The 288,358-nt window shown below is 45.5% G+C and overlaps 2 protein-coding genes across 9 annotated transcripts; both read right to left on the bottom strand.

Annotated features, from left to right (window-relative positions):
• Positions 1 to 61,496: 61,496 nt before the first annotated feature.
• slain1a (SLAIN family member 1a) lies at positions 61,497 to 173,644 on the bottom strand. Of its 2 annotated transcripts, XM_085998534.1 has the most exons (8): positions 172,899 to 173,644; positions 147,005 to 147,144; positions 102,901 to 103,050; positions 97,373 to 97,522; positions 93,384 to 93,716; positions 87,348 to 87,479; positions 68,611 to 68,893; positions 61,497 to 63,107 (listed from the first exon to the last, which is right to left on the bottom strand). In XM_085998534.1, exons 1-8 carry the CDS (start codon positions 173,306 to 173,308, stop codon positions 63,032 to 63,034), a joined length of 1,674 nt encoding a protein of 557 aa, XP_085854660.1. In that variant the 5' UTR covers positions 173,309 to 173,644; the 3' UTR covers positions 61,497 to 63,031. The 2 variants fall into 2 exon arrangements, with proteins under 2 accessions (XP_085854660.1, XP_085854661.1); XM_085998535.1 differs by lacking the exon at positions 102,901 to 103,050 and having other exon boundaries at positions 172,899 to 173,643.
• Positions 173,645 to 179,088: 5,444 nt separating this feature from the next.
• scel (sciellin) lies at positions 179,089 to 271,751 on the bottom strand. 7 transcript variants are annotated; one of them, XM_085998526.1, is made up of 28 exons: positions 271,538 to 271,751; positions 248,539 to 248,664; positions 242,676 to 242,775; positions 240,792 to 240,863; positions 237,946 to 238,005; positions 231,005 to 231,079; positions 228,792 to 228,848; positions 227,310 to 227,384; positions 218,846 to 218,911; positions 215,858 to 215,893; positions 213,880 to 213,930; positions 212,375 to 212,410; positions 210,710 to 210,757; positions 210,256 to 210,303; positions 208,148 to 208,237; positions 204,310 to 204,378; positions 201,841 to 201,918; positions 198,042 to 198,125; positions 197,614 to 197,697; positions 196,075 to 196,143; positions 195,087 to 195,158; positions 194,316 to 194,402; positions 193,323 to 193,400; positions 191,304 to 191,390; positions 189,846 to 189,917; positions 187,016 to 187,124; positions 183,505 to 183,607; positions 179,089 to 181,215 (listed from the first exon to the last, which is right to left on the bottom strand). In XM_085998526.1, exons 2-28 carry the CDS (start codon positions 248,606 to 248,608, stop codon positions 181,199 to 181,201), a joined length of 1,893 nt encoding a protein of 630 aa, XP_085854652.1. In that variant the 5' UTR covers positions 248,609 to 248,664; positions 271,538 to 271,751; the 3' UTR covers positions 179,089 to 181,198. The 7 variants fall into 7 exon arrangements, with proteins under 7 accessions (XP_085854652.1, XP_085854654.1, XP_085854653.1 ...); XM_085998528.1 differs by having other exon boundaries at positions 231,005 to 231,076; positions 271,538 to 271,750; XM_085998527.1 differs by having other exon boundaries at positions 227,310 to 227,381; positions 271,538 to 271,731.
• Positions 271,752 to 288,358: the final 16,607 nt, after the last annotated feature.

Below are 288,358 nucleotides of genomic sequence, written 5' to 3'. Positions count from 1 at the left end.
TGAGGGACAAGACTCTGAAATGGGAAAAACTTGAACACGAGCTGCGATCTTCAAAGGAAAAGGGTTCGGAGCTCTCAAAAGTCATTGAGATGGCTGATGTGATGACACAGACTGAAACGACTGCAACAGAGCAGCCATTGGATGCCAAAAGTACGCTGACTCACGTCAATGTAGAACAACAGACCGCTGAAACAGAGGGATTGCATAGTCCGATCAATCAATCTCCAAAGGAAGTTGAAGTATTAAAATCACAAATGAGGTCACTAGTAAACGACTTGCTGAAAGCCCAGAAAAAGCTGGATGCAGAGGTACACATGAAGAAGTCTCTTCAGGAAAGATGTCTGGATTTGGAACAAGAGCTGGCTAACGTCCAGCTGGGTATGGAGGAAATAGACGACCCTCTCACTGGTCTAGCTCAGGACGACACTGAATATTACCATGACCTGGTGGACGACACCGAATATTACGATGTCCTGTCCTGTCCAGCTTGTAACTTCGACTCCCAAAGTGCAGAAATCATGGAGGAGCACCAAAAGTCTACGGAACATCGGGAGAAGCTGGCTCTACGACGGAAACAGGAGGAAGAGAAGGAGGAACTGCGCATGCAGCTGGCAGCTGTGGCAGCTGACAATGGAGCCCAGAGAGTCTCCAAGAAGCAGAAAAGGAAAAGTAAAAACGGAAGATGACCCATCTGAACCATTATCACCTCTACCAGATCACACGTGGTCCCTCCGAACGGAGCCAAATCAGTTCGGAAGTTCAAGCTGTTAAATCCATGAAAGGACTATTGAATGAGTAACGTGAACCGACTACACCACAGAGATTGAATCTGTGAACTGTTTTCCACAGAGACTGAATCTGTGATATGTTACGTTAAACATGAAGTTATATATGTATATATGTTATTACGTTATGTTAAATGGGGGGGGATGACTATAAAGCTAAGAAGGGAGGAGTGTTGTGTATGTAACCTGTTCCACCTTAAGAGAGCTTAAGCCTGTTCCACCTTAAGAGATGTACTACTTTCTCAGGCTGCTGTAGACGTAATACCGGGGGTGAACACACCGGTATATAAGCACTGTGCAGTAATCTTGTATTCAGAATAGTCCCTACCTCCAACCAGTAAAGACCTGTTTGAGTTATACGTTTAAGTCTTTGTGTTAATTGTTCAATACAATACACATACTTAACAGCGACGAGGATAACGAACGGAATCATTTTAGATAGGGAGTTGCCCATGTTTTAGTTAGCTAGGATGGAGAAGACCGGCATTCAAAATTTTGCATGCTTCGCTGAGCCAGCCATGTTGGGTCCAAGATGGACGAGTTGGTTAATGTCTTTTGAGCTTTATGCCGATGGCAAAGGAGTCATTATCAATGATACCTCTACAGGTGCCACAAAGCAGAGGAGAAGAGCTCTACTTCTACACCTAGCAGGACCAGATGTCCAGGATATCTTTTCGACTCTACCGGACACAGGAGAGCCAGCAGACTACATGGCGGTGGTTAGTGCTTTGAATTACTACTTCTTGCCCCAGGTCAACGCAGCATTTGTTAGACAGACTTTTCATAAGTTGTCCCAGAAGACAGGTGAGACTGTGCAGCAATTTGCTACTCGCTTGCGGCAGGCTGCTAAAGACTGTGCTTTTGGGGGAGATGCAGATAATCAAATAAGAGACGCTATCCTGAGTAGGTGCACGTCAGCCTATGTGTGGAGGAAATTGCTAGAGGAAGGGCAAGGTCTAACGCTCGCCCGCACGTTACAATTGGCCTCACAATGTAAAAACGTCAAGGAGCAGATGTCAGCCATGTCATGTACAGAGAAGATGGAGACAGATACTGTTCATCGTGTTACACAGAAAAGAGGGTATTATGCGAAAAGCTCGACAGAGAAACCAAAGGGAAATGGCGATAGGAACGAAAGGAAATGTTACAGATGTGGACACACAGACCACATGGGCAGAGATCGGAAATGCCCAGCACGCGGACAAATGTGTCATAAGTGCAAGGGAAAGGATCATTTCTCCAAAGTATGCCGCACAAAGGGTACAAAGAAACACAGTGTGAACAATGTAGAGGAACAAAATGACTTTGCATTTGCTGTTACTGGAAATAATGTGACAGAGAGACTTACCTTTTGTGTGGGGGGAGTAAACCTGAGAATGTTAATTGATTCGGGTGCAGCTAGTAATGTGATAGATGAGAATACATGGGAAGGATTAAAGTCAGAACACATTAAGTGTCAGTCACATGTCCCTAAGACAGAGAGAAAGTTATTCTCTTATGCTTCTAGCCGACCACTGTCAGTTAAAGGTGCATTCACATGTGGGATTACAATAGGTAAGAGAACTGAGCAGGTGGAGTTCATTGTGGTTAAAGGCCATGGAGAGCCGTTGCTAGGAAGGGAGACAGCCATGAAACTGGGAGTTTTAAAAATAGGCACAGATGTCTCAGCTGTGGTAGATGTAAGATAGCTACTAGAACAACTGTATCCAAAGGTGTTCCAGGGAGTAGGAAGGCTGAACACAAAACAGATCAGTTTGTATATCGACCCACAAGTGAAGCCTGTGGCCCAGCCACTCAGGCATATACCATTCAACTTAAGGGAGGCAGTAGAGGCCAAAATAAAACAATTGAGGGACATGGACATTATCGAACCTGTAACTGGTCCCACCCCATGGGTAAATCCTGTGGTTATTGTACCAAAAGTGGATAAGGATGTAAGGTTATGCCTAGACATGAGACGAGCAAACCAGGCAATAGTGAGGGAACGATATCCAATCCCCACCGTTGATGAGGTACTCCAAGGTATGAATGGCTCGACAGTGTTTAGTAAGCTAGACCTGAAATGGGGTTATCATCAGCTAGAACTGACCCCTGAGTCACGAGAAATCACAACGTTTGCGGTACATAACGGAGTATACAGGTACAAGAGGCTGATATTCGGTGTATCTTCAGCTAGTGAGCAATATCAGCACGAGATAACTAATGCCTTAGCTGGAATAGAGGGTGTTGAAAACATCTCAGACGACATTATCGTGCATGCACATGACCAGGAAACGCACGACAGATGCCTGCACGCTGTCATGACCAGACTAATGGAAAGTGGACTGACACTAAACTCAGAGAAGTGCCGATTCAACATGGACCGATTGATTTTCATGGGAATCCTGTTGTCTGAAAAGGGCATCGGACCACCAGAGAGAGTGCAAGCGGTGGCAGAAGCTCGGGAACCAGAGAATGCTACAGAGGTGAGGAGTTTCTTGGGACTCGTTGGGTACAGTAGCAGATTCATCCCACAGTTTGCAACGCTATCAGAGCCACTGCAACGCCTGATGAGAAAAGACACACCATTTAAATTTGGATCACAACAGAGACAGTCATTCAGTGCACTCAAGGAAGAGTTGGCCAGAGCCGGCACTTTAGCATATTTGGATAAGGACGCACCAACCAAGGTGCTAGCAGATGCCAGTCCTGTAGGTTTAGGCGCAGTGCTAGTTCAGGACCAACAGGGACAAGAGGTGCCAATATGCTATGTAAGTCGTAGTTTAACAGACTGTGAGAGGAAATACTCTCAAACAGAGAGAGAGGCCTTAGCTCTTGTATGGGCTTGTGAGAGGCTGCATCCATATGTGTATGGCCGAAAATTTAACTTGGTAACTGACCATAAGCCATTACAAGTGATATACGGCCCACACTCTAAACCCTGTGCCCGTATAGAGAGATGGGTACTTAGGTTACAGCCGTATGATTTTACGGTGATACACATTCCAGGCAAGCAAAACATTGCAGACCCACTGTCACGATTGCTGGGGGAGACAGCAAAACAGGAGAGACATTCTCATGGCTCAGATGAATACGTGAGATTTGTAGCTGTGAGTGCGACACCAAAAGCACTCACTACTAGAGAGGTGGAGGAAGCCTCTGCTACCGACCCAGAGCTGATTGAGATACGGAAGGCAATCACAAACGGACATTTTGAGAACTGTAAAGCTTATGCAGCATTTGCAAACGAGCTGTGCGTAGTGGGGTACCTCGTTCTTCGGGGAACACGCATCGTGCTACCCACAGTGTTACACGCACGAGCCCTGGTGTTAGCACATGAAGGACACTTGGGAATAGTTGGAACAAAGCAACATCTCAGAACCAAGGTTTGGTGGCCTGGCATGGACAAGGCCGCTGAAAAACACTGTAAAGCGTGCCACGGCTGTCAGATAGTAGCCAGACCTGACCCACCTGAACCGTTGAGACCAACACCATTACCGAAGGACCCCTGGCAGGATGTAGCTATAGACTTACTGGGACCCTTGCCATCCAACCACTCCATTCTTGTGGTAGTTGATTATTATAGTCGCTACTATGAATACGACATCATGACCTCCACAACAACAGAGAAGGTTATTGATAGTTTAGAGTCAATCTTCAGCCATCATGGTTTGCCAATCGCCTGCAAATCTGATAATGGTCCCCAATTCAGATCTGAATTATTCAAAGAATACTGTGAAAACAATGGGATCAAACACCTGAAAACGACAGCAAAATGGGCTCAGGCTAACGGAGAAGTCGAGCGCCAGAATGCATCGCTGATGAAAAGAATCAGAATTGCTCAGTCAGAAGGACTAGATTGGAAACATGAACTTAGAAAATATATGACTGTGTACAGGAGCATTGACCATGCCACAACAGGAAAGAGCCCGGCAGAGCTGCTCTTTAAACGGAAAATGAGAGGAAAGCTGCCAGACATCACAGAGTCGCGCGCAGACATGGAAGTACGTGACCGGGACGCAGAACAAAAAGGCAAGTCCAAACTGTACGCAGATGAACAGCGGAGAACACAATGCTCAGAGGTGGAAGTTGGCGACATGGTGCTGGTACGGCAGGACAAAGTGGATACGTTCACCACTCCTTTTAATGCCACACCCCACAAAGTTTTGAGTAAAACAGGGAGTCAAGTAGTAGTAGAATCTCCAGACGGAGCACGCTACTCGAGAAACACTACGTTTGTGAAGAAATACAGAACCAATGGACCAAAGGAGACACTCCATGAGCAGGAGGAAACACAAGGGACTGAGAACAGTATAGTAGACCCTGACACACATACCACTGTGACACAGGCAATACCCACTGATACCAACATGTTAGACATACCCAATACAGCCAGACCTCAAAGGGTTAAAAGAAAACCCCAAAGTCTGTCTGATTATGTCACAACATAAACTGTGCGAGAACTGCATGGGTGATGTTAAATGTTTAAACCTGGAAATTATTTATTTGTGTGGTAAGACACAAGTTTGTAAAAAGTTTATAAGCCAAATAAGTTATGCAGTGTTATTGTAAGCAACTGTTTGTAAACTGCAAGTTTGTTTCCAAGGAAAAGGGGGATGTCGTGTATTGATTGCGAGTTTGACACCAGTCAATACGGTAATGTAATGTGCATTGCATTATGGGAAGTACCCGGGAAAATGGCAGTCAGCCATTTTATGCAATAAAGTGAACATCGCAGTTATAAGCCTGTCTGCCTGACTCTGATTTAATTTGACGTATCTACATGCTTGATTGAATGTATTAAAGCATAGATACAACAGTGACGAATGCCCTCTTCAGAAGGAAACGTCAGTACATCTCCTTCCCCATGACCCTGGACAAGCAGCAAGAGCGTGCAATGGGATTTGCAAGAATAGCGGGCTTCCCCATGATCCAGGGCGTCATTGACTGCACGCATGTGGCTTTGCGGGCACCTCTAGAGAATGCCGAGGATTACCGCAACCGGAAGGGCTACCATTCGCTCAACGTCCAGTTGGTGTGTGACCACAGGCAGCTCATACAAGCTGTCAATGCCCGCTTTCCAGGCAGCAGCCACAATGCCTACATCCTGCGCCAGACTTCTGTGGCAGACATTTTCAAAGCCCCGGCTCACCCAGGAGGCTGGCTTCTCGGGGACAAGGGCTATCCTTTGTGCACCTGGCTGATGACCACGCTCCGTGCGCCCAGCACCCCTGCTGAAGAATGATACAATGACAGCCATCAAGCTACCAGGAACATCATTGAGCACACAATCGGCGTGCTCAAGCAATGGTTCCGCTGTCTGGACCGTTCCGGAGGAGCACTACAGTACTTGCCTGAGCGAGTCTCCCATTTCATTGTAGTGTGCTGCATGCTGCACAACCTGGCTATCCTCAGGACTCAGCCACTGCCAGCAGACGTTGGAGGACCACCAGAGGAGGAGGAGGAGGAGGAGGAGGAGCACCAAGATGGGAGGGAGGCACAAAGTGCAAGGGCCGTCCGTCGGTGGATTATTGCAACTCGGTTCTAGGCCCCCTCTCAGGGAATGGCTTGTGCCAATAAAAGAACATGAATGGAGCCACTCCGCAAACCCTCAGCCGGTCAAGGCAACAAATAGTTCAAAGTGCAAACATGGACAATCTGAATAAAGAAATTGTTTTATTTTACAAACTCTGTGCCCTTCCCGCATGACAAACAAATTCAGAGAAACCCCCCAAAAAACAGTGAGACACATAACTGGCTCTTGAGAAAATGAAAAAAAGTTAAACAAAAATGACCATGATTCTCGGCCTTCATATAAAAAACAAACACAACATTCTCGGCCTTCATATAAAAAAAAACATTTTGCCACACCTTCTACTTTTTCGCCTGCGAGGGTGCTCCGCCTTGCTTCCGCGATTGGCCCCTTCCCACCCTGCAGCTCCTCCTAAATGGGACCCCAGTGGCTGCAGCAAGGCTGGGGGAAGGCTGCTGAGGGTCAGATGGTGAGACGGCAGATGCCCTTGGGGGACGGCCTGGACCAGCTCTGGGCCTGGAGGGCCCGGCTTCTGACTGCTCCAACTCTGCTTGGGCGGCAGCAGTCTGTCCTACAGGTGGTGGCAGCTGCAGTGGAGGAGTGACAGTGTTGGCTGCAGGAATGCTGCCAACCTGACAGAGCACAGGCACTCCCTGGTCGGCCGAGACACTGGCACTCGCACGGGCCAGCACTGAAGCATGCGCAGCAATCTGCTGAAGCACAGACTGCTGGGCTGCTGTGGCGCGGGGAGGGCCCCGTCGATGCCTGGCCGATCCAGCGAGGGTGGCAGCAGTTAGTGCCCGTGTGGCCCTGGTCTGTGTCTGCATCACACCAGCCAGTGAATGCACGGCACGACTGAGCACTTGGCTGGAAGCCGCCTGTGATGCCGCGATGTCCTGCAGACTCCTGGCCTGTGCTGCCCTGAATTCCTGAACACTCCTTCCCAGTGACTCTATGGAGTCAGGCATCCTTGCCACTGCAGCCATGAGCTCAGTGTGCCTGTGCTCAGCCTGGGCGTCCATTTCACCAAGGAGCCGCACCTCCTCTGCGCTCACCGTAGCAGGACTGGAGGCCGCACTCACCCTCCGGGGAGAAGGCCGCCGAGCTTCCCCACCCCTCCCGCGGTGCTGCAGCCCGCTGGGCCCCGGAGCTTCACCCTCATCAGACCCTTCCCCCCTGCTCCCCTCCAGGGAAGACGTGTCCCCATCATGGCGATGGGCTGCGTCGGCTGAGGGTGGCACTGATGGGCCGGCTTCCTCTTCCTCCTCCTCGGATTCTGAACCAGACACAGTGCCAGCTTGAGGGCCCGCCTCCTCACCTGACGAATCAGCATCTGAAAGCAGGGAGGCACAAGAGTTGCTTTAGAGTGAGGACAGGGCAGCAGCGAGGGAGGCATGAGTGCTGCTATGCACTGCATTGGTTCGATAGTGGCAAAGGATGCTGGTGTGAGGCACAAATGGAAAGAGAGAGGTCAAAAAGGTGATGACCTTACCATTGCTGTCCAGAACGGGGTCGGCATCTCCAGTGGCGACGGGACCAATCAGCCGGCCTCCCATAATCTGCTCCACTCGCTGCTCCAGGTCGCTGAGCTCTTTAAGGTCAGGACGGCCTCCCCCGGTCCGTCGCTGCTGCCTGCGATTGTGGGCCAGCTTGCCCTGCAAGAGAAAGGATGGACTCTAAGTACAGTGTCAAGCCCTGATCTTGCCTGCACTGCCTCCCATGGTGGAATAGCCCTGACAGTGTCAAGCCCTGATCTTGCCTGCACTGCCTCCCATGGTGGAATAGCCCTGACAGTGTCAAGCCCTCATCTTGCCTGCACTGCCTCCCATGGTGGAATAGCCCTGACAGTGTCAAGCCCTCATCTTGCCTGCACTGCCTCCCATGGTGGAATAGCCCTGACAGTGTGTAAAGTGCTGAATGTGCAAGTGATTTTCATGAGAGTGCCATAGCTGTTGGATGAGGGCTGGGCATTGGGGCTTTCAGGTCCCTTTGGCCATAAAGTGAGGTGCACATGCAGGGATGAAGAGGATACTGGAAAGGGTACTCACCCTGACAACCCGAGTGAGGTCGTTGAACTTTTTTCTGCATTGCACAGGAGTCCTGGCAACCATGCTGTTGGAGGTCACCCTGTTTGCCACCTCCCTCCAGGCTTTTCTATACTCGCTGGGCAGCGGCCTCCTGCCACTATCAGGGAAGAGGACAGGTTGCCTGCGCTCCACTGCGCCAACCAGTAGCTTCAGGGCACCCTCGCTGAAGCACTGTGCTCGCTCCCTAGCCTTCTCCATAGTCCTGGGCGTTGAACTGGTGAAGCAGCTATGTTCAGGCATTGATTCAGGGCTGCAGTGTGCAGGGCATCGCAGCAAAACAAATCGACCCTCCCCCTTTAAGAGCTGACCGCCGCCAGCGTGTCTGCCTTCAATCAGCAACTCGCCACACCTGCACTGTGCCCGCCCTCGGTGGTAGCGCCCCGGCTCGCCGGCTTAGCGCCTTATGATAGTCGTGCATCGCCTGCTTTAGCGCAGCAGCAACCTCTTGGGGCGATGCAACTCAATTTCGGCGAAGGTGGCGCTAAGTTGCGCCGGTCGCTAAGTTTAGCGATCGCCTGGCTGCAGCGCCCCAAACGTGGCGATATTGAATTTCTAGGCCCATGAGTTCTGGTAAAAAAAAGTTTTATTCTGCTATTTCAGGGTATTTTTTAGCCAGTATCATGTGTCATCCCACACGTTAATAACTGAGATATTACATGTAAATGATACAGAATGATATCCAAACAGAAGGCGCAACAATTGCAGTTTAAACATTGCATGTTCATGGCACGATAAGCAGCAGTTGATTATCATAAAGGAACAATCATAATTTATAATAAATTTAATTGTCCTTTTCAAAAATCAAATAATAATGTACTATAAATGTTGTGTTAGTGTATGGCGGGGCGGTGTCCTTATTTCAGATTCTGGAGTGGTGGCAAGTATGGAATTCCATTGTCTTTTATGGTGTAATCTCTATACAGTATAGGTCAACTGACTAACTTTGTGTGTGCAGAGGTAAACCATGTAACAAAGTTACAGATCAGCCATGATCTAATTGACTGGTGGAACAGGCTCGAGGGGCTGAATGGCCTCCTCCTGTCCCTATCTGTGCCGCATTTGGTATGTCAGGGCTGAAATTGGTCTTTGGCAGTAACGCAAATTGGGCGATAGCCAATCGGCAGCCAGATTCCCTTTTTCATTGAAATAGGGCAGTTTCTGGCCATTCCTAGTCAATGGGTAGAAAGTTTTATCTGACCTTTAAGTGCCGAAATGTCTGGGGAGACACTGAAAATAATAGGAATTTCAAACAGGTCGTTACAAGTCAGAACGCAACGGGTTAAAATAAAATGGTATTGATGAGCGGGGTTTAGCATGTGCAGGAGCAGTGAAAATGGAAGGGTTTGCTTTTCCCTCTGCTGTTTGCTTTCTCAGGGAACTCAATTTGATGGTCTAAGGCACAAAACCAACAAACAACTTAGCAATTACGGTGTAAAAAGCCTTTGTCTGGAAGCTTTCCCATGCCATGCTGCTTTACTATTTCTAATACCACAGCCTTATCTGAAAGAAGTCGTACTGTGATTAATAATCCAGAGTAATAACCTGTAAAATTATGACCCACTGTTTTTTCTTTCTTGCATGCAGACCACAATTGTTTTTAAGCCTTTCAGATTATGATAACCTTCGGAGTAAAAAAAGTGAACAAATGTCAGCTGAGAGAAAATAGTAAGTATGTAATATTGCTAATGGTTCCAAATGTGCCTTGAAATCTTTTTCACACTTGTGATGCTGCTGAAGGGGTGGGTTTTTAGGCCTCCTGCCTGGGGAAAATGGTCAGTAGTGCCCCAAAAATGTTGAGCCCCGTTGCCACCGTAGTTATTGCCGTGGCAATGTTTCCACGGCAACACCGCTAGGCGGCTGGCTCAAGCTCGAGTCAGGTGGTAGGCCCATTTAAAATGCTAATTGGGGGTCCTCTGGCGTACGTAGGACCCCGATGCCATTTTTGGACAGTGCGCTAGCCTGGCACCCTCCTGCCAGCATGAGCTGGCTATCCGCCCGAAGATTGATCCCGACGGGGAGTTCCTTTTCATTTTTGTGATGCTGGGAGGAGACTCCATGAAGCCATCTAGGGCTGCTGCTGCTCTGCTTACCACCACCACCCCACTGCGCCCACCCCCCCCCCACCACCCCCCAAGAAATTTTACAGAGTTCTGACGAAAGGTAATCGACCTGAAACGTTGCCTCTGTTTCTCTCTCCACAGATGCTGCCTGACCTGCTGAGTATTTCCAGCATTTTCTGTTTTTATTTCAGATTTCCAACATGCACAGTATTTTGCTTTTATACTAGGAAAGTCATGTTGGTTTGCTTGGCAACCTCGCTCAGCCTCTTGTGGGAATCCAAATGTGATTGTGGAATAAGAAAATAAACTGCAAAATAGTTGACGTCAAAAATTATTTATAAGAAAATAATATTGATTCTATCTGGATGCTGCAGTCTGTTCTAAAGCTCTGATTGATTATATTAGCAAGAATGCATACTGTCTATTCAACCCAAGTTTATAGAATATGTGCAGAATCTGGGGACTGTTAGCACCCTCATCCTCTCAGGTGGTGATTAATAGCCATCCACTTCCAGGCTCAAAAACTATCACTTCAAGAACAGAAGAAGCACGGAACAAGACCCCGGTCCAATAGCCTGTACTTTCTGTAGACCACATACCATCGCTCTGTCATGGATTTCATTTTAACCCATTCCATCTGCCGAGGTAAAATTCTACCTTTACCCTCCAAAGATAAATCAAGCAAAACTCCAGAATATCTTACATAGAATTAACAGCACAGAAACAGGCCGTTCAGCCCAACTGGTCTATGCCAGTGTTTGTGCTCCACATGAGCCTCCTGCCACTCTACTTCATCTAACCCTATCAGCATATCTACCTAACCTTACAGCCTACATGATTTATGCTTGACTGGATGTACAAAGGAATGCACACTTATAAAATGTTCAATTTTCTCTTTTCTTAACAGTGTGTGGCCCGAGCTTAACTCCAGGTGGATATACCCTCAGGCCTGAGTTAAAGTTACAGTCGGGTCTCAATGATGTAATCGGGCCACAACACGTATATGTAAAGAAGGACCCCGTTGGCTCCGGGAGTGTGTCCTTGCTGCCTGCTCTGGAGAGCAGGTTAAAATTGCAGATGTTGAGATCATGGCAGCTTTCGGACAGGTAAGAGCCAGGGGTAATTTTAACTGGCCACCCGCCAGGTTTCTGCTGAGCGAGTAGGATTAAAATCGAGCAAAAGAGTATTATTTCTACTCTTGTGAAAAAAGTCAGCAAATATGGATGGTCCCTGAAGCAAATCTGACAAAAGCAATTCACAGCAGATCGGCCAAGAGGAAAGGTGCTGGACTGAAGCCAGAAGAGCATGTTGCTGATGTCATTCTTACATCAAGGATTAATTATCACAGAATCTTGTGGGATTTGAAGTCCATGTAAGGAGAACAACTGCTGTTCTCACTCGCAGTCTAAACTATGAATAAATCCTCACTGCTACAAACAACCCATCTAACATGCAACAAGCCCATCCGCTGTTCTCTGTTCAAGTCTTGACTTTTCAAGCAAACTCCCACAACCTCAGATCAACAGGACAGATTATACCAAATTTAAAAGAGCTGTTCATTCAAGTCATTTACTACGATTTTCACGGCATAAACCAAAAGAAAGTATTCTAAAAAAAAATGCTATTTTCATATTATCACCCATTTAACTTGTAAAAACGGATTCTTCTTCTCAATTGCTTTAGTCTTCATATCTTAGGTCAACAAATTGTTCTTTGTTTTGTCTTACTCACAAAATCATTCATCTTTTCTCAATACTATCTCTGTGGAATATTAATCAAGCTGTCAATAAAATCAAGGTAACAGTCAGTAATGTTATTGGCAGCTGATGTTTTTGGATATATACTTGGGAATTGGATATATACTTGAAAATGAAAAATTTTCAGGGCTATTCTTCTTCTTCTTTTGTATGCTAGTAGCAAAGCAAATCAAATGTCAATATCTAAGTCAGATATCCAGGCCAAAGCTTACTGTGTAACAGTGTGGATATCTTGTAGGCTGCCTGCGAATTTCCTCTGAGCGCTCAATGAAGTGCTCCAGGGTCTGATTAGGAGCTCCACAGTCGCATGATGGGGATGCTTTAATCTTCCATCTATGGAGAAGGTGGCAGCATCAGCCATGACCGGTTCTGAGGTGGTTGATGGTTGTCCACTGTTGGTGAGGAAGGTTTGCTCCTTCAGGTTGTACTGTGGGGTCCTCTATAAGGAATCCATTCCATATGTCACAGTTCTTCCAAGCATTTCACCATCAGCCATCAAGGCCGAGGGAAGATTGCTGAAGGGCTTCGGCGACGGTCCAAAATGGCCTTCTAGATTTGAGACGGATTGGTGGTAGGTTGTTCAAGTCGGCCTGGATCGGCGTGTCTTTGCTGGTGTAGCGGTTGTATTCTCTGGAGACGGCATATTCGCGGCATAGGTGTGGTGGTGTGCTGTTGGCAAGCACAGGCAGCCAAGGCGTTGGTGTCGATAAAAGCGGGGAATGGGCTTTGGGGAAAGAGCGGGCGAGTGGAACTCATTGGATAGCTCTCTCAAAGAGCTGGCACAAGCACGATGGGCTGAATGGCCTCCTTCTGTGCTGTGTGATTCTGTGTATCAGCTGATGCAATAGAGTGTGATGGACTTCACGTAGAGAACTTACCGGCATTATCCACCAGTAGACACTTTACACAGTCGACAAGATCATGAATATAGATGACAAAATAAACCCACTTCTTATTCACTGAAGCAGAAAATTTCCCTAGTAGTTTGATTATAGAGTGCGATGTAATCAGGCTCAATGTATCACATGTAGGAGGGTAGATTAAATGAGCTTACTCAGTGCGGCAACTTCACAATAGTATTCCTTAATTCATGCTGAGTGTTGCGGTACAGCTGCAAAAGGTTTTGTGTTCCTGGCTTAAGCATCAAAGTCTGGCCTAAGCACCAGAAATTGTTTCTGTGCTCTTCCAGCAATTATCTCGTTTGAGAGCTAACAGCTCAAACATTTCTATGAAATGATACAGAAGGAGTAACTCTGGCACAGAATATGACGAACCTCGTCCAGTCCAACGGCGTAATGACTTTACACTGCAGCAAGTGGGATGCAAGACGTGTTGTGTTTGCACTCTGCTGAACCAGGGTCCACTGTTGGCTCGCTTGGTAGAAAACAGATATTGTTGATTGCGATCCACATGCCTGAGCTTTTATGACACTTCCCGCTTTTCCGCCAACATTTCACACAGTCTTTTGCACTGCTTTCCTCAGTGCAGTTTAGTTGTAATGATCTGCTCACTTGGAAAAGAAATCCTAATCCTCCCAACAATTTCACAGTGCGAGAAACCTGCTATAGTGTTGCTGAGGGTAGGGTTGGAGGATATGTTGCTCTATAATAGGGATGCCGTGAATAAAGTTTGATAGGGAAAATGTTACAGGAATTAAGAGTGACTATTTTTTTTAATGTATTCATTAACGGGATGTGGGCATCGCTGTCAAGGCCAGCATTTATTGCCCATCCCTAATTGCCCTCGAGAAGGTGGTGGTGAGCCGCCTTCTTGAACCGCTGCAGTCCATGCGGTGAAGGTACTCCCACAGTGCTGTTAGGGAGGGAGTTCCAGGATTTTGACCCAGCGACGATGAAGGAATGGCCGATATACTTCCAAGTCAGGATGGTGTGTGACTTGGAGGGGAACTTGGAGGTGATGGTGTTCCCATGCGCCTGCTGCCCTTGTCCTTCTAGGTTGTAGAGGTCGCAGGTTTGGGAAGTGCTGTCAAAGAAGCTTTGGCGAGTTGCTGCAGTGCATCTTGTAGATGGTACACACTGAAGCCACGGTACGCCAGTGGTGGAGGGAGTGAATGTCTAATGTGGTGGATGGGGTGGGATTAAGCAGACTGCTTTGTCCTGGATGGTGTCGAGCTTCTTGAGTGTTGTTGAAGCTGCACTCATCCAGGCAAGTAGAGAGTATTCCTTCACACTCCTGACTTGTGCCTTGTAGATGGTGGAAAGGCTCTGGGGAGTCAGGAGGTGAGGCACTCGCCACAGAATACCTAGCCTCTGACCTGCTCTTGTATTTATGTGTCTCGTCCAGTCAAGTTTTCTAGAAGTATATGCTGGGCACAAGACTCTTATTATCAATATAATATTAAAAGCAGTATGTTTGTAGCATCTTCCCCATCATGTACAATTCCTATGGAGTTTTCAATTTTAAGTATGTCCACACCTGTCTGATACATTTATAATTGCCTGTGATGCTTGTAAGTGGCACTGTACTAGGACTTTCCCAGCTTAGTGGAGTAGGGTAATGTTTAGGCTGTCACAAAAGCCTGAGATATTCTGTAGTTGAAGTATTCAAAAAAATGTTGTGGTCTGCATGCAGTTGCAGGCTCTGACCATGGGGTGCTGCTGTGGTGCACTTTTTTAAATTTAGTCAACCTGTGTGGCGGAGCCACCAAAGGACTCAGATCGTTTGTATATAATTCCTTTAACAACATGTTAGCTACAGCCTGAGTCTGTATCTTTATTTATGCTGTTTAACTGTACAGAGCGTGGTTACTTTAACAGTGCGGCTAAAACGTGATGATGTCACGCCGTTCATCACGTGATTGCCCACTGGCGGGAAAACATGATGACATCATGACGTCAGCCACGGGACTGCAGGGGCAGTCCTCGTGCAGCCTCCAAACAGAGCAGACCTACATTCGATGTTATCCTGCAGTTTCTTGTTAAAACCTGTTTGTTTCATTAAAGTTCGTTTTGTTTGATCTCTTGAGTAGAACTCAGGGGGAGAAATTGGGTGAGTAGCGCCACTTGTTAGCGCCTAAAGAGGCAGGCAGTGGCTGTAGCGCCACTGGCTGCGCCTCCTGCGATATTGAGTTGGAGCGATAATGGTGGCGTTAGCCTTTAGCGCTGCGCCGCCACCGATGACGTCATCGGTGTGCGCAGTGCCCCATTCGCGCCCCGTTCACGATATTTGGCTGCGAATGGCGCAGTTGCGCCATTCGCTACCCGCGCCCGGTTCACGGGGCCTTACTGTGCCGGCAGCAGCGCAAGTTAAGGTGGAGGTGCGGGGCGGCTGCCTTTTTCGGCGGCCGCCTGCCAGCACCTCCGTCCCCGGCCTCCTGACCACCCCCCCGCGGCATTGCCGGCTGTTTCCCGAGAGCCCGGCACTTCTCCTCGGTGCCGGGCTCTTTTGCCGGCATTCGCGATCGGGGATCGTGCTGTTGCAGGCCCCTCCCCCTTAACAATGGGAGGAAGGCCTGCAGTACCGCAGCGTGCCGTGCCACAGCGTGTGGCGCTGCGGCACATTGCGCTGCGATATTCAGTTTCAGCGCCCTAAGAGGGACGCGGAGCGCCTCGAGCCTCGCCCCGTCTCCCTCTAGGGGCGCTGAAACTGAATATCGGACGATTGCTGAAGACTCGAACGCTGCGCTAAATCCTGCGCTCAGGCGAACTTGGCGCCAGTTTGGCGCCTCAACCCAATTTCTAGGCCTCAGTCTTTTAGTTAGGAACCCACGTTCCTACATTGGTGACCCCGACTTTCGCGAATGGTTTTCGCAGAAGATCTTCAGCATGGAAACGAACGTTGCGACTCTGAAACTGCCACATTTCTGGGAGCAACAACCAGCCGCGTAGTTTATCCAGGCTGAAGCCCAGTTTGCCATCAGGAACATCATCGCGGATCAGACCCGTTATTACTACGTGGTCTCCGCCCTCGATAGCGCCACTGCCTCGTGGATCGTCAGCCTCCTCGGTAGTCCTCCTACTGACCGCAAGTATGATACGTTAAAGGTATGGTTGCTACAAGTCTTCGGGCTCTCGAAGTCAGAATGCACTCGCCGGCTCCTCGCTATGCTCGGCCTCGGGGATTCCAAACCGTCCGAGCTCATGAGCCAAATGCTCACGCTCTTAGGTGCCGAACTGGAATGCTTCCTCTTCCGGGAGCTATTCCTCTGCCAACTGCCGGAGCAGGTGCAGGCTGCCCTAGCCAGGTCCGAGGTCACAGACTGCGCCGAGCTTGCTGCCGAAGCAGGTAAGATTTTCACAGTAATCCAGCAGTGCTGCGCTGCCACGAGACGCCCATCCCCCACAGACGCGGCTCCAGCTCCTCTTGCAGCGGGCTGGTGCTCCTACCACGCCCATTTTGGCACGAAAGCACGACGCTGCCACTCTCCCTGCAGCTTTTCGCCCCAAAAAAAACAAAGCTCATGCAGCGTTCCTGGCGAAGGAGGACCGGGTCTAACGGGCGCTCTGCAGCTGTAATGGCCATCGGATCTTCGGGGAAACTTCTTTACATCACCGATTCCCTATCGGGTCGACGTTTCCTTTGTGACACCGGGGCGCAGTGTAGCATCCTACCTGCGTCGAATCTCGATATGCAAGCTGGGGACCACAGCTTTTCCCTCGTGGCGGCTAATGGCGCAGCCATTCGAACTTTCTGAAAGCGGCGGGTCCAAGTGTGTTTCAGCGGTCAGCGCTTCCATTGGGAATTCGTCACGGCCACAGTCTCGCAGGCCATCCTAGGAGCGGATTTTCTGTGTGCCAACGGCCTCCTCGTCGATGTCCAGCACCGCCGGTTGATCAATGCGGCCACCTTCCACTCGATTCCATGCCACCACGGTACCGCCGTGTCGCGCTCTATCGCCTGCGCGTTCCCATCTCCGGATGACTTCACTCGGCTCCTCGGAGAGTTCCCGGAGCTGACCAGGCCCACTTTCTCCTCCTCAGCCACGAGGCATGGTGTTGAACATCATATCACCACCACTGGCTCCCCGGTTTATGCATGGGCTAGAAGGCTCGAACCCGGCAAGCTCGCGGCTGCGAAAGCGGAATTTGACACGATGGAGCGGCTGGGGATTATTCGCCGGTCGAATAGTCCCTGGTCTTCGCCGCTCCACATTGTTCTGAAACCGGGCGGCGGCTGGCGGCCATGCGGTGACTACCGACGCCTGAACGACGCCACTACTCCTGATCGGTACCCGATCCCGCATATTCAGGATTTCTCGGCCCATTTGGCGGGAAATTCTATCTTTTCAAAAGTCGACCTCGTCCGGGGGTATCACCCGGTTCCCGTGCACCTGCAAGACATCTCGAAAACCGCAGTCATCACCGCTTTCAGCCTTTTTGAGTTCCTGCAGATGCCGTTTGGCTTGAAGGATGCGGCACAGGCTTTCCAGCGCTTGATGGACTCCGAGACCCGACTATATCTCCCTCTCACTCCAAACCACTATCTTCACCTTCTCGCATCCTGTTCTACTTTCCCCCTCCCCCACCATCCTGTGTATTGTTTTCCTCTGACCTCCATTCTTGTAATCCTGGCTCAGCTATGGCCCTCAGTTCTCTAACCCCACTTGGCTTAAAGGCTGCACTAGTATTGACTGCCTGTGTATAACGCTATTCTGTACATGGTAGAAGTGTATACACCGCCACATATGGGTTATACACCATGATGCAAGTTTTAGATTCTATTTCCTAGCCTGACGCTTATTTACATCAGCCAGATTTGTGGAAGATATAAATGGAGAGAAATTAAATCTTAATATATGCTAATGGAACATATAGCACAATGACATAGTCCATTCATACACCTTCAGAATATGATGTAGCCAAATCGCGCAACTTCAGGAGCAATATCAATAGCAAGACTGCTACAAACATTCAGTAATTGTAGCTGAAGTTTCCAGGAGAAAGGAGCATTATAGAAAAGAGCAATAATAATGCTGTTATCCAGCAGAGCTTCAAAAGTAAGCTCAGCATAGCCAACATGTCCAGTTCACACTTCTAAATGAAGATGAAAACCAATGATACGAGAAAACACTTATATGACTTTTGAGGCAAAGGTTAGTCGATCTACATCAAAACAGATCTGGTAGGACCCAGGGAGGAATCATATGCCCCCATCTGATAAAATAATCAGAGATGCATCAAGCTGTTTATAGCTTTGTGCCAAAATCTGACAGAGTTCCTGGTCATGATACAGGGACAAGCAAGAGCAGGGTCAGCCAGGGGGTAATCAAGATCTGCATATAATAGGGGGACCATATGTCCCTGTTTTCTGGGGACAGTCCCTGGATTAGGTACTGTGTCTCCAGGCAAAAAATGCCCCCGGAATAGTCCCTGGTTCGGGAAACTCATCCCCAAATAAAATGTTCAGAGGTTAAATATAAAATAGTCTCAGGCAATAAACAAGAACTCTGGCCCACAGATTTCGGAAAATAAATGTAAAATTTCACCCCCATTAGTTACATCCCAAAACAGTGCACTATAATTAATTATCGCAGGTGAGGCTGATGTTTCAACAACCTGGGTCGCGACATGATGGTGGCGCTGCCCACCATGTCATCAAACCGGTGTGACTGGTGATTGATGGCAGAACTGACCAATCAAAGCAGGGGGAAATTGAGCTGCATCTACGTTACAAATAAATTTGATGAAGTGCAGGCAGAGGCGGGATTACCCAGTGAAAGATAATCCCGCTAGTGGGTGATGCATTTGTGCAAGAGCAGAGTCATAATGGAGCCAAGACTGCGGCAAATTTAAGAAAGTACGTTTATTTAACCAGTATCTTTAAGTACTTGGATATGTTGTGTACTTACTAATTCAACCCCTAGTTCTAAAGAAATCTGGTCCCAAAAATGTTAACATTTTTCATAGATGTTGATTGAGCTGTTTGTTTTTGTTTCAAATTTCTAGCATATGTAGGTTTTGTTATCTTATCGAATCAATCTTTACCACTCATAGATCCAGCTTTTAGGCCATTTTGTTGTTTGATTTTTAGCTTGTGTGCAATGATACTGAAATAAACACTAGTAGTACATTAGTGGCCAACAGTTTAGTGGGAATGGGGTCAAGCGAGCCAGGAAGTGAGTCTCATTCACATAGAAAGAGCAGGAGGTAAGCGAGAAACTAGAGAAAGACATGGGTTCAGGGTGAGGGCACAGGGGAGCCTTGGGAGAGGTTTGGCTTGGTGGACAAGGTAATTGGGGGGGGGTGGCAGAGGCAGATGAGCAAATGGTCTTAATCTTCATGACAAACAAGTCTGTGAGCTCCTTCTACATGTTTGTTGGAGACAACATTGGAATTTCCATAGTTTGTACACTGGAGAAAATTCTGAAAGCTGTTTCTTTTTAAAACTCAGTTATAGGAGGGAAGCTGGGCTGAAGCTGGAGGAGAGATGGGCAATGTTACGGAGGTGGAAATGGGATGTCTTTGTGATGGAGGGGATTATGGAGTTGGAAGCTCAGTTCAGGGACGCTGCGGTGGCAAACCATCTGGTTCAACCGGAGATAGTGGCCAAGGAACAGAGAAGGAATCGATGGCCAAGGAACAGAGTTTGTGGTGGGGCTGAAAACAATGGCTTAGGTGTTCTCAATGTTTAACTGGAAGAATATTTAGCTCATCCAGATTGGATGTCAGATGAGCAATTTGACAACACAAAGGTAGTGGAAATGTTGAGAGAGACAATGGAGAGGTAGAAATGGGTGTCAATTAGTGTACAGAAAGATTGGAACTAATGGGTGAATGCTATTTGGTTGTACTTTGTAGTCATCAGTATGAAAACTAAAGATAAGAACATGGTTACCCATCAGAGACCCTCACGTGTAATCTTTCATATCCTGGAACTAGTGTGCAGCGGAGCACCTGTTCCACATATTCACATTAACGTTGACTGAGTGATGGTTGATGGAGGTTAATCTCTACGCGTATTCCATTAGCAGAAGCAACAAAGCCGCCACGCCAGTTTTCTTGAAATGCGGAGATAGCACAGCAATCAGTAATAAATCTGTGAAAAATGACTTGGGTAGTGATATAAAGAAAGATTTTCTGTCTCGGCTGTGCAGACAGTGGGTACGAAAAACTGACGTTCACGAGCAGTGTTATTGTATTATTTATAAGCAGTGTCTAAATGTGCTGTAATAGTGTGATGTCACATCCACAGTAATTATATGCACATTTGTTTTGCATTTGTAGTGTATATGTGCAACTGTTAAAATATAGGCTGCTAAAAAATTTTACCTTGCTACACTGTGCAACCTACATTTTCCATCTGGCTACTTTCCTGTGCTCCCACCCTGCATGTCCCCGGATTCGGTTTAGAAAATCTGGTCACCCTAGCATATAACCTCTCTACTAGGAACATAGAAACCATCAGGCCAGGCCACAACAGGCTAATAAGACAGCACAAGTGGGTGCACTAAAAGCAGAAGCATAAAACCCACTTCCAGTTCAAACAAGCCTTCAACTGTTTGTTATCTCATAGTCTTATTTCTGATACGGGGAGGGGGATAATTCCTCTGTTATTAATTGTGGTGAAATCATAAATACGGTTACAATCAAGGTGTTTATGATTTACTGTAAGTATCAAACAGAGGGAATATTTCCCCATAGTCTCTAACACATTGCTCACTCTTCTTTATAACCAATAGGTTTGGAGTGGAGGTAAAGTCTACTGTCTGCCAGAAGCTGTCATTGGCGTTCTGGGAACAAGGAAGGAATACAACCAACTCCTGATTAACTTGTTTATGAAGATTCATAGAAACATAGAAGATAGGAGCAGAAGTAGGCCATTTGGCCCCTCGAGTCCGCTCCGTCATTTAATGATATCATGGCTGATCATCCAAATTCAGCACCCTGTCCCTGCTTTCTCCCCATATCCCTTGATCCCTTTAGCCTCAAGAAATATATCCAACTCCTTCTTGAATATATTTAATGAATTGGCCTCAACTGCCCTGTGTGGCAGAGAATTCCACAGGTTCACCACTCTCTGGGTGAAGAAATTCCTCCTCATCTCAGTCCTAAATGGCTTACCCCTTATGCTTAGAATATGGGTATGGTTGCACACATTGGGGCAGAAATTCAGATCGGGGGCTTGCCGCGCATGCAAGCCCCCGATCTGCACTTACCCGACGCGCCTGCCGTTCACCTCCAGGGACGCCTGGAATTCCTTTCTGAAAGAGAAGAATCCCGGGCAGCGTCTGGCGTCACGCCGCCCAGGAGTGCAGCCAGCGCGAAGCCTGGAGCGCGCTGTGCAACTGAGACACGCCCCTTGAGGTCTCAGTTTAAAAGGACACGCCCCCAATGTTTCTCACAAGCTGCAAAGCATTTTTACATGCAGAGCAGCAGTTTAAATAGGTTTTTGGTATTTTTATGAAGCTTTTGGTAACTTTTATAAACTTTTAAAAACGTTTACATTATTTTGAAGAATCTGAAGTAGTTTTAAACAGAATTAAAGCAATTTAAAGACTTTTAAAAGCCCTGAAAGAATTTTTTTCATTCCATTTATTTATTTAGCAACGTCGTCGTCATACGTGTCTTCACACTGTTCCCTTTGGGGAACTGTATGAAGTGGTGGAAGGATTTATGGCCGTGATTAACGCTCCTTCCGTGACCGTAACCATCTTTGTACCAGCCATTAGGGTGGTTAGTCCTATGGCGGGAGGGTTTTACGGGCTCCCACAACCTATACGTGGAGGGGGGGCCACCCACACACGCAAATATCCCACTGGATGTCAACCCAGAATTTAGAGCCGGAGCTCCGACTCCACTTGCCGGGACTGTCTGGAGCGGGGTTCGAAACCCTACCCAGTCTGGCCCAGCAGCGGGGATCCTACCGCTACGCCAAAGGCCCACTCCGATTAGCAACGTGAAATGGCTGGAATGAGCACAATTCACAGCATTAAAAGAACTCACAGTTGTACTGATGATGACCTCAGCAATCTCCTCAACGAGGTGGAGGCGCAGCGCCTGCTCATCATTGGTAATGAGAAGTCCAAGGCGCCGCAAAAAGGACAGATGATAGCTTGGTCTTTCAAGTGGCAGCATAGGGCGCCAGTCATGGGGAGGGAAAAGGCGCAGGAAACGTATGGGTGTCACCTTTTGCGCGGAGTGGGCCTTTTGCGTAGCGGTAAGCATCCCCGCCGCTGGGCCAGAAGGAGTAGGGTTTCGAACCCCGCTCCAGACAGTCCCGGCAAGTGGAGTCGGAGCTCCAACTATAAATTCTGGGTGGACATCCAGCGGGATACTTGCGTCCGCGGGTGTGGGTGGCCCCCCCCACCTCAGATGGGTTGTGGGAGCCTGTCAAACCCTCACGCCATAGGACTAACCACCCTAATGGCTGGTATGAAGATGGTTATGGTCATGGAAGGAGCGTTAACGTGGCCAGAAATCCTTCCACCACTTCATACAGTTCCCGAAAGGGAACAGTGTGAGGATACGTACGACGGTGACCTCTTGCGCAATGCACCTCCTTGGACCCTCAGTCGCAGATGCGAGGGGGCAAATCGTGCAATTGTTAAATTTTTCATTTTATTGACATGTAAAATGTTGGCCCAGTAATTCCGTTCCAAACGCATGAGTACGGTTGGGGTACTCACGCGTCTGGCCGGAGGAAATGCCGGTTTTCAGCATGCACAGCGCATGTGGGGAAAACCGGCATTTCCTGTCCTCTGAACGAAGGGGTTCAGAGGCAGAACGCGTGCGACTGCACAGGCAGCGCGTGCGCAGTAAAATTCGCCGGTTTCATTCATGCTTTCAGTGAGGTTAAGTCCTTACAACTTACACATGAAAAAAGCATGAGTACAGTTGCTCCAGAGGCTGCGGAGGAAGATATATTTTATCGTGGAGCTTCTGAAAGGCAATATTTTTGTTTGGGAAAGGGAGGAAAGTTATTTTAAGAAATGCTGAGGTAAGTTTTAAAGTTTATTTTTGTTTTTTAAAACGGGTTTTCAGTACTGTAGGTAGAAGGAGCAATTGTGGCTATGTGAATTGAATTTGCTGTGTTTATTAAATGTGAAAATGACTCCAACATTTTTAAGAAAGAAACTTTTCATCAGTAATATATTCTTTTAAGTAATTATGTATGTATGTCTGTATATATTCCTTTGCGTATATGTATGTATATGTTCCTTTACTTATGTGTATGAATGTATGTATTTAATTATGACTTTCAGAGAAAGTAACTTATTGGAAAATCATAATTAAATACATACATTCATACACATAAGTAAAGGAATATATACATACATACATATACGTAAAGGAATATATACGGACATACATACATAATTACTTAAAAGAATATATTACTGATGAAAAGTTTCTTTCTTAAAAATGTTGGAAATGTTACATTATTCATTTTAGAACAGTCATTTTCACATTTAATAAACACAGCAAATTCAATTCACACAGCCACAATTGCTCCTTCTAACTACAGTACTGAAAACCCGTTAAAAAAAAAAAAATTAAACTTTAAAACTTACCTCAGCATTTCTTAAAATAACTTTCCTCCCTTCCCCAAACAAAAATATTGCCTTTCAGAAGCTCCACGATAAAATATATCTTCCTCCGCAGCCTCTGGAGCAACTTTACACATGCTTTTTTCATGTGTAAGTTGTAAGGACTTAACCTCACTGAATCCATGAATGAAATCGACGAAGTTCACTGCGCACGCGCTGCCTGTGCAGTCGCACGCGCTGTGCCTCTGAACCCCTTCGTTCAGAGGACAGGAAATGCCGGTTTTCCCCACATGCGCTGTGCATGCTGAAAACCGGCATTTCCTCCGGCCAGACGCGTGAGTACCCCGACCGTACTCACGCGTTTGGAACAGAATTACTGGGCCATTACCTTGTGGTGATCTTTGAGGGTGAACACCTGGACCAAAAAAGACAAAAACTACTCACTTAATAGTGTGGCTGGACATTTGAGCAATAGGTCATGCCAGAGGTGAGGCAAAATAAGGAAACATTAATGGGATCAGATAGTTAAGGGACAGCTGAGAACTGGGAAACAACACAAGAGAATTTACAAACAGAGGTTAGAAATAGCGCTAAGTAGGCTAGAGAAGATTTAGTTGAGGACATGAGTGAGATAGGATGCAATCTGGTCACCCTAGCATATAACCTCTCCACTAGGTTTTGTCATAAAATTGGCACCCTCTAGGACTTACAACAAAAACATGTTCTTGAATTTGATTTACCAACATAAAAAAGTTTAGCTCTCTTTTATTAGGTCCAACCTGGACCTCGGGCAGAGAGTTGCTCCAATTATCTGCCTCTTTCAATGGTCACGTACTGTTGTTGCATTACTACCGGCAATGACAGGTGAAAGTCCTGCCCTGCCACACTTCCACTCAATGGAATATCAATGCTAAGCTCTCAGAGTACTTTGCTGGCGGAGAACTGGACACCAGTCAAAGAAAGGAGGAATTTGGGGAGACGACCTAAGAGTTAAGTTTTTACAAAACTTTGGAAAATATGGAAGGAAGTAGCGAAGTAAAATGGTTTGGGGAAAGAATTCCAGAAAGGAGCATAGTGAGTGTATGATTGCCTCTGATGGTGGGGTGGAGGGAGTGGGAGACAAAAGAAAACCCAGAGACAGAGGAACAGAGGATGTGGCATAAAGGTTGAAGAAATCAACCGTGCATCAAGAAGCAATAATGATCTTGCAGTTGTTCAGTGAGTTATAACTGAACTTAGGTAATAACTAAAAGATGTGACTAGTGATCTCTTCTTCAGTCAAGATGCCTCCTCTCAATTAGTGTGTGACATAATAAAACTCACTACGCACTTGGTTCGAGTATAAAGCAAGGCTCTAATCAACTTGTTTCAGAACATGGAGATCTAGTTGTACTTCACTAGTTCCTGTCTTACAAAATGTCCCTGGGCAAGCTGGCCCACGCCCGAGTATTTATACTCCTTGGATGGCGCCACCAGCTGGCCGTCCAGTGTTATTTCATGAGTCGTTCTTTACGATGATGAGATTTATAACAGTGTGTGTCTCTGTATGTTTTCTAGTCTTGCTAGAGGTTATTCAGCATTAGAAATCTACAGAGAAATACCCTCACAGACATCAGCGATAAAAAGCAACCTGTGATTCGAAAGCTGTGATTGTTCCATTTGTAAGGAGTCAATGGCCGAGATTTTGCTCACCTCACCAGGTTTGGGGCGGGCAATGTCGGGGGCGGGTCGCGGCCCCGCAGCTGAATCCATCCCGCTCTGGAAAATGAATTTACATTGATTGGGCTTGTTAAGCCCGCCCAGCGCATTTCCCAGTCCAATTAGAGGAAGAGGGTCTGGTGACGTCATTCATGACGTGTCATCAGCCGGTTTCTTTAAAGGGACCATGGCCACATTTCTTTTGACGTTTGTACTGTCAGTGTTCTACAGCATTGAGGTGCTGCAAACACTGACAACGATTGCACAGAGGCAGAGGGCTGCACCCAGGCTCTCCCATGACTCCCTCCATATGCTTATAGAGGGAGTCGGAGCACACAGAGAGGCCCTCTTCCCTTCCGATGGGCGGAAGACACCTCCCCAGGAGAGCAACGCAGCCTGGTTGCACATTACACAGGAGGGCACAAGCAGGGATGTGATCAGGAGGACCTGGATTCAGTGGTGCAAGCATTTCAATGATCTCATTAGATCATGAAACTTTACTGCAAAGCCACACTCGCCTTCATCCTCCTGTGCCTCTTATCACATTCCCCTCACTCTGCCTTCCCTACCCTACCCCTGGACATTTTTACTCACACCAACTTACCTTGCACATCCACCCATCCCTCTCTCTCTATCTACATTATCACATCCCCATCTCACTAGCCACCTCTCACACTCACCCTCATCCTAGTGCAATCATACCAACTAACAACACACAAGGGTAGCCACTTGAGTGTTTTATCCAATGTCCATGTAAAGTTTCTGTTAATGTGCTGTCAAACATTGAAACCTTTATTTTCAACACTTTCCAGTCTTGGATGGATTTGTGTGCACCTTTGGAAGTGGCTTAGTGAGTTGCAGTGAATGGTGAGACATAACGGTACCCCCCGCAATGGTGGTGAGTGTGAAAGGAATGGCTTTGACATTGTAGGGATGCTTTATGGTGTTGGTGTGGGGTGGTGCCAACCTGGCACATCATGTGGCAGCCAGTGGGTACAGCGTCAAGTGAAGTAAATCTGGCCATGGTGAGGCAATCCCTGGCCTCCCGGGCAGCAATGTGTTCAGGTGCCCTCTGTCCTGTGCAGCATCAGGTGATTGCGGAGAAGGTTGGTGTTGTTGTTGGTGCTGCTGGTGTTGGGACTGATCGTGGTTAGATTCTGAGGACCAAGGTGAGACAGTATAAAGGGCACCCATGTTGATGGAATAGATGGCAGGTGAAGTACAGATGATAGAAGCATTCTGTCAATGGTGAGAGTTCTTCCAATGAGGTAAGAGTGGATAGAGAGTGGAAAGGGGAAAGCCTGCAGAATCTGTGCTGGAAATGCAGTGAGGAACAGCTTGTGGCTGAGGAAAGTGATGATCTGCCAGGTGGGAGCTTTTACTGTACATTTGAAGCTGTCAAGTAATCAGCTGATTCAATGGCCATTCAACTCCTGCCTCAGATTCACAGATGTGGTCCCCGAGCTGCGTGGACCCCGTCGGCGAGCAGTTAAAGTTAAAAGGTAAGGTTAAAAGCATTATTAAGGGTCTGTCAACAACCCAATAATTGGTTTAATTGGGTCACCCGCCTCTACTGGTTGGGTCGGATCTAAAATCACACACGCGCCATTGGGAAAGGCGTATGGTGGCGGGTTGATGGTGGGTTCCCGACCCGTTGTCAAAAAAATCAAATTTCCCACCTGACCCACCAGTGATCTCGCCCGCTGACCCCCAGGAAAATTCCCCCCAACGTTGTTCTACTTGATGAGTAACTGAGAAGCTGTTAAAGACTAACAATCGCAGCAATGAAACAAGTGTACAATTGGAATCCACTGATATTTGAACATGCTACCAATTACATCTAGGATGCACTTGTCTGTAAAATGTTACTTAAATGCGATTTTGTTTGTTACTGCAAAGATGAAAGTTGAAAGGATTGTCATTGCAGAGATCGGGGGTAGAATTTAAATTTGCGCAAGTCAGCCGCGTGATCGGTCTGTGTGCGGGTCCGGTGCCATATTCAGCACCTCGACAACACTTAACCGGCAAATGGTGGGCACCTATCAGGCATCCAGAAGACATTCACCGATACCAACTGCAGCGACTTGGGCCAGCTGCGATGCCAGCAGAGGCCCTTGGGTAGGTCCTGAGGAGGGGTGGGATGAAGGGGGCAGAGGGGGAGGTACTCAGGTAAGTCCTGAGGAGGGGGCGGAGGGGGGTGGAGAAGGAAGGCCATTAGGTAGGTCCTGAGAGTGGGGCAGAGAGGGGGAGGCCCTCAGGTATAAGAAAGAAAGAAAGACTTGCATTTATATAGCGCCTTTCATGACCACCGGATGTCTCAAAGTGCTATACAGCCAATGAAGTACTATTTGAAGTGGAGTCACTGTTGTAATGTGGGAAACGCGGCAGCCAATTTGCGCACAGCAAGGTCCCACAAACAGCAATATGATAATGACCAGATAATCTGTTTTTTTTTGGTTATGTTGGTTGAGGGATAATTATTGGCCAGGACACCGGGGGATAACTCCCCTGCTCTTCTTCAAAATAGTGCCATGGGATCTTTTACGTCCACCCGAGAGAGCAGACGGGGCCTCGGTTTAACATCTCATCCGAAAGACGGCACCTCCGACAGGGCAGCACTGTCCTGAGGAGGGGGAGATGAAGGGGGCGGAGATGGGAGGCACTTAGGTAGGTCCTGAGGGGAGGGGGTGATGGTAGCGATCCCAGCCTCTCAGTGGCCCACAGTTGTTTTGTGGAGCCAGGAGTAGCACGCCTGCTCCTTTAGAGTCCACAAAATACAACAATTTACAAAGTGTACGGGCCTTTATTCAGAAGCCATTGGCGGTCATTTTCAGGACCGGTGGATAAGCTGCTCTGGACGCGTAAGAACTAGTCGGAGTTTGTTCCGTCTAGCTGCTGTCCAGTTTCACATCGGGGTCCTACAACCGGTTTGCATACCAAACCAGCTTGCCATCTGTTTCAGGCGGACACCCTGGGCAACTAAAAGTCACCTGATTCAGTTTTGCCTGAGGTGCACGTCCAGTGTCAATTGGGCGGCGAAGGTCACAATCCGATTTTGGATCCCGTTTTGCCTATTTCATGCCCGATAAACAGGCGCACCAATGTCCAATTTCACCCCCATACTCGCTAAACCTTTACGTCTGTAAAAGGCCTTGTTGAAGGCCCTCTCCTCATAATTCTTACAATTGATGTAATCTTTGACCACCGACTTTAATTTAATTTTGGCTGCAGCCCATACACCTAATGCTATTTACTGACTCAGAAAGGTGCAAAGAAATTTGCTTTATCAGCATTATTCATAAAAAAAATGCCAGTGCTTTCTCTTGCCAGCTTTTTAAAAGTACAGAATAGTGACTTATGATATGTTTATAATGGCACTTAGAAGCATTAACCTCGATCTTGAGATTGTCATCTCACCACTATTTCCCACTCAGTTAGTGTTATGCAGTGCTAGCACACAGTGAGCAGCCTTGATGTGGGCAAGTGCCTCCAAGTAATGTTATTAGCTTATAAACCCATTTCCAATTACAGCACCGTGCAACATTTCATTTTTAAGAGCCTGCTATAAACTAATACTTGACGCTTAACAAAGCAATAATGTCCTCACTATTAAAAGTAACAGTTCTTTAATAACGGTGTAATAGCATTGCACTAAATATTTAATGAGTTCAGTACAAAATCTGCATACCACTCTATTAATTAGGTAGATCACTCACCACGGACACAGTAATTCTTGCTCTCTGAATCGAGGTCCTCCCTAATCAAACATGGATTTAGTTTTAAATTCAGCCCTTCAAAGAGACATTGTACACTTCTCCTGTTAAAACTTTAGATTGGAATTCTCTTAGGTGTTTTTGTAATACTTTATGCAATTTCCTTTTACAGTGTAAAACAGCAGTGAAACTATGTTAAATATGGAGCCAGATGGAAAAACGAGTCAAAAATGGCAGTAACAAATATAGACATTTATTAACAATATAGATTGTTCTACACCTGGATACACTTCAGCACACATGATTAACAATGCTACACCAGCAGCCCTAGTCTCGCATTAACCCCACACAGCTATGAACAGAAGTTGATACACGCACAGATGCCCTTACAAGAGCCCTACAATCAGACTTGGGCTTCAGTACCACAGGAAGCCTATGGCCTTTTCCTTTGCCCACTATCAACGGATTGGCAGTAAAATAAGAGCGTTCTTACTTAACCCTTACCTAATCCAGTCATTATTGGGGCGTATTCCTCAGCTGTGGATTGCATCCTTCCCTCATCTATTGGGGACCTCAATTCCCTGAGCAGATTGTTCAGGTTCCATTGGGGCTTCTCTGCCAGTCCATACAGGGTTTAATGACATAGATTGCATAGAATTTTACGGCCCAGAGGCAGGCCATTCAGCCCAGCAGGTGTTTATGCTCCACGGGAGCCTCCTCCCACCATACTTCATCTTGTCCTATCAACATATCCTTCTATTCCTTTCTCCCTCATGTACTTATCTAGCTTCCCCTTAAATGAATCAATGCTAATCGACTCAACCACTTCATGTGGTAGCGAGTTCCACACTCTCACCACTCTGAGTAAAGAAATTTTTCCTGAATTCCTTATTGGATTTATTAGTGACTATCTTATATTTATGGCCCCTAGTTTTATACTCCCTCACAAGTGGAAACATCTTCTCTACATCTACCCTATTGAACCCCTTCATAATTTTAAAGACATCTATCTGGTCACAAGGGTCAGGTTGAATCCATTTTAGGCCCATAAAATGGGAGCAACAATTTTAAATTTAGTCACTGCTGTTGTAAAGAAGCACAATGTAGATTCGTATACAAAGTTTCCAGTCCCAAGAACGTGATCAGCAGGAGGCATCACGTCGAGAGTTGACACGAACCTTCAAGTCAGTCACACTGGGTCATGCTTACATGCGTCCTAGCAGGTGGCTCAAGTAAACTGTCTGCAGAACCCCAGCTGTGACACGGGGCATGGTGCAAGACTAAAAATGTAAATGTTAGAGGAGTTCTCTTCCTGCTGTGAATGCTGTTCAACACATAACAGTGCCTCTGAGGTTGAAAACGTGTCATGCGATTCTCAAGAAGATTCCCCCAACAATGTCATATGAGCCCAAACCACAGAAATACAGGATTAATTGTGTTTTTCCCCATACCTAATAAAAATGTGCATGTTTTAGATTTCACAGCTCAAATGCATTTTGGGTGTGGCCAGAACTTCCCTGCTCTTCTTCGAAATAGTGCCATGGGATCTTTTACGTCCACCTGAGAGAGCAGATGGGACCTCAGTTTAACGTCTCATCCGAAAAACAGCGTGTCTGAGAGTGCAGCCCTCCCTCAGCACTGCACTGGAGCGTCAGCTTAGATTGTGTGCTCAAGTCGCCAAAGTGGGACTTGAACCCACAACCTTCTGACTCAGAGATGAGAGTGCTACCACGAGAGTGTGTGCATGTGTAAGTTTGCTAATTAATAATGGGAGGTCTCAAAGCTGAGCCTGATCCTAACCACACGAGACGTTTGCAGGGATCACAGGCTGCAAGTCAGGTGCAGCTACCCTGCCAGTTTTGGGCTGTGGATGCCAATTGTAGTGCCCTTACTGAGATCAGCTGACTAAATGAGAAGCATCCGGGAAGGCGCCGAACACCTCGAGTCTCTTTGCTGGGAGCAAGCAGAAGCCAAGCGCAGGCAGTGCAAGGAGCGCACGTCAACCCAAACACCCTACCCACCCGCCCCTTCAACCACCATCTGCCCCACCTGTGACAGAGACTGTAGGTCCCGCATTGGACTCATCAGTCACCTGAGAACTCATTTTTAATGTGAAAGCAAGTCATCCTCGGTTCCGAGGGACTGCCTAAGAAGAAGATGAAGAAGAAGAAGAAATTTGAGTGCATGCAAGTTATACTGCCCAACAAAATAATGGGTGCTCTGCCACTTTGCAATGCAGAGTGCAATGGCACCAATACACTGAAAAGAAAACTCCAGCTGCGCGTTAAACATCCGTTTTACTTCAAGAACAGCAAATGGGATGAAGTAATATGATTCTTGTTTTTCTGAATAAAAAAAGGATTTGTAAGAAAGGCACCAAAGCCAGAAAAAACATCTTGCTGGCATCGCCTTTTCTCTTCTTTTTACTGACGGAAGAGGTTTTGATCTTTGTGAAAGTGCACTTAGTATACAGCACAGTTAATCAAAGAAGCTCAGTGTAGTAGAGATGAGTCTATTCTTACAGATACCACATGCTCAGGAGGCCCTGTACTGAAGCCAGCCCTCCGCCCCCGCCCCCCCCCGCAAAGTGACAAATCTGTCTCTGATCCCTGAGCCCCAGGCTTGACATCACGCGTTGGTTTATTTTTGGTTAAATAAAACACACACACAAGACCCTCATCTGATTTTGCCACGCTTTAATGTGGTCTGTGAACTATAATACTGTGAAGCAGTAAAGAATTGATGGCGCTGATCTCCCACGTCATGCACCATTTTGGAAATCATTTCCTGGAGGAACATAAACACCCGTAAAACAAACACAGGCTGCAGGTGCGATATAGTACAATCTACACACTGCTTCTAAAAACAGTTCAGTCTTAACAGAAGGGACCGTCTACAACTTCTGTATTTGTAACAACAGCACAAAGAGCATTCTTTCGCTTGCCTTCCCAGGAGCACATTGTAAAACCAAAAAAATATCACTTATGTATAAGTACATAAAGAGCCCTATACCAGCACTATCCCACTCCTCCCAACTTTGGAAAATATAAGTGGACCCTCGTCGTATTAAAAGAGACATCTTTTATAAGAGTCAGGTGGAATTGTTTCATCCAAATTTTAAAAGGCTGGTAGAATAAGTTACCAGGGGGGAAAAATTGGGTGAGTAGCGCCACCTGTTAACGCCTAAAGAGGCAGTCAGTGGCTGTAGCGCCACTGGCTGCGCATCCCGCGATATTCAGCAGGGGCGCTAATGGTGGCATTGGCCATTTGCGCTGCGCCGCCGCCGATGACGTCATCGGTGAGCGCAGCACCCCATTCGCGCCCCGAACGCGATATTTGGTAGCGAACGCTGCTGTAGCGCCGTTCGCTACCCGCGCCCAGTTCACGGGGCCTTACTGTGCCGGCAGAGGCGCAAGTTAAGGTGGAGGTGCGGGGCGGCCGCTTTTTCGGCGGCCGTCTGCCAGCACCTCCGTCCCCGGCCTCCTGGTCGCCGCCCCCCCCCCGCCCCCGCGGCATTGCTGGCTGTTTCCCGAGAGCCCGGCTCTTCTCCTTGGTGCCGGGCTCTTTTGCCGGCACTCGTGATCGGGGTTCGCGCTGTTGCAGGCCCCTCCCCCTTAACAGTGGGAGGAAGGCCTGCAGTACCGCAGCGTGCGTGTGGCGCTGCGGCACGTTGCGCTGCGATATTCAGTTTCAGCGCCCTAAGAGGGACGCGGAGCGCCTCGAGCCTCGCCCCGTCTCCCTCTAGGGGCACTTCAACTGAATTTCTGACGACCGCTACAGCTTCGAACGCTGCGCAAAAACCAGCGCCCAGGCGAACTTGGCACCAATTTGGCGCCTCAACCCAATTTTGAATGCAGAAGGAATCCGTGGGTTCAAGGGGCAAAGGAGGAGAAATTCGATTGATAGCGCCACCGATTAACGCCTAAAGAGGCCGAGAAGTGGGGCGCTAGCCAATTTCCAGGTGGGCGCAAGGCGCCTAGCGCCTCGCCCCATATTGAGCATGCATTTAGCGCCGGCGCTAAATCTTAGCGCCCGCTCATGGGCGCAGGCTGATTATGACGACATTTGAGTGTGCAACGCCTTTTGGGTGCCCCGGACCGGAAATTCAGTGGCGCCCCCCTCCGTAGCGCCTGGCGCTAATAGTGACAGCTTACCTGGGCCTTACCAAGTCGCTCTCGGGCTGGAGGAGCGTTATTTAAAGGGGACTGGTGTGGTTTAAAAGCGGCAGCCATTTTTGGATCACAAGTTCCTCGAGAGCTACAAAGAGTTGCTGAGCTGCACACTGAGAGCCATTTGACCACTGAGCCAGTGCAGGCAGACGATCTTCAGCCTTCTGACCATCACCTTGCTGTTGGTGAGCCTTGACAACGGGGAACCTTCCTGTGGGCACTTATTATGGGGGCTGCATTGGAGGGGAATGTCCTGCTGCTGAATCATCTGGAAAGGGCACTGAGACGCAGGGAGAGGGGGCGGGCATGGCCAGACGGAGGAGGGTCAACAGACGTCACCACAGCAGACCTTACGCTGGCAGGGTTATCCGACAGCAGTTTTCCTACATGAACATGCCAGAGGAGCAGTGTGTCAGAAGGCTGCGATTTAGAAAGGAGGTGGTGACTGAGCTGTGCCAGCTGCTTCAGCCAGATCTGCAGCCTCAGATAAGGTGCAGGACATCTCTGTCGGCGGCTGAGAAGATGGCTGCTGGCCTGAACTTTTACGCGAGTGGCTCTTCTCAGGCTGCGCGTCAGAGGCTGATCAGAAGTAGCTTCTAGGCCCCTCTCACGGAATGCTTGCTGCCATTCCAAGAACAGGAATGGAACCGGTCTGATACCCCCAAGCCTGTGAAGGGCAAGATGCATGTAAATAGCAGGCATGGCCATTGTAAATGAAGAAAATGTTTCATTACACAAAATGTGGTTCCTTCAAACATGAGAAAGCTATGGCAACAGAAAGCAAAACTAATACACTGACATACATAACTGGCTCTCACACCCGGGAGACTGTCCAAAACATAAATCACATTCCGACCATCTTCCTTGGGCTTGATTCCACTGCGCCAACCAAAGCATCCAATGCCCCATCAGTGAGGCGTTCCGCCCTCTGCCTCACCCTTTCCATGTCTTGCTAGGCTGGTACGCCACAGGTAGGCTCCCACCGCTTTGAAGGCCTACAAGGCAGTGAGTGTGTCTGGTGATGCCAATTGACCAGCCCCTTTAAGAGCTGGCCGGCGCCACTGTGTCTCAGGGAAAGTGATTATTGACAGCACCCTCACTGCGTTCCGCCGCCGCGAAATTGGGTTGCGCCGCCGGGTTAGCGACTTAAGAGTAGCGTGCAGTGCCTGATTTAGCGCCGCAATCACCTTTAGGGGCGCTGCAACCCAATATCGCGCTAGGTGGTGCTAAATTGCACCTGGCTCTAAACTTTGCGCATCACCAGGACTAGCACCCCAAATGTGGCTATACCGAATTTCTAGGCCAAAGAGTTTTATTTTGGAGGGAAAAGGGATCGGTGAGAAGTTAATTGGGAGGGCTTGATCAATTAAAAAAGGTTGGGCTTGTTAACGCTAAAGTATGTTTAAGTTTAGGGAGTTTTGTTTAGCAGGATAACCTGGTGCATCATCGTTGTTAGGTCATCAGAATATAGCTAGAAAATGTCTGAACCTATCCAAACTGCAGCATCTTCCTCCATATCTCTCGCTTTCTCTCTTGTCTGAGCCAACTTACTAATTATGTATCACAGAGTTTTGAAACCCAGTCGCAGATAATAATGGATGCTTATTTCGCCTCAACACATCCATTTTTATTATCTTGAATTGGAATAGAATCGAATCTTGATAGTTTCCATTCATAAAAATCGTCTAGTTTAGGATTAAATCAAGAGATCTTGCGCCATGGTGCAAGCAAATTACTGTGACTGGTTGCCCAGAATATTTGGATCTGGACAGGCATGAGTGCACACAACACTGCAAATTTGTCTTTCTGCTGAGTGGAAGGTTTTGTAGAGGGAGTGGTACATATTATGACCTAGAAATTGGATTAGGCACGAAGATGGGCGGTGTCATGGGCCAGCGCTATTTGCCTGCGCCCGTTCAAAGTGGTGCAGGCAGCATGCAAAATTCGTGCTGCCTGCATCATTATAATGATTGGAGCGCTGATCTCAACGCTAAACGTGCTGCTAATTGGCTTAGCGCTCAATGAGGTGGCCAATATCCAGTGCAGTCTAATGGCCAGTCATGTTTGGCCTAAGCTCTCTGCACTACTTAAAGGGGAGGTGCTTTGTTGCAGAAGCACCTCATTATCATCCTGAATGAAGACATGGCTCAGCAACTAAGGGAGCGAGCTCAAAAGTTTTTGGACGCTGCACTGAATGCCTCGGTCGTGGCTGTGCAATGAAGGCAGGCTGTCCTGTTCCCACAGGGTGGCAGGAGACCAACCGAGGCCACTTACAGAAGGCTCTGGGAGGAGATAGCTGACACTGTCATGGTCACCAGTGTGGTCCCAAGGACCTGGTTCAAGTGCTGAAAAACATTTAATGACCTCACACAGCATGTCAAGGTGAGTGAAGGCTTCAGCAAATGCCATATCCCAACATCTGCACCACAAGCCTCACACACTGCTCAGTGCACCACACACCCATCATTCACCTACCAGCAATCTCTAGCTGGCACCACTCATAGCTCACAATCATGGCTTCACTTCACCCTCACAACCTTACCACTCCTGCAACACTCACACCCACATTTCACACCTTGCACGCGCTGCCAGCTATTCAACTATGGCAGGCACATCACCCAAACACATTGCACTACACTCACTGACACACTTCCCTTTCTCTTCCAGGCAAAGGTGGCACACAACAGGAGGGTGCAGCAGCAGACGGGTGGTGGCCAAACTGCAATACAGAACCTCACGACCTGGAGGAATCCGTCCTTGACATTATTGGAGGGGCAGCGACAGAGTCCGTGGCCACCGGAGAAGTTGAAGCCGTTGCTGATGATGACGGTATGGTCATTCCTAAACCTTCTTCTCGCATCCCTCATCCCACAATCTCTTCTCACTTACAAGCTGCTGATGGTATATGCATGGACATCTTGCATTTCTCTCCCCTCCCCTCACCACAACCCGACTCTTGTGCCTTTCTGCCTTCAGATACCCAAGAACTGCCAGCAGGCCAGCCTGCCCCTGAACTTGTGGAGGAGAGTGATGGAGGAGAAGAAGACGACACATCGGCACTGCATCTGACACTCGCAGACACCAGCTCAGAAAGTGGCACTGCGCGGAATTTAGAGGGTAGTATAGAGGCAGGATCCGCACATGCTGAGGCACCGGGCACAAGTGGGCTGCAGCCAGGCCAGGGGGTAAGGGTAGCTCGGGTGCCAGTTCTCCGGAGGACGAGTTCGCGCACATTTTCTGCTGCACAGGACTCAGATGGGGTGACCTTCAGAAGAAGGGTAATGGGCATGCACGTGGAAATGCTAGGTGCAATGGCAAGCTTGCCAGAGAACGTTTTGTCAGTGTCAAGGAGCATGGAGGAGTTTGGCTCCAACATTGAACAGATCTTTGAACAGAGCTTGGAGCCAATGATTTCCAGGATGGAAATTATGAACTACTCCAGGAGAGACCTTGTGGACCCAGCCATAATGCTGCGTGTGATGGGCGATGTCGCATCACATTCCATTGCAGCACAGGCAGAAGCAACCCAACATCTCACTGCTGCAGTGGAAGCTCAGGCTGCTGCCATTGTCGTCGGGTTTACAAGTCTTGAAAGGGGCTTGCTAGGAGTGCTGAGGCGCCTCTCCGGGGGAGTGGCAGTAGGTCTGTGGAGCAAAAACCTGCTGTCCTCTCTCAGGGTGACAGTATTCCTACTCCCACCACTGCCACTCCGCCATTCCCCTTGCAGCTGCCTGTCAGCCAGCCAGCCCAGACTGCTGCCGCCCATGCCGATGTGGTGCAGTCTACAGACGGGCCTTCTAGATCCACAGATGGTTGAGGTCGTCATGCACGCCAGCTACAGTCTCCCCCACTGAAAGTCAGCAGCCTTCCACCAGCCATGCTGCAGCCACTGGGGGAGCACTGCGTAGGAGCACTAGAGTAGGTAAAGGCACACGAACGACAGGCACTAAGGGAATGCACACGGGTGATTGGTTGATATTGTAATGTTGATTGAATTCGGATAAATTTATGATTTTTGTTTGGAATGCGTGTTTTGATGCGGCTCTCATTTCAGCTTTGTGCCTAGGACACTGTGATGTTCAGTGACAGAGGGAATGATGGGGAAGTGGTGAGCAACGGGGATCTGGGGTTTCATTCATTGGAGTCAGGGGCTGATGAGGTGTTCACGGACAGAACATCTGGAACAGGAATTTGCTACCTGCCTCCTCCCTCCTCTTCCTCTTCCTCCTCGTCCTCATCCTCTTCCTCCTCCACCTGAGGTGGTCCCGCAATCCCTGATGGCAAGGACTGTGCCCTCATGATGGCCAAGTTGTGGAGCATGCAGAAGACCACCACAAAATGGGACACCTGCTCCGGCAAGTACTGGAGGGCTCCTCCCGAGCGGTCAAGGCAGCAGAACCGTTGCTGCAGTAGCCAGCTGGTCCTCTCGATGATGTTCCTGGTGGCAACGTGGCTGTCATTATATGAGTGCTGGGCACGAGTCGTGGGTTTGCAGTGGGGAGTCATCAGCCAGGTGCAGAGCGGATAGCCCTGGTCTCCGATTAGCACCCTCGAGTTTGACGTGGTGGCTGGAAGATTGCTGTTGAGAGCCCTCCTGTCTCTCCTCCTCCTCCCTCTGCGAACATCTTCTCCTCTTCTTCGCTGCCTCCGCTCCCTCTCCCGAAGATGCTCGAGTGAGAGGGGGACTGCAAGTACAGCCCCCTTGACTGTGGGCAAGTGGTGTGAGCAGAAGCCTTTAAATGAGAATGAAGGCGTTCTCCACTTGCACCAACACTCCCTGTGACCTCAGCAACTTTAACCAAATTTAGAAAGCTGCAAGAGTTGCAGAAACTTAGACAGAGCCAGTCAAACTGAGAAACCTTGCCAGCTGCACGTTATTGATGATGATCCCTTTAAATAGCAATGCTGGGGGTTCCTTCCTGTTGCTGAATGCTTGGTCAGCTGGTCATGATTAAGAGAGGGCGGTAAGTAGAGCGGCGAGGTTGAAAATGGCAGATCGTGCGTCAAATGAGCGTTGCACACAGTGACGTCAGGATCCGCCTCATTCCCATTTCTGCAGCGAGCGTTGGCAATGGTAGCGCTGCCGAGCTACCGAAAATGGCGGCCGGCGCGGGACCCACCGGAAGCGGGCGGAATTAAGTCGGCCGCCATTTTTTCTTCAAAACGGGGCTCACCAGCCGGCGCTAAACCCCCGAATTTCTCGGCCTATGTACTCAAATGGTGCTCCATTGACACGGTAAAAGGATCAGAAATTGTTTCTGATGTATATAGAATAAACTCTGCATCCCAACATCATGGGAAACGGCAGATTAAAGAGGTCATCTGGAGGAATCATCAAAAGTATTTTATTATTAAATCGAGAATGCTACACTTGCCAGATTCAAAACTTGGGCAATGCTCAACTCGTTTAAGAAGTTTCTATTTACCCATTAAATGAAGGTTTGAAATGTTAACCAACCATCTCAGTGCAGCAAACTTCAAGACCGAAAGCCTCTGCTGCCCTCCTCTGTATGAAATGGCCACAACAGATACTTGCAGTTTAAAAATGGATTTCTAAGGGCTCAAATTTCCTCATGTTCATATGTTGTTCTTCAGCATCAACAACAGAAAATGTTGGAAACACTCAGCAGGTCAGGCAGCATCGTGGAGAGAGAAACAGAGTTAACATTTCAGGTCTGTGACCCTTCATCAGAACTGTTCTTCAACATGGTGTCACAGCAACTTCCCTCCTTTTCAACTAAGTCAGGTCCCTCTGTGGTGCTGTCGATGGTCCCACTGCCCACCTAAGATATTTAAATGCCCTTGACCGCAAACGGGCCAGTGTCAGAGACACAGGCAGGCGGCAGACAGAAGTCCCATCAGCATTGCAGCGGACAGGAAATTCAGCCCCAAAACCATGTATGCCTCGTTTGTGTTCAGCTTATTTTCCACAAAGTTAAAGTCACTAATCCACAGGTGGGACTTTAAAAGCTGTCCAAATAAAACAGGCTATATTACCGAAAACACCGTCTATTGATATTCGAGGAACTTCGAGCCTTGTCACGTACAGTAGTTAGGGTTCAGTGCTTAGTCAATAATGAAGTGTTGAACTGATCCACTTTGATTAATAAGAAACACATTTCAATGTGTAACATAAAAAGGAAAACTGCAAAGGCTAGAATTTTTTAAGTGATTCCCTTTCATACTTATGGGGTTTCCGTACGTACGGAACTCCCATAAGTATGAATGGGGATTCCCTTCTTTTATTGGTTGGGCTGGCCCACGTGATCCCAGGGGTGCTTGCGAATCGCCTGCACCCTGGGATACATGGGCCTCTGCCTGCGCATACCCAGAGAGGCCCAGGACCGCGAGTCTCCGTATCTCCAGAGCCACCAGGTAAATGCGTAGATATTTTACAGGTCAGAGACCTCCGCCTGCGGGAAGCCTCCGATCGCAGATGTTGGACCCATGCCTTTGTTACCTCTAGACTTGACATTCCAATACACTCTCTTGGCCGGCCTTCCATCTTCCACCCTAAATAAACTTGTGCTCATCCAAAATGTTGTGGTCCGTATCTTAACCCGCACCAAATCCCGTTCATCCATCAGCCCCGTGCTTGCTGACAAGCATTGGCTTCCAGTCCGACAATGCCTCAGTTTTAAAATTCTCGTCCTTGTTTTTGAATCCCTCCACAGCCTCACCCCTCCCTAACTCTGTAACCTCCTCCAGCTCTACAAGCATTCAATATCTCTGCGCGCCTCCAATTCTGGCAAACTGAAATAGGAACAGAAAACGCTGCAAATGTTACCGACTGAAATGTATATTTTGTATACAGACAGTGGCCTAGAAATATGGGAGCAGCCAATATCGGATGCTCAAGGGGCGCAGGTTATTTACCCTGCAGCAGAATGGTGAGGTCCGAGGCGCCCCTGATATTGGGCTTCATTGTCATAGAGTGAGTGTGGTGCTACAGCCCACCGGCAAAGAGTAGAGAGGAGTGCGAAGAAATCGAGCTGCGGCTAGCACCACAGTGGCCCTCAGGCAAGTGGGCCCGGGAGTCCCATCGGGGATGTGGAGGCAAGAGAATGAGAGGCTGCAGGTCGGGCCGAGGGTCAGGGGGCCTGGAGTCATGGGGGGATGGAGATTCGGAGTCACGGGGGCTGGGAGATCGAGGGTCGGGCATCTCGGGGCCGAGTGCGGTGTTTTGGGGGGGGGGGGGTGGAGGTTGGAGGGGGAGAACAGGTGTAGCAGCGATCGGGAGGGTCCTTTTTTGTGGGGTCAGAAGGAGCTTTCCTGCTCTTCCCAGTACCACATTCAGATCATTTATTTACCTTCTTTGTTACAGGTGTCCTGTAGGGCTGGTTTCCCTGAGTGCTGCTCACGATGGCGCAGGTTGCTTCAGGGCAAACCAATGTTGGAGCGGGGTCCTCAAGCAGGTGTTAAGCCCCTTATTTGCATGTGCAAAGGAACTAATGCCTGCTTCAGGCGTGAGTAAAGGATACCCCTTGTTTGTCAATACCCAATATGGCAGGTGGTGCATTTCTGCACGCACTCTTCCTGCCTGCCATTTTGGGGCCTCAGTAGGTCGAGTAACGCCTGAAAAATGGTCAGTATGCAGCCCAATTTCTAGGCCAATAAGTCCAATGAAAAATTATCCTTATTGATACTTATTTATATACACTGCTAATTGAAAATATTTCAGTTTCTGTGAAATTATACAGTTAAATGAAATACAAAACGGACACCAAGTGGGTGGGTTTACTGTGTCGTTCGCTCAGTATGGCCCGCCTCACTGCCCAACAACCTTCCACCTCCCAAGCTGCATCTATTCGGGGAGCACCAGAGTAGGTGGAAGAGCACTTGAGACAGGCACTAGGGAGTTGCGTCAGGTTGATCAGTAGTTCATGGAAGTTGTAAATGTAAATTACATTCTTTTTCTAAATTTTTGTTGTGCAGAGTTTGTTTGGTGAGCTTGTGATGACCACGCAATGTGTTTTGTCTGAAAGCCCCATGCTTGTGTTTGGGTTGAGAGCAGCCCTAAGGATGGTGGAAGGATTGGGACTGATGTTGGGAGGGACTGTTGGTGCAGAGGTATCAAATGTTTCCAGCTGAAATGCTCCTGGATGAGTTGCTGTTGAAGAGCTTGTGCAGCTGACTGGATAAGTGGGCCTTGCTTTTCCTCCTCATCCTCAGTGTCTGCCTGGTGCTCATGGCCCTCCGGCTCCTGTAATGGTTTTTCTCCGTTACTGGTCCCCCGTTACACACACAGTTCTTGGACGTCAGGATTTATAAGAACAAAATACACATGGCACAGGGTTTTGGCTCAACCTTTGATTTGTTTGTTTATTGTTTGTTTATTGAACAAACACACACACAATTACTTCCCCAGTATAAATCTCTACAATATATATCAGGCTAACAACCCCAAAATACAAACCCCTATGCAAGGGTCATTTGCATCGACACAATATGACACAATTAAACCCGTCCGCGATTTGACTGTTACATATAAAGTTACCCAGACTCAATCACAAAACCCTTATTGTGATCTGACTGAAACTTACAAACTTACTCAGGCTCAGTCACAAAAACCCCCTCTATGATTTGACTGAAACATACAATCACCACTCCCGATCGGCTGTCTCCTGGAGTTGATTGTAGGCCCGAATCTTTCTGCTTGCTGTTCTATCGTTGGCTTCCCGCACCACTGCCTTCGAAGTGATCTTTTACTTAAACCAAAAGCAACTTGCAATCTTGAAACACATTTCCTGGCCCCCTCCTGAGCATACGATGGCCATTTCAAAATGTGTGAATTGTCCCTCGTATTGTCCATTGATTAGAGATACCTTTCTGACAATGCAACCTTCCCCAAGTGACTGTAGATGCAAAGTTGTTGGTTTCTGTTAGCATTCGTATTCAAATGGTTCAAGGCCCGACCCATTGTCCTAGGCCTGCACTGATACCATGGTCCAAGGTGAACAATGTATCCCCTTAAGGTACTGTACATGAATATGCGAATGTTCTTGTTCAGATTTTAGGTTGTCTGTGATCCAGTCGTAGTTTCGGCTGCAATGTTTGAATTAACCCTTTATTGCTGAGCCCTTTTTGCGAGCTCTGCAGTTCTGGGTTTTTATATTTCATAGTCCAATTTTTACCGTTGGGAGGGGGAGGAATGGATCCTACACTCCACATCTTCAATTGTTGCGGGCTTGATGGATAGGCCCCTCTGGATGGGAATGTTGTGGAGTGTGCAGTAAACAACAACAGTCCTGGAATCTCTCTGGGGGCTGTACTGGAGGTCACTTCCAGGCCTATCTAGGCAGCAGAAGAATTGCTTCAAGAGGCCTGTGGTCTGCTCTATTAGGGTTGAGGCATGATGCTGGTTGTACCTCATCTCTGCACCAGTACTTGGGTCCCTGAGATGTGTCATTAGCCATGTCTGGAGAGGCTCGCTTTTGACACCAGGCAGCCAGTCTCTGTCCCCATGTTCTGGGTGAAAGAGAGAGGGGATTTGAGGACGGGTGTGAGGTGATGGCATCATGACAGTTACCAGCACACCTGACACAGACCTGTATGATGCACTGCATGTTGTCGCACATCAACTAGATCTTCATTGAGTGGAATCCCTTCCTATTTATGTAGACTTCAAACTCTTGTTGTGGAGAAAGCAAGGTTATGTGTGTGTAATCGAGAATGCCCTACACCTGAGGGAAGCCTGCAATTCTTGCATACAACAGCGCCCTTTCTTCCTGCTTTGTGGCATTCAGTGGAAGGATATGAAATCATTGGCTTTGGCAAAGAGCACATCTATCACCTACCAAATAATGGCCTGCACAGTTGATTGGCTGATGTTGCATATCACCTGCTGCAGCTTGGAATGACCCTGAGGCATAAAAGTTCAGGTCAACTGCAAGGATATCCACTCCATCAACAAGACTGCCTACTTCCACTTTTGTAACATGGCCCGACTCCGCCTCTGCCTCATTTCATTTGCTGCTGAAACCCTCACCCATGGGTCGTATTTTGCGAGCCCTATGGGTGCGTCAGAGGTGCGCACACGCCCGTAGGGGTCGCGCAAGTTCCGGGTTTAGGCATGCGAAGCACATGGGCTAAAACCCGGAACTTGCGATCTGCCAAGAATCTCCTTGACAGATCCTCCGCATCCCCGGGAGATGGGCCTCCGCGGGTGGAGAGTGGCGCTATTTGCCCAACTTCCGCCCGCTGAATTCCCGTGAAATTCTTACGCCTGGTAAAAGCGAGCGTAAGGCCTGCTTTTACCAGCATAAGAGTTTTAATAAATAGAAAAATAAAATTTTAGCACTCATTTATACATTAAAAAACCCTGTCCAATAAGGTAAGTTTATTTTTAGCCCTGTTAAAACATAATGGCCCAGAAATTCGGGTCTCCACGGGTGAGTACGCACGGTGTACTCACCCGTAAGCCCAACGAAAGTGCCGGTTTTGTGCATGCACTGTGCATGCGCAGAAAACCGGCACTTCCGTTTCCCTGAAAGGGGTTCAGAAGTAACGCGTGCGCAGGAGAGGCAGCGCGTGTGCATCGAACTTACGGTTTTTTTGCAGGTTCTCTCGGGGAGGTGAGTCTCCAGAAGTTAGACATGTAAAAAGCAGTCGCAAGGCCTGCTTTTTACAAGGTAAGTGATGAATTAATTAAAATTAAAACATTTTTTCCACAGGTTTATTATTTTTAAATACTTTAAAGAAAGGTAAGTTTATTTTTAGCCCTGTTAGAAAATGTAATAAATTTTTTCAAAAACTTAAATTATTGTTTAAAATAGTTATTTCATGTAATTTATAGTTTATTTTAAAAATGTGATTTTTTTAAATTATTTATTTGAGGTTTTAGTGATGTTTTGGGGCTTATAGTAGCTATAGGTTTGACAGCCCTTCCTGTCAAACTTATGAATGAAGCATTCCCTGCTACCATTGGCTCTCCATGGCCCACGTGACCCCAGGGGACGCATCGAACTAACTGCGCCCCTGGGATATGCAAGCACTGCGCACCGGCAGTTGGAGGAGGCCCTGGATTGCAATTCCACGGGGGCCCACAGCTCAACGGCCGGCATGCAAGGTAAGTGCAGGTTGGAGGGTTGCACCCCCGGGAAGCCCCCAAACCGAATTTCAGGGCCATTAAAAAAAATTCAAAAAATTAAAGTTTTGTTTAAAATATTTAATTAAATGGCATTTTAATTAATTTTAAATATGTAATTTAAAATTTTTTATTTAATGTGTTCGTGTATTTTTTAAGTGATCCACATTCATACATATGGGGATTCCGTACGTACGGAACTCCCATAAGTATGAATGGGGATTCCCTTCCTTTATTGGTTGGGCCGGCCCACATGATCCCAGAGGCGCTTGCGAACCGCCTGCGCCCCAGGGATACATGGGGCTCTGCCCATGCGGGCCCAGAGAGGCCCAGGATCGCAAGCCTCCATATCTCCAGGGCCACCAGGTAAATGCGTAGGTATTTTACAGGTCGGAGACCTCCGCCCGCGGGAAGCCTCCGATCGCAGATGTTGGGCCCATGCCTTTGTTACCTCTAGACTTGATATTCCAATACACTCTTGGCCGGCCCTCCATCTTCCACCCTACATAATCTTGTGCTCATCCAAAATTTTGCAGTCCTTATCTTAACCCGCACCAAGTCCTGTTCATCCATCGGCTCTGTGCTTGCTGACCTGCATTGGCTCCCAGTCCAACAATGCCTCATCCTTGTTTTTGAATCCCTCCACGGCCTCACCCCTCCCTAACTCTGTCATCTCCTCCAACCCTACAAGCACTCAATATCTCTGCACTCCTCCAATTCTGGCATCTTGTGCATTCTCGATTTATCACTCCACCATTGGCAGCTGTGCTTTCAGCTGCCTAGACCCTAAACTCTAGAATTCCCTCCTTAAACCTCTACTTCTCTCGCTTCTTAAAACCTACCTCTTTGACTGATCTTTTAGTTATCTGTCCTGATCACTCCTTTTGTGGCTTGGGGTCAAATTTTGATTGGTAATTGTTAAGTCCGTGAATGATTGAGACACGGACTAGCAGGAGAGAAACAAACAAGTCTTTACTGGTGAAAGGCATAAACGAAACTAACCAACAGAGGCTCTCTAGCGCCTTTTATACAGGGGTGGTCACTGCCGGTATTGCAGTCTGAGACCAGTTATTCTCTTAAAGGTACATACACAACAATTCCTCCCCTTTTAGATAAACAGTACATAACATTCATTTAACACTAATGATAACGAATTACAATCACAATTACTGTTGCTAGATACATTGGTTAAGTTTAAGCAATTATAAGTTCAGTCTTTGAGGAGGCTTCCTGATTCTGTCTGGATAACGCCTCTTTGGAGTATCAGGTTCTTCTGGCAATGTTGAGTCGAAATCAATGTCGTTGTTTGGTTCATCTGCTTCCAATATTACCGGTTCTGCGGTAGCTGCAATTGGAACGTCGATTTCATTACCAGGTGTATCAGATCGTGGTGTGGAGTTCACGTTTTCCAGTGACTCTAGAATCTGGTCAGCATGGTGTCTTACAATGCTCTCCCCAACGTCCACGGTATACATGAGAGGTCCTTGTCGTGTACAAATCGTTCCTGGCTGCCATTTCTCAGTGCGGTAGTCCCGGGCCAAAACTGGTTGACCTATCTTAAAACTCCTGGTCGGCCTTTCATTCATATTCTGAAACTGCCTGTTCTCCACATTTCTTGGGACGTTTGGCTTAACCAAATCCAAGCGGCATCGTAGTCTTCGATTGAAGAACATCATGGCTGGAGATTGGTTGGTAACCGCATGTGTCGCATTCCGGTAGGCAAACAAGAAGTTGTCCACCTTGTGTTGTAGGGGTATATCTTCATTACACATTGCCTTGATAGCCTTCTTGAATGTTTGGACAAACCTCTCGGCCAATCCATTAGTGGCTGGATGATATGGGGCAGATGTGTAATGCTTAACACCATTGTTCTTTAAGTACCTCCGGAACTCTTCAGACACAAACTGTGGTCCATTGTCAGAGCAAATCTGTTCAGGCAGCCCATTCCTGGCGAATATGGTTCGTAAAACTGCGATAGTTTTTTCCGTGGTGGTTGAGGACATTTATATTACCTCTGGCCACTTTGAATGTGCATCCACTGCAATTAAAAACATCGAGTCCATGAAGGGACCAGCAAAATCAATGTGCACCCTTTGCCATGGGGATGAGGGCCACTCCCATGGATGCAGAGGAGCTTGTGGTGGGGCGTTTTGGACCTTCTGGCATCCTGCACAGCTCTTGGTCATCTCTTCGATTTCTCTATCGATTCCCGGCCACCACACAAACGCTCTAGCTAAACTCTTCATTTTTACCCCACCCAGATGACCCTCATGAAGCTCATTGAGCACTCTATCCATCAACTTAGGTGGAATTACTACTCTGGTTCCACACATCAAGGTTCCTCTGCACACTGACAGCTGTTCTCTTCTTGACGAAAATGCTGGCAGCAGTGGTTCGCCATGTGCTGTTGTCGAAGTTTCGACTGTTCAATAAGACTCTGTGAAACAAAGTGATCGTCAAAGGCAGACTTTATTTAACTACTTGCTAGCAAGGGGAGCTTCACGTAGGCAATGGCTATCATGACTTCTCCGAATACATGGACAAAAACACCTCTTTTTATACACAAAGATCAAAACCTTTTATCACATGGTATGGTATTGAGACACAATTAATAACATTAAGAAAGAGATGAGTAAGGAATGTTTAAGGTCAACAAGAAGATGACTAAAGGGTCAGCAGAGCCTCGGTGTCTTAAGATAAGGTTAGTCAATAGATAATCAAAAGTCATGATGCAGGAATACCTTTAGATAAAGTTAATTAATTTTATACAATGGAGACGGTTTGTCTCTCACTTTGGTTCTGGACATTCATACGAATGTTTACAGTACATGTCCTTCGGTTATCATGCTTTTTGTTCTGCTAAGCTTATCTTGTTTATGGAACTGTCTAGCCTGCAAGCTACAAAGGAGTCACATCCTCTTCCTTAAACCGCTTCCTAATATGGTCTTGCTTGTTTCCCTTTATGCTATACTGTGCGAAGTCATTTTGATCTGCTGAAAGTTCCAGACTCCATTTTTATTTAAGAGTGTATGTGTGCTTACTTTATACTAATATGTGTGGATATATATTTCTATGCTGATGCACTTCTACACTGTCCATCCCTTCACCATTAAATCATAGACCCGTGATAGTTTCGGGTCATTCCGTGTTTCCTTTTCTATGTTTGCATTCGTCACAGGGAGACATTCGACTATGGTCGAGTGGAACAACTCCATTGGATCCACTGCAAGGTCTTCTTCTTCCACCGTCGGCAATGGTAGACGTGACATCCATCAGCATTTCCATGCTGTTTAGTTCCTTTGTACTCGATGTCATATTGGTGTGCCCCTAGGAAAAGGGACCATCTCTGCAGCCGTTGTGCTGTCATTATCGGTACGCCCTTCTGAGGGTTGAAAATGGAGACAAGAGGTTGATGATCGGTTAGTAGAGTAAATTTTTGACCGTGCAGATAGTGATTGAACTTCTTCACCCCCCACACTAGGCTGAGCGCCTCTCTGTCAATCTGGGCATAGTTACGCTCGGCAGAAGTTAACGAGTGTGACGCAAAAGCTATCGGCCTCTCCAAACCATTAAGGAATTTATGTGACAGTACCGCCCCAATGCCGTAGGGAGACGCATCACACGCCAGCCTGATTGGCAGTGCTGGGTTGTCGTGAGCCAATACTTCCTTCGAAGTGATTAAGTCCTTACTCTTCTGAAAAGCACGTTTACAATCATCGCTCCATTTCCATGCTACCCCCGTTCGTAGCAGGGCGTTCAGTGGATGCAGAATTGTCGACAAATTCGGCAAAAACTTATGATAGTAATTCACCAACCCGAGGAATGACCTCAGTTGCGACACATTTTCAGGCGCTGGGGCCTTAACAACCGCTTCAATTTTGTCAGGGGACTTATGTAACCCCTCTTCATCAATCACGTGGCCACAATACGATATCTGTTTCTTAAAAAATTCGCACTTGGGGCGGTTGGCTCACAGCCCATGTTCACGTAGTCTAGTGAGCACCTGTTCTAGGTTGTTAAGGTGTTCACTGTCATCTTCACCTGTTACAAGGGTGTTGTCCAAGTAACACTGAGTCCCCGGAATCCCTTGCAGGACTTGTTCCATCGCTCTTTGCCATATCGCCGGAGCCGATGCTACTCCGAATACCGATCGATGATATTGGTAAAGACCTTTGTGAGTGTTTATCGTGAGATACTTCCTAGAGGACTCTTCAACCTCCATCTGCAAATATGCTTGTGCTAGGTCAATTTTTGTAAAACGCTTCCCTCCAGACAGTGAGGCGAAGATGTCTTCTATCCTTGGAAGAGGATATTGTACTGTGTGAAGGACAGGGTTCACCGTCACCTTGAAATCCCCACAGATGCGAATCTTCCTTGGCTCTCCGGACTTATTGCTTAACGTTTTTTTCATGACAGGAACGATGGGTGTCGCCCACTCGCTCCAGTCGACCTTAGACAACACGCCCGCCTTCTCCAGATTCTCCAGCTCTGCCTCGACGGCGGGACGAATTGCATATGGTACCGGTCTCGCTTTGAAAAACTTGGGAACTGCATTCTCTCCTATTTTTAACGAGGCGGTTACGCCTTTAAGCGTGCCCAGTTCTTGTTGAAATACCTCTTTGGCGTTAGCTAAGATTGTTGACAATCGTCCAGGAGTGACGTCTTCATCTTTTTTACCGTCCACCGTCATTGCATGAATGGAATGCCAATCTAAGTTTATCTTCCTGATCCATTCCCGTCCCAATAACGATGGTCCACCATTTGGCAGTATGTAGAGATACAATTTCCGTATTTTCTTGCCATTGTATTCGACAGGCACCCTTATTTTTCCTCTGGGGTATACTTTTTGCCCCGTATACGTCGTCAAGACGATGGATGTCTCTCTCAAGGGTATGTGTGAAAATAGCCGCTCATAGTCTCGTCGATTCATGACGGTTAGCGCTGATCCTGTATCCAATTCCATTTTAACTTGGGACCCTGCTATCGTGAGGGTGACCCAAATGGTTCGGTGATCCTCTTTTGCGATTACATTGTGAAGTTTGAGACAGCTTAATCTCCTGTTCTCGGATTCACTATCGCTCATCTGGTCTTCGGAACTACTGTCTGTCATCTTTTGTACTTTCTTGTACGGTTCCTTAGTAGCCTTTTTGTTGTTGCTGGTCTTCTTCCCAGACCTACAAACTCGTGCAATGTGTCCAATCTTCCCGCATTGTCTGCATATTTTGTCTTTGGACCAGCAGTCCTTCTGGTCATGGTTAGTTCTGCCGCAGCGATAACATTTTGCAAATCCCCGTGTCATTTCGTGGGTGCTGTATTCCTGTGGTTTTTGTTGAATTTCTGCAGCTTCCCTGGCTGCTGCTTCATACGATACTGCCACGCTGAAAGCCTTATCTAGCGTCAGCTCTTTTTCTGCGAGTAACTTCTTCTGTGTTCCTTCACTCAGGAGTCCACAGACAAATTTGTCCTGTAGGGTATCTGCCAGTCCTGCTCCGAACTGGCAGTGCTTTGATAGCTTGCGTAGTTCCGTAAGATACTCAGCATTGCTCTCATCTTTGTGCTGAGTTCTCCTGTGGAATTTAAATCTTTCTGCTATCAACAGCGGTGCAGGGTTTAAGTGCTCCTGTAGAACAGCAACAATTTCGTTAAAACTCTTCGCCTTCGGTTTGGCTGGAGTAATCAGATCCCGCGATAGGCCGTACGTTCTAGTGCCCATTACGTTTAGCAATATTGGTGCCTTTTTCCCCTCCGCTATTTCATTTGCCTCGAAATATACCTTGACTCTTTCCACGTACGTGGTCCAGTCCTCTAATGTATTATCAAAAGCAGTGATACAGCCAGTCTTCGGCATCTTGCAAATCTAAAATGGTGCCTCCCGTCCTTTGCCTTCTTCTCTGATTTAACAAAATGGCGCCTCCCGCGCTTTTCCTTCTTCCCCGCTGTTGTTAGCGCTGCTTTCCACGGTTTCTTGCGCGTATTCTTTTTCTTTTATTATTTTCCCATCGTGGAGCGGACCCTCTGAAACACTTCCCTCCCTCTTCTGAGGTCCGAACGCTGCCCAGCTTCGAAACACCGACCGCGCCCTGTATGCTCCACCCTCTCTCTCTCTCCTTGCTTCCCGACTCGCTGCCCGGCCCCGTTGCAGCCCAGGAAGGATCAGAGCACTACCTGCCACCAGCCCGATTAGCTGGGAAACCACAGACCGAGGAACCCAGCCTGGCTCTGGAAGTCGCTCCTGCAAAGCCTTGAACCCGATGATTGACGGTCGACGCCCGTTCCTCGAGTTTCAATGGACTCTATTTTTTTTTCTTTTCTTCCGACCTTCAACGTCGTCGGAGCTGCTGCTGAGTTGCAGGTAAGTTCTTTCTAACTCGTCGCCAGTGTTAAGTCCGTGAATGATTGAGACACGGACTAGCAGGAGAGAAACAAACAAGTCTTTACTGGTGAAAGGCATAAACGAAACTAACCAACAGAGGCACTCTAGCGCCTTTTATACAAAGGTGGTCACTGCCGGTATTGCAGTCTGAGACCAGTTATTCTCTTAAAGGTACATACACAACAGTAATCACTCCCCTGAAGTGCCTTGGGACCTTTTGCTATGGTAAAGGCGCTATACAAATGCAAATTGTTGTTGTGCTGGGCTGCAGTTGGTGTTGCAGCAAGTGACATATTTCTGTGATGGTGTTCCTGCTAAAGCGGGGCCTTCTCACCATTGTTCCCTCTAATTTTTTGTTTGGTGCACGGTCCCTTTAAATTAGCTGCATGGCTGCGCGTGCGTGGTACCTTTTCCAGCAACAGCAGCTGGTGAGTGGCCTGCGCGGGACCTCCCGATTGGTACGCGGCCATGCGTCCATGCCCCTTAGGGGGAACGTAGCTCCTCACACACTACTGCTTGCTGAGCTTCTGGTATAACAATCCGGGCCTGTACGTTTGTGTGGGGTAAGGCCTCCTGCACGTTTCCCTCCTTCTGCCTCTTCTCCATGCAGCTGCAGCTACTGGACTCTAGCCTGCTCCTTCTCCTCCTCCACATCCACCTTCTATCCAACCACCATGGCATTCCAAGCACCACACCCATTGAAACTAAACAGAAGTTTGCCAGCAGCCCGTGGTCAAAAATCCTCTGCTGACTCAGCAAATGGCTTCCACAAATGATTACCGTCAGTTCCAGGAGCCAAAATTTGCCCAGAAAATCTAAAGCGGTGCACGAGCAATCCAAATAAACCAACCAGTCAGTGGGGATGGTCCCTTTAAATATCGCTGCAAATGGCACCCTCCAGGCTGTTCCCGCCCATGACTTCTGTGACTGATTTAGAATTGTCAAATAGGATGCCGGAGTTGTTGAAAAGGACATTTGGGTCCTTAAACTAGCACAGGACCCTAATTAGCATCATTAAATAGGTGCCCACCAACTTCAGGCAGGCGCTGGATGCCTAAAAAAAAACCCCGATTCAAAATGGTGATGGGCAAATTCTGTGCGCGAAACAGGTGTGCAAGATCGTGACCCAATTTTCAGTACTTGGAGATAAACCGGGTGTTCCGGAGTTGAAAATGTTCCCCACCCACATATTCAGACCAGGAGAGCATAATTGAATGTTTGCGCAGACCAAGACAAACCCAAACTATGAGGTCCAAAATGGTAAAAAATAAATACGTTTTTTCAACATAATGCACCATTTTGCTTTTCGCATTTCACCCAGCCTGAGCAGTGTGGGCCTGCTGGCAGGCTGAGGAGCAAAGCTCTTGTGATGTCATTAGGGTTGCCAACTCTGGCTGGGTATATTCCTGGAGGTTTTGTCACATGATCTCTCACCTCCACCCAGTCAAACAGCATTTTTTTTCCCAGCTCCAATATTTCTATAGCGAACAAATGAAAGGGTTGAAAGAAAATTAAAGAAACGCAGTATTTTTTAAAAATGCCGCAACGACTTTTCTCCCCGGTTGCTTGCAGCAGTGTCCAGGAGATTAATCTTCAGTTCGTCGAGACTCCAGGACAATCCTGTAGGGTTGGCATCCCTCGCTGTCATAGGAATGCTGATTTTATTTTTGAATAGGGGCATGTAGCTGTAGGATGGGATAGTTTCCGCCTTGGGCGCGATGGGCAATCTGGCCGCATAGTGGGTTTGAAATTGTGCTGTTTTTCCGAAGTGAAGTTATGGTTGCATAATCGCACACGTAAAATCTTCCAAGAACCAGCGGTGCTAGTCAGCGTAATAAAACCGAATGGTTTTTTCCTTGCATTAAAAAATGTTCATTGATGTATTTAAGAGTACCTAGTGCAATATTAATACAGTTGAAAATGGGTTGATCACCAAAAATAAGCAATTTTAAAGAGAGTCTAGTCAATCACCTGTGAGTAACCTAATTTTAAATCACTGAATGACTTAAAAAAATTATACAGAACTATTTAAGTTTCATTGGAGTACACTAGCCAGTTTCTTAGTAAATTAAATACTTTTTAATATTTAAAAACTTCTAAAACGTGCCTTTGCACATTAAAAAAAGCTTAGTTTTAAGAGCCTTCTCGAACGGTGGCAATTGGCGGAAACTCGCTATGTTCATCATATTGATCTGGCCAGTTTTGTGGTGGGGCTGGCTTCCAGCACGATGTTTAAACCAGCCATTTCGGCTCGATGGAACTTGCGCTTAAAATCCCTCTAAATTTTACGCTGGTTTGGCCGATTTCAGGCGAATTGCGCTGGTAAAACCAACGCAACCTAATGAAATCTCTAGGTGGATATATTTGGCTCTTTAATAGCTTAGTGGGTATCTGCATCATATGATATGATACTGAGTTATACAGACAAGGGCATCCTTGCTTAAACAATGTAAGCCAGGATGGTAGTGGAGTGCTACAACTGGACTCGGTGCCCCTAAGCTAGTGAAGACAATAAAAATACGAGCCAGCTTCTTGCTTGATTACCAGCCAATGATCCCTGCTTGAAAGTGCAAATATGCGGATGTCAGCTGGGAATAGGATGCCAAAAAATGCTGCACTCACACATTAATAGTATGGGACATTCTGCCTGACAAATCTCTCGGGGTTCTTCGAGAACACAAACCTTGTTGTAGATGTTGCTTATTTAGATTTCAGCATAGCTTTTGTTATGGGCCATTCAGCCCCTGGAGCCTGTTCTGCTATTCAATTAGATCGTCATGGCTGATTCGCAACCTAACTCCATATACAGATCAGTAATGCCACATAGATCAGTCCGCAAGGCTGAAAGTCACAGCATAGGTGGAGTGTTTCTGAAATGGACCGAAAACTGTCCTGCCGCCACAGGCCCATTTTAAGTCGATTAATTTTGGGCCGCTAGTCCTGAGAGGAGGGTGGGTGGGGGCGGAGGGGTCCGATTGGGATACTACAGAGTCGGTGGCAGGGGGAAGCACTTCTTCTCCTGGCTCCACAGGAACGTTTTTTAAAAATTATATATTTTTTAAACTGACCTTTCGGTGGTGGTCACTGCTCAAGCCGCAACTGCTGCTGAGGAATCCCGAGTGGAGCAGGGCTGGTGCCTGCTCTGCTCTGCCCAATTTGGTAGAGAGGCCTCAGAACAGGCTTTAGGCCTCATTTACACGTGGGGCGCTATTCACAGATCAGGAAGGCCATTCAGCACATCTTCGTTCATTCATCCAATGAGATCCAAAACATCATCCCATTGTAGACTCCAATTGTGTCCAAGGTTTTTGCCTCCACTCCTGTATCCAGAAGTTTATTCCACCCTTCGACCACTCTTCATGTGAAGAATTTCCTGAGGTCCTATAGTTTGAACCTGTGTCCCCTTAGTACTGCTCCCACAGTTTAACTTAAAGTAATGTTCCAGGTTGACATTTTCTATGCCATTAAAAATCTTACATACTTCTATAAAAGTTACCTCTCCACTGCTTCCTTTCCAAGTTGAAAAGCTCAGGTCTCTCTTTCTCACAACTCACACCCATGACACCAAGGCCCTGAATTTAACTGCCCCGGAAACAGGGCGGGAGGGGGCAGATAAAACAACAGGTATTAGTTACCCCCACCATCTCACATCCGCCCCGACGTGTCCCCATATTAACCTGCTCTTTTGAGCAGGCGAGCAGGACAAGCCCAGGAAGGGGGTCTTGTTTTAAATATGCAGATCGGGTATGATGATGTCTTTAGGACCCAATATCATTCATAGGCCTGAGCAGGGGCAGCGTTGGCTTCCCAGTCAGGCAAAACCTGCCGGGAGCCGGATCCTGGGCCAGAAGGTGTCCCGCAAGTAAGTTTCAGGTTTTCCTGTGGGCCAGGAGCGCTTACTTGTGCTGCCGGCCGCCGGTCAGGCTGTCAATCAGGTGGGAGACTGCTGCATTTTATTTAAAGGACGCCCTGCCGTTAAGATTGGCAGGACCTCCACGTCCCTGACACACCAGGTTCATCGGGCGATTACGGCCCCCCTGCACCCTCCCCACTTTTAGCGGGGTCTGGGTATCTGTTTAGTGGCTATTTTCTGCACTACCGCCAGTGCTTGAATGTCTCCCTTGTTTCTTGGTGACCATAACTGGAGGCAGTATCCAAGGTGTAAATTGAAACTTTTCATTGAGTCGCTGAATTCTGGTCATTTATGTAAATTAGAAACAGCACTGAATCACACTCAGTACCTATCAATCAGTTTATCATCCATTCCCAGACTTTACTTTGAATCCCCACAGCAGCATGTCATGTGTAACTTTGTCAAAAGCCTTTTGGAAGTCAAGGTACAACACATCATGAAGACTTGCGTTCGCCCTTGCTGCTCTGGTTATGTCATTGAACAGTAAGGCGGAGGTTGGGGATGGCATTAAAAGGGAAATTAAAGAAGCGTGCAATAAGGGCACAGCAGTCATCATGGGTGACTTTAATCTACATATAGATTGGGCCAACCAAATTAGTAACAATACTGTGGAGGAGGAATTCCTGGACTGTTTACGGGATGGTTTCTTGGACCAGAGATCAGGCCATCTTAGACTGGGTATTATGTAACGAGAAAGGATTAATTAGCAATCTTGTTGTACGAGGCCCCTTGGGTCGGAGCGATCATAATATGATCGAATTCTTCATTAAGATGGAGAATGAAGTAGTTGACTCAGAGACTAGGGTCCTCAATTTAAATAAAGGAAACTATGATGGTCTGAGGGGCGAGTTGGGTAGTATTGATTAGGGAATGTCACTCAAAGGGTTGACGGTGGATAGGCAATGGCAAACATTCAAAGGCCGCATGGATGAACTACAGAATTTGTTCATCCCAGTTTGGCATAAAAATAAAACAAAAAAGGTGACTCATCTGTGGCTAACAAGGGAAATTAGGGATAACATAAGATCCAAGGAGAGGACATATAAATTGGCCAGAAAAAGCAATAATCCCGAGGATTGGGAGCAGTTTAGGATTCAACAAAGGAGGACAAAGGGATTAATTAAGGGGAAAATAGAATATGAGAGTAAGCTTTCAAGGAACATAAAAACTGACTGTAAAAGCTTTTATAGATATGTGAAGAGAAAAAGATTGGTGAAGTCAAGTGTAGGACCCTTGCAGTCAGAATCAGGGGAATTTATAATGGGGAACAAAGAAATGGCAGACCAACTAAATACATATTTTGGTTCTGTCTTCACAAAGGAGGACACAACTAACCTCCCAGGGATGCCGGGGAACATAGGGTCTGATGAAAGGGTGGAACTGAAAGAAATCAGTATTTGTAAGGAAATGGTGTTAGAGAAATTGATGGGACTGAAGGCCGATAAATCCCCAGGGCCTGATAATCTGCATCCTAGGGTACTTAAGGAAGTGGCCCTAGAAATAGTAGATGCATTGCTGATCATCTTCCAACATTCGATGGAATCTGGAACGGTACCCATGGATTGGAGGGTAGCTAATATTACCCCACTATTCAAAAAAGGTGGTAGAAAGAAAACGGGGAATTACAGACCGGTAAGCCTGACATCGGTAGTGGGGAAAATGCTAGAGTCCATTATAAAAGATGTAATAGCAGAGCACTTGGAAAGCAGTGACAGGATCGGACAATGTCAACATGGATTCACAAAAGGTAAATCGTGCTTGACTAATCTACTGGAATTTTTTGAGGATGTAACTGGTAAAATAGATAAGGGAGAACCAGTGGATGTGGTGTATCTGGACTTTCAGAAGGCCTTCGATAAGGTCCCGCATAAGAGATTAGCGTGTAAAGTTAAGGCACATGGGATTAGGGGCAAGGTATTGACTTGGATAGAGCACTGGTTGGCAGACAGAAAGCAAAGAGTTGGAATAAATGGGTCCTTTTCCGAGTGGCAGGCAGTGACTAGTGGGGTACCGCAGGGATCGGTCCTTGGACCCCAGCTATTTCACAATATATATAAATGATCTGGACAAGGGAACTAGATGTAATATCTCCAAATTTGCAGACGACACAAAGCTGGGTGGGCGTGTTTGCTGTGAGGAGGATGTCGAAAAACTCCAGGATGATTTGGACATGTTGGGTGATTGGGCAGAAGCATGGCAGATGCAATATAACGTGGATAAATGTGAGGTTATCCACTTTGGTGGCAAAAACAGGAAGGCAGATTATTATTTGAATGGCAATAGATTGGGAGAAGAGGAAGTGCAAAGAGATCTGGGTGTTCTTGTGCACCAGTCGCTGAAGGTAAGCATGCAGGTGCAGCAGGCGGTTAAGAAGGCAAATGGTATGTTGGCCTTCGTAGCGAGAGGGTTTGAGTACAGGAACAAGGATGTCTTGCCTCAGTTGTACAGGGCCTTGGTGAGACCACATCTTGAGTATTGTGTGCAGTTTTTGTCGCCTTATCTGAGGAAGGATGTTCTTGCCATGGAAGGAGTTCAACGAAGATTCACCAGGCTGATACCAGGGATGGCAGGAATGACGTACGAGGAGAGATTGTGTCGATTGGACTTGTACTCGCTGGAGTTTAGAAGAATGAGGGGGGATCTTATTGAAACTTATAAAATTCTGACAGGACTGGACAGACTAGATACAGGAAGGATGTTCCTGATGGTCAGGGAGTCCAGAACCAGGGGACACAGTCTAAGGATCAAGGGTAGGCCATTTAGGACAGAAGTGAGGAGGAATTTCTTCACCCAGAGAGTGGTGAACCTGTGGAACTCTCTACCACAGAAGGCAGTGGAGGCTAGTTCATTAAATATATTCAAGAAGGAGTTGGATATATTTCTTAAGGCTAAAGGGATCAAGGGGTATGGGGAGAAAGCAGGGACCGGGTACTGAACTTGGATGATCAGCCATGATCGCATTGAATGGCGGAGCAGGCTCGAGGGGCCGAATGGCCTACTCCTGCTCCTATCTTCTATGTTTCTATTTCCTGCATTGAATCCAGGTCCTAGGGGTGATGCTCCTAAGCGTCGACTGCCTTTGCAACTTCTCTCCAGGCCCATCTGATGGAAAGAGGGCATCTCTCCGTGCCCTTACCTCTTCAATTGGGACCTCCACCGATGTATCAGAAAACCTGGCGGCTCGTTTCCGAGTCATCTTCCAGATTGGTCTCTGCATTTGCTGGAAATATCTCAATGTGAATCTAACCACCTTAAAGAGGAGCATTTGTGCTGTAAATAGCCCTCTGCAGACCTGGCAGAAGTCCACCTTGCCAGCAATGCCATCAGGCAGTAGCTTGCCAACGCATGTTAATGAGGTCCAGTTGTTAAAATCCACTGGGCCTCTGCTGCCCTGCCCAGAACCCGCTGCCAGTTAAAATTCCCCCTGTTGTGTTCTACATTTCTCTTCAAGGGATGCTCTATTGGAGTGGTCATTCTTATCAAACCAATCCTAAACAAAGCCAATTATGTCACCAGCAGCCTTGCAAACTGCATCATGAAATGTCATCCACTTGTCCTCAGCATCATCTCCACTAGAGGGCAGCTGTGTGATGGTACTGCACTGCATGCATCTGTTTGACAATTGGGTCCTTCAGCTGCTTCATGTCTAAGAACTCCTGACATATGCAGTTCTGGGACAATAAAGATAGAATAGACTCAAGCAGGCACGATTATCAACCGTCTAGAATTTGTAGGCTGTACATACTCAAAGATGTGTCTGCATTACATAGAATTACACAGAATGCACAGCACAGAAAAAGCCCAGAAAAGGGACCGCTCCCTCCGCAACACCCTGGTCCACTCCTCAATCACCACCAACACCTCCACCCCTTCTCACGCAAGCGCAAGAGATGCAACACCTGCCCTTTACCTCCTCCATTTCCACCGTCCAGGGCCCCAAACACTCCTTCCAGGTGAAACAGCGATTTACTTGTATCTTTCAATTAAGTATACTGTATTCTCTGTTCATGATGCTGTCTCCTTTACACTGGAGAAACCAAACGCAGATTGGGTGACCATTTTGCAGAACACCTCCGCTCAGTCCGCATGTGTGACCCCGAGCTTCCGGTCACCTGTCACTTTAAACTCTCCCATTCTGATCTCTCCGTCCCTCGGCGCCTTACACTGTTCCAATGAAGCTCAACATAAGCTCGAGGAACAGCACCTCATCTTTTGATTAGGCACTTTACAGCCTTCTGGACTCAACATTGAGTTCAACAATTTCAGACCATAACCTCGGCCCCCATTTTTTCCAGATGGCAGCTGTTGATGATTCTGCCATTCCCATTTACATCTCTTCTAGACTCATCTTTTTGTTTCTTTACTTGTCCCATTATCATCTCCCTTTGCTTTGTACAATCATACCTTTTGTCATTTAATCTCTCCTGTCTTCCACCCTATCACAGACCTTCTCTTTTGTCCTTTCCTCCCCCCACCCTCCGCCCTTTCCCTGCCCCTGCTTAAAACCCGTTATATCTCTAACTTTTTCCAGTTCTGACAAAGGGTCATCAACCTGAAACGTTAACTCTGTTTCTCTCTCCACAGATGCTGCCTGACCTGCTGAGTATTTCCAACTTGTTCTGTTTTTATTACGGAAAAAGGTCACTTGGTCCAACTAGGCTATGCTGATGTTTCTGCTCTACACATGCCCCTTCCCACCCCTCGTTACCTGACCCCATCAGCAGAACTCTCGGTTCCTTTCTACCTTGTGCATTTATCTAGCTTCCCCTTAAATGCATCGATGCTATTTGCTTCAACTACTCCCTGTGGTAGCAAGTTCCAAATTCTAACCACTCTCTGTGTAAAGAAGTTTCTCCTGAATTCACTATTGGGTTTATTAGTGACTATCTTGTATTGATGGCCCAGAGTTCAGGTCTTCCCTTCAAGTGGAAACAGCTCCTCTCTGCCTGCCTTATCAAACCATCAGGTCACCCCCCTCCCCTCCCACAGCCTTCGCTTTCTGAGAGAAAAGAGCCCCGATAGGTATAACCTCTCAGTTCTGGTATCATCCTTGGAAAAATTTAATGAAAAGGGCAAAGAATGTTAGAAGTGTCCTAGGGGAAAGATCCCTAGAAGTGGAGGATTATGGAAAATTAATCATTGAATGGTGTAAGCAAGTTACATTTGCAACGTGGTAAGTATTTTATTTTCTGTGATTCAGATCCATAAACCCCAATTGTGAAATAATGTTGGTAATAACATTGTTGGTAGTGGCCAAGTTAAGCCATCATTTGAAGTACAGCATAACCCATCCACAGGGGAGGAGAAACAATTTATTGCATAAAATCAATACATTCCTACATCAATTGGCAATAATGTATTATATTTTATAAGCAATATTTAATAAAATGTAAGAGTAATTGACATTTCTGTAATACCTTTATACAGCATTATTACAAGATGAATTTGTGTTTAAGTAATCCTGTAAAACTTTTATAAAATTTAAGTTGTTTAGTTTCCATTAAAAAGTGCACCTTGTTCTCAATACCAATATTAATAAAACTTCAAAATGCTCACATTATTTTTAATAAAAATCAGTTCAAACTGTCGCATACATGGTCATTGCTGGGTTTAAGTGCAATGTGCTTCATCATAACTGATGGGGCGTACACAAATAATTTATGAATAATAAATTAACTTTTATAAAACCAACGAGAGAGTCAGCAATTGTGTGGTATTTTGTGAACTTCCTTACCCCCAAGTGCTTGTGGAACTCCATTAGTGTTAACTTTTACTGGCTCTGTAATGCGAACTATGGCACAAAAAAAGGTTTGTATTTGACTTTCACAGACATGCTGACCATACAGGTACTTGTGAAAAATAGAAATAAATGATTGCTGCAGTGCACAATGCAATTGGCTCGACAACAAATTTTTCTGTCCAGATTTTCCATGAATCAACAGTAACTTCATCTCGAATGACTTTCAGAAACTATACTTGTTTAACAAAATTGTAATATATCAATTATTAAAAGCAAATCAACTTTGATAGTCAATATTCCAATATACTTCTAAATACAATCATGTACCAGTGTTTAAATGGCTGGGAACACTGAAATGTACAGTTTTCACTTGTAACAAATGACTGTTAGGAAATATTTATATAGTGCTACTATTACACCTGGTTGTGCCATTATACCAAAGCAACATTAACTGATGGGGATAACTACAGGGATCTAACGACAGAAAATGTGAGAAATGAAGAACAGTTTGATCAGCATCGGAGAGAGAAGTTTAAGTTAATATTTCACATCTGTTCCTTCAGCACTCATCATGGGGAGAGAAGCAAGACCTCTTCAGGACCAGCATACCTGGAGCAGAAGCTGCAATGAAAACAGAGATGCTGGAAATAGGTTGAGTTACCCTTCTCTCTCAGATGCAGGTCGACTTCCAGGATTTTGCGCCTTTAAATTCAGACTTCAGCACTTTTCTCTTTACCACATTAGAGTCTTCTTAGTAAATACAAAATTACAGAGCTTTAATGAAAGCGATTACTGCGGTCAAACTTAGGTATCAGTTTTTTTTATATAAAAGTACTTAAATGAACGAGACAGTTGAAACAAAGCAAGTTTCCCAGCATTGGATTTAGTCAGTAAATTGCTGAGCTGTACAGACGAAAAGGGTCCTAAATTCAAACCCTGCTTTGTGCAGGGTTTGCTGATCTCAGCTAGGCTGACAGTAGGAATGGTACAATTGACTTAAAAGTCCTTGGGGCTAAGTACGGGAACAGTGAGTGTGTGAGTGTGTGCGAGTGTGCGAGTGTGCGAGAGTGCGAGAGTGCGAGAGTGCGAGAGTGTGTGAGTGTGTGTGAGTGTGTGAGTGTGTGTGAGTGTGAGTGAGTGAGTATGAGTGTGTGAGTGTGTGAGTGAGAGTGTGAGGGGTGTGTAGACTTTGGGTGAGTACATTGGAAAATAAGTGTCTAAATGGGGTAGAGGAGCAGAGGGATCTGGGGGTACAGATAAACAAATCACTAAAAGTAGGTAAATAAGGCCATATAAAGCAAAAAGCACTGGGGTTCATTTCTAGAGGGACAGAACTGAAAAGCAGTGAAGTTATGTTAAACTTATATAGAACCTTAGTTAGACCACACTTGGAGCATTGTGAATGGTTCTGGTCTCCATATTATAAAAAGGATATAGAGGCACTGGAGAAGGTGCAAGAAAGATTTACCAGGATGATGCCAGAACCGAGAGGTTCTACCTATCAGGAAAGATTGAACAGGCTGGGACTCCTTTCCCTAGAAAAGAGAAGACCGAGCGGTGACCTGATCGAGGTCTTCAGGATTATGAAAGGGTTTGATAGGGTAGACGTAGAGAAGATGTTTCCATTTGTGGGGAAGACCAGAACTAGAGGCCATAAATATAAGATAGTCACTAATAAATCAAATAGGGAATTCAGGAGAAACTTCTTTATCCAGAGAGTGGTGAGAATGTGGAACTCGCTACCGCAAATAGTTGGAAGCGAATAGCATTGATGTATTTAAGGGGATGCTAGATAAACACAGGAGGGGGAAAGGAATAGAAGGATCTACTGATTGGGGTTAGGTGAAGAAGGGTGGGAGAAGGCTCGTGTGGAGCATAAACACCAGCATAGACCCATTGGGCTGAATGGCCTGTTTCTGTGCTGTAAATATTTTGTAATACATGGTTGGCTGTAATCTCCCCTGCATTCACATCTCCTGTCAACACTCACAAATGAACAAATACCAGTTTAGGGGCAACACATTAATAAGTGTTTTATGTCTAAAACCAACAGTATCTGCTACTAATTTTTTATCATTTATGAAGTGGTTACAGTTCTTTATTTCCAGTTTATGGAGATTCTACTATTAAATCTCATTTGTAACATTATTGGAGTTTTTAAAACTATTGCTTATAGTTGAGGTATCAGTTTTGTTCAACAAGTGCTAGATTGTAGCACACACTTAAAATGGAGTGCTCCCACCTCAACAGGTTAGCGGTTTTGTTCAAATGCAATTCAATATAGACAAAGTTAATTAAATTTTCTAAAAAAAAAAAAAATCCCTTGTGGCAAAACACTCATTATAATACTGATTGCTGTTTGAAAAATGACTAATGTAAACCAAATATTAAACAAGTTAAATTTGGTCAAGAGGCATTTTGCACTGATAATATTGTATCTGCAAGTTTGAGATTATTACAATGCACAGGGCCAAGCTTTAAAAGCACAATATTACAACAGTTAGTTCACTTAGTATTACATCAGCTTATTAACAAAACTTATGTAATTATGTGCCTTGCCTAGTCTTTAGCATTTTCACCAAAACCAACTGTAGGTACAAACATCTCGTGACATGTCTAAACCCAGCCAGCTGGGCATCATTGTGTAACAGCTCCGGATTCTCTGCCTAAACAGTCTCTGTGGCAGCGAATGTCAGTAACATCCATCCCTCCAGCTTCCATCCTTAAGAGAACTGAGTGCAGTAAGGGGCTTTGGAGGCTGAAGGAAACTGGAAGTAAAATGAAAGACGTAATACATTAAATCACAGACTACAAAGTGTTCATTCCAGTTAAAACCATGCATTATACATCCGTGGTCATTTTTCATTATTACAGATTGCCAGGGAGTTTTGGTTTTGCTGCTCTTGACTTTGCCAACATAGGGTTCCTTTATCCTGCAAGTACATCTCTTTTACAAGAGAGGTATCTTGGCAAGATGATGATGATGATCAGCCTTAAGTTACAAAACAATTTTATAAAACTTTTAAAATGCACTTTGGACCTCAATTAAGTGTTCCAGCAGTAAACTGGAAGCTGGGACTTAGAGGAGTGTCTCCGAATGGCCAAAGACCAAGGAACTCGAGGTTTGAGAGTCACAAACATGGTAGATTCTGTCATCGAAGTGCTGTCCGTAGCTCAAAAACTATGGTTAATATTTGGTTTTATGCATTTTCCTACATTACAACAGTGACTACACTTCAAAAGTACAGGAAACTCTATTATCCGGCACCAACAGGACCGGCGTGGTGCCGGTTTATCAAAAAGTCCGGATTACAGAGAGGTATAGCTAAAAGGTACGAGAGCTCCGTACACAGCAACAAATCCAGGCTTCCCTGTTGCTTAGCAACATGTGCAGGAACTCCAGCCACAGACCAAGCGTCCCTGTTGCTTAGCAACAAGTGCATGAACCCCAGTTACACAGCCACAGATCCAGGAACTACCACTAATATGAAGTAAAACTTACCTGAACCTATGCTTGAATTTTGCCGGTTAACAGAGATTTCCGGTTATTTAGGTGCCGGTTAAAAGAAAGTTTCCTGTACTTACTTGATTGTGAAGCACTTTGGTAATCATCAGGAAAGGTACTATATAAATGCAAGTTCGTTCTTCCTTTCTTTTACAAAAATATTGAATTAAATCGATTTTTTTTTAAATTTTTTAAATGGCAAATATTTGCTCTCATTTTGGTGAACATATTGCCCAGAAATGACTGATATTAGTGGATGAATGGTTAATGGATGACATTACTTTATTTTATTGGAGACTTAACCCATTTAAAATAAATGGATTAACATCTGAATGAAAATTGCAGACAGAAGAATATCATAGAAACAAATTCCATTCATCCGCAAATATTGTGAACGGCCATTTCTAGGATTACATATCGTGTCATGTGACTTAGCAGTATGTCTGCTATTGTCCAATGATGTGACTCACTAAAGGCCTACTGAAGTCAATTTGCTGACAATAATGAAAGTTGTTTTCAAACACGTGACAGCTCTTCGACTAATTGCACTTAAAACTTCAGTCCAATGGTGTAATAATTGGTAAGTAACACAACAACTTTTATTGAAGGCTAGTCGATCTCTTGTGGTGTTGCACGTGGAGAGTCAAGACCAAGTGTAGCCTTCAGGTGAAATGGGGTTACAGGGTGAGAGATAGTTAGATCAGGATGTGCAGCCCCTACTTTAAAGTAATAATTTAGTCCTTATTTTTGTATTTCCATTATAAATTGTTATGACCACATTTATAATGCAAACTGCTTGTGTAAACCTGTTGCACTGTAATTATACCCTCTCATGCACAAGTACCTCTACTGACAAGAGGGTATAATTACATGACAAGTTTGCACAGGTAGTTTCTATTATAATTATATAAGAATTGATGATTAAATGGAAAAAGTTGACAGGAAGTGTGCGCAGTCATTAGATATTTAACATTTGAATCATCAATCTTCGGAAGTTGTAGGTTTTTTAAAATATATATTTTAAAAAATGCACAACTGGGCTAGATTTAGTAAAAAAAAGGGGCATAACATAGAAACATAGAAGATAGGAGCAGGAGTAGGCCATTCGGCCCTTTGAGCCTGCTCCGCCATTCAATGTGATCATGGCTGATCATCCAAATTCAGTACCCTGTCCCTGCCTTCTCCCCATATCCCTTGATCTCTTTAGCCTCAAGAAATATATCCAACTCTTTCTTGAATATATTTAATGAACTGGCCTCCACCGCCCTCTGTGGCAGAGAATTCCACAGGTTCACCACTCTCTGGGTGAAGAAATTCCTCCTCATTTCAGTCCTAAATGGCTTACCCCTTATCCTTAGACTATGACCCCTGGCTCTGGACTCCCCAGCCATCAGAAACATCCTTCCTGCATCTAGTCTGTCCAGGCCTGACAGAATTTTATAGGTTTCGACGAGATCCCCTCTCAAACTTCTAAACTCCAGTGAGTATAAGCCCAATCGACACAATCTCTCCTCATACGTCATTCCTGCCATCCCAGGTATCAGCCTGGTGAATCTTCGCTGCACTCCTTCCATGGCAAGTACATCCTTCCTCAGGTAAGGCGACCAAAACTGCACACAATACTCAAGGTGTGGTCTCACCAAGGCCCTGTACAACTGTAGCAAGACATCCTTGTTCCTGTACTCGAACCCTCTTGCTACGAAGGCAAACATACCATTTGCCTTCTTAACCGCCTGCTGCACCTGCATGCTTACCTTCAGCGACTGGTGCACAAGAACACCCAGGTCTCTTTGCACTTCCCCTTCTCCCAATCTATTGCCATTCAAATAATAATCTGCCTTCCTGTTTTTGCCACCAAAGTAGATAACCTCACATTTATCCACATTACAGTGCATTTGCCATGTTTCTGCCCAATCACCCAACCTGTCCAAATCGTACTGGAGTTTCACGACATCCTCCTCACCGCATACCCTCCCACCCAGCTTTGTGTCGTCTGCAAATTTGGAGATATTACATCCAATTCCCTCGTCCAGATCATTAATATATATAGTGAACAGCTGCGGTCCTAGGACCGATCCTTGCGGTACCCCACTAGTCACTGCCTGCCACTCGGAAAATGACCCGTTTATTCCAACTCTTTGCTTTCTGTCCACCAACCAGTTCTCTATCCAAGTAAATACCTTGCCCCCAATCCCATGTGCCTTAATTTTGCACGCTAATCTCTTATGTGGGACCTTATCGAAAGCCTTCTGAAAGTCCAAATACACCACATCCACTGGTTCTCCCTTATCTATTTTACCAGTTACATCCTCAAAAAATTCCAGTCGATTAGTCAAGCATGATTTACCTTTTGTAAATCCATGTTGACTTTGTCCGATCCCGTCACTGCTTTCCAAGTGCTCTGCTATTACATCTTTTATAATGGACTCTAGCATTTTCCCCACTACCGATGTCAGGCTTACCAGTCTATAATTCCCCGCTTTTTCTCTACCACCTTTTTTGAATAGTGGGGTAACATTAGCTACCCTCCAATCCATGGGTACTGTTCCAGAATCTATCGAGTTCTGGAAGATGACCAGCAATGCATCTACTATTTCTAGGGCCACTTCCTTAAGCACCCTGGGATGTAGATTATCAGGCCCTGGGGATTTATCGGCCTTCAGTCCCATCAATTTTCCTAACACTATTTCCCTACAAATACTGATTTCTTTCAGTTCCACCCTTTCATCAGACCCTATGTTCCCCGGCATCTCTGGAAGGTTATTTGTGTCCTCCTTTGTGAAGACAGAACCAAAATATGTATTTAGTTGGTCTGCCATTTCTTTGTTCCCCATTATAAATTCCCCTGATTCTGACTGCAAGGGACCTACGCTTGACTTCACCAATCTTTTTCTCTTCACATATCTATAAAAGCTTTGAGTCAGTTTTTATGTTCCCTGCAAGCTTACTCTCATTCTATTTTCCCTTTCTTAATTAATCCCTTTGTCCTCCTTTGTTGAATCCTAAACTGCTCCCAATCCTCAGGATTATTGCTTGTTCTGGCCAATTTATATGTCCTCTCCTTGGATCTTATGCTATCCCTAATTTCCCTTGTTAGCCACGGTTGAGTCACCTTTTTTGTTTTATTTTTATGCCAAACTAGGATGAACAAATTCTGTAGCTCATCCATTCGGTCTTTGAATGTTTGCCATTGCTTATCCACCGTCAACCCTTTGAGTGCCATTCCCCAATCAATCCTACCCAACTCGCTCCTCAGACCATCGTAGTTTCCTTTATTTAAATTGAGGACCCTAGTCTCTGAGTCAACTACTTCATTCTCCATCTTAATGAAGAATTCGATCATATTATGATCGCTCTGACCCAAGGGGCCTCGTACAACAAGATTGCTAATTAATCCTTTCTCGTTACATAATACCCAATCTAAGATGGCCTGATCTCTGGTTGGTTCCTCGACATATTGGTCCAGGAAACCATCCCGTAAACACTCCAGGAATTCATCCTCCACAGTATTGTTACTAATTTGGTTGGCCCAATCTATATGTAGATTAAAGTCACCCATGATGACTGCTGTGCCCTTATTGCACGCTTCTTTAATTTCCCTTTTAATGCCATCCACAACCTCCGCCTTACTGTTTGGAGGTCTATATACCACTCCCACTAACGTTTGTTCCCCCCTTAGTATTTCTCAATTCTACCCATACAGATTCCACATCATCAGAGCTAATATCCTTCATTACATAACTGAAGCCATCAAAAATGACAGGCTGCTGGGGCATGGTATTAGAGGACAACTGGGACTGGTGGAACTAGGCTCCATTTTGAGCCACCACCTTCACGTAAGAACATAAAAAATAGGAGTAGACCATTTGGCCCCTCGAGTCTTTTCCGCCATTCAATAAGTTCATGGCTGATCTTCTCCCTCATCTCCACTTTCCTGCACTATCCCCAAATCCCTTGATTCCCTTAATATTCTAAAATCTATCAATCTCGGTCTTGAATATACTCAACGACTGAGCCTCCACAGCCCTCTGGGGTAGAGAATTCCAAAGATTCACCACTTTGAGTGGAGAAATTTCTCCTCATCTCAGTCCTAAATAGCCAACCCCTTATTCTGAGACTGTGACCGCTGGTTCTAGACTCCCCAGCCAGGGGAAACATCCTCCCTGCATCTACCCTGTCAAGCCCTGTAAGAATTTTATATGTTTCAATGAGATCACCTCTCATTCTTCTAAACTCTAGAGAATATAGGCCTAGTCTACTCAATCTGTCCTCATAGGACAATCCCCCGAGAGGACCAAGAAAATTGGAGGGAAATTTTCAAAGAAATAATCATTTAGCAAGACTGGTTAAATGTTTGAGCATTTAAAGCAGAACCATTTAGCCAAACCACTGTTTGTCACTTCAATTTATTCCCCCAAGTTGGGAGATCACAGTTATTTTGCAACTCATGAATAAAGACTCTCATGAATAAATGGGCTCTCCACTGAGCTCTGTAAGGTATAATCTACGAAACACACAGGTGGGAGTGGGATTAAATTTCACCAGTTCCTGAAACACGTTAAATGGAATTGCTTCATGGTGGTGGAGCAGAAGAAAAATAAGCTACACTCGAGTACTTGATCCTCACCTCTCTGAATAATCACAAAACAGCAGTCAGCAAGAGTTAACAGCTGACAATGCCAAGAGTAGAAAATGCATGGGAAAGAATAAAACCAATTATTTCACAGATAAATAGTTCTAATTATTATTATTTTTTTAAAACTCACCTTCGGACTGGTTGCGCTAATTTGCTTCTGGGTATTCCACTAGCTCCAATAGCCGATGTTGGTCTGGGAAGGCCACTCCGACCTGGTATTGCTGTGTTTGCAGGCCTATTCGGTAAAGGGATGCCAGTACTCGAGATGGAATGCAAACTGACAGATGTATGGATCCCATTTGTGTTACTCACGGTTGGACTCACATAGGCCGTTGCTTTAGGTGGTTGCCGGACTGACAATGGAAAATGGCTGACGCTGTTGACTCTCTGTTGAAGTTTATTTAGAGAAGGGCCTACGAAGTGAAGAGAAGATTAGGATTACTTATACAACACATTTGATTCATTTCCCCTCAGTATGAACTTGTGGGAGTTTTAACCTTAAGTTTGGGCATTTTTGAGACTGCTTGTGCATTACACTCAACTGCAGTGATCTTTAAACAGAAAAGTTGACCTTCAAATGAACTTCAGTGCAATGCAGTGATAACCACACAGTGTACACCTCTGCCGCATTTCCTTGGAAACATATACTGCATTGTTTCAAGCTGTAAAGCTTGGTCTGAAATTGCTGTCTTACAGCATTCATTCAGCCACTTTAGTGCTGCAATAGGTCTTAATGTGGCTACAAAGAGGATCAAAGTACGCAAAGCAATACATATGCAGCTCCTCCTGGCAAATCTAAACTGAATGGGAGGTTTTGCAACGAACTAGGCTGTGGGACATGTGCACTGAATATCAGAAAATCATCGGTTTCATTTGTTATTGCTTTAGTCACAATGGAGCATGCTGTATCATATTCAGTCAAACATGACGAGTTTGTTAATTCAACATAGAAACAACAAGCGCCTATGTAGCATCACTTCATGTCGCTCAGTAACTAGGGCCCTACTTTCCGGAACTCCCTCTCTAAGCACCTCAGCCCTCGTCAATTCCTTCCTTCCAAAAGCTTCTTAAGAACCCTTCCCTTCTACTGTTTCCTGCCCTTCCCAAACCGGTTTCGTAGCTCACCGTTGCTCAGTGTCAACTTTTGCGCGCCATCCTGCAAAGCACTCAAACTTTTCCCTGCACATTAGGAATTGCTATAGAAATCTAAATTGCTGTGATATGTCCCCATTGCTACTCAATTCAATTCAAATCGCTTTATTGGCATGATAAGGTACATCTTATGTTGCCAAAGCATCGAAAAACATTTATGGTTGAACACAAACGCAGATCTATTCATACAGTGTATAAACAGATATATCCCTGAGTGTATAAATATACATTTGTATAATTTGTATATACTCTTTTCTTAGGTTTACTGGTTGTCCCTCTGTTTATGGCAAGCTGTAACATAGTGTGCCGCTAAGGTTACACAATTTCTCTCTTCCCCTAGTAGGTATGGGAGTTTTTGGTCGTCATTCAAATTTCTGAATTCAGGGCATATTTTTGTGAATTTTTGGTAGAAATTCTCCCCGATGCCCTGATATTTTCCACAAGCTGTGAGGAAATGCCTCTCTGTCTCCACCACTCCCTGACTGCAGTGAGAGCATATCCTGTCCTCTCTTGGCAGCCGGGTCTGTCTGTGTCTGCCTTTTTCGATGGCCAGGCTATGTTCACTAAGTCTGTACCTTGTCAAGGTTTTTCTCAGTTTGCTATCCTTTACCATGGTCAGGTATTCAGCCATATTGTACTGTCTGTTTAGGGCCAAGTAGCAATTGAGTTTGTTTTGGGTTTTTGTTGTTTCTGCATAATATGACAGGTATTTTTCCTTTTGCTTAGTGACAATTGTGTTGGGTCGAACTCTCTGTGCTACGATGTCACTGTCCTGAGGCTGGTTATTGTTAGTAGTGAATTCACTGAGTCCCAGGACTAGTTGACTGAGGGTATTCTTCTTTATGGTCCTCTCTTGGCATTTCAGGGCTTCGTAATGATAGCCGTGGGGGTTGCTCATTTTTAGGTGTTTCCAAAATTTGGTGGCTCTTTTTTGGATGGTAATTATTAATGGATATTGGCCTAGTTCTGCCCTGCATGCATTGTTTACGGTTTTCCTTTGAGTCCGGAGGATACCTTTACAGAATTCTGCATGTAGGATCTCAATTGGGTGTTTGTCCCATTTTGCAAATTCTTGTTGTGTTAGCGGTCCCCACACCTCACTGCCATAGAGTGCAATTGGTTCAATTACTGATTTAAAAATTTTGAGCCAAATGCTAATTGGGATTTCTATTTGGATTGATTTTTTAAATGGCATAGAAAGCCCTTCTTGCTTTCTCTTTCAGTTCATTCACAGCCAGATGAAAATTTCCCGTAGAGCTGATTTTTAAGCCCAAGTATGTGTAGTTAGTGGTTTGTTCAATTTTAGTCACCTTAAAGTGATAAATACAAATCTTACAACATCTCAGTGGCAAGCTTCAGCTACATCACAGAGAGTGTGATCATGATCACTAGTGTGCATGATTGACCGTCCTGTTGCACACTTGTTCATTGTGCAAACTTGGGAATATTTTAATTTCCATAGTTTCCCTTAAAACATGCTGGCAGCTGATCTACTGGCAAACAATGAAATGTACAAAACAATAAGCAGCCTCTATCAGCAGGTCGCGTACTGTTGACATGTGCCTCGTCCCCTTGTGAAACAATATTAATTGTCTACACTGCTGTTGAGAGCGCGGAGCTTGTTTTGTTTGGCATTGACAGGTCAGCTGATTCTGCCAGCGGAGTTTTTTTTGCAAGTGAACTTTATTTGGATTGGATGGGGTGAGGAGCACTGTTGGACGTGCCCGTCATCCACTTGTGCTACCACAGTGAAAGATAGGGTGAGGACTGTGCTCCAACGAGAACTGACCTAGCTTTAAAATAACATTCCTGCTCTCAATGCAACAAAGAGAAAACGCCAAAATTACAGGTCGTTTTCTCCTACAATGCAAGGTAAACTGCATTCACCAGATCGTCTTCCTTTATTTCCGCCAGCTACAACATCTCCCCCTGCACTCTTCTCTCTGCTTTTTGGATGGACTGTTCCCTCCATGACACCTTATTTCTACCACCCCTTCCTTCAGCTGCCTTTCCCTGGCGCAAGTGCAGAAGATGCAACACCTGTCCACTCCTTCTCCCACAATATTCTCCAGGGCCCCAAACACTCTTTCCATGAGAGACATCAAATTCATGCGTACATTCAGCAATATAGAATATTAGTTTTGTTGCTCATGCTGCAATCTCCTCTACACTGGGGAGACCAAATGCAGGTTAGGCAATTTAAAAACAAATTCTCACGGGATATGGGCGTCGCTGTCAAGATCAGCATTTATTGCCCATCCCTAATTACCCTCGAGAAAGTGGTAGTGAGCCGCCTTCTCGAACCACTGCAGTCCGTGTGGTGAAGGTACTCCCACAGTGCTGTTAGGGAGGGCGTTCTGGATTTTGAACCAGTGGCGACGAAGGAACGGCGATATACTTCCAAGTCAGGATGGTGTGTAACTTGGAAGTGGTGGTGTTCCCATGCGCCTGCTGCCCTTCTCTTTCTAGGTGGTAGAGATTGCGGGTTTGGGAGGTGCTGCCGAAGAAGCCTTGGCGAGTTGCTGCAGTGCATCTTGTAGATGGTACACACTGCAGCCATGGTACACCAGTGGTGGAGGGAGCAAATGTTAAGGTGGTGGATGGGATGCCAATCAAGCAAGCTGTTTTGTCCTGGATGGTGTTGAGCTTCGAGTGTTGTTGGAGCTGCACTCATCCAGGCAAGTGGAGAGTATTCCATCACCCTCCTAACTTGTGCCTTGTTGATGGTGGAAATGCTTTGGGGAGTCAGGAGGTGAGGCACACGCCAAAGAATACCCAGCCTCTGACCTTTTCTGGTCAATTGTGACCCCCCCCCCCAGGATATTGATGGTGGGGGATTCGGCAATGGCATTGCTGTTGAATGTCAAGGGGCGGTGGTTAGACGCTCTCGTTGGAGATGGTCATTGCCTGACACTTGTGGATGTGAATGTTACTTGCCACTTATCAGCCCAAGCATGATGTTGTCCAAGTCTTGCTGCATGCAGGGACAGGCTGCTTCATTATCTGAGGAATTGTGAATGGAACTGAACACTGTGCAGTCATCAACGAACACTACTTCTGACCTGATGATGGAGGGAAGGTCATTAATGAAGCAGATGAAGATGGTTGGGCCTAGCACACTGCTCTGAGGAACTCCTGCAGCGATGTCCTGGGGCTGAGATGATTGGCCTCTAACAACCATCTTCTTTTGTGCTGGGTATGACTCCAGCCAGTGGAGAGTTTCCCCACCCGATTCCCATGGACTTCAATTTTACTAGGGCTCCTTGATGTCACACTCAGTCAAATGCTGCCTTGATGTCGAGGGTAGTCACTCTTACCTCACCTTACCTGGAATTTATGCTCTTTTGCAAATGTTTGGACCAAGGCTGTAATAAGGTCTGGAGTCAAATGGTCCTGACGGAACCCAAACTGAACATCAGTAAGCAGGTTATTGGTGAGTAAGTGCTGCTTGATAGCACTGTCGATGACACCTTCCATCGCCTTGCTGATGATTGAGAGTAGACTGATGGGGCGGTAATTGGCCAGATTGGATTTGTCCTGCTTTTTGTGGGCAGGACATACCTGGGCAGTTTTCTACATTGTCAGGTAGATGCCAGTGTTGTAGCTGTACTGGAACAGCTTGGCTCGAGGCGCGGCTAGTTCTGGAGCACAAGTCTTCAGCACGATAGCCGGGATGTTGTCGGGGCCCATAGCCTTTGCTGTGTCCAGTGATCTCAGCCATTCTTTGATATCACGTGGAGTGAATCGAATTGGCTGAAGACTGGCTTCTGTTATGGTGGGTACCTCAGGAGGAGGCCGAGATGGATCATCCACTCTAATTCTGGTTGAAGGTGGTTGCAAACGTTTCAGCCTCGTCTTTTTCATTCATGTGCTGGGCTCCGTCATCATTAAGGATGGGGAAGTTCATGGACTCTCCTCCTCCAGTTAGTTGTTTAATTGTCCACCACCATTCACGACTAGATGTGGCAGGACTGCAGAGCTTTGATCTGATCTGTTGGTTGTGGGATCACTTAGCGCTGTCTATAGTATGCTACTTCTGCTGTTTAGCGTGCATTCAGTCCTGTGTTGTAGCTTCTCCAGGTAGGCACTGACATGAATCAACTGAGCGGCCTGCGGGTGGCGCTGCCCAGGAAGAGTATAAATGCTCGGGCACAGGCCCAGCTTGCGCAGGACATTCTTAACAGGAACTAGTGAAGGACACAACTAGACCTCCATGTTGTAAAACAGTTGATTAAAGCTTTGTTTAACGCTTAGACCAAGTGCCTAGTAGTTTTCTTACGTCAGGCACCTCATTTTTAGGTATACCTGGTGCTGCTTCTGGCATGCTCTCCTCATTGAACCAGGGTTGGTCCCCTGGCTTGATGGCAATGGTAGAGTGAGGGATATGCCAGACCATGAGGTTACAGGTTGCAGAGGACTACAACTCTGATGCTGCTGCTGATGGCCCACAGCGCCTCATGGATGCCCAGTTTTGAGCTGCTGGATCTGTTATGAATTTATCACATTTAGCACGGTGGTAGTGCCACACAACACGATGGAGGGTGTCCTCAGTGCAAAGACGGGACTTTGCCTCCACAAGGACTGTGCAGTGGTCACTCCTACCAAAAAGGTCATGAACAGCTGCAGCTGTGACAGGTAGATTGGCGAGGACATGGCCAAGTAGGTTTTTCCCTCGTGTTGGTTGTTTTTCCACCTGCCGCAGGCCCAGTCGGGCAGCTATGTCCTTCAGGACTCGGCCAGCTCGGTCTGTAGTAGTACTACTAAGCCACTCTTGGTGATGGACATTGAAGTCCCCCACCCAGAGTACATTCTGTGCCCTTGCTCCCCTCAGTGCTTCTTCCAAGTGACCACTTTGCCAAGTACTTCTTCTGTCTGCAAGTATGGCCCTAAGCTCCCTGGGGCTTGCCACTTCAATCCGTCATCCCATTAGAGTTTTGGCCTCTCCCTCCATGGCCCTCTACACTGTTCCAATGAAGCTCAATGCAAATTCCAGGAACAGCACTGTATCTTGCTCTGCAGCCCTCTGGCATGAACACTGAATTTAGTCACTTCATCCCTTAAGCATAGCTTCTATCTTTCTACAGCAGGATGCGCTGGTGATATGGGATGGGTGTGTTATTTTCCATGGAGTGGGAAGGTGGGTTGATACGAGAGATGGAGAGCCTTGTCAAAACACAGTAATCGAGCGGGGGGAGTCTGTGCCCTTGATGTTTGCCTGTTTTCTTCCCTGCCCCCCACCTTACTTTTCAGGGCTAGCAGCTTATTTTACCAGCTTCTCTCATTTAATCTCAATGGCCGGGAATTTCCTTACCTCAGTGGGTCCGGGGCGGGCGATATCGGTGGCGGGTCGCAGCCCTGCTGCTGGCTCCATCCTGCTGCCTAAAATGAATTTATGTTGTTAGGACTTGTTAAACCCGCGCGTGCTTATGGGGGGGGGGGGGGGGGGGGGGGGGGGAGTCAGAGTACGCAGGGAGGTCCTCTTCCCTGCCGATGGGCAGAAGACACCTCCCCAGGAGAGCAACGCAGCCTGGTTGTACATTGCACAGGAGGACACAAGCAGGGATGTGGTCAGGAGGACCAGGCTGCAGTGGCGCAAACCTTTCAATAATCTCAGTAGATCACGAAACGTTAGTACAAAGCCACACTCAACCTCATCCTGCTGTGTCACTCATCACATCCCCATCACTCGGTCTTCCCTACTCTACTCCTGCATATCCTTACTCACAGCAACTTACCTTGCACCTCCACCCATCTCTCTCTCTCTCTCTCTCTCTACATTATCACTTCCCCATCTCACTAGCCACCCCTCACAATCACCCTCATTCTAGTGCAATCATACCAACTAACAATACACAAGGGTAGCCACTTGGGTGTTTTATCTAATGTTCATGGAAAGTTTCTGTTAATGCGCTGTCAAACATTGAAACCTTTATTTTCAGCACTTTGCATTCTTGGACAGGTTTATGTGCACTTTTGGAAGTGGCTTAGTGAGTTGCAGTGACTGGTGAGACATAACGGTAACCCCCGCAATGGTGATGAGTGTGAAAGCAATGGCTTGGACATTGTAGGGATGCTTTATGGTGTTGGTATGGGGTGGTGCCAACCTGGCACATCATGTGGCAGCCAGGGTATACAGCATAAAGTTAAGCAAATCTGGCCATGAGGAGGCCATCCCTGGCCTCCCGTGCAGCAATGTGCTCGGGTGCTGATGCCCTCTGTCCTGTGCAGCATCAGATGATTGTGGAGAAGATTGGTGTTGTTGTTAGTGCTGCTGCTGGTGTTGGGGCTCATCATGGTCTGATTCTGACAGTATAAACGGCACCCAAGTTGAAGAAATAGATGGCAGGTGAAGTAAAGATGACAGAAGCGATCTGTCAATAGTGAGCGAGGTATTGAAGTGAGATTGGATGGAGACTTATGGAAAGACTTGCAGCATGCTGAATCTTTTGTGGAAATGCAGTGAGGAACAGCTTGTGGCTGAGGAAAGTGATGATCTGTCAGGTGGGAGCTCTTACTGTACATTTGAAGCCGTCAAGGAATCAGCTGGAGCAATGGCCACTGAACTCCCGCCTCAGGTTGACAGACGTGGTCACTGAACAGCGTGGTTCCCGTGGCCATGAAGTTAAAGTTAAAAAGTAAGATAATAAAGCCTGTTAAAGGTCTAGTAGGTACATTATAATTAGTTTAATTGGGTCACCCGCCACTGCCCATCAGGTCTGGTCAGCGCTGACAGATCCGACATTGGGAAAGGCACCTTGCGGCGGGTTCCCAACAGAAACTTTCCCACCCGACCCACCACCGATCCCGCCCGCTGACACCCCAGAAAACTCCAGCTTATGTTTTCCACCATCTCATCTCTGCCTTGGGTTGCTTCCCACTATGTTTGCTATTGTTACTTCAAATTTTTTTATTTTATTTTTTTTTTTATTTTTTATAAATGTGCCTTTCCATTGTCTGGTGTAAAAATCATTTCAGTTGTCTATCTCCTGTTTTTCTTTTAAGCAGTTTGCAGATCATTCCACCAGTACTTCCTTTCTCTTCCCTCCCACTAACCACTGTTCCAACTAGATTAAAAAATTGATAGATGAACAAGCATTTTAAGTTCTGATACAGGACTGAGTGCCTGAAACACTCGCTTATCTGTTTTCTCCATGGATGCTAGCCAAGAAACTATGATTCTAGCATTTTATGTTTCTGTTCGGATTTCCTGTTTTTTTTTGGTGTTTTATATTAAAGTTAAGCCTGCTCTACTCAGTGACCAGCACTTTGTATTAGAATGCAATTCATGCTCAACTGCACGTTACAACCCAAGATTCATTTCAAACGGTCTCCTTTGCAATAAAATACTACAAATTGCTTCTACAATTTAGTTTTAGAGCTCAACATTGCATAAAGAAAAACAACGACTAAATCCACATCCATTCTAGAAAGGTCGCTTGAAATCAAACAGCAAGCTGCTGAAACAAAGGGGAAACTGCAGCTGGCTTTCCGAGCTGTGCTGCACTGTCATTTCATTACCGCTCCTTCCCCAAAATATGATGCGAATTCCTCCACAGCAAAACAAGAACAGGCCTCGCAGCTGAGGGGTGCCGATGCTATACAACCGAGGCAAAAAAGCTGCTTGAATGGCTTTAGCTCCAGGGCCTCGGGAAATTGCTCCACCAAAAATCGAAGTGGGCCCACCCGGCTTTAGAAATTATACCAGTCCACAGCTGAGCAAAAAGAGAGTACAGGAAACTCTTTTTAATCCGGCACCGACAGGACTGGCATGGTGCCGGTTGATTAAAAAGTCCGGATTACAGAGAAGTATACTTACTAAGGTACAAGGGTCCCGTACACGGCCACAGATCCAGGCGTCCCTGTTGCATTGCAACAGGTGCAGGAACCCCGGTTACATGGCCACAGATCTAGGAACCCCAGTTATACGGCCACTAATATAAAGTAAAACTTACCTGAACCTACTCCTGAATTTTGCCGGTTAAGAGGCATTTCCAGTTATTTAGGTGCTGGTAAAAAGAGAGTATCCTGTACTGCGTTTGTCCCTCAGTTCACAACCTTGCATTAGCCATCTTACACAGGATGTACAGCACAGGCCCAACAGGTCCATACTATTATGTCCGTGTATAATGGAGACACGGACTGCAGGAGTTGGTTATAACAGGTCTTTACTGAATGGAGACAACCTGGAACTACTATGCAAATGTTACTACACAGGCTTAAATACAGGGGTGGTCACTACTGGTACTGCAGTATACAGGGGCTGCAGAATATAGTTCCTTCTGCAAAGTACATACACTACAATTCCTCCCCTTTTAGCTAAACAGTACATAACATTCGATTAACAATGAAATAACATATTTACAATTACAGTTGCTAGATACATTAGTTGAAGTTAAGCAATTATAAGTTCAGTCCTTGAGGAGGCTTCCTCATTCTGTCTGGATAACGCCTCTTTGGGGTATCAGGTTCTTCTGGCAAAGTTGAGTCGGGATCAATGTCGTTGTTTGGTTCGTCTGCTTCCAATATCACCGATTCGGAGGTAGATGCAATTGGTACTTCGGTTTCATTGCCAGGTGTATCAGATCGTGGTGTGGAGTTGACATTTCCCAGTGACTCTAGAATCTGATCAGCATGGCATCTTACAATGCTCTCTCCAACGTCCACGGTATACATTAGAGGTCCTTGCCGTGTACAGTCGTTCCTGGCTGCCATTTCTCTGTGCGGTAGTCCCGGGCCAAAACTGGTTGACCTATCTTAAAACTCCTGGTCGGCCTTTCATTCATATTCTGAAACTGCCTGTTCTCCACATCTCTTCTGATGTTTGGCTTAACCAAATCCAAGCGGCATTGTAGTCTTCGATTGAAGAACATCATGGCTGGAGTTTGGTTGGTAACCGCATGTGTCGCATTCCGGTAGGCAAACAAGAAGTTATCCACCCCGTGTTGTAGGGGTATATCTTCATTACACATTGCCTTGATAGCCTTCTTGAATGTTTGAACGAACCTCTCGGCCAATCCATTAGTGGCTGGATGATATGGGGCGGATGCGTAATGCTTAACACCATTGTTCTTTAAGAACCTCCGGAACTCTTCAGACACAAACTGTGGTCCATTGTCGGAGCAAATCTGTTCAGGCAGTCCATTCCTGGCGAATATGGTTCGTAAGACTGTGATAGTTTTTTCTGTGGTGGTTGAGGACATTTTTATTACCTCTGGCCACTTTGAATGTGCATCCACCGCAATTAAAAACATCGAGTCCATAAATGGACCAGCAAAATCAATGTGCACCCTTTGCCATGGAGATGAGGGCCACTCCCATGGATGTAGAGGGGCTTGTGGTGGGCCGTTTTGGACCTTCTGGCATCCTGTACAGCTCTTGGTCATCTCTTCGATTTCTCTATCGATTCCCGGCCACCACACAAACGCTCTGGCTAAGTTCTTCATTTTTACCCCTCCCAGATGACCCTCCTGAAGCTCATTGAGCACTCTATCCTTCAATTTGGGTGGAATTACTACTCTGGATCCACACATCAAGGTCCCTCTGCACACTGACAGCCGTTCTCTTCTCGGCGAGAATGCTGGCAGCAGTGGTTCGCCATGTGCTGGCCATCCCTTCACCGTTAAATCATAGACCCAGGAGAGTGTCGGGTCATTTCGTGTTTCCTTTTCTATGTTTGCATTCGTCACAGGGAGACATTCGACTATGGTCGAGTGGAATATCTCCACTGGATCCACTGCAAGTTCTTCTTCCACCGTCGGCAACAGTAGGTGCGACAATCCATCAGCATTCCCATGCTGTTTAGTTCCTTTGTACTCGATGTCATATTGGTGTGCCCCTAGGAAAAGGGACCACCTCTGTAGCTGTTGTGCTGTCATTATCGGTATGCCCTTCTGAGGGTTGAAAATGGAGACAAGAGGTTGATGATCAGTTAGTAGAGTAAATTTCTGACCGTGCAGGTAGTGATTGAACTTCTTCACCCCCCACACCAGGCTGAGGGCCTCTCTGTCAATCTGGGCGTAGTTACGCTCGGCTGAAGTTAACGAGCGTGACGCAAAAGCTATCGGCCTCTCTGAACCAGCAAGGAATTTGTGTGACAGTACTGCCCCAATGCCGTAGGGAGACGCATCACACGCCAGTCTTATCGGTAGTGATTGGTTGTAGTGAGCCAATACTTCTCTTGAAGTGATTAGGTCCTTACTCTTCTGAAAGGCCCGCTTACATTCATCGCTCCATTTCCATGCTACTCCCGTTTGCAGTAGGGCGTTCAATGGGTGCAGAATTGTGGACAAATTCGGCAAAAACTTATGGTAGCAATTCACCAATCCGAGGAATGACCTCAGTTGCGACACATTTTCAGGCGCTGGAGCCTTAACTACCGCTTCAATTTTGTCAGGGGACTTATGTAACCCCTCTTCATCAATCACATGGCCACAATATGATATCTTGTTTCTTAAAAAACTCGCACTTGGGGCGATTGGCTCTTAGCCCATGTTCACGTAGTCTAGTGAGCACCTGCTCTAGGTTGGCAAGGTGTTCACTGTCATCTTCACCTGTCACTAGGATGTCGTCCAAGTAACATGGAGTCCCCGGAATCCCTTGCAGGACTTGTTCCATCGCTCTTTGCCATATCGCCGGAGCTGATGCTACTCCGAATACCAGTCGATTATACTGGTAAAGACCTTTGTGAGTGTTTATCGTGAGATACTTCCTAGAGGATTCTTCAACCTCCATCTGCAAATATGCTTGTGCTAGGTCAATTTTTGTAAAACGCTTCCCTCCAGATAGTGAGGCGAAGATATCTTCTATCCTCGGAAGAGGATATTGTACAGTGTGAAGGATTGGGTTCACCGTCACCTTGAAGTCCCCACAGATGCGAACCTTCCTTGGCTCCTCAGACTTATTGTTTAATGTTTTCTTCATGACAGGAACGATGGGTGTCGCCCACTCACTCCAGTCTACCTTAGATAACACGCCTGCATTCTCCAGATTCTCCAGCTCTGCCTCGACGGCTGGGCGAATTGCATACGGTACCGGTCTTGCTTTGAAAAACTTGGGAATTGCATTCTCTTCTATTTTTATCGAGGCGGTTATGCCTTTAAGAGTTCCCAGTTCTTGTTGAAATACCTCTTTGGCGTTAGCTAAGATTGTTGACAATCGTCCAGGAGTGACGTCGTCATCCTTTTTACCAGCCACCATCAGTGCCTGAATGGAGTGCCAGTCTAAACTTATCTTTCTGATCCATTCACGTCCCAATAACGGTGGTCCACCATCTTACAGAAATTGTATCTGTACATACTGCATTTCCTTGCCGTTGTATTCGACAGGCACCCTTATTTTTCCTCTGGGGTATACTTTTTGCCCCGTATACGTCTTCAAGACAATGGATGTCTCTTTCAAGGGTATGTGTGAGAATAGCCGCTCGTAGTCTCGTCGATTCATGACGGTTAGAGCTGATCCTGTATCCAATTCCATTTTGACTTGGGACCCTGCTATCGTGAGGGTGACCCAAATGGTTCGGTGATCATCTTTTGCGATTACGTTGTGAAGTTTGAGACAGCTTAGTCTCTTGTTCCCGGATTCACTATCGCTCGTCTGGTCTTCGGAACTATTGTCCGTCATCTTTTGTACTTTCCTGTACGGTTCCTTAGTAGCCTTTTTGTTGTCGTTGGTCTTCTTCCCAGACCTGCAAACTCGTGCAATGTGTCCCATCTTTCCGCATTGCCTGCATATTTTGTCCTTGGACCAGCAGTCCTTCTGGTCATGGGTTGTTCTGCCACAGCGATAACATTTTGCAAATCCCCGTGTCATTTCGTGGGTGCCGTATTCCTGTGGCTTTTGCTGTATTTCCGCAGCTCCCCTTGCTGCTGCTTCGTACGATACTGCCACGCTGAAAGCCTTATCTAGCGTCAGCTCTTTCTCAGAGTAACCTCTTCTGGGTTCCTTCACTCAGGGGTCCACAGACAAATTTGTCCCGTAGGGTATCTGCCAGTCCTGCTCCAAACTGGCAGTGCTTTGATAGCTTGCATAGTTCCGTAAGGTAATCAGCATTGCTCTCATCTTTATGCTGATTTCTCCTGTGGAATTTAAATCTTTCTGCTATCAGCAGCGGTGTAGGATTTAGGTGTTCCTGTAGGATAGCAACAATTTCGTTAAAACTCTTCGCCTTCGGTTTGGCTGGAGTTATCAGGTCCCGCAATAGGCCGTACGTTCTTGCGCCCATTAAGTTTAACAGTACCGATGCCTTTTTCTCATCGGCTACTTCGTTTGCCTCGCAATATACCTCGACTCTTTCCACATACGTGGTCCAGTCTTCTATTGCATTATCGAAGGCAGTGATATAGCCAGTCTTCGGCATCTTGGAAATCTAAGATGGCACCTCCCACGCTTTGCCTTCTTCCCCGATTTAACAAAATGGCACCTCCCGCGCTGTCTTCTCCGCTGTTGCTAGCGCTGTTGCTGGCGTTTTATGCCTTGATGGCGACGCCCTATGGTCTTCGCGCACTTCCCCCCGTGCTGCTGCTAACGCCGCTCTCCGCGGTTCCCGTGGCAAACTGCAGCTCCTCGCGGCTTTCTGCGCGTTTAATTTTTATTATTTCCCCATCGTTGGAACAACCCTGCGGGACACTTGCCTCCCTCTTCTCGGGTCTGTACGCTGCCCAGCTTCGTAGCACCGGCCGCGCCGTGTGTGCTCCACCCTCTCTCCTCTTCCCGACAACGCTGCTCAGCCCCGTTGCAAAGCCACCCGCTCGAGCTCTAGACCGCCGCAGCCCAGGAAGGATCAGTGTACTACCTGCCACCAGCCCGATTAGCTGAAGCACTATCGACAGGATAACCAAGCCCCGCTCTCAACAGCCTCTCCTGCAAATCTTCAACTCCGCTGACTCAGAGGCAGATGCCCACGGTCGACGCCCGTTTCTTCTGTTTCTTTCTTCCTTCTGGCCTCGACCTCTGATAACTTCGCTTCAGGGATGGATCCCCATGAGGTGGTGCAGACTGTAGGTAAGTTCGTATCTGCTCGTTGCCAGTATTATGTCCGTGTATAATGGAGACACGGGCTGCAGGAGTTGGTTATAACAGGTCTTTACTGAATGGAGACAGCCTGGAACTACTATGCAAATGTTACTACACAGGCTTATATACAGGGGTGGTCACTACTGGTACTGCAGTATACAGGGGCTGCAGAATATAGTTCCTTCTGCAAAGTACATACTCTACACATACTAGTGTTTATGCTTCACACAAGCCTCCTCCTCCAACCCCTCTTCATCTCACCCTATCAGAATATCCATTTATTCCTTTCTCCCTCGTGTGTTTATTTAGCTACTCCTTAAATGCATCTATGCTGTTCGTCTCAACCACTCCATGTGGTAGCGAGCAACGTTTCCACTAAGGTGCGCACGTGCAGTCCCGCACAGGCCACCCACTGGCTTTTACACTGTAAATACCGTGCAAGTGCAGAAATTTAAAGGGGCAGCGCATTAAAAGAAACAGGCCCCACAGAACAAACAGGGAACACTGGTCGCGAAAACAATCTTAGCAAATTAAGTTAACAGTGCTCCAGCTACTGTACTAAGCCTCAAAAGCACTGGAGAGGTACCACCAACGCTGCCTCAAGATCCTGCAAATCCATTGGCAGGAGAGGTGCACCAACATCAGTGTTCTTGCTCAGGCCAACATCCCCAGCATCGAAGTATTGACCACGCTCAATCAGCTCCAATGGACGGGCCACATCGTCTGCATGCCCGATACGAGACTCCCAAAATAAACGCTCTACTCGGAGCTCCGGCACGGCAAGAGAGCCCCAGGTGGGCAGAGGAAACGCTTCAAGGACACCCTCAAATCCTCCTTGAAAAAGTGTAACATCCCCACCGACACCTGGGAATCCCTGGCCCAAGACCGCACAAAGTGGAGGAGAAGCATCCAGGAAGGCGCCGAACACCTCGAGTCTCTTCGCCGGGAGCAAGCAGAAGCCAAGCGCAGGCAGCGCAAGGAGCGCACGTCAACCCAAGCACCCCACCCACCCGCCCCTTCAACCACCGTCTGCCCCACCTGTGACAGAGACTGTAGGTCCTGCATGGGGCTCATCAGTCACCTGCGAACTCATTTTTAATGTGGAAGCAAGTCATTCTCGGTTCAGAGGGACTGCCTAAGAAAAGAGACTAAGCTTCTGCTTATTTCAGTGCCAATAGCTAGACAGGGCATCAAAATCATTGACTACAAAGAATCTCCACCATGGTCTGTAAATATCCAGTTTGTCTCGAAGCTGGTAAAATGTAAAGTGGTTTCTCTAAAGGAGGTGCCCAACCTTTTGGAGTTGGGTACATGCATCAAAGCATGTGAGTAGGGCATGTTTGATTACACAGAAAGGAAAGCCCCCATGTGCAAAAATCTGATACCCCCACCTCACAAAAAGAAAACACATTACCCACCCCATCCACTCCACCCCCTCCCCCCACCAAACAAAATGCAAGACATCCAAAAGTGAGGCTCCCTTACATATATTTTTAAAAATCAGACTCCCGCACACAGAAATGTCTCATGTGGAGCATAAACACCGGCAGAGGCCTGTTGGGCCAAATGGCCTGTTCCTGTGCTGTCAATTCGATCTAAATGCATACACCGGAATTCAAAACTTCATGCGCACAAAAATTCCAAAGCGCACATATGCAAATAAATTCAAGCCCTCCATCCTCTGACATGGAGACCAATTATATCAGTCCGACAGCAACCCCAGCTGAGATAGTCGAATTAGCACAGGATCCAACTCCAAACCTTCGAGTCTGTATGGTTCAGGTACTTACTGCTTCTGCCAACTAATCTACTGAGCGCACATTAAATATTTGTGTGAATTATAAAGCATTAGTAAAGTTCATAGAACAAGGTCTTCAGCAGTGGAAGCCAGATGTCCTAATGGGATTTAAGAGCTTTACCTTCTCAGTGATTATTTTGATTTATTTTAATGAAACTTTATTTTTTTAAGATTTTTTTTTATAATTGAACAAATAAAAGTTTTTTTTAATAATGTTAATATTGATGTCAAACACATCAGAGATACCAGCACTGGAACCTGAAAAACAATGGCAGCGGGGAAAAAATCAGTTCTGGAATGGGAGAAGGCAAGATCTTTCAAATGTTGAGGTTCCTTGTACTTGGTGGAAAACAATAAAATGCAGTTGAAAAGTATTGGTCGCTAAGTATAAAAATGATTTTAGTCAGAATAGAGGAATTTAAGAAATTGTGATAAACCCTCAAATAGGGATAATTAGCATCTGCGCAAATTTCCTTTCTAATAGAAACTCTCTCTCCTGGGACTAGTTTTGCTCTTTTCAATATGACTTTAAACTTACTGTTAGCTCAGATTTCACGCTGCTCTCTTCCTATTTTCCAAGACAAAGGCCGGAATTTTGCCGGCGCTCAGAGGGCGGGTTTGGAGGCGGGTCCGCTGTCAAAATAGCAAAGATTGACAGCGGGTAGGAAACCTGCTGTCAACCCGCCTCCACGCGAGTCTCCCAGCTGTCGGGTCTGTCAGCGGAGAACTGACCCAACACCAAGCGGCAGGAGAGGCAACTGAACTCATTAAATGGCTTGTTAAGAGCTAATTTAATGGTTTTTTGAGGCTTCCTTCCAATTTTATGTTCTCCCCCACGGGTTACCTGCTGCTTGGGGAACACGCCAGCTCACCCTGGCGTGATTTGAGTCTGCTCTGATGTTTCCGATAAGCTGACAGCTGCAGAAGTGGTGTCAAGGATGCCATGTTGCAGACGATCAGTTTCAGAGCGCAGAAACTTTTGGTTACTTCTTTTGTAATACATAGAGATATTTCTTTAGCTTGCAAGTGTTTAGAGGCAACTGTATGTCCAGTGCCACCTCATTGGAACAACCTCTCACCATTGACAGATTGCTTGTGTCATCTCACCTGCAGCGGACATCTATTGCAGTAACATTGGTGCCCTTGAAAAAATCTCACCTTGGTCCTCTGAATCCTTCCACGATCAGCCCCAACAGCAACATCACCAACCTTCTCCGCCATCACCTGATGCTGCACAGGACACAGGGCATCAGCCTGACAAAATTGCTACCGGGAGGCCAGCAATGGCATCACCATGGCCAGATTTACTTCACTTGATGCTGTTAACCCTGGCTGCCATATGATGCGCTAGGTTGACACCATCCCACACCAGCACTGTGAAGCATCTCTTTAATGTCCAAGCCATTCTATGTACACTCATCACTATAGCCAGGGGGGGTGGGAAGAGTTATATCTGAACATTCACTGGTACTCAGTAAGACACTTCTCAAGGTGCACTCAAATCTGTCCAATAAGGGGCAGTGTTGGAAAAATAGATTTCACTGTATAACACATTACCAGAAACTTCACATGGACATTGGCTAAACCTCTCAAATGTGTTGTTAGTTGGTATGCTTGCAGTAGGATGAGGGTGAGTGTGAGGGGTGGCTAGTGAGATGGGGGAAGTGATAAAGTAAATAGACAGGTTTGGGTGGAGGTGCAAGGTAAGTTGGTGTGAGTAAGGATGTGCAGGAGAAGGGTAGGGAAGGCAGAGTGATGGGGATGTGGCGAGTGGCACAGCAGGGCGAGTTTGAGTGTGGCTTTGCAGTAATGTTTCGTGAGCCACTGAGATCATTGAAAGGTTGGCACCACTGCAGCCAGGGACCCCTGACGACATCCCTGCTTGTGTCCTCCTGTGCAGCCAGTCTGCGTTGCTGTCCTGGGGGGGTCTCTTCCACCCGTGGAAGGGAAGAGAACCTCCCTGCGTGCTGGGACTCCCTCCATAAGCATATGGAGGGAGTCAACGGAGAGCCTAGGTGCAAGCGTCCACCTTTGTGTAGTGCTCCTCAGTGTTTGCAGCACCTCAATGCTGTCAAACACTGACAGAACAACTGTCAAACTCAATGTGGCCGTGGTCCCTTTAAAGGAAACTGGCTGATGACACGTCATCAAATGACATCATCAGACCAGCTTTCTGTTAATTGGCCGGGAAGCCTGCAGGGCGGGCTTAACAAGGCCAATCAAGGGAAAATCCCTTTGACAGAGCAGCTGCAGCCAGGATCGTGACTGGAACCTGGAAACCAGCTCTCCCGCCACCATCCCGACACCAATGATAAAATCACGGCCAAAGTTTCCTTTGAAAGGTTTTAAGTGCGACATTTGTAAGATCTGGTCACTGTGCCTATGTTTTCTCTATTTAGTGTCGACAATTTCAATACCAGGTGTGGCAACAAATACACAATTTTCCTTAACTGACACTGATGAAATTAGGTTTGTCTCCGGTATAGTAGAAAGGTCAAGACTGCCTAAAAAACTCTCAACTTTGCAGAAACCAGCTATGCAGATTACAATGAGGTCAGAAGATTCTTGCCCACAATTCATCCTATTCCTATTTTTCCCCATGAGCAAGAAAAACTCCTCCCCCAATCTTGCTGGTCCGACGTGCCTCATAGAAGTTATTAGTGAGGCATCTCCGACAGCAGCTCACTTGCTCACCTTTTTAGCCCAAGAATGGTACGTGGCTCAACAAGATGAATATTTAAAAACTAGGGTTGGAAAGAGGAGATTTGAATGAAAAGGAAAGTCCAAATTGTTCAGATCGCAGGACAACGTTGTATATCATGCAATGGAATAAGGAATGTAAATCACCAGAGAACTAAACTAACCTCGCATGATAAAGGTTGCTCACGGGCATAGTTTATACTCACATGCTGGTGACTGGAGTCGTGAAATTCCATTCTGTAGGTTCGAATCAAAACTTCTGCTATTCTTAAATGAGTCCGGCGAACTGGTAGCACTGAATGAACGAGCCAGGTTTGGCATACTGCGTCTGAGTTTTTCTGCAACAGAAAAAAAAAGGTCAATTCAGCTACAAACCGAAAGCTGATGCAACCACTACACTTTCACAACTAGTGCAAATGTATTCAGAGTGCAGCAAAGGGTTAGTGTTACTTGCATTTTAAAAACAGAAATGAAAAAACTGCAAATGTCAGAAATCTATAAAAAAACAAAAGTTGCTTTAAGTATCTGAAAAGGGATAAACAGGTTAGCATTTAAGTAGAGACCCTTTATCAGAACAGTTCGAGCAGAGGGTCTACTGCCCAAGCATGAGCCCATCTTTTCTCATTAGGTGCTGTGGGAACTGCTGTTTATTGCCAGTATTTTCCGTTTTAACTTTTTTTTTTTTAGGTAGAAAGAATAGTTTATATTCACCACAATTTAGAACACTTTTTGAAGTTCCTTCAATATGAAAGGGTTGTCTTATGAAGAAAGGTTGAGCAGGTTGGGCCTATACTCATTGGAGTTTAGAAGAATGAGAGGGGATCTTATTGAAACATAAGATTCTGAGGGGGCTTGACAGGGTAGATACAGAGAGGATGTTTCCCCTCGTGGGGGAATCTAGAACTCGGGGGCATAGTTTCAGAATAAGGGGTCGCCCATTTAAAACTGAAATGAGGAGGAATTTCTTCTCTCAGAGGGTCGTGAATCTTTGGAATTCTCTTCCCCAGAGAGCTGTGGAGGCTGGGTCACTGAATATATTTAAGGTGGAGATAGACAGGTTTTTGAAAGATAAGGGAGTCAAAGGTTATGGGGAGTGGGCAGGGAAGTGAGGTTGAGGCCAAGATCAGATCAGCCATGATCTTATTGAATGGCGGAGCAGGCTCGAGGGGCCAAATGACCAACTCCTACGTCTTATGTCTTATGTTCAATATTCCCTGTCTAAGAAAGAAGCAGGTTTTTCCCCCACCTATTGGCTACCCACATGACTTATCGGAGACTATGGTCATGGTGCATCCTCCATCAGACACAACAACAGACGTGGAGGCGCACCCATGACGCGTCATCAAACCAGTTTCCTTCAATTGGCCGGCAAACGCGCTGGGTGGGGCTTAACAAGCCCAATCAGGGGAAAATCATTTTGGACAGCGGGCTGGAGCTGGCAGCGAGGCCGGGACCAGCCACCGACGTCACCCGCCAAGGACCCGCTGAGGCTGGTAAAATCCAGTCCTTCATCACTGCAATACAAGAGGCTTATGCCAAGGACACTCAGACATAAAAAAAGGTAATTATATTATATTACTTATGAGAAAACCCAGTGTTCATTGGAAGTTACAACGAATTATAAAAGTCTTGTTATGGAATAAAATGGATATTTTATTCTTCTTGGAATGTTCATGTAATCATACAAATATATTCAAGTTATTTTTTAAAAAACTAATACTGCATTAAACCTTTGTACAAAGTACTAATTTTTATAAAGCTTTTAAAATGTTTCCAAACAAGGTCACGCAATGCATCTCTCACCCCTACTCCAAATTTCTGACGACATTTCAAAAAAGTCTTAAAGCCACTTTCATGCTTTGTTTGCTAAAATGTTAGGCTTCCCATTTGTCAAGAGCAGAAAAATAACAGAAAAAGTGAAAGATAAAAAAAAAAGTCATAGCAGCTCTATTTAATTCTAGAATAAGCTAGTATTGTTAAATTAAAAACTGCAACAGTCCTATTTAATTTCCTGTGGGCAGGCCAGGCAGAAAGCAGCTCATCTTACAAAAAAATATCAAATTACAGTTAGTTTTGAAGAGATTCACTTTTTCTGGTGGAAATCGATAATTGGAAACAAGATACACATTTATGGCTCTGATGGCAACTATTTATCAAGTTATTTTTTAATCAGAAAAAAGATCTGAAAATATCAGATTGGCTGTTGAAATGGTTACACTTGTTCTTATGCTCTGATCTTTTTTAATTGTGCTTTTGTGTTAATCTAAGATGAAGCCTGGCAGTAAAGTCAGCTCAACATAACATTGACAATTTAGCACAAAATCTTAAGTTTTCATTTAACCCGGAGAAAAAAAATTGATGTTTACAACTTTTCTTTATTTACTTCGCATTGACATATTAATACACCTCGAGTCAATTTATATTGTTATGATGAATGTAGTTGCAGATAATAACAAAATTATGTAAAATATGACAATGACATTTGATCCATGGCCAATGTGGAATTGCTATTATTGCAATTCTATTGCGACATTCACCCAGGTTACTGAAAGCACGGTTCAGATTTGCGAAGGAGGGCACTATTGAATATAGGTCAAGTTTCAGTTACATAGACATTCGGCAAAATTCAAGGCCAAAGCAACATTTCATGGCCATTTGTTCTTCAGAGACTGGAAAGAATGGCAAGGTGTTTGAGGTACAAAACATGTGGGGCTGGATTTTCATTCAGCAGTCGGGAAGGAGGCGGGACTACAACTTTCGGGTTGTAGTCCCGCCTCCATCGAGATGCGGCCAAGCCACGCGATTTTCACTTGATTGACCTTGTTGAGCCCGCCCAGCGGGCTCAGCAGGCCAATTAAGGGCCACCCGGCAACAGGTGACGTCACAGACTGAAATTTCATCTGTCAAGACGTGTTGACAGATGAAATATCAGTGTTGCACAGCTGTTTGAAGCGGTCAAACACTGACAGTCTTACTTCTAACCTGAGTCCTTCTACGCAGACTCAGTTAGAAATGTCACCGGCACTGAAAGCTGCAGGCTGTCACTTTTGTCAGATCACAGCCGTTCTGCTTTCTGTGCCGGTTGAATGATGGACTCCCGAAGCCTAGAGGAAGGAAGGTTTTAAAGGTAAGTACAGGTAATTTAAACTTCTTTACACACTTTAGACACACCAAACACACTTACCTTTGCACTCATGCACCCATCACTCATCTGAACACTGACATCTCAACCCCTCCAACCCGACTCCTCTAACCTGGCGTGGTTTGGAGCCATCGGGAATCCCACACGACACTCTTCAAAATAGGGATCAGGCTGAAAACTGCCTGTTAACTACCTGTTAACAGGCAGTTAATTGGCACTAATCCCTTCCTGCCTCGGGTCGGCGGGTCCCAGTGCGGGGCGGGTACCCACCTCCTTTGAAACTTACATGGAGGCGGGTTTTGGGCGGGATGGTGTCGGGACCCCCGAATTCGGGATTTTAGCCGCCGCATGACACACTGAAAATCGACCCCGTGGTCTACAAATTTCTGAGCATCGTGGAATCAGAAAAATTAAATGCAGAAAGTATTTTTTAAAGTGTCGTCAATCACTATTTGAGGTAAAAATTTCTCTACAAAAAAACACTTTTTCTCTGTAATTAATACACAAACAGACATTACACATTCCAAATTGGCACATTCCTACAGTTTCATTACCAGGCTATTGATTACACAGAGAACAACTTGCACTCTTCCATTTAGGAGGATTTTCTGGTCCAAATCCTATCAAATGATTCACTTCTTTACCACAAGATGTTCGTTCACTTCTCCCCAGAAAGCTATAGTAAGAAATTAATAATAAAGTTTTCTGCTGCTTGGTATCTTTTAGGCTTTTAACACTGTACAGTTCTGTTGGAAATCACTTCAGGGAATGGGCCTTGGAACACTTCATTATTTGGAGACACTAGAAAGCCATCTGTCCTTTGCAAACACTGACAGTACAGCCGAGTTTCGGATAAAGGAGAATTTCGGATTTCGGAAGGTGGGTCGGCGGGGGTCCGCGCGCACGACTTACGCTGACGCTCAGCGTAAGTCAGTCGGGGTCGGCAGGGGTCGGGGCCGGCGGGGGTCAGGGCTGGCGGGGTCCGCGGGGGGGTCGGCGGTTGTCGGGGCCGGCGGGGTCCGGCGGCTGGCGGGGTCCGCGGGGGGGTCGGCGGTTGTCGGGGTCGTCGGCGGTTGTCGGGGCCGGCGGGGTCCGCGGGGGGGTCGGCGGTTGTCGGGGCCAGCGGGTCCGCGGGGGGGGTCGGCGGTTGTCGGGGTCGGCGGTTGTCGGGGCCGGCGGGTCCGCGGGGGGGTCGGCGGCGTCGGCGGTTGTCGGGGCGGGTCGGCGGGGGGTCGTGCGCACGACTTACCCTTTATCCGAACTTCCGCAACCGGAACCCTCTAAAAACCGAAGGTTTTTTCGTTCACCGTAAGTCGCACGCACGACTTACGCTGAACGAAAAAACCTTCGGTTTTTAGAGGGTTTCGGTTTTCGGAAGTCCGGATAAAGGGTAGTCTACCTGTACAAATTGTGGACAAGATCCTTTCTACACAGGTACACACCAGGGCATGGTTGCACCATCTTCCCAAAGCAGTAAGAATCTTACAACGTTCTCATCTAGGACACGGCAATCAATTTCTAATGAGACAGAAGCAAGGTCATTTCAACACCTATATTCTCTTAAGCCCCTTCTGCCCTCTCGGGTAGATATAAAAAGATCCCACAGCACCAATTTGAAGAAAAGCAGGGGGGTTCTCTCCAGTTTCCTGGCCAATATTTATCCCTCAACCAACATCACCAAAGCAGATAATCTGGTCGTGATCACAGTGCTTTGTTTGTCAGACCATGATGTGTGCAGATTGGCTGCCACGTTTCCTACACTACAGCAGTGACTACACTTCAAAAATACTTCATTGGCTGCAAAGCGCCTTGGGATGTTGTGAGGCCTTGAAAGGTGTTCTATAAATGCAGGTTTTTCTTTCTTTATATCTCTAGTTCCTTAAATCAGAGGAGAAATCAGGCTTCTTTGCAAAGGAACATTTTACAAGAGCGTTTTCTGGCTTCAGTCATCGATTGCTGGCTAACTGCTTCCTAGCTCACAATAGCTAGATCATCCTTCTTTACAAATCCCTCCGTGGCTTAGCCCCACCATACTGTTGCAACATCCTCCAGCCTTACATCCCAGCCTGCACCCTTTGATCCTCCGACTATGGTCTCCTGTACATCTCTACTTGCCTACACTCCATTACCGGTGGAAGGATGTTCAGCAACCTCTGCCTTACTTTCTTGAACTCTTGCTGTAAACTCCACCTTCTTGCAACTCCTCTCCTCGTCTTTAAAGACCTCCTCAAAACCTCCATGTATTCAGTTATCTAGCTCAACTCTGACCTTTTTTGAACACCTTGGGGCATTCAATACATTAAAGATACAATATAAATGCAAGTTGCTGCTGTATACATGGGTGCAATCAATTACTCATCCTGTATATTGGAAGTGCAGTCACTTTCTGAATCCATGTTCCCATGAATCCATGAGGAGCCTTGCGAAGAGCCAATATTGGGATTCTAGACATGTGCAGCCCACAACTTAGAAAACCATGGGTTGCACATGATTGATTTCCCAATATGCGCTCTGAACACAGGCATGATCTGTGCTTGGAGCGTGCAATTGGAAAATGTGTCCTTAGATGGCTACTTAGATAGATTTTGTGAACTTGCGATTCAGTGCATCCACAGAGTTTTCTGGTTAGCTTGGATTCTCAATGTGTACTCTCGGTGCGTGAAGCTTTGTATTGGGAGGGCTAATTGATAAAATCTACTCCAATGTTTATGCCCGAGGTAGTTTCACCTCAACAATGACTCTTAGCACATTTAACATCATAACAATGCTACAATTCACAATTACAAGTAGAATGGAACTGCCTTTTAACTTGCTCTGGTGTTTTTTTTTTCAATTAAACAATAACTGAAAATAAGCATTTATAAGATTGGGTAGTGCAATATGGGTGTTCTCTCATAGTTAAAGATTAAAAGGCATATTGTTCAGGCCATAATAGGCAGGTTTTACTCTGCATCTGACCCATGTTATACCTGATCTGGGGGTGGCTGGATGATGACTCTGAATGACAAAAGTATCCAAAAATCAGACATCTTCACCTTGATTCGGACTAAAAATATAAATTCAATAAGCAGCACTTCAGTGCCAACCTTTAGAAATTTACCTGCACTTGTTCGGTACTGATGTTGATCAGATGTGTGACCCTGTGAGTAATAGGATGGATAACCACTGGAATGCAAGTAGGAAGGAGGGGCAGGGCCTCTTCTGCATTCTCTAATGCTGGCAAAAGTCTGTGAATGTGGCATACTTCGTAATGGTGGCGAGCATCTGGTGAGTCGAGGCTGTGGAGGAAGTTGGTCGAATTCCTCTTCATCTTCCAGACTGCAGCAGTCGTACTCCTGGTCACTGCCTGTCCCTCGCTTTACCGAATATAATGATGCACTAGAGCTGCGTTGAGAGATAGTTGTTGAAGTGGAAGCATAATCTTGTCGTAGACCTAGAGATCAGGAAAGAAATGCAGAGAGAGTTAGGAAGCAGTTTGCTGCAGTGAGGAGACGCTCCCATGTTATGAATTAACATAAAGGTATCCATTTTAAAGACCAAGTCCTGATACACTGCATGCAGTACTAAAAGAGAACCTGCAAAACAGTTCATAAAATGCGAACAAACTGCTCAGTGCATGATCGTAAAAAATGCACTTTATTCAGTAACTAACATAACTCGGGTGTCAGCCATGGCTCAGTTGATGGCACTCTGGGTCAGAAGGTTGTGGGTTCAAATACCATTCCAGAGACTTGTGCACAAGATCTAGGCTGACACTCCCAGTGCAGTCAGAGGTGCCGTCTTTCGGATGAGATGTTAAACCGAGACCCCTGTCTACCCTCTCAGGTGGACGTAAAATATCCCAAGGCACTATTCTGAAGAAGAGTTCGTCCTGGTGTCCTGGCCAATAGTTATCCCTCAACCAACATCAGTAAAAAACAGATTATCTGGTCATTATCACATTACTATTTGTGGTACTTTGCTGTGCGCAAATTGGCTGCCGTGTTTCCTATATTGCAACAGTGACTACACTTCAAAAGTACTTCATGAGGTCATGAAAGGCACTTCTTTACCTCATGTATACCAAACTTTGTGTTATGTATTACTTTAAAAGTGCATAGTTACAAAATAGTAAGATTGAATTTTCTAGCTGATTAAATCAGTGATGAAAATAGTGAAATTATGACTGGGCTTCTTTTAAGAAAGAGAGAATCAGACTGTATTTATGAAACAATTAACTGATACTTGCGGACAGAGAGTGACATGTCAATATACAATATTCTGGTGAACAACCTGGGCAAACACTGGCATCTATCCGACAATGTGGAAAATTGCCCAGGTATGTCCTGTCCACAAAAAGCAGGACAAATCCAACCCGGCCAGTTACCTCCCCATCAGTCTACTCTCAATCATCAGCAAAGTGATGGAAGGGGTCATCGACAGTGCTATCAAGTGGCACTTACTCACCAATAACCTGCTCACTGATGCCCAGTTTGGGTTCCGCCAAGACCACTTGGCTCCCGACCTCATTACAGCCTTAGTCCAAACATGAACAAAGGAGCTGAATTCCAGAGGTGAGGGGAGAGTGACTGCCCTTGATATCAAAGCAGCGTTTGATAAGAGTGTGGCATCAAGGAGCCCTAGCAAAACTGAAGTCAATGGGAATCGGAGGGAAAATGCTCCACAGGCTGGAGTCATACCTAGCACAAAGGAAGATACTTGTGGTGGTTGAAGGTCAATCATCATAGCCCCAGGACATCGCTGCTGGAGTTCCTCAGGGCAGTGTCCTAAGCCCAACCATCTTCAGCTGCTTCATCAATGACCTTCCCTCCAATATAAGGTCAGAAATGGGGATGTTTGCTCAGTGTTCAGTTCCATTCACAACCCCTCAGATAATGAAGCAGTCCATGCCCACATGCAACAAGACCTGGACGACATTCAGGCTTGGGCTGGTAAGTGGCAGGTAACATTCACGCCACAGAAGTGCCAGGCAATGACTATCTCCAACAAGCGAGAGTCCAACCATCGCCCCATGACATTCAACGGCATTACCATCGCCGAATCCCCCACCATCAACATCCTGGGGGGGGGGGGTCACCATTGACCAGAAACTTAACTGGACCAGCCACATAAATACAGTGGCAACAAGAGCAGGTCAGAGGCTAGGTATTCTGCGGCGAGTGTCTCACCTCCCGACTCCCCAAAGCCTTTTCACCATCTGCAAGGCACAAGTAAGGAGTGTGATGGAATACCCTCTACTTGCCTGGATGACTGCAGCTCCAACAACACTCAAGAAGCTCGACACCATCCAGGACAAAGCAGTCCGCTTGATTGGCACCCCATCCACCACCTTAAACATTCACTCCCTCCACCACCGGCGAACCGTGGCTGCAGTGTGTACCATCTACAAGATGCACTGCAGCAACTCGCCAAGGCTTCTCCGGCAGCACCTTCCAAACCCACGACCTCTTCCACCTAGAAGGACAAGGGCAGCAGGCGCATGGGAACACCACCACCTCCAAGTTCCCCTCCAAGTCACACACCATCCTGATTTAGAAGTATATCGCCGATCCTTCATCGTTGCTGGGTCAAAATCCTGGAACTCCCTCCCTAACTGCACTGTGGGAGTACCTTCACCACATGGACCGTAGCGGTTCAAGGCATCGGCTCATCACCACCTTCTCGAGGGCAATTAGGGATGGGCAATAAATGCTGGCCTTGCCAGCAACACCCACATCTCAAACAAATAATTAAAAAATCTAGTTTAAGATCAATTTTCTCTCTAGCCAATAACTGATCTTACAGCGAGAGGTTTATTCTGGCAAAGTCCAGGATTATGAGACAATCCCCACAGGGTTACTTTGAACAGAGATAAGCAGTCGCAGAAGCAGAAATCTGATAGACCCAATACCATGACCTACCAAGCACTTACGGAACATACTGGAGAAAATTACAAATAGCTGTTAGGAGACCTGGGGGGGTGTGGGGGGGGCGGGGGGATGTAATATGAAATGCAGCATTGGTTCTGCAGGCACTCATTTACAGGAATGGTAGCACAGTATGCTTTAATAAGGTCATCTGAAAAAAAAAGCTACCACAGTCTACTCCTTTGAATTCAAAAATCACGTTTTGTGAGATAAAATTGAAATAGCCAGTAATTTGAATTAAGCAATGTAAACACAGCCAAGTGGGAGTTTGGTGCTAAAATAAATTAAATCATCAGATAATTTGAATTGTGACTTTGAATTAAGAGTAGACTGTATATCACAACTGCTTAATTAAAATGAAAATTAACAAACACTATTCTAATTGATTCAGCAGTGTTAGCTTGAGCTGTAATCACCACTACGGAGCAATTGCTTTTTTCAGGTTTCTAGCTAAAAGCAAAAGATTTTTTTAAAGTTTTTTTTTAACGAAGAACCGGATGGAGCACTGCAGGGACTATACTAAGGAATGATCTTTTCGCTCCTAATTTGAATTATGCCTGGAAAAATAAACTAGCAGTCTAAATAATTTGGAGCTTAATCTGGCAGAGTTTAGCCAGAGAAGTTTAAGACCGAGATCTGTGGAGAACATTAGACATTCTCGAGCATGCTCCATGGTGAGCTTTATTGAACGAACAATGCAGGAGAAATCCATTATTGTTGCTCATCCGTGACCCGACCTGTGTAATGGAGTCAAGTTACAACCCAAGAAAATTATTTGGACATTGTACCTGCTAATGTTGCTAACATACAGGAAACTCTTTTTTATCCAGCACCGATGGGACCAGCGTGGTGCCGGTTTATCAAAAAGTCCAGATTACAGAGAGGTATAGTAAAAGGTACGAGAGCCCCATACATGACCACAGATCCAGGCATCCCTGTTGCATAGCAACAGGTGCAGGAGCCCTGGCCACAGATCCAGGCATCCCTGTTGCACAGCAACAGGTGCAGGAACCCCGGTTACACGGCCACAGATCCAGGAACGGCCACTAATATGAAGTAAAACTTACCTGAACCTACTCCTGAATTTTGCTGGTAAATCGAGAGTTTCCTGTGCTTTGGCACAATATTTACTTGCTAATGTGAGCCATGTTTCATTGTATCCTTAGTTAATAAACACACTTACTTTCCTCTTGAAGTCTTGCCATGATCTGGACATCCGTCAAGTCCTGTAGTTTATAACCCATGGAGATGGATTCATCATCCAGCTCAGAAGTGCTTAGTTCACTGTCGACTGATGACTGTGGGCTGAGTGGAAGATTTCTACTTACATAACCTGTAAACACATGTAAACAAAAAACAGGTGTAACTATTTTATGGGTGATTAGACTTAACTAAAAAAACCTCCTAACTATAAGAAGATTTGGTTCTAAACCCCTTTTTAAAACTGATGCAAGAGGAAAAATCTCAATAAAAATGACATGTTCTACCTGCCAGAGAAACGAGGAAATTAGTAATATAAAAGATGAAGCCAGCACTAGGCCCAGAGGCACTGAGAAAAAAGCCTCCATTAATGCACTATGGATTGTGGAAGTTGATTAAAAACACTTCTTGTTTTTCTCCCCCCTCTGGGACAATGAATCTTTCCGAGTCTCTAGACACCACGAAGGGACAGTGGCTTGTTTCAGTTTTCCGGGTCCTTGATTTTGTGTAATTTAATGTATTTTAAAGTCACTGCAGGCCTCATGGTGTGACGTATTAGAGATATACTGTACTCCAAAATAGCAGACATGGGTTATCACAACAATGGAACTACTGATCTCAGCCAGAACAGTGAGCAAAGCTGAACAATAATTTTAAAATGAGCCATTCCACACCTCTCTTGCACATCTCCTAATGGCCACCATGTAAATGCACCAACACAGGCTTGGTCATAGATGATTTGTTTTAGTCAAAAACAATGCGAGATATAATTGGGGGGTGTTGGGGGGCGGGTGCAGAGAAACAAAACTAAAATGTAAATTTAGTTCTGTAGCTGAAATCCTATTCTCAAAATTGCCACTTTGGTGAATGATGTCTCAAGATGCTTCCTTGGCCTTTGTACTGCAACTGCAGTGTTGCTGGGCACTAAATCTTCATCGCCAGGGGTGATCTGCTCCTTAAAGGCAGCCTCACACTGCTTGGGTTTGAAGCCGCAGCGAGCATAACTCCAGTATGCCATCAAAACTAGCTCTGAAAGTGCTTAGTGTGAAAGGAAAGAGATTTTGCACATATATAAAAATGCCAGGGGAGAATTCCCTCCTGGGCAAGAGAATTACAATTGGAAGTAGGCAGTATAAATGAATCAACTATCAGCTTCACACTAGTAGCTGGAATATAAATGCACCCTTAGTCTTTTTATAGGTTAAAAAATGAAACCCAAGTTTTCATGCATGAACAGGCCTCTACATATTCATTAGATACTGGCCCGGAACCTGCGGTCAGCGGCGAAGCTGACCCCATGGTAAGCTTCGCACAAAGATCTCGTGATCTCAGTGTCGAGAATTTCAGGTTTACTGACGCGTAATTGAAATCAACGGAGGTGAATGGGGACTGCCAGCAAATAGCTGCTGTGACGTCAACAAGCTGTTTAAGCAGCCAATCAAAACGCAGCCTGTGGAGGAGCAGCGAATGACTGACCGCAACTTCAGGATTTTCGCGTTAGTCTGCGCTCGTGCTAAATCCTCAAGCTGCGGATGGTTTCAAAGGCGAAAGGACTGCAAATTCTGGGCCATTACCGTAACCGCGATTAACATTTAAGATGTTCATTTGACATTCCTCTGTCCTCTATTTTAAGAGAAAAGCATTTCACATGTAAAATAGATGGGTTATCACTGGCATTAAAATAGCAGACAAAGAAATACCATTCAAGCCTGCTGCATGTTTGTCCATCAATATTGCCAAAAGTAACTTCTAACCTTATTTGTTTGAACAAAAAAAACTATGAAAACCTTTAAGACCTATTAGAAGTCAATGCACAAAGCCAAGCAAAAGTTACACTTCAGTTTGGAATCATATGATGTGTGGGGGGGGGGAAATGTAGATGTGAGTAACAAGGTGAAAGGAAAACCGAAGTAATCATACTGCAAAATTCCACGGGATGAACTTTCAGCTTTGGCAGGGTAGTAAAACTGGCGTTTTGGTTTGGCCGCCCGTTATACGCCCCACCCACTTTTCTTTTCCATTTATTTCAATTTTACCACCCTGCCAAAGTGGAAAGCTTCGTCCCATGTCTGTGTGGAGGTAAAGTAAAGTTATTATTAGCTGTTCTCGACAGAATAGAAGCAGCATGATTAACAGTCGACACTGAAACTTCTGTTTTGCTCGGACCTGTATCAATCAATCATACAGGAGTATCCAGGAGCTCATCTTGATTTTTTTCTGCTTGACGTGTGGTCATCATTGATAAGATTATTACTGGTTGAATCCAGCCCCACTGCACTGAAGTCTGCAGAATGGCTGGCTGCACTGGGTCATCTGGTTCTGCAGATTTATGTATATGCTTTATGAGTTCTGTAGTCACCATCAACAATGCTGCACACTTGTAGATCAGGGGAAAATCTTTAGCCAGTGTTGTGTCTGGTGCACCGCCTTCCCAATGCCTCTTGACACCTCACTGGAGAAGGAAGGTTTATGTACTAACCTACCAAGTTGCCACAAAAGGCCTTTGCTATCTCAACCGTTCTGGATTGGATTAACTCTTCAAGCTGCTGGAGATGTCGAACTCACATAATACATGACTGGTTTATTGAAAAGCCCTTCCTGCTGTTGACAGATTTTGAAGCAGTTTGAAGCAAATTAGCCACAGCATGGAGAAGTATAATGATTAATAGATTTTTGTTGTAGTTTTGAATTTTTGGTGAAGTACAGCGCTCCTTTACTCTCCAACTATTTCTTCTTAATCTTCCTTGCTCATTTTATCAATAATATGATCATTACTCCTTTGAATTTTCCTCTCTTATTCCTCTTAAACTCAAGTACATTCTACATGCTCTTTTCTCCTCCCTGCGCCCACAATGTGTTGAAAGAGAGGTTCATAGAATAGAATCTTACAGCACAGAAGGAGACCATTCAACCCATCGCTCTTTCCCCATAGCCCTGCAATTTTATCCCCTTCAAGTATTTATCCAATTCCCTTTTTGAAAGTTACTATTGAATCTGCTTCCACCGCCCTTTCAGGCAGCACATTCCAGATCATAACTCATTGCGTAAAACAAATTCTCCTCATCTCTATGTCAATTACTGCAAATCTGTTTCCTCTGGTTACTGACCCTTCTACCAGTGGAAACAGTTTCTCCTTATTTACTCTATCAAAACCCTTCGAGATTTTGAACACCTCAAATCAAATCTCCCCTTAACCATCTCTGCTCTAAGGAGAACAATCATTGTACGATCTCCTAAGCGAACGCATTAGGGCTGATCTTCCATTCCAGGCATTGAGTGAAAGCAATGCTGGCGCAGTGTACAAGAAGTGCACTATGCTCACGGAAGATTAGCTGTAGGATTTCCTGCTGGACCTGGTTATCATGGGGCAGATATCGGACACTGCTGGAGATGCTCTATTGGTACTATGACGATCCCCAGATTAAGTCCTGATGCTGCCCGAGCCTTAAAGGCAGCAGCATTATTAAAGGGGCAAGTAAAATAAATGGCCCATGAAAATCTTTTTTTTAATAAAGATAATGCAGCAGTATTTTATAGTACCATATTTTGATGAATTGTGACAAGTTTGTAATTTAATCTGTGTGCACCAGATGCTGTAATTTGCATATTGGTGGTCTTTGTGTATAAGGATTGTGCCCCTGTGAACAAGTGCTGCTGTGCCATGGCTGGGATGGCAGCAGTACTCCAAGCAGGAGTCCACATGCCCCTACAGTCTGTTTTGGTGGGAGATGGTTAAAGGGCAGCACAGCGGTGCCAAGTAGTAGGTGGAGGAGCAGGGAAAGCAAGTGTAGGAATGAAGAATGATGGTGCAGGAATAGGAGGAAGGTGCTGGCTTTATTGGGAGTCTCTATTTATTCTAGGTGGCGCAGAACAGGTGTAAGATCAAGGGGAGCAGGGATTCCTACACTGTGGTAGGAAAAGAATTGTTCGTGATTCAGGAGAGGCATAGGTGAATGACTTCAACAGGTAACAAGGGGACTTGTGGTTGTATCCCCTCGCTTGTCTCTAAATGAGTCACATTGCAACAGGGGAGAGGGTGGCACTATACTGAACATGGCCCTCATCACTAAATCTAAAATATTCTGCAACAAGTACAGAAGCAGCAGAAACATTTTTATTCAAAAAGCCAAAAAGACCTTTTTTTTGACAATACCCTGAAGACAGATGGCACTGAAATGGCAGTTCTAGAAGCAGTCGCAGCAGATTTTCCTGGGGACAGTTTGCTCCTGATCTGCATTCAATGCTATTAGGGTAATCCTGAAGGCAGAGGTCTCTACGTTTCATTCACATGAACACCAAACATCGTCAGGTGCAAACACCAGAAAAGCCAGGTAGGAAATTTGGGTATCGTACAACTCAGGAGTAGAATGGCAGCAAAGGATTAGTGCTCATTTGTTCTCTGCATTGCATCCTTCTTCAGATGATATTTGGGAGGACAGAGAAAAATCAGCCCTATTCTTTCCAAGGACTTCAAACTGTGGAACTCCTTACCTCCGTCAACTCTTATCTTACAATCTATAGGCTTTTTAAACCCAAGTTTAATATCATTTAACCACCGATTCTTATTCATCTTCTTATCCCCTACTCTCTTCAAATTTTTGTGGTGCTGTACAGTATAAGCTTTGGCCCTTTACCAAAGTCTCTCAATAAAAAAAAACTCAAGTCAGCCAGAAAACAAAACACGAGTGTAAAACGACACTGGTGAGAGTCAGCAACATTTTCAATACAAACAGCAAGTATCATCTTCAGTTCAGATAATGGTAATTATTAAATCGGGTGTAAAGTATAGCAAGCTTAGGCCTTGAAATTACTTTGTGGGATAACGGCATACGAGCACTTCAAGGGTTTTTATCTGAACATCTTTCCTCTGCTATTCTAGCCTATTCAACATAAATAAATGGGTTAATGCCTCGCCTAAAATAGTGGACAAAGACATTTCAGATGAATGAGTGAGGGGATTTCAGACAAATGCATTGTGTTAGTATTCCCCAACGTGAATTCATTTAGCTTCAATTTCTCACACTGTGTCCTTGCTGATCAGATACCTGCCCAGAAAATGCTGGAAAAAAATAACAGAAGGAGCTCTTTAAAGTCGCTATTTTAGGGAGTGGGGGAGGAACGTGGCAGTAATTAAATTGGCTGCTATGCCTACAGTAGTAGCAACATCCACAATGGTTATAATCAAAGCCAATTTAACACATTCAAGACCGTGCATATCTGAAGTAGTTTTCCCTCAGGAAAAATCTTAGAAACAAGGACATTAACCTTATCATCACTACCGAATATCTTTCTATGGTGCTTCGTCATCGCGAGTATCTCTAGAGAAGATATTCTTCAAATTTCACTTTTTTGTTACCGAAATCTTAATCCAAACAGACGAGATTTTTCACAGATTACCCAGGTTTTCCTTCATAGAATTATGTTAAGCGGTGCATGCAGGTAGCAGTACATGTGCAATGCTCACATTAATAGCAACAAACATATTCAAGCTGTTCCAGTTTTATACTCTACCTGTTCTTTCAGGGATTAGTAATTGTTTAGTAACAGGTTTGTAGAGGCTTTGAGAACTAAACCCATTGGTATATGGACTATATCTTGCAAACGGGCTACATGGAAGGCCAGAAGTGTATGAACTCGAAAAGAGGCTTTTCCATCGATTGGCTTTTGAGGGAAAGAAGCAAAGACACAGAATTAGATTTGACAAAGCTCTGCTTGAAGCGTTAACTTAAAAAAAACAATAATGTCTATACATTACAGCATGGAGTAGCTTCATGCAGTATTATATTCAATGCCAGCAGCCAACTATAAGCACATGGTTTCCAACTCTAAGATCCAGGGTGACACAATGAAGTTTTATATATTTACCAATAATTTATAAATTCAACAAAACTCAATATTCAAATTTATTCTTGGAAAAGTGACGATGAACACCAGGCTTCCGAATATGCCAGGCTGGAGCTTCCTTCTACATGGAGAGGATGAAATGCTTTTATCACTTACTTTCTCTCAACTACTCCTGAAAGCACTGACTGAGGTGCTTGTCACCATCCAATATCTTGTCCAAATGAGCGTCCACAGGCTATTCAACAGCAAGGGCATCACAGCGGAGCCCGATCCCGTCGTTACCCAATATCAAACCATGCACACTTTGCTGCGAGAGTCACCGGATGCTGATCGGGGAATCAGCACCCAGAACGATTTGTCCTCTCCCTAGGCCAAGGTGAGCGGCAGAGCGGACCATTCGAATTAAGCAACTTTGAATTAGAGAAGTAGGGAGCAAGGGCTGAATTTTCCTCTACAATCCTGCCTGAAATCAGGAGGTGTCCAGGTTCCTGTCCCATTTCCCTCCTGCCCGCCCAGTTGTCAAAAGGTCAAGCAGTGACTTCTCAAATACATCCACTTCAGGCGGGCATACAATGCTATTAGCATATTTTGTTGGGCAATTCTCAGGAAGTCACGGGGAGCAACTAATTAAATTAATGTAAATCATTTTTAAACCCTTAGTGAGGCTTTCACCAGTAGAAGAGCCTCCTATAACATCAACACAGTCCAGCTGGAAAATGCCAGGCTTTGTCTATTCGCAAGTGTAGGCCTAATCTTTCGATGGCCCTCAATGATGTCCTCACTAGTACCGCCAACAAAGCAAATCTATCCTTATATAACCAGGACCACAAATGTGCAAAGATTTCCTCAGTTTTTCTTTTTTAAAACAAAAATTCATTCTCCTGCAAACACCACCCCCCCCAACCAAGATTTTTTTTTTTTTTTTTTAAACTGAGACACTTTAACCCTCGCCCTTCCATCATCCTCAACCCCCTGCGATTTTACCATTTTATTTTTTAAAACAAAGAGAATTCCTAGAAAATGTCCCCAACTCCCAGAAAATTCCCTCAGATTTTCACCCTTTAATAAAAAAAGGAAGATTCTGGGGAGTCGTGTAGAAGTGCATCAGCATAGATATATATATATATCCACACATATATGTGTGTGTAGTGTGAAGGGATTAGCCTGAAGGATAGACACAGAAAGAAAGAAATAAGGGTACCAGAGGGCCTGTGAAGAGACTAGCTCGAAGGATAGGCAGAGAAGTCACGATAGCCCTTGCCTACGTGAAGCTCCCCTTGCTAGCAAGTAATTAAATAAAGTCTGCCTTTGACGATCACTTTGTTTCACAGAGTCTTATTGAACAGTCGAAACTTCGACAGTCCGGGAGGTGAGTCACTCGCCGCAGAATACCCAGCCTCTGACCTGCTCTTGCAGCCACAGTATTTATTGGTTGGTCCAGTTAAGTTTCTGGTCAATGGTGACCCCCCCCGCCCAGGATGTTGGTGGTGGGGGATTCGGCGATGGTAATGCCGGTGAATGTCAAGGGGCGGTGGTTAGGCTCTCTATTGTTGGAGATAATCATTGCCTGGCACTTGTGTGGTGTGAATATTACTTGCCACTTATCAGCCCAAGTCTGAATGTCATCCAGGTCTTGCTGCATGCAACACTCCATTCTAATTACAACAGGAGCTTTGGAACGCAAGCAATGTGTGAGTTAAGACAAGATTCACGTTACAGGGAGTGTGTCATGCATAGCATATAGAGCATTACATCAGGAACCAAGGTGCAGGAGTCACATGACAGAGATACAAGAATCTAATGACGACCAAAGCAGTTTTAAAGGTACATAGGTATAATAACTCACAAAAGCTACTGGTAGATAAGGCAGGTTTGATTGCTGAAAGAATTTAATGTATTTCTGTAGGAAGAGAATTGAACCTTGCCAAATTAAATGATTCTTACATCTGCAGTGTAAGCAGTAACTGTGCAGAACGTAACAAGACAATTACCACATGTATAAATCTCGACTTGAGATTGCAACAAAAATAGATGACCCAGAAATTGCAGCAGTGCTTTCCCCCCAAATCCATTATACCCCAGCACATACACAGAAAGCTGTGTCCTACATTCTGCATTTTTGTAATATCACTATAATAGCTTTGTTTAAAAGTCAGCTGTATTTTACTGCAGTAACCATAGTGACAGCCTCCACAACTGCAATTATTATGCCAAGATTACCACATCACTCTGCAATTGTGTCTGCATCACTAAACTGCAGTCAGCTATCTAATATAAAGACCATGGGTAAATCTTGCTAGTGATGCCCAGCCACGTGCATAAGAATAGTTTAGATGCATTTAAGCGGACGCTAGATAAACAGATGAGAGAAAAGGGAGTAGAGGGTTATGCTGATAGAGTTAGATAAGGAAGGATGGGAGGAGCATAAACACTGGCATGGACTGGTTGGGCCGAATGGCCTGTTTCTGCACTGTATATTCTATGTAATCTATGCAATTAGTCACTGGACAATTTAAAATATAAAATTAAGTCAGAAAAAGACAAGATGTGGCAGTTTTTATTTTTTTTAAACGTAAAAATAGGCACAAAGAAAACTCCCGCCGCAACTGCCCTGCCCCACCTTCCCGCCATTGGTCGCCCGGCACGTCAATCCTCCGGTGCCCCACCCCCACACCAAGTGGAAAGTGAAGAGACTGTTTCCCATTTGGATGATTTACACTGAGTGAGCAAAACTGTGACAGATGGGGTTGAATGTGGGGAAGTGCGAGGTCACCCACTGTGGATCCAAGAAAGGGTAATCAGAGTATTTTCTTAATGGTGAGACACGAGGAGCTGTGTTGGAGCAGCGGGATTTAGGGGTCCAGATCCTGAAACGCGACAGTTGTGCCGAACAAGACTATTCAATTTTCTCTTGTGCTTACTTATACAATACTCCAATTATTATGCTCTAACAAAGCATTAATGGGCCAGAAATTCCAGAACGGGGCTTGCAGCGCGTGCAAGCCCCGTATTTGCACTTACCCCGCGCTCCTGCCGATCAGCTCCAGGGACGCCTGCACTTCCAGAAACTGAAGCAAGAATCCCGGGCAGCGTATGACGTCACGCCGCCCAGGAGCGCAGCCAGCGCGGACCCAGGAGCGTGCAGTGTAAGTGAGACACGCCCCTTGAGGTCTCAGTTTCACTGGACACGCCCCCAATGTTTCTGTCAAGCTGCTTTGCTTTTTTACATGCAAAGCAGCAGTTTAAATAGGTTTTTGGAAGTTTTTTGAAGATTTTGGTAACTTTCATAAACTTTTTAAAATGTTTACATTATTTTGAGTAATCTGAAGTAGTTTTAAAGAGAATTAAAGCAATTTAAAGACTTTTAAAAGCCCTAAAAGAATTTTTTAAATTCCATTTATTTATTTAGCAATGTCGTCGTCATACGTGTCTTCACACTGTTCCCTTTGGGGAACTGTATGAAGTGGTGGAAGGATTTATGGCCGTGATTAACGCTCATTCCGTGACCGTAACCATCTTTGAACCAGCCATTAGGGCGGTTAGTCCTATGGCGGGAGGGTTTTACGGGCTCCCACACGCTATACAAGGAGGGGGGGCCACCCACACCCACGGACGCAAATATCCCACTGGATGTCAACCCAGAATTTAGAGCCGGAGCTCCGACTCCACTTGCCGGGACTGTCTGGAGCGGGGTTCAAAACCCTACCCTGATCTGGCACAGCGGCAGGGATCCTACCGCTATGACAAAGGCCCAATCCGATTAGCAACGTGAAATGGCAGCATAGGGCTCCAGTCACGGGGAGGGAAAAGGCGCAGGAAACGTATGGGTGTCACCTTTTGTGCGGAGTGGGCCTTTTGCGTAGCAGTAAGCATCCCCGCCGCTGGGCCAGAAGGAGTAGGGTTTTGAACCCCACTCCAGACAGTCCCGGCAAGTGGAGTCGGAGCTCCAACTTTAAATTCTGGGTGGACATCCAGCGGGATACTTGCGTCCGTGGGTGTTGGTGGCCGCCCCCCCCCCCCCCTCAGATGGGTTGTGGGAGCCCGTAAAACCCTCCCGCCATCGGACTAACCACCCTAATGGCTGGTTCAAAGATGGTTACGGTCACGGAATGAGCGTTAATCACGGCCATAAATCCTTCCACCACTTCATACAGTTCCCCAAAGGGAACAGTGTGAGGATACGTCCGATGATGACCTCTTGCGCAATGCACCTCCTTGGACCCTCAGTCGCAGGTGCGAGGGGGCAAGTGGTGCAAGTGTTAAATTTTTTATTTTATTGACATGTAAAATGTTGGCCCAATAATTCCCTTCCAAATGCGCTAGTACGGTCGGGGTACTTACGCATCTGGTCGGATGAAATGCCGGTTTTCAGCATGCACAGTGCATGTGGGGAAAACCGGCATTTCCTGTCCTCTGAACGAAGGGGTTCAGAGGCAGAACGCGTGTGACTGCACATGCAGCGCGTGCGCAGTATAATTCGCCGCTTTCATTAATGCTTTCAGTGAGGTCCAGTCATTACAACTTACACATGAAAAAAGCATGGGTACAGTTGCTACAGAGGCTGCGGAGGAAGATATTTCTTATCGTGGAGCTTCTGAAAGTATGTATGTCTGTATATATTCCTTTGCGTGTTATGTATATATTCCTTTACTTATGTGTATGAATGTATTATTTAATTATGACTTTCAGAGAAAGTAACTTATTGGAAAATCATAATTAAAAACATACATTCATAGTAAAGGAATATAAAACATACATACATATACGTAAAGGAATATATGTGGACATACATACATAACTCATTCTCACATTCCATTCACACAGCCACAATTGCTCCTTCTACCTACCGTTCTGAAAACACTTTTCAAAAAAAAAAAAAAAAAATTTTAACTTTAAAACTTACTTAAAATTTCTTAAAATAACTTCCCTCCCTTTCCCAAACAAAAATATTGCATTTCAAAAGCTCCACGATAAAATATATCTTCCTCCGCAGCCAATGAACCACTTTACACTTGCTTTTTTTCAGTGTAAGTTCTGAGGACTTACCCTCACGGATTTCATGAATGAAATCCACGAAGTTCACTGCGCAAGCGCTGCCTGTGCAGTCGCACGCGCTCAAGGTCTGGAAATGCCGGCGTTCCCCGCATGCGCTGTTCCTGCTGAACGCCGGCATTTCCAACGGCCAGAAGCGTGAGTACCCCGAGCGCACTCACGCTTCTGGCCTGGAATTTCTGGCCCAATATTTTTGACGCAAAGTGGCCCCAATGAGAGAGAGACACACACACACACCTTAACACAGTTAATCTATTTCTCCTCATGTCACTAGCATTGAGTCTTGTGCCAAATTTACTCCCAACACTAACACAGATTCAGCACAAAAAACCATCGAATTGAGAAGCCAATTTCTTCTCCAATTCTGCTAAATGTCTCTGCTTAGCCACTGCTTTGACTCCAGTTCAAGAGCCGGAGGCAACATAATTTCCCAAATTCCAATGTATGTCACAGCATTCATTTACATCACCCCATACTGACTGGCTTGTTTGGCCCTTGTACCAATGATAACAGGACTTAAAACATGCACCGCTTTCCTTTACTTGCTGCACGTGTTGGGCGCCTTGATGTTTTTTTTCTCAAAGCTCAGACTCCACTGAAGTTGTGCAGCATGAACATGAAAAAGATGGCATTCAAGTTTGAGCACAGTATGCGTCAGCTGTGGCTCAGTGGGTAGCACACTCGCCTTTGAGTCCGAAGGTTGTGGGTTCAAGTCCCACTCCAGGGACTTGAGCACATAAAACTAGGCTGACACTCCAGTGCAGTGCTGAGGGAGCGCTGCACTGTCGGAGGTGCCGTCTTTTGGATGAGACGTTAAACCGAGGCCCCGTCTGCTCTCTCAGGTGGACGTAAAAGATCCCATTGTTGCGGCTGCCGTGGAACACGAATGGAGGCCGAACCGATCTGAGGAACACATGGCTTTTATTACATTCTCTTGAGAGATGGCTGCCCCAGCTCCTCTCTCTGCTAAACCCGAAAACAGACTGAGGGCGATACCCGCGCTTTTGCGTACACACCGAGGGCGACGCCCGCTCCTTTGTCATGCCTTAAAGGCAGCATGCTTAACGGCAAGGTGCCCGATTTATTGTCCACGGACGGAAAAGTGGATTGCGCCCGTTTAGGTGGCGATCCGCCACACAGCTCCCCCCAGAATCCGCTTAGGAGGTGTGGACGAGACGGTGCGGCGGTCTGATGGGCCGGCCGGAGCGGCTCTTGTAGGACGCCGGTGGACGTGGAACGGCCGGGCGTGGAGCAGCCGGGTGTACTGGCTTGAGGGCAGGTCGGCCGCGTGGCGGAGGACGAGCTACTGGGACCTGCTCACCGGGCTCCGAGTGTGCTGGCTTGAGTCGGTCAACCGACACTTTTTCAGTCCTGTCGCCCACTTGTAGGTCGAAAAATTTGTCCCCAGCCTGTAGCACTTTGTAGGGCCCGTCATACGGGGGTTGAAGGGGTCCGCGGTGGGCATCGTGCCGGACGAAAACAAACCGTGCCTGGTGCAGGCTTAGCGGGACGTGTGAGGTGGATTCGCCGTGCCGGGCAATGGGCACCGGGGCGAACTGTAGCGCCGGTGAGGCGTTGCTGGTCGGCTGACCAGGGTGTCGTGGCGGTGGGCAGGAACTCGCCGGGTACGCGCAGCGGCTGGCCGTACACGAGCTCTGCTGCCGATGCGTGGAGGTCTTCTTTAACCGCGGAGCGCAGGCCGAGGAGGACCCACGGGAGTCGGTCGGTCCAGGCGCCGTCCTGGAGGCTGTCTCGAAGAGATGCCTTCAAGGATCTGTGGAACCGCTCACACAGTCCGTTGGCTTGGGGGTGGTACGCTGTGGTGCGGTGAATGGTCACCCCGAGATTGCGTGCGATGGCGGTCCAGAGTTCAGAGGTAAATTGCGGACCTCTGTCCGACGTCATGTCGGAGGGGACGCCGAACCGTGCGACCCAGGTGCTGACAAAGGCTCTGGCTATGTCGGCGGTGGTGGTAGAGGTCAGTGGAATTGCCTCGGGCCAGCGCGTGGTGCGGTCGACGATCGTCAGCAAGTGCGTGTGGCCTTGCGACGGCGGCAGGGGCCCGACGATGTCCACGTGGATGTAGTCGAATCTACGTGAAGGGACGGTGAACTCCTCGAGGGGTGCTTTCGTGTGTTGCTGCACCTTGGCCCGTTGGCAGGCTAGGCAGGAGTTGGCCCAAGTACGCACATCCTTGCGAAGGCCGCGCCAGACAAAGCGGTTGGCTACCAATTTGATGGATGCGCGGGCGCCGGGAATGGGAGAGGTTGTGGAGAATCTCAAAAACCCGGCGGCGCCAGGACGCTGGGACGAAGGGCCGAGGTTGAGATAGGGATATGTCGCACTTGACCGTGACTGCGGTCGGGCCGCAGGCGACGTCGGCCAGGCGTAGCCCTGGTAGGTTCGGAGAGATCAGGGTCCGTGAGCTGGTCTGCTGCGAGTTGAGCGTAGTCGACTGCCAGGTGTGCGGCGTGGATGGCGGGGCGGGAGAGGCAGTCGGCTACCATGTTGTCTCGGCCAGAGACGTGTTGGATGTCCGTGGTGAACGCTACTCTGGCATTGGGCCGTGGGTGCACGAGCAGGGTGGCGTCGGCGAGCGCGGTCTTGGTGGAGTTGAAGGCGGCTGATACGTCTGCCGTCCACTCGACCGCCATCTTGCCGCTCCTGCCCCGGAGGGCTTCATACAGGGGCCTCATGAGGGACGCCGCTTTGGGGATGAAGCGGTTGTAGAAATTCACCATCCCGAGGAACTCCTGGAGTCCTTTGATGGTGGTGAGGCGGGGAAATTGCTGGACGGCCTGCACCTTGGTGGGCAGGGGAATGGCCCCAGCATGGATGATGTGGTGGCCGAGGAAGTCGATCTTGTCCAGGCCAAACTGGCACTTGGCTGGGCTGAGGATGAGCCCGTGGTCGCTGAGGCGCCCGAACAGGATGCGAAGGTGTTCGAGGTGTTCCTGCTTGGAGGAACTGGCTACCAGGATGTCATCCAGGTAGACGAACAGGAACTTCAGGTCCCGAAGGACCGAGTCCATGAGCCGTTGGAATGCCTGGGTTGCATTTTTGAGGCCGAAGGGCATCCGCAGGAACTCGAAAAGCCTGAAGGGGGTGATTACGGCCGTCTTGGGGACGTCCGCGGGGTGGACGGGGACTTGGTGGTAGCCGCGCACCAGGTCGACTTTGGAAAAGACTGAGCGGCCGGCCAGTCTAGCCGAGAAGTCCTGAATGTGCGGCACGGGGTACCGATCAGGGGTGGTGGCATCGTTGAGGCGGTGGTAATCCCCGCAGGGGCGCCAACCCCCGCCTGGTTTGGGGGCGATGTGGAGTGGGGAGGCCCAGGGACTGTTGGAGCGGCGGATGATGCCGAGCTGTTCCATAGTGGCAAACTCGGTCCGCGCGATCTCCAGTTTGGCCGGGTCCAGCCTGCGGGCGTGGGCGTACACTGGGGGGCCTGTGGTGGGGATGAAGTGTTCCACCCCGTGTTTGGCGACCTCCGCGGAGAAGGTCGGGTTGGTGAGGGCCGGGAATTCGGCCAGGAGTGCAGAGTAGTCATCCGTGGCCCGGGCGTGGCACTGTGACGTCATGTCGGCGGGTTGACGGGGGGGCCATGGCGCCCAGGATGGGGGACATGGTGTTCATGTCCACGAGGCGGTTTCGAGGGATGTCTCACAGTAGGCCGTGGGCGCACAGGAAGTCTACGCCGATGAGAGGGGAGAGTACCTTGGCAGTGATGAACTCCCATCGGTAGCGGCGACCAGCGAGGTCGAGGGTGACTGTGCGGGTGCCGTACGTCCGAGCCGTTAGCGGCAGCCAGCGCCTGTCCTCGTTCGCCCTTTTGGATGTCGAGGGCGGAGGCTGGGATGGTGCTGTGCTGAGCTCCAGTGTCGCAGAGGAACCGGCGGCCGGTTTTGTCATCCGTGACGTACAGCAGGGAGCCCGCGTGGCCCACGGCCATCGCGGGGGCTGGTACGGGGGCGGACTTGAAGGAGCAGGGAGGTGTGCACCGTTGTGCCCTGGCGCCGAACCGTGCGTGGTAGTAACAGTAGCCCGGGTTTGTGGGGCGCGAAGGCCCCGTGGCTGGGCCTTGTGGCCGCGTGGTGGCCGGTGAGGGGCGCGCCCAGGCTGTGGCTGCCAGGTCCGGAGCGACGTCGCAGCTGGAATGAGCGGACAGCAGCTTGTCGGCCTCATCGGCCAGGGCTTCTAGGTCCGTGAGGCTGGACGCCACGATCGCTGGGCGGATGCTGGGAGGTAGCTGGCGGAATGAACAGCGTGCGGAAGAGGGACCCGGGTGGGCTCTCGTCGGTGAGTGAGAGCATGTGGGAGAGGAGGTCTGACGGTGAGGCGTCACCGAGGCCTGGAAGGTCGAGGAGGCGGCAGTTTCGCTGGTATGTCGAGGTCGTAAATTTTTTAAGGAGCACGGCCTTAAGATGTGCATACTTGCCCTCCTCTGGCGAGTTCTGCAGCGCTATCCAGACCTTCGTGACTGTGGAGCTACCGAGTGATGCGACGAGGTAGTCATACTTCGTCCCATCTGTGGTGATGTGTCACAGCCGGAATCGGGACTCAGCTTGGAGGAACCAGGCTTCGGGCTGGTTTTCCCAAAACTCCGGCAGTTTCACGGAAACTGCGTTCGTGTCCGCCATTGCAGTGCTCGGAATACGTTCCGAGCGTCGGGGTCACCAATGTTGCGGCTGCCGCGGAACACGAATGGAGGCCGAACCGATCTGAGGAACACATGGCTTTTATTACATTCTCTTGAGAGATGGCTGCCCCAGCTCCTCTCTCTGCTAAACCCGAAAACAGACTGAGGGCGACACCCGCGCTTTTGAGTACACACTGAGGGCGACGCCCGCTCCTTTGTCATGCCTTAAAGGCAGCATGCTTCTTAACGGCAAGGTGCCCGATTTATTGTCCACGGACGGAAAAGTGGATTGCGCCCGTTTAGGTGGCGATCCGCCACACCATGGCATTATTTCGAAGAAGAGCAGGGGAGTTATTCCCGGTGTCCTGGCCAATATTTATCCCTCAATCAACATAACAAAAACAGATTATCTGGTCATTATCACGTTGCTGTTTGTGGGAGCTTGCTGTGCGCAAATTGGCTGCCGCATTTCCCACATGACTCCAGTTCAAAAGTACTTCATTGGCTGTAAAGTGCTTTGAGACTTCCGGTGGTCGTGAAAGGCGCTATATAAATGCAAGTCTTTCTTTCTTACACTCAAATACCCACGGTAACCATGGCAATGCAATGATGTGATAGTATGTAATGCGCTTCACTCATGCCTGCTACATAAGCAAGCCTCTTGCTGCTGACTTACAATTCTAGTCTGCTACTAGCATCACAGAGTTCTGATGCTTCCTAGGTCCTAAGACAATAGGTTGCAGTTTCTATATATTTGAAATAGAAACATGTTCCAAGTGTCGGCATAATAGTAAACAAGCAGGGCATGCGCAGCAACAAGCCCTCAACCCATATGGAAAATATCCAAAAGTACTGCGGATGCTGGAAATCTGAAAACAAAACCAGAAAATGCTGGAAATACACAGCAGGTCAGGCAGCATCTGTGGAGAGAGGAACAGAGTTAACGGTTCTGGTCGATGACCTTTTGTTAGAAAATATCCACATGCGTAGTTCAGTGTGAGAAATGATACAATTCTTAACCTTTACTAGAAACATCTACATATCTGGTCACAAAAGTCACAACCTTTGGAATATCTTAACATTTACTCAGACAATTGTGTTCTGTGGTGACTAGAATTTACATAATGCCCTGCTGGCTAGAGTTAATGGTAAAGTTAGGCTTTTGTCTCAGCTTCCATTTATAGCAGTTATATTGCAAGTAAAGAAGCACATATGTCTCAAAGCTTTCAACAATGGGACAAATAAAGATGCACGTTAAATCATTCTGTCCCAGGAACTTAAACCTGTAGACGCCTTACGTTCCTCAGATGGCCACAAGAGTGTGATGCACAAAGCCCAGCAATCTTGGAAACTCTTGCCACCCAGGAAAGGTCCTCTGCCCGGTTGGACTGATGCCATTTTTCTTCAGGAAACGTTATGAACAGGTTGCCTCTTTCAAACAGGCTAGTCTCTTACTTGATGCATCTGTGGACAGATGCCTGATTGATTGGGCATACATCACCTGCGGTGGCTAGGAAGAGTCTGGCGGCAGAAAAGCTGAGCGCAATACTGACATTCACTTCTACAGGAAGAGCTATTCCAAAGGGCAGATGTTTCCTGCAGCATGGCCTTGAGAGTATGGTACAACTCAGTGACAATGGAAACAACAAAGACAGTTCCCATCAGAGATGTCCAGGTAGGACTGCCCGGGTCTGTAAATGTGTTAAGAACAGGTACATAAATTAGGAAAGGTTTTACAAATTTGCGCTCACAGCCTGAGGTGTCATGATCTTTTCTTGTCCCCTTATTAATTCCTCTGCCAACTCTTGGAGCACCACTGGAACTCACCAAGAAATGTGCACTCTCAGTGGAAGTGAAATTGCAACTACAAGTGAGATTACTAAAGAAACAGGAGCGGTAAATAAAGTTCTACAGTGCAAAAAAAAAAGGTGCATACAGGAAGTAACGCAATAATGAAAATGCAGGTGAAGCTAGTTATAAAGTGGGGGAAAAGAAACATTCAAAACTTCATTACATCTTTAAAGAAGCAAACTTCTAAAGGCCAAGCCAGACAAACACTCGTACCCATTTTGTGTGTGTCGTGGGGGGCTGCACTGCGGTGGTGGGGGGGGGGGGGGGGGGGGGGGGGGGGGGAGAAATATAGGTTTCTAGATGAGTTATCCAGCATGGCATCCATTTGCAAGCTGTACAACATCCAAAAAAGAGTGAAAATGTTGCTGCCACAACATAGGCACCACGAATCAGGCCCACTTTTCTGACACCAGTGATGCTCTGCGCTGTGGCTGCAGCATTGCAAAATCTATACTATAGTATCTGGCATTTATCAGTTAAAAATGACATATTATAAATAACCCACCCCCCACCAAGCATCAAAGATGACATTGTACAATGTTTCAACAATTAATTGCTGGCCTTACTGGACTGAAAATATCTGAAAATGTAAAGGATAAATTTTTATCTTTAGTCCTCCTAGCAAAATTTGTGAAGGACATGTAGCTGAAACCTGGGGTATGGTGATAATACCAAGCTTCAAAGAGAGGAGACCAGTCAATGCAGCCACTACAGAGGATTCTGCTTACTGAGTTTACCCACGTAAGTATTTACAAACATACTGCAGAGGAGAATGAAAAGATATGTAGAAGTGGCACTGCATGAAGAACAAGCTGGTTTGAGACCAGGACGGACAAAGTAGGATAGAGCAACTGTTTGTGACAAGACAGATGTCAGAGAAATTTATAGAACACAACATCCATTGTTACAACAACTTCATAGATTTTAAGCAGGCCTTTGACAGTGTCTGGCGAGAAGTGATATGGCATGTCTTGAGGATGTATGGTATTTCAGAGAAATGTCAGACTGATAGAAAACATCGGTAACAAATTGCTGAGCACTGTTAGATTAGATAGGAAACTAACAGAATGGTTTAGACCAACAGCTGGGGTGAGACAAGGATGCACACTGTCGCCTGATTTATTTGATCTAGTACTGGAAGCAGTAATGAATCTTGCACTTAAAGATGATATTGGAGGTGTACCCTTACGTGGCAAGATTTTAAACAATCTCAGATCTGCTGATGACACTGACCTTATAGCAACATCTAAAACAGATTTGCAGAGACCAACTGATGAGGTGTACGTGGAGAGTAGACAATTTGGATTTACAGGTTAGCACAAAGACAAGAGTTATGTCATTGTGAAGCATCAGGAAGATGTACACAATACGGTTAGAGGGGAAACAGTTGAATAAGTTTGTGTACCTTGCTGGGTTAGTGTCAGAGAATGGGAGTTGTGAAATAGACATCAAAAGAAGGACTGGACTTGTTTTTGGAAGATTAAGCAGGATAGGGAAGGCTGAAGATATTTTGGTAAAAATAAAAGGTAAACGTTTATGAAGCGACGATTATCCCATATTATTATACGGATCAGCATGCTGGATCATAAGAAAGGTTGACGAGCAAAACATACTAACAGCAGAAGGGAGTTGGTTGAGAGGAGTACTGGGAGTATCCGGGATGCAAAGAATCAAGAATGATACAAGAAGAAAATGGACAAGAAACATAGCTTACACAGAAGATCCAAGAAAGACGACTGTGATGGCTTGGACACGTTTCAAAGAGCTGGGATATCTTTCATGGCCCTGTACACAGAGGTACATGGAACAAGAATGATCAAGGAAGCGCTGGATAGACAGTGTCAAGAGTGACTCGTCACCGAAAGGGATACAGATGGCCGAGGCGGCCTGGCTAGTTCAGAGCCGACAATAGGAGGAGTGAATTTATTCAGCCCCATCGTCGCTGCTGAGCTGATGGACAGGAATTTAGTCACAGTAGTACTGCTCCCAGCATAGAGTTTCAGGTATACAAAAATCAGAAAACAGGGTGGGTGCTACCCACAATTTTATATCCATTCATTTAAATAGATGAAAAATCATGGGCAGCAGATGCCCAATTTTCTGATGTGTACTTCTGGCATGTGACATTCTGTGCTTAGTGTGTTCAGCACAGAGCTTCGCACAGCCAGATTACAGATTGGGAATTCGGGGTTCACGTGTTTGATAGCAGCCTAACGATTGGTCTATCAAAACTAGGTCCCACTGCTCTGCACCAGGAACACTGAATCATAAAATTTACCACATAAATGTTCCAATTTCTTTGAATGCAATAAATAGCAAACATTTTGAGCACAGTAAACAGTATTCATCGCAACTTGCAATGTCTAGTATCTAATGTTCCCCAAATACAAGGCTACAGTCATTAAGCCTTCAACATAACGCAAATTAATTCACAGCTTCCATACTCACCATTTATTACAAACAAATGATTACAGCAGTGGCTACACTAACATGCTATAAAGCATCCATATTCGACTACAGAATGGAATCTTAATTAATGAATTTCTGGACATTAGACAGCAGAAAAACAGGGTAAAACCCAAGGCAATTGTAATAAGAACTGATGTCTCGCACAATTTAAGCCTGGGGACTGTAAACTGTATTGAAATATCAATGGGCACATCACTGATTTCCCATAACTCACTAACCTTGGTTCACTAAGTAATGGTTAATTCTGTATGAGTCTGAATTGCTCATTGCGGAATTCAATTGTTTCTTAAATAATTCCAAGGTGTTTGCCTCTACTGCTTTATCCAAGTGTCCAATCCTTGTATATTCTTAGCCAGTTCAGGTGCTCTAGTTGCATTATGGGGGCATTGCCCAATTTGCTTGTGAATTGGGGTTTTAATGAGCCAGATGCACAACTGCTGCACAGGCTACACGCAGCTTATGCGCTGCCAGGTCAGCTTGTTAGATGCAATGCCTATCACGTGCTCTGTAGGCATCAGCGCCCCATAAGACAGAGAGCTAACAGCCAATGTGCAGCTGTGCTGTTGGTGCCAGAAATCAGATCATCATCTTTATAGAGTGAACCAGGCCTTTTCCTAAAACAGAATTATGCACAATGACAATACAGGGATGAAGAAGAGTGTAGGACGGTATATTTGCAGACTAGGAAGAACAAGAGGGGGAACAAGAGGGGGAGAGAGAGAGAGAGAGAGAGAGAGAGAGAGAGAGAGAGAGAGAGAGAGAGAGAGAGAGAGAACAATGGTTTTGACTGAGGAAATTGGAGGCCAGAGATGAGAAAGGGAATGATCATCAGGCAATCTCCTTTTTAATTAAATCCTGCTCAGTAAAGTAAGAGGTGTCAGAAGCACCCTCAGTCCCAAACCCGACAGCAATACAGGAAACTTTCTGGTATCCGGCACTGACGGGACCGAGCTGGTGCCGTACCATCAAAACTGCCGTAGAAACCAGCGCTAATGTTAAAACATACGGAGCTTTAGAGCTCCATGTGAATCAACAAACCCTGTTGCTTAGCAACAGCTTCAAAACAGTCGGCCGCAGCTTAAAAGCGTCCCTGTAGCTAAGCAACAGCTTCAGCTAGACCTTGCAGAGCCTGACTGGAAAAAAAAAGCAACGAGAAGTAAAAAAACTTATAGGAAACGGCTCCTGAATTTTGCCGGTAGATAGAGCTTTCCGGACATTTAACCTCTGGTTAAACGAAAGTTTCCTGTATTAAAGTCTTAAGATAGACTTGGGCTTCAGAGAAAGTTAATAGTCGCTGAGAGAAAGTAAGTATTTGGCACAAAAGAGGAAACTGAGCTTCGAGGAGGATTCGCAATGGATGGGATGAAGGATTTCCATTTAAGGTCAGCGGAGATGGTTGGCTGAACTTGTCAGAGACATGAAGAAACTCACTCTGACATTATGGTACATTATGGCCCAGAAATTCCAGAACGGGGCTTGCAGCGCGTGCAAGCCCCATATTTACACTTACCCCGCGCTACTGCCGATCAGCTCCAGGGACGCCTGGAATTGGTGTTTCCAGAAGAAGAATCCCGGGCAGCGTATGACGTCACGCCGCCCAGGAGTGCAGCCAGCGCGGACCCAGGAGCGTGCAGTGCAAGTGAGACACGCCCCTTGAGGTCTCCGTTTCACTGGACACGCCCCCAATGTTTCTGTCAAGCTGCTAACCATTTTTACATGCAAAGCAGCAGTTTAAAATAGGTTTTTGGAAGTTTTTTGAAGATTTTGGTAACTTTCATAAACTTTTTTAAATGTTTACATTAAAACTACTTCAGATTACTCAAAATAAAGAGAATTAAAGCAATTTAAAGACTTTTAAAAGCCCTAAAAGAATTTTTTAAATTCCATTTATTTATTTAGCAATGTCGTCGTCATACGTGTCTTCACACTGTTCCCTTTGGGGAACTGTATGAAGTGGTGGAAGGATTTATGGCCATGATTAACGCTCATTCCGTGACCGTAACCATCTTTGAACCAGCCATTAGGGCGGTTAGTCCTATGGCGGGAGGGTTTTACGGGCTCCCACAAGCTATACAAGGAGGGGGGGGCCCACCCACACCCACGGACGCAAATATCCCACTGGATGTCAACCCAGAATTTAGAGCCGGAGCGCCGACTCCACTTGCCGGGACTGTCTGGAGCGGGGTTCGAAACCCTACCCTGATCTGGCCCAGCGGCGGGGATCCTACCGCTATGACAAAGGCCCAATCCAATTAGCAACGTGAAATGGCAGCATAGGGCTCCAGTCACGGGGAGGGAAAAGGCGCAGGAAACGTATGGGTGTCACCTTTTGTGCGGAGTGGGCCTTTTGCGTAGCAGTAAGCATCCCCGCTGCTGGGCCAGAAGGAGTAGGGTTTTGAACCCCACTCCAGACAGTCCCGGCAAGTGGAGTCGGAGCTCCAACTTTAAATTCTGGGTGGACATCCAGCGGGATGCTTGCGTCCGTGGGTGTTGGTGGGCCCCCCCCCCCCCTCAGATGGGTTGTGGGAGCCCGTAAAACCCGCCCGCCATAGGACTAACCACCCTAATGGCTGGTTCAAAGATGGTTACGGTCACGGAATGAGCGTTAATCACGGCCATAAATCCTTCCACCACTTCATACAGTCCCCCAAAGGGAACAGTGTGAGGATACGTACGATGATGACCTCTTGCGCAATGCACCTCCTTGGACCCTCAGTCGCAGATGCGAGGGGGCAAGTTGTGCAATTGTTAAATTTTTTATTTTATTGACATGTAAAATGTTGGCCCAGTAATTCCCTTCCAAATGCGCTAGTACGGTCGGGGTACTTACGCATCTGGCCGGATGAAATGCCGGTTTTCAGCATGCACAGTGCATGTGGGGAAAACCGGCATTTCCTGTCCTCTGAACGAAGGGGTTCAGAGGCAGAACGCGTGCGACTGCACAGGCAGCACGTGCGCAGTATAATTCGCCGCTTTCATTAATGCTTTCAGTGAGGTCCAGTCATTACAACTTACACATGAAAAAAGCATGGGTACAGTTGCTCCAGAGGCTGCAGAGGAAGATATTTCTTATCGTGGAGCTTCTGAAAGTATGTATGTCTGTATATATTCCTTTGCGTGTTATGTATATATTCCTTTACTTATGTGTATGAATGTATTATTTAATTATGACTTTCAGAGAAAGTAACTTATTGGAAAATCATAATTAAAAATATACATTCATACACATTAGTAAAGGAATATAAAACATACATACATATACGTAAAGGAATATATGTGGACATACATACATAACTCATTCTCACATTCCATTCACACAGCCACAATTGCTCCTTCTACCTACCGTTCTGAAAAGCCGTTTAAAAAAAAAAAAATTAAAGTTTAAAACTTAGTTAAAATTTCTTAAAATAACTTCCCTCCCTTTCCCAAACCTAAATATTGCATTTCATAAGCTCCTCCATAAAATATATCTCCTTCCCCAGCCAATGAACAACTTTACACTTGCTTTTTTTAAGTGCAAGTTCTAGGGACTTACCCTCACTGAATCCATCAGTGAAATCTACAAAGTTCACTGCGCAAGCGCTGCCTGTGCAGTCGCACGTGCTGTGAATAGACCTCGGGTCTGGAAATGCCGGCGTTCCCCGCATGCGCTGTTCCTGCTGAACGCCGGCATTTCCAACGGCCAGATGCGTGAGTAACCTGACCGTACTCACGCTTCTGGCCTGGAATTTCTGGCCCAATAATAGCACACGAATGCTTAATTATGTTAGTCTAAAATTTCTCTGATGTTTTAGCAGAGGAATTGACCCATTCATTTTAAATAGGTTAGAGCTTCCACTGGAATAGCAGAGAGAGAGAGAGGAATTTCAGACAAAACTGGTTTTCCGTGCTGGGTCAAGGGCAATGGGACCAAGATGTAGTAAATGAGCCAATGCACTACAACAGGACTGGAGGTTGAATTTTGGAATTAAATTTTGAACTACCATAAAAATTAATGTAGAATACTATAATTTTGCATAATATAATTTTGTTTCATTCGTTCTTCCGTGAAGGCGCTAACTTGTATGGTTGTATGCCAGCCCGCCAGTGCCTTGGCCCAACTAGCCAATCTTCATGTATGAACGTAAATAACTGTCAACAACCTATTCTTCCACTGGGTATAACACACACACACACACACTTTTGTAGGAGTCACCAGATAGTAGTCGAGATTAGGAATCCTTGCTGATTTTGAGATTAGGAATCCTTGCTGATTTTTTGCTTCCCTAGTCCAGGAAAACTGATGCCAATTCCAATGGCATTCATTATATCATGTTATAGACACATTGACGTTCAGCGTGGCTCAAAAACATGGCATAGATGCATTTAAGGGGAAGCTAGATAAGCACGAGGGAGAAAGTAATAGAAGGATAAGCTGATAGGATTAGATGAAGAGGGGTGGGAAGAGGCTCGTGTGGAGCATAAACACCGGCATGGATCAGTTGGGCCGAATGGCCTGTTTCTGTGCCAGACTTTATGTAATTCTATGTAAAACTCTCTCAGCTGGGAGAAGCAACCAGGGAGAGAATGGAGCTTCTGCAGGAAGCAAACGTGCATGACGGTATTAATGAGATCTAATTTGAGCACAGGCTAAATTCAGCTCCTTTTTTTTTTTTTATAAATAGATTTTACAAACTTATAGCTTCCAAGGCAAGAACAATTAATTCCACAACTCCCTTTAATTTCGTGCCCAGTATGTGGTCCAGCATTCCCCAGGCTATTCACAGTAGAAACTTCTCTCGTCAGGTCCTCCCTGCTTACACAGATTTAGAAGAAGCTGGAAAAAAAAACCTCACGAGTGGCAAATAATTCAGCCCTTTCATCGTGGTATGGACCATGGTAGGAGGTCAGTACAGAGAAGGAAAAAAAATAAATACTGGGCAAAGCAATCTCAACCCTTCTTAACCACCTGCTGCACCTGCATGCTTACCTTCAGCGACTGGTGCACAAGGACACCCAGGTCTCATTGCACGTCCCCTTCTCCCAATCTATTGCCATTTAGATAATAATCTGCCTTCCTGTTTTTGCCACCAAAGTGGACAAACTCACATTTATCCATGTTATATTGCATCTGCCATGTTTCTGCCCAATCACCCAACATGTTCAAATCATCCTGGAGTTTCTCGACATCCTCCTCACAGCACACACACCCACCCAGCTTTGTGTCGTCTGCAAATTTGGAGATATTACATCTAGTTCCCTTGTCTAGATCATTAATATATATTGTGAATAGCTGGGGTCCAAGGACCGATCCATGGGTACTGTTCCAGATTCCATCGAATGTTGGAAAATGATCAGCAATGCATCTATTATTTCTAGGGCCACTTCCTTAAGTACCCTAGGACGTAGATTATCAGGCCCTGGGGATTTATCGGCCTTCAATCCCATCAATTTCCCTAACACCATTTCCCTACAAATACTGATTTATTTCAGTTCCTCCCTTTCATCAGACCCTATGTTTCCCGGCATCTCTGGGAGGTTATTTGTGTCCTCCTTTGTGAAGACAGAACCAAAATATGTATTTAGTTGGTCTGCCATTTCTTTGTTACCCATTATAAATTCCCCTGATTCTGACTGCAAGGGACCTACGCTTGACTTCACCAATCTTTTTCTCTTCACATATCTATAAAAGCTTTTACAGTCAGTTATTATGTTCCCTGCAAGCTTACTCTCATTCTATTTTCCCTTCCTTAATTAATCCCTTTGTCCTCCTTTGTTGAATCCTAAATTGCTCCCAATCCTCAGGATTATTGCTTTTTCTGGCCAATTTATATGTCCTCTCCTTGGATCTTATGCTATCCCTAATTTCCCTTGTTAGCCACGGTTGAGTCACCTTTTTTGTTTTATTTTCATGCCAAACTGGGATGAACATTTTCTGTAGTTCATCCATGCGGTCTTTGAATGTTTGCCATTGCCTATCCACCGTCAACCCTTTGAGTGACATTCCCCAATCAATCCTACCCAACTCGCGCCTATTTAAATTTAGGACCCTAGTCTCTGAGTCAACTACTTCATTCTCCATCTTAATGAAGAATTCTATCATATTATGATCGCTCTGACCCAAGGGGCCTCGTACAACAAGATTGCTAATTAATCCTGTCTCATTACATAATACCCAGCCTAGGATGACCTGATCTCTGGTTGGTTCCTCGACATATTGGTCCAGGAAACCATCCCGTAAACACTCCAGGAATTCCTCCTCCACAGTATTGTTACTAATTTGGTTAGCCCAATCTATATGTAGATTAAAGTCACCCATGATGACTGCTGTGCCCTTATTGCACGCTTCTTTAATTTCCCTTTTAATGCCATCCCCAACCTCCGCCTTACTGTTTGGAGGTCTATATACCACTCCCACTAACGTTTTCTGCCCCTTGGTATTTCTCAATTCTACCCATACAGATTCCACATCATCAGAGCCAATATCCTTCCTTACAATTGTGTTAATCCCTTCTTTAACCAGTAATGCTAGCCCACCTCCCTTTCCTTTTTGCCTATCTTTCCTGAATATTGAATACCCCTGGATGTTGAGTTCCCAGCCTTGGCCATCCTTGAGCCACGTTTCCGTAATCCCAACCAAATCATATTTGTTTACCTCTATTTGCGCAGCCAATTCATCCACCTTATTACGAATGCTCCTCGCATTAAGACACAAAGCCTTCAGGCTTATTTTTAACGCTCTTAGACCTATTAGAATTATTATTTACTGTGGCCATGTTTGATTTAAACCATTGATTTCTCTGACTGCCACTTTTGTTTTTCTCCTTTCTTTCTTTTGCTTTTATCCTAGTTTCCCTTTCCTCTGTCCCCCTGCTCAGGTTCCCAACCCCCTGCCATCTTAGTTTAAACCCTCCCCCAGAGCACTAGCAAACACACCCCCTAGGACATCGGTTCCAGCCTGCCCAGGTGCAAACCGTCCGGTTTGAACTGGTCCCACCTCCCCCAGAACCGGTTCCAATGTCCCAGGAACTTGAATCCCTCCTCCTTGCACCATTCCTCTAGCCACGTATTCATCTGAAATATCCTTCTATTTCTACTCTGACTAGCACGTGGCACTGGTAGCAATCCTGAGATTACTACCTTTGAGGTCCTATTTTTTAAATTTACCTCCTCCTTATATTCAGCTTTTAGGACCTCATCCCGGTTTTTACCTATATCGTTGGTACCTATATGCACCACGACAACTGGCTGTTCACCCTCCCCTTCCAAAATGTTCTGCAGCCACTCCGAGATATCCTTGACCCTTGCACCAGGGAGCCAACACACCATCCTGGAGTCTCGTTTGCAGCCGCAGAAACACCTATCTATTCCCCTTACAATAGAATCCCTTATTACTATAGCTCTACCCCTCTTTTTCCTCCCGTCCTGTGCAGCAGAGCCACCCTTGGTGCCAGGAAGTTGGCTACTGCTGCCTTCCTCTGATAAGCCATCCCCAACAGTACTCAAAGTGGTGTATCTGTTTGAGAGGGGGATGTCCACGGGGGACCCCTGCACTAACTGTCTGTGCCTAGTACTCTGCCTGTTGGTCACCCATTCCCTTCTTGCCTGTCCAACCTATACCTGCGGTGTGTCCAACTCGCTAAACGTGCAATTCACGACGTCCTCAGCATCGTGAACGCTCCAGTATGCATCCAATCGCAGCTCCAGCGCCGCAATGTGGTCTGTCGGTAGCTGCAGCTGGATACACTTCCTGCACACGTAGTTGTCAGGGACACCAGAAAAATCCACAACACTCTTGATATGTACTGTATTTTGCATATTGTTAACTGAACGCTCGAGGGCCCCCCTGTTAAGAGCAAGGATCCTGTAGCAATTACACCGCAGAGTTTTCTCTTATGTGGTTTGTTATATCTAGAGAATGAGGGTAATTTGAACTTAACTCCCACAGAATCGGGTGCAATGCCGGTTTTACAACCCGCCCAATAATGCCCTCCATTTACTTCAATGGACAGTAAAATTGGATGGGGTGTAAAACCAGCGTTGTACCCAATCCAGGCAGATTCCCGATGGGTGAATTAGGTTAAACTTACCCCCAATGTTTCAGACAGTCTGGTCATTACATTACAACACCAACTTGAGTGTTTATCAAACACAACAATTAGCAACAATGATAACGAGCAGCACATTCTGAATATTGGACACCTTAGTTAATTAAATAGCAATTAACCTTATCACTGCAATTTTATCATGTCAGCGCTGGTTGGAAAAATCAAAGAGTACCGGCTGGGGTCCAGCTGGAGTGAATATGTTGAAAGACAATTTTTATTTTGTGGCAAATTATATTAGAACAGACACAACAACTGCAACTTTATTTATATAGGCCCGTATTTTCCTGCGTGCGGAGGCCTCCGATCTGGAAAAAATCTACGAACTTACCAGAGGGCTCCCGAGGTGCGTATACTTCCGCTCCTGGGCCCTCTCCGAACTCGAAATGTGCAGGGCCCACGTATCCCAGTTCGCAAGCATCCCTGGGATCACGTGGGCCATGGGGTGCCAATAGGAGAAGGGAATCTCCCTTCATACACTTGACAGATAGACCTATCAAATATATGAATGGAGATCACCCCAAAAACACTAAAACATGAAATAATTTTTTTTTAAACCCATCACATTTTTAAATGAGTTGAAATTACAAAATAAATATTTTAAACAAAAATTTAATTTTTTGAAAAAATAATTAAAGCTTTTTTTACTGGGCTAAAAATAAACTTACCTTTTTTCAAAAGTATTTTAAAATTATAAATATGAGTGAAAATTTTTTTTTTTTTTTTTTACTTTTTTCAAATCTTATCCTGGCAAAAGCAGGCCTTACGCAGGCATTTACCAGGCGTAAGATTTCTAAGTGTTTTCTGCGGTCAGAGGTTCTCCAGAAAGCGGAACTCTCCACCCCAGAGGCCCTTCTCCAGGGCAGGCGTCAAGAGCATTCTTGACAGATCGGCAATACCGGTTTTCTGCGCATGCGCTTCACATGCCTGAAACCAGCATTTCCGATGTCCCTACAGGTGTGTACACAGCTCGTACACACCCGTAGGCATCGGAATATACAGCCCATTCTGTCTTTAATGTAGTAAAACATCCCAAGGTGCTTCACAGGAGCGTTATAAAACAAAATTTGACACTGAGCCACGCAAGATGATTAGGGCAGGTGACCAAAAGCTTTATCAAAGAGACAGGTTTTAAGGAGCGTCTTAAAAGGAGGAAAGAGAGGCAGAGAGGTTTAAGGAGGGAATTCCAGAGTTTAGGGCCTAGGCCACAGAAGGCACGGCCGCCAATGGTAGGGCGATTATAATCAGGGATGCTCAAGAGGCTAGAACCGGAGGAGCGCAGATCTCTCAGGGGGTTGTGGGGCTGGAGGAGATTACAGAGATAGGGAGGGGCAAGGCCATGGAGGGATTTGAAAACAAGGATGAGAATTTTAAAATCGAGGCGTTGCTTAACCAGGAGCCAATGTAGATCAGAGAGCACAGGGAAAGAGAGTAGTTTTGCTTATTATCTGCAGACCTGCAACATATATATTGATTAAAAATCTGAATGCTCCTGCCCAGCCTAAAGATAAAACGTATGAGGAGTTGGTTCTGATCCTGAAGCCACTTGTTGCTGTGGAACAGTTCAAGTTTAACCAGAGAAAGCAAACGAATGATAAAAATGCTTCTCAGTCTGTGGCAGGACTGAAGAAACTGTCTGAAACAGGAGACTTTGGTGAGTTTCTCGACAACGCAATAAGAGACCACTTTGTCTGAGGTTTGAAGGAAATGTCGATACAGAGGAAACTGTCGGTAGAAGACAAGCTCACATCTGATAGAGCTCTTGAAATACCACTTAGGATGGAGACTGCAGCCAGGCATGTTAGCGAGTTACAGGCCAGAGTCTAACAGTTCCAGAGTCACTCAACTATGTTGTAAAAATAATCATCCAGACCGATGCTTTTAAAAAATTAAAAAATAAATGGTCAAATGCTATAAATTCATGGAATCCATCCATTTAGCAAATTGTTGCTGGTAGCTAGAAGCCAGTAGATTGAAATCATATTACAGGAAACTCTTTTTTTATCCGGCACCGACGGGACCGGCGTGGTGCCGGTTTATCAAAAAGTCCGAATTACAGAGAGTTATAGTTAAAAGGTACGAGAGCTCTGTACACAGCAACAAATCCAGGCTTCCCTGTTGCTTAGCAACAGCTGCAGGAACCCCAGCCACAGACCAAGCACCCCTGTTGCTTAGCAACAAGTGCAGGAACCCCCCGATTACACAGCCACAGATCCAGGAACGGCCACTAATATGAAGAAAAACTTAACTGAACCTACTCCTGAATTTTGCCGGTTAACCGAGATTTCCGGTTGTTTGGGTGCCGGTAAATCAAGAGTTTCCTGTAGTGCTGTGAGGAATCAACAGAAGAAAATCCATTACGTCAGTTTTGACAAAGAACCAGAGGATGAAATCGCACCATAAGGTGATACATATGAAGAAGAAATGCATTTTCCTGTATATCCCATAGCAGGAAAGGGGCAATTGGCTTTGTATCATGAAGTTAAAATGGGCCAGTACTAAGAAGATCACTACTCCAAAACCCATGGACATACGTATAGAAAAGTACAAGTCCTTAATCAGCCCGAAACTTGGTCCAGCAAAGCGTATCCAATTAACGTGAAAGAGCAGGCAAAGGCAAAAAAATGTTAAGATCGCAGGGTTATCCTATGCTCCAAAGGAAAGAATATCAGAGGAATTAGATTGCACGGAATGCGAGGGCATAATCAAGAAAACCTGAGCAAAATGGTTCGGAGATTGTTTCTGAGAGTGAATGCACCAAAACAAGCCCTGATGGCAGACTGGTGTGTGGCTTCGATGAAGCAGTAGAAATTTCTAAATCCTGGAGGGAAAGAAGCGAGATGACCAGGGATTTTTCCTTGGCTTCCACTTACCCCCCTGTCAGTATCCAGGAACCAGCTGGCTTGCCAGCAAACAGCGATATTGTTCTTCACAAGATTAACCAAACCAACACTAATAACAAGATATTCAGACCCATCACGAATGCTGTCCAAGGGCCGAGACGTCGCACCGGTCTATGCAGATTTTGGAAGGCAGTCACAAAGTGAATAAGGAGCTCGTTATGGTCCTGAAGTACAAAAATCACAGGAACTAATCCAAAGAGCGAGAAGCATCCTGAGCCAGTTCACACCACAGATGTTTCAACAGTTAATGAAACAGGTTCAGGAGCTGACAACTGATACTAAGCAAGTAACTGTTACAAGTCCTCAGAAAGCTTCAGATATTTTGCCTATTCTTGTGTTACGAACCAATCATCCTCCCAGGACGTGGCTCGTGCTCCTAATTCTGGAGACAAATCTCCAGGACAGTCTCTGAAGAAAGCGGTGAACACAACAATGTTGAAACCAAACCCGAGAAGTTACCATGAGAAAGAAAGACTTGCATTTGTATAGCATCTTTCATGACCTCAAAATGTCCCAAAGCACTTTACAGCCAATGGAGTACTTTTGAAGTGTAGTCACTGTTGTAGTGCAGGTAACACAACAGGCAATTTGCACACAGCAAGGTCCCACAAACAGCAATGAAATAGATGAAAAATCATCTGTTTTGTGTGTTGGTTCAGAGATAAAGGTTGGCCAAAGCACCAGGCGAACTCCCTTGCTCCTCTTAGAATAGTGCCATGGAATCTTTTACATCCACCTGAAAGGGCTCATGTCTCATCTGAAATGCAGCACCTTAGACAGTGAAGCACTTCCTCAGTACTGCACAGAAATATCAACCGAGATTATGTGCTCAAGTCTCTGGAGTGGGGCTTGAATCCACAACCTTCCGATTCAGAGGGGAGAGTGCTACCATTGAGCCAAGGCTGACTCGACTGCTCCGGTTATTAGTCCCAGCTAATGGTTAAACCTACTCCAAGATATCTTCAAAGGTCAAGGAAAGCTCCAAATCGTTTAGACTTCTAGATAGCTTTGCGTGTAGGTTTTCATCACGGTTCTCATGTTAACATAACCCATCTTTCCTGCATATTATGGGATAGAATCATGTAGTGCAGCACAGAAGGAGGCATTTGGCCAATCAAGTCTCTTTCAAAGAGCAATCCTGTTAGTCCCACTCCCTAATAAAAACAGAAAATGCTGGAAATACTCAGCAGGTCAGGCAGCATCTGTGGAGAGAGAATCAGAGTTGACGTTTCAGGTCGATGACCCTTTGACCTGAAACGTTAACTCTGTTTCTCTCTCCACAGATGCTGCCTGACCTGCTGAGTATTTCCAGCATTTTCTGTTTTTATTTCAGATTTCCAGCATCCGCAGTATTTTGCTTTTGTATTGGTCCCACTCCCCGGCTCTTTCCCCATATCCCTCCAATTTTTTCTCCTTCACGTATTTATCCAATTTCCTGTTGAAGGCTACTATTGAATCTGTATCCAACGCCCTATCAGGCAGCGCATTCCAAATCCTAACCACTCGCTGCGTAAAGTTTTTCCTCATGTCGCCTCTGGTTCTTTTACCAATCACCAGAAATCTGTGCCCTCTCGTTATCGACCGTTCAGCCATTGAAAAGTTTATCTTTACTTTATCTAAATCCTTCATGATTTTAAATATCTCTATAAAATCTCCTCTAAGCCTTCTGTGCTCAAGGAAAACAACCCTAGCTTCTCTAGTCTATCCACGTAACTGTAATCCCTCATCTCTGGAACCATTCTAGTAAATCTTTTCTGTACCCTCTCCAAAGCCTTCACATCCTTCCTAAAGTGTGGTGCCCAGAATTGGGCACACTATTCAAGCTGGGGCTGAATTAGTGTTTTATATAGGTTTAGCATAACTACCTGGCTTTTGTGCTCTATTTTTGTATGACATAGTTTCAGAATTTCTTTACTTAATGGCCCAGTAATTCCGGGCCCAACGCGCGAGTACGGACGGGGTATTCACGCGTGGGCCCGATGGAAGTGCCGGATTTCAGCATGCACAGTGCATGCGCGGAAAACCGGCATTTCCTGTCCTCTGAACCAAGGGGTTCAGAGGACGAACACGTGCGCGCAGGAGTCTGCACGTGCGCGCTGAAATTCCTTTTTTTCCCCCCCACAGGTTTGCGCGTGTGTAGGAGACACAAGGACTTCATTCTTTAAGTTAAGTGGTCTATTACTTAAAATTATAACATTTTTTCCACAGCTTTATTGTTTTTAAGGACTTTACAGTAAGGTAAGTGTAGTTTTAGACCCGATTTAAAAAAAAATTATTTTCAAAAATGTGATTAATTGTTTAAAATAGTTTTTTAAAAGTTATTTATAGTTTATTTAATTATTGGGATGTTTTTTTAAATTTTATTTAAAGTTAAACTAGTCTTTTGGGCGCCCGTACTTTTCATGAGTTTGACAGTTCTTACTATCAAACTCATGAATGAAGTTTCCCCTCCCCTGATTGGCTGCACAGTGCTCACCTGATCCCAGCTGGCACATCAAACTAACTACGCCGCTGGATCAGGTAAGCACAGCGCGCCAACATCGGAACTAGGCCAGTGACAGGAATTCCAAGCAGGCCCAGGCTTCAGATGTCGGCGCGCCGGGTGAGTGCACATCGGGGGCTTGCACGCGCGGCAAACACCTGATCCAAATTTCTGGGCCAATGTTATTTAGCTGTTAACCAGGCTTATTCTTGGAGATGGTTATTGTCACTTTGGAATTCGGAGAGGGGAAAAAGTGAAACATATTGTACTTGCATATTGTTAATTGGACACTAGAAGGTCCCCTGATAGGAGCAAGCATCCTGTTGCAATTACAGTACAGGTCTCCTCTGTTTGTTATATCTAGAGAGAATGTTCCAGAGAATCTGAAATAAAAGCAGTTATTACATTACTACATCAACTTGAGTGTTTCAGACATAACAACTCTGGCAACTATTCACGTACTTTTCAAATAGAGGCATGACCATTTTGTTTTTATCATGGCACTCTGTTGACAATATGTTTGCCCTGTGGCCCATGAAATGTGGCAAGCAACAAACGTCAAGCACACCACTAACAGAAGGTGCGTGCATGCTGTATGTTCACAGGCTTGCATAAGGTGTCTGCTAATCTGGGCACTTGGGAAGAGAGGCCACGACTAAATGGCAGCCCCTTCATGAAGCGGAAGTGCTAAAGGCAGATCTACTATGACATGCCCAGATGGTCCTTCCTGTATCTGCTGCCCTTGCTTTATAAGGGGGCTGTCACATAGCCATCTCTTGGAAGCCAACCTGAAGACAACTTGCACCACAGTGATGGCTCTTCCCACAAGTGTGCATAAAACCTTTACGTCACTGGTTCCTTCCAAACTAGCACTGGTAACGAGTGCCACATCAATAAGTCAGCTAGCTGTGTCGAGCAAAAGAGATTTTATCTGCAAGTGTCAAAATCTTCACCACTTTCTCTGTGGAAAGGAGAAATCAGCTCAACAAGACATAGAACATTTCCTGAGTGCTGGGGTTCCCAAGAGTACAACGCATAGTAAATGGTAACGGTGCTACTATACAGACCGCTACGGCTGGCTGACACCTCGTGACAGGCAAGCTGGGGAGGACTGGTGAAGTTCCAAACAAGGTGCCTTTCCTCGCACCCCCCTCATGCAGCAGCAGATTCACTTTGCCAGCCATCAAACAGGGAGTTGGGCAGTGCACCGCTCCATTACTTGCCCACAGATTCGGTCTCGTGCCTTCACATTGGGTTTCCTTTTACTTCGATTCTGCCCGCCACTCCTTCCCCTCCACTCCCCACAAACCTTGGCAGAGGCGGATATTCATTTTTGAAGCTTTCTAAAGGCTGAAGAATATTTGGCCCCATATGCACACCACCCTTAAATCACACACATCCCCTTAAATTTGACCTGCTGGCTAAATTTTGCACATCTCTGTTTAGAATAGCTGCTTTTCAACATTCAGTATTAATCCAAGCTTGCACAGAATGGCAGCAATAAAGCCCACACCATTTCTGCTATGTATGGATGGTTTTCCAGACTTTGATTCACGAACGCCAGGTTGAATTTGGAACTAACCTTCATTTGCTAAAGCAGGGCTGGTGGAACAGGCACAAAAAGTTTGTGGCTTTCCCGTTAGTGCACCCAAGCTTTCAGTTTCCCTTCATTTCAAGAGTAGCATCTATGGGGTCGATATTATCCCCCATCCCCACCCATAATTGGGGGGGGGGGGGGGGGGGTTAAAATTTTAAATCACGAAACACAACCCCAACCCACCGCATACATGCCTGCTGCCATTTTTACAGCAGGGGGATGCGAGCCATGTCCGAGTCCCGCTCTCGAGAGGCGGGTCATTTGATTATAATATTTATTTCAGTCTCCCACCATGCAGTTGGGAGCCTGATTTAAGTTTACCACTGGCCGGCGGGTCAGGTTTCCCGACAGAGATGGGAGCGGCCAGGTCCAGCTTGGCAAATGCATTTACAGCACTGCTCGTGAGCCAGAAGCAGCAGGAGTGCTCCCCCGGCCCCTCAACAAATCTTTTGCCGATCGTGACCTCTCCTCCACCCCGCCCCCCACAACCCCCTTCTGGCCTGTGATCTTTCCCTCCCTCACGATTGCCGAGCTGAACCTCATCCCTTCAACTCACGATCTTTCCCAATTGTCGGGGACTATCTGGCATCAAGTGGTTCAGATGGCTATTAAAGATCCCATGGCACTACCTGTATTTGAAAAGTTTTCCCGGTGCACGGGACCAGATTCCTCCCAACCAATACCACCACAAAACAGATCTCATAACTACTTACGAGGTGTTGTCGCAGAATAGCCATTACATTTTATCTTCATAACACTCAATGCTTGTCAAAAATGAATTGTGTGAACCACTTCTAAACATTTCAATACGAATGGTTTCATACAAACCCAAGTATTATTATAAATGCCCACTCACTCTCACGCTATTGAATGTCACCAAGGTATTACAATATGCTTACACTTATGAGTGCTTAATTTGCTTGCATATTTTGTATCAAACAAATAAATGATTTTTTTGGTTCTTTTAGCGTCAGTATAACTAAGGGTACGAATCATTTATTGCTCACGATTGCAAGCCAGGTGCACAAGCTTCCCCTACCCCTCCACTCCCCAAATCACCTTAGCAACCATCCAACCAATGTTCCTCCCGGTAAGAACAGCACGCTATAGTACGACTAAAAGAACAGACAGGCCAAAAACATGCTGTACATCACAGTGCAGAGGCTTGCCAATCAGTCCATGCAAAAAGGCTAGGAGGAGGGGTGGGTGGGTGGGAGGGACATATTTGGTTGATGAGAATAGAAGGTTTCAAGTTCAGAAATCACTGCCAACATTTCTGCAGGCCTGGCCAGTTTGACCACGCCAGGCGATTTTATCCTCAGTTTTTTTCCCTCAGGTCGGAAGCTCTGGGCACCTCCACACAACTTCTCCGAGTATCTCCATGCACCCAGGAACCATTATGGTCAAATATTTGAGATACCTGCTCTTGTTACAATTTCGACAACTACACCCTACGGTTATTCTACTCAATATACACAAGCAGCAGCTTAGAATGTCACGTGTGCAGTTATTGTGAACGCGGAATGGATGATATCACCAGTGATCAGAAAATATACTTATACCAGTAACTGAACAGAATTCATTTCCAACTGCTGAGTACTTGCTAAAATTGTGCGCTTCAAGTTTCCACATATTACTTCACTCAGGAGAGTTGGTTTTCACCGTGAAGCGGATTTGAAGAAGTCTTATTTTGATTCCAACAATAAAACATTGAATGGTGGACCACCAGAAGGTTGCTAAAAAAAAGTTATTGGAGACTGGTTTCACTTCATATGAAGCGTTTGCAATCTGATGTTAAAACAGTGCATATTAGCCCCACACGATGCTGCCACAGAAACGGTCAACATCTAGACAACCCTGCATTCTATTCGGCTGCTTTTACAATCTTAAGCCGTAAATACACTGTATTCTTTTACAAAATTAAACATCAAACACACTTTTGAAAAATAAAATCATGCTTCTAGACAAAGGTGCGTCTTCCAAAAAGGTTGCATTGTCTATACCAGCCATCCCTTCCCAGAATATATGGCTTCAAAACTAAGGTGTAGCTTTCAGTCAAGGCACTGTCTTAGAGTACTGTTCAGATGAAATGGCTTCAAGTAATGATAAAACATAACCTGTGCACAGTGTCCTATTCCTTCAAGTGATCGCTATCAGTTGCAACCATTACAATAGTATTGAACGTGCCAGTATTGCACATAAAAGGCGCTGCATTCGTAGTGGCGGCTATGTCAAGGATGTAGTGTATTTCCCCCAAGTCCTTTACATGTTACGTATAATGCAGGCATCAAATATAATGGTGCATTATGAAAGTACTTGTAACTTAGGTAAGCCCAGAAAATTTAGAAATATGAAACAAGCAATAAATAATGACATTACACGCTGGGTTAATTTACTATATCATTTCGGAGACAGCTGTAATATGAAAGAGAAATATCTATGTGGACAATCAATGTCTTCCAAAACAATACACGTCTTAGTTAAAGGATTGCGATCCTCAATAGTCTTTCACCATCTGTTCTTTTATTTGCAAATGGGCAAGACCAAGCATCACAGTGATTATCACATCATTGCTCCATGCACTGTACCAAGCTCTGTAATTAAACTGGGTAACATATAGTTGCAGTGAATAATCAGCGAACAAATGAGCACAGATCTTACTGCACATTACTATATATAACCTCCCTATTTACAGATAATGAAAAGCATGCAAACATTATTTCTGAAAGGCTAACAGTTTTTCCACAATAAATGTTCATTTGTAAAATTATTTTGTAGAAATTACTGCAGGAGATATAATTTTAAACATGCTCCTATAAAACTCTTCTCTTAAATTAAGAAGCTAATGCTCATCAGCACCACTGAACAGCTTTCTTCCACTGTCAAAAATTCTGAAGGTTTATGGTTGGCATTCAACAGTAACAAGGCAGCGTGTATGTAATAATCTACACTGCTATGCACTGCAGTGCGCCAGACCATCTGTGCCGAACACCACAATGAAAGTTTGAGAGCACAATTCTGCCCTCCCCCACGCATGCCACTGTATCAACAAAGAAAGCAAAACCCAAGTGCTTACCCTCAACAGAGGGTGAGAGCAATAAAAGTCGGAAGTATTCCCTCAGGTGCCCCGGTGCATCACCAAGAATACATTTCCCCCAAGAATAATAAATTTAACTTGGCTCCTCCTGGCCCCACGAGGCTACCTTGGGCCCCCCCCAGCCTCGCCCCATTGTGGACTTTTCCAATTCCTCTCCCCACCCCCCACTACTGGAAGAGCTTGTCGGGGACCATTGCCATGGGTGCCCAGCGACCGTTTCCGTGGGTCCCCAGCGACAGCCTGACCCCCACAAATTTAGACTTCTGCCCGGCAGCGGTAATGACATCCCTGCCGGCTTCAGGCAGGAGTCAGTATTGCAGCACAGTAATGAGGCCCAGGAGTGAAAGTCTCTCGGGCCTCACCCTCCTTATGGGCAGATCACAGCCTACTTTGCCCCCCCTGCACCCTTGATTTCTGCCTGGAGTTAAAATTGGGGCTTAAATTCATTCCAATTGGAAAACAGGGCAAGTTTGAAAGATGATCAAGGGGAGGAACGGTGGATGCATGGGATAGGAAAACCAAGGCTGCGATTAGTGCAACTCTCTCACAGCTGCCTGATCTGTGCAGACCTACTTCATCAATTTTACCTGATGCCCACGGTTCCCAAACAAAACGGAGTCAACAGTACAAAATTAAGGTCAACCTGAGTAGGCAGTACAAGTTAAGCAGATTTCTGACCAAAACACCCTTATGCACTGTCAAAATATAAGGTGTTAATCCATCGGATTGAGAAATATGGAATTCAGACTTAGTCACCAATGATGGCCTCTGTAAACGTGACCAATGATCTGTTTGCCGCCTCCTGATGTCCACCCTCCATTAACTCAAAACTCTCCAAATCTCCAGTGCTCACATCCTATTCTACAAGCAGCCCTGGTCACTCTTCACCCTCACCAACCACCGTTGGCTCCCTGTCCCCAATGGATTGAAGTTAAAATCCTCACTCTCATCTACAAATCACTCCACCGCCTTGCCTTCTTCAGCTTTACTTCCCCTTCACGTGCTTCGATCCTCTGGCTCTGGCATCCTGTGCATCCCCCACTCCACCTTCAGTCGCAGAACCATTAGCTGGCTCAGCCCCACTTTTCGGAAGTCCCTCCACCTCCCTACTTTCTTCCCCACTTTTAAAACTCTTAAAACAAAAATAGTTCTTCAACCAAGTTTTCGGTCACCGCTTCTACCCTTCCAACAAAGGTTTGGTGCCTTCTCCTTTAATCGCTGTTAAGTGCCTTGGGGTGCGTTTCTATGTTAAATGCAAGTCGATTGACTTGATCAGATGCTGCTTGGCCAATATACCCAATTGTCTGGACAACTTACGAGTGGATGCACTGTTATGTTTCAACTCAAGACATTTTTTTAGCTATTAAGATCAAATTCTTTACCAATGTAGGAAGCGCATTATATAGTGGGAAAAATACAGGCAAAACAGTCAAAAAAAAATCCAACAATTTTGGATTCAGTCAGATGTGACATAAGCAGAAACCCATCACCATGTCTCTAAACCAAGCTACTGAGAAATCCGCACAAGTAGTTTCTGTTTGCCCATTATGGAGTGTCTTTTCTCCCTATATTTGGAGATAAATATATATATAAAATTTTGAGCACAAAAATCTAGGCTGAGGCCCCGTCTGCACTCTCAGGTGGACGCAAGAGATCCCATGGCACTATGTCGAAGAGGAGCAGAGGAGTTATCCCCGGTGTCCTGGTCAAAAAAATTAATCCTCAATCAATACTAAAAAAAATACATTATCTGGTCATTATCTCATTGTTGTTTGTGGGAGCTTGCTGTGCGCAAATTGGCTGCCGCGTTTCCTACATTACAACAGTGACTACACTTCACAAAGTATTTCATTGGCTGTAAAACGCTTTGGGACATCTGGTGGTCGTGAAAGGTGCTATATAAATGCAAGTCTTTCTTTCTAGGGGGACATATTCCACTTATGCTAGTACAAAACATTTAGATGCTGTATTAGCAGGAGCTGAAGCTAAGGGTCCCCCAAGTACAATTCCAACCGCTCATAGCGGGCATGTACATGCAAACACGATTTGCCCGCTATACACGATGGCAGGTGTAACACGCTAGCATTAAAAAAAATAAAATCATTTCAGTTCCAGTCAGTTGGCCTCAAGTGGCTGAATTTGTATTTTACAGTTTTAAAGACTGCCAGAGAGAAGACAGTTAAAATACGCACTGCAGCACGTGCTAAAGAGAGCTGAAACATCAGTAAAAACAAGTGAAATGTAACAAAAATACCCGGCTGTTACCAGAATTCTATATTTACCAGATAGCTTTCCAAGTCTGGGCCATTCATTACAGCCGGTAGCTGTAGGCACAAATTCACTGGAATGGCAAGTCTTTGATCAGTCCTTAATCGGGGATATCACCTACATAGCCAGGCCGGTTTTGAAAGATTCTCATCCAAAAATATAAAATATTAAAATAAAGTCTGCCTCGATAAGGCTCTTTCATTACATTCAGTGCACCTTAATGAGGTGAGTAAGCACAGCGATTTCTGCTCGGAAAAAAAAGCCCGTAAGACACTTTAACCGGCAACTCTAATTGGCCTTATTCCAAATGTATAATGGCTATCGTTTTTTTGGCCAATATAAGCAACTGTCCATTTTAAATGTGGACATTTTAAGTGGTGGGGACCAATGCGCCCTCTTAATTAAAATTTATTTATTTTTAAAGGTGTACGGCCCCTTTAAGGTGCTGCGCGAAACTTTACATTGTAAAAGCCGGTCTCAGGCTGCGCGGGACCGGCCGAGATGTGCGCTGAACATTGGTGAGGACTGTACTGTGATGGTTTGGTAAACTAGAACCAAGCAGTACTGATCCGATCAGTGCTCAACGCAAGTACCAGGAATAGTCTCTTATCTTTTCCTTGGGCTCCCTGCAGCCCTCTGGTTTGAACACTGACTTTAGCAACTTCAGATCTTAGCTGTATTATCCATTCTTTCATACAACAGGGGGCGCTGATGAAGTGGGGTGGGCTAGGGGCAGTGAGTGCTGGAGGGTTTAGATCCTTTGTCAGAAAACAATGTTGGGGGTGGGACTGTACCATTGGTGGCATTTCCTTTGTCTCTTTTGGAGACTGCCCAACCCACTACATTTAGATAGCACTTTTTGTTTTCTTTTCGGATTTGCAGATTTTCTTTTTTCCTTCTGGCATTTTCCTGCCTTTTCATCTGCAGATGCCGCTTCTGTATTATTATTATTACCCTCGCAAATTGTGCATTTATTCTTTTAATGTCTTTTCATTGCTTCAGTGAGACGATCTTGTATATCGCCCAACAGTCTTCGATTAACAGTTTGCAAGTCATTCACCCAATAACTCCCTCTCTGTAATTGGAGCACTTACTTGCCCCACCCTTTTTCTGTCTATCTTTCCAACTTTATTAAAATGCCTGCTTATCTTTTAGTTTTCAGTTCTGACGAAAGGTATAGACCCAAAACATTAAATCTGTCTTTTCACTTTATAAATGCTGACTGACCTGCGGTGTGGTTACAGCATTTTCTATTTTTAAACTCAGATTTCTCTCATCTGCAGTACTTTCCTTTTACTGGCAGACTTCCCGCTGTTTCTCCAGTCAAGACCAATGATAGGTTATTGACTTGCAGGATTCTCTACAGTGGACTGGAAATAATCCCAACTCCCCGCGGGTCCCATTAGTGAACTTGGCTGGCTGGTCAATACGCAACAGTGCTGCTGACCTGCCTGGCTCAAGGATCAGATCGGTGAATCTGACCGTGATGACGACTTTAGGGGACCAGTCCTGGAAAAGAAGAAATGCTTTCTGTTCACTGGCAATTGCTGAGTGCATTAGACTGCCTACCAGGGAGCTACCCCAACATGTCGGAGATGGTGGCGGAGCCTACTAACAGCGTGTGTGGGGTTCTGGCACTTGGCATCATCATTCTGTAGTCAACTATGGAGTGTGTGGTTACCACAATAGATACTGCACTGGGTCCTCCTTGTAGGAATCTGTGGCACCCGATAGTGGCATCTCTCAGGGATGCTCATATTAGGGCCATGGAGGCTGTGGGCTTTATCATCTCCTCAGCCTAGGATGAATGGATAAGAGTTTGTCAGATCGCAGGGGTCCTTACAGTCTGCTCTCCTGCAGAGCGGTGGGAGTGTTGAGCTGTGGCCTGATAGCAGGAGAGGTCATGAAACAGGAGTGGAACATGCTGCCATCTCTCAGGATGACAGCACATCTGCACCCTCGCCAACCACTATATCAACACCCATCCTGGTTCCAGAAAGGCAGCTGGGCAAGGCTGCCTTGGTAGCCGTCAAGTTGCTGCAGTTTGCAGCCGGTCCCTCTTAGCTCCGAACTCTGAGAAGTCACTGACCACAAGTATCTCAAGAGCTCTGGTCTGAGTCACAGCAGAGTTTTACCTCCCATGCTGTAGCCATTTGGGAAGCACTTCATAGAAGCACAAGAGAAGCTAAGACAGCAAGTGATAATCGGTGCCTAGACATTTGTGTAAGTCAGTAAAATTATAAACTTTTTGAAATCTTTGTGAGCAGCATGTTCCTGTAATAGCTGGTGATCCTGAAATGTTCGGTGACGTGAATATCAATGTTGGCCTTTGGGCAGATGCAGTTTATTGAAGGGTGGAAGGACTGGGACTGATGCTGGACGTGACTGTTAATGCAGGGGAGCAGGGATTGATCATCAGAAGCTTTGGCTGCAGTCAGGTGTTGCCGCCCTCCTGCTTCTTCACCATCCTCTAGGTCATCAGTGTCGTCAACTTCATCTTGCTAAAAGGTCCTCATCTAATAGTGGCCCCACGTGTTGTCCCCATTACAGGGCAAAGTTATGCAGCATACATCAAACCATTATCATACGGGACAGTTTTTGAGCTGTATTGTAGGAAGCCACCCAGCCTGTCCAGGCAGTGGAATTCTTGCTCCAGTACTCCAACGGTCTGCTCAAATTGGGCTCCAGTTGACCCATAGATTTCACTGAGCGTGGGCTCCCGAGAGGAGTCATGAGCCAAGTGTGCAAGCAGCCAGCCTCTCACTTGCTGTGCAGGGGCAAAGATGCTGGAGGATTGCCGCAATACAAATGTGTCATGGCATCTGTCAGGAAGGTGGGCACAGACCTGTATGGTGCACTGCTGGTAATCACACAGCAGTTGTACAGTTGTACATTAATGGAGTGGAAGCTCTCATCATTCAGGAAAGTGGCAGGCGCTTCTGAAGGAGCCTGCAAGCTGGTGTGGGTGCAGTTAATGACCCTCTACTTTTGGGGGAGTGGGGGGGGGGGGGGGGTGGCCGGAGCCTGCATTCTGTGCGAACCCCAGAACCCTATACCTGCTGCTTCTGGCTGTCCTTGGGGAAAGGAATGATAGTGTAGTAAACAGTGAGGAGGATAGTAGCAGACTTCAGGAGGACATAGACAGACTGGTGAAATGGGCAGACACGTGGCAGATGCAATTTAATGCAGAGAAGTGTAAAATGATGTATTTTGGAAGGAAGAATGAGGAGAGGCAATATAAACTAACTAGCAAATTTTAAAGGGGGTGCAAGAACAGAGACCCCCCCCCCCCAAGATGTTTAAATGCACAAATCTTTGAAGGTGGCAGGATCAGTTGATAAGGCTGTTAAAAATGCTTGGCTTTATAAATGCAGGCAGAGACTGCAAAAGCAAGGAAATTATGTTGAACCTTTATAATTCACTGGTTCGACCTCAGCTGGAGTATTGTGACCAATTCTGAGCACCGCACTTTAGGAAGGATGTCAAGGCCTTGGAGAGAGTGCAAAACAGATTTACTAGAACAGTACCAAGGATCAGGGACTTCAGTTATGCGGAGAGATTAGAGAAGCTGGGATTGTTCTCCTTAGAGCAGGGAGGTTAAGTGGAAATTCAATAGAGGTGTTCAAAATTTTGAGGGGTTTTATTAGAGTACATAGGGAGAAACGGTTTCCACTGGCAGGAAGGTCGGTAATCAAAGGTCACAGATTTAAGGTAATTGGCAAAAGAACCAGAGTGGTAATGAGGAGAATTTTTTTTATTCATCGAGTTTTGATGATCTGGAATGCGCTGCCTGAAAGGGTGATGGAAGCAGATTCAATAGTAACTTTCAAAAGGGAATTAGATATATACTTGAAAAGGAAAACCTTGCAGGGATATGGGGAAAGAGCAGGGGAGTGGGACTAACAATGGCTCTTTCAAAGAGCTGGCACAGGCACGACGGGCCAAATAGCCTCCTTCTGCGCTGTATCATTTGAAGTTTGCTTTAGCAAATATGGCATCAGTCACCTGCTTAAGGCATAAATAAACTGCAGACTGACTGGTGTTACTGATCTCTCTTGTTGTAGCCTGGAAGGAGCCAGAAGCAAAGAAGTTCAGAGCTATAGTGACCTTGACAGGCAATCCAGTGCCAAAATTGCCAGCGAGTTGTAGGAGGTGACACAAATCTGTGACAGCCTCCCTAGAAAAGCACAGCCTCCTTATACGCTGGTCCTCGGAGAACAGCCCGTATGTTGTCCTGGGCCTAGATACCCTCTTGAGAGGGTAAGGATTCCTCCGAGCTTGCCTCCTTCTATCTGGCCTCGCTCCAGCTGCACTTTATTTGATCCTTCCTCATGTTGTTGCTCCTCTTCCGCTAGCCAGAGTGGAATTGCCGGAACAAACTTTAAAAAATTTTTTTTTATAAATGTGCGTTGACAAAACCTCAAGATTTCAGAAAGGTGTACAACCACTACAAGCACTTGAAAATTGTCTAAGTAGCTAAAAAAAAAGCTATAAACTAATCAGCAAAATGTTTCCCAAGCCTTGACTATTTTAAATGAGCAGCGGAGCCTGCCTATAAATGGCGACTACCCAACCTGTACTGCTCATGGTTTGTGGGCGGGTTGATGAAGTCGCGATGGTAGCGCTGACTGAAACTAAAATGGCGTTGTGGGTCCTGACCAGGTCACGTGACCCCTACTTGCACATATTTATGAGGCCCCCCAACCTGCGTCTGATAGGCGGGCTGGTCGCCTTGATCAACGTCTGCTCAAAAGTTCTGAAGAGGTGGGCCTCCAGGAGTAAGTCGGCCTTTTTCTTCTTTCCCCATTTTTCTGCCCATTATCACCTCAGTTTGCTACAGTAGGGAGACGGAAATTGGCCTCAATGTACATTAAACCAAGATTATTATTCTAGCTTATAGTACATGGGGTTCCAGATAAAACCTTTTTCCTGCTCCATATCTCTTGTGCGATCTCTTTTCTACCGTTTCTCGAACGGACATTTTGAAACATGCAGAGCATTAACTGTTACTGTGAAATAATTATAGTTGCCTAAACTGATGGCAATATCAGCAAGTCATGCTTGTTACCGGTTTCTCTCAGAATAAGTCAACGTTAATTTTAACATCCTCTTCGGTAAAATAGAACTAGTCAATCAATCAAATCTCTGAACTCTACTATATGATGTGCTTCAGGTATTAACTATCTCATTATTTCTCAGTGTTCAGTAATGCAGGGCTGAGCACCTGTAAATATATATCACACATTCAGGCCCGGATGGGGGCGGGATGGCTCTTTGTAGAGTTCAAAATACTCATCAGCCACATCTGCTACCAAATGCTTTTTAATCAATCTTTCCTTATTAGGAGCATTTCTCATCCCAGCATCCCTTGCAATGGAAGAGAGCACAATGACTTTTATGTGCCTTCAAATATAAACGTATCATTAAGATACACAGTAAGAGGCAGAGCAATGTAAAAAAAAAACACAAAAGCTCATTTGATCCACTGAACAGCAGCCTGTAGTTTTAGCCTTTCACAAAGAACTTATTATGATGTGAAACAACAACACTGCTATTCAAAATTAATCAGATACTGTAAACCCTGTTGTGTCATTCTTTGTAAATCGTAATAATATGAATAATTTTGATTCATTCTATTGAGTGTTAATGTTATAGAACTATTCTCAGTAGGTTTAGGTGAACGGTCAATAGTCAAGAGATAATACGCCCAAGTTATATCTGGAATTCCTATCCTATTTAAAATTTAAATTTAATATTTCAGGCAACAAAAGGACCCCATCTACATTACAGATTAGCAGCTCTGGGTTCCTGAAGGCTGAACAGTTCTATTGATTCATTCTGATGAAAGGTCAACAACCAGACACATTGGCTGGAATTTTGCCAGCGCTCAAGGGGCAGGTTTGGAGGCGGGACATCCGGCAAAATCGCAAAGATTGACAGCAGGTCGGAAACCCGGCGTCAACCCACCTCCAATCAATCTTCCCAAGTGCCGGGTCCCCGATTTGCACATGGACCCGACACCTAGCTGCGGGAAGAGGATTACAGCCACTTAACTGTGTGTTAACCGGTTGTTAACAGGCTGTTAAGAGGCTTTTGGCAATTTTGACAGTTCGACTGCAGGCTTCCCGATGTCCGGACACCACGCTAGGCAAGTGTGGTGTGTTGTGGGTCTACTATAATGTTTCTGCATTGATGGCAGCTGCAGAAGTGGTGTGAAGGGTCCAATGGTGCACTGGTGAGTTTCAGAGGTAAGATAATGTTGGGAAAATCATTTTAATGCATTTAGACTTCTCTGTAGGTAACAAGTTGATTTGTATGTGTAGTCCCACCTCATTGGGAGAACCTCTCTCACCAGTGACAGATTGCTTCTGTAACCTCACCTGCAGCTGCCATCTGTTCTAGCCCAAGAGGGAGTCACTGGAGAGCCTGGGTGCAAGGGCTCACCTTTGTACAGTGATCGTCAGTGTTTGCAGCACCTCAATGCTGTCAAACACCAAGAAATCAGCTGTCAAAAAAAAAGTGCATGGCCCCTTTAAGAAAACCGGCAGATGTCGCGTCATCAACTGACATCATCTGACACCAGCTTCCTCTTAATTGGCCGGCAAGCCCGCAGGGCAAGCTTAACAAGGCCAATTGACGCAAAATCACGTTTGTGCATTTGATGTCATTGGGGGTGGGACTGGAACCCGGAAGGCAGCTGTCCCGCACCCAAGCCGCCTCGAACTGAAAAGAAATCGAGCCCGTTAACTCTGTTTCGCTCTCTCTACAGATGCTGCCTGACCTGCTGAGTATTTCAAGCATTTTTTGTTTTTATTATCTATTGATTGATTGTTGGATGCCGTCAGTCACAATGAGTCGCTGCTGGTGCTCAGAATTTTAAACCATCCTGCACGTTAACTAGTTGTAGTCGCTGAACCTTCAAAATGGACACCGACAAATGAGAAAAGGACGCAAGAGACAACAGCTTGGAGCGTCCCTCAGTACAGACCAATGTACTATGAACAGAGGCTAGGTTGGTCTTACCTACAGAAACAACAAGCTGCTTTGAGTGCCATCAGTGCACGTTATGTAATTGCAAGTCCTTCAAAACAAATTCAAGAAGGCAACATTGTTATAGTGAAGATAAGTAACAAATTAGAAGAGATTGTTTGAAAATGAACCCTGACAGAGAGAGATATATATATTATTTAAAATTGTAGGCTAATTGAGAAGTTAGGAGGCACTTACATAAGAAATAGGAGCAGGAGTCGGCCATTCGGCCCCTCGAGCCTGCTCCGCCATTCAATAAGATCATGGCTGATCTGATCTTAGCCTCAACTCCACTTTCCCACCTGCTCCCCATAACCCTCGACTCCCCTGTAGCTCAAAATATCTGTCGATCTCCGCCTTGAATATATTCAATGACCCAGCCTCCACAGCTCTCCGGGGTAGAGAATTCCAAAGATTCACGACCCTCTGAGAGAAGAAATTCCTTCTCATCTCCATTTTAAATGGGCGACCCCTTATTCTGAAACTGTGCCCCCGAGTTCTAGTTTCCCCCACGAGGGGAAACATCCTCCCTGCATCTACCTTGGCAAGCCCCCTCAGCATCTTGTACGTTTCAATAAGATCACCTCTCATTCTTCTAAATTCCAATGAGTGTAGGCCCAACCTTCTCAACCTTTCTTCATAAGACAACCCCTTCATCTCTGGAATTAACCTAGTGAACCTTCTCTGAACTGCCTCCAATGCAAGTATATCCCTCCTTAAAGAAGGAGACCAAAACTGCACAGTACTCCAGATGTGGCCTCACCAGTGCTCTGTACAGTTGTAGCAAGACTTCCCTACTTTTATACTCCATACCCCTTGCAATAAGGGCCAACATTCCATTTGCCTTCCTAATTACTTGCTGTACCTGCATGCTAACTTTTTGTGTTTCATGTACAAGGACACACAGATCCCTCTGTACTGCAGCATTCTGTAGTCTCTCTCCATTTAAATAATAATAATAATTTGCTTTTTTACTCTTCCTACCAAAGTGGATAACCTCACATTTTTCCACATTATACTCCATCTGCCAAATTTTTGCCCACATCCCTTTGCAGACTCCGTGTCCTCCTCACAACTTGCTTTCCCACCTATCTTTCTATCATCAGCAATTTGGCTACAGTACATTTGGTCCCTTCATCCAAGTCATTAATATAGATTGTAAATAATTGAGGCCCCAGCACTAATCCCTGTGGCACCCCACTAGTTACAGTTTGCCAACCTGAAATTGACCCATTTATCCCAACTCTCTGTTTTTTGTTACTTAGCCAAACCTCTATCCATGCCAATATATTACCCCCAACATCATGAGCTCTTATCTTGTGCAGTAACCTTTTATGTGGCACCTTATCAAATGCCTTCTGGAAATCCAAATACATTACATCTACTGGTTCCCCTTTATCCACCCTGCTCGTTACATCCTCAAAGAACTCTAGTAAATTTGTCAAACATAATTTCCCTTTCATAAAACCATGTTGACTCTGCTTGATTGTATTCTGATTTTCTAAGTGTCATGCTACTACTTCCTTAATAATGGATTCAGGCATTTTCCCCAATGACAGATGTTAGACTAACTGGCCTATAGTTTCCTGCTTTCTGTCTCCCTTCTTTCTTGAATAGGGGCTACTTCTTTAGGCCTGCTGATTTATAGGTTAAGCGTTCACAAATTCTGTTTTTAGTTTGATAAAAAGTGATGCTGTATCTTCTTACATATAGTCAATTAGTTATAAATATTAAAAAATGTTTTTCAGACAGTATTTACAGTCTCACTTTCATTTTCAAAGGCAAACATCTTGCTCCAGACTCCTTCAAGGAGCCATAGAGAAATCAGGGTAGCGGACATCATGAATCTCTGGCAATGTGACCCATAGTCAATGAAGAACCATGCTCTTAACAGTACAAAAGCACCAATGGAAGCTTTCCCTTCCTCTTGAAGCAAATATAAAGAGTTCCCATCACAGTCGTGAAAAATAGGCATGATTCAAATCTTGACAAACTCATCAGGAGGTAAAAAACACAACGATTCTATGCCAGCTAACACTTCAGGATTGTTCTTGCCTACATAGCCGACAAGCCCTTTCTACCTTCTTTCGAATGTAATTTTACTTCCTCAAATGACTTGCGATTAAATGAATTTTAATAAAGGATTATTTAGAATAATGGAGGGAATGGTTCCCTCGCGAATGAATACTGAAACAAATGCCGTGCTCACGATAACAAATTGTACAATTATAGGCTTATTTAAAAGATGAGACTGCAGTTAGCAGCATGACTTAGGAAACTTTTGTGCGCATCGTTCTTACCTTGATCAAGTCTAAAGCACAATGATCGTTTTGCTGCTTCAATCTCATGGCCTGGGTGATCAAGCACCTGTCTGCACCACGCTAAAGGACTCAGGGCTTTTTGTTCCACTGTGGGCGGCTTCCTTGGTGAAACATACAACCTATAATGAAAAAACATACCATTTGTAGTCATTTACCACAAAAAATGGATCTTACCACAATTAATTCTCATTTTTACAAACTCATGGGGAGCGTAAAAGTAGTTATTCTTAATGCAGTCGCAGTCCGGGCAAGGAGAAAAAAATTGCGATATCAATGTTAATCAAAGTCAGTTATTATCATCTAGCGATAAACTCAAAACCTTTAGTGATCTTCAGTAGCTTCTGTGCACCAAAAATGAAAAAGCGGGCGACGGAGGGACCAAAATCGGGGCTGCCATTTGCTAAAGATGTTCTGGCTATGACCGGATAGGCAAGAGTGGAGCCAGAGAACGACAGTGCCATGGAGCAGGACAAGGGCGGAAAGGCATTGGAAAAGGATGCTGGGGGCCGCAAAGAGAGTGAGGAGGAATAATGCACCATGGTCACAGTCACGGGGAACGTCATTGGTGACTTTGGTTAAGGGCTCTCGATGCGGAGAGTGGGGTGAAAGCTGGATTGGTGGGAATTAGAGAGAGGGATTCAAACAGGAAACCCAAAGGATACCTACATCCTACCACTCAATAGTGTCAGCATTAAGATGCTACACTACCAGATCATTTTTGCCCTATCTACAGTAAAATTCATAACTAGGAAGTAACTGGGAAGCATTCTCGTACATGTTTTATGACAAACAGCACAAGGTTCATTTAATCAACCAATCACTATGCATAGAGCAAGAAGATATCTAAAGCTGCACAAACGCCTAACTGTGCATATCCAGTTTCAAATTCAGAAGTGTAAAGAATCACATTTCAGGCAAAAATAATCTCTACAAGGAATTAAAACTTCCAAAAAAAAACACAAGTATTCTTATTAACTTCTTATATTATTAGAAAATTCACTTAATAATGGTCAGCCTGACAATAATAATTTAAGCAAAATGTCAACAGGGTTGCTATTCCGAATGCATGCTATAGGCAAGGGACAATGCCTGTTGGCTGCACATTTCAAGAAACCACGGGTGTGCGGTCCACGATTTCCCATCCATTATGCCTGCAATTTTGGATATGCACAGTTGAGTGGCAAAGCGCCACGCCACTAGCTTACATTTGGAGAAAAAAAGCACCAACACACACAAAATGAGTAATCCTGTTTAGTACTCGTGACCTTCTATTATCTAATATTATTGACAGGAATAACCTCACCATCTTAGCAGCTGCCAAGTTCTGTGTCATTTAGCGAAGATGAGCTCATGATAGCACAGCTAAAACATAGTTCATAGGATCTCAAGACCTCAATGTTTATCATAAAAGAATACAATACAGAAACCAATGGTATATGGAGGGGGGAGATTTCCAGGTGGAAATGGGGCAGTAATGTGAACATATTCAATAGTTGCCTTCTAAAGGGAACGGAATAGATGCTTGAAGGAGAAAAAACTGCAGGGATGTGGGGAAAGAGTGGGACTAACTAGACTGTTCTATGAACGAGCCGGCGCAGACTCGATGGGCTGAATGACCTCCTTCTGTGCTGTACTATTCTATGATAATGCCCTGAAAATAGCGGAGGAAAACTTACCACCTCAGCTGGCCAATGCCATCCTGAAGGGGGCACGCCACTGGGCACACAGAGCACCAGCTTCAGGCATTTGGCCCTTCTAATATGCAAATACTATGACATACCTAGGACCACGAGTGCCAATCTGGGAGATGGCTAGGCAGAGCACGTACCACGCACTCTCTGCCCGGTTTTACCTGGCGGTACGGCCAAACAGGTCATCCCTCAGCCTTCTCCTGGATCCACAAGAATAATGTGAACAGCTGGCACCCGATGGTTCCCCCACCCCCCCCACAGGATTTATCTTGTTGCCGGTCAGATTGGCCTCTGGGTTTGTGCCGCCTAATATTGAACTGCAGCAGGGCACCCATTTCCCACCTGGCAGCATGGCAACGAGTGAGGCCTGGCCATCACAATCGACGAGGCCACCCACCAGCACTTTCGATGCGGCTATAGGATTAAAATTGGTTAGCAGTTGGCCGCTTGACAGTTAAAATCCACCCCATGCTCTGTATTGAGCAAGTTAGCAATCTTGTCACGTTAGCTTTTACAGAAATTAAAATCCACCCCATGCTCTCTATTGAGCAATTTAGCAATCTTGTCGCATTAGCTTTTACGGAAATTATACATTATGCAAAAATGCACTACATATCTCAGGTACCAAACAGTGCCATCTTTAACCCAGAAAGTGTGCTTTTCCTTCAAAGACAATGTATTCTGGTCTTCAGCTTCAAACTACCACACAGGCAAAATACAGTGCTCAAAAGGTACTGAATTATTCATGCGTTCACTCTCTAAATTGGCCATTGGAAGAAATAGCATCACTATAAAAAGCAAAGCAAGTACATAAAAAAATCCAAGAACATCCAGATGCATGCACACGCACATACCGCGCCAAAAATGCAACATTTTTTTCTGTGAATATTTGTTGGATCCGCTGTTACTGGTCACAGCGTCCACAGATGCTGCCTGGCATGCCGAGTGTTTCCAGCATTTTCTGTTTTTATTACAGTTTGATAGAACATAGGTCATTTTATAGGCATTAACACGTGTCAGTACGATAAGTGCGAGGTATTAATTACATTTTGGTTAGAAAAATAAGGAGGTCACGTATTACTTAGAAAATAAGAATCTAAATGGGGTAGCAGAGCTAAGGGATCTGGGAGTCAATACACAAACCATTAAAAGTAGTTACAACAGAAAATGCTGGAAACTCAGCAGGCCAGGCAGCATCCGTGGAGAGAGAAAGAGAGTTAACGTTTCAGGTCTGGATGTTGACTCTGTTTCTCTCCACGAATGCTGCCTGGCCTGCCGAGAGTTTCCAGCATTTTCTGTTGTTATTTCAGATTTCCAGCATCCGCAGTATTTTGCTATTAAAAGTAAATACTTTGGTTACTGCTAGTTGTTTCTGCAAGCTGCAGAGAATACACACAACACTTTTCTAGACCCATCTTTTGTTTCTTTACTTGTCCCATTACCATCCCCTTTTGCCTTGCACCATCATCCCCTTTGTCATTTAATTGCTCCTGCCTTCCATCCTATCACAGACCTTCCCTTTTGTTCATTCCTCCGCCCCCCCCCCCACCCTTTCCCTGCCCCTGCACTTGCTTAAAACCTGTTACATCTCTAACTTTTGCCTGTTCTGATGAAAGGGCAACGACCTGGAACATGAGCGCGGTTTCTCTCTCCACAGATGCTGCCTGATTTGCTGAGTGTTTCCAGCATTTTCTGTTTTTATTACAGTTTGATAATAATACCTATAAAATGACCTATGTTCTAACACACATCTGTTAGATAAGTGTGAGCTATTACATTTTGGTAAGAAAAATAAGGAGGAGGTCACACATTACCCCATTTAAATTCTTATTTTCTAATTAGAGGAGCAAAGGGATTTAGGAGTACAAATGCATAAATCACTAAAAGTAGTGACACAGGTTAATAAGGCCATTTAAAAAAAGCAAACCAAACACTAGGATTTATTTCTAGAGGGATAGAATTGAAAAGTTATGCTGAACTTGTATCGAACCTTGGTTAGACCACACTTGGTGTACAGTTCGGGTCGCTATATTTTTAAAAAATAGAGGCGCGGGGGAGGGTGCAAAAAAGATTTACAAGGATGATACTAGAACTGCAAGGTTGTACCTATCAGGAAAGGATGAACCGAGAAGGCTGAGGGGTGACCTAGTAGAGTTCTTTAAAATTATGAAAGGCTTTGATAGCGTAGACACAGAGAGTGTTTCACTTGTGGGGAAGAGCAGAACTAGGGGCCATCAATATAAGATAGTCACCAAGAAATCAAATAGGGAATTCAGAAGAAACTTCTTTACCCTGAGAGTGGTGAGAATGTGGAACTCGTTACCACAGGGAATAGTTGAGGTAAATAGTATATGATGCATTTAAGGGGAGGCTAGATAAGCATATGAGGGAGGAGGGAATAGAAGGTTTTGCTGATAGAGTTAGATGAGGAAGGATGGGAGGAGGCTCGAGTGGAGCATAAATGCCAGCATGGACTGGTTGGGCCGAATGGCTTGTTTCTGTGCTGGATATTCTATGTTCCCGTGAAACAAAAGGTGGGTTAATATGCTAATGTGTGTTAAGTGCAGATCAATATAACTACTACAAAAAGAAAATACTGCAGATGCTGGAAATCTGAAATAAAAACAGAAAATGCTGGAGATACTCAGCGGGTCATTGACTGAAACGTTAACTCTCTCTCTCTCTCTTCACAGATGCTGCCTGACCTGCTGAGTATCTCCAGCATTTTCTGTTTTTATTTCATTATAACTACTATTCTATGCACAAGTGTCCCCAATAGCCGTCTAGATGAGTGTTAATTTTCTGCAGAGATGTTCAAAGGTGTTAAAACAGATCTGCAAATTTCTGAGGAAAAGATCAAGCTACTCAGTTCAAATACCGTGAAAGGTGGATTGCCTAAAAGTAGTTACGAGAAATGCAGTCCATAATTACCTCTATTCTGTGATCTCTTCAAAGAAATTTGGAACCATATATCTTGGCTGTATTGCAACTAGACAGCAGTCAGTTTGAAGCCAGCGCAGATGAGGAGTGGGTCGACAGCTCAGTGACAGCATACACTGTAAAGGAGTTGTGCATCAAGGGCTATTTTTATGTTGAGAGCTCGAGGAGCATCGTTGGTTTTTTGGGGGGATTCTCAGGAGGTTCGGAAAGTTTGTAATTATTGTGTATATAGGGGTAGAGCTTTCGCTTTGGACACAATCGGCAATCTGGCCGTAAAATCTTCCATGAACCAGCGCAATCAGGCAGCGTAATAGAACATCATGCTTTTTTCTTGCATTATTTTTTGATGGAAAAGAGTGCAGTTTTATTAATATAGCCGAAAATGGGTTTGTCGCAAAAAATAAGCATTTTTAATAAGAGAGAGTGTCTAGTCGACCACCTGTGAGTATCCCGATTTTAAATAACTGAAAATGACTTTAAAAAAAAACTATACAGAACCATTTAGTACAGGAAACTTTCTGATATCCGGCACTGACGGGACAGAGCTGGTGCCGTAACATCAAAAGTGCAGGACATACCAGAGTTAATGTTTAAACATACAGAACTGAGAAGCTCCGTGTGAATCAACAAACCCTGTTGCTTAGCAACAGCTTCAAAACAATCGGCTGCAGCTGTAAGCGTCTGTAGCTGAAGCTGTTGCTATAGCTACAGACCTTGCAGTGCTTGACTGGGGGGAAAAAAAAGCAACGAGAACTAAAACAACGGCTCCTGATTTTTGCCGTTAGATCGAGTATTCCGGACATATAACCTCCGGATAAACCAAAGTTTCCTGTAGTTTCATCGGTGTACGCTAGTCAGTTTTAGTAAATTAAATATTTTAACAAAAGCTTTTTAAAAAAAGGTGCCCATTAGGGTCCTTGCGCCCAAAAAGCTTAATTTTAAGAGCCTCCTTGTAAAGCCTCAAACAAGCGCAATTAGCAGAAACTCGCCATGGTGATTAATTCGGTCTGGGGGTGTGGCCAGTTTTGTGGGTAGGGGCTGGCTTCCAGCGCCATGTTTTTCTAAACCAGCACAAAAGATTGCGGAAACTCAATTTGTGCTGGATGTAAGTTGCGCTTGAAATTCCTCGGTCTTTTGTGCAACCTAGTATCTGCGCCGAGTACGGTCATTTGCCCGTTTGATGTTCAGTGTATCTAATGGCTTATATTGAGAGCCACAAACTGGTCGAGCGTATATTCTTCTGCTCAACAAAAATGAGGCAGTCACAGGGCGATATGTGGTATATGCCAGGAAGCCAGAATATAGTGACAAGGGCTCTCCATTTGGAGCCAGAGTCTCACTACATTTGCTTAAATATTGTGCAGGTGAAGGAACATAAGAAATAGGAGCTGGAGTTGGCCATTTGGCCCTTCGAGCCTGCACCGCCATTCAACAAGGGAATGTGATGTCCGCTAGCAGGAGTGGTCAATGTAGCTGAGCCAAAGGAAATAGTTCATATAAAATCTGAAAATACCACAGTATTCACACACGGAACACACGAGAAAATCAAGATGTCACGGTATCATTGACTGAAGTGACACGGCTCTTTAGAACAGTCGGCAGAAAACCTATCCACCTCGTTTACCAAGGTAGCACTGGTTGACTGGACTCAAACCTGTAAGCAATAAAGGTTCCATGACAAAAAAAAATTCATATTTATACCATTCGTTTGAAATACTGTATGTAAAAAAAACATATTTCTACTACCCACTGCAGGTGTCAAAAAGCTAAGTCTTACTGTTTTATTTTGGTGGAGGCTAGCAGAAAACAGTAATTACTTGAAATCCAAGAGGTTTTAATGTGGATAAATGCATGATAATGCACATCAAGACAGAAGCAAACAGAGAATAATAAACATGAAAGGGTCCTATTTTGTAGTAGGCCACTGACTTGCAAGACAGATCTTCAGATATCTCCCCTTACAAAGGAGGGCATCATGAAAAATTCAAGAAGTTGGTCTAACCAAATGGATTTTAGCAAAACAGAAAATATTAGATCATAAAAACAGTAAAATCAGGGGAAATCCAAAGGAAATTTGGGTGAGCCAGTAGAAGCTGCACGTTGGTGCTCAGTCATCGGACATAAACTAAAGCCCCACAACAGTTAAAAGAATCCAGCCCAGCGATCTTACTAATCCTGGACCTGCAGCTGGGAGACTTTACCAGGCCAAGGAGCAGACCCATCAAGCAGTTCACCAGTCAGCTCACCCTGCGTGCCAAGTGAACAAAAATAAACAAGTAGGGTCTGCTGGCTGAGGCTGAAAAGGAAAAGGATCATTGATCATATCCTGAAAGCATCTGGCTAGTGTGAAGCAGTTATTACTAAAGCAAGCCACCTACGGGGCATGTGATTATAGAACTAGTTATACTGGCATTGTACAGGTCAACGGGGAGGCCAATTGGGCAGTGTGGGATCCAATTTTGGTCAACTGATCTTAAAAGTAGTATACATACATCAGTTAAGTATTTAAACAAAAGTGACCAGTGATTTCAGGAATCTTTAGATCAAGTTATGAAGAGAGGCTCAAATGACTAAACTAATTTTCACTGGATAACAGACAGAGGAGAGACATGACACAGGTCTTTAAAATATTGAAAGCTTTGGCATGATAAGTAAGCCATTCAATAAGATTATGGCTGATTGTCAACATCAACTCCGCCTTCCCACCTGATCCCCATATCCCTGGATTCCCTCAGAGTCCAAAAATCTATTGATCTCAGCCTTGAATATACTCAGTTATACTTGGACAATGCCTTTAGGGCTAGAGGATACAAGCAGAACATTCACAAGCTCCGAGCAATGCCCAAAATTACAAAAACACTCCCCCTTCCCGCCCGCCCCGCTGGATAGTGGGCACGTGACAGAGAAGTCTATTGAATCAGCTTTAACTGACACCGTTACAGGGAGATTAAAACAGAAAATACTGCAGAGAGAAATCAAAACAGATGATGGCATTTCAGATGGATGCGCATCCAAAACATCAGAACCTGTCTGTTGTTCATTTAGAGATGCTGTCTGGCCTTTTTATAACCATTTCTGTTTTTATTTTAGAATTCCAGCATAGCAGGAGGAATTTAGTATTCCATAAAGTAGAAGATCGAGACTGGTGGTAATGGTTGGGATGAGGTCCATGTTCGAATATACATACATGAACTCCGGATGGCAAAGAACTGTCAATTGGCATTTTCTCAATCCTGACTTTCTTATATTCAAATAGTACATTTTGTTACAGTTACCCACATTAATTTTAAGTCACTGGAGTACACTTTATAGAGAACAAAAACATCATGGTTTTTGAAAGAATTGATGGTAAAATCTATACTAGACATCAAGAGCTCGAGAATAATATTATACCTATGGGATATCCTGAGGAATTATGCTCACGACTTATGATCAGCACCAAAAATGGCATATAACTCATATCCTCTAACATCTTAATAAGATGTTCGGTAAACAATGAGTTTAATGGTCCAGTTTATTCCTTTGTGATTTGGTTCCATTGCCACTCCAGACAGCACGAGTGCCATTACTGTATGATGTGGGTTTAGAATGATTATGCTTTTGAACATTTTCTTTAAAACAAATCATCAATGGAAGAGCAGTTACATTAATAGAATATAAAAGGAATTTCCCTGAACTATAAAATATACTTATCGGAAACTGTTACAGGTAGGGTTTTTCCTGAAAACATTATATTTGTGTCCACAACAGAAAAGGTAGTTTCCATAAACATGGGCCCGTAATTTCCGATCGGAGGCTTCCTGCGTGCGGATGCCTCCGATCGGAAAAAAAATCTACAAACTTACCCGAGTGCTCCCGAGGTCCGGACACTTCCGCTCCTGGGCCGCTCCAATCTAGAAATGCGCAGGGCCTACGTATCCCAGGGGCGCATGCAGTTCGCAAGCGTCCCTGGGATCAAGTGGGCCATGGGGAGCCAATAGGAAAAGGGAATCTCCCATCATACTTTTGACAGATAGGCTTGTCAAATACATGAATGGAGATCACCCCCAAAACACAGTAAAACATTTTTTAAAAATCACATTTTTTAAATGAGTTAAAATTACAATAAATTAAATTTTAAACAAAAATTAAATTTTTTGAAAAAATTAAAGCGTTTTACGGGGCTAAAAATAAACTTACCTTTTTTTAAAAAAGTATTTTAAAATTATAAATGAGTGAAAACATTTTTTTTTTTTACTTTTTTCAACTCTTACGCTGGTAAAAGCAGGCCTTACGACTGCTTTTACCAGGTGTAAGATTTCTAAGGGTTTTCTGCGGGTGGAGGTTCTCCAGAAAGCGGAACTCTCCCCCTCGCAGAGGCCCTTCTCCAGGGCAGGCGTCCGATCTGTCTAGAGCATTCTTGACAGAATGGAAATGCCGGTTTTCAGCGCATGCGCTTCATATGCCTGAAACCGACATTTACGATGTCCCTATGGATGTGTGCACAGCCCGTAGGCATCGGAAAATATGGGCCAGAGTCTCCTGTGAACCAAAACCTGTGCCCTTGCACATGCAGCAACTGAGATACAGTACATCAAACTAGATCCCCAGAGATGCCCCACAACATTCTCCTGTTCACTCCAAAAGGCAGTAAATATAACACTGTTAGACTATATTCAGGCTAAAAGAAATAGTTCAATTTATTTACAAGAAAGATGTTACAGTACACGGAAACAGGAAAAGCACAAAATACTAACAGCACAATACTAGATTTACAAAATTAGATAATATTACAAATTTACACTCCTGTCGCAGAACTCTGGGAGTACATATTGGGAATTTGGGAAGACACTCCCTAGGATTCTCCATCCATTACAGGTACAACTCCGGTAATCCGGCACCCTCGGGACCAGGCCGGTGCCGGACCACTGAAAATTCCGAACCACTGAAGGTGTCGAAAGTCACCACAAACACTGCCACCACCTGCTCCTCCTCTTCCCGCTGCTGCCCTCCCTGTGCCGCCGCCGACCCCGCCGCCCACGGGCTGCTCGGGCTCAATCGCTCCGCCGAGCCATCGGTGATGCTGCGCGGTCCAGGCGCTGATCCTGACCCGGCGGCGGTCCTGGGACCCGAGCCGGACCCATCCCAGGGAGGGAATGTGACAGCAGGACCTTCCTCGTGCTGGACCACTGAAGGTGCCGGATCACCGGTGCACTACCTGTACTTCAAATAAATAAAAAGCATAGGGGGCAGGGGTCCGAACTTCAAAACTTTTGCAAAGTAGCCCCAATAAAATAAACTGTTTCAAAACAGGAAACAGTTTAAAATGTTACTCAGTAGGTAGTTCTTTTCAGTAGTTCTTCTCTCCGACAGATGTTAAATGGGAGATGACCTTGCATGTTTTGTTTTCTTTTTGGGTTCAATAAAGACTCATTTCTGAAAGAGAATGTTGTTTAATCTAAAGTCTTGTTCAAGACTTTCTACAGCTTTTTACAGAACACACTATGCTGTGATGCATCTGGAATGAAACTGAAAGTAAAACTCCTCTGGACTGCTTGTCTCTCACATGACCTCTGCTGGTCAGGCACAAGTAATCAAAAACACAGACAAATATGCTGTAAGGCATAAGTAATCAAACACAGACAAATATCATCACTATTTGCTGATATCCTTACACTTGCACAGAGCCCATTAAGCACCCTCACGTGATTGAGGCCATGTCAAAGGACTGAAAATTATGGGATCAACTGTAAATTATATTGGTGCCTTTTTTTAATGCAAAGGGCACCGGAAACAGATCTTATAAAGAACTTGCATTTATATAGCGCCTTGCAGGACGTCCCAAGGCATTTTACAGCCAATGCAATACTTTTGAAGTGAAGTCACTGTTGTAACCTAGGAAACATGGCAGCCAATTTGCACACAAAACGGTCACACGAACCGCAATGTAATAATGCCGAGATAATCTGTTTGTTAGTGACGTGGTTAAGGGATAAATATTGACCAGGACACTATAAGAAATAGAAGAAGCAGGAGTAGGCCATTTGGCCCTTCGAGCCTGCTTCACCATTCAATAAGATCATGACTGGGAATTTCTGCTCTTCTCCCTACATTACAACAGTGACTACACTTCAAAAATACTGCATTGGCTGTAAAGTGCTTTGGGACGGCCTGTGGTTGAGACAGGTGCTACATAAATGCACGTCTTTCCTTTCTTCGAATGGGATGGGATGTTTTACGTTCACCCGAGAGGACACCTCATCGGAAAGATGGCATCTCCGACAGTGCGGTGCTCCTTCAGTACTGCACTGGAGTTGGTGGTTTTGGTTAATGTTTTTGAACAATGTACAACTGAAACCCTATTAGAACAAAACCTCCTTGATCATTCAGTCATTTAAGATGCAATGCATTTGTGTATAGGCTTGCATACCTGCCAGCATTTGAAATGGTTGTGTCTGATTGACATAAGCTGGTGTTAAAATATAAAATCGTTGTCCTTCAAAAGGAGCTATTATTTGATTAGTACCTTGAACCTTCTGCATTCTGTCTGATCTACAGATCAAAGGACCCATCTCTTGGAGACAGCTACCCTCTGGTCTTCAGTTTGGTCAAGGAAAGTCAGCTTCTATCCTGGCACAAGTTGGTTCAAAGTCACATAACATAAATTCTTATCTGACAAGATGAAAAATTAGGCAGGCATGCTTCAAAAGAAAATGTTCTGTTACTCAAAAGTGGAAAGGAACAAGTGAAAGCAAGTGAGTGGGGATAAGACAACATTGTACAAACAGAATATCTCAAATAAGATGGAGGAGGAAAAAGCTCAGTAGTTCAGATAGTCACCGTGTGTATTTTGTTTTGAGATTTGAAAACCATTCCCCAACCTCAAAAATCTAAATTTCTACTCAGTGGTGTAGTTCCTTCTGTAACGGTTTCTCTGCTTCTTTCCCAATCAGTACAAAGAAGGTTCACTCGGTTAATCCCGGGGATGAGGGGGTGGTCATATGAGGAGAGGTTGAGTAGATTGGGACTCTACTCATTGGAGTTCAGAAGAATGAGAGGCGATCTTATTGAAACATATAAGATTGTGAAGGGGCTTGATCGGGTGGATGCGGTGAGGATGTTCCCAATGATGGGTGAAACTAGAACTAGGGGGCATAATCTTAAAATAAGGGGCTGCTCATTCAAAACTGAGATGAGGAGAAACTTCTTCACTCAGAGGGTGGTAGGTTTGTGGAATTTGCTGCCCCAGAAAGCTGTGGAAGCTACATCATTAAATAAATTTAAAACAGAAATAGATAGTTTCCTAGAAGTAAAGGGAATAAAGGGTTACGGGGAGCGGGCAGGAAATTGGACATGAGTCTGGGTTCGGAATGGTCATGGCCCTGTGGGTAGTGGAGCGGGCCCAGGGGCCGTGTAGCCTTGTTCTGCTCCTACTGTGTTCTAATTCTGTTAGATTTCAGGAGATGGTTTTATTCCTGTTCCTGGCTGGGGTGGAGATCGCCTTTGCAGAAGGTAAGTACTGTAGAAAATATAGGGACAGAGTGAGCTCCTGGAAGAATTTCGATCGCCTAGATGGGTCGGAGAGGAATTTCCCAGATTTTTTTCTCCCAAATTGGCCATTGGGTCTTTATCTGGTTTTTCGCCTCTCCCGGGAGATCACATGGGTTCGGGTGGATGCAGAGTGATAGAAGATTTGAGGTTAGGATCAGATCAGCCATGATCTTATTGAATGGTGGAGCAGGCTCGAGGGGCCGATTGGCCTACTCCTGCTCCTATTTCTTATGTTCTTATGTTCTTATGTTCTTAATTCTTTCTGTTCATCTTTCTCTGATTGTTTGCTACTCTGCTTCATTCACTCCTTATATGGCTGGCACACACTTTGTTTTTCCATGGGCCCAGAAATTCGGGTCTCCACGGGTGAGTACGCACGGGGTACTCATCCGTAGGCCCAATGGAAGTGCCGGTTTCCTGCATGCACTGCGCATGCGCGGGAAACCGGCACTTCCGGTCCCCTGAAAGCAGGGGTTCAGAGGTCGAATGCGTGCGCAGGAGAGGCTGCGCGTGTGCATCGAACTTGCAGGTTTTTTTTCGGTTTTCCCGGGAGGGCAAGTCTCCAGAAGTTACACATATAAAAAGCAGGTGCAAGGCCTGCTTTTCACAAGGTAAGTGGTGAATTAATTAAAATTAAAACATTTTTTCCACAGGTTTATTATTTTTAAATACTTTAAAGCAAGGTAAGTTTATTTTTAGCCCCGTTAGTAAATAAAATTATTTTTTTCAAAAATTTAAATTGTTTAAAAATAGTTATTTCATGTAATTTATAGTTTATTTAAAAAGTGATTTAAAAAAAAAAAAATTATTTAAAGATTTAGTGATGTTTTGGGGCCCATAGTATTTATAAGCTTTGACAGGTCTTCCTGTCAAACTTATGATTGGGCATTCCCTGCTCCGATTGGCTCCCCATGGCCCACGTTATCCCAGGTGACGCATCGAACTAACTGCGCCCCTGGGATACGCAAGCACTGTGCCTGTGCGCCGGCAGTTGAAGCAGGCCCCGGATCGGAATTCCATGGGGGCCCACAGCACAACGGCCGGCGCGCAAGTTAAGTACAGGTCGGGGGCTTACACCTGCGGGAAGCCCCCGACCGGAATTTCTGGGCCATTTTATCTCCATTTGTATTAGATTTGTTTTCTCTGTCATTCTTTTCTTTCCCTTCGTCCCCTTTATCTTCTGTACGACTCCCAAACTCTGAATGGCTATCAAACATGTTCCTTCACTGATTTACAAAGAAGAGAAATAAAAATTGAGTACAAGTTCACAGCGCACAGCAAGAGGGCAGCTATCACAGACTAGGTCAGAGGTAGATGTGAAGATCAGTCCACACAGAATGCCCATCAGCTACTGCAGTACGTGCAAGTGAGAAGAACAGTTGGGGTTGGAATCAAGTTCAGGAGAGGGACACCTGGACTGCTCTGTCAGCCATGGCTCAGTTGGTAGCACTCTCACCTCTAAGTCAGAAGGTTATGGGTTCAAGCCCCACTCGAGAGACTTGAGCACAAAACCTAGGCTGACACATCAGTACTGCAGTACAGTGCTGAGGGAATGCTACATTGTCGGGGTTTCCATCTTTCGGATGAGATGTTAAACCAAGGTCCCTGTCCGCCCCTTCTTAAAGATCCCATGGCACTATTTGAAGATGACGGGAGAGTTCTCCCCAGTGTCCTGACCAATATTTATCCCTTAACCAACATCACTAAAACTGGTCATTATCACATTGCTGTTTGTGGGAGCTTGCTGTGCGCAAATTGGCTGCTGTGTTTCCTACATTACAACAGCGACTACACTTCATAAAAGTACTTCATTGGCGGTGAAGCATTTTGGGACCTCCTGAGGTTATGAAAGGCACTATGTAAATGGAAGTTCCTTCTTCCTTTCTTGTTGGAGCGATTGAAGGTAGCAGGGGTAATCGGCAGGGGGCCGGGCCAGGTGCTGGGAGGTATTGAGCTCATTTTGGAACTTGGCAGGAGTAGGCAGTCTGCAGGCTGGAAACACGCTTCAAAACAGAGGCCTGGCCGCACTGGGGTAGGTATGCCTGAGCCCTGATGGCACTTGGGAAGGGGTGGAGGCTGGCAGACTCCAGACCCACTCACTGAGGCCAATCAGGGGATGGCACCACTCATAGGAATTCGATGTGTAACAGCGAAGATCCGTTCCCTACCAAAGACATATCTCAAACACCGTTGGCCCGTAATTTGCGGTCAGCGGCGAAGCAAAGGGGTTCGCGCTGGGCCGAAATAAGCATCCCACAAAGATCTCGCGATCTCTGGTGACGAGACATTCGGCTTTTCCGACGTGCAATTGAAATCAGTGCAAGTTAATGGGGAATCCTTAACGCGAGCTGTCTAAGCAGCCAATCACAATGCAGAATTCTCACAGCCCGGGAACCAGGAAGTGAGCAAGCTCCTTTGATTCTAACTTTTTAAAAATGTAACAGAGAGCAAAACAAAGAGAGTGGGGGCTCTCACATGGGGGAAAAGGCAAACCTGAAATAAAGATGATTAAAATTAAACATTTTTAGTTTGTTCATTAAAAATGGATAAATTGGACACTCCACAAAATTTAAATTCGTTTTTCAGGGCCATAACATTTATTTAGCAGTCGATACACTGTTAAAACCAATCCAAAAGGATCTAACTTTTAATGGGGTATTTAACAACGATATTACCGTGGAAAAGCCAAAGTTGTCGGCAGTTTCACCGATTTCCCTGATTACAGGCTTTGGGCGGGGAGCACAGCACAGCCTGTATCGGAGCAGTGAATGACTGACTTCGGGATTCTGAAGTTGCGGTCAGTTTCAAAAGGGGTAATAACAGTGATCACTGTTCGCTCACCGCTATTACCCGCCGCAAATTCAGAGCCATTATGTAAATGGCAACATTTGTGAAACGGTTTGATAAAATTTAAATAGGACAGATTTTAACATGTAAAAAGTCTGCCTGGATTTTCAAAAAAGATTTTAAGATTCTGTAATTGGGTCTTTGTGGAACAGAATAGCTGGATCACTAGAGGAATACTATGAGATTTACACAGGAGAAAGCAGGTATTAGATTTTCACTGCACATTTTTTTTTGGTGTTTATGGCTTTGTCCTTCCAGATATAGGTTGACCCGGGGACAGCACTTTTAGCTTAAAAAAACCCACTCGACTAAAGTATTTATTATTACAGATCTGTCGCTGATGGTGGGAAGTGTTTTAGGCAATGATTTAAGGGTATCACACAAAAAGTATATTGGTTTAAATGTGAATGTTGCTATTGTTCGTTGGTAACAAGAGGTGTCGATTTGGGCTTTTGGGAGCGTGCTGGTCGGCCGTCCATTCTTGCAGCGAAGAGGCCCCCGCGATTTTGAGGCCCCGGCGTCATTTCAATCTGGCAGGCGAGCAATAGGGCGCCAAACAGGCATCCTGGTGCATCTCGCCAGATAGAGGCCTCAAAATTAGGCCAAAGCAGATGCCAGAAAGCTAAGTTGTGGGGGAGGGGGCGGAGGGTGTAGGTTCCAAAGGGCAGCAGCGGCCCGCATTATTTTTGTGGACCCCAGAGGAGCCAGCTCCACCGGCGAATGCAAAAATCATCCAATACTTACCTTTGGCGGGCTTCTTTGGTTCCCGCAGCCGTGGAACTGATCGGAGTGTGCACCGAGGAGGCGCTGACCTAAACTGGCAATCGGGGTCCTACTTAGGAACCCCCAATTTCCATATTTTTAAAAAGGAGCCTATTGCCTGAAACAGGCAAGCCTAAATAAGTGACGACACTGAAGTAAAGTTTCCTCCAATATGCTGCAAGAATATGTTAGGCACAACCTCAGAGGAGTAACACCCCCATTTTGAATTTTTCTATAAATCGCCATACCAACCATCCTCACAACCTGTCTGAATTTAATTGCCAACTTGCAGCATATTGTGAACCTGTGGTCCTGGAAACCTGTCTGAGGTTGCCCACACTGATTTCATGCTGGACCCCAACAACTGGCAGAGAGGGGAAACGGTTATCCATCAGTCTGGCCTGGATTCAATCCAAGATCCAAAACAACAAACTGTACACACACCACGCAGTCCACAAGTGCACTTTTTATTTACAGTAAAATACTTAAAAAGAGCAATTGCGCATTTGTTCAAATTACAATGGTTATTCTTGTGGGAAAGCGGATGATGTTAGATTGGTCAGGTGGGCAGAACAGTGGCAAATGGAATTCAATCCAGAGAAGTGTGAGGTAATGCATTTGGGGAGGGCTAACAAGGAAAGGGAATACACATTAAATGGTAGGACACTGAGTAGTGTAGAGGAACAAAGGGACCTTGGAGTGCATGTCCACAGATCCCTGAAGGTAGCAGGCCAGGTAGATAAGGTGGTTAAGAAGGCATACAGGATGCTTGCCTTTATTAGCCGTGGCATAGAATACAAGAGCAGGGGGATTATGCTTCAACTGTATAAAACACTAGTTAGGCCTCAGCTAGAGTACTGCGAGCAGTTCTGGTCACCACATTACAGGAAAGATGTGATTGCACTAGAGAGGGTACAGAGAAGATTTACAAGGATGTTGCCAGGAGTAGAGAATCTTAGCTATGAGGAAAGACTGGATAGGCTGGGTCTGTTTTCCTTGGAACAGAGGAGGCTGAGGCGCGACCTTATTGAGGTGTATAAAATTATGAGGGGCCTAGATAAAGTGGATAGAAAGGACCTATTTCCCTTAGCAGAGGGGTCAAAAACCAGGGGGCACAGATTTAAACTGGTGGAAGGTTTGGAGGGGATTTGAGAGGAAATTTCTCCACCCAGAGGGTTGTGGGGGTCTGGAACTCACTGCCTGAAAGGGTGGAAGAGGCAGGAACCTTAGCCACATTTAAAAAGTACTTGGATGTGCACTTGGGATTCTCTAACCTGCAGGGCTACGGACCAAAGAGCTGGGAAGCGGGATTAGGCCGGATAGCTCTTTGCTGGCCGGCGCGGACACAATGGGCCGAAATGGCCTCCTTCCGTGCTGTAACTTCCTATGATGGTCATAAATATAGTGCTATAGGTTTCTGCTTTTAAAATATGCAATATGTTTATGCATTCTATTGATAAATATTAAAATTGAACAAAGAGGATTAGGTCGGAATGCATTTCATTCATAACAACCTCAAGCCCCTTTTTATTACATGCTTGAAAAACTGAAAATAACAGTGCCTTTTATTCTGGGACAAAAATACTACTGGTTTTTAAATGGCAGTGTGTTCGCTATGTTTCAATGCTACTTCTGTTCAGTCACTTTTCGTTCATGATTCTAACCCACGCATCTAGAAATGCAATGTACATCAGTACTATACCAAGGGATATTAGAAACACATTAGACCATAAACTCTGCCTCCATTTTTTCAGATGGCAGCTGTTGATGATTCTGCCCTTCCCATTTACACTTCTTCTAGACCCATCTTTTGTTTCTTTACTTACACCATTACCCGCTCCTTTTGCTTTGTACAATCATACCTTTTGTCATTTAATTTCTCCAGCCTTCCACCCCATCACAGACCTTCCCTTTTGTTCTTTCCTCCCCTCCGTACTTGCTTAAAACCTGTTACACCTCTAACTTTTTCCAGTTCTGACGAAGGGTCACCGACCTGAAACTTCAACTCTGTTTCTCTCTCCTGACCTGCTGACTATTTCCAGCATTTTCTATTTTTATTTCAGAATGGATTTTATGATTGATTACACCCGATCAACAGGTGTAAAGTGGGTAAAATGGCATAGACCCATTACACCAGATTTCCATCCATTTAGCACTTTATCCAATTTTCTGATCAGCTTTTGTACCATTTCCAGAAACTCCCACCAGTCTTTGGTTAATGACAGTAAAATGAGGCCCCCAATTGTGTTATTTAGACGTCTACGCAATTTCTCAGTGGTACACATCAGTACAGCAATCAGCCATTGAAGATTTGTAGCACCATTTTGAAGCTATTTCGTGTCAGCTTGGTTCAATGGTAGCACTTCCACCTTCTGACTCGAGCGATTGTGGGCTTAAACCTCAAACCAGCACTTGAATAGATGATGGCCCGTATTTTCCGATCCCTACGGGTGAGTACGCGCAGTGTACACGCCCGTAGGGACATCGGAAATGCCGGTTTCAGGCATGCGAAGCGCGTGCGCTGAAAACCGGTATTTCCGATCTGTCAAGAATCCCCGACAGATCAGACGACTGCCCTGGAGAAGGGCCTCTGCAGAGGGAGAGTTCAGCTTTCTGAAGAACCTCCGCCCGCAGAAAACACTTAAAAATCTTATGCCTGGTAAAAGCAGGCGCAAGGCCTGCTTTTACCAGCATAAGAGTTTAAAAAAACTAAAAAAATAATTTATAATTTAAAAATACTTTCAAAAAAGGTAAGTTTATTTTAGCCCTGTAAAAATCTTCAATTATTTTTTTCAAAAAATTAAATTTGTTTAAAATATTTAATTTAAACTAATTTTAAAAACATGATTTTTAAAAATTTATTTAATGTTTTAGTGTCTTTCTTCAGTGATCCCCATTCATATATTTGACAGGTCTGTCAAAAGTATGAAGGAGGATTCCCTTCTCCCATTGGCTTGCCTGGCCCACGCGATCCCAGGGACGCTTGCAAACCGCCTGTGCCCCTCGGATACGTGGGCCCTGCGCATTTCGTCGTGGAGAGGCCCAGGATCGGAAATGGCCGCACCTTGGGAGCCCTCAGGTAAGGCCGTAGATTTTTTTCCCCCCGATAGGGGGCTTCCTGCGTGCGGATGCCTATCGGAAATTACGGGCCATTCTAACTGACGCGACAGTACTGAGGCAGTGCTGCAATGTCAGACGTGTCGGGCTCAATTTTATCTCCTAGGCAGGAGCACAGGAAAACGTGCAGCTGGCTCATCCAGGAGCGGTAACAGGGCAACTCAGTTCATACTCACGACCGGGACTAAACGGCCAGGAAATCAGCAGGAAGCAGCTGCTCGGCCATTAAAACTGGGGCCAGGGAAGCCCACGGTTTCATTGTGGGACCCAAAGGAGCATGCCAGCTCCTCCTGGCCCACAAGGAAACCTGTAAAATTACATTTAAAACATTTCTTACTGGGTCTCTTCTGCCCCTTGTTCATAAGAATGAATTTTAATCTGAGCAAAGGTTTAGTGTCCTATTAGCAATTTGTTAGCGTTAAAATGTAACCAGCATTTGGATGTCAGTGAGTAGTAAGAGTTCTTCTCCCCTGGTCAGAGAGTGATGTAGAATCAGCAGTATAGCTTGGGTTTGACGGCTCCACATAGTTTAAAGCAGGTGCCAGTACCTATAGTAATAAGAACATAAGAAATGAGCAGGAGTAGGCCATTTGGCCCCTTGAGCCGGCTCCGCCATTTAATGAGATCATAGTATAACTGTGTCCCTAGCCAATTTTTACACAGCATTATTAGGTAGTGTGTATTAGGTCAAGGATCCACTTGACTTTGACAAGTAACATTCTAATGATCAATAAAAATGTTCCGCGACTGATGGGCGCTGCAGGGCTAAGCGTGCATTTTAGATGCCAATAATATCATAACTTAATTGGTGTTCTGTTGCTTTATTAAGCATATTAATTAGACTTTGTTTATTATATTAGTGGTGCCCTAGGGCCCCTGCAACAATGCTTTTATGTTCCTGTTCGGTGACACTGGGGCAACTTAGTGTCACCCCTATTGGTCAATTAAAAAAGGCCTACAACGCAACGGTCAACAAAGCAAAACAGTACAAATGGTTTCCTATAATTCAGTGGTTCTTGTGCAGCATCGGGCAGTTTGAGCGCTGGAATTGGAGTTAATTAAAGGATCCTTGCACTCTCATTTTCTGCTTTTGTTATCACTCCCCGTTCAAGCATGAAGTCAGTCACTATAAGCTTGTAAATCCCAAGGACTGTTGAAATAGTGCTTCAGAATGCGAAGAGCAGCAAACCGCTTCCAACACACAATGGTTTTAAACTGTTTTTTAAATTTTTAATGAGGAGGTTAACCTGGTAGATAAAAATCTGATTTCACTATGGTTATTGACCTCCTTTTCAATCAAAAGGAAGATTACATCAAATGGCATGACCCTAAAGGACCACAAAAATGCACCTTAGCCCTTTCAGTGACCAATCAACCTAGACCCATGACAGGATAGAAAGTGTTGTTTTTTTTTTTAAAAACAGCATCGCATGTCAATTGGCAGATGCTATAAAACATGATCATAACACAGACAAGAAATCTAAAGGATGAAACACAGACTTGTAGAGTGTGGATCAGTGACACAAACATAAAGGGAAACCTTGGACAATACAACATAGCAACATAGAAGATAGGAGCAGGAGTAGGCCATTCGGCCCCTCGAGCCTGCTCCGCCATTTAATGAGATCATGGCTGATCATCCAAATTCAGTACCCTGTCCCTGCTTTCTCCCCATATCCCTTTAGCCTTAAGAAATATATACAACTCCTTCTTGAATATATTTAATGAATTGGCCTCAACTGCCTTGTGTGGTAGAGAATTCCACAGGTTCACCACTCTCAGTCCTAAATGGCTTACCCCTTATCCTTAGACTGTGACCCCTGGTTCTGGACTCCTCGCCATTGGGAACATCTTTCCTGCATCTAGTCTGTCTAGTCCTGTTAGAATTTTATAAGTTTCAATGAGATCCCCTCTCATTCTTCTAAACTCCAGCAAATATAAGCCTAATCGACCCAATCTCTCCTCATAATTCATTCCCGCCATCCCAGGTATCAGTCTGGTGAATCGTCGCTGCACTCCCTCCATGGCAAGAGCATCCTTCCTCAGATAAGGCAACCAAAACTGCACACAATACTCAAGGTGTGGTTTCACCAAGGTCCTGTACAACTGCAGCAAGACATCCTTGCTCCTGTACTCAAATCCTCTCGCTATGAAGGCCAACATACCATTTGCCTTCTTAACCACCTGCATGCTTACCTTCAGTGATTGGTACACAAGGACACTCGGGTCTCATTGCACTTCCCCTTCTCCCAATCTATTGCCGTTCAGATAATAATCTGTCTTCCTGTTTTTGCCACCGAAGTGGATAACCTCGCATTTATGCACATTATACTGCATTTGCCATGCATCTGCCCAATCACCCAACCTGTCCAAATCATACTGGAGTTTCTCTGCATCCTCCTCACAACACACACACCCACCCAGCTTTGCGTCGTCTGCAAACTTGGAGATATTACATCTAGTTCCCTTGTCTAGATCATTTATATATATTGTGAATAGCTGGGGTCCTAGCACCAATCCCTGCAGTACCCCACTAGTCACTGCCTGCCACTCGGAAAAAGACCCGTTTATTCCAACTCTTTGCTTCCTGTCTGCCAACCAGTTCTCTATTCAAGACAGTACCTTACCCCCAATTCCATGTGCTTTAACTATGCATGCTAATCTCTTATCGAAAGCCTTCTGAAATTCCAAATAAAGGTAGAAATGGCATCTTATTGGCAAATGGTGGTGGAAGATGATTAAGTACTGAGTCTGAATGGACAGTGAGGAGGGGATGGATGAGGGGGGGGGGAAACGGAGAGGGGGGGGAACGGAGAGGGGGGGGGAACGGAGAGGGGGGGGAACGGAGAGGGGGGGGGGGAACGGAGAGGGGGGGGGGAACGGAGAGGGGGGGGGAACGGAGAGGGGGGGGGAACGGAGAGGGGGGGGGGAACGGAGAGGGGGGGGGGAACGGAGAGGGGGGGGGGAACGGAGAGGGGGGGGGAACGGAGAGGGGGGGGAACGGAGAGGGGGGGGGAACGGAGAGGGGGGGGGGAACGGAGAGGGGGGGGGGAAACGGAGAGGGGGGGGAACGGAGAGGGGGGGGGAACGGAGAGGGGGGGGGGAACGGAGAGGGGGGGGGGGAACGGAGAGGGGGGGGGGGAACGGAGAGGGGGGGGGGAACGGAGAGGGGGGGGGGGAACGGAGAGGGGGGGGGGGAACGGAGAGGGGGGGGGGAACGGAGAGGGGGGGGGGGAACGGAGAGGGGGGGGGGGGAACGGAGAGGGGGGGGGGAACGGAGAGGGGGGGGGGGAACGGAGAGGGGGGGGGGAACGGAGGGGGGGGGGGAACGGAGGGGGGGGGGGGAACGGAGAGGGGGGGGGACGGAGAGGGGGGGGGAACGGAGAGGGGGGGAACGGAGAGGGGGGGAACGGAGAGGGGGGGGAACGGAGAGGGGGGGGAACGGAGAGGGGGGGGAACGGAGAGGGGGGGAACGGAGAGGGGGGGGAACGGAGAGGGGGGGGAACGGAGAGGGGGGGGGAACGGAGAGGGGGGGGAACGGAGAGGGGGGGGAACGGAGAGGGGGGGGAACGGAGAGGGGGGGGAACGGAGAGGGGGGGGGGGAACGGAGAGGGGGGGGGGGAACGGAGAGGGGGGGGGGAAACGGAGAGGGGGGGGGGCAACGGAGAGGGGGGGCAACGGAGAGGGGGGGGCAACGGAGAGGGGGGGGCAACGGAGAGGGGGGGCAACGGAGAGGGGGGGGGGCAACGGAGAGGGGGGGGGCAACGGAGAGGGGGGGGGGCAACGGAGAGGGGGGGGCAACGGAGAGGGGGGGGCAACGGAGAGGGGGGGGGCAACGGAGAGGGGGGGCAACGGAGAGGGGGGGGGCAACGGAGAGGGGGGGCAACGGAGAGGGGGGGGGCAACGGAGAGGGGGGGGGCAACGGAGAGGGGGGGGGCAACGGAGAGGGGGGGGGCAACGGAGAGGGGGGGGGGCAACGGAGAGGGGGGGGCAACGGAGAGGGGGGGGCAACGGAGAGGGGGGGGGCAACGGAGAGGGGGGGGGCAACGGAGAGGGGGGGGCAACGGAGAGGGGGGGGCAACGGAGAGGGGGGGGCAACGGAGAGGGGGGGGCAACGGAGAGGGGGGGGCAACGGAGAGGGGGGGGCAACGGAGAGGGGGGGGGCAACGGAGAGGGGGGGGGCAACGGAGAGGGGGGGGGCAACGGAGAGGGGGGGGGCAACGGAGAGGGGGGGGGCAACGGAGAGGGGGGGGCAACGGAGAGGGGGGGGGCAACGGAGAGGGGGGGGGCAACGGAGAGGGGGGGGCAACGGAGAGGGGGGGGGCAACGGAGAGGGGGGGGGCAACGGAGAGGGGGGGGGCAACGGAGAGGGGGGGGGCAACGGAGAGGGGGGGGGCAACGGAGAGGGGGGGGCAACGGAGAGGGGGGGGGGCAACGGAGAGGGGGGGGCAACGGAGAGGGGGGGGCAACGGAGAGGGGGGGGCAACGGAGAGGGGGGGCAACGGAGAGGGGGGGGCAACGGAGAGGGGGGGGCAACGGAGAGGGGGGGGCAACGGAGAGGGGGGGGGCAACGGAGAGGGGGGGGGCAACGGAGAGGGGGGGGGCAACGGAGAGGGGGGGGGCAACGGAGAGGGGGGGGGCAACGGAGAGGGGGGGGGCAACGGAGAGGGGGGGGGCAACGGAGAGGGGGGGGGCAACGGAGAGGGGGGGGGGCAACGGAGAGGGGGGGGGCAACGGAGAGGGGGGGGGCAACGGAGAGGGGGGGGGCAACGGAGAGGGGGGGGGCAACGGAGAGGGGGGGGGCAACGGAGAGGGGGGGGGCAACGGAGAGGGGGGGGCAACGGAGAGGGGGGGGCAACGGAGAGGGGGGGGCAACGGAGAGGGGGGGGCAACGGAGAGGGGGGGGCAACGGAGAGGGGGGGGCAACGGAGAGGGGGGGGCAACGGAGAGGGGGGGGCAACGGAGAGGGGGGGAAACGGAGAGGGGGGGGAAACGGAGAGGGGGGGAAACGGAGAGGGGGGGGAAACGGAGAGGGGGGGGAAACGGAGAGGGGGGGAAACGGAGAGGGGGGGAAACGGAGAGGGGGGGAAACGGAGAGGGGGGGAAACGGAGAGGGGGGGAAACGGAGAGGGGGGGAAACGGAGAGGGGGGGAAACGGAGAGGGGGGGAAACGGAGAGGGGGGGAAACGGAGAGGGGGGGAAACGGAGAGGGGGGGAAACGGAGAGGGGGGGAAACGGAGAGGGGGGGGAAACGGAGAGGGGGGGGAAAACGGAGAGGGGGGGGAAACGGAGAGGGGGGGGAAACGGAGAGGGGGGGGGAAACGGAGAGGGGGGGGGAAACGGAGAGGGGGGGGGAAACGGAGAGGGGGGGGGCAACGGAGAGGGGGGGGGCAACGGAGAGGGGGGGGGCAACGGAGAGGGGGGGGGCAACGGAGAGGGGGGGGGGCAACGGAGAGGGGGGGGGCAACGGAGAGGGGGGGGGCAACGGAGAGGGGGGGGGCAACGGAGAGGGGGGGCAACGGAGAGGGGGGGGCGCAACGGAGAGGGGGGGGCGCAACGGAGAGGGGGGGGGGGCAACGGAGAGGGGGGGGGGGGCAACGGAGAGGGGGGGGGGGCAACGGAGAGGGGGGGGGGGCAACGGAGAGGGGGGGGGGGCAACGGAGAGGGGGGGGGGCAACGGAGAGGGGGGGGGGCAACGGAGAGGGGGGGGGGCAACGGAGAGGGGGGGGGGCAACGGAGAGGGGGGGGGGCAACGGAGAGGGGGGGGGCAACGGAGAGGGGGGGGGCAACGGAGAGGGGGGGGGGCAACGGAGAGGGGGGGGGCAACGGAGAGGGGGGGGGCAACGGAGAGGGGGGGGGCAACGGAGAGGGGGGGGGGGCAACGGAGAGGGGGGGGGGGCAACGGAGAGGGGGGGGGGCAACGGAGAGGGGGGGGGCAACGGAGAGGGGGGGGGGCAACGGAGAGGGGGGGGGGCAACGGAGAGGGGGGGGGCAACGGAGAGGGGGGGGGCAACGGAGAGGGGGGGGGCAACGGAGAGGGGGGGGAACGGAGAGGGGGGGGAACGGAGAGGGGGGGAACGGAGGGGGGGGGAACGGAGGGGGGGGGAACGGAGGGGGGGGGAACGGAGGGGGGGGGAACGGAGGGGGGGGGAACGGAGGGGGGGGGAACGGAGGGGGGGGGAACGGAGGGGGGGGGAACGGAGAGAGGGGGGGGAACGGAGAGGGGGGGGAACGGAGAGGGGGGGGAACGGAGAGGGGGGGGATGAGGGGGGAATGGAGAGGGGGGGGAATGGAGAGGGGGGGGGAATGGAGAGGGGGGGGATGAGGGGGGAATGGAGAGGGGGGGGATGAGGGGGGAATGGAGAGGGGGGGGGGATGGAGAGGGGGGGGATGGAGAGGGGGGGGATGGAGAGGGGGGGGGATGGAGAGGGGGGGGGATGGAGAGGGGGGGGATGGAGAGGGGGGGGGATGGAGAGGGGGGGGGATGGAGAGGGGGGGGGATGGAGAGGGGGGGGATGGAGAGGGGGGGGATGGAGAGGGGGGGGATGGAGAGGGGGGGGATGGAGAGGGGGGGGATGGAGAGGGGGGGGATGGAGAGGGGGGGGATGAGGGGGGGGATGAGGGGGGGAATGGAGAGGGGGGGATGAGGGGGGGGAATGGAGAGGGGGGGGGATGAGGGGGGGAATGGAGAGGGGGGGATGAGGGGGGGAATGGAGAGGGGGGGGGATGAGGGGGGGATGGAGAGGGGGGGGGATGAGGGGGGAATGGAGGGGGGGGGATGAGGGGGGAATGGAGAGGGGGAATGGAGAGGGGGATAAGGGGATGAGGGGGGAATGGAGAGGGGGATAAGGGCATGAGGGGGGAATGGAGAGGGGGATAAGGGCATGAGGGGAAGGAGAGAAGACACTGAAGGCGCCGATCAACAACTAATAAAATGGCTATTTGCAAAGAGCTGACAAAGGCAATGAAAAAGGAGCGCACAGTACCAGCAGTCCTGGTCTCCGCTGCAGCGGCCGCTGTCCAGGTCCAGGATGTCGAGCTCCTCCAGCAGCAGCAGCCTGGCCGGGCCGCTGTCCGCCCGGCTGCGCTCCCAGTACTCGGGGCAGTAGGGGCCGGGGCCGGGCGGGAGGTAGGTGTTGTTGGGGTGACAGTAAGCCGAGCCCTGGGGAGGAGGCGGGCAGTACAGAGCCGAAGCCGGCGGCTGGTGCGATGGATTGTAGACCGGGTGAGGGGAGGCGGAGGCGGCGGCGGCGGCGGCAGCGCTCGCCCGGCTCTTCAGCTGCTCGTTCTGCCACTCCAGTTTCCTCACCAATTCCTGCAGCTTCTTCACCTCCAGCTCGGCGCTCACCTTGGAGCTCACGTCCCCCGCCATCATCTTCAGCAGCGGCGCCTCCATGGCTTTCTCCTCCCTGTGCACCTGTGACAAAAGGGCTCCTAATATTGTTCGGAGGTAGGCTTTGTGCCTCGATGGAGATGAGCAGCCGCCTCTCCTGCTGTTGCTGTTTCCTCCCCGCCTCTGCCCTCTTTTTTCCTCACACACAACAAAGAGCTGGCGTACACTGCGACGAACCCTCCTCTACGTTAGATTAATATGTGCCAGCCCCCCCCCTCTCTCTCACTCACTCACTCAAATGGCAGCAGTTACTCTACATAAGTGCGCATGTGTTTTTCCTAATAAAACCATAAGGAGACAGCTTTGTTTTTTTTGCATAATGTGAAACCTTTTATTCAAAGAGGAGGGATTGCGGGGAGGTTGTTACCAAAGCGCCGCCCACATCAAAGGAGTAATGTCGTCTTGCAAGAGCGCTACAACTCACCCGTTTGAATGTTTTTTTTTACATTTTTTAATGTAAATGTCCTGGTTTTATTGCTGCAAACCTGTGTATACTTCAGTGTGTTCAGCACACTTCAGTGTTTGGCACATGTACCTGTGTCTCTATACTTCAGTCTGTTCGCACATGTACCTGTGTCTCTATACTTCAGTCTGTTCGCACATGTACCTGTGTCTCTATACTTCAGTCTGTTAGCACATGTACCTGTGTCTCTATACTTCAGTGTTTGGCACATGTACCTGTGTCTCTATACTTCAGTCTGTTAGCACATGTACCTGTGTGTGTAAAGTTTAGCATGTTTAGCACATGTACCTGTGTACTTAAGTATGGTTCAACATACACACACACGCCTGTGTATGCATACTTCAATGACCAATAATCTGCTGTCAAAATAATGGTGAGGCTAATTGTCCTCTCTGTTATTGTTGCGCAAAATGCTACAACAGGTGCCGACGAGGGCAGATGTGTGGTTAAATGCCACAATCCAAAAGTTGCTGTATGAGATGTGCCGCTCAGCCATTAGCTTCATGAAAACATCATCTCGCTGTCTGCCTCACAACTGAGAAGCATTGAACAGCTGAAGTTGATGTATTTGTGTGGAAGATACGAACTAAACTTGCCACAAAATGTTTAGTCTTATCTATTTCAGACTAAGTACCCTTTTAATGATGTGATGAGTGTTACTGCCAATCAACCTCTCTGGCTCTGAAAATTAACTATTACAAGTGTGGAGCCTCATTCCTTCAGGTTTTAATTGTTGTTGGAGATTTAAAAACAGTAAAATTTTAAATTAAAATCTTTTTTACTTTTCCTTTCTGTTTTTCGTCTTTCTCTCTTAATCCAATTTTTCTTTCCCTCCCTTTATTTCTCTTCCTGTACTTGATGTGACATTGAATTCATCCACTCTAACTTACACTTCCTTCTCTCTCCTTGCGCTGTTAATTTCTCAATCTGATTTGTTAAGGAACTACCCAGTTGCTTGTCCTGTTCACTCAGGTCCCAGAGGGTCGGTTTCCCTCGCTGCGACATTATCAGTTTGCACTTTCAGCAACTTGCCACACACAAATTTTAAAATGTGAACGTGCAAGGACGTCGTTAATGCCCTGCCACAGCAAGTTATGGCACACACACCTGTGTATGTATACTTCAATTTCTACAATGATTCGTCAGATTCTGATGAATTGAGTTCGTCAGTCTCAATCCAGTTCCTAGTGCACTTAGGCCCATGACATGAAACAAACCCCAAGTTAGCAGAGATTGGCAATCTTACTCAAATAGTTCACAGGAGAGTTGGTAGATGAAATAGAAAAATGTAGGAATGCTGTTCTTAGTTGAGTCAAAATCTTGGGGGAAGAAATTCCCCTAGAAGGGGCATTTGGGGCGCTAAGTCAAAAGTGTTTGAAAAGTTAGCATTTGAGAAATTCCTGTTTTTTGCTCCAAGAGGGAAGTGGCGAGCTAAATCAAGCGCTCTATATACCTCTAGGAGTGCAAGAGGCGGGGAATGTCCCGATCTGGGGCGATGTGCTCAGCAGCATCACATGTGGCCAATTAAAGGGAGGGGCTCCCCGCTGCGAGCTCGGCACTTCTTTTGGCATCTGCTGGAGCACCGGGGCTGCGGGAGTGCCACAAGATCAGCCCGGTGCTCAAGCCCGCGTGCGGCAATTTTTTTTTCATGTCGGCCGGCCACCGCGCATTTAAATGACGCCCCAAAAGCGGCCGGTCTCACTGTTCGCGACTCCTGCAGCAGTCGGTAACATTACCTGGCGCTGCTGCGGGGAGCAAGGGGGAATTATTCTCCCTTAGTTTCTTAATGTTGCAGCCCTTGGTGCCTGATATGGAAATTGTTACAGTCTGCAGCACTTACAACTCTCACCCTGATTAGCACAAAACATAAACATGGTCAAATACATGAGATTTTTATTTTTTGTTTATTTAATTGATAATCAAAGATGAAGGATCATGACCAATTATACAGAATACTGCCAAGTCCGAAAAGAGCAAAATAAAAGATGAATAAGTCAGTGAGTATGAATTAGGTAATGCCAATTTTGGACCTTTAAACCATGGAAAATTGTAGAAGGAAAACTGAGAGGCAAGTAGTTCCACAGCTTTGAGCTCTGAGAGAAGAATGAGTTGTAGTAAAAGACTGTATCATAACTCTTCAATTCAACAGTCATGAATGGTGGTGGACCATTAAACAACTAACGGGAGGAGGAGGCTCCATGAACATCCCCATCCTCAATGATGGTGGAGCCCAGCACGTGAGTGCAAAAGACAAGGCTGAAGCGTTTGCAACCATCTTCAGCCAGAAGTGCCGAGTGGATGATCCATATCGGCCTCCTCCTGAGGTCCCCACTATCACAGAAGCCAGTCTTCAGCCAATTCGATTCACTCCACGTGATATCAAGAAACGGCTGAGTGCGCTGGATACAGCAAAGGCAATGGGCCCCCGACAACTTCCCGGCTATCGTGCTGAAGACTTGTGCTCCAGAACTAACCGCGCCATAGCCAAGCTGTTCCAGTACAGCTACAACACTGGCTCTCTCCGACAATGTGGAAAACTGTCCACAAAAAGCAGGACAAATCCAACCCGGCCAATTACCGCCCCATCAGTCTGCTCTCAATCATCAGCAAAGTGATGGAAGGTGTCATCGACAATGCTATCAAGCGGCACTTACTCACCAATAACTTGCTTACTGATGCCTAGTTTGGGTTCCACCAAGACCACTCAGCTCCCAACCTCATTACAGTCAAACATGGACAAAGGAGTTGAATTCCAGAGGTGAGGTGAGAGTGACTGCCCTTGACATAAAGGCAGCATTTGACCGAGTGTGGCATCAAGGAGCCCTAGTAAAACTGAAGTCGATGGGAATCAGGGGGAAAATGCTCCACTGGCTGGAGTCATACCTAGCACAAAGGAAGATGGTTGTGGTGATTGAAGGTCAATCATCACAGCCCCAGGACACCGCTGCAGGAGTTCCTCAGGGCAGTGTCCTAGGCCCAACCATCTTCAGCTGCTTCATCAATGACCTTCCAACATAAGGTCAGAAATGGGAATGTTCGCTGATGACTGCACAGTGTTCAGCGCCATTCACAACTCCTCAGATAATGAAGCAGTCCATGCATGCATGCAACAAGACCTGGACAACGTTCAGGCTTGGGCTGATAAGTGGCAGGTAACATTCGTGCCACAGAAGTGCCAGGCAATGACTATCTCCAACAAGCGAGAGTCTAACCACCTCCCCTTGATATTCAACGACATTACCATCACTGAATCCCCCACCATCAACATCCTGGGGGTCACTATTGACCAGAAACTTAACTGGACTAGCCACATAAATACTGTGGCAACAAGAGCAGGTCAGAGGCTAGGTATTCTGCGGCGAGTGTCTCACCTCCTGACTCCCCAAAGCCTTTCCACCATCTACAAGGCACAAGTAAGGAGTGTGATGGAATACTTTCCACTTGCCTGGATGACTGCAGCTGCAACAACACTCAAGAAGCTCGACACCATCCAGGACAAAGCAGCCTGTTTGATTGGCACCCAGCCACCACCTTAAACATTCACTCCCTCCACCACCGGCATACCGTGACGGCAATGTGTACCATCTACAAGATGCACTGCAGCAACTTGCCAAGGCTTCTTCGGCAGCACCTCCCAAACCCGCGACCTCTTCCACCTAGAAGGACAAGGGCAGCAGGCACATCGGAACACCACCGCCTCCAGGTTCCCCTCCAAGTCACACACCATCCTGATTTACAAGTATATTGCCGATCCTTCATCGTCGCTGGGTCACAATCCTGGAACTCCCTACCTAACAGCACTGTGGGAGTACCATCACCACACGGACTGCAGCGGTTCAAGAAGGCAGCTCACCACCACCTTCTCGAGGGCAATTAGGGATGGGCAATAAATGCTGGCCTTGCCAGCGACGCCCAGATCCCATAAGCAAATAAAAAAAAGTGGGAATGCAGAGTGGAGGAAAAGCATCTGGAGGTATATTTGGAGCTCAAAAGGAACAAGAGAGGAAAGTTCAGATAAACACTGGCTATAGTGGCAGTAATAAAACAGTGAAAGACAAGAAAGGTTGAGGTGGAGGGTTTGGAGGCTAGAGTTGACAGGGATTGCTTATTAAACAGTAAGCCTTTTCTGGCATTCTGTCCAGCAACACAAAAGAGTTGCTAGCAGAACCTCCCTAGATATGGGAGCAATAATAAATTTGTTGATGGGCTTGGACTTAAGAGCTATGTTTTTGAGGCAAAAAAGGTGTTTGGCACAAAAGAAATAACTGCAATTCTTGGAGGCAGCATTCACAATTGAAGAGATGCGAGAGTGCCATTTGAGGTCAGAGTTGATCATTTTACTGGAAAATGTTTGGTAAAATTAAAAGAAGGAATTTCAGTCCCAGTGAGGACAATAATGTCAATTGATGAAGGATGACTGAGGATGGAGCCATCATTGGTAATAGATTTACAAGTGTCATGACGAAAAAGACTTGCATTTCTATAGCACCTTTCATGACCACCGGACGTCTCAAAGCGCTTTACAGCAAATGAAGTACTTTTGAAGTGGAGTCACTGTTGTAATGTGGGAAATGCAGCAACCAATTTGCACACAGCAAGGTCCCACAAACAGCAATGTGATAATGACCAGGTAATCTGTTTTTTTTTGTGATGTTGATTGAGAGATAAATATTGGCCAGGACACCGGGGATAACTCCCCTGCTCTTCTTCGAAATAGTGCCATGGGATTTTTCGCGTCCACCTGAGAGAGCAGACGGGGCCTTGGTTTAACGTCTCATCCAAAAGACGACACCTCCGACAGTGCAGCACTCCCTCAGCACTGCACTGGAGTGTCAGCCTAGCTTTATGACCTTCACAACCTTCTGACTCGGAGGTGAGTGTGCTACCCACTGAGCCACAGCTGACACAAGGAACTGTGTCTTCAGATTCTCAGTACGATTTTCATTGCCCTGATGGAGAATTTTACAAGTAGTCTCATCCACCAGGAGCATATATTGGAAATTTGGGCAAAATTCCATTAAATTAAAACAAATTCTCTTTGGGTTACCGGATAGGCATGAATAGCATGGAAACATTTGCTAAAATGAATAAGTACTAGATGATGAATAGAAGAAAAAGGGGGGAAGAAAAGGAAAGATGTGCAAACCATAACAATGAACACTGATATAATTTTGTGTATGTATCACTGTAAGATATTAGCAAGGATATCAATGTAAAAATAAAACTTAATAGTTTCAATTTTCAAATAAAAAATCAAAAGCAGTGATTTCCAAATAACTAATGGAACACACGCATAATTAAAAACAACAGTGTTTACCAATTTGGTCAGTTCTTTCTTTTTATTAACACAATATTACAGTTTGTTAACACAATACCTCTCTACCAACATATTTTCTTGCTGTATATTCATGCATTAATACATAGCGCATTATTTTACTTAACATGCAAAATATCATTTCATATGGAAGTTCAGGTTGTTGATTGCTTTGGATAAATGATTGTTAGATCCATCAGAGTATTGTTCCTGGTAATGCTCCTATTCTCAGCACAGGCTTATGTTTAAATCTAGATTTACTGTCAATTACTGGAGGTGCTGACAATTGAAGGCGAGTTTGGCTTTCGAAGGTTTTGTCAAAGCTAATGTCCTCAATTTCACTGTATATTTCTTGTGACGCAATTTTGAAACCAGCATTTCAATAAAGTGAAAAATGACAACTGAGCATCACAGGTTAACTCTCCAGTGAATATAAAAAGTTAGCACTCTTATAGATGCTGTAATATATATATGATATTCAAGAATTCTGAGGACACAATTACCATGGACCTATCTGATTCCAATTTCTTTTTAAATCCCAACTAATCGAAACCATGTTTTTGTACATTGAAATCTAAACTATCTTTAAAAAAGTTGAGTGGGGGCTAGATTTTCCTGCCGGCAGCATTCGGATGTGGTGTTACAAGCAGCAGAACTATGATTTTTCTTTATTTTGGTTGTTGCTAACATCAGCAGGGACAAAGATAAACAGAAGCTGATTTTAACTCAAATCACTTTCATGGCTGCTACCCAGCTATTGAGTTGTCGTGGGAAAATGCCTGATTACTCCTCTCTACAAACCGAATGATCTTTATAAATTACACGGTGAAAATGTCACCACAACTTGTAATGCCCACTGGACAAACATTTTCGTGAGCATGTTTGAATGATCTTGGCAGTGTGGTGAGGAGAAAGGTTTTCTGAAATCATAATCAGCTGTAACACTATTACTGCTCACCAATATGAAAATCTGGCCCCTCATTTGTCACATAGATATGCGTAATAATTGAAATAAAATGCTCATGTCATATACAGATTTTCTTTACCATATAGAAACATAAACCTCCCTAAAACTACAATTTAGCAAAGAAATTATTTCCAATGAAATGTGTAAATCTATATATATATGTGTAAATTATAAAAAGAGGTGGCATTAGCTTAGATGTTGCTTTTGAATTTCTGCCCCTTGCTATTAAAGAACTCTGACACTTTTAAAAAAATTACACTTAAGTAGAGTTTCAAAAATCTCCAGTTTTCCTGAAAGCTATAGTTAAAATTCAGAAACGTCATAATATTTAATTCATAACAGTGCCAGCCTCTTAAAGACACAATGTTGTCATAGTAATTAGGACATTGCATGACACAATCATCAATGCACTGATGTTACTGTGTAGCAGATTTTGTCCAGCAATACCATTTTTGTCTCACTTTTTCAAATTAAAACCATATGCATATTGCCAAATTAGCCGTAGTGCCCAACATAGCATTTCTGCAGTAGTTAGAGATGCTGCTTCAAGAGCCTAGCAGGCCTGAACCCTCACTAATACAGAGACACTGTCCCTTTAACGTATTGCATCTGTTTATTTTCCAGTCCTGTAATTCTTTCTTGGAAAACTGAAAATACATGTTTGCATTACAGGTACCACATGGAAGATTTCAGTTCTATTGATACATGTCATTTTACTTAGTCGCCTAACCTGTATATCTTTTATCATTTGGGGAACATATGCTACTCTCTAGGTAAAGGTAGAACACAATGCTTAAAAGAAAACGCACACAATAGTTATCCAGTTGCAATAACATAAGCTGGTGAACATTTTTTTGAGAAATAAGCCACATCAGATTTTATTATGCCTCTTAAAATATACATTGATCGAGTAAAGAAGTTATTTCACGGCAGTTCTTTGAGCAGTGACTTCACTACATTATACAAGGAAACGCTATTCCTCTATTTTAAAATAAAATCCAGAAATTACAATTGGAGAAAGGAATTATAATCTGTATAAGAGATATCTACTAAAATTCAAAAAGCAGTGTAAATATGTCCTCCTATCCCCAAAAATCTCAAACCGTAGAAACATCATTGTTCAGCTGATACTCTTGTCTGAGAATCAATTTAGTACTTCCATTGTGCTGCAAAGTAGAAATGTTCTTCAGATTTAAAAACCATCAAAATATTTCTTTACACATTACTGTAACAATATATATCTATTTTGCAAATGGAACATAAACACATTTCATATTAAGAGATAAACATAATAACCCATACACATTTTATAAGCTGATATAGAGTTTCCGTAAGATAAAATGATCACTGCAAACTGGCCTACATTTCACCCAAGTAGTCAGAATCTTGTTTTTTTCCCCCAGAAATCCATGTGTCGGGCCAAGGTATATAATACAGGAAATGACCACAGTGGAGAAGAGTGGAAGAAGATGGGACAAATCAGTAAGTAATGGTTAATTGGCACCACACTTGGATTTTAAAAACTTGAAGAATGTAAGAGGAAGGAAAGGCAGAGTGGTAAAGTGTCCTGCAATTTTGAGTGCTGGGAAAGATTGGGGTAGATCTTGACTTTGTGTGATAGTGTAAAACGGGTGATAGCAAACAGGCAGCCCGCTTTACATCTCTCCAAATTTTTATTTCCATTGGCTTTAATGGAAATAAAAACCAATGAGTTGGAATAGGAGACTATGAAATGAGTCTTGGCTTTAATAAGATGCACACCTTTTGGTTTAGATCTATTCTGTGAATTTGGTGACCTGTTATTAAATTATGCTGCAAAGGTATCGTAACCCTAACCCTAATAGAAAGCATTTTGTTATGTGCAGCAACTGCAATTTCTGTTTTTCCTGCATGCAGCAGTCAGCAATATCATCACATGGTCAAGAATTCCAGCTTGGCACAGCAGAGAAACGTTGCATGTGGCAATGCAGAATCACTTTTGACCCAAGTCCTGCAGCAAATTGTTAATGTGAGAGCATTTATAATATTTTTACCAAGAGAACGAACACATTTGCTCTGAAATTTGGAATAGGGCAGCCTCAACAGGAGAGCACTGAATTTTCCCCAGCTTTTCCGTTTCAATTTAGGACATTGGCATTCATGCAAATCTAGAACTGGTACTACTGCAAACAATGTTTAACTGTTCCTACGAAAATGATCCAATGGGCTTTTGTATCAGCACAACAGGAGCCCCAAGTAGGATGCTGATTTTAATTTGCTTTTTAAAAAAGATAAGGGATGTTTGGCCGATGCATATTTGGGCTATGTATGTAGCTGGCGTCCGGGGCTGCCAGATGCCTAGTTCTGAACGATACTATCCTGTTTTGTGTGAGCTGTCCAGACATTTCAAACTATGCAAAGTTTGTTTTTAAAAATAAACATGTTTTTTTTCTCTCCCTTGCCTGATTTTTGAAATACAGTGGCATTACTTATTAATGTTAAGGTTTTCAAAGAATTTTCAGCAGCAGCAAAAACAAACAGCAAGGGGCCAATTTTAAGTTCAACAGTGGTGGAGTACAGGCATCTACGGATCGACCGCCCAGTTGAAGACAATGGAAAGGAAAATCAGGCGGGGTGTATAATGGGCGGCCGATCCTCTACCGCCCGGTTTCCGTCTCCAACGGAAGTTAAAATCAGCCCTTAGCGCTCAAGCCAATGTCCCACCTCCTTGTCCCACTCCTGCCCTCATCCACTTCTGGACTTGGGGGGAAAAGGTGACAACCTTACTAACATCTAGGGTTGGCCACTCTAGGTTGGATATGTTTCTGGGCGGTTTCATCACATGACCTCCCGCCTCCTACCACCCCGCTCCCATGCTCCCGCCATTGGTTACCCAACACATCCATCCTCACAGCAATCGGTCAATAATTGCAGCTGCAGTGCTGAGGGAGTGCTGCAATGTTGGAGGTGTCATCTTTCAGATTGGACGTTAAACCGAGGCCCCATCTGACCTTTCAAGTGGACGTAAAAGATCCCATGGCAATATTTTGAAGAAGAGCACGGGAGTCATCCTGGCCAATATTTATCTCTTAACCAACATCACTAAAACAGTTTATCTGGTCATCATCCCATTGCTGTTTGTGGGAACTTGCTGTGTGAAAATTGGTTCTTGCATTCCCTAAATTAGAGTTAATTGGCTGTAAAGTGCTTTTGAACTTCCTTAGGTCATAAAAGGCGTTATATAAATACAAATTTATACAGATCAGCCATGATCTTATTGTCCAGTGGGACAGGCTTGAGGGGCTGAATGGCCTACTCCTGTTCTGATGTAAGTTCGTTCTTTCTTCTTTCTGTGTAATCTTGTGATTTGGGATAGAACCCAGCTTCTGCAATCTGTCCCACAACAATGGGAGTTTTTACTGAAATTTCAACTATTAAAAGTACATGAATTCATATTTTAATTAACCACAACTTACCCTTTACTTTATCATAGCACGGTTCACAGTGCACGGTACGGCGGTGAACCCAGAAGTTGTCTCCAGCATTCAGATTTTCCAGAGATGAGTTGCAAAGCTGACACTGCAGAAAAATAAAATGTGATTATAATTATTCTGTGGGGATCTACTGCGCCACAGTAAACCCTTTACATTCAGCTAAACCCTTCCAACAAAGCCAAATGAAATATGGCCACATTTTTTCTTGTGCAAGGCACAGACGGGAACTATATGATCTCCCACGATGTCACTCACAGGCCGTGGGAGTCTGAGCAATAGTTGTGATATTTAGTTGCAGTGGTGGAATTGTGTTTAAGCTGTTCCTTTAGGGCCACTGCTCAATTACACCCCGGGCATGGGGAGTGGCCTAAATAGGCACAATCTGAGGTCAATTAGTGGCTAATTTTTGGAAGGAGTTTTTCTAGATTGGCAACTGCTTGCAAATCCCCAGTTCATGCTGCTGGGAAGTGACTAGATTATCAAGGTGAGAAAAACTGTCAGGAAATAACTGGCTTTGCTTCTTTTCTTTGGGAGATATTTTTCTAAACCATGATGTCTGAAGTTTAATGTCTGAGGTATGGTGGATGTATGCTTGACTCACGGCTCTTTTATTAAACTGACATAGAGGGGGTAATTTTGACTTTGGGTGGAAGCGTAAAACGGGCAATATCAAATTCAGCAGCTCGTCATACACTTTCAGGCAAAGTCAAAATTACCCAGATTATTCGGGTGTGCACGCGGGCCTGTGACTCCACACATGGCAATTTTCCCATTGGAGGCTGGTTTCGGTTTGGGTGGGTTCCAAACCCGCCTCCACTGTCAGGTGGGAAAAATTAGCGATTTTCCCCTAATTGGCCAGTTAATTTCAGAGGTGTGGGTTCCCCTGGGCCAATTAGTCTTTTGGGACTGAAACTCGCCTCTGCTGACTTCACTTATCCAGTTTCATTTAAGGGCTGCTTGCTGCCTTGGCTCATTCCACTGGTTTTTGGTCGATGCTGCACCACCTCCAAACTTTTATCTCATTGAAGAATGGCCAGCTCCAAGGCAAGGGCCTCCCCGAGGTTCTCGGATGAGGCGCTGGGTATCATGGTTGAGGGGGCGAGAGCTAGCAGGGAGGTGCTCTTCCCCATATCTGGGAGGAAGAGGCATCCCAAAGAAACCAAGGCTGTGTGGTTCTTGCTGGCAAGGGATATAACCTCCAGATCTGTGTGCAGATTGGGTGATTGTTCCTGTTTATTGATGAAATGCCATCCCTGTGTGAATGTATTAAAATGAGGTGATGGTAAACTGTTGGCGTGATGGCATCTGTTATTTCGGCTTAGGCAGCTCCACATTGCAGGCTCTGCGACATTTGCGTGGTCAGGTTGGTGGTCAGAGTGAAAGGAGGCCGGAGAGTCATGTCCATTTTCTATCATGTGTTAAGAAGGAGCCAAGCACATGCGCCACAATGGGCAACCTATGTAAATCTGGCCAGGATTAGTGCATCCCTTACATCACAGCCAGCAATGTGCTCACGTGCTGCCACTGCTGCTGGTGGATGCGCCGCTGCTCGGTCCTCCTCCTCCTCATCTGAGGAGGCTATGTACTGAGCCACTTGATCATCAGGAAGCTGCAAGCCACGACGCTGTGCGATGTTGTGCATTGCACAGCAGACCACGACCATTCTAGAGACCCTGGCTGCTGAGTACTGCAGGGCTCCACCTGATCTGTCAAGGCATCGGAATCGCATCTTCAGCAAGCCAATGGTTTGTTCGATGATGGACCTTGTCGAAATGTGGCTGGCGATGTAGCGCTCCTCAGCCTCATTAGCTGGCCTCCTGATTGGCGTCATTAGCCTCGTTAGCTGGCCTTCTGATTGGCGTCATTAGCCTCGTTAGCTGGCCTCCTGATTGGCGTTATTAGCCTTCTTCAGGGGGTAGCCCTTGTCACCAAGGAGCCATCCGTTAAGTTGGTTTGACAGATTGAAGAGCGGAGGAATACTAGAGTTCCGCAGGATGAATGAGTCATGGCAGCTACCACAGAACTTGGCGCAAACATGCAAAATCTCCTCCTTGTGGTTACACACCAGCTTTACGTTGAGGGAGTGGAAGCCCTTGCGGTTGACAAAGATAGCTGGGTTGTGATGGTGTGCCCTAAGGGCCACATGTGTGCAGTCTATGATGTCCTGAACTATTGGCAAGCCTGCCATATTTGCAAAGCCAACCGAGAACGCGCGGTTACACTTGCTTGATCCCTTGAGAAGTGGATTTAATAGTGCGCCTTTGCGAAAAGGGCATCGGTAACCTGCGTGATGCAACTGTGGGCGGCTGACTGGGAGATGCCACTGATGTCTGCTGATTTTCCCTGGAAGGAGCCTGAGGCAAAAAAGTTGAGTGCGGTGGTGACTTTGACAGCCACTGGTAAGGGGTGTCCATCTCTGGGCTCCAGGTTTGGTTGCAGCAGTGCGCAGATGTCTCCGACAACCTCTCGCGAAACTCTCCGCCTCCTTTGGCACTGCTGCTCAGTCATGTTGAGGTAGCTCATCCTCTGTCTGTAAACTCTGAGAATGGGAGTATCTCCTGCGGCGATGTGCTTCCATGCGCTGGTGCCTTCTGCCCTGTGCAGCATCAGGTGGGTGAGCAGGAGGTTGGGGCTCCTGCTGCTGTTGCTGCTGAGCTGCCTGGTTCTGCTGCCGCCATGGCTGCCCCTCATCCGAATCTGAGGTCCATGATGAAAGGAAATAAATGGTTCCCATGCTGCTGGCAGATACCTCCATTGGAGAAGCGCTCAGTCCAAGCGGGGAGAGGGTTTTCCAAGGAGGTCCCACAGTTGAGAGATAGAAGTTGCAGCACCTCCGAATTCGGTAGGCCTGCTAAAAGTGCTGAAAGACCTGTGCAACAAAAGTTCTGCCACCTGCAACTGATCCCTGTTGAAAGCTCCATTTTAATGGTGGAGCTGCAGCTGTGAGGAGGCCACCCACTTGTCAACCTGCCAGGATTAGCTGGCGTGGTTTCGGAGGGTCGTGCAACGTGCTGAAAATGTGGTAAAATAACAAAGGCTTGGCAAAATAGGATTATCGAGGCCCTTAACCACTATCTAAGGGTCTTAACTACCTCTCCCGGCTGATGGAGGTGGGACCGAATTGCACCCATGAAACCCACCTCCGGCAAAATTGCGCGGAGGCGGGTTCCGAACCCGCTCTCACTTTTTGCGATTTTTCTCAACTGTCCCGCCTCCAAACCCGCCTCCTCGGGGCTGGGAAAATCGGCCCCATGGTGATTTCCTGATGTTGGCCAAGTTGTTGAGGGAGGGATTGGTGCTGAGTAGACATCTCTTGTTTCCCCACAGGGTGATCGGGAAAAGGTAGAAACCATTAGCCATATTGCTGTGCACTGCTCAGCAAATGACCTGAAGGCAGTGTTAAAGTTCAAATGATATTATGTGTTTGTAAGGGTTACCATACCCCAATCTATAATAGGCAGTTTTTTTTTTACTGTACACCGCTATTTTATACCTTAAAGCATGCTGCATGGCAATTAATGTTCAAATCCTCCAGGATCATTTTTGCACCCTTGGTAATGGGCTTGTAGCATTGGCTGCATACATTTTTATCCATGGCTTTCCTGCAAACCAAACACCAGAGCTTACTATGAGGACAATCAAATGCTGATATTACACATTCATTCAAAATTAATGGCAAGGTATTGGAAGATCACCAGTATCCCCTGCCATTGTAATCAACGTGAGCCACCTGCTACAAGACAAGAGAAAAGTGGAGGAGAAAAAAGAACAAAAAAATAATTTTATCTTTTTCTGATCGTGTCTGATGACTTGTGTGGTGTCACATTTAATGGTATAGGGACGAAAAAGGAACAAACTAAAACATCTTTATGTAAAATTTTGTTGAAAATAAAATCCACACAGATGGGCACCGCACATTTTCCATTGCCATGGAAGGGTTTGAATCTTACTTCAAACAGTTCCCTATCTGGGCTGGGAGGAAGTGCCAAGCAGGCACTATGGCATTTGCCAACAAAAGAAAAGGAAAATCATAGGCGGCGGGCAGGGGGGGGGTGGGCGAGGGGCAATCGATCTTGGGCAGTCATGTGCCAACCCTGTCAGTTGAAAGCATCATTTCAGGCAGACAAAGAAAAGAGAATTTTAAAATCCAGACAAAAAGAGACAAATTTACCCACACAATAATAGAGAAAATGCAGAGCGATGCAATGTTACCACTTTTAAGCAACACCAGTAATCATTCAAATTGTTAAACATTAAGCAGAGCTTGCAAATACTTTTTATTCGCTCAATATTTTTTTTAATGAAAAATAATTCCATCTGATTGAAATATCAACAGAAAATGCTGGAAAAACTCAGCAGGCCAGGCAACATTCATGGAGAGAGAAATAGAGTCAACGTTTCGGGTCGAAACCCTTTGTCTTGACGAAGGGTCTTCGACCCGAAACGTTGACTCTATTTCTCTCTCCATGGATGTTGCCTGGCCTGCTGAGTTTTTCCAGCATTTTCTGTTGTTATTTCGGATTTCCAGCATCTGCAGTATTTTGCTACCATTTGATTGAAATTCTTATTCTAGATATTATCTAAATAAGCACAAATAGTATAAAGTTAAGATCCCCTAATATTCCTGGGTCTAGGAGGGGCAGTGCCAGGCTATGTGCTGGGCCAGGGGGCCGTGATTAGAGGGGGCAGTTCCATTCCTTTCTGCCTGCAATCCAAAATGATGACCAATCAGGTGGGAACACCTTGCGCCTGCCCCCTTCTATCGTGACATCATTGAAAGAGGTGGAACCGGTGGGTTGGTGTTCCCTTGCCTGAAATCCCACCATTCCTGCTTTTCCTGGGGCCAATGTGTAATGCGGGCAGCAAGTCATAAGTGAGGCCCACAGTCCTGCTCAATATTCCTGGTCTTGCTGTGGGTTGGATTCACAGGAAACATTGTAAATGGCATGGACGCACATACCCTTAATGTAAGTGACCCCCCCCATCTCAGGGATTTGGGACAGGGTCAATGCTGGGCCGGACCAGCAGCCAGAAGTCCTGCCCTGCTGCACTTCCAGCAGCCGATCAGGTTTGAGGAATTTTGAGCCTAGAATGTTTTCACTGTGGCCTTGCAGATTATCTGCTACCTGAGGGTACTGCTTATTCCGTTTGGAAAGCAGCATTTATGAGTTTCATCCTTGTACGATTAAAGTATATTTCCTCTACTGTTCAGTTATCATTTTGAACCTAGCTGACCCAGCAGATTGGAAAAGACCACTACCTTACTGGTGGAAAAGGGCTGCTCCCTAATTGGTGGATTTGGCCGCATTTGTGGATCGTTTATGTGCTCATGAGGCCAGGGTTGTCAGTACGAGGGAAAAGGTCATTGTTATGATGGCCTTCAGTACTTCGCTTTAGCCACAAAGCGTCAGTATCAAGCAACTCCCAAGTCAAATACAGGGTAAAGTTCCCTCCGCTCGAACCCCACAGTGTGCCCTACCCCTAGCCTCAGACGCGCATTCCCTGCTGCACCAGTGTGAACTTCCTCCCTTCCCGCACTGCCCATTCTTAATGAAATGACCCATTTAGTGCCAAATTAGAGGTGGTTTGACGTTGGGAATTGGATAAAAACTGCACAAAACTCATTTCACTTAGAAAATGAAATCAGTTGCAGATAGAAGATGCTTTTATCCTGTTAAACTGAACTAGATTCAAACCTAAGTCCCCAAGGTGGAAGTGCTTTGTTCTAACTCACTGCAACCTCACGATTGTACCACTATGAAAACAAACTAAACTACTGCTTGCAATTTTCCACTTTGTTTCAAGAATATTCCAAGGACCATCAAAGCAGTTTGATACTAATTGGACTGGAATATAGTACCCCGTGACACTTTGCCTGACAGCTAGTTCTGTCTATGCTCCATGAGCACACACTCAAAGGCTGCTGCTAACCTACTTGTGGTTGCTTCTAATACACTCCAGCGGCCGTTGCCTCTTACCCTTCCCAATGCCAACATCATGGACAGACAAACTCAAAAAAATCATCATTAATTATTGAGATACTCATGATTTTCATGCCTAGGAACTACACAGCATCTTATGACCCGAAGAAAACCTTTAACCTCTGAAGTCCTCCACAAAATATTCACTCCCGTAAATTGAACTCTGGCTAACTTTGCTTTGGTTTACATCAGACGTGACTGTGCTGTGCACTGGACCGTAAATTATATTCTTTCTAACAATGGAGAAGTAGGTCTGCAACATTAAACAAGTACATCAATAAGTCAAGCAAAATTTCTATGGTACAAAACTGAATCATGCAAAAATAAGGATTGTTTTCTTACTGTTCAGCACTGGAGAAGCCTTTAGTTATAGTTATCACTTTAGAAGGACTCTTGCCATCTGAAAGAGATGAGCTGCAGAAACAAACAGTGAATTGCATTGCTTATTTTAAATTTTTGTGATTATCTCTTAAATTCTCTATTTTCTGGGCCTGTTTCTGGGCCTAGATTTGCAGGAAGCACCCACCCCAACCAAGAGACCCGAGGCCAGCCTGAAATTGGGTGTCGGGCTTCGTTAACATTTGAAGCAAAGGCAGCCATGCCTCCACAGGTAGCTCGTACATTTGAGGAGCACGTATGTCGGGCCGCTTGCCTCACCAGCAGCAGCCAGACGGTAAGTCTCAGGAGGCGGGGTGGTTGGAGAGGGTAATGGGTAGGGCAGTTGGCGGCTGCTTAAGAATCCTGGATAAAATGGCCCAACCCAATTTCAGATCAGATGTTTTTCAGGGGTCCTTGGGCCGCAGGGCATTGGCCTGCGAAATTGGGCCTTGTTATACCCATAAAACAGGCACAAGGTCCAATTTCTACCCCTGTGAATCTCCATTCCTCTGATTCTGGCCTCCTGCACGTTCCTCCTTCCCTTCACCTTGCCATTGGTGGCTGTAATACAGCCACCTAGGCCCCATCCTCTGGAATTCTCCCACTTAAAGCCCTCCACCTCCAAGAGAGGTCAGTGTCCTAGAAATTTGGGAGCCTGCACCAGAATGCAGAGGTCCAAGGAGCCCCAGATATTGGGCCTAGGATCTCGTTCCCAATGTTACGGGAGGATCCCTCAGGGAAGACCGAATGAAAATCGGGCCGTTGCTAGCGATGCAGTGGCCTTCAGGTAAGTAAAGGATCATGAACCTTGGGAAGGCGGTGAGATTGCGGGCCTTGGCGGGGGGGATGGGGAAGCGATTGGTGCAATAAAATCTGAGGTGATATGCTCAAAGGGTGGTGAACCTGTGGAATTCTCTACCACAGAAGGCAGTAGAGGCCAATTCATTAAATATATTCAAGAAGGAGTTGGATCTATTTCTTAAGGCTAAAGGGGTCAAGGGATATGGGGAGAAGGCAGGGACAGGGTACTGAATTTGGAGGATCAGCCATGATCGCATTGAATGGCGGAACAGGCTCGAGGGGCCGAATGGCCTACTCCTGCTCCTATCTTCTATGTTTCGCAAAAAAATACAGCCGTGCTAAATTTCATTTTAAAGCACATTTTAGATCAAGGGAAGTATCAATATGGTACTTTTAATTTGAGACAAATTCCTCTGCGTGCCGTCATCAAATTATACTACAAACTCCGACCTGTACAGACAATTCTCCCTTTGTCAAGGTTCCGCTCTGTGGCCTTGCAAACACATTTTAACATGTTTGTTTTTGATCAGACATGAAGGAAAGTCATCCCAGATTCTAACGCAGTTAGATGCTTAAGATGTAGAGACTCCCCAATAAAGTGTTGTAAGAGGCAGACAGTACCTGGAGTTCCTGTTTTTCTGCAGAGAATAACTTGGTGATCGGTAGGCAGAAGGTTCATCACTATCAGAAAGTTGCTCACTCGGAGGGCTGGGATAAAAACACAATTCACAATTTGTTGCATCTCAGTAAAATATGTTCGCTCAGGTCTCCTCTTGCTTTATTCATATTTTTTCTTTGTGCCTTTAAGGTATGCCCTATATAAAGACCAATCTCACTTCCCTAATATTTATCTGCTTATTACTAAGCACCGATAACATAATTTGCAATTTCTTCCAGACAAATCTTCTAACATGGTTATATATATAGAACAGAGTGTATTTAATAATAACCAGTAATAATGATGTAAGTCAGCAACAGTGTGTCACCTTCCATCTCTCTTTCTCTCCACAGAACTGGCTGGATTTTGCCGTGTATATTTAATATCCCCCTCCTCTTACCTGGGTGAGAGAAGTACAACTCCACCTTCTCTCAGCGTAGCCCTACAAGATTGTTACAGTATTAACATTGCATCCTTAGCATCGACCTTTCATCTTTTTGTTTGCTGTTCATCACTCCTATTCATTGCATTTTTTCCACCATTCATTGCTTATCCGTCAATTGTAGTACTGCTTACCCATGTACCTTTACATTAGCAGAACCACACTATAAAGGGCATGCAGGATTTTTATCTACACTAAGAACTGTGGATTGAGCTAGCGTCATTGATTTGCACACCACATGTTCCTTGGTACACATAAGTGTTCTGAACAGCAACGGAAGCAAAATGATAACCAACGTCAAGAAACCTCTGGACCTGAGTTCCTGTTGTGGGCACCCATTTTGTGAAGCACTGCATCAGCAACACTAAATGGTATAATATTTACCTCCTCATAAAGACCAATCTGTTGGCCATTATATTAGCACTGAATAAAGAGTTATGATTACAGTAAGATTAGGAAAGCAAATGGAAGTTAGCCTTTATTACAAAAGGATTGGAATATAAGAATAAAGAAGTCTTACTATAATGATATAGGGCCTTGGTGAGGCCACACCTGGAGTATTGTGTACAGTCTTGGTCTCCTTACCTAAGGAAGGATATACTTGCCATAGAGGGAGTGCAACGAAGGTTCACCATACTAATTCCTGGGATGGGGGGATTGTCCTATGAGGAGAGATTGAGGAGACTAGGCCTATATTCCCTAGAATTTAGAAGAATGAGAGGTGATTTCATTGAAACATATAAGATTCTCACTGGGCTTGACAGGGTAGATGCTGGGAGGATATTTCCCTTGGCTGGGGAGTCTAGAACCAGGGGTCACAGTCTCAGCCATTTAGGACTGAGATGAGGAGAAATTTCTTCACTCAGCGGGTGGTGAATCTTTGGAATTCTCTACCCCAGAGGGCTGTGGATGCTCAGTCATTGAGTATATTTAAGACAGAGATTGATAGATTTTTGGATATTAAGGGTATCAAGGGATATGGGGATAGTGCGATAAAGTGGAGCTGAGGTAGAAGATCTGCCATGATCTTATTGAATGGCGGAGCAGGCTCGGGGGTCCAAATGGCCGACTCCTGCTCCTTTTTCTTATGCTCAACAGAATTTTCAAACATTATGGTTATGAGCTCTAAATTCTATTCATACATTTCACTGGTGATAAAATATTAATTGGATCCCAATGCCTTAGGCAAAAGGCAGTGGGTTGAGCTTGTAAGAAACAAAGCATTTTATGGGTTTTTACTAGCAGTCCAATAGTTATTCTTCATGTGTGAGCCTAGACAGTATTCCACCCTGGAGGAGTACTGTAAATAAGCCTGATCGCGTCTTTACATGAAGCCCGCACAGCAGGGGCCATCTGATACGAGCGAGACTTTTCTCCAGCACAGCGACAGTGCAGTCTTCACCACTCCAGCTACGATATGCTGACTCAGTAGAAACCATTGATCCACCAGAAACCATGGTTTGTATTGGTCATCAGTCTCTAGAATGGAGCAGGCACATAGAGAAAGAAAGAGAAACAGGAGAGGGTCGGATATAAATACCTGTTTTCCTTGTAGGACGATCGAGAATTATACAGATGCTCTTCTGTGACTGGGCTTTTATCATTAAGTGAACCAGAGCTGAAACAGACAAACATCCATGAACATACATTCACGTTAAGCTGCATGTATACGTCTCACTGAACACATCCATCATAAATTGATGAAATTGCACTATGTTAGTGCCCATGTGACTTGTTAACGGATTTACCTAGACACTGAGGGGTAATTTTAGCTGTGGCTGATTGTGTAAAATGGGCGACATTAAATTAGCCGCCTATTATATAACACCCCAGATTTTTCTTTCCATTGAATTCAATATACCGAGGGCATGTAATAGGCGGTTAATTCGATTTTGCCCATTTTACACTAGCGCCAAAAGTTAAAATTCCCCCCCCCCTGTGATTAAGTAGTCTACTACAATTTACAATATACAGTAACTACAGAATTAAGAACTTGTATTTGTCTGATCCCATCCCATCCTCCATATTTTACAAATCACCACAGCTCTAGAGTGCAATTTTAAAAACTTAAAAGACTTAAACTCAACAAGCTAGGAGCCACCTGCAAGGTAGGGTTAGATGAAGTAGGGTGGGAGGAGGCCAGTTGGGCCGAATGGCCTGTTTCTGTGCTGTACACTCGATGTAACTTGATGTAATTGGTCAACCAGAGACCAACTTGTTTCCACGATAACGCGAGAATACTTGAGGAAGAACTCTGAGGCATTTACCTTTGTGTTATATCTGCCAATGTCCAAGCAGTTTTGAGCATGAGAGGAAGTATCGATGGGGGGCTCTCAAAATGAAAGCGCACGGAGCCACATTCTATCATCAAATTAGACTACAACTAACCTCTTTTCTATACAGATTTTATCCATGTCAAGCTTCAGCTTGGTGTCCTTGAAAGCACATGTTAATTGGTTCATTTTGGACCTTAAATTAAGGAATGTTAGATAGAGCTGATCCCCAATGAAATGTTGATAGAGGCACACAGTACCTGGAAGTCCTGCTTGTTTTGGTATAAGAGGTTGGCGATTTGTAGGTTGAAGGTTCATCATTGAGAAGAGCATGTTCACTCGTGGACCTAAGATAAAAACACAGTTCGTCATTTATTTTGTAATTTTGTTTCTGAAATTTATTTGGAATTTCCTGAAAATTTGTGCTGCAACAACATTGTACCACGGCGTAATGCTGATTTTCAGGGAAAAAGTCATTTACGCTATTTTTCCCTCAATCTTTTGCACCAATTCCGTGACATCTCTCCCGAAACCCTCTGCCGCTTATTAACATAACTCCGCCCCCATGCAGAAGGGCAGAGAATGTGAGTTTTCTGCATTTACGCCAGTTATGAACCTAAAATTTTAGTCACTGGCAGGACTGGTGTTTTATGGTGATTTTTAAAGTTTTCTTTTAATTTCTCCTCACTGAGACTGACATTTTCTTTTCTTTATCTTCAAATGCATTTTTATGGCATCAGAATGAGTTACATTAAAAAATGGAAAGCTTCCATGATTGCATTTCCTGAAACATGTGCATGAAAGATGTTTTGACGGCTTCAAACTTTTAATTTTCATACGTAAAAAAGAAAAATGGCATAATCTCCACACTTTCCTCGGGGCTCTGATTGTTTACTGATTTCTGCTCGTTTTATGTTGTTTTCTGTCATAAATATAGCTCTAGCTGGGACTTTTTACGCCGTCAAGTATTGGGCTTCAACCTGCTTGAAACATTTGCTGGAGTAGTGAATTTACTGAAATATAAACAATACCTGGTGCTTTTCAAAACGTTATCAGGGCTTGTCTTTGTGCTTATAGTGGTATTCTCCCACTCTCCACGGTTCCTGTAAAAAAGAGACAAAGTATAAAGTGCATTTCAAACAAATTGTAGCATAAACTAAAGGAATATATATATCAGGCTAGGATGATGGGCTGAACTATTTTCCCTCCTCTTGGGAACATGTTTGCCTGCTATAGTCCTAAAGTAACAGCTGAGGTCAGGAATTCAGGACATTGGTAATCACAGGCACTTTGGCCTGGATTTTGCCAGTCAAGACGAGTTGGGGGCAGGACTGCTGCCTTCCGGGTTCTAGTCCCACCCGTAGCGACGTCTGATGAACGCACGCTATTTTCCCTTGATTGGCCTTGTTAAGCCCGCCCTGCCCTATGGGCTTACCAGCCAATTAAGGGAAAGCCGGTGACAGATGTCGTCAGCGTATGACGCTTCATCTGTCGAACATTTTTTGACAGATGAATTGTCAGCGTTTGACAGCTTTGCGAAACGGTCAAACACTGACAATCTCTGCTCTAAGATGAGCCCTTGCACAGAAGGCTCACCAAAACCTCTCTCCTCAGCAGAAAGCAGATGGCTGCTGAATCTGAGAATGCAGCAGCATTCTGTCAACAGGCAGTTGATTGGCTCTAATCCCCTTCCCACCTCGGGGAGACGGGTCCCTGTGCGACTCGGGGACCCGCCTCCCGGGAAAATGGCACGGAGGCGGGTTGGAGGCGGGGTTGGCACCTGCTCCCAGTTTCTGCCATTTTCCCGGCGGTCCCGCCTCCAAACCCGCTTCCTCAGGGCTGGTAAAATCCAGCCCAATGTCTCGGAGCTTCAAAGTATTGCACCAACTGGTCTATAAAACATTTTTTTTTCTCTAAATATGTTACAATCTTGGCAAGTAAATGCAATTTTGTTACAAACAGCAAATTCACTTAGCAGGAACTGACTGTATTAAAGAACATTGTCATGTATCATGGTACCTTGGGTCAAAGGTTGATTTTGTGGTTGTAGTGGTGTAAGAGGTGGTATTGTCCCAGTCTCCACTGTTCCTAATAAAAAAGAAAGTTTATTAGGATATATTATATAGAAATTATAGATATAATAGAATATAGATATATTTCTTAAGGCTAAAGGGATCAAGGGATGTGGGGAGAAAGCAGGGACGGGGTACTGAGTTTGGATGATCAGCCATGATCTCATTACAGGAAACTCTCTTTTTACCGGCACCTAAATAACCGGAAATCTCTCTTAACCGGCAAAATTCAGGAGTAGGTTCAGGTAAGTTTTACTTCATATTAGTGGCCGTGTAACCGGGGTTCCTGGATCTGTGGCCGTGTAACCGGGGTTCCTGCACCTGTTGCCATGCAACAGGGACGCCTGGATCTGTGGCCGTGTAACTGGGGCTCCTGCACCTGTTGCCATGCAACAGGGACGCCTGGATCTGTGGCCGTGTACGGGGCTCTCGTACCTTAGTAAGTATACCTCTCTGTAATCTGGACTTTTTGATCAACCGGCACCATGCCGGTCCCGTCGGTGCCAGATAAAAAAGAGTTTCCTGTAAATGGCGGAGCAGGCTCGAGGGGCCGAATGGCCTACTCCTGCTCCTATCTTCTATGTTTCGTCTATGTTTCTATGTTTGTTTCAAATACCGCACTGCGAAGTGTAGTCATTTTTTAAAATTAATGTTTACTTTTATTTTCCTCCATCTTTTCCCTCTTTAAAACACCCCTCATCACACACCTTTGTCTGGCCAAAATTACTGACTGGAGACCCATTGCTTAGGAGGACCACAGGAGCGGTCTAGGGTCACAGGGAAGTTATTTTCACATGGGCGGTAATCTGGCAATTGGATCACCAGCCCATTATACAACTCGCCTGATTTTCATTCCATTGATTTCAAAGAATAAAAATCAAGCGGGTTCCATAACAGACAGGTGATCCACTCGCTAGATTACTGCCCATGTGGAGAAGACAAAAAAATTACTCCTGTATATTTGAAGGCTGAAGAAAAAACAAGATCTTCCTTGCCCCACCAACTGTTAAAAATACATTAAAAATCTCAGCTAGGAAAGAAGCTAGGGTTGCTAAAGCTGGCCTCAGAACCTTTGGACAAGAGAGAGGAAAATCAGCCAGGGTTCCTACTTCTAATCACTATTCAATGACCCATGTGAAGACATCAGTGAGAGCCAAATCAGACCCAACTTTGATCATCTCCACAGTTGATTAACCAGTTGACAATCTTGGTCTAAGCTCGCATTTGAAGAATAGGAGAGGTTCAATGTACTGTCAGTGTCCATGGAATCATAACCCAGTAGATTGGTGCCTTCAGCAGGGAGGTAAGAACATTGGAAAAAAAAAATCAAACAAATGTACAGAAAATTGTGAAACAAAGGGATTTTAAAGGTTTTCTCACTATTTCACTGCACTTTTCTGACAAGTAAATGCTATTTTCTTGCAAATGGCTAACTTATTTAGGAAGAATTGATTGTATTAAAGAACACAGTTGTATTATGTGATACCTCGAGCTTCTTGAATTTGGATTATAGGTTGTTTTTGTGCTTGTCGCGGTGGTAGAGCTGGTATTGTCCCACTCATCACTATTCCTGTTAAAAAGATGAAATTAAAGAGTGTTTCAAACACTTCACTGCAAAGTATATTATTTACCGTCAGTACCCTAGTTTGCATATGATAGCGATATGCCTGCTCACAAATAGGCAGACATATTGTAAGTACATAGCCCCTGTCAGCAGGGGATCAGGAGATGTAACAATGAGCAGATACACCGCGATGCACGTTGGGGGCACTGCAATGTATCGACAAAGAGTGGTACAGGGCCACTAATTTGAACATGACTAAAATGCTTTGAATTTGAGGTAATATATAATGCTGCTAACTACCTGATCCTACCCCAAAATGTCAGCTGTAGCAAGGGCACTCTAGAACTTACCTCTTAGGTTTATCTGGAATGGATGGCGACAGATCAACCAGACTTGAAGTTCTAGCCGGGGTAGGTGAAGTGGGTGCCGGAGTTCTTAAACAAGAGGAAAATTGAATAAAGCCACAATTCCAACATTACTGCAACGTTCTACTAATCTTATTCTATATCACAACGGAAAAAGAAAGAACTTGCATTTTGCAGAAATGCCCCAAAATGCTTTCTACATATAAAGTGCAGATCGTAGAATCAGAAAGCACAAAAGGCAGCCACTCGGCCCATCATGCCTGTGCCGGCTCTCTGAAAGAGCTACCAATTAGTCCCACTCCCCTGCTCTTTCCCCATAGCACTGCATATTTCTGTTTGGTTTTAAGTATTTATCCAATTCTCTTTTGAAAGTTACTATTGAATCTGCTTCCACCATCCTCTCAGGCAAGGCATTCCAGATCATAACAAATTGATCAGTAAAAAAAAAATCTCCTGATCTCCCCACTGGCCTTTTTGCCAATTACCTTAAATCTGTGTCCTCTGGTTACCGATCCTCCTGCCAGTTGAAACAGTTTCTCCCCACCTACTCTATCAAAGCCCCTCATAATTTTGAACATCTCCTTTAAATCTCCCCTTAATCTTCTCTACTCTAAAGGAGAACAACCCCAGCTTCTCCAGTCTCTCCAGATAACTGAAACCCCTCATCCCTGGTATCATTCTAGTAAATTTCCTCTGCGCTGTCTCCCAACTCTTGACGTCCTTTCTAAAGTGTGGTGCCCAGAATTGGACACAGTACTCTGGTTGAGGTCTAATTAGTGACTTGTAAAGGTTTACCATAACTTCCCTGCATTTGAAATCTGTGCCTCTACTTATAAAGCCAATTGTTATTGTGTGTATATATACTCCAACCGAACCCCTCGATTAGATCCCAGCCTGTAACTCACTCCTGGGTATCTGTTATTCAAAAATAAACCACCCAAACCTCTCGATTAGCTTCTAGCCTCTAACTCACACCCGGTTATCTGTTATTCCATATCCGAACCCCTCAATTACGTCAAGTTGTTATGTGGATAATGTGGCAGTCATGATCAGTTCATTTGTTTCTGATGGTGTAGGTTGGAAAAGGAATGTTGGCTGGGGAACTAGGAAAATTCCTTTCTCTTCTTTGACATTAAAAATCCCACAACACCATCCAACCACCGAAACACAGGGTCTCTGGCTTAGCATCTCAAGTAGCACTTCTTCAGTACTGCACTGGAGTGCCAGCCTAGATGTTTAATATCTTCAAATTTGAGAATTAGACAGGTAGCAATATGCAATAAAATTCAGCCCCACACCATGCCTCAATCACCATGCACATTTATGCATTGTATCTGGTTGCATTTTTCAGCATAACCCACTGACAGGAACAACATTTGTCACCTTTTCTCACTCTCTGTCAGTAATACTCAAAAATATTTTGATATAAATAACTTTTGTTCCTAATTGAAGCTCAATTGACCAACCACATACCTCAACTGTACCCAATAGAATAAACACATAGCTGTTGTACAGTGCTGATAGATCCCCTGGATTATAAAGAAGGAAGTGACTCCCCTCAACTTTATTTGCCTTCTACTATTAAGGGAGTTCCCCCGATAACTGTTAGAAGGCAAACAGTTCCATTGCCATTCGGTCTATAATTTTGTTAATAAATTTCATTTTATACATTCCAGCATTTTTAATAAGCTGTTTCCAAGTCAAGTCAAAATAATACATCAAAATGAGACTTATAGCATCTGCTGATGGAGAACAGAAGGGATTAGACATGTTATTTTTATTACATCAAAAGATATAAGCCAATATTTCAGCATCACTCATATGGGTCATCACTAACATATATAAATATTTCAGATACTTTTTTCCTTCTTTCAAAATCTACGTAGAGGTATTCGGGGACTAAGCCGCTGTATCGCCACAATATGCCGATATACAACATTTGCAAATTACCCATCCTCTGCCTAAAGGTTACTTGACATGGATGTTTCCATAACATAATTTGGTTATACTTTAATATATAATTTGACACAAGTAATACCAGCACAGATTACTGGGTAAATAGCCTGTAGTCTCAACCAAAGTAATAAGTTATCAGCAATTTCTGACATCAATGCATTTGACCAGTTTGAAATCAACTATCACAAAGTGAATTTGTTAGGCTGAAGCAGCTAGCTTTGATATTGACACCAAGTGCAGAACCATCAAGAACACAGGCTGTGCAATTGTCATGCAGGCGTGCACATTTACAACACCAGCCACGTGGAAAGTGAGCCAATAGTGCTTTGTTATAAATAAACAGTATAATGGAAACAAAGTGTGGCCCTCAGAAATCTGGGAATGTTTGGGTCGAAATCCTGAAAGATTTTGCCTAAAATCTGCAGTAATTTTCAGAATGTTTTTACAGTTACACTCAAGTTTTTGTAGCATCTACAGGACGAGGGCTTAGATGAAGAATAGCACAATTTTTATTCTAGCTTCAAGTAAGATCAACTGCACTTCAGGTATGGGCAGAGTACTGTACTTGCAATGGCTGCGCACAGATTTATGTCTCCAAGACAGCATTGGAAGTATGGTGGCAAGCAGAGTGCTCAACCTGCACCCAGAGTACAGTTGCTTTTATTTGAGACCAAAATAAAATCAGGTTTCCTTCACTAATCAAAGCTCTCACTTGCTAGATGCAGCTACAAACTAAGCTTGGTTGCAAAAAGATTCCTTTACCTGGAAGATTCTCTCATGCAGGAGACAACAACAGATCTGGAGTCAGCCAAGAATGACTCGGATGGGAAGTAAAAGTAGATTCAGCGAAGATCCACCAGGCTGATACCTGGGATGGCAGGAATGACGTACGAGGAGAGATTGGGTCGATTGGGCTTGTACTCGCTGGAGTTTAGAAGAATGAGAGGGGATCTCATTGAAACTTATAAAATTCTGACAGGACTGGACAGACTAGATGCAGGAAGGATGTTCCAGATGGTCGGGGAGTCCAGAACCAGGGCTCACAGTCTAAGGATAAGGGGTAGGCCATTTAGGACAGAAATGAGGAGGAATTTCTTCACCCAGAGAGTGGTGAACCTGTGGAATTCTCTACCACAGAAGGCAGTGGAGGCCAATTCATTAAATATATTCAAGAAGGAGTTGGATATATTTCTTAAGGCTAAAGGGATCAAGGGGTATGGGGAGAAAGCAGGGACCGGGTACTGAACTTGGATGATCAGCCATGATCGCATTGAATGGCGGAGCAGGCTCGAGGGGCCAAATGGCCTACTCCTGCTCCTATCTTCTATGTTTCTATGTTAAGAGATTTACGTCTGATTTACGCATTTTAGTTTAGAGATGCTAGGAGTGATGCATGGACTTTTCAACAAAAATCTTCAGCTGTGGATTTCCGATGACTCCACATACATTCAAGCAACAGAGAGATGTAAATTAAAACTCCAGTGGTGAGTAATCATTCATTAATCAGCTTTTATATTAGATTATGTTGTCCTTTTAGCAGAATGGGGGTGGCCATCGTGGGTATACTTTCAGCCCCAACATTTGATGATTGACCGTAAGCCTGGATCAGGATCATGACAATCAAAATAAAGTAGCATTTTTCTCTTCAGGGAGATAGTTTCATCAAATACTGCAACAACATTTAGAAAGGTAGGTCATATGGGAGATGTCAAAGAATTCAGAAATTTCTCAAGAAAATGTTTCAAAAACCAAGGGAAATGTAAAATTCTGTCAACTGTAATAAGTTCAATGGTGCATCCCAGCCTGTACACCACCGTGATGACCTTACTTTATAGTCAGTTTCTCTGGAGTGATTGATAGATCAATTAGACTTTTGCTTCCAACCTTGGATGTAAAATCTGATGTTCTTTAAACAGAAAAAAAGTTGTGTTACGGCCACATAAAACCAGTACAATATTGTATTTTAAACATTTGATTTTAAACTGTTCCCAGAGACCCCAGTTTGTTTTGCAGACTGATTTAATGGGCAACACTAATTTTGTTCAATTCCATATGAATATAAACATTCTTCTTTCTCCATAGTATTATATTAAATGGCCCAGAAATTCCGGTCGGAGGCTTCCCGCGGACGTAAGCCCCCGACCTGCACAAACGAACCGCGCCGACCGTAATTCTCTGGGCCGGCATAGAATTCCGTTGATGTGCCTCCTCAAACTGCCAGTGTGCAGGGCACAAGTATCCTAGGGGCGCAGCTAGTTCGCAGCGTCCCTGCGATCACGTGAGCCATGGGGAGCCAATCAGAGCAGGGAATCTCCATTCATAGATTTGACAGGAAGACCTGTCAAATCTATGAATAGAGATCAGCTCCAAAACATAAGTAAAACTTCAAATACATTTTTTTTTTAAATCACATTTTTTAAATGACTATAAATTACATAAATTAACTATATTAAACAAAAATTTAGATTTTTGAAAAAAATAATTAAAGTTTTTAATGGGGCTAAAAATAAACTTACCTTTCTTTAAAGTATTTTAAAATGATAAATCTGTGGAAATTTTTTTTACTTTTACTTTCTTCACCTCTTACCTTGTTAAACGCGGGCCTTGCGCCTGCTTTTCCAGGCGCAGCTCTTTCTGACTTACCTGGACTGAAGCACAGCTGAAAAAAACGGAAGTTGCAGCTGTACGCGCTGCCTCTCCGGCGCAGGCGTTTGACCTGGGAAGATCTTTCTCCTTTGAACGGAAGTTTCGGTTTCCAGCGCATGCGCAGTGCATGCGTAAAACCGGCACTTCTGTTGGCCCTACGGATGAGTACACATCGCGTACACACCCGTAGGGAACGGAATTTCAGGACCATTATATTATTTGCCTATTGAAACAGAACTGATGTGTGTCCTAAACAGGGACCCAATGAACTCGGTAAACTAGATGGGTTAATTGGCCTTTTCTATTGCTTATATTTAAATAACATCCCTATGGTGAATTGCCTGCCAACTCATACTGTTTACACATGAATTTAAAAAAAAATTCATTCATGGGATGTGGGCGTCTCTGGCAAGACCAGCATTTATTGCCCTAATTGCCCTCGAGAAGGTGGTGGTGAACCACCTTCTTGAACTGCTGCAGTCCGTGTGGTGAAGGTACACCCACAGTGCTGTTAGGTAGGGAGTTCCAGGATTTTGACCCAGCGATATATTTCCATGTCAGGGCGCTGTGTGACTTGGAGGGGAACTTGGAGGTGGTGGTGTTCCCGTGCGCCTGCTGACACTCAGATGAGATACCAGAGGATGGGCAGTGCCCTTGCAATCATGACATATCTATAGTAAGCACCTTAAGGAGAGGAGAGAAAATTGGAGGGTGGAAGTAATAATATTTTCTACAACAGGACAATAGCTTAATCAAATATTGCAATTGAAATTAAAAGTCAGGTTACAGGGGAGTATGTTCAGAGAGCTACAAAATAAACTTAAGGGTCCTTGTACATGAAACACAAAAAGTTAGCATGCAGGTGCAGTAAGTAATTAGGAAGGCAAATGGAATGTTGGCCTTTATTGCAAGGGGAATGGAGTATGAAAGTAGGCAAGTCTTACTACAACTGTACAGGGCGTTGGTGAGACCACACCTGGAGTACTGTGTGAAGTTTTGGTCTCCTTATTTAAGGAGGGATATACTTGCATTGGAGGCAGTTCAGAGAAGGTTCACGAGGTTAATTCCTGAGATGAAGGGGTTGTCTTATGAAGAAAGGTTGAGCAGGTTGGGCCTATACTCATTGGAGTTTAGAAGAATGAGAGGTGATCTTATTGAAATGTATAAGATTCTGAGGGAGCTTGACTGGGTAGATGCTGAGAGGATGTTTCCCCTCGCGGGGGAATCTAGAACTCGGGGGCACAGTTTCAGAATAAGGGGGCACCTATTTAAAATGGAGATGAGGAGGAAATTCTTCCCTCAGAGGGTTGTGAATCTTTGGAATTCTCTACCCCAGAGAGCTGTGGAGGCTGGGTCATTGAATATATTTAAGGTGGAGATAGACAGATTTTTGAACGATAAGGGAGTCAAAGGTTATGGGGAGCGGGCAGGGAAGTGGAGCTGAGGCCAAGACCAGATCAGCCATGATCTTATCGAATGGCGGAGCAGGATCGAGGGGCCAAATGACCAACTCCTGCTCCTATTTCTTATGTTCTTATGTTCTAAAGCACCAAAATCCTGGCCTGGGCAAACTTGTAATGTTGACGAGTGTAGTCTTGATAATAACCCACCACCAAAATGTTAGCCACAGTAATGGGACTGCAGGCCTTACCCCTTGCTTTTATTTTCAGTAGTAGGTGTCAGGTCAATCAGAGTTTCAGCTTCAGTCTTAGTTGGTGTTCTTTAAACAGGAGAGCAGATTGGGTTATAGTTACAGTTCTAACACTTAATGCAAGTCTATATCAGTCTTACTCTAGCTGGTTCATCAGATGACTCCATGAGTTAATCCAATGAGTAGCTCAGCCCTATAAGAGCATTGGTCAGGATAGTGGTTCTCAGTGAAGAGTGAGGGAAGTCCCTGTTCCTGATCACTATTCGGCAGCCTCTGCTGGAAGTGCATAAGGGTGGATTTTTGCCGAGGACAGGGTTGACCTCAGCTACGGTGCTCTTGGTGGTTTACCACTCACTGTTAAGGCCTGCACACGAATAATGGCCAATCGCCTCCTCTAGAATCATGTCCCAGTAAAGAGTCAATGACATAACAAATGGAGGACAGGGCAGAAAATTGGCAAAAACATTTTAAAAAAATCTACTTGACTGCAGAGCAACTGGAAAAGTGATACTCAACATCTTGAAATCTAAGAAATGGCTGTAGAAATTACCGCCATTATAGATGAAAAATCATTTCCTGTGATTTTTGATATACCAGACAGCAGTCATCTCATTTCTCTTGGTGAGCATAGTTCTGGCAGAATTGTGAGAACAACAAATGGGAAGACTGGCGTTGTTCCTTCTGATCAGTATAGAATCTCGAAGTACATTCTTTTCCCGGCTCATTGCCAGACTGGGACATTTTCAGCTCTGCGTTCTCCATTTCCGTGAAGCGTCTACGGTGATTGGATTGGTTGGATTACAGTACAGAGCTCAAAAAGCCTTGGACTAAAATCCATTCACATGCTTGTCACAATGAACAAAATACTTAGGGATGAAATTCCTTTATCAATAATTTTAGCAAAAAAAAAGTAAAAGCTGGAAATCTCGCTTTATAATTGGGAGAGACTTTTTCACCAAGGTTATTGACAGGAGTAATAACCTCTTTTGTTCTTTCTGACCAAAGCAGCTAGGATACTCTGTGAATCAGAACTTAACTCAACAGGGTAGATTGTATACATTTGTGCTCCTGGCATAGAGCCCCTCCCCCAGAGAGTGCATATCCAGAATCCGGGCACAGGGATCAGTGGTCCCCACGGGATATACCATCTATTATGGGCAAAAAATCCTGAGGGGTCTAAGGACTTCCACACCCAGATTCCCATTTATACGTTCCTGGTGGGCAAAGCTATGCACCAGGAGGTTGAACTTGTAAAATGTACCCTAATAATCTTCTTCTGAAAGCTTGCTCCAAGTGCTAACAAACCACCATGGCAGAAAACTACAATCCATATCTGCAAGGTGATTGAAGCCTTAACCCAAACCTTACACCATTTGGCATCAGCTCCTAACTCAACTCAATATTGAGAGTTGCAGCAATTATTTGTGTGACAGATTCTACCTCTTGCTGATTAGAATTTCATATATTCGATAAACTAAAATGTTAAAATGATACTACCGTGAATAACTGGTGTCTTTTATAGTGGAATGTAATTTGCAATGGTTACCCAGCTCAAAGTATGGGAACAACACATTGCAGCAATAACAAAACCAACAGGATCTTGAACTACGTAGCCAAAACCGTCAGAGGAAGTCATAATCAAACTGCACAGTGCTCTGGTCAGACCACACATTGAGTACTGAACCCAGTATTGGTCAGTGAAGCACAAGGAAGACACTCAAATGCTGGAGGCAGCATAGAAAACAGACACAAAGCTGATCTGAATAATAAGGAAAGACATTGATATGCACTCCCTGGGGGAGGGCTCTACAGGAGCAAACATTTACAAAATCTATCCTATTGAATTAAGTTCTAATTTACAGAGTAGTTTCATCCTGGAAAGAAGCATCTGAGAGGTGATCCTATAGAGAAATCTAAGATAGTAAATGCTATGGAAAAGGTAAATCCGGAATATTATTTTACAACAACAACTTGTATTTATATAGCGCCTTTAACGTAGTAATACATCCCAAGGTGCTTCACAGGAGCGTTATCAAACTAAATTTGACACCGAGCCACATAAGGAGATATCAGGGCAGAAGACCAAAAGCTTGGTCAAAGAGGTAGATTTTAAGGAGCATCTTGAAGGATGAAAGAGAGGTAGCGAGGCGGAGAGGTTTAGGGAGGGAATTCCAGAGCTGAAGGCCTTGGCAGCTGAAGGCACGGCCACCAATGGTGGAGCAATTAAAATCAGGGATGCTCAAGAGGCCAGAATTAGAGGAGCGCAGATACCTCGGGGTGTTGTAGGGCTGGAGGAGATTACAGAGATAGGGAGGGAGAGGCCATGGAGGGATTTGAAAACAATGGTGAGAATTTTAAAATCAAGACGTTGCTTAACCGGGAGCCAATGTAGATCAGTGAGCACAGGGGTGATGGGTGAATGGGACTTGGTGTGAGTTAGGACATGGGCAGCAGAGTTTTGGATGACCTCAAGTTTACGGAGGGTAGAATGTGGGAGGCCAGCCAGGAGTGTGTTGGAATAGTCAAGTCTAGAGATAACAAAGGCATGGATGAGGGTTTCAGCAGCAGATGAGCTGAGGCAAGGGTGGAGACAGGCGATGTTACGGAGGTGGAAATAGGCAGTCTTAGCGATGGAGCGGATATGTGATCGGAAAGTTCATCTTGGGGTCAAATATGACACCAAAGTTGCGAACAGCCTCAGACAGTTGCCAGGGAGAGGGACGGAGTCGATGGCTAGGGAACGGAGTTTGTGGTGGGGACCGAAGAGAACGGCTTCAGTCTTCCCAATATTTAGTTGGGGGGTATTTCTGCTCATCCATTACTGAATGTTGGACAAGCAGTCTGACAATTTAGAGACAGTACGGGGTGAGAGAGGTGGTGGTGAGGTAGAGCTGGGTGTCGTCAGCGTACAGGTAGAAACTGATGCTGTGTTTTCGGATGATGTCGCCGAGGGGCAGCATGTAGATGAGAAATAGGAGGGGGCCAAGGGAAGATCCTTGGGGGACACCAGAGGTAACGATGCGGGAGCGGGAAGAGAAGCTGTTGCAGGTGATTCTCTGGCTACGATTAGATAGATAAGAATGGAACCAGGCGAGTGCAGTCCCACCCAGCTGGGCGACAGTGGCGAGGCGTTGGAGGAGGGTGGAGTGGTCAACCGTGTCAAAGGCTGCAGACAGGTCGAGAAGGATTAAATTGTGAGAGTAGCAAAAGGGGACACAGGTTCAAACCAGTAAAAGGTCCCTCTAGGTCAAGAAGTTTTTCTTATGCAGAGAGAGATCAACACATGGAATGGACTTCCTGGGAGAATGGTGAAGGCAAAACCACTGAATGCATTCAAGGAATGATTGGATAGTGCAATAGGGAGACTGCGGGATGCCTTTCGATGGATGAACTAGGATGCCCGAATGGTCTTCCTCACCCATAATTATCTTGCGACCTTGACCACTAGCTGCACATCTAACCAATCGCAGATCAGGTGGCTCCACATTATCAAATCCATTACAAAGAAGATAACTGTGCCCGAAAGTGCAAGACTTAACTGGGGTAGGAAATATATTTATAAATATATGTATTTTTTTACATAGCCATTGGGGGAATATTTTAAATAAGAAGCACTCCTGTAGACTGTCCTGTTCCTTTAAGTCAGTATGATTTTCCTGTTTTCCTAGCTTGTCCCCCACTGATTGAGCTTGAATAAAGCACCATCTTGTTTTCTGTTATTAAATCATTAGACTCTGTTTCAGTAACCATGGAATTAAAAAAAATACTCTTTAGATTAAGCAGCATAAAACAAACTCTTTCTAAAAGGCAGAATTAAAGTTGCTTCCAGTTTCCTTACTTTGCAGTATATCGCTCCAGTGTTGAAGTCTTTGGCGTATAGCCACTTCCTGAAGTTTCATCTTTCTGGCTACCCCATTTCAGAATCGGCCTGTCAAATGAAAATGTCCTTACGTCACTTTCTTAACGTGATAAACTCAATTCAAAAATACAGATTAAAAATGTCCAAAACTATATAAAGTTTATTTAAAAGTTCAAACACAAATTTGATAATAAACGTGAACTTCCCAATTTACTGTAGTTTTTACAATGGGAGGAAGGAAGAGAGGGTTTAATTATTTTGTGTTTCCTAAGGAGGTATGGGACACTGCCTTGGGTCATTTTCACAAACAGCCCAGTAACAGAGTTATCAGAAGTCCGAGAGCACATCACCTGGCTACTCTGTTTAGCAGAGAAATAATTTGTGACATGGAAAGATCTTAAAGAGACAAGTGGCTATGAAATAATGTGGATTAGGGATGTCCAAACTGTGTCCTGTGGGCAATGTGTGGTGCCCAAGCCCTGGCTATTTAGCCCTCAAAACCCAGGCAACTCAGTTCTATTTGTACTTATAATTTTTACTCGTTGGTTTATCCTGTTTGTGTTTTATGGGCTATGGGGGGAAAAATTTGGTTGATTAGCACCTCCCGTTAACGCCCTAAGAGGGTACTAATGGGGAGCAAAGCAACCAGCACCCGGGCGCGGCGATGTTTGCGCTGCTCGTGAAATTGACCAGACATTTTGCGGCGGCGCTAAACACTACCGCCACGATCTCCTGCGCCTGCAGATCGTGACGTCAGTCGAGCATGCAACGCCCTGGTAGCGCCCTGGATGAGATATTGAGTGGCACCCCCTGCCTTTCCGCCTGCCGCTAGCAACGACAGGTAGAGGGGAATGTTTTGCAGTCAGGAAGGGACTGGGGAGCGCTATTTAAAGGCGGCCGCTTCCTATCTTTTTGTCGGCGACATTTTTGTACCATGCATTCTGAGAGAGAGAGAGAGAGACTTCTGGAGAGATTCAACGCTGTGCGAAGGAGTTTTGGGTACTGAGCAGCACTTTGCAGGTTCATTTTGATTTGCCCTTCCTTGCATCGATTTAGAAGAGACTATGGGGACTGCACTCTAAGCTCTTTCCCTGGGCCTCTCCATTGTTCTTTCCAGCAGAATTGATGTACAGATCTCTCCAGGCCGAGATTCAAGGCTGCAATGAACAGGATGTGGATGGAGAGCAAGATCGACCCTCCCCTTTAAGAACTGGCCGGTGCCAGTGTGTCTGTGTTCCATTGCTAACTGACATCACATGAGCTTCACCAGCGCTCTGAGGTAGCGCCTCGCTCCTCAGCATTAGTGCCTTATGAGAGGTGTGTAGCGCCTGATTTCGTGCTCCAATCACCTCCAAGGGCGATAGAAGCCAAGTTTGCAGTCGGAGGCGATAATTAGCGCCAGGCGCAAAACTTTGCGCCCGGCCAATAATTGCGCCTCAAATGGGGCGATACCGAATTTCTCCCCCTAGAGGTTTGGAAAGGGCTGTTTTTAGCATTCTTGGGGATAAATCCTAAATCAAAACACTGAGATCTGTTAGTATTAGCTCTTTGAGATATGTGAAAACTAGTGGAACATGGATTTATGCTTCTGTGGGTCCCAGGACTTTGTGGTACACACCTATGTGCTTCATGAAGACAAACCGCCTGGACACTTCTGGTCTAGGGAATTAGTAGCTCTGCCCAGAAGCCCAGTAAAAATTCTCGGGCCAGAACTATAAATATTTTGGGAATTTTAAATGTTCCAAGTTGACAAGTCGCTACCTTAGAGCATGTCATGACTTTAGGTAGCGGGGAGATGAGATAGATATGGGCTTGTGTCATTACCCATGTCTTAAGAGGCTAATTACTCTGGGACATTGGAGAAACAGTGCAAGGACACTAAAAATGGCAACTCTCGGGAACAATGACAATGTGTGAATGCGACACTGTAAAGAAAACCCTTTCTGCAGAAACATCTATACAACGTCCTAAGCTTCATCTATAATACTACAAGAAATTCAAGTTCAAAAGTACGATACCAACAAAAATTTGAATATATTTAAAGTTTTGTGAAAAAAGATATAAAATATCCAGAACCTGATACTTACTTTGCCGGTGATTTTTCCTGTGTTGTTACTTGACCATCAGGACTGGGCCTGCTCAGTAGATTAAGAAAGAAGAAAAACAAAGCTATCTTTGAAACAAGGCGTAAAATACGTTCAGGTTCTAGGTAGGCCTTGACTGCCAGGAACCTTCTGAATCCTTGACCACAACAACATTAATTCCACAAGTCATGATGAACCTTAAAACATGTGGAAGATATTTAACAGAGTGCCAGTATTTACTGGTTGAATGAGTTGACAAAACTTGAGGTTTTTTTTTTAAGGTATGCGAGCCAAAAGAAAATGATCACATCCATCTAAACTTATGTCTATAAATAATAGAATTGGGAGCTAGGCTCCATTAACTGTGCCACAATGAATAATTATATAATAGAATTCACGCTATCTGCAACTTCAGCTGAATGAAGGACAGTGTGAAAACTTACAGTCGTGGCCTTACCTCTTATTGGTTGGACTCCCAATTTTTATTTCGGATGTCATTATTGTCCTATAACAAAAATAAAGTAAGAGAAAATGCAATTGCAAAATTGAAAATAATTCAATTTTCAAAATGTGCTTGGCAAAGCTCAAAACGAGCGAATAATGGCTAAGGAAAAGAATAATTAAATAACATTTCTTTATCCAGAAAAAGGGGGCATAATCTTAAAATTAGAGCCAGGCTGTTCAGGTGTGAAATCAGGAAGCACTTCTTCACACAAAGTGTAGTAGAAATCTGGAACTGTCTCCTCCCTGGGATACTTGGGATGGCAGGAATGACGTATGAGGGGAGATTGGGTTGATTGGGCTTGTACTCGTTGGAGTTTAGAAGAATGAGAGGGGATCTCATTGAAACTTATAAAATTCTGACAGGACTGGACAGACTAGATGCTGGAAGGATGTTCCCGATTGTGGGGGAGTCCAGAACCAGGGGTCACAGTCTAAGGATAAGGGGTAAGCCATTTAGGACAGAAATGAGGAGGAATTTCTTCACCCAGAGAGTGGTGAACCTGTGGAATTCTCTCCCACAGAAGGCAGTAGAGGCCAATTCATTAAATATATTCAAGAAGGAGTTGGATATATTTCTTAAGGCTAAAGGGATCAAGGGGTATGGGGAGAAGGCAGGGACCGGGTACTGAAATTGGATGATCAGCCGTGATCGCATTGAATGGCGGAGCAGGCTTGAGGGGCCGAATGGCCTACTCCTGCTCCTATCTTCTGTGTTGCTATGTTTCTCCCAAATGGCTGTGGATGCTAGGTCAATTGAATCTTTGAACACTTGAGATCGATAGATTTTTGTTAGGTTAGGGTATCAAGGGCTATGGATCAAAGACGGGTAAATGAAGTTGAGGTACAGATCAGCAATGATCTCATTGAATAGAAGAACAGGCTTGACGGGCTGAATGGCCTACTCCTGTTCCTATGTTCCTATGAAAAGTAAATTGTGGCATTGGAGAGAATATTGGCTTGCTATTTTTAATATATAAATTCATATCTTGGTTAGAGTACCGTATGCTAAATCTGCAAGTTTGCAGATGATATCAAAGTAGGAGGCAGGGCAGACATAGGGAATAGTGCAAAGAGATTCAAAGGAATTAAACAATTAGTGATGACAATTGGATGCAGCTGGAGTTTAGTGAAATAATCAATGTGGAACGTGAGTGGTAGAGTTAGGAAAGGTTATGAGGTTAAATATAAGATCACGGTTCAAGATGAGATTATTGTGCCTCAGCAAGATGACCAGTCAAACTATTTTATTTAACAACAGAAACTGCTGGAAACACTCAGCAGGTCAGGCAGCATCGAGGAGAGAGAAACGGAGTCAACGTTTCGGGTCGATGATCTTTCGTCAGAACCGAAACGTTGATTCTGTTTCCCTCTCCTCGACGCTGCCTGATCTGCTGAGTGTTTCCAGCATTTTCTGTTGTTATTTCAGATATCCAGTAGCCGCAGTATTTTGCTATTGTAAACTATTTTATTTTACTGTTGTGATCACAGTGAATAGAAACGCGAATTAATAAAGCTAAGCCATAATGACTGGTAATATTACATATCAATGAGGTCTTCAGGAAGTCAACATTAAATGAGGCAAAGCCTTTCAGCTTTTGTGTAAGAATCAAGCACTCACATCTTTGGCAAATCATTTGTTTTGTATGGAGAGGTCCTATAATTGATACAGAAAGAGGCAAGCTTTCAGGTAATGTTTTCATAACAATATTATTGATTTCAATCATAAATAATCAACCTGAAAGGTTAGTTGCAAAGACGTTGTCTATTGTTATACACAGTATAATGATATACATTCAGTTTTAAATCATATGAGATCATTTTATCAAATATTCAGCCCTGAATCTTGCATTTCTGTTGGTAAAATGTAGTTCAATGACATTAAATGATTTATAATTACAAGTGGCAGCTGTAGATAAATGAATAATCTGCGGGCTACATGTCAGTTTTAATATAGGACTGATCTTTCATTTGAATGCTGTATTCATATTGCAAATTCTTATATTTAATAACTGATCAAATAACATTCTCTCAGTTCATCAGATAGCTTTATGTGGCTGGAGGATAGGAACTGATGGTAAAGCCTGCACGGAGCAAGTTTGATAAGTAATTCCAGCAAAAGAAATCTTTTAAATCATGATGAAAGCAAAAAAACAAACAATTTAACCTACTGATGCTACGCATAAGAAAGCTTGGTTGAAAATGTACTAGACTCCAAAAACTAAATCATTAAAATTCATTTCTCCTAACAGTGCAGAAGACAGCACCCTCTAGTGGAATCTCAGAGCTTTACAGTATGGTCCAAATAACTGTAAATCTCCCCTGGGATTCTGACATCAGTGCATTAAGTTCAGATTTCAAGGGATAAATGTAACTTAGAGAATTCGGGACACCTAAACTGCATAATGGCGTTTCACATCTATAACTCCTTAAAATCACTTGGCAACCTAACACAGATTAAATATAAAAATAAACTGTCAAGTTAAAATATGGAAATGCCAAGCTGGTATTGTGCCGGGTGGTCGAAGAATAGATGAGGAGGAGGGATGATGTTGTGTTGCTGTAGTTTGGGTGATTTATTGGTGTAATGTAAAAGCAGTCCAGCATGATCAGTGCTTTACTGGGTCTGGGTGTGTTCGAATGTTGAGTTTTACAGCACTTTCCATCCTTTATTTCGATAATCTCAGTTACAAGCTACAGGGTATTGCTTATTTTTTATTCATTCATGGAATGTGGGCATCGCTGGCAAGACCAGCATTTATTGCCCATCCCTAATAGCCCTTGAGAAGGCGGTAGTGAGCTGCTGCCTTGAACCGCTGCAGTCCGTGAGGTGAAGGTACTCCCACACTGCTGTTAGGGAGTTCCAGGATTTTGACCCAGCAACAATGAAGGAACACCAATATATTTCCAAGTCAGGATGGTGTGTGACTTGGGGGGGGAACTTGCAAGTGGTGGTGTTCCCATGCGTCTGCTGCCCTTGTCCTTCTAGGTGGTAGAGGTCGCGGGTTTGGGAGGTTTTTTGACTCACCAAACCAACATTTGTACAAATTAATCTTTTGGCTTTAACTATATCTACAATATTACTATATCTGATCCTATATATGTGTCTAACATGTAGGGTCTCACCTTTTTGGAGATGTCTCTCCAAAGCCTGATTTACTTGTAGGATCAGTAGAACTGCAACAATCAATCAAAATAAGTTGATGATAACTTCTTAATACATCAAGGTAAATTACACAAAACATTTTATTCACTATTTTTCATTATGAAAATTTACTTTGTCCCATTCCTGCCATCTACTTTTATCTAAGTTTAATGCATTTGCTATGTCACCCACTACAGTCCATGATACAGGGAAGATACTAGGCAGTGGCTTGGCCACAGGTAAGTGGAAGAGAATGACTTATAGTGACTGGCATCATAATGGCAGCACCAGCTTAATGCTAAGATGTAATTTATGCATAAGATAAAAAATAATAATAATGTTGAGAAATAAGTTTTACAAACAGCTTTAATCAGTCCTCAGAATCAGGGACACTCATTTAAGGAGGTACAGAGCTAATAAGAACATAAGAAATAGGAGCAGGAGTAGGCCATATGGCCTTTTGTGCCTGCTCCGCTATTCAATAAGATAATGGCTTTTCTTCTACCTCAACTCCACTTTCCTGCAATATTCCCATATCCCTTGATTCCCTTAGTATCCAAAACTCTATCGATCTCAGTCTTGAATATACTCAACGCCTGAGCATCCACAGCCCTCTGGGGTAGAGAATTCCAAAGATTCACCACCACCCTCTGAGTGAAGAAATTTCTCTTCATCTCAGCCCTAAATGGCCGACCCCTTATCCTGAGACTACGACCCCTAGTTCTAGACTCTCCAGCCAGGGGAAACATCTCAGCATCGACCCTGCCAAGCCCTCTAAGAATTTTATGCGTTTCAATGAGATGTTAGTAAGCAAACTTAATCCTGGCCACATTTGCAATTTGTATAATTGTAACCTAAATAAAATATTTGCACGCTAAGGCATTTCTAAGAGAACATACACATTAGAATGGTATTTCATTCAGGGCCCCAGTAGCTCAAGGCATGGGCACATGGCTCTTAACTGGTGGTGGGGATGGGGGGAGAAGAACTTTCCTTTGGTTACTACAGACGAGTTTGAAGTCCATTCAATGTTACTACAATCAATAGAAAAGAAGATCAGATGAAATCTAAAATGCCTTCCGCTTTGGCATGGGTGAGCAGAAATTTCCTTCAGTTGACTATCAGCAAAACCTCTTTGGGCTTTGCCAGTATCTATGTGCTTTTGGTACCTGCTCTACCAACCTTCTTGATCATCTGTACAGGCTGATCCAGGTGGTGTGCCACTTTGATATTCTGCTCAACCATAAGTTTACCTACCTACCATACCGCTGCTCAGTCAAGACTGCATCTTTCTACCTCTAGCACATTGCCTGCTTGCTCTTGTACCTCTCTCTCTTGATGCCAAACCTTAAGCCATACTTTTATCAGCTCAAAGTTCTCAAATGCTCTCCTTGGCGAATTCCCCTTCTCCACAACTTCACAAGCTTCAGTTAATTTGAAACTTGCAACTTGATTTCTCTCTCACGTTATGTCCTGCACAATCATTCTGCCTGTCTTTGGCGAGCTTCACTAGTTCCCTGTCTCTCACCATCTCAAATTCAAGATTCTTATCGTCGTTTTCAAATCCTTCCATGGTCTCATGCCGCCTTATCTCAGCCACCTTTTGCTGCCACATATTCGAGCCCACAACCCCTGCTTCTCTAACTCCAGATTACTGCTTGTCCCATTCTACTAAGGGAGCTAAATTCTTCAGTCACTAGGATTCCATTCTTTGGAACTCTCCCAACACTATGTTGTCTTGCCTTGCTTTCTCTTTCCCTCCCTTCAAAATCCTTCCTAAAACGTTATTTTTTAAATTTGTGCCTTCAATCTGCACCCCACCACCAACACCCACCCCACCCCCATCCTTTCCTGTCTCTTGGTTGCCGCCATCCTCTCCCCTTTGTCAACAACGTCTGAGGTGTTCTCCATGTGAGGGTGCTATACAAATGCAAATTTTTGTTTGAACCAACCACTCACATTGTTGGTGTATCTTCCGTTTTGTATGAATAATTCCTATAATTGATTCAAAAAGAAACAATTGTCCAGTTAACGATCATTGCGATGCTCCACACTTCAAAAATAATTTACATAATCAACATGATCTTTACAAAACATTGGCCAGGAATTTCCTCGGAGCTGCTCCCGCTCCGCTGCTGCACCTTCGCAGGGAGAATGGCATATATCTTGCTTACGCACATAAACGGGAATTTCCGATGCCCTTCTGGCAAAGTATGATGTCGGCTCTGAGGAATTTCCCGGCCATTGTCTATTGCAATATGACGAAAATAATATATACACATATATTTATGTAATTTATTTTCATATGTGGACAGATTTCATTTAACATCAGGAATATTAACCATAAAAATCTATGTTAAAATGTCTTAGTCTTTCAACCTGGCATATGATTTACTAAAATGTAGTTCAGTGATGTGTTTGCAAAACTTGACTGTGGTTGATGGTTGTAGTGATAAACTACTGATGTCAGAATAGATCAGCTTCTTCAATTGCTGCATAGTCAGATTCACTTATGTAACCTAAGGAGTAATAGCTTACTGTTATAATGAGCACTGAACTCAGTATGGATTTCAGTATGGCTTTCAACTAAACTTACTTTAAAAAATAGAAAATGCTTCCTCACGATTTTTGTGCAGACAATAGCCAAGACTTAATGATAGCGGAGGATAATAATTCTTTATTATTGCTAGTTTAATCGTTATGAGTTTAATGGTTTTTCATGCATCCAATTTTAATAACTTTAAGCGGTCTGTTGAGGCTCTTTAATTAATCTCTAGCCTTAGCACTACATCATAGGTTTTCAAACTGGGGTCCACGGACTCTTGGTGATCGATGAGTTATTATGCTTTCCCCTGTTATATGCAACAATAGCCAACAATTAATTATATCAGAAGGTAATAATTCATTACTATTGCTAGATGAATTAACTCACTGAGGACTGTTGAAAATGAAAATCGGGAGAGATGTAACAGGCAGCTGATCCGATATCACCTGTTTTACACTATCGCTCAAAGTCAAAATGACTCCCCAATAAGTTGTATTGTTAGTTAATTCACTGGAAAAGGGCAACAGCTTCTAAAAAATAATATTAGAGGTCAAAGGTACAGAAAACGAGTTGAGATTATGATACGTGGTAGTGTGCAGCAGCCTGACTCGATGGCTGAGTGAAGTCTGAGAACTAAGGGGTTAATCTCTTCTCAATTTTTAGCTCACTTGTTAACATATTTACATTAAATTCCTTCTGCTCTATTATAATACAATTGTTTACCCATTATTTTTTTGAATGGGTTGACAGCTATATTAAAATAACACAAGACAGGGATTTAAAGTGCTGGGCCTAGAAATTTGTTTGCCCCCCGAAAGCGGGCACGGGGTTGGCGATGCACGATCACCCTGTGCCCGTTCAAAGGAATGCAGACAGCAGGCGGACTTGATGATTAACAAAATATATATTTTTTGCTACAACCCTATCATGTTTTTCACATTACTCCCACCCGTGCTGTCCCACTACTTTGTTTAAACTGTTCTTCCAGACTTTGCTTAACTGTAACTGGCTATCATTGAAATCGTCCTCTCATTGCTGCTCCTAATAATCTCCAAACTCCAAACCCATATGTCTTATGAAATCATCACTTCATCTATTCTGCTGGTCTTCGAGAAAGCTGGTAAGCCAATTTATTATTTAAAGCACTCTGATATTATGATGGAGCTGCTCCTAAATCCTATGTATGCCCATGTACCTATTGTATCCAGTCTATCTCTTTTGAACACTTTTACTGACTTCACACCCAGATCCATTTTAGCAGGGCAAATTTTGAATGGGACATGTTATGCCATAATTATTCATTGACAAGTGATTGTATCTTCAAATTTGTTTCTACAGTGCTATTTACAGACCCGGTCTTGTGATCATTGTAAGCTGATATAGATCAGATGTCATAATATGCAAAACTCTTGTGGATGCTGATCAGCTGTTGCAGCACTAATATTCAGTGTCAAAGAATGGAAAAAAGTGCAAATTCAATCCTGTATTCTACTTAGATGCGCCGGCGTGGCTTATTTGGTAGCATTCTCACATCTAAATCAGAAGGTTGTGGGTTCAAGCTTCATTCTAGAATTTGAGCATTTGATCGAGGCTGACACCTCAATGTCGTACTGAGGGAGTGCTGCACTGTTGGAGGTGCTGCCTATCGGATAAGATGTTCAACTGAGGCCCTGTCTGCCTGCTGAGGTAGATGTAAAACGTCCCATGGCAGTTTTCAGATGAACAGCAGATAGTTCTCCTGGTGTCCAGGTCAACATTCCTCCCTCAACCAATGTCATTAAGACAAACTAACTGGTCATTTATCACACTGTTGTTTGTGGGGCATTGACCTGCATAAATTGGCTGCCATATTTGTCTACAAAACAAGAGCGACTACATTTCAAAGAAGTAATTTGTTAGTTGTGAAGTGCTTTAGGGCATCATAAGGTTGTGAAAACTGTTGTATATTTCTTAGATTCCCATCTGGCCAGTGCCAAGCGGAGAGATATGCTAAGCAAGGGCTGCAGCCTCTCCCAGCAGGGGAATGGAAAATAAGTCAATGTAGTCCAGCCTGGTGGTACAGCGTTCCTCCCATTTGCTAGACAAAGGAAACATTGCCAAAGCTCTGGCCAATTAAAATCAACAGAAAAGAAAATCAGCCGTTTTTTTATATAATGGGCCCTGTTCTGCAATGCTAGTTTTATGCCTAGGTCACAAGTTGTAAATCTACCCTACTAGATCGCACAGACCACTAAATAATTATCCAGCCATTAACTCCACCGATTAATAGTTGTTCCAAAGACCAAAGTATTGTATTTGTTAACATTATAATTATTAGATGATGTGATATAAAAGCAAGGCCCCCCCCCCGCCTTTTTTTAGGGGGAAATATGTTCCATGCTACTGTGGAATTTCCATCATACCTGTTTTTTCTGTCCAAGCTTGAATACTTGCTTGCAGGGCTGGTGACGTTAGTGCTATCCAAATCTCTGTGTAAATAAAGAGCAAAAGTTACAGACAGACTCCGATAATATGAGAGTAAAGCCGTATTCTTTTAGCACGACGTGCATGACAGTTTTCAACAAAGTTCAGAAAAACTTGCAAAGCACAATTCCAAGAAGTAAAATTTAGAAGGCATCATGATTAGAAAGGTATCACCATTGATTAAGTGTAGTCGATTTTTGGGCTTTGGTAGAATCTTTTGTACTGGAAAAATCTGGGCTCTACAGAATTGAAATAAGGCATCTGGGAGGTGATCCTATAGAGGTATATAACAAAGTTAATGGTAGTAACTAGTAAATTTAGGACTGATAGCAGGAAGTTCTTTTTCAGGCAAAGAGTGATCAATACGTGCAATGGATTGCCTGATCGAGCAAAAATCCTAGATTTAAAAACCACTGGATGCTGCAATAGAAGGATATTAGGGGCATTCTGGATGGGTGAATTAAGATGGGCCAAATGGCCCTGTTCATCTATAATTATCTTATGATCTGGGCTTGCAGTAAGTTGTATAGAGCTTTGCGGGTACAGTGATTTTGCACTTATAAAAGTGAACTTTCTGTGATTCTACTCCTGACATGGAGTTTCGTTCAGTGGGAATGTGGATCAGAGAATTGGGCATGGAGGTCATTGAACTCAATTCATGGCATTCCAGATTTTCCAGTCTTTCGAATGAATGATCACAAATTGGGAGAATTGAACTCTGCCCCCGACTTTCTGTTCGAGCAAGACTCCGTGCCCAAAATTGGAGTCATGGAAATTGTTATTCTTGATGTAAGGCTAGGTTCTGGAAGCAGTCAGGTTCCAAACTTCCAGGTGTGTTATTTTGGAGCTAGTTGTGCTCCAAGAGCACCCCACTTAGCTCCTGGAAGAAGAATAGTTACTAGTTGATCATTAGACTACCAATCAGTGTCGGACTGAGCCTTTGCCTGGTAGACTGCAGGTATCAGGAGCTCAACTGACCGTAAGATGCATGAGTGCATTGCCACCATTCTCCTGACCACATCATGGACACGCACCATATCCCATTGTTCCACCAGTTGGAGGTGCAAAGCTTCAGAACTGAGGTTTGAGAAAGGGAATGTAATATTTTTCTTGCATTTTAGGGCTATTAAATGCAAAAATGTATTACATTTTTAGGAGCTAATTTTTATAAATATTTGAAATTGTATTCTTAAAATCTGAATGAAATGTTTGCAGATGTGGATATCGGATATACATTTTTAATTTAGGACCATCCAGGTTAAATTCGAAGGTTGAAAAGTCAGCTTACTGTAAACCGAGTTCTGTAATAAAATAATTTCTTTCTAAACTTATAAATTTCTCTCAAGTGTAACACTATAACAAATCCAAATGTTTACCTTTGTGTAAGAAGTGACACTGAGACTTGGAATGAGAACCACCGGAAAGAGTTATCTGGAGGCTGAGTATGGGAACATGTGCTCAAGGATTTAGGGTTGGGTACTACTACAATTGGGCTGTAGAGAGGTAAGTAAATGTTTCTGAAGCTTTGCACCTCCAACTGGTGGAACAATGGCGTATGGTGTGTGTCCATGATGTGGTCAGGAGAATGGTGGCAATGCACTCATGCATCTTACGGTCAGTTGAGCTCCTGATACCTGCAGTCTACCAGGCAAAAACTCAGTCCCACACTGATTGGTAGCCTAATGATCAACTAGTTACTATCCTTCTTCCAGGAGCTAAGTGGGGTGCTCTTGGAGCACAACTAGCTCCAAAATAACACACCTGGAAGTTTGGAACCAAGTCAAAACTCTGGCAGATTTGTTAATTCAATACGTGAGCCAGGGTGGTCCACAATACTCCAGACACTGTTGATAATTGACCTACAGCCTGGCTCCTTAATGGTACTTGAAAGGGTAAACCTGATTCTGGGCGCTGGGATTCTTCACAGCCTGCTCCAGATGACTCTCGAGTCCAAAGCTGCAGTTTGTAAGATGGTCGCGGCTGGACAAGCAACATATTCTGTGCTGGTAGACTGCATAGTTTTATCTGTATAAATGCCAGCAGTACTCCTGACATACTTGAGTCTCTTAAGCCTTGGCCCTTAAAAATCTGTGTCAAATATCTTTGGACTTAATTAAGATGAGTGTGTCCCTACAGTGAGTGTATATAGTCTATACAGATTAAACAGAAACTCTGCCTTTGTCTGATATCCAGTACTGGATGAGCAGAAATTTCCTCTAACTAAATATTAGGAAGACCGAAGCCTATGGGCTGGATTTTCCTAAGCCCCTGGAGTCGGGTTGGAGGCGTGCGGGCGATAAAAATCGGAGATCCGGGGGTCCCGACCCCATCCCGCCTCCAACCCGCCTCCATGTCAATTTCACAGGAGTCGGGTTGCCGACAAGTGCTGGAACCCGACTCCCAGAGGCGGGAAGGGATTAAAGGCAATTAAACTGCCTGTTAACAGGTAGTTAACAGGTAGTTTTTTGCCTATTCGCGATTTTTATTGCTGGTTTGTGGGCTTCCCGACAGCTCCAAACCATGAAAAGTTTTCGAGGCGGGACGTGGGTCTGAGGTCTTGGAGGGGTCGAGATGCCCAGTGTTCAGGTGAGTGAGGGGTGCAGGAGTGCAAAGGTAAGTGTTTTGCAAGTGTTTAAAATGTTTAAATAAGTTTAACTTACTTTTACTTACCTTTACAGGAGTCCTGCATTCCGGTGTCGGGCGTCGGCTGCAAGAACCACAGAAGCTCCGATTTAAAAAAAAAAATCAGCTTCTTGGTTTCTGCAGCAAAATGATTTTAAATTTATCACAGAATCACAGAAACCCCACACTGCAGATAGAGGCCGTTTCGGCCCATCGAGCCTGCACCGACACATATCCCACCCGATCCCTGTAACCCTTACACCAACACATATCCCACCCTATTCCCGTAACCCCACGTATTTAATCCCCCTAACACTAAGGGTCAATTTATCATAGCCAATCAACCTAACCCGCACATCTTTGGACTGTGGGAGGAAACCGGAGCACCCGGAGGAAACCCACGCAAACACGGGGAGAATGTGCAAACTCCACACAGACAGTCACCCAAGGCCGGATTCGAACCCGGGTCTCTGGCGCTGTGAGGCAACAGTGCTAACCACTATGCCACCATGCCACTATGCTCACCCAGAAAGGACTGAGGCTGAATTAGCAGTTTTTCAGTGCTTGACAGCTTCAAACAGCTGTTAAACACTGATATTTCATCTGCCAAAAGCTCTTGACAGATGAAATGTCAATCTCTGACGTCACCTGTTGCCGGGTGGCCCTTAATTGGCCTGCTGAGCCCACAGGGCGGGCTCAACAAGGTCAATCAGAAGAAAATCCAATGGGTTGGCCACATCTCCAAGGAGGCGGGACAACAAGCCCGAATGTGGGTTTCCCACCTCCAACCCGCCCCCGTAGCAAAATCCAGCCCATTGTCTTTGGTCCCTGCTACAATCACCGTTCCCTAGCCACCGACTCCATCCTTCTCACTGGCAACTATCCGAGGCTGAACCAGACTGTTGGCAACCTTGGTGTCACATTTGACTCCAAAATGAGCTTCCGACCACATAGCTGCACCATCACTAAGACTGTCTACTTCCACCTCTGTAACATTGCCCGACTCCGCCCCTGCCTCAGCTCATCTGCTGCTGAAATCCTCATCTATGCCCTTGTTACCTCTAGATTTGACTATATTCAAATAATCTGTTGAGTATATTCAAGGCTGAGATAGATAGATTTTTGGACTCTAAGGGAATCAAGGGATATGGAGATTGGGTGGAAAAGTGGAGTTGAAGTCAAAGATCAGCCATGATCTTATTGAATGGTTGAGCAGGCTCGAGGGGTCATATGGCCTACTCCTGTTCCTAATTCTTATGTTCTTATTGCAACGCACTCCTGGCCGGCCTCCCACATTCTACCCTCCATAAACTCGATGTTCACCCAAAACTCTGCTGCCCGTGTCCTACCTTGCACCAAGTTCCATTCACCCATAACCCCTGTGCTCGCTGACCTACATTGGCTCCCGGTTAAGCGACGCCTCAATTTTAAAATTCTCATCCTTGCTTTCAAATCCCTCTATGGCCTCGCCCCCCCTATCTCTGTAATCTCCTCCACCCCATCAACCCTGTGCTCCTCCAATCCTGGCCTCTTGCGTATCCCCAATTTTAATCGCTCCACCATTGGTGGCCGTGCCTTCAGCTACCTGGGCCCTAAGCTCTGGAATTCCCTCCCTAAACCTCTCTGCCTCTCTACCTCCCTTTCCTCCTTTAAGAGGCTCCTTAAAACCTACCACTTTGAACGAGCTTTTGGTCATCTGCCCTGATATCTCCTTATGTGGCTCGGTGTCAAATTTTGTTTGATAACGCTCCTGTGAAGCACCTTGGGGCATTTAACTATGTTAAAGGCGCTGTATAAATACAGGTTGATGTTTTTGTTGTTGTTTGTAGATTTCTCAGTTGTGTGATTCTCAAAACATGGGCCCAGATATTCCGATCGCAGGCCTCCCGCGGGCGGAGGGCTGCGATCTGGAAATATCTGCGCCCTTACCTGAGGGCTCCCGGGAGGCGCAGAGTTCCGTTGCTGGGCCTCTCCAAACTGCCGGTGTGCAGGGCCCACATATCCCAGAGGCGCAGGCGGTTCGCAGCCTCCCTGGGATCACGTGGGCCATGGGGAGCCAATCAGAGCAGGGAATCTCCATTCATAGATTTGACAGGAAGACCTGTCAAATATATGAATAGAGATCACCCCCAAAACATAGTAAAACTTCAACAAAATAAAAAAAAAAAATCACATTTTTAAAATGACTTGAAATTACATAAATTAATTATTTTAAACAAAAATTTAAATTTTTGAACAAAATAATTAAAGTTTTTAACGGGGCTAAAAATAAACTTACCTTTCTTTAAAGTATTTTTAAATGATAAATCAGTGGGAAAAATAAAATATTACTTTTTTCAACTCTTATCTTGGTAAAAGCAGGCCTTACGCCTGCTTTTACCAGGTGCAAGAATTGTAAGTGTTTTCTGCGGGCGGAGAGTCTCCAAAAAACGGAACTCTCCCTCCGCAGAGGCCCTTCTCCAGGGCAGCCGGAGGATCTGTCAAGAGCTTTCTTGACAGATTGGAAATGCCGGTTTCCAGCGCAAGCGCTGTGCATGCCTGAAACCGGCATTTCCAATGTCCCTACGGGTGAGTACACAGCGCGTACTCCCCCGTAGGGATCGGAATTTCTGCCCCATGGTGTTGGGTTTCCGTGTGTGTAAAAACACTCGGCTGATCAAAAAAAAAAGTGGGGCTGAAACTGAAGCTGTACTGCAGCCACGAACTAAAAATTTCACAGCCCATGTCGACCCCAGAATGTGTACTTTCTGAGGACTGTTTTTATTGTGGGTCTGCATTAACTTCCATTGTCCTTCTAATTAACTTTTTGACTTTGCTGATCCACACAAAATGGTAGCAAGCTTAACTGCTGTATACTGCATTATTATGAGGTCAAGACGGACATATTTTGACAGTTTGTATTTAAGGATATAAAAGTTAATTCTTTAATGAGGACAGAAGAGCATAGTGAAAAAGGAAGTCGTCTACACTATAAGACATTGCATATAAAACATTCCCAACGTGGTGGCAAACAGCTATCAACGTTTACAGAACTTTATTACTTGGGTTCTCTGCTAAAAGGAAAATGGATTGATGCAGTGATAGGTACAGATCATATTTGCTGTCAGAATTTTCAACTTATAAAACTGTATTTAGTCATCACTTAGAATTACGTTGTTAAATAAAAATTGAATTATTGATACAGCTACAGGTGTTTACATGACATTGCAAGATATGGAAGTCTGTGTCGATGTGCTGGAAATGTTAACATTGCAAGTATATTCTCCTTATTGTCTCACTTCCAAATGTCAAACAAATAGTTAAAGTTAGTCAGTATTTGCTCATTGTTGACAAGCTCTTTGACTTAGGATGTTCACATGATATCATTGCTTAAACTTCCTTGAGGTGTAACCATAGTTTAATAAGTTTGTTTCTGCTTGATATCACTGATACTATAAATACTGCCCCTATGGGAGATGTGTTAGGCAACAACATCAACTTTTCCTCATGCTAACGTGTTTGTTGAAGCGCACGCATCAATAAACCTGCCTAGTTCCTCAGAATATTTCAAATTTACTGGGACCATGATTTACTACTTTCATAAGGACACAATCTTATGGTTCAAATGAAGGCGGCTACAAATGAAGCCACAGATGCCACGTCAATTGAAGGGTTTAAAAGAGATATTTACTTGTGAAGTAATGGTATTAATGAATGTGGAGAAAAATCAGGGGCATGGGATTAAACGATAAAGCTCCCATAGCTAACAAAGGTGGCCAAACATGCTGAAGGGCCAATTGGCCTACTCCCCATCCTATGCTCCTATGTACTTCAACAAGCACATCGACACACATCATCAGTCAATGTCATGTATATACCTGTTAAAAGGAAAGGAATTTGTCAGCAGGCTGATCAGGTACAAATTTGGTCAAATCAACAAGCAAAAGGCCACTTGAAAGCATCATCTTAAATTTCAAATAAACTTTTGCCCAAAAAAAAATCGAATTCTGATTTACAATCAATCAGTGATCCAATTACTCTGATTCATACAACTGGTGTTTGTATTGGAAAACTCTTTGGCCTCACTGATAAGAAATTTATCACAATTTGTGGTAACATTGAAATTGAGGCCCTAAAATTCCAAGGGGTCATTTACATTGGTGACGCACTCTGAGCCAGGACTTCCGCCCACAGATACTGCCCAACACTGACCCTGTCGTAAATTACATGGTCAACTCATTTAAATATCGATTGGCAGTTCCGCAGTTCCGTAGCACAATTTCTGTGCAACATGGGAGTAGTGTGAAGGGGATACTCGGAAATTAGGAGTGCAGACTTTAAAAAGCTAATAATGGCTGCAGGTTGCAGCAAGCTGGGGGAGCTAAAGGACGAGAGTGTTTGGTATGGCGAAGTGACCATCAGGTAGCTGTAATGGATGGTTCATGTGTGATTTTTGTGCCACTTTTAAGGCATGACTTCAGGTGGAGAATCTGGCAGAGGCACCCAAAGAAGAGAGCAATGCATTGCAAGGAGGCAGAAAAGAAGGGCACACAAATTTCAATGAGGTTGACCTTCAGATACCCCTGGACATAATGAAGCAACTGAGAGAAAGACTGACGGGTGCCCATGGGAGAAACCTGCAGGAAAATGTCTCCTGTGCCATGTGGAGGGAGGTGGCAGTAGCACTAAGTGTCCCCCCTCACATCTGCAGAACTGCAGATCCGTGCCGGAAAAAATTCAATAGTCTGATGAGGGCAGTCAAGGTTACACACTGTTTACTCACCCTTTTCTTTCTGAAGTGCCGTAGGCATGAACAGACTATTCACCCTCTAAAATTAATAGTAGCACAGATAACCTTTCACATTGCTCTGTGGTTAAGGGGGCACTAACTCGAGACCTTACAATATGTGTCGTCACCTCCCCTAACAGCACTGTGGGTGCATATGTAGGAAACCTAGCTGAAATGGGTGCCGCCCCCTGAATCCACCCACATATTGTCAGTACGCAGATTTAACAAAAGAAACGCACCAAAAATGGCAAGTAATATAAGGGCTTGGAACCTTTGTCTTCACAACAGTTGGCAACATAATGTGCGAGTCAACAAAGTGATAGTGGAGCACCTCTCGCAAGCCCCCAGCGTCATTGCACTATTGCCTACTTCTACTCTCTCGCACTCCATTTTCACACTTGAATGACATACCTCCAATCTAAAAATGGCATGTAAAGATATGAAATCATAATTACAGAAAAATTGTGTTCAGCTTATACATTGGCACTGGTGTTTGAAGCATGTGAGCCCAGGATTCCTAAAGTCCCTAAAGTCCAATGTCATAATACCTCATGCATCATCCATAATGCATCCAGCTCCCTTATTGGCTTACTGGGCAAAGGAACTGCCTGGTGTGCTACTGAAGCAGTGCAGGAGTGCCAAAATGATGTAAGTATACCTCAATGCACCAGAGTTCAGTGCTAAAATTCAACAAGAATTTATGTAAAGAGAACACCTTAAAAATATACCTTTCGAAAAGCACCAGTTGTATAAATTATCTTGGTCAGGAATGGGAATAACATGCTGTTTATTATCCATTGACGAGGGCGTACATGATTCACGTGCAACTATTCAATTCTGTGTAATCAGGCCCACCTCACTCATGTAATGAACAGCACGTTTCCATCATTCCCACCAAGTAGCCTCTGTTTAAGTGATTCAGAACATTGGGGCAATTTCTTGCATTCGATCCTGTGCAGGAGCCTCACTGTAGCACAGATGAAGCTGCCCGGTATCACAACTGACATTTCTACCTGTTCAGGATTTCTTCAGATCTGTATCGGTTGAGCCCAACTTTATTATGGAACCCATCAGCTGGCTCTGAGCTGCTAACAAAAAGAACAGTTCTATACCTGAAATAGACAGAGCTAAACAAATTTACTTAACGATTCTGACCTCACACAGCACAACAGTATCATAGGGGTTAAAATGGTGCAAGTCTTTGCTTTGTGCCACCACTGTAAAAAAAAAAGAATCTGCCCTCTGCTTAATGCAAAACTATACTAACCGAAAACCAGGCATTAGCAAAACTTCCCTCATACTCAATTATGTTACCAGACTGCCTTCACTGGTTAGAATGCATTCGAGGTAACCCTGTAAAATAAGTAACCCAGCATGTGCTAAGAGTCAGCCAAGCCTTCCTCAGGAGGGTTTTCACTGGGCATTGGTGCTGGCACCTTAGTTGGATCTGCCATCTTGGCTTTTAGCTTGCCTGCATAATAACAACTTGCATTTATATAGTGCCGTTAACGTAGAGAAACAACCCAAGACACTTCACGGAAGATTAATCAGACCAAAAATCAACCCGGGCCGAAGAAGATATTGCGGGGGGGGGGGGGGGGGCGGGGGGGGGGGTGGTGGGGGGGCGGGGGGGGGTGACTAAAAGTTTGGTGAAAGAGGTGGGTTTTCAGGAGAGTATTAAAGGAGGAAAGGGAGGCGGACAGATGGAGAGATGTAGGGAGGGAATAACTTCATGCATCTGATCATGTGGAGGATGATCACTGGAGCTCAGGTGGAGATTGCCAGTGTCGCAATCGTCATTTATATCTGGCCAATACAGTCTATCTCACAGCAAGGGAGAAGGTCTCCACCAGGATGGTGAAGGCACTAACTGCACCTGTGCAACTTTTACATATGCACAGTTGTTCCGTTGTTGCTATATCCACTCTGCAGCATAAACAGTGTGGATGCATTAGGAGAAAAGCCAGTACAGTTACAGAATTGCTAAATAAATCAGGTGTTATTTTCCCTCAATACCTTGGACATGTGAGAGTAGAAATTTCAATTGGCAAATTTCAAGTTTGAACAGTTAAGATTGTTGTACTGTTAACCTATTTATATGATGTCCCCAACAATGCTTCTCCACAGCTTCATACTAAATCTACAATGGCAAAAGTTAATATCAATTGTAATATTTTTTGTTTTTAAAACAATAATTTATGTTGTCAAAATAGAACAAAAGTCCAAGAGTGATGGTGTATAGAGAATAAACCACTCGTACCTCCCAGTGGTTATCATAAATTGTGTGTCTGGTTGTTTACCTCCCATAAAGAACAGAGCCCTGACTTTTACCTCTACATAATCCACATGTGGCACTGACCATAACTCACTTGCAACCTTTCACTCATGAGTCATTGGGTCAGTTCAATACTGTAGGATATAATTGGGGCTTCACAATATAACCTCCATTTGTCTGTACTCAGTAGCTATTATTACATTTGCTGTTGTGATCTCACCTTGCAGGTCTATCCAAAGTTGAACTGCGTTGTGTCTTGCTGGGATCAGTAGTACCGCTGTGTAAAAAAAGATGTAAAACTATCAGTATTAAAAAAGAGATTCTACTATTAGTACATTTCCATGTTAATTGATCAGTTGTTTTCCTTTGCAACCTACAGTAAAGGAGCTAAGAAAGCAAAAAACTAAAGTGCTAAAAGCCTTGAAAAATTGGAAATGCATTGCGGATCAGTCAGATCAGATAAGCTATCATTTCAGGTGTAACTCTTCATCGCTTATCTTTCTCCTTCATCTGTTGAGTGTCCTACTGTACATTTCAAGCATTTTCTGATTTTATTTCAGATTTCCAGCATTTTTAAAAATCTTTACAACCTTGACCATAAAGATTTAAAAAGTGCCGTCACTGTTTTCACTTAGTTATAAACATTAACTCTAACATCTATATTTTTGAGGGGGTTATTTGGTCCTCGATACATTCTGGCCGCAAATTCTGCGGGATTCTGATTCCGGTGGAAGTGCCTGGATCAGCCCACTGGTGATCTCCACTTCTGACCCTACCAAAATATGTGGGGTCAAGAAAAGGTCACTCTAGTTGAATGTAGTCAACGAGTACCGGACCACAAGGGGCACATCTCAGGTGCCAGCCAGTCAAGGGAGGTCAGGAATCCCAAAGGAAGGATGAATGCTCCGAGGGGGGTGGGGGAAGGTCCCAGAAACACCATAAACATGGCTCATTGGCCCCATTTCTTAGGGGTCAAGAAAGAAGGGCTCCAGACCATGTCCCAGGCCTGGGCCCAAAGGTAGGCCCCAGTTCTGCTGGTTATTGGGCAAGTATGCCTCCTTTCACTGGCAATACCAATCTGCCAGCAGACTGCCAGATTGGAATGAGGTTACTCAAGCTTTGAGAGTCCTTTGCTCCCAGCCATGTCCCCTCTGGTATGTGTGTCCTTGTTTGGGGCAGGCGAAGGATCTGTCCCAAACAAGGACCCACAGAAACTGGCAGGAAATCTAATATACAGGAAACTTTGTGCTATCCGGCACCCACAGGACCGAGCTGCTGCCGTTGCCTCAAAACTTCCGGATAGACCAGCGTCAATGTTATCAGATAGGAGCTTTTCATCTCCGTATCTGACAACAAAGACTGTTGCTTAGCAACAGCTTGTCAACACTCGGCCCGTGGCTTGGAAGCGTCTCTGAAGCCGTTGCTAAGATACAGAGACACCTTCCAGAGCCTGCCGTATCTGACCACAAACACTGTTGCTCAGCAACAGCTTGTAAACACTCGGCCCAGTAGCTTGGAAGCATCTCTGAAGCTGTTGCTAAGCTACAAAGACGCTTTCCAGAGCCTGCCTGTGAAAAGAATGCTAGGAGAAGAAAAAAAACCTAACCAAAACGGCTGCTGATTTCTGCCGTTAGATCGAAGCTGCCGGACATTCAACCTCCGGATAGCACAAAGTTTCCTGTATTTGGGTCCGAGTTCATTTCTGGCCATTACTGCACATTTCTGCAGTGCTTGCACCTGCTTACCAGAATGGCCACAGAATTTCAGCCCCTTTAACTGTTCAACTACAGTCACCTACAGAGACCAATAGAAAATCAGATGCTTATGTTGGATTAGTGTTCTAATGACAAAAAATATTTTTAAGTATGATGGGAGTTTTTGGTTTTAGGATACTGAGGCAAATATTTATAAGGGTACTTTAATTTAACAAAGGAAAAAAAAGAGTTCCTTTACTTCAAATATGGTCATCTCCAAATATTCCAGAGTGGGACTTGAGAGATACAGTTACCTAAACATTTAACACAAAAATAAATTCAGATTGCTCTAGTGGCATTAACAATGAAGTGCTGTGATCCAAAAATCTTCATGTTACAAATTTTGCAGGATTTTGTATTTAGTCTTCATGTAATTCATTTAAACAGCATTAATTACTCCTGTTATATACAATTTGAACATAAGGAAATTGTCCAAACCAAGACAAATCAACAAGCAAGCATCATTTGAAAGCATGGTTAGAAACTGATCGTTTCTAATAAGTGTTGAGATAGAAGTAAATTCTGATCTGTAAGCAATCATCCGATGAAATTAAGCCGATTCAAGGTGATTGGGGAAAGCCAGGATCATTTCAGGAATTCACGTGCAACACCGCCACTTCAAGTAGAGGTCGGTGGTATTACGGCCAGAGACTCTGCTGGGCACCATCAGTATTTCTACCTGTGCAGGAACTCTTCAGATCTGAACTGGTTGTGTATAACTGTGCTACGACCGCCATTAAATAACCAAGTGCTGCTGGTAAAGAGAACAGTTCTACCTTAAAATGCATTTTTTTTTAAAAGGTCCCTGGTCACATTTGGTAGAATGAATCTGGGCTTTTAATAAAACAACAATAGCAAAACACTGAAAACTATTTTACAGTTTTATAAAGGCTCTTTCCACTGGAAGAATCCCTAAAGCCAATGTCTCATTAGCCAGCTACCAGGGCATAGGAGGTACTGCCCAAGATGGACTACACTGTCCGACTCTTCCCTTTTTCCCTTCCTTCCTCCGCCTTCCCCCTGCAAGAGAGAAATGCCACAGCCTCAGACAGCTGTCTACTCACAACTCACGACGGCTCAGCTCTGATCAGGTACTGAGCGTTCTGACAACATTCAATCTATGTCCTACCACAGAGACACTTTTACTACAATGTTTAACACCAGCGCACTGCTCCCCACTCTACCTCACCTTAACCCCATCCATGTTTCTTAGGAAAACTGTTGACACTTGTCAGAATGTGCATATCTACAGGGAACAGTAAGTACCGAACAGAATTCAACTTGAACATATACTAATTTCAAGTTAAAAGAAAAATACAATGGAATCATGTTTACCTGCAATAGTCCATGATGAGTATCTGAAACAATTTCTCTGCTTACTTCAGATATGTACATGTTTATCTATATAAATATGGATTTGACTATGTTTCATATTTAGGGTCAGTCATAGATCTGGTAGGAACTCCAATACTATTGATTAGCAAATGGCAAATAATTCCTTCTGCTTTATTTATAAATTTCAAAATAAAGTATTCAGTTATAAGATTTCAGAACAAATAATTAAGTACGTATAAAAATTGCATAAACGCTAAGGGAGAAATTGGAAGCAAAACAGGAGGAAAAAACACTAATTTTGAGATGCTTTGTCCCGTGTTCCCAAACGATGCCTGAAGTACATCCAATGCCATATTGGCTCAGGCAATATTTAGGCATCCCTGGCAGCCGTCTGATACAGATGTTAGGCCACTTGCATATGCTAATGAGGGGATGAATGGCTGTTTCACAAGCCTGCTCCGAAATTCAGCAAAACTGAGCAGAGCACGCTCCATTTTTTCCGGTTCTTCTGCAACCTGACTAGTGGGTCCTAAAGAGACGGCTGGAGGCCACCAACCAAACGTCAAGTTTTTTAGCTTCTCCTGGTCCCGGGGCTTGCGCTTGCCCCCTCCCCTTCACCTCCCACCCCCTCCCAGGACCTACCTGAGAGCCGCCACTGGCATCGCAACTGGCCCAAAATGGCCTGCAGCAAACCGGCCAGAGCTGCCTCGAGGCACTCCATTGGCATCCGCAGTCCAGAGGAACTATTCAAATGAGGCCCGGGGCCCAATTTGGGAGGAGCCTCCGGCCTCTGGCTTCTGGCACAATCTGATCACGCTGCTTATTTTGCACCTGAAAACAGGCCACAGCCAACTTCTCCCCCACTATCTCTTAAAATCATTTAAACACAGTGGACATAATTTTATACAACATGCAGATAAGCAGCTCGACAGATCTATTGAACAGATCCAGCAGATTAGAAACTAACTGAAATGTAAATAAGCAACAGTCACTGTTCGATTTTCCTTGGTTGTTATTTTCTTTCCCTTCTCTACAAAATAAGAAACCATAAAACTATCTTTTAAAGTGACTCTGACCTGCATTGCTACTGGAACCCCTTATTTAATGAGAAGTTTGCCACACTTTGGCCTTAAAGTTCCTACTTAAAAGGAAAAAAAATGACAAGGTTCATCAAAAGCAAATAAAAGATGATACCAGTTGTAAGCTGGCTTTATCATGTCTTATGTGAGGCAAACTGCATTTTACAAATATGATTTTTGCAATCTTTTACAGAAATAACCTGAAGAAAGTTCCTCAAAAGAGCAGCATGATATCTTCTTCAATGGCCATTATACCACCTTTTACAGCTCAGGCTGGCTATGCCAGTATGTGAGCTTCAGAAACCTTCTCAATTTGATGACAATTCTCTTTAAAAATTACCCTCAGAAGGTTGGAAAAGCCTGCTGTTCAACATGAAACATACTAGTTATGTTTCTTGCTTATTCTGTTCAACCTGTTGTTCCAGACTTTGCTTTAATATAATTGGTTGCCATTGAAGTTCACCACACCCAGTAAATCTCCAAACCCCATATTTTCTTATGAAACTAACACAGCATTCCTGAAACGCCCTGCTCGTCTTCCTTCTTATATACTAAGATTGAAACAACCTCCGATATTCTACAAAACTTTCCCTAAATGCTGAAGACACTCAGGTCAGGCAACATTTGTGGGGAAGAACAGACATGTTGACATTGCAAATGTGCACCCTTCCTCAAAACAGCAAATAGAACAGTTTTTTAATTCACATGGTTTAACCAATTTGTTTTGCAGAATTCAGCAAAACAGCAGTTTTGAGGAAGGAGTCACATCCTGAAACATTAACATATCCATTCTCTCCACAGAGGCTGCCTGACCTGCCCTCTCAAACCTGTTTAAATTGGGTAATAATTCAGTTCACCTGGTCCTGAGTCCCAGATCTATTTCGCCACAGCTGAATTTCAAATTGGACATGTTACACAATAAATAACTATTGACGTGTGATTGCATCTACCAAGTTATTTCTACAATGTTGTTTGTCAGCCTGAACTTGAGATCACTATATAGTTGGTACATAGAAACATAGAAGATAGGAGCAGGAGTAGGCCATTTGGCCCCTCGAGCCTGCTCCGCCATTTAATGAGATCATGGCTGATCATCCAAATTCAGTACCCTGTCCCTGCTTTCTCCCCATATCCCTTGATCCCTTTAGCCCTAAGAAATATATCTAACTCCTTCTTGAATATATTTAATGAATTGGCCTCTACTGCCTTCTGTGGTAGAGAATTCCACAGCTTCACCACTCTCTGGGTGAAGAAATTCCATCTCATCTCTGTCCTAAATGACTTACCCCTTATCTTTAGACTGTGACCCCTGGTTCTGGACTCCCCCGCCATCGGGAACATCATTCCTGCATCTAGGCTGTCTAGTCTGTAGTGTATGTACTTTGCAGAAGGAACTATATTCTGCAGCCCCTGTATACTGCAGTACCAGTAGTGACCACCCCTGTATATAAGCCTGTGAAGTAACTTTGCATAGCAGTTCCAGTTTTGTCTCCACTCAGTAAACACCTGTTGTAACCTACTCCTGCAGTCCGTGTCTCAATTATACATGGACATAATATAGTCCTGTTAGAATTTTATAAGTTTCAATGAGATCCCCTCTCATTCTTCTAAACTCCAGCCAATATAAGCCCAATCGACCCAATCTCTCCTCATATGTCATTCCTGCATCCCAGGTATCAGCCTGGTGAATCTTTGCTGCACTCCCTCCATGGCAAGAACATCCTTCCTCAGATAAGGTGACCAAAACTGCACACAATACTCCAGGTGTGGTCTCACCAAGGCCCTGTAGAACTGCAGCAAGACATCCTTGCTCCTGTACTCGAATCCTCTTGCTATGAAGGCCAGCATACCATTTGCCTTCTTAACCGCCTGCTGCACCTGCATGCTTACCTTCAGCGACTGGTGCACAAGGACACCCAGGTCTCGTTGCACTTCCCCTTCTCCCAATCTATTGCCGGTCAGATAATAAGCCGCCTTCCTGTTTTTGCCACCAAAGTGGATAAGCTCGCATTTATCCACATTATACTGTCTGCCCAATCACCCAACCTGTCCAAATCATACTGGAGTTTCTCGGCATCCTCCACACAGCACACACACCCACCCAGCTTTGTGTTGTCTGCAAACTTGGAGATATTACATCTAGTTCCCTCGTCTAGATCATTAATATATATTGTGAATAGCTGGGGTCCTAGCACCGATCCCTGCAGTACCCCACTAGTCACTGCCTTCCACTCGGAAAAAGACCCATTTATTCCAACTCTTTGCTTCCTGTCTGCCAACCAGTTCTCTATCCAAGTCAGTACCTTGCCCCCAATTCCATGTGCCTTAACTTTGCACGCTAATCTCTTATGCGGGACCTTATCGAAAGCTTTCTGAAAGTCCAAATACACCACATCCTCTGGTTCTCCCTTATCTATTCTACCAGTTACATCCTCAAAAAATTCCAGTAGATTAGTCAAGCACGATTTACCTTTTGTAAATCCATGTTGACTTTGTCCGATCCTGTCACTGTTTTCCAAGTGCTCTGTTATTACATCTTTTATAATGGACTCTAGCATTTTCCCCACTACCGATGGCAGGCTTACCGGTCTATAATTCCCTGTTTTCTCTCTACCACCTTTTTTGAATAGTGGGGTTACATTAGCTACCCTCCAATCCATGGGAACTGTTCCAGAGTCTATAGAATTTTGGAAGATGACCAGCAATGCATCTACTATTTCTAGGGCCACTTTCTTAAGTACCCTAGGATGTAGATTATCAGGCCCTGGGGATTTATCGGCCTTCAATCCCGTCAATTTCCCTAACACCATTTCCCTACAAATACCGATTTCATTCAGTTCCTCCCTCTCATTAGACAGATCAGGTGTCATAATGTGCTAAATTTCCCCTAGTGTTAATGTAGCAAAATTGCCAAATTATTTTTCTTGCTCCTCCCTACCACTTATTGGAATTGATTGTTTGGTTGCTGTTGACTCATGTCTACTGGGAATTGAATTATCCAAACTCTTACTGCGTCTCAGTGCAAAGAGAGATCTTTTTATTCCTTCTCACTGGACTAGCCAAGGAGCCACAAATCTAAGGATAATGTTAAAGCAATGGCCCGGATTTTCCAGGGCCTATGACCGCGTACGTGGCCGTAGGTGCCCTACAAGTACCGGGTTTCCACATGCGCGAAAACCCGGAACTTGCAATCTGTCAAGTTTCAGCTTGACAGATCCACCGCATCTCTAAGAAATGGACATTCGCGGGTGGAAAGTTGGGCTATTTGCCCAACTACTGCCCAGCAAATGGCCGTGAAACTCTTACGCCTGGTAAAAGCAGGTGTAGGGCCTCCTTTTACCAGTGTAAGAGTTTAAATAAATATTTTTTTTAAGAATTAAAAAAATTATTTAAACATAAAAAAACTTTTTAATTAGTTATAGGCTATTTTTAGCCCATTTAAAATGTTTAAATTTATTTTTCAAAAAATTTAATTTATGTTTTAAATGTTTAATTTAATTGTACTTTAATTAATTTTGAACATGTAATGATTTATTTTTATTTAAGTTGTATGAAATTTGTGTTTTTTAGGAGATTCCTATTAAGCTTACGGGGATTCCGTACGTAAATGGAATCCCCCATAAGCAAGAATGGGGATTCACTTTTCTAATTTCTTGGCCTGGCCCATGTGATCTCAGGGGCGCTTGCAAACCGCGTGTGCCCATGGGCTACATGGGCCTTTACGTGGGCGTACGCCTACAGGCCCAGGAGCGCGAGTCTACGAACCTCCGGGGCCATCAGTTTGGTTCATATTTTTCTTGCGGTTCGGAGGCATTCGCCCACAGGAAACCTCCGACCACAAATTCAGACCCATTAGGCTGGATTTTGTCAATGGGGAGCTTTTGGAGGCGGGACTCCCACTTGTTGGGTTTTAGTCCCACCTCCATCGACTTGTAGCCAACCCACGCTACTTTCCCTTGATTGACCTTGTTAAGCCCGCCCAGCAGGCCAATTAAGGGAAAGCCAGTTACAGGTGACGTCAGCGAGTGCCGTTTCATCTGTCAAGAGCTTTTGACAGATGAAATGTCATCATTTGACAGCTCTGTGAAGCTGTCAAACACTGACAATCGGTCTTCTAAGTTGTGTCTTTACTCAAGACTCAATTAGAAAGCCTTCCTGGCCAGAAAGCAGAAGGCTGCAGCTTTTGACAGTTCAGCGGCCATTCTGCTTTCTGTGCCGGTGAGCTGAGGGACTCCCGAGACCTGAAGGGAGGAAGCCTGCAGGAAGAAGTAAAGGTAAGTAAAACTTATTAAAACACTTTACACACACCTCACACACTTACCTCTGCACACATGCACCCATTACTCACCTGCACACCGGACATCTCGGCCCCTCCGACCCCCGCAGACCGACGGCCCGGCTCGCTGAGCCTGGCGAGGTTCAGAGCCGTCGGGAAGCCCACACTTCAGGACTCAAAATAGGGATTAGCCAAAAAACTGCCTGTTAACTACCTGTTAATTGGCATTAATCCCCTTCCCGCCTCGAGGAGGCGGGACCCGGCGCGGGACGTCTACCCGCCTCCTGGCAAGATGGCATGGTGCCCAACCCGCCCCCAAATTCTGCCATTTTCCCGGCAGTCCCGCCTCCAAACCTGCCTCCCCAGGGCTGGCAAAATCCAGCCCATTGTCTTTGTTGCTTATGTCATGTTGGGTGTCAGACATATATATATATCCAACTTTGTTAAAACAAGAATGAACATCAGTACTGTAACTCACATCTGGGCAGATTTCCTGAGTGCAGCAACATTCATAAAAATGACTTGTATAAACATGCTAATGTAGAAAAATTGCCAGATTAATTTTCTTCACTGCTCACTCGTTCTTCTTGTTTGAGGAGGACAAGATATTCCAGGCCACAGACTTCTCATTATGTTAGTATTAATGTTGTTCTACATTTGCCCAGCAGGAATCATGGTTCCAGCAGGAAAGGTTGGATTCATTCCATCTGTCAATGTGGGAATAACAGATTTTGGAACGCCATCTGGAATTCTGTTGAAACTCACTCAGCTCGAGCAAGTGAGTTCATGAGACAATAGCCCTGGCTCTTAAGCTAAAGTCGTTGTTGCTCGACATTTAAACTGACAATCAACCCTCACATAATAACTTTTTTTTTTAAACACACCAATATACATTATATGGTACTATGAAAACTTCCAATAAAGGCACACCTTCTTCTTCCATCTATGGTATCGGACTTTGTTGTTGGCCTCAGCTTGCTAGTCGGATCGCTGTATAAACAAGATAAAAGGCAGGCTCAGAAGACGTCAAGAGTAACATGATTCAACCAATGTACTTCACATCATTCAGCAAAGCAAAAAGGGTTCACTGAAAAAGATCGCAGAATTTTAAATCAGATGTACGATTTAAGAGACACAGCTATTCATTTCGACTTCACAGTGAGATCAGCGTTTTTAATTAGGGACATAATGGATGCAACTTTTGTAAAGTTGTATGTTATTGGGGTCATGCTTTTAAACCAAAAATAGAAAGGAAAGAGCAGAAAGTTATTTTCATTAAATGAACATTTCCTTCTGCTTCTGCTAAAATTGATTCAAGATATGCATTTACATTTTATTTTATTAACTAAAGCACCAATTATTCTGTATATATTTTCTTTTTTGTTAGTCTGTATAGCTAAAAAAAAAGCCTGCTAACTTTGTACTGCACCAGTCAAGATAGCAAAGTTAGCAAGGTGAAGTAAAGCAAGCAGTCACTTTTAATAACTGTATCTACCTTTTTACAGTCTATCCTCTTGCCTTGCTATGGAGTGGACAAGGCAGAACTCCATGGGGGAGAAATTCGGTATCGCCCCATTTGGGGCGCAATTATCGGCCGGGCGCAAAGATTAGTGCCTGGCGCTAATTATCGCCTCCGACTGCAAACTTGGTTTTTATCGCCCCTGGAGGTGATTGGAGCGCTAAATCAGGCACTTCACATCTGTCTTAAGGCGCAAAGGCCAAGGAGCGAGGCGCTAACTCACAGCGCTGGCGAAGCTCATGTGATGTCAGTCAGCAATGGAACACAGACGCACTGGCACCGGCCAATTCTTAAAGGGGAGTTCTGATGAATGGTCATCGACCTGAAACGTTAACTCTGTTTCTCTCTTCACAGATGCTGCTTGAACTGCTGAGTTTCTCCAGCATTTTCTGTTTTTATCTTAAAGGGGAGGGTTTATCTTGGTCTCCATCCACATCCTGTTCATTGCAGCCTTGAGTCTCGGCCTGGAGAGACCTGTACATCAAATCTGCTGGAAAGAACAATGGAGAGACCCAGGGAAAGAGCTCAGAGTGCAGCCCCCACAGTCTCTTCTAAATAGATACAAGGAAGGGCAAATCAAAATGAATCTGCAAAGTGTTGCTCAGTACCCAAAACTCCTTCACACAGTGTTGAATCTCTCCAGAAGTCTCTCTCTCTCTCAGAATGCGTGGTGCAAAAATGTCACCAACAAAAAAAGACAGGAAGTGGTCGCCTTTAAATAGCGCTCCCCCCAGTCCCTTCCCGACTGCAAAACGCTCCCCTCAACCTGTCGTTGCTAGCGGCAGGCGGTAAGGCAGGGGGCGCCACTCAATTTCCAGTCTGGGGCACTACCGGGGCGTTGCGCACTCGACTGACGTCACGATCTGCCGGCGCAGGAGATCGTAGCGGTAGTGTTTAGCGCCGCCGCAAAAATGTCCGGTCAATTTCGCGAGAGGCGCAGATATCGCCGCGCCCGGGCGCTAGTTGGTTTGCGCCCCACTTAGCGCCCTCTTAAAGCGCTAACGGGTGGCACTACCAACTGAATTTTTCCCCCCATGTTTGCACCCTCAGGCGGACACATGGAGCTCTGCTTACCATCCTCCATGGGCCAGTGATACTTGTATTGATAAAAAGAAAAGCACTGATGACTCACTGAGGTCCTTCCATCAGTTAAAATAGAATCAATATTAAAATAATTAATTAATCAATTAATAATTAATTCATCAAAAGCAGACCTTACACTAGAAGCATTCAAACTAATGATGATGCAAAGTAAAAATAACCCTCTGCATTTTTAAGGTAGTCTGACTTTTGTCAATGCCAGTTGAGATCGGTGTACTAACTTCCTTCACTTGGCTAAAGATGCTGTATACAAACAATATTAGAGTGGCACTGCTAGATTATTCTTGAAATTTATTAGCATTACATTTATGATAGATGCGGATGCCACAAATATTTCATAACTCGCTCTCTCTCTCTCACAGATAGTGTCGGTTTCATGAGCCAATAACACGCAGCCCCTTTATACATGCACCGAGGTCAGTTTTTTAAGCATTTTCTACCAGCCATGTATGGTACACCTAATTCTAATTCAAACCAATCAGCAGGAAAGCCAAAGGTCATTTGAAGCAGTCTCTGATTAGCTTCCAGGAAGGAAAAATTCAGATTGAGAAAAAAAATTGCAATTTACAGAAATCTGGAGAATTATAAAGATTTACACACATGAATCAGTTACAATTGCAGAACCATTAAGCTGCTTCACAGAAAATGAGCAACACTTTTCTGTATAGAAATTCTGATCCAGAATTGTGCACCAGTCACTGAAGGTAAGCATGCAGGTGCAGCAGGCGGTTAAGAAGGCAAGTGGTATGTTGGTCTTCGTAGCGAGACAGCCTAGATGCAGGAAGGATGTTTCTGATGGTCGGGGAGTCCAGAACCAGGGGTCACAGTCTAAGGATAAGGGGTAAGCCATTTAGGACAGAAATGAGGAGGAATTTCTTCACCCAGAGAGTGGTGAACCTGTGGCATTCTCTACCACAGAAGGCAGTTGAGGCCAATTCATTAAATATATTCAAGAAGGAGTTAGATATATTTCTTAAGGCTAAAGGGATCAAGGGATATGGGGAGAAGGCAGGGACCGGGTACTGAGTTTGGATGATCAGCCATGATCGCACTGAATGGCGGAGCAGGCCTGAGGGGCCGAATGGCCTACTCCTGCTCCTATCTTCTATGTTTCTATGTTTCTAAGTTAGAATTTCAAGCAGCAGAATATCTCTACCTGTTCAGGCCTTCTTCAGATTTTACTTGGCTGAGTGCAGATTTACCATAGTTGACATCAGCTGACATATTTCTGTTAATAAAGAAAACAGTTTTAATTTATTGAGCTGTTCTTATCCTTTAAAGTTGATTGGCAGCCACACTGATGTACTGATGCATTACAACCCTTCAAGAACTCTGCGTTCCTCCAACTCTGGCCTCTTATGCATCCCCCCACTCCCTTCACTCTACCATTACCGGCCGTGTCTTCAGCTGTCTATGCCCTCAACCACCTCTGTTAACTAATCCCCCAGTCTACTTGTGAAATATTCTCCAGCCCTACATCCTCGGTACCTCCAGCTCTGGGTTACTGCTTGTTCCCAACACCTGCACACCACCATTAAAGGTGGATCTTTCAGCTATGCGTCCTGGACTTCTATTCCCAAACAATTTTACCTCTGCTGTCTCCCTCCCTGCCTTCAAATGCTTCCGAAAATCCTGTCTCTTTGAATGTGCCAATCCTTTTCCCATCCTAAATTCTTCAAGGTCAGCACGGTGGCATAGTGGTTAGCACTGTTGCCTCACAGCGCCAGGGACCCAGGTTCGAATCCGGCCTCGGGTGACTGTCTGTGTGGAGTTTGCACATTCTCCCCGTGTTTGCGTGGGTTTCCTCCGGGTGCTCCGGTTTCCTCCCACAGTCCAAAGATGTGCGGGTTAGGTTGATTGGCTATGATAAATTGACCCTTAGTGTTAGGGGGAGTAAATACGTGGGGTTACGGGGATAGGGTGGGATATGTGTTGGTGTAGTGTTGGTGTAGGGGTTACGGGGATCGGGTGGGATATGTGTCGGTGCAGGCTCGATGGGCCGAAATGGCCTCTATCTGCACTGTGGGGTTTCTGTGATTTCTGTGATCTGTGATTCTGTGAACTTCATTCTCAATGCTCACATCTGCCCTCGTAAATCTCTTCATGCGAAGTAGATGAATTGAGTTCCCAAACCCCGCTATGCTGTTGTGGCGTGAGGCCAGTCATCTCATCAGGAAGCGAGAGAGAAAACTGGACTGAGAGTCACCCTGAACGGCTTACATGTGCTTGTCAGTGGCTGGGTCATCAGTGGCATTGATAGATGCTTGGGCTCTGACCTGTGACCTGTGACCTGTGACCTGTTCCCTTCCCCTCCAGCCCTCAGTCCTCTTGGCTGGAGCTTGTTCAGGGGCAAAGGAGGCATTTTGAGGCATCCCAAAAAAAAATTGCGTGTCTAAAAAATTACACATGCACCTTTTTTATTGTTCTAAAAATACAGAATTTCCTATTAATTTAAAGAAAGACTCGCATTTATATAGCGCCTTTCACAACCACTGGACGTCTCAAAGTGCTTTACAGCCAATCAAGTACTTTTGAAGTGGAGTCACTGTTGTAATATGGGAAACGCGGCAGCCAATTTGCACACAGCAAGCTCCCACAAACAGCAAGGTGATAATGAGCAGATCATCTGTTTTTAGTGATGTTGATTGTGGGATAAATACTGGCCAGGACACCGGGGATAACTCCCCTGCTCTTCTTCGAAATAGTGTCATGTGATCTTTTACGTCCACCTGAGAGAGCAGACGGGGCCTCGGTTTAACGTCTCATCCAAAAGACGGCCCCTCCGACAGTGCAGCACTCCCTCAGCACTGCACTGGGAGTGTCAGCCTAGCTTTACGTGCTCAGGTCCCTGGAGTGGGACTTCAACCCACAACCTTCTGACTCAGTGGCAAGTGTGCGACCCACTGAGCCACAGCTGACACATTTTGACACAATCTGAGGTACATTTCAAGCAGAATAATAAATTAAAAGTGGCACATGTTGAAGCAATGGTCCCTTTTACTTTTGAACCATAGTTTTAATGGTGGTGTTCAGCACTTACTGAGATTCATCTGCAGATGGTTTATTTCTAATCCAGTCGTCATCATTTATTAAGCGAGACGTCTTCTTGCTTCCACGAATGACCTGTTCCCTGTCATCAGCTGAAATTAAAGTTTTACGATCTTTCAATAATTATGATGAAGGACATATCGCTGATGAAGGTAAAAATTCATCAGTAAGTAACAATGTAGGAAAAGGAAAAGGCCATTCAACTTATCAGGCTCACCCATCATTTAAATCCTCTTTAACACCAGCCATTTTTATCTCTATCCTGTAATGTGCAATCACTCCACTCTCACAGGAACAAGAGTGGGCCATTCAGACCCTCCAGCCTGTTCCGACATTCAATTAGATCACGGCGGCAGCATGGTGGCATAGTGGTTAGCACTGTTGCCTCACAGCGCCAGGGACCCGGGTTCGAATCTGGCCTCAGGTGACTGTCTGTGTGGAGTTTGCACATTCTCCCCGTGTTTGCGTGGGTTTCCTCCGGGTGCTCCGGTTTCCTCCCACAGTCCAAAGATGTGCGGGTTAGGTTGATTGGCTATGATAAATTGACCCTTAGTGTTAGGGGGATTAAATACGTGGGGTGAGTGGGATATGTGTTGGTGTAGGGGTTACGGGGATCGGGTGGGATATGTGTCGGTGCAGGCTCGATGGGCCGAATGGCCTCTATCTGCACTGTGGGGTTTCTGTGATCTGTATCTTAACTCCATCTACCCACCTTGTTTCCGTAGCCTTAATACCCTTACCGAACAAAAATCTATCAATCTCAGTTTTGAAATTTTCAATTAGCCCCCAGCCTCAACAGCTTCTTGGGGAGAAAGTTTTAGATTTCCACTACTCTTTGTGTGAAGAGGTGCTTTCTGACATCACCCCTGAGGGGCCTGGCTCTAATTTTAAGGTTACGCCCCCTTGTTCTGGACTCTCCCACCAGGGGAAATAGTTCCTCTCTCTCTACCCTATCAAATCCTGTAATCATTTTAAACACCTCAATTAGATCTCCCCTTAATCTTCTATATTCAAGGGAATACAAGGCTTGTCTATGCAACCTAGCCTCGTAATTTAACCCTTTTAGCCCCGGTATCATTCTGGTGAATCTGCGCTGCACCCCCCCCAAGGCCAATATATCCTTCCTGAGGTGTGGTGCCCAGAACTGAACGCAGTACTCCAGATGGGGTCTCACCAGAGCTCTGTACAGCTGTAACACAACTTCCACCCCTTTGTATTTCAGCCCTCTTGAGATAAAGGCCAGCATTGGATTTGCTTTTTTATCTCTGCGCGAGAAGGAATCTGTATGATTTAGTTTTCAATGCTTCAGCTGCGTCAGTAGGGTACATTTTCCTCACTGGGCACCCGTCAGATACACAGTTCTTGTGAGGAGGCAGCTACACATATCTATTCCTGCCTCTGACCGCACAAATGACCAAGGTACTCCAGGAGCAGGTCTGCATCTACATATCAGGCTTCCAAGATTGGGACTTTCTAGTAGCCAAGAGGCCCCCAAGTGCCTCCATTTTTCCTCAAGGAGCTAAAAAGGAATTATTTTACTTGCCTGGAGGATCTTTGGCCTGCACCAGGATTCCTGCAGACCCCCAGTTAGGAAAGGGCCCAGGGAGAGGACATAGCACTAGCTTTTTATGCTAAGGTCCTTTAGGATGAAGTCCTAAAAGCTGAATATAGGGAGTTAGGAGGTAAATTAAAAAGTAGGACCTCAAAGGTAGTAATCTCAGGATTGCTACCAGTGCCACGTGCTAGTCAGAGTAGAAATAGAAGCATATTTCAGATGAATACGTGGCTAGAGGAATGGTGCAAGGGGGAGAGATTCAAATTCCTGGGACATTGGAACCGGTTCTGGGGGAGGTGGGACCAGTACAAAATGGACGGTTTGCACCTGGGCAGGGCCGGGACCGATGTCCTAGGGGGAGTGTTTGCTAATGCTCTGGGGAAGGGTTTAAACTAAAATGGCAGGGGGTTGGGAACCTGAGCGGGGAACAGAGGAAAGGGAAACAAGGATAAAAGCAAAAGACAGGAAGGAGAAAAACAAAAGTGGCAGGCAGAGTAATCAAGGGTTTAAATCAAACATGGCCACAGTAAATAATAATTCTAAAAGATCTAAGAGCGTTAAAAAAACAAGCCTGAAGGCTTTGTGTCTTAATCCGAGGAGCATTCGTAATAAGGTGGATGAATTAGCTGCGCAAATAGAAGTAAACGAATATGATATGATTGGGATTACGGAAACATGGCTCCAGGGTGGCCAACGCTGGGAACTCAACATCCAGGGGTATTCAATATTCAGGAAAGATAGGCAAAAAGGAAAAGGAGGTGGGGTAGCATTGCTGGTTAAAGAGGGGATTAACACAATTGAAAGGAAGGATATTAGCTCTGATGATGTGGAATCTGTATGGGTAGAACTGAGAAATACCAAGGGACAGAAAATGTTAGTGGGAGTGGTATATAGACCTCCAAACAGTAATGTGGAGGTCGGGGATGGCATTAAATGGGAAATTAGAGAAGCGTGCAGTAAGGGCACAGCAGTTATCATGGGTGACTTTAATCTACATATAGATTGGGCTAACCAAATTAGTTACAATACTGTGGAGGAGGAATTCCTGGAGTGTATACGGGATGGTTTCCTGGACCAGTATGTCGAGGAACCAACTAGAGATCAGGCCATCTTAGACTGGTATTATGTAATGAAAAAGGATTAATTAGCAATCTTGTGTGAGGCCCCTTGGGTCAGAGCTAACATAATATGATAGAATTCTTCATTAAGATGGAGAGTGAGATAGTTGACTCAGAGACTAGGGTCCTGAATTTAAATAAAGGAGACTACGATGGTATGAGGTGCGAGTTGGGTAGGATTGATTGGGGAATGTCACTCAAAGGGTTGACGGTGGATGGGCAATGGCAAACAGTCAAAGAACACATGGATGAACTACAGAATTTGTTCATCCCAGTTTGGCATAAAAATAAAACAAAAAAGGTGACTCAACCGTGGCTAACAAGGGAAATTAGGGATAACATAAGATCCAAGGAGAGGACATATAAATTGGCCAGAAAAAGCAGTAAACCTGAGGATTGGGAGCTGTTTAGGATTCAACAAAGGAGGACAAAGGGATTAATTAAGAGGGGGAAAATAGAATCTGAGAGTAAGCTTGCAGGGAACATAAAAACTGACTGTAAAAGCTTTTATAGATATGTGAAGAGAAAAAGATTGGTGAAGTCAAGCGTAGGTCCCTTGCAGTCAGAATCAGGGGAATTTATAATGGGTAACAAAGAAATGGCAGACCAATTAAATACATACTTTGGTTCTGTCTTCACAAAGGAGGACACAAATAACCTCCCAAAGATGTCAGGGAACATAGGGTCTAATGGAAGAGAGGAACTGATAGAAATCAGTATTTGTAGGGAAATGGTGTTAGGGAAATTGATGGGATTGAGGGCCGATAAATCCCCAGGGCCTGATAATCTACATCCTAGGGTACTTCAGGAAGTGGCCCTAGAAATAGTAGATGCATTGCTGGTCATCTTCCAAAATTCGATAGACCCTGGAACAGTACCCATGGATTGGCAGGTAGCTAATGTTGCCCCACTGTTCAAAAAGGGTGGTAGAGAGAAAACGGGGAATTACAGACCGGTAAGCCTGACATCGGTAGTGGGGAAAATGCTAGAGTCCATTATAAAGGATGTAATAGCAGAGCACTTGGAAAAAAGTGACCGGATCGGACAAAGTCAACATAGATTTACAAAAGGTAAATCGTGCTTGACTAATCTACTGGAATTTTTTGAGGATGTAACTGGTAAAATAGATAAGGGAGAACCAGTGGATATGGTGTATTTGGATTTTCAAAAGGTTTTCGATAAGGTCCCGCAAAGGAGATTAGCGTGTAAAATTAAGGCACATGGGATTGGGGGCAAGGTATTGACTTGGATAGAGAACTGGTTGGCAGACAGAAAGCAAAGAGTTGGAATAAACGGATCTTTTTCCGAGTGGCAGGCAGTGACTAGTGGGGTACCGCAGGGATCGGTTCTTGGACCCCAGCTATTCACAATATATATTAATGATCTGGACAAGGGAACTAGATGTAATATCTCCAAATTTGCAGATGACACAAAGCTGGGTGGGTGTGTGTGCTGTGAGGAGGATGCCGAGAAACTCCAGTATGATTTGGACAGGTTGGGTGATTGGGCAGAAGCATGGCAGATGCAATATAACGTGGATAAATGTGAGGTTATCCACTTTGGTGTCAAAAACACGAAGGCAGGTTATTATCTGAATGGCAATAGATTGGGAGAAGGGGAAGTGCAATGAGACCTGGGCGTCCTTGTGCACCAGTTGCAGAAAATAAGCATGCAGGTGCAGTAGGCGGTTAAGAAGGCAAATGGTATGTTGGCCTTCGTAGCGAGAGGGTTTGAGTACAGGAACAAGGATGTCTTGCTGCAGTTATGCAGGGCCTTGGTGAGACCACATCTTGAGTATTGTGTGCCGTTTTGGTCGCCTTATCTGAGGGAGGATGTTCTTGCCATGGAAGGAGTGCAGCGAAGATTCACCAGGCTGATACCTGGGATGGCAGGAATGACGTATGAGGAGAGATTGGGTCGATTGGGCTTGTACTCGCTGGAGTTTAGAAGAATGAGAGGGGATCTCATCGAAACTTATAAAATTCTAACAGGACTAGACAGACTAGATGCAGGAAGGATGTTCCGGATGGTCGGGGAGTCCAGAAGCAGGGGTCACAGTCTAAGGATAAGGGGTAAGCCATTTAGGACAGAGATGAGGAGGAATTTCTTCACCCAGAGCGTGGTGAACCTGTGAAATTCTCTGCCAAAGAAGGCAGTAGAGGCCAATTCATTAAATATATTCAAGAAGGAGTTGGATATATTTCTTAAGGCTAAAGAGATCAAGGGATATGGAGAGAAGGCAGGAACAGGGTACTGAATTTGGATGATCAGCCATGATCTCATTGAATGGCGGAGCAGGCTTGAGGGGCCGAATGGCCTACTCCTGCTCCTATCTTCTATGTTTCTATGTTTCTAACGAGCAGAGTCTAAAGAAAATGAGGTGGAAGGCCAGGAACGTCCGGTTGCACCTCACTAAAATAGGCCCAGTTCCCTCTCATAGTGAAGCCCCAGGAAATCCTGGCACATTGCAATGGGGAACAATAAAGTGATACAATGGTTCTTTGTCAATTTTTCCTAAGAAATTAAAACAAACTGAATCTTGCCAGTGGTTATGGAAGGTGATATTTCCGCTTGTCCAATACCTCTTTTTGTTACTATTCCTAATACAAACATCACCTACTCCTTATGAGTCTTGATCACTTTATCCTAACACTGTGAAAGTCCTAGTTACTGAAAGGTGTATTTGGGTGGTGACTCCACTAAAACAGGAAATGTAATCATTGGAACCTCTTTGTGATCACATTGTGTTGAACTTTATTCTGTTACAATATGCCAATGAACAGAAGTTATCACAGAAGATAGACCAACTAAAATAAATGACATGACTTTGATTTCATTTATCTTCAAGAGATACCTCACTGTTATATAGTCAATATTTGTTAGTTCTACCCTTGACCTAACCCTGGCCAGGGTATAAATAAGAACACATGAAGGGGAGGGTGACAAAAGACTGTCAGGTGCATCAATGCTCACACTATCCATCAGATGGTGCCCCCTTATGTACCATCACTCTCCAGATGCTTTGTGACATTGCGTGATCATTCAATGACATCCCGACTGACATTAATGAGAGGTCAATAGTGAAAATATATTCAGCTTCTCATATTTACAATTGAATCCAAGAATAGAACTTTATAGTTCATAAAGGTATAAATCCCAGCAAAAATGTAAGAATTACAAACCTGCACTGGGACTTGTATGAGTGTTTTTGTCATCTGAGAATGTCTTTGCTAATTTCTGAAATATTGACATTTTCAAAGATCAAAACTAGCTGTCTTCAATGAAGATAAATTCTGCAACAGGCTCACCTGCAAGCAAAGAGAGCAAAGTGTAGTCAAAATTCCGAGTTCATCATCTGTTTAATTTATTCATTTATATCAACCACAGGATAGAGTTTAGAGCTTTGGAGGAACACGTTAGTGCACATCAACTGGGCAATGACCACAGTAGCATTGGCAAAACAGAGAAAATCCTAAAATGTTGCAACAGCCACAGAGATTGGAAATGATCAGTGAGACAAGCATTGCGTACCAGGCAAGTTTTTCTTTGTTTCCTATCTGCGAGTGTGAGAGATCACATTCCTAAATATGGGATCATGATTCAGCTGTTGGATAGATTTGGGTTTATAAACAGTTAAGAGTTGTTGAAGGGGAAAAGGAAAGATTAGACATTACGGAGGAAATTTTGCAATAGCAATGAAGGAGATGTGGGAGTCTCATTTCAGATAAAAAAATAGTGAAGCCAAGAATGTTAACAAATTATGAATGTGTAAAAGTAGAGTCATCAAGTGTAAGAGTAAACCATCTCTTCACCAGCGAATTATTATATCGGAGTGACTGCTGCCAACGAACCGGAAGCTGCGCAGAAGGATTCTGCGCCTAAATGTTAAAAAAAAAGTTCAACTTTTTATTTTTATTTTCTTCAGTTCGGCAGCAGCTATCTCTTTTCCCCACCCCCTTCCCTCCTTTCTCTCTTGGCTCAGTTCGGCATAAATGTTATTTCAACTTTAAATTTTTATTTTGAACTACTTTACTGCGTTGGCAGCAGTCGCGTCCATTGGTTGTAGACAAAAAACATCTGGTAGCAACACATTGTAAAGAAATTGTTTTCCTTAAAATTATACCAAGGTATCTGTAACTTGAACGTTTTGGTAGATCACAGTATTTGGCATATGTTCCTTGACTATAAACAACTTTCCTGCATGCCTTCACTGTGTTCCTGAATAATATAATTGTATATTCTAAGCAGATATAAAAACTGTGCTAACTTCCTTGCATAAACTTGTTTAGGTTTACCAATTGAATTGATTTGTGGGGTCGAAGGACTGTCAGTGATATAAGGCAACTGGTAGAATTTTCATCTACAAGACCATCCCATTCTCGCCCAGTGCAGACTTTCTGCACACCTTAGTTCTGACCAAACAAATTGATTGTGCAATGATTGTATATTATATGCTCGCTACATTTTAATGATGTGTAAGCGCAGTGTGTGCAAAAGGGCAATTGTACATTCTTCAAATGGTACCTCCCAGAGGGTGGAGCAGTTCCCAGTTTAGGTTTCATGTTTGTTGGGTCCCACAAGAAGTGCGATCAAAATTTAGGAGTACAGTTACCTCTAACTAGCAAATTTTTCCCTCCTTTGAAATTAGGTACAAGGGACTTGGGTGACTGCATTGCCTCATTCAGTAACATTACTCCTTGCAGCTTGCAACTGTGGTTTTACTGGAAAGTGGTCTTCAGCTCCAGGTTTCTTTGGTGAACCTCCTACAGCCAGAACTGCAACTCTTCAGCATCAGCAGTAGCAGTGCTGGTCATATATCTCTGCTGTACCATTGTGAACAACCAGTCAACTTTTCTGTTACTGCCATGATTTATTTTAAAAGCTACTGCAGACAATGCACAGGTCTTTTGACGATACAGGCGATAGTTCTGCGGGACTCAGGCTGGCACAGACTTGTATCTCGTGGCCAGCTGTGTGCTAGCATTAGCACAGTGTTAGCTCCTCTACTGGTAGCACTGTACATTGCCACCTCCAAAATTAGCACTGTCCAAACTGTTGAGGCTGCTAGTGCTGTACATTGTAAAACTCTGGGAAGTGTTAGCACTGTGCTTTATCTGAATTGTGGGAAGTGTTAGCGTGTGCATTGTCTGAACTGTGGGGTGTTAGTGTTGTGCATTGTCTGAACTGTGGAGAGTGTTAGCATTGGGTGTTGTCTAAACTGTGTGGAGTGTTGGCACTGTGCATTGTCTGAATTGTGGGAAGTGTTGACACTGTGTGTTGTCTGAACTGTGGGGTGTTAGTGTTGTGCATTGTCTGAACTGTGGAGTGTTAGTGTTGTGCATTGTCTGAAATGTGGAGAGTGTTAGCATTGGGTGTTGTCTAAACTGTGTGGAGTGTTGGCGCTGTGTGTTGTCTGAATTGTGGGAAGTGTTGGCACTCTGTGTTGTCTGAACTGTGTGGAGTGTTAGCACTGTGCGTTGTCTGAACTCTGGGTGTTCTACGTTGTGTGAGCTCTGGGGAGTTACCTGTGCCTTGTCTATAGTGCAACTATATATTGGCAACTATCTCTGTGTATCAAATTACACATTGCAGGTAGAATGTTGGGTGACTGGTATCCAATTACAGCTCCCTGAGGAAGAGAGTGTTTGAAGACCAGGACCTCAAACCCGGCACCAAGCTCATGGTCTGCAGAGCAGTAGTGATACTCGCCCTCCTTTATGCCTCAGAGACATGGACCATGTACAGCAGGCACCTCAAAGCACTGGCGAGGTACCACCAACGCTGCCTCTGCAAGATCCTGCAAATCCATTGGCAGGATAGGCGCACCAACGTCAGTGTTCTTGCTCAGGCCAACATCCCCAGCATCGAAGGTTTGACCACGCTCGATCAGCTCCGATGGACAGGTCACATTGTCCGCATGCCCGATACGAGACTCCCAAAACAAGCGCTCTACTCGGAGCTCTGACACGGCAAGAGAGCCCCAGGTGGGCAGAGGAAATGCTTCAAGGACACCCTCAAAGCCTCCTTGAAAAAGTGCAACATCCCCACCGACACCTGGGAATCCCTGGCCCAAGACCACACAAAGTGGAGGAGAAGCATCCGGGAAGGTGCCGAACATCTCGAGTCTCTTCGTCGGGAGCAAGTGGAAGCCAAGCGCAAGCAACGCAAGGAGCGCATGTCAACCCAAGCACCCCACCCACCCGCCCCTTCAACCACCATCTGCCCCACCTGTGACAGAGACTGTAGGTCCCGCATTGGACTCATCAGTCATCTGAGAACTCATTTTTAATGTGGAAGCAAGTCATCCTCGGTTCCGAGGGACTGCCTAAGAAGTCTAAGAAGCCTAAGACACCTCCCAGTTCCTACATTGTCTGTATACCTTTACAGTAGAGGATACGGATGTTATCCATATATTCACCCTTTCTGTTTTGTGAAAAACTGTTTAGTGTTTAACGTTACAGACAAAATATTCTGAGCACAAACAAAAGATATGTCTGCAAAGCTCTAGAATATCAGAGTTACAGGTTAATTTCAAAATAGATACTATAGCATGTATTGGATCCATACTGTTGTAACTCCATACCTAAGATATTCACACAAACGTTTGCCCATGTTAACTGATTTTTCTTTCATTAAACTAGAGGCATAATGTGAAAAGTGTTTAGCAAATCTTTTTAGTTTGTTTCCAAGTGCACAAAGCATGGATGTTAGTCTCAATGAAACACATCTCTTGTGCATGACATTATCAGGACCAAAATGAGACATGGCTTGTCTGACTCTCCTCACTCTTCAAACAAAAAGAAAAGGTTTGTAAAACAGTTTTTTGTTCCTTTTATTTCATGTTTGTTTTTTTGGGTTAGTGGTTATTCCTTTGCTGACAGGCCATTAATGCAGCTTCAATCCTGAGGTTTCAACATGCAGCCTTCTGATGAGCTAGCTGCTGCACTTCCAAACTCAATTGAGCATGATCAAGCCTGGATGAGGATGTCCCCTGAGGTACGGTAACATGAGGCGCTCACCTCCCTCAGCAAAGAACTTAAGTGTTTCCTGCTGCCAGTCATGCTAGAAAGTCAAAGAAACACACTGGACTAGAAATTCATTAGGGGCAGTGGCACAAAAGGGGCAGTATCGGATCAGCCGCCTGTTATACGCAGCGCCTGATATTCAGTTCCTTTAACTGCAATGGGACGGAATATCAGGCGCTGCGTATGACGGGCGGCTGATCTAATACTGCCCGTTTTGCGGCACCACCAGAGACAAATTTTTAGGCCACTATTGCTATCAACACTAAAGACAAAGATGAATATATTGTAGAGTGTGTTTCAGTTGATTCATCGCAATGATGGACATATTCTACTTGAAGCACGTGCTTTGGCTCCTGGTGCTCTGAAATTGTCCCCTTTATGCGGCAGGGTGGGATTCGGGGCACCAGTGGTCAGGGGCAAACAACAGTAACCTGCTAGATTGCACGTGGGCAACTGTTCAGAAGTTGCATTTGTGACTCTAATATTCTGAAGGAAAGCATTGGCAATCACAGAGATGTCACATGCATGCATGTTGACCACTTTTCACACAAATGAGGTAATCTCAATTAAAAGTTTGGCAAACAAAAAAATGAAGCCTAACACTTCTCTCTGTGAATTGATGTTTTGTTTGGAATGTTGTGTGTTCATCAAAGTGAGGAATGCCAGCGCTGAAGAATTAAATGCTTTTGCCGTATGTAGTATTTGGTGTCCGCATCAAGCACCATCATGTGAGCGCAGGTTAAATGCAGAGTAAGGATCCTTCTGCCGCAACGTTTCTGAAACCCAATACCAGTATGATATTTTCCACTTTGCACATTAGCCATTCTTTTGGACTCTCCGGGAGAGCTTTCAAATTGAACGCTACATCGCACTGTTTGCACAGGATTTCATTACAACAAACGGTGTTCAGCTATTCTTCCTGCACTGGTATAAGGACCATTAGGCAAATTTTTTGTCTTCACTACCTGGGCAGTAACCTGGCAGAGTGGATCACCCATTGATTATAGAATCCGCCCAATTTTCATTCCATTGATTCTGCTCTGCCTGATTTCTGCCCAGGTTGTGAAGATGGGAATTTATTGCCGTGACTCCTTAAGGCGCAATTATGACCTTAATGATCAGTGAATGCATTGACTTTACTTTAAAGTCAGGTCAGTGGTTATGATCTCTTGATTTTTGGTGACATGGCAGCAATAGTTACCACCCTAGCACAGCTATCTTACTGTTCCAGCAATAATCCCTATTACTGTATTTTTGTTTCTAAATTTAGCTTTCGCTAGAACAGACCGGCTGAAAAACTGTTAAATATTTTCATCAGCCACTCCCTTCAACCATGCAAATATGCAACTCAACTCATCCTGCTCCACTGATGAATCAACTGAGCAGCTGTGTCCATGCACAAAAAGAAAAGGTGAAATGAAATTGTGCCCAGTGTCGTGATATAAAGTGAAACCCAGGCTTACCACTGCACATGTTCTTAACGGATAAAACAGTCAGCAAGTTCTACCACCCTGTTCCTTATTGGTATAACCTGTCCACGTTGGCAGTAAGGCATTGCCATGACTCTGGGTGTAAAAGGCAGTGTGGTTGGAGGCAAAGCAAAATCATTTGCAAAATTAGCAGTGACCTATTATCCAGCAGGAAATTCAGATTGTTCCCTCCCAAAACCATAAATAGCTGTTTAACTTGGGGCACTGCAAGTCTCCCTGAAAGAATGGAATTTGTAAACCTGCCTGCCCCCAAGAACTCGCTACTTGATCATGAATCATAGCTACCCACTTAGCCAGTTAATACTCCCTCATCCCCGGCATGGACTCGACAGGTCGAATGGCCTGCTTCTGTGCGGTAACCATTCTATGATTCTATGATAAAACTACAGAATATTTAACCAATCTCACATTTCCACTTTTATACCTTGGCCTTCTGCTCTCCACCGAGAAGGCCCCACTCCCTCCAGGTGCTGCAGCACAGGGCTGGCGGGCCGATGACATCATTGGCAACTTAACGCTACTTTTATTAGAACTTGTTGGGGTGGGGGGAGGCCCGCCTGGTGGCAAACCCGCCAGAGAAACATAGTGGGAGGCACAAGAGTGGCCAGAAGAGCCATGGTAAGTTCAAGAAGAAGAAGAAGAAGGAGAAGACGGGGCAAAGGAGGCATTTTGAGGCATCCCAATAAAAAATTGCATGTGTAAAAAATGACACATACACCGTTCTTTTTTTTGTTCTAAAAATACAGAATTTCCTATTAATTTAAAGAAAGATTTGCATTTATGTAGTGCCTTTCACGACCGCCGGATGTCTCAAAGAGCTTTACAGCCAATGAAGTACTTTTGGAGTGTAGTCACTGTTGTAATGTGGGAAATGCGGCAGCCAGTTTGCGCACAGCAAGCTCCCACAAACAGCAATGTGACAGTGACCAGATAATTTGTTTTTGTGATGTTGATTGAGGGATAAATATTGACCAGGACACCGGGGATAACTCCCATGCTCTTCTTCGAAATAGTGCCATGGAATCATTTACGTCCACCTGAGAGCAGGTTTAACGCCTCATCCGAAAGACGGCACCTCCGACAGTGCAGCACTTTTAATTCTTGGAAGGATTCCATGGGGGCCAGGATGAGCAGGAACGCTCCTTCAGACCCGGCAAGGAATCCAAGGGCCTCTCCTGTAGCGACCTTTCCTCTCCCTCCCCCGACTGACATCAGCTATGTAGCCCCTCCCCCTCACTCACCCCGCCACCTTGCTCCAGTAGCTACCATATGCCGGCTTCCACCCACCGACCTGGACGCCATTCCTGCCAGATTCGGATGGGAGACAGCTGCGAAAAATTAAAACGAGGCCCGGCCATTAAAATCAGCTAGGCCTCACTTCCTTCCCAATTTCCAGGTTATGTCACACACTTCATGCCTCCCCACACACCGACCCTTCTTTGACTTAAAATCAACCCCATAGTGTCCTGTGAAACATCTGATTATCTCAGTTTCTAACTATCCCTATGACCATCACATTCCCAGAGAGATATTTATCCAGCTTCCTATTCCAATAAATTAATTCGTAGCGAGAGGATTCGAGTACAGGAACAAGGATGTCTGGCTACAGCTGTACAGGGCCTTGGTGAGGCCGCACCTTGAGTATTGTGTGCAGTTTTGGTCGCCTTATCTGAGGAAGGACGTTCTTGCCATGGAAGGAGTGTAGCGAAGATTCACCAGGCTGATACCTGGGATGGCAGGAATAACGTATGAGGAGAGATTGTGTCGATTGGGCTTATACTCACTGGAGTTTAGAAGATTGAGAGGGGATCTCATCGAAACCTATAAAATTCTGTCAGGCCTGGACAGACTAGATGCTGGAAGGATGTTCCCGATGGTCGGGGAGTCCAGAACCAGGGGTCATAGTCTAAGGATAAGGGGTAGGACATTTAGGACTGAAATGAGGAGGAATTTCTTCACCCAGAGAGTGGTGAACCTGTGGAATTCTCTGCCACAGAGGGCGGTGGAGGCCAGTTCATTAAATATATTCAAGAAAGAGTTGGATATATTTCTTAAGGCTAAAGGGATCAAGGGATATGGGGAGAAGGCAGGGACCGGGTACTGAATTTCAATGATCAGCCATGATCTCATTGAATGGCGGAGCAGGCTCGAGGGGCCGAATGGCCTACTCCTGCTCCTATCTTCTATGTTTCTATAATTATCTCAGCGTCATTTTTGCTGGGAGTATCTATAGTCTATGAAGAGACAAATCCTTTCTCTCCTCTCGTTCAAGCTTGTGTCCTCTAGTTCTGTGCATACAATCTAAATCAAATAGCTAAGGTGTGCAAAAGATACATATGTAACTCACACAAAAAACCCACTTAAGGCAACAACATCAGTTGCCGATATTACTGCAGCAAAATCTCACCATGGGACGCTTCTGAAGATTTCAGTACATAAGAAACATAATGATGTGTCCACCAAATAAGAGCAGCAATTGTCACTATTTTTCTCGTGCTCAACATCAGTAATAAGTGAAACGGATTCCGCAGTACATGGTTATGAAAACAATTACTGAATATGAAAATTAAATACATCAATTGAAAATTGTACATTCCTATGATCCATTTCTCTCATTTTATTTCAAATTATTCTTGATTGATAATACCAAGGATCTGGTGGGAGTTTTCCTGTATGTCTAGCAGTAATCTGAAATGTAATATGTTCTCAGGATGATCTTTTCTCCTTTCTTGACCCAGTTTAATACAGTAGTTGGAATTTCAGCAACACTACCTACGTGTTCATGCTGCTAAAAGTGTTTCTCATTGAAGACTTGGTCTAATATCTTAATAGGCAGAAGAGAACTGAGACTTACGACATACTTTTGCTATTTCACTAGACTGTTGAACATGAACCATTAAAGCTACTATTTATCTCGCTACCTTGAGATTAAAAGTAGGTTTGTCCCCTTTTGTCAAGTCCAAAACTAGGGCAAGGAGTGGAACAATGGCTTGTGTTTTAAAGATTTCTTTACTTCTCATAAAAAATAATTTTAAATTTCCTAAGCCGTAATAACCTCTACATTATAAGACGCAGAAGAATTGCACTTCTAATGAGTCCCAAGGACCTAACTTTTCATGAATCCCAAAAGTGGAATCAGAAACCTAGAAAATGTAAGTCTCCTTAAATTGGCCCTAAAATGAGGGTCAAAGGTACACAAAAGCACTAAAAAGGGAGAAGTAGTACTGCACTAAGGAGTTACAAATCTCCACTTGAAAGCCATTCTCTTAGAGCCTGAGTAACAGCAGAAAAGGGCTATTAGTTAATACGCAGACACTTAAACACACATTTAGACTCACTGCTCTGCTCACCCGTCCTGCTTTGATCTCAGGATTGGTTTCATCTGAAACCCCTTCCAGCAAGTGACAACAAATTCAGAGTTTGTACTTACGTCTCCAGTTGATGTGTGTAACTGTGCAGTTAAGTTACCTGGGTGGAGAAAAGCTGCTCCTTAAAACAAGGAGTTTGTGTGTGGGTGTGTGTTCGCAAATTATCTAAACTGGTTATGCAAGTTTTGGGTGGGGTTGTGTTCACTCAGGAATGACACTAATATTCACGTGGTACACCTTTCCCATATTTTAGTAGCCAGTGCAACGTTTTCATTAAATCTATCACCTAAAGATAGTGGCCTAGAAATTGGGTTTTGGCTTAGCCAGGGCTTTAGCGCCGGAAGTTAGTGCCGGCGCTAAGTCCCCCTGCGCGCGCCAAAAATTCAGCAGGGCCGCGCCCAAACGGCTGCCGGCGCTACTGAAGGGTCTTTGCGGCGGTAAATAGGCGCTAACTGCCGTTTCGCGCCGCAATTCCGGCGCTGCGGCACCCGATGCAGTGCGGCAGGCTCGGGAAGTGCAGGCCTCCTCCTTCCGTTAAGGAGGAGCTGCCTGCACCCGGCCGCGGCCCGCGCAAATCTGTCTAAAAATTAGCCCGGCACCTCGGACAAGTGCCGGGCTTGCATCTGTTCCGGGGGGTGGGGGGGAGAAGTCCGGGGAGGGAGCTGCGGGCAGGCGGCCGGCGGGAAAGCGGCCGGCCGCCGCGGGGCCTTTAATGCGCCGGCGCAAACTCATGCAAGACTCTGTTGCCAGAGTCTTAGTTGCGGCTGCCACGGGCGAGGCGGCCGCAACTGAATTTCGGCACTAGGGCCCGTCGGCATGGCAACCGGGACGCTGCGCACACCGATGACGTCATCGGTGCCGGCGCAGCGCTACCGGTGCAACGCCGATTTAGGGCCCCAGGGAATTTTTAAACTGGCCATAACTCTGGCGCTAGTCCCTCTAGCGCCTCAAAAGCGGCGCTAAGGCAACTGAATTTCTAGGCCAGTGATTTTAATTGGTTTCCAATTGAAATTCTGTGGAGTTTCTGCTTAACAAGTCTTGGATCAAGATAAGTTTGTATTTATTTGCGTTAATTACACAGGAATTTTGATGAATTAAAACTACAAATTGACAGGGTTTTGACAGAAATGCTCAATTATGCAACTTAGTGCTTTTTAAATCCATTATTAGCTTACATATTTCTAGTTGGAATAGTTTTAAACGTCTTGCTGCAGTTGTACAGGGCCTTGGTGAGACCACATCTTGAATATTGTGTGCAGTTTTGGTCGCCTTATCTGAGGAAGGATGCTCTTGCCATGGAAGGAGTTTAGCGAAGATTCACCAGGCTGATACCTGGGATGGCAGGAATGACGTATGAGGAGAGATTGGGTCAATTGGGCTTGTACTCGCTGGAGTTTAGAAGAATGAGAGGTGATCTCATTGAAACTTATAAAATTCTGACAGGACTGGACAGACTAGATGCAGGAAGGATGTTCCCGATGGTCGGGGAGTCCAGAACCAGGGGACACAGTCTAAGGATAAAGGGTAGGCCATTTAGGACAGAAATGAGGAGGAATTTCTTCACACAGAAAGTGGTGAACCTGTGGAACTCTCTACCACAGAAGGCGGTGGAGGCCAGTTCATTAAATATATTCAAGAAGGAGTTGGATATATTTCTTAAGGCTAAAGGGATCAAGGGGTATGGGAAAAAAGCAGGGACCGGGTACTGAATTTGGATGATCAGCCTCGAGGGGCCGAATGGCCTACTTCTGCTGCTATCTTCTGTGGCCTAGAAATTCATTGCCCTTAGCACCGATTTTGCGGCGCTAGAGGGCCGAGCGCTGCAATTGGCGCCGGTTCCTAAATTGCCTGGGGCCCTTCCGCGGCGGTAGACCGGTAGCGCTGCGCCGGCACCGATGACGTCATCGGTGTGCGCAGCGTCCCGGTTGCCGTGGTAACCCGGCCCCAAGCCGAAATTCAGTTGCGCCCGCCTCGCCCGTGGCAGGCGCAACTAAGACTCTGGCAACAGAGTCTTCCCCCAGTGTGCGCCGGCGCATAAAGGTGGAGCGGCGGCCGGCCGCGTTCCCGGCGGCCGCCTGCCCGCACCTCCCTTCCCGGACTCCTGCATTCCCCCCCCGCGGCCCTGATCAGTGTCTCATGCGAGCCCGGCACTTCCCCGAGGTGCCGGGCTCAGATGTCGGGTCAATCCGCCGGACAGTTGTCGGCTGCAGGTAGCTCCTCCTTAACAGGAGGAGGAGGCCTGCAGTTCCCCCGCCTGCTGCACCGCATCGGGTGCCGCAGCGGGGGATTAGCGCCGGGAAACCCAAGTTCACGCCCGTTTTGAGGCGCTAAAGGAGGGTTTTAGCGCCCGCCGCCGCCTGGGCCCGGCGCACCCGAATTTTCGTCGGGCGCTGCCGCATTACCGCTGGCGCAAACTTTCTGGCGCTACAGCCCTGGCAAGACCAGAACCCAATTTCTAGGCCTATGTTTCTATGGGCTGAAAATTCAGTAGGATTAGCGCCCCATTTGAGGCGCTAGAGGGCCTAGCGCCGGAGTTATGGTCGGTTTGTAAATTCAGTGGGGCCCTGCCATCGGTGTTAGACCGGTTGCGCTGCGCCGGCACCGATGACGTCATCGGTGTGCGCAGCGTCCCGGTTGCCGTGGTGACGGGCCCCAACGCCGAAATTGAGTTGCGGCCGCCTCGCCCGTGGCAGCCGCAACTAACGGGCCTAGAAATTCAGTGCCCTTAGCGCCGATTTTGCGGCGCTAGAGGGCCTAGCGCTGCAATTGGCACCGGCGCCGAAATTGCCTGGGGCCCTTCCGCTGCGGTAGACCGGTAGCGCTGCGCCGGCACCGATGACGTCATCGTTGTGCGCAGCGTCCCGGTTGCCATGCCGACGGGCCCCAGCGCCGAAATTCAGTTGCGGCCGCCTCGCCCGTGGCAGCCGCAACTAAGACTCTGGCAACAGAGTCTTACATGACTTTGCGCCGGCGCATTAAAGGCCCCGCGGCGGCCGGCCGCTTTCCCGCCGGCCGCCTGGCCGCAGCTCCCTCCCCGGACTTCCCCCCCCCCCCCCCCGGAACAGAAGCAAGCCCGGCACTTGTCCGAGGTGCCGGGCTCATTTTTAAAAAGATTTTCGCGGGCCGCGGCCGGGTGCAGGCAGCTCCTCCTTAAGGGAAGGAGGAGGCCTGCACTTCCCAAACCTGCCGCACCGCAGCGGGCGCCGCAGCGCCGGAATAGCGCCGAAATTCAGCGCGTTGCGCCAGTTTTCAGGCGCAAACAGCTCTCAGCAGCGCCGGCAGCCGTTTGGGCGCAGAACTATTGAATTTTGGGCCCGACCAGCGCGACTTAGCTCCGGCACTAACTTCCGGCGCTAAAGCCCTGGCTGCGCCAAAACTCAATTTCTAGGCCATGATGTTTCAGCAGAGTCCTACGCGAGTTAGCGCCGGCGCATTAAGGTCGCGCGGCGGCCGGCCGCTTTCCCGCCGGCGGCCTGCCCGCACCTCCCTCCCCGGACTCCTCCACCCCCCCCCCCGCGGAACAGATGCATCTGGCCTGCGAGCCCGGCACTTCTCCGAGGTGCCGGGCTCATTTTTTTCAAGATTTCAACGGCCAGCGGGTGGGTGCAGGCAGCTCCTCCTTAACTGAAGGAGGAGGCCTGCACTTCCCCAGCCTGCCGCACCGCATCGGGTGCCGCAGCGCCGGAATTGCGCCGCAATGCGGCAGTCAGCGCCCATTTCGAGGCGCTGACACCCTCCTGTAGCGCCGGCAGCCGTTTGGGCGCGGCGCTACTGAATTTTTGGCGCGCGCAGGGGGACTTAGCGCCGGCGCTAAATTTCCAGCGCTAAAGCCCTGGCACGGCGCCAACTGAATTTCTAGGCCTATGTTTCCACGCTTATTTTTTAAAGGGTGCGATTAATATGCTGATATTTTTAATGACTTTAATGTAAAATCAAGAGTTAATGAGATTAGTACGTAAAATGATTAGGTATTTTATTATCAGCAGTATCAGTTGTCATGTCAGTTAATTTATAGTCACTTAAACCTTACTCAGTTGATGAAAATCTTATTCTCCAACTGTAAACTGTGTTAATGGACTGCAGCATTGGAAGGGAAGTCAGAGCTGATTTACTGAACACATGTGTTACTGTCTTACCCTTCCGTAACTGTTTCTCTTTTATCAAACTGTACCCCAACTGTAGTGTATGTGCCTTTAAGACAGAACGGCCTAGAAATTGGGTTCTGGTCTTGCCAGGGCTGTAGCGCCAGAAAGTTTGCGCCAGCGGTAATGCGGCAGCGCCCGACGAAAATTCGGGTGCGCCGGGCCCAGACGGCGGCGGGCGCTAAAACCCTCCTTTAGCGCCTCAAAACGGGCGTGAACTTGGGTTTCCCGGCGCTAATCCCCCGCTGCGGCACCCGATGCGGTGCGGCAGGCGGGGGAACTGCAGGCCTCCTCCTCCTGTTAAGGAGGAGCTGCCTGCAGCCGACAACTGTCCGGCGGATTGACCCGACATCTGAGCCCGGCACCTCGGGGAAGTGCCGGGCTCGCATGAGACACTGATCAGGGCCGCGGGGGGGGAATGCAGGAGTCCGGGAAGGGAGGTGCGGGCAGGCGGCCGCTGGGAACGCGGCCGGCCGCTGCTCCACCTTTATGCGCCGGCGCACACTGGGGGAAGACTCTGTTGCCAGAGTCTTAGTTGCGCCTGCCACGGGCGAGGCGGGCGCAACTGAATTTCGGCTTGGGGCCGGGTTACCACGGCAACCGGGATGCTGCGCACACCGATGACGTCATCGGTGCCGGCGCAGCGCTACCGGTCTATCACCGCGGAAAGGCCCCAGGCAATTTAGGAACCGGCGCCAATTGCAGCGCTAGGCCCTCTAGCGCCGCAAAATCGGTGCTAAGGGCACTGAATTTCTAGGCCAACTACTTTTACAGCTCCTGTATACTGTAGTACCGGCAGTGACCACACCTGTATATAAGCCTTGTGCATGCCTCTGTACCCCCAGTCTTGAGACTACCCTCCTCCAGTAAATACCTGTTTATCATTAAGTTACAGCATCCGTGTGGTTATTGAAAAACAGCATACTCTCAGAATCATGGATCTAACAGTGGCGATGAGTGTCGATTCGAATCTACCTGCAACTCTGCATTTCCCTTCGAGGATTCGCTCCGGGAGGGCAGTGTAACAAAAAAAAAAAAAAGTCGAGGCCAGGAACACGGGCGTCGACCACGAGCAACCGCCCAGTCGTCTGGCAGAGAGTGAACATCGCAGGGGAGGCTGTGGAGAGCCGGGCTTGGTTCCCCAGCCACGACGATCAGCAAGAGATTGACGACAGGTCCAGCGCAGACCCTTCCCGGACAGCGGCGGCTGGAGCCGACCGACGGCGGAGAGAAAGCCGAGCAGCGTCGACGGGGTAAGACAGAGGGTGAAGCGCACAGGGCGCAGCCGGGGGTTGAAAATCAAGCGGCGTCAAGAGAAAAAAAAACAAACCGGAGAGAGAGAGGGTAAAGCAACAGCCGGGTTCAGGACCGAGCGGCGTCGAGAAAAAAAAAAAGAACGCGCAGAGCACAGCCAGGGCTCAAGGGCTGAACAGTGTCCGCGGGGAGAAGAAGGGAGAGCATGGGAGATGCCATTGAGCCGCGGAGAAGAAGGAAGAGCACGGGAGATGCCATTTTTAGAAGCCGCAGCGGAGAAGAAGGGCGAGCGCGGGAAGGAAGGAAAGCACGGGAGACGCCATTTTGTGCCAGCGGAGAAGAAGGGGAAGCGCGGGAGACGCCATTTTTGACAGTTAAATCACACCCAGGGATGCCGAAGAGTGGCAGTATCTCTACGTTCGACAATGAAGTCGAAGATTGGGCGACATATGTGGAACGTATTGAGGTGTACTGCAGGGCGAATGAAGTGCCCGATGCTAGTAAAGCACTGGTTTTGTTAAATTCCATGGGTGCAAAAACTTATGGGTTACTGCGAAATCTAATAACCCCTGAGAAGCCGGTGAACAAGAATTTCAAAAGCATAGTAGAAATCCTACAGGACCACTTAAACCCCACACCGCTGCTGATAGCAGAACGATTTAAGTTCCATAAAAGGAACCAACACAAAGACGAAAGCAATGCTGAGTACCTAACGGAACTGCGCAAGCTATCGAAACACTGCCAGTTTGGAGCGGGACTAGCAGATACGTTAAAGGACAAGTTTGTGTGTGGGCTACAAAGTGAAGGAACCCAGAAACGGCTTCTATCAGAAAAGGATCTTACGCTGGACAAGGCTTTCAGTATGGCAGTATCACATGAAGCAGCTGCAAGGGGAGCTGCAGAGATACAATGGAGACCGCAAGAATATGGCACCAATGAAATGTCCTATGGAACAGGGAAGTGCTATCGCTGCGGCAGAACAACACATGACCAGAAGGATTGTTGGTTCAAGGACCAAGTGTGCAGACAGTGTGGAAAAGCAGGACACATAGCAAGAGTCTGCAGGTCTGGGAAGAAAACCAATAGTAAGAAATCTCCACAGGAGAAGAACAAAAAGGTACACCAGGTGATGGACAGTGGTTCAGACGAACAGAAAAGTGACACAGACTCCGGAAGCAAGGAGCTGGGTTGTCTGAAACTACATAAGGTAACCAAAATGGAGGATCACCAGACTATCTGGGTTACACTCAAGATAGACGGAGTCCAAGTGAAAATGGAATTGGACACAGGATTAGCCCTAACAGTCATAAACCAAAGGGACTACAAGCGGCTATTTTCACATATACCCTTGAAAGCTACAGAGATTGTCTTGAAGACGTATACGGGGCAAAAAGTCTACCCCAAAGGAAAAATAAGGGTGAAAGTGATATATAAAGGCCAGGAAATACCTAAAATGGATATGTATGTATTGCCAGATGGAGGACCACCACTGCTAGGACGTGAATGGATCCGGAAGATACAATTAGATTGGCATTCCATACAGGCACTGAAGGTTGAGGCCAAAAAGGATGATGACGTCACACCTGGACGACTGTCAAAAATGCTAACTGATGCAAAAGAAGTGTTCCACGAGGGACTAGGAACACTAAAAGGCATAACAGCAACGATTAAAATAGAGGAAAATGCAAGCCCAAAGTTTCTTAAGGCCAGACCAGTGCCTTATGCGATCAGACCAGCTGTCGAAGCAGAGCTGGAAGGGTTGGAACGTTCAGGAGTACTGTCCAAAGTGGACTGGAGCGAGTGGGCTACACCCATCATTCCTGTAATGAAGAGGTCGTTGAGTAATACGCCTGGGGAACCAAAGAAGGTCCGCATCTGTGGGGATTTTAAGGTGACAGTGAACCCAATCCTTCACATGGTACAGTATCCGCTTCCACGAATTGAGGATATTTTCGCTTCACCAAAATTGATCTAACCCAGGCGTACTTGCAAATGGACGTAGAAGAAGCTTCGAAACAATACCTTACGATTGACACTCATAAAGGTCTCTATCAATACAACCGGCTGGTGTTCGGGGTAGCCTCAGCTCCGACTATCTGGCAAAGGGCAATGGTTCAAGTCCTGCAAGGGATTCCAGGGACCCAGTGTTATTTGGACGACATCTTGGTCACGGGCGAAAATGACAGTGATCACCTCGCCAACTTGGAGAAGGTGCTCACCAGATTAAAGGAGTATGGGCTACGAGCTAATCGCCACAAGTGTGAGTTTTTCCAGAAACAGATCTCGTATTGTGGCCACGTCATCGACGAAGAGGGGTTACATAAGTCCCCTGAAAAGATTGAGGCAGTAGTCAAGGCTCCAGCACCGGAAAATGTGTCACAACTGAGGTCGTTCCTTGGGCTGGTAAACTACTACCACAAGTTCTTAGCAAATTTGTCCACGGTATTACACCCACTGAACACCCTACTGCAAACAGGGGTACCATGGAAGTGGGATGACAAATGTAGACGAGCTTTCCAGAAGTGTAAAGAATTGATCACACCGAAAGAGGTGTTGGCCCATTTCAACCCAGCGCTACCAGTTCGTTTGGCATGTGATGCATCACCCTATGGTATTGGAGCGGTGCTGTCGCACAAATTCCCAGACGGGTTGGAGAGGCCAGTAGCCTTTGCGTCTCGGTCACTAACCTCAGCCGAGCGCAACTACGCCCAGATTGACAGGGAGGCCCTCAGCCTAGTATGGGGAGTAAAAAAATTCAACCACTATCTGCATGGGCAGAAGTTCACCTTGCTGACTGACCACCAACCACTTGTCTCCATTTTTAATCCTAAGAAGGGCGTTCCAGTGATGACTGCACAACGGTTACAAAGATGGTCCCTGTTTCTAGGGGCGAATCAATATGAAATAGAATATAAAGGCACGAAACAGCATTGGAACGCTGATGGGCTATCGTGCCTGCCACTGCCTACTGTGGAGGAAGCACCAGCAGTGGACCCTATCGAGATATTTTACTCGTCAATAATTGAACGATTGCCAGTAACGAACGCGGATATAGAGAAGGAGACCCGCAATGATCCGACGCTGTCTCGGGTATATGATTTGACGGTGAGGGGATGGCCAACACATGGCGACTCACTGTTGCCAGCATTCTCATCCAGAAGAGAACAGCTGTCAGTATGCCAGGGGACAGTGATGTGTGGATCCAGAGTGGTGATTCCACCCAAGTTAAGGGAGAGAGTGCTAAATGAGCTACATGAAGGTCATCTGGGGGGAGTGAAAATGAAAAGCCTTGCTAGGGGTTATGTGTGGTGGCCGGGAATCGATCAACAAATCGAAGACCTAACTAAGAGCTGCTTAGGATGCCAGATGGTCCAAAATGCACCACCACATGCCCCTTTACACCCATGGGAGTGGCCCTCCTCTCCATGGCAAGGGGTGCATATTGATTTTGCTGGTCCATTCATGGACTCAATGTTCTTAATAGCAGTGGATGCTCATTCGAAGTGGCCTGAGGTGATAAAAATGTCCTCAACCACTACAGCGAAAATGATTGCAGTCCTACGGACCATATTTGCCAGAAACGGTTTGCCAGAGCAGATTTGCTCTGATAATGGACCACAGTTTGTGTCCGAAGAGTTTCAAAAATTTATGAGAAGGAATGGGGTAAGGCATTACACATCCGCCCCGTATCATCCAGCCACAAATGGATTGGCTGAGAGGTTCGTACAAACCTTTAAGAAGGCGATAAAGGCCATGTGCGACGATGAAATTCCACTACAGCATAAGATGGACAATTTCTTATTAGCCTACCGAAACGCGACACATGCAGTTACCAACCAGACCCCGGCCATGATGTTCTTTAACCGAAGGTTGAGATCTCGTCTGGACTTGCTCAGATCAAATGTGCGAAGAAATGTTGAGGACAAACAATTCCAGCACATCAATGAGAAGCCGACAAGGAGCTTCAATGTAGGACAACCAGTCTTGGCCCGTGACTATCGAACAGAGAAATGGCAGCCCGGAACGATATGCACAAGGCAGGGGCCATTAATGTACACAGTGGATGTCGGGGAGAACATTGTGAGACGCCACGTCGATCAGATCTTAGCGTCACAGGAACGCGTCAACCCCATGTCTTGAGTACTTGGGGATGAACCCGACATACCGGTAGCATCTACCTCAGAACCAGTAGCAGTGGAACCCGATGAACTACCCGATGAAAAGGGGTCAGAATCGCCTCTGCACCAAGAACAAGAACCTCAGGAAAGGCGCTATCCCGAAAGGGTCAGGAAGCCGCCCCAAAGACTGAATCTATAAATGGACTATTGTTGTTTAATGTACATGTTAAAGTGTTAATTGTTATTTGAATATTAGGGGTACTACTAATCTAAAAGGGGAGGAATTGTAGTGTATGTGCCTTTAAGACAGAACTACTTTTACAGCTCCTGTATACTGTAGTACTGGCAGTGACCACACCTGTATATAAGCCTTGCGCATGCCTCTGTACCCCAAGTCTTGAGACTACCCTCCTCCAGTAAATACCTGTTTATCGTTAAGTTACAGCATCCGTGTGGTTATTGAAAAACAGCATACTCTCAGAATCACGGATCTAACACCAACCTGAAATCAAGCTGCTTCCTGATTAGATTTTATTGCCTCGGTTAGGCAGGTTTTGTTGTGAAGGGAATTGACACCCCTTTCTCAGTTGGCAGGATCCCACCACAATGGGCACATGTTCTTTCCAGCATCTTCATCAGAGGGGAAGGGGAGGAAAATACTTCTATGGCCAGGAGCTAAAAACTTTTGCTTCTAACTTGGAACTCCATTTGGGGTGGTTGTCCAGGAACATTGAGACCCTTACTTCTGTTTGACAACATCCTGCTTTTGTGCTTTTAGTGTCAACCTTGGCTCAGTTGGTAGCACTGTCGCCTCTGAGTCAGAAGGTTGTGGGTTGAAGTTCCACTCCCGAGACTAAATCTAGGCTGATACTTCAATGCAGTACTCAGGGAGTGCTGTACTCTCAGAGGTGCCGTCTTTCAGATGAGATGTTAAACTGCTGCCCCTTCTGCCCTCTCAGGTGGACGTAAAAGAGCCCATGCGCTATTCAAAGAGCAGGAAAACTCTTCTGGTGTCCTGGGCAATATCTATCCCTCAATCAACACCACCAAAAATAGGTTATTTGGTCATTGCTGCTTGTGGGTGCAAACAGCAAAGAGATAAATGCTGCATGCAAATTAGCTAACACATTTCCTACATTACAACAGCAACTACACTTCAAAAAGTCTTTCCTTGCCTGTGAAATACTTTCAGGCATCCTGAGGTCCTGAAAAGTGCTATATAAATGCAAGTTCTTTCTTTAAGGGGTATCGTACTAGATTAATGGAATACTTTTCTACTTAGGACACTCAGTGCTAGTATTAATCATGCAGGTATAGTGGTTACATAGAATTATATAGAAATACAGCACTGAAACAGGCCATTTGGCCCAACCAGCCCATGCTGGCATTTATACTCCACTCAAGCCAAGTGTAGTTCCAGATGCAAAGTAACATTTTCCACTCTCTTCCAGACACAGGCCTCAGCCTCCAAGCTCAGAACAGCACTTCCTGCACCAGTGCAACATTTTTCATTTTCCACGCTAACCATGTATGTTGTATCTCTACGTAAGGCTTCAACTTAGTGCCACCATGTGACAAGTTATGGGCAGGATCTGTTGGTATGAATCCATAGCAAAACTGCCCGTACTCGTGCCATGTAGGATCCTTACAGCCAACAGAAGAAAGGAAGCAGTGTTTCATCAATCTGACTGGATTCATACCTATGTCCTGGGCACATTATGCTACTCTATTCCCCACATAATCTTTCTCCATCACTCTAACTCTCATCCTTTTTCCAATTTGGAGCTTTATTTTTCTCTGATGATGAATAGTGACCCCCCACAAGAGTCCAGTCTACCAGCAACAGAAACAAAGAAACCTTGCATTCTCTTACAAGTATACACGCCACCATCAGAATTCACACAGGAACAGCATGGTTAAGGTGCCCATGCAATTTTTCATCTTAGGGAAAAGGTGCCTGGTGTCACTTAGCACTTCCTTTTAACGTGACTAAGATTAAACACCCAGTGAGAAGAAGGATATCGCTCCTCCATCCCAATACTCAGTGGTAACCTGCATAATACAACACTTTTCATTTCTCACACCAGCCATCCTGATTGTCTCTCTGAGCAAGATTGCCAATTAGGTGCCCCCCTGCAGGCTGCACATAGTGCCACCACGATTCCTGGCTAGAATGGAGATGATTGGGTAATTCCCCGTCAATCATGCCTGGAGACCACACTGCTGTAAGTGACTGGAATTGATTTTATGCATGAGTTCTATTTGCAGCAATTCATAGAGACTCTTTTTAAATAGGCTCTGTACATCGACTTTGTTTGGCTGTAAGTCTTGCTGGCTGTAAATCTCGCCCGCCTCCAACTCACTGCCTGACACAGTGTTGTCAATAGACACTCTGCCCTCTGTGGCAAATTTTGGGTCGTTTTGCTATGGATTTATATCCAACAGGATCCAACCCACTGAACAACTGCACTGCCCCCTAGTTGCCCATCTCATCTTATTTTCTTCTCATTATGTGGAGATGTTAAAATACTCCACCCTTCTAAAGTCCAAAGCTTTTTTTCTAGAGTATCTAAACCTAAGTTATTTTTAACTTCGTTGCACATCACATCTCATTAGCAGTGAAAACACTGAGATTTTAGCTAAACTAAAAAATGTATGTAGAATCCTTGTCAGGAATAGACTGCAAAAATAGCATTTCAAAGAGAAGAAAGAAGTCAATTGGCACATGCAGTCAGTTTTCATGAATTATACATTTATTTTTAAAAATTGATCTTATTCACCTCCTCAATACCAGTGATCTCAGACCTAAAATGTACTCTTGCAAGCTACAGGAGCAAGTTGTGAAGTGAACTTATGGCCAAAACTGGAAACTGTTGCAGGGAGGAAAGGTTCTGATTTACAGGGATCTGTCTCTCCGTACTCTAGGGGGGGGGGGGTGTCACTCTCATGGTAGAAATATTTCCTTGTCATAGCTTCTTCCATAAGGACCTCGATTGATCAGTTGATGATGAGCAAACCTGATACATGCCTCTGGACTTGGGCATCTAGAACATCAAGGTGGCTGGCATGCCACAAGCTGTCCCGCATAGGTCCTTTCACAATGCTGAAGGTAAATCTCCAACATATAACTGATGAGGAAACTCTGAGGCTTGGGACCCAGCTGCATGAAGGCATTATTGGAGGTGTGCGAACTCAGGCTCATATATCCAGGGTTTGGTATTTGATTAATGCTGAAGTTTCACATTTCCAACTGCTGGAACCACCATTCAATAGGTTATGTAGTGAGTTCATACTTTGGTTAGGATCACCATGTTGCTTGGAAGGAGTTCCCAGTACCTACTGTATATCTAACAAGGGTTTAAACCCACATTTGTCACATGTCTAATGGCCAACTAGTGACTATCTTCCTTGGAAAGGATGTAAGTGGGGTTTCTTTGAGATCAAGTTGGATCCAAGATGGCATGACTGGTGATGAAAGATTGCAACCAATTTTGTTACTCAGTGGCAGACTCAATCATCCAAAACCTGAACGAGACAGGTAGGCATCACTTCAGGCTACTTTTGATGATTGACCTGCCAGCTAAGATCAATGATGGGACCTGGAGGGGTAGACCTGTTACTGGGGCTGGGATTCTTCCCCTTCTGTCCCAAGTAAGCTTACTCCAAAGCAGATATGGTGGTCCTTGATGGGCAATCAGGAAGAAACTTAGCAGTAGCAAGCTGTGTGATTTTAGATGGTTAAACTCCAATCGTACCTTTGATGTACACTTGAGGTTTCTTAAGCTTTGTCTCTTGCCAACTGTGCCTACATTCTCTGAGCAGAGGTAAGTGAGGTATACCACAAAAGGAAAAGGGGGTTCACTCCCTATCGGGCAAACTGTGCTTATGTGGCATTCTCAGCAGATTGCTTTGGAGGCTCTTAAACATGCTAATGGATGTCAATGCATGTTAGACACCTGGTTGACCAAATTATCTCTGCCTGAGCGACTTTATGCAACCCCACTGAATCCATAATTAATCATCAGCAAAAAAAAACCTTTATTTCAAAAACATTTTTGTTTCTGCCTTACCAACCACAGACATACCTGAACATAAATACCACCCTTGGGTTTGTGACGATTTTGCAACCATTGCTACTATTTACCTGTTTGTTAATTATTTCCTCAGTTGTCCAAAATGATTAAAAAGTAACGACAAAGGCATTCTATGCAGTGATTTATTTCAAACATAATTATCGTCATACTACTGTGCTAAATAAGTACCTCATCATAGGGTTCCCCATACCAATGTCAAAGAAGTACAATCACAAAGAATGAATTAATTTTCACTCCTAATGATTGAGCCTTGACAAGTCTACTGGTAATATCTGCATCAAATATATGCTTAGAATAATTTCTAACACGGTCCTGGCTGGGAATTCCTTAATTTGATTCGTGTACACAGCTTTTAAAATTTGTGATATAACAATGTCATTTCAAAAGGGGCAGCCACCTTTGGCAAAGTGCTGCAAAACCAGAATCTGGCACCGGAAGCTGCCCTCCACCTTGCTGGATGAATGCTGACAATACCCGATAAATTCAAAAGAAAGTTTCCTCTGCCACATAAACAATATTGTCATTTGAGCCATTATAAAGGCACTAAGATTTTCTTTAGCCTCCTGCAATATTCAAAACCAAAAAGGGTGCAAATCAGTGGCTGGTTGAACTTTGATCAAATCTTATCAAAAGTACCAAAGTGTCAGACTGATTAAGGGAAATACAAATGTTAACTGCTCTGTTACTCACCGATCTGATTTTCTTCCAAAGGAATTCCTTTGGGGTTTCTTCTCCGCTTCCAGTGCTAAGTGTGGAATGCTCTTTGCTGCTGTGTGAGTTCCAGCGAGCTAACAAGAGTAATGGTGAAGTTAATGCTGTCAGAGCCACCTCCCAGCTTATTTGTTCCTGAATTGATAGGTTTCCACCCCAGTGGCACTGACTCACACTCTCACTCCCTGTGGGTGGAGAAAAGGGAGGGTATATTGCAATCCATGACAAGCAGAAAGCATTTAAAAAAAAGAACTAGAGTGGCAATAGAGTTTCCACATTCCGCCACTCCCTCCCAGGTCAATTAAACTGCATTCCTTCCATATCAGTGCAGCTCCACCTGAGCAGATCCCACCACCCAAATATTTGCAATGTAACTATCACTTGCAGCTGTCTGTAAGGTACAAGGAAAATCAACCTGTTCATGACAGAGCGCTTTCAGCTGTGGCTCAGTGGGTAGCACACTCGCCTCTGCGTCAGAAGGTTGTGGGTTTAAGTCCCACTCCAGGGACTTTAGCACATAAAGCTAGGCTGACACACCCATTGCAGTGCTGAGGGAGTGCTGCATTGTCAGAGGTGCTGTCTTTCGGATTAGATGTTAAACCGAGGTCCCGTCTGGTCTCTCAGGTGGACGTAAAAGATCTCGTGGCATTATTTCGAAGAAGAGCAGGGAGTTATCCTTGGTGTCCTGGCCAATATTTATCCCTCAACCAACATAACAAAATCAGATTATCTGATTATTGTCACATTGCTGTTTGTGGGAGCTTCCTGTGTGCAAATTGGCTGCCGCGTTTCCCACATTACAACAGTGATTCCACTTCAAAAGTATTTCATTGGCTGTAAAGTGCTTTGAGATGTCAGGTGGTCATGAAAGGCGCTATACAAATGCAAGTCTTTCTTTTTTTTTCATTATCACCTTTCATAAAAAAAATAGAGAATAATGACTATCCAAGATTGATTACAAGTCAGAGTCCAAAAGAGCACGGCTTATAACAGACACCTGAATTCTAAAATGAGATTACAAGCAGTTGATTATTTTAGAATATGTTTCAATAAAAACATACATCACCACTGTGCCAGTGCCAGTTTTTCAGCTGGAGCTATATACGCTATATCCCTGCCCTTTCCCCATATACTTTTATTATACTTCCTTTTCAATTCCTTTTAAATGATGTTACAGTCTCTGATTCATTTAGCATTTATGCTAAAGCTTCCCATGTCTTAAGATTCAGATTCAGATTAGATTTAGATTCAGATTAGATTTATTTGCCATATGTAACAAGTACAATGGAATGCTTGTTCCCCGTAGGGACGCGTCAGCTATACATACAGTGCTGCGTTCAGAGTCAATACAATGGCTTCCTGTGGCAGTGGGAGCATGACCTCCTGTGTGAAAAAATGTCTCCTAACTGTCCCTTCATTCATCTAGCAGTAATCCTGAATCTATATCCCATTGTTACTGATTTGCCAACCAGCGGAAGCAAGGGTTGATTTTAAAATCGCCTGGGGGATTTACCCGCCAACGTTCCTCAGGCTACCATTTCAACCTACTCTTCTGAACAGGGGAGAAGGACACCCGCTGGATTCTTCTTTAAATTTGCAGAACGGTCTCCAATGATGTCATTGAGGCCCGGCTGCTATTTTGACCGTGGGCCTGAGCAGGGAGGTTGCTTTGGCTTTCCTGCCAGGTCAGTCAAGCAAGAAGGGGAGCTGGGGTCAGAAGAGGCCCAAAGGGAAGTAGGTCCGATTCTCAGCTCAAGTTAATTTCGGGGCTACAATATTTCACTGTTTAACTTCTCAAAACCTTTCCTAGGTTTGAAAACATCCATGAGGTTCCCCTGAACCTACACATTGCAGTAAAAAAAAATCCTTTTTTACCCTTTCTTCAAAACTATGGCTATTAGTCCCAATGCTATTCTAGTGAATTTTTGCTGTACAACAATAATGACAAATTATATTTATATAGCGACTTTAATGTATGAAAATATCCCAAGGGGCTTCACGGACACGTAATCAGACAAAAATTGGCACCGAGCAGAAGAAGAAGATATTAGGAGGGGTGGTTAAAAGCTTGGTCAAATAGGTGGGTTTTAAGAAAGGTCTTAATGTAGAAGGAGGTTGAGGAGGCAGAGAGGTAATTCCAGAGCTTGGGACCTGGACAGCTGTAGGTACGGCTGCCAATGGTGGTGTGAAGGGTCTGGGGTATCCACAACACTAAAGTTGGAGGAACTCAGAGTTCTTGGAGGACTTGAGGAGGTTACAGAGGCAGGGAGGGGCAAGGGCATGAAGGGATTTGGACACAAGGGTGAGATTTTAAATTAGAGGTTTTTGGGGGAGGGGAGCCAATGTAGATTGGTGAGCACAGCGGTAGTGGGTGAACGGGACTTGTTGCTGGATAGGATAGGGACCGCAGAGTTTCGGATGAGCTGAAGTTTATGGAGGGTGGAAGATGGGAAGCCAGAGAGCATTCCAATAATTGAGTATGGAGGTGACAAAGACATGGATGAGGGTTTTAACAGCAGATGGGCTGAGGCGGGGGAGGCGGAGGGTGATGTTACGGAGATGGGATTAGGCAGTCTTTGTGATGGAGATAATATGATGTCAGAAGCTCAGCTCAGCCTCCAATAGGACACCGAGGTTGTGAAAAGTCTGGTTCTAGCTGAGACACCGGCCAGGGGGGATGAAATTGTTGGCGAGGGTACGTAGTTTGCGGTGGAGATAAAAGATGATGGGGGAAAAATTCAGTTGGTAGCGCCACCTGTTAGCGCCTTAAGAGGGCGCTAAGTGGGGCGCAAAGCAACTAGCGCCCGGGCGCGGCGACATCTGCGCCTCTCGCGAAATTGACCAGACATTTTGCGGTGACGCTAAACAATACCGGCCGATCTCCAGCGCACGCAGATCTTGACGTCATTCCAGAGTGCAACGCCCTTGGGGCGCCCCGGACCGGAAATTGAGTGGCGCCCCCCTCCTTTCCGCCTGGCGCACCCAACGACAGGTTGACTGGAACGCTTCCCAGTTGCTGTGGGGCTGGGGGGGGGCGCTATTTAAAGGGGGCCTCTTCCTGGCTTTTGTGTGGTAGCCATTTTTGCACCACTCGTTCTGAGAGAGAGAGAGATTTTGAGAGAGACAAAGAGAGAAAGAGAGACTTCTGCATTGAGTCAACGCTGTCTGAGGTAGTTTTGGCTTCTGACCATAACTTTGCAGGTACTTTGCTTTTTGACCTTCATAACTTTGAATGCCTAGATACTATGGGGGCTGCAATGGATGGGAACGTCGTCCTTCTCCATCACATTCGGAGGGCACAGAGACGCAGAGAGAGAGTGGCAATCATGGCCAGACGGAGGAGGGCCAACAGGCCTCGGTACAGGAGACCTTACCCTCCCAGGGTTTTTCGCCAACAGTTTTCCTACATTAATATGTCTGAGGAGCACTGTTTGCGAAGGCTGCGCTTCAGCAAGGAGGTGGTCACTGAGCTCTGCCACCTGCTTCAGCCAGATCTGCAGCCTCAACTGAGGAGCAGGACGTCTCTGTCTGTGGCAGTGAAGATAACAGTGGCTCTCAACTTTTATGCCACCAGCTCATTTCAATCAGCTACTGGGGACATCGCCAATATCTTCCAGTTCGCGGTGCATTGCTGCATCCGTCAGGTAACAAATGCCCTCTTTAAAAGGAGATGAGAGTACATCTCTTTCCCCATGACCCCGGACAAGCAACAAGAATGCGCAACGGGCTTTGCGATGATAGCGGGCTTCCCCATGGTGCAGGGTGCCATTGACTGCATGCATGTGGCTTTGCGGGCGTCGCAAGAGAATGCCGAGGATTTCCACAACCGAAAGGGCTTTCATTCCTTAAATGTCCAGTTGGTCTGTGACCACAGACAGCTGATACTCGCTGTCAATGCCCACTTTCCTGGCAGCAGCCACGATGCCTTCATCCTGCGCCAGACTTCTGTGGCAGACCTTTTCCAGGCACCACATCACCCAGGAGGTTGGCTTCTCGGGGACAAGGGATATCCTCTGTGCACCTGGCTGATGACACCGCTCCGTTTGCCCAGCAGCCCTGCTGAGCTACGATACAATGAGAGCCATCATTACCTGTGGAATTCTCTACCACAGAGGGCGGTGGAGGCCAGTTCATTAAATATATTCAAGAAAGAGTTGGATATATTTCTTGAGGCTAAAGGGATCAAGGGATATGGGGAGAAGGCAGGGACAGGGTACTGAATTTGGATGATCAAACATGATCTCATTGAATGGCGGAGCAGGCTCGAAGGGCCGAATGGCCTACTCCTGCTCCTATCTTCTATGTTCTATGTTTCTATGTTTCTATGCTACCAGGAACATCGTTGAGCACACAATCGGCGTGCTCAAGCAACAGTTCCGCTGTCTGGACCTTTCTGGAGGAGCCCTGCAATACTCGCCTGAGCGAATCTCCCACTTCATTGTTGTATGCTGCATGCTGCATAACCTTGCAATCCTCAGGACCCAGCCAATGCCACCAGGCATTGGAGCACCAGCAGAGGAGGAGGAGGAAGAGGAGGAGGAAGATGAGGAGGATGATCATCAGCAGCTCCAAGGCGGGAGGGAGGCACAAAGTGGAAGGGCCGTCCGTCAAAGGCTCATAGCAAGTCGCTTCTCGGTCCCCTCTGAGGAAATGGCTTCTGCCATTCAAACAACCTGAACGAAACCATCCCGCAACCCCTAAGCCGGTCAAGGCAACAATGAGTGCAAAGACCAAACATGTACATTTTGAATACAGATACTTCTTTATTTCACAAACTCTGTGTGTCTCATTTCCACATGACAAAGTAATAGAAAGAAACACAAAAAAAAGCAGTCATTCACATAACTGGCTCTCACAACCTGGAGACAATGTCCAAAACAGTTACAAAAATTTGACCGCGAACCTCGGCCTTCAATAAAACAATGAAAAACATTTTGTCACACCTCCTACTTTTTGCCCTTCAAGGGTGATCTGCTTCCCTTGCGAAATTCCCTCCTTCCCACCCTGCAGCTCCTCCGTAATGGGACCCCAGTGGCTGCAGCAAGGCTGGGGGAAGGCTGGTGAGTGTCAGAAACTGAGACTGCAGATGCCCTTGAGGGACGGCCTGGACCAGCTCTGGGCCTGGAGGGCCCGGCTGCTGACTGCACCAACTCTGTATGGGCGACAGCAGTCTGTCCTACAGGTGGTGGCAACTGCAGTGGAGAAGTGCCAGTGGTGGCAGCAGGAATGCTGTCATCTTGAGAGAGGAGAGCAACTCCCTGCTCGACCGACACACTAGCACTCCCACGGGGCAGCACTTCAGCATCCGGAGCAATCTGATGGAGCACAGATTGCTGGCCTGCTGCGGCGCGGTGACAGCCTCGGGGAAATGTGCCCGATCCAGCGAGGGTGGCAGCAGTCAGTGCTCGCGTGGCTTCATTCTGCGTCTGCATGAGACCAGCCACTGAACGCATTGCAGCACTAAGCATTTGCGTGGCAGCCACCTGTGCTACAGCGAAGTGCTCCACACTCCTTGCCAGTGATTCAATGGATTCGGGCAACCTTGCCACTGCAGCCATGAGCTCAGTGTGCCTGTGCTCCGCCTGGGCACTCATTTCAGCGAGGACCCACTCCTCCTCTGCGTCCAGTGCAGCAGGACTCGAAGCCATACTCTCCCTCCGGGGAGAAGGCCCCCGAGCTTCTCTGCCCCCATCATGTTGCTGCAGCCCGCTGGGTCCTGGAGCTTCACCCTCATCAGACCATTCCCCCCTGCTCCCTGTATTGATTTCTTTGTGGGTTCAATGATGAGACATTTATGAAAGAGAATGAGTTTTAATCTAAAGTCTGTTCAACTCTTTATACAGCATTTACAGGAGACAACAAGCTTGTGATGCATCTAGAACGAAACTGAAACCAAACTCAACAGCCTTGCTTGTCTCGGTCACATGACCTCTGCTGGTCAGGCATAAGTAATCAATACCTGCAATCATGCTGCTAAGGCATCATAATCAAACAGGCAAATAACATCACTATTTGCTGATATCATTACATCTCCTTTTCTTAAAACAAAAGTATTTTACTTTTAACTAACAACATGTTTTCTTTGTATTAATCTGCATTTTAACTGTAACACTTAATGAACTTACATTATCATTATCATGATCAAGGTTTTTTAACCTTGCTTTGTGTGTTCACATGAAATATGTCAATACACTAGAACTTGAAGAAAGAATAAGATAACATTACTTCCTTCTATAACAATAGTCCTTAAATTTGCTCAATGAGTCTCTCAGGAGGCTTCACGTGTCTTGAGGATTTTCTGATTGATTGTCCATGAATCTGAGTTGTTGCCTCAGATGATTGGTTCTCAGCTGTGTGATCAGGTTGTTCAACAGTATCAGTCTCTTGACCTGCTGTGTCTGGTCCCATGAGAAGATCTCGACGATTTCTTCTCAGAACAGCACCCTCATCTGTCTGAATGGTGTATGATCTTGGTTGAACTTCACTCAGGACAGTTCCTTTCTGAGTCCATGTGTTTGTTTTGTCTTTGAACCTTACTTGGTCACCAGTGTGGAGTTCAGATAGGCTTTGTGTTCCTCTGTCATAGTAGTACTTTTGCTTTTCTTTCTGTTGTTCTTTGAACTTCCTCACTTTCTCCCCCTCTTTTATTTTCAGGAGGTTCTCCGGGATGGGTAGGTTTGACCTTAGCCGACGTCCCATCAGGAGTTGGGCTGGTGACATACCACACTCGAGCGGCGTTGTGCGGTATACAAGCATGCTTTGGTAGAAGTCAGTTCCACTGTCTTTTTCCTTGTACATCAGTCTTTTCACTGTCTGGACCGATTTTTCCACTAGTCCATTGGACTGTGGAAAGTGAGGACTTGACGTTGTGTGGACAAAGTCCCACTCTTTGGCAAAGTGTGGGAAAGTTGCATTGTAAAACTGAGGTCCGTTGTCTGTGAAGACCTCGCTTGCCACGCCATGTCTGGAGAATATGGCTTTCATACATGTTATCACCGCATCTGCAATGGTGGTGTGCAGTCTACAAACCTCTGGATACAGGGAGTAATAGTCTGTGACTACAAGATAGTCCTTCCCTTGACATACGAATAGGTCAGCGCCTACCTTCTGGTAAGGTCTGTCTGGTGCTGGGTGTGGCTTTAGTGGTTCTACCGGATTGCTTGCTCGATATTTCAGGCATATTGTGCAGTTTGACACCTCATTTGTCACATCTTGGTTGATTCGTGGCCAGTACATCACCTCTCGTGCTCTTTTCTTACACTTTTCGATTCCCAGATGTCCTCCATGGATCTTTTTTAGCATCTCTCTTCTCAGACTCTTTGGAATAACTATTTTACTTCCTTTGTAGATGATGTCTTCGACCACTGATAGTTCCGCCCTGCAGTTCCAGTACTCTGCTATATCAGGTGAGCAGTCTTGCTTCATGTTGGGCCATCCATCCAAGATGCTTTTTCTCAGTCGTCTCATTGTTTCATCTTTGTTTGTCTCAGTCTTTATGAGCTCCATTTTTGCATCTGCTATGGGCAGTGCACTTGTGATCATGTCCACGTAGGCGTTCACTTTGTCATCCATTGTGGTGTTTGCGGGCTCACTTGGGTCTACAGCTCTGGACAACGTGTCTGCTGTAAACATCAGCTTACCCGGTGTGTACGCAACATTCAGTGTATAGCGTTGCAGCCTGATCATCATTCTTTGTATTCTAAGCGGACAGCTATTTAGTGGCTTTTGGAACAATGCAATCAAGGGCTTATGGTCAGTCTCTACACTGATTGCTTGTCCTGCCACAAACTGGTGAAATCTTTCACAGGCGTATGTGATGCTGAGCAGCTCCTTTTCTATTTGAGCATATCGCGTCTTCGCGTCTGTCATTGAGCGCGATGCATATGCAATAGGTTGCCAGTAGTCATATTGTTGCAGAAGAACGGCACCGAGCCCACTCTGTGATGCATCTGATGATATCTTGATGGGTCTCGCTGGGTCATAAAACCTCAGAACTGGTTCCTCTGTGAGCAGTTTCTTTAGATCACTCCATGACTTCTCATGCTCATGATTCCATTCCCATTCTATGTTCTTTTCAGTTAGTCTTCTCAGTGGCACCATCTTTTCTGAGAGGTTGGATATGAATTTACCCATGTAGTTGATCATTCCATTAAACCTCTGCACGTCCTTTTTGCATTGTGGCTTTGGCATATTCTCAATGGCGGACACCTTTCTGGGATCTGGTCTGATGCCCTCACTGCTAAGGATATCTCCCACGAATGTCAGTTCTGTCACCCCGAGCTGGCATTTCTCTCTATTCAGCTTCAGGTTTGTTTTCCTTGTTGCTTCTAACACTTTTTTCAGTCTCTCGTCATGCTCAGTTCTCGTGGTTCCCCATACTATGATGTCATCCATTGATGTATCAACTCCCTCCAGGTGCTCATAGATCATATGGATAGTCTTGTGATATACTTCAGGAGCTGAGGCAATGCCAAATGGTAACCTTAGGAATCTGTATCTGCCAAATGGACCGTTGAACGTGCACAGTCTTGAACTTGCTTCGTCCAGCTTCATCTGCCAAAATCCTGATGATGCATCTAACTTGCTGAAATATTTTGCATTTGCAAACTGTGCCATGATTTCCTCACGTGTAGGAAGCTTGAAGTGCTCTCTCTTTATTGCTCTGTTTAGATCTCTTGGATCCAGGCAAATTCTGAGCTTTCCATTCTTTTTGTCCACTACGACGAGGGAACTCACCCACTCAATTGGCCCATCTATCTTCTGAATCACGTTCAGGCTTTCCATCCTGTCCAACTCTGCCTTCAGTTGCTTTTGAAGAGCAAACAGAACTTTTCTGCATGGATGTATGACCGGTGTCATACTTTTATCTACTCTGATCGTGTGTTCTCCTGGAATGCAGCCTAAACCCTTAAATAGGTCTTTGTACTCTTTCATGAGTTCATCATAGACTGTCTCTCCTTCGCTTTCCACAACGAGGACTCTCTTTACCAGGTTCAGTCTCTCACAGGCTTTTAAACCTAGTATGGCTTGCACATCCTTTGGCACCATGATTAATGCTAGCGTGTGCTCTCTGTCCTTGTGTGTTACTTTGACAATGCATCTTCCTTTAACTGGTATATCAGTACCTGAGTATCCTGTCACTTTCACTTTGATTCCATGTATCTTTGGTCTAGGTCTAATTTTCTTAAAATCAGTCTCTGATATCACATTAACTTGTGCTCCAGTATCCAATTTAAATGGAATGTGTATGTCATTCACTTTTAGTGTCAACATCCAGCCTCTTTCTTCTTTTTTGTTTTCAGACACAACATCTATATAGAACTCCTCTATGTCGCTTTCATCTACTGCATGGACCTTGCTTTGTTGCACTTGGTTCTTGCAGCAACGGGCATAATGGTTGTTTTTGTTGCAACTATTGCATTTTTTACCTTATGCTGGACACTTTCTTGGTGTATGCTGTGTACCGCATTGACTACACGACTTTCGATTGTCCCTTTCATTTTCGTTCGCTGGCCACGCCTCTTTTTTCACATTGGCGCTCGTTTTGTTAAACGGTTTGTATCCGTTCTTTCTCACTGCATCCACGTTGCAGCTATTGTCACTGAACAGCTCCTTTGCCTGCAACTTCACAGTCTCTGTAGCCCTACACAGTGCTATGGCTTTTCCCAGGTCTAGATCTTGCTCTCTTAGCAGTCTTTCCCTTAGACCATTATCTGGAATACCACACACCAGTCTGTCTTTTATCAGCGAGTCTGCCAGTCCCCCAAATTCACATGATTTGCTTCGGTTTCTCAGTTCAGCCACATACTGATCAATAGTCTCACCCGTTTTCTGTACACATGTGAAAAATCTGTGCCTCTCAAACGTCACGTTACGTTTAGGTATGCAGTAGGCCTCAAACTGTTCCATTATTTTATGTAGCTTCATTTTGTCTCCATTAGCAGCGAATGTGAAATTATTATACACCTCCAGCGCTTCATCACCCACGACATGTAAGAACAGTGACGATTTCTTTTTATTACTTTTCTTGTCAGCTCCGATTGCTGATAAATACAACCCCACACGTTGTTTGAACCTTCTCCAATTTTCAGCCACATTACTTGTCAACTGAAGCGTCGCCGGTGGGAGTAAACCTTCCATTTTTCACTTCGTTAGCTATTCTCTAATGGTAAGCAACGATGTTCTCTTTTGGCTTGCTAATCTGTGGGGAGCTGATTTAACTTCAGAATTTTTCTCTTCATCTCTTTCAGCCACTTCTGACACCATGTATTGATTTCTTTGTGGGTTCAATGATGAGACATTTATGGAAGAGAATGAGTTTTAATCTAAAGTCTGTTCAACTCTTTATACAGCATTTACAGGAGACAACAAGCTTGTGATGCATCTAGAACGAAACTGAAACCAAACTCAACTGCCTTGCTTGTCTCGGTCACATGACCTCTGCTGGTCAGGCATAAGTAATCAATACCTGCAATCATGCTGCTAAGGCATCATAATCAAACAGGCAAATAACATCATTATTTGCTGATATCATTACACTCCCCTCCAGGGCAAGCGTGTTCCCAGTGTGGGCATGGGCTGCCTCAGTAGAGGCTGGCACTGATGGTCCGGCTTCCTCTTCCTCCTCGCCTTCAGCTTCACTCTCACTGGCAGCTTGAGGGCCCGTCTCCTCACCTGGGGAATCACCATCTGAAAGCAGGGAGGTACAAGAGTGGCTTTATTGTGAGGACAGGGTGGCAGCAAGGGAGGCATGAGTGCAGCGATTTAGTGATTTGGATTGAAAGTGTCAAAGGCTGCTGTTGTGAGGAACAAGTGGAAGGAGAGAGGACAAAAAGGTGATGACCTTACCATTGCTGTCCAGAACGGGGTCGGCATCTCCAGTGGCAACGGGACCAATCACCCGGCTTGCCACAATCCTGTGGACGCGCTCCTCAAGATCGCTGAGGGGTTGAAGCTGAGGCCGCCCTCCACCCGTCCGTTGCTGCTGTCTCCTATTATGAGACAGCTTAGCCTGCAAGAAAAAGGACGGCGTCTGAGTAAATATGCAGCCATGGTCTTGCCTGAAATGCCTCCCATGGTTGAATAGCCCTTACTGTATGCAGCCATGGTCTTGCCTGAAATGCCTCCCATGGTTGAATAGCCCTTACTGTATGCAAAGTGTGGAATGTGCGTGTGTGTTTGATGAAAGGGCCATAGGTGTTGGATGAGTGTTGGACATTGGGGCTTTCAAGACCTTCTGGCCATAAAGTGATGTTGAGATGGAGGGATGAAGAGGTTTTGAAATAAAGGCACTCACCCTGACGACCCGAGTGAGGTTGTTGAACTTTTTCCTACATTGGAGATGGGTCCTAGGCACCATTCTGCTTGAGGACACTCTCTGAGCCACCTCCCTCCATACTCTTCTGTACTCGTGTGGCAAAGGCCTCCTGCCACTCTCTGGGTACAGAATGGATCTTCTGCGCTCCACCCCGCGAACCAGAGCCTCCAAAGCCCGCTTGCAGAAGCGCTGTGCTTGCTCCCTGGCCCTCTCCATAGTGTCTGGCTGCTAGATTTAGCCACAGGTCTGCCCAGGCCAAGATTCAAGGCTCCAGTGAGCAGGGTGTGGCTGCAGAGCAAGATCGACCCTCCCCTTTAAGAACTGAACGATAATTAGCGGCAGGCGCTAAACTTTGCGCACCGCCAGTAATGGCGCCCCATATGGGGCGATACCGAATTTTTCCCCCAATGCTTTAGTCTTCCCAATGTTTAACTGGAGGAAATTGTGGCTCATCCAGGACTGAATATCAGACAAGCAGTTTGACAACACAGAGGCAGTGGAGGGGTCGCGAGAGATGATGGAGAGGTAAAGCTGGGTGTCTTCAGCATAGGTGTGGAATCTGATGCCATGCATTCAGGTGATGTTACTGAGGGGCAGCATGCAGATAGACCACTGGGGGACTCTAGAGATAACTGTGTGAGAGGAAGGATGAAAAGCCATTGCTGGAGATGCTCTGGCTACGATTGGATAAGTAAGAGTGGAATCAAGCAACAGTAGTCCCACTCAGCTGAACAATGGAGGCGAGCCGTTAGAGGAGGATGGTGTGGTTAACATGTCAAAAGCTGCAGAGAGGTTAAGAAAGACGAGGCGGGAGAGTGCCCCATGGTCACAGTCACAGAGGATGACACTGATTAGGACCGTTTCAGTGTTGTGGCAGAGGTGGAAACTTGGTTGGAGAGATTCAAACATGGAGTTGCAGGAAAGGTGGGCATGGATTTGGGAGGTGACCACACGTTCAAGGACTTTGGCGAGGAAAAGGAGGTTGGAGATGGGACGGTAGTTTGCAAGGACTGAAGGGTCAAGGATGGGTTTTTTGAGGAGAAGGTGATGACTGCGGCTTTGAAAGAGAGGAGACAGTGCCTGAGGAGAGGGAACCATTTACAATGCAGCTAGAATTTTGTCCAGGAAGAGAAGTTGGGTGATAAGCAGTTTAGTGGGAATGGGGTAAAGAGAGCAGAAGTATGGTCTCATGGATAGGATAAGCTCAGAGAGGACATGAGGGGAAATAGGAAAGAAACTAGAGAAAGACACAGGTTCAGAGCTAGTACATGGGTGTCCCTTGGAGGAAGTGTATTGGTGAATAAGGGGAAGGAGACATGCAGCAGAGGCAGCTGACTGGATGGTCTCAATCTTAGTAATAAATAAGTGTACAGTTTTGGTCTCTTAACCTAAGGAAGGATATACTTGCCATAGAGGGAGTGCAACGAAGGTTCACCAGATTGATTCCTGGGATGGGGGGATTGTCCTATGAGGAAAGATTGAGTAAACTAGGCCTATATTCTCTTGAGCCTTCTTGGGTCCTTCTCTTCTGCTTCCTTCCCTTCCAGCCACGCATGTCACACCAACTTTCATTTCTCTCCTCTCGGGTACTTTATCCCCCCTCCCCCGCCACCCACCCCCAATACCTACCCCAACCCATCACTGGTCCTCTGCCTTCCTGCCACCGTCAATGCCCCTTGGATAGGCCTACAGCTACCTTTAGTACCTCTCAGCATTCTCCAAAGGGCCTGTTGAGGCACCCATTGCTGCCTCCTGATAAACGGCAACCCCAACTGCCCCATCCTCCTGTCTCACCAACATTCCCATCCATCATGCCCACTGGGGGCTAATCACACCAACAACCTCTTTCCTGTCCTGCTCAACCCATGCACCACTGCCCCCTTGGATTTTGCCAACAGATCAACAATCACCACCCCTATCTGCATTTCCCTCTAGAATGTCCGATCACTCACAAACATAAGAACATAAGAACATAAGAAATAGGAGCAGGAGTAGGCCAATTGGCCCCTCGAGCCTGCTCCGCCATTCAATAAGATCATGGCTGATCTGATCCTAACCGCCAATCCACTATGACAGGACTATCTCCTGAATCTAACAGAATTAGACACACGAAACAGGAGCAGGATCAGGCTACACGGCCCCTGGGCCCGCTCCGCTACCCACAGGGCCATGACCGATCCGCACCTAAACTCATGTCCAAATTCCTGCCCGCTCCCCGTAACCCTTAATTCCCTTTTCTTCTAGGAAACTGTCTATTTCTGTTTTAAATTTATGTAATGACGTAGCTTCGACAGCTTTTTGGGGCAGCATATTCCATGGACCTACCACCCTCTGAGTGAAGTAGTTCCTCCTCATCTCAGTTTTGAAAGAGCAGCCCCTTATTCTAAGACTATGCCCCCTAGTTCTAGTTTCACCCATCATCTAGAACATCCTCCCCGCATCCACCCGATCCAACCCCTTCACAATCTTATATGTTTCAATAAGATCGCCTCTCATTCTTCTGAACTCCAATGAGTAGAGTCCCAATCTACTCAACCTCTCCTCATATGTCCATCCCCTCATCCCCGGGATTAACCGAGTGAACCTTCTTTGTACTGACTCGAGAGCAAGTATGTCTTTTCTTAAGTATGGACACCAAAACTGTATGCAGTATTCCAGGTGCGGTCTCACCAATACCTTGTACAACTGAAGCAATACCTCCCTATTTTTATATTCTATCCCCCTAGCAATGAAAGCCAACATTCCATTGGCCTTCTTAATCACTTGCTGCACCTGCATACTAACCTTTTGAGTTTCGTGCACCAGGACCCCCAGATCCCTTTGTACTTCAGTACTTTCCAGTTTCTTGCCATTAAGATAATAACTTGCTCTACGATTTTTCCTGCCAAAGTGCATAACCTCACACTTTCCAGTATTGTATTCCATCTGCCAAGTCTCTGCCCACTTACTTAGCCTGTCGATGTCCCCTTGCAGGTTTTTTATGTCCTCCTCTCTCACTACTTTCCCTCCCATCTTAGTATCATCTGCAAACTTTGATATGTTACACTCGGTCCCCTCCTCCAAATCGTTAATATAGATTGTAAAGAGTTGGGGACCCAGCACTGACCCCTGCGGAACACCACTAGTTACTGATTGCCAGTCTGAGAATGAACCATTTATCCCAACTCTCTGCCTTCTGTTAGATAGCCAATCCTCTATCCATGCCAGAATATTACCCCCAATCCCGTGATTTTTTATCTTAAGCAATAATCTTTTGTGTGGCACCTTGTCAAATGCCTTTTGGAAGTCTAAATACACTACGTCCACTGGTTCACCTTTATCCACCCTGTATGTTACTTCCTCAAAGAACTCCAGCAAATTTGTCAAACATGACTTCCCCTTCATAAAACCATGCTGACTTTGTCTTATTAAACTATGATTATCCAAATGTCCTGTTACTGTCTCCTTAATAATGGACTACAAAATTTTACCTACCACAGATGTTAGGCTAACCGGTCTATAGTTTCCAGCCTTCTGTCTACTGCCCTTTTTAAATAAGGGTGTTACATTAGCAGTTTTCCAGTCTGCTGGGACCTTTGCTGAGTCCAGGGAGTTTTGGAAGATTATTACCAATGCATCCACAATCCCTACCGCCACTTCCCTCAAGACCCTTGGATGTAAGCCATCAGGTCCAGGCGATTTATCCGCCTTGAGTCCCATTATTTTACCGAGTACCACTTCCTTAGTGATTTTGATCGTGTTTATCTCCTCCCCCCCATAGCCCCCTGCTTGTCCAGTGTTGGGATATTCTTGGTGTCCTCTACTGTAAAGACTGATACAAAATATTCATTCAGTGTTTTTGCCATCTCCATATTTCCCACCATTAATTTCCCGGTCTCATCCTCTAAGCGACCAACATTTACTTTAGCCACCCTTTTTCTTTTTATGTAACTATAAAAACTCTTACTATCTGTTTTTATATTTTTTGCTAATTTACTTTCATAATCTATCTTCCCTTTCCTAATCAATCTTTTTGTTATTTTTTGCTGTCTTTTAAAGTTTTCCCAATCCTCTATCCTCCCACTAGATTTGGCTACCTTATATGCCCTTGTTTTTAGTCGAATACTATCCTTAATTTCTTTACTTAGCCACGGATGGCTGCCTTTTCTTTTACACCCTTTTCTTCTCAGTGGAATATACTTTTTTTGGAAGTTGTAAAATAACTCCTTAAATGTACACCACTGATCATGTATCGTCTTACCCTTTAATCTATTTTCCCAATCCACTTTGCTCAATTCTGCTCTCATACCTTCATAGTCTCCTTTATTCAAGCTTAGCACGCTTGTTTGAGATACAACCTCCTCACCCTCTAATTGAACATGGAATTCAACCATGTTATGGTCACTCATTCCAAGGGGATCCTTTACTAGGACATTTTTAATTAATCCTGTCTCATTACACAGGACCAGATCTAAGGTTGCTTGCCCCCTGGTCGGTTCAGTTACATACTGCTCAAGAAACCCATCCCTAATACACTCAATGAACTCATCCTCAAGGCAGCCCTGCCCAATTTGATTTGTCCAGTTAATATGATAGTTAAAATCCCCCATAATTATAGATGTTCCCTTATTACAAGCCTCAACTATTTCCTGATTGATACTCCGTCCAACCGAGTTGCAACTGTTCGGAGGCCTATAGACTACGCCCACTAGTGTTTTTTTCCCCTTATTATTCCTTATCTCCACCCAAACTGTTTCATTATCCTGATCTTTTGACCCAATATCATTTCTCTGTATTACAGTGATTCCTTCCTTTATTAACATAGCCACCCCACCTCCCCTTCCTTCCTGCCTGTCCTTCCTGATCGTTAAATAACCTGGTATGTTTAATTCCCAGGCATTGTCACCCTGCAGCCATGTTTCTGTAATGGCCACAAGATCATACCCATATGTAGCTATTTGTGCCATTAACTCATCTATTTTGTTACGAATGCTACGTGCATTCAGATAGAGAACTTTCAAATGTGTTTTTTGACACTTAGTTCCTGCCTTTGCCCTTTTTATTACTTTACCTTTTACTCCATACCTTCTGCCCCTTCCTGACACGCTCTGGTTTTTCATTTCCGCACTGCTACCTAAGTCTATGACCTTCTCTGTTGTCATTTTTATTATTTGTTCTCTTGGAACCTCCCCCCCACTAGTTAGTTTAAAGCCCTCTCTACAGCCCTAGTTATATGATCCGCCAGGACCCTAGTCCCAGCACTGGCCAAGTGAAGCCCGTCCCAACGGAACAGCTCCCTCCTGCCCCAGTACTGGTGCCAGTGTCCCAGGAAGCAAAACCCATTTCTCCCACACCAGTCTTTGAGCCACGCATTTAACTCTCTGATTTTATTTGTCCTAGCCAAATTCGCTCGTGGCTCAGGTAATAATCCAGAGATTATTACCCTTGTGGTTCTGTTTTTTAATTTGACCCCTAGCTGCTCATACTTCTTTAACAGAACCGGC

This window comes from Somniosus microcephalus, chromosome 10 (genome assembly GCF_052327205.1).
Source record: "Somniosus microcephalus isolate GS21.2 chromosome 10, FLI_Smic_1.0, whole genome shotgun sequence".
Classification (NCBI taxonomy): Eukaryota; Metazoa; Chordata; class Chondrichthyes; order Squaliformes; family Somniosidae; genus Somniosus; species Somniosus microcephalus.
Note: the sequence above shows the minus strand (reverse complement) of the source record. Positions and strands in the feature narration are given on the sequence as shown.

Excerpts from the sequence above, each read along its gene's own strand:
- slain1a (XM_085998534.1), bottom strand. The coding sequence starts at position 173,308 with ATGGAGGCGCCGCTGCTGAAGATGATGGCGGGGGACGTGAGCTCCAAG. Across the intron at positions 93,717-97,372 it reads GGCAAGACTTCAAGAGGAAA|GTCTACGACAAGATTATGCT; the intron begins GTAAGTGTGTTT and ends CCTGATCTCTAG. Across the intron at positions 87,480-93,383 it reads TCAGTACCGAACAAGTGCAG|AAAAACTCAGACGCAGTATG; the intron begins GTAAATTTCTAA and ends TTTCTGTTGCAG.
- scel (XM_085998526.1), bottom strand. The coding sequence starts at position 248,608 with ATGTCAATATTTCAGAAATTAGCAAAGACATTCTCAGATGACAAAAAC. Across the intron at positions 218,912-227,309 it reads TCTGAAGAAATCCTGAACAG|AGATTTGGATAGCACTAACG; the intron begins GTAGAAATGTCA and ends TTATTTACACAG. Across the intron at positions 183,608-187,015 it reads GCCATGCAGCATGCTTTAAG|TGTCAGCTTTGCAACTCATC; the intron begins GTATAAAATAGC and ends ATTTTTCTGCAG.